Raw genomic sequence first — 253754 nt, 5'->3', positions numbered from 1 at the left:
GTGAGTATAGGTGTTTTAATTTTAATGGGGGTAAACATTCCGATTGAGAAGGGGTTATTTTCGTAGTGGACAATCCCTTTATCCAAAAAATTTAAAAATATTTATATATCACACATTTTTAAAGTGTCCAAAGAATATTTTGTTTAAAAAGTAGTAATATTGTTAATACAGCTATGGCAAAAAATAAGAGACCACTTTCAAATTGTTCTTTTAGTCTATAAACTTCTGACAACATGTCTCCGAATTTACAAGGAATAAATTTTGTATTTTTTCTTTCTGACAAAGAAAAATGGTCAAAATAAAAAAACAAACAAAAAAACAGTGCTTTCAGACCTCAAATAATGCAAAGAAAACGAGCTCATAATCATTTAGAAACAACAATACTAATGTTTTAACTCAGGAAGAGTTCAGAAAACAATGTTTTGTGGAATAACCATGATTTTTAAAATCAGCTTTCATGTGTCTTGGCATGCTTTCCACCAGTGTTTCACACTGCTTCTGGCGCAAACATTTAAGCAGTTCTTCTTTGATGGCTTGTGACTATCCATCATCCTCTTGATTACATTCCAGAGGTTTTCAATGGGGTTCAGGTCTGGAGAATGGGTTGTCCATGACAGGGTTTTGATGTGGTGGTCTCTGAATTTTTGCCAGAGCTGTATATACAATATTGGGTTTATCAAGAAGGATCCCAGATAAAATAGGGGTCACTGAATAATGGGCTGTTATTTGACCAGAATATTACTATTATTACTGTATGGTTGATTAAAACTAGTAGTAAATCAATATTTGAATCTCTTCTGTATCTTTGCTATTTGTTGCTTTTTTTTTTTTTATTTTTCCCTTTTAAGACTATCTGATTGTCTAAGATGCCTAGATGAAAATTCTAAAGGTGTTTTTCATGGTATTCTTCAGATCCTCCTTATCTAGAAATCGTTGCTTTGGATATTTAGTTTAAGATATCGCTATCATTGAGCTCCTGATGAAACAATATTCTGTAGAAATGTTTCAAGCAGATCTAGAAAGGGTTACATGTCTGTATAGTATCCAAGAAGTATCATTTCTCCTTGCAGAGAATAACATGCTAAGCATGTCGAGGTGAGGAGACTTAAAGCCGCAATGTCTGTATAGTAACACAGTCCACAGCTTCTCTCAGGGCAAGGGACGGGAACCTTTTTGGCTGAGAGCCATGAATGTCACATTTTAAAATGTAATTCCGTGAGAGCCATACAATATGTTTAAAACTAAATACAAGTAAATGTTTGCATTTTATGTAAGATCAACACTGCTAAAGTACAATAGGTCTCTGAATTCTTTTTAATAACATTGCTATGCTGTTGCTAACCAATGATGCTGAACGGATGGATGTTTGATGAGGGATGGATTGAGATATAAGCTGGAGGGATGTGTGGATGAGGGATGGATGGATGGAGATAGATGGATGGATGGGTGACTGGAATCCATAATATCTCATGCTGTAATCCATCTGTTACATGTGTTCTTGCATGAATGGTGGCATTATGCCACCGTTCATGCTGAGAGGCAGTGAAGAATGAGCTGCAGTGAGCGGGCCCCTGAACTGCAGTGATCACCACTAGCACAATGACAAAAAGTCTCACGGTGCAGAGATGAGTTAACAGACTTTCTCACAGTGCTAGCAGGGATCTCGCCAAGGTCACGGCAGTTCTGCCCAGCTGGGAATGGAGCTTCACTGACCGGAAGTAACCTCGAAGACATCACCACCGGTCTATGCTTGCAGTTCAGTCACCAGTGGTTCTCAGCCTGGACGGTCGCATCTTTGCAACGCCCAGGCTGAAAAATCTTTTTCCTCGTGACCTGGATTGAGGTGTGTGACAGAATGATGGCGAGGTGAGGGATATTGTTGTTTTTTTATTTTAGTTTTATTACAGGAGAATGAGGGCTTCGGTGGAATTAGGCATTTAAATAAAAATGGAAAACTGTTTTGTTTTATTTCTAATAAAGGACTTTATTCTGGTTGTAAGAGTCAGTGATAAGCGGTCATAAAGGAGCACTTAGGAAGCAACCCAGGGGCAGACAAGGATGTCAGGTCTCCACCGCAGCTCCAGCCGAAAACCTCCAGTAGAGGATAGGAGCAATGAGAAAATGGAAAACGGTCTTAGGCTGGTTTCACATTAGCGTTTTTAGCGCAGCACATTGTGCACGTGCATGCGTCATGCGCCCCTAGGTTTAACATGGCGGGCGCATGGTCTAGCGTTTGCACGCGTTGGTATGCGTTTTCGTGCGCATGCGTTTTTTTGTAATGTGCGCCTAGGCGCGCCAGACGCAACCTGTTGCATTTTTGGGTCCGTCCAACGGCGTAAAAAACCTCATGTGCACGCTTGCACATGGAATGCGCAAAAATAACATTACAGTCTATGGGAACGCAGGCGTTTTAAGAGTTAACATGGCTAGGAACTGGTTAAAACGCATGCAAAACACATGATGTGTTTTATGCATGTGTTACTATTGCGCACGAAGCGCAGCACTAAAAAAACGCTAATGTGAAAGTAGCCTTAGGAGCGCAGGAAAGAGACTCAGACAAGAGATGGGTTTAAACCACACCCTGTTTCGACAGAAGATCCGTCTTCATCAGGTGGAAGTTTATTAATGACATAGGGGATGGGGTATTTAAATAGGAAGCTGCTAATCACAACAGTCAAAAGAGTCACATGTTACGACAAGATGACATAATCAAAAAGGAGATAAAAAGATGACATCCACTGTTTTCTCGCTTTTTTTATTGATTTTTTTTTCTGGTCTACTAACCTGTTAAAAATTTTATTTTTATCTATATTTTATTGCTCGTTTTTGCACATTTTATACATTTAAAACTTGGTTAACTCATGCTGGTTTTTCTCACATTTTATATAGGTTGTTTTTAATCTCCTTTTTGATTATAATATATGATGTCATGTCGTAACGTGACTATCATAACATGTGACTGTTTTGACTGTTGTGATTGGCTGCTTCCCATTTAAATACCCCATCCCCTATGTCATTAATAAACATCCACGTGATGAGGAGGGATCCTCCGTCAAAACACGTGGTTTAAACCCATCTCTTGTCTGAGTCTCTTTCCTGCGCTCCTAAGACCATTTTCCCACTTATTCTGCCTGTGTCTTTATTTACCACACAACTGTAGGATTAGCAATCGATATGTGTCCTACAGTCTTACAGACACCTCTCCATTACTAAGCCGTGGGCTTGATGTCACCTGACAATACAAAGGTGACATCAATCCCAAAAATATGAACCCCACTTGCCACCGCTACAGGACAAGTGGGAAGAGCTGGGCTAAGCACCAAAATTGGCAAAGCTAATAGGTGTGCCTTTTCTGGGCTGCTGCGGGCTGATATTTGTAGGCTGGGGGTGCCAATATCCATGACCTCTTACCAGTCTGAGAATACCAGCCCCCAGCTGTCTACTTTAGCAAGGCTGGTTGTCAAAAATGGGGGGACCACGCGCCGTTTTTTTAATTTAAATAAATATGTCACGGACACCCCTCTATTGATAACTAGCCTAGCTGAAGCAGACAGCTAAGGGTTGCAGCCCCCAGCTGTGAGTTTTGCCTGGCTGGTTATCAAAAATACAGGGGAACCCACGCCAGGTTTTTTTAAAAATATTTACAACAGGAGTGGCTGATGAATACTCCCCTCCGCTGCGTCTTCTCTCACTGTTATTAGCGGCAGCAGGTGTCGGACGATGGGAGCAGTTGTCCCATCAGCTGACACCAGTGACCAGAGGTAAACTGTGTACCTCTGTCTTTTGACAGCGTGGGAGCCGCGGCTCTCTGACCAGCAGGGAGGATTTCACTGCCGATCAGAAGCGGTGTTTGCCGCACTATCATGCACAAGACAGCGCGACGTAACGCCCGGTGGTCGAGCAGCCAAACCCAAACAGTAACAGACTTCCTGGAGAAGTCTGTGTCCATGCCCGAACAGATTTGAGAGCCAGATGCAGCCATCAAAAGAGCCACATCTGACTCGCGAGCCACAGATTCCCGATCCCTTTCTCAGGGTCACATAAATGGAAAGAGTCGGAATCTCCTTTCCTCCTTGTGATCGGTATACTATTTGTCATCAAGGACATGTAATATGAATGCAGGGTTAAGTACAGCTGCCCTAAAGGAAACTGTACACCCACACTAAGGAGCAAGTTCATTTTAATTTACTTTGAGGGTTAAGTGCAATTATTAAAATTTATTAGCACAATTTGAGATACCCACATGGTTATTTTAATGAATGCATATTAATAGAAAATTAATAACCTGCAGGCGCACCCTCTTACTTTTATTAAATGTTTTACCCTGAATTAAGTTTTTGGTTACTCAGGATAATAATCTTTATTTTTATAGCACCAGCATATTCCACAGCACTTTACAATTCAGCAGTTCATATACAACAGTCATAATAATAACATTAAAGATAATACGATAATTAAAGTAAAGATAATGACGACCCTGCTCATAAGAATATACAATGAACAATTTGTAAATGAACATTTAAATAAAGTATATTGCCAATGTAAAAAATACAAGTTGTAATTGGAAGATTAAATTAGATATATTGCATAGTTTCAAGATACTTTTTTAAACTTCTTGTTTTATATGTACAATTTTATCCACTGCATTTGCTACTACAAAGCCATTCAAATCCATATGTCTGTTACACCCATGCTAAAGAGAAGGGGAGAATTTGGTGCTAGTAGCATGACTCAAGCTCTACCTGTTAAGGTGCTGTCACACTTAGCGATGCACCAGCGATCCCGACCAGCGATATGACCCGGTCAGGATCGCTGGTGCATCTCTAAGTGGTCGCTAGTGAGCTAACACACAGGCAGATCTCACCAGCGACATAGCAGGGGTTGGGGGTCGCTACTTACCTGTCAGACGAGGCGATCCTGACGTCCTCCCGCCCGCGTCCACGCATTACTCGTCGGCGCCACAAGAAGCCCAGCAGGAAGCTGATGACGAGAAACGGTCCAGGACGTTCTCACGTGATCAGCGATAATCAGCGGGGGAGCCGGTCGGAGGTAAGTATCAGACATAGCGATATCGCTAGCAATATCGCTGCTACGTCACAAAAACCAGTGACGTTACAGCGATATTGCTAGCGATATCGCTTAGTGTGAAAGGCCCTTTAGGCTGGTGGAGGGGGAGCAATTGTTTGGGGAAGGTTTTTTCTTGGTGCATCCTGGGTTCTGATAACTGATTGGATGTTTGGACAGTAGGACTTATATGGAGCTGAGCTGTGCTCTATAGTCGGACACACCCACTAACTGGCCTTGTCACTGGCATCCAAGTATATGGAGTGTTGCCATGCCCACTGGCATGTATAAGTTATATATACCCTACGTTCACGGGTCTGAAACCGGCGAGTCCCCACAGCGCACAGTGCATGCACTGGGGGGGATTCAAGCAGTCATATAGAGCAACTGCAGATTTATCGGTTTTGACTGGACAACCCCTTTAAGCATTATGCCCAACCAAGTTCACCCGTTCATGGTTGCCATTTATCCTATTGCAGAAGAACACTTTTAGCAGGATAATGTACTATGCCACAGGGGTAGTATAATTCTGGATTTGTTCCGAGACCATGGCAGTAAGTTTTTCTTACTTCCCTGACCTGCACAGTCCGCAGATCTTAATAGCAGGAAGCAAGGGTGGGGAACCTCTGGCCCATGGGCTGTTTACATCCTGCTATGCCATTTGGGCCGTCCCTCCTTCAGATTCTCAGCGAGCCGCAGTACTTAGGCCATTGACCTTTTAATATCTCTGTGGCGCATGCACACGCAGAGTTCACTACTGCTTGAATAAGTAAAATGCTGGCTAGAGTTCAAGATGTTCTTTGTGGGCGGAGTTAGGCTGGAGCGCAGTGCACACTATGTGATTGTGTAGCAGTCAGTGTCTCTTAGGTTACACAGCATTTGCTATGTATACCACATATGTGGTGTATACTTAGAGTCTAATATGTGATGTACACAGCAATCTCATTGCTTCCTATGATGTACTGTATATATATTGTGCCTCCTATGTAATGTATATACTGCAGTCTCTTTGTCTCCTATGTGATGTATATACAGCAGTCTGTGTCCTATGTGATGTATGTACAGCAGTCTTGTTGTTTCCTATGTGATGTATGCAGCAGACCTCACATGCTTGTATTCAATAAACATTATATGAGCAGTGATGAATTTCTCCCCTTTGAGGAGACCCAGCAGTGTAATATCTGTGTTAGGAACAACTTACTGCTGAGAGTTTGTTACAAAACTTACCGCAAAGAGTGGCCAGCCCAGTGCAAACCTGGAAAAGCAGTTGTGGGTAGCAACATCATCAATACCACCTAATATTACAGCCTCAACAAAGAGAAGTAGTTCCAGCCATTACATTAGTGGTGAGTTAACTAAATGTTTGACCAAGTATAGCAGCCTAATTTTTAAGCTGATCATTTTGTATAGACTGAGAATGATGGTATTAATATGCAAATGGTCCTAGGCAGAAAAATGGTTCCCCACCCTGGTATCTCTAGAATTACATAGAACATGCTTTTTAATGCATGCTAATACCTTCACCTAATTTGTGGAAACTGCGAAAAGATTTCCTGTCTGTGAGGTCCAATATTCATGCAGAGCAATTTGAAATCTATGCCACAGCAAACTGCCGCACTTATAACAGCCACAAGAGGTCCAACATGGTGCTGGATAGGGAGCTGACTATCTCAATCAAACCACTACAGTGCCTTGCAAAAGTATTCGGCCCCATGGAACTCTTCAACCTTTTCCCACATATCATGCTTCAAACATAAAGATACCAAATGTAAATTTTTGGTGAAGAATCAACAACAAGTGGAACACAATTGTGAAGTTGAACGAAATTTATTGGTTATTTTAAATTTTTGTTGAAATTCAAAAACTGAAAAGTGGGGTGTGCAATTTTATTCGGCCCCTTTTACTTAATACTTTGTTGCGCCACCTTTTGCCGCGACTACAGCTGCAAGTCACTTGGGGTTTGTCTCTATCAGTTTTGTACATCGAGATACTGAAATTCTTGCCCATTCTTCCTTGGCAAACCGCTCGAGCTCAGTGAGGTTTGATGGAGATCGTTTGTAAACAACAGTTTTCAGCTCTTTCCACAGATTGTCGATTGGATTCAGGTCTGGACTTTGACTTTGGCCATTCTAACACCTGGATACATTTATTTGTGAACCATTTCATTGTAGATTTTGCTTTATGTTTGGGATCATTCATTGTCTTGTTGGAAGACAAATCACCGTCCCAGTCTCAGGTCTTTTGCAGACTCCAACAGGATTTCTTCAAGAATGGTCCTGTATTTGGCTCCATCCATCTTCCCAACAATTTTAACTATCTTCCCTGTCCCTGCTGAAGAAAAGCAGCCCCAAACCATGATGCTGCCACCACCATGTTTGATAGTGGGGATGGTGTGTTCAGGGTGATGACCTGTGTTGCCTTTACACCAAACATATCGTTTGGCATTGTTGCCAAAAAGTTTTGATTTTGGTTTCATCTAACCAGAGGACCTTCTTCCACATAGTAACATAGTTTTGAAGGCTGAAGGAAGACCTTATGTCCATCTAGATCAGCCTATTTTTAGTGCAGCTGTTCTGCATTGTTGATCCTGGGGAAGGCAACAAACCCACAGAGTAGAAGCCAATTTTCTCCATAGGGAAAAAATTCCTTCCCCTAAGCTGGGTCAACCATCTACCTATAATATTATGCTATTCGTAACCTTCTATACTGTTTCTCACAAGAAAAGCATCCATTCCTTTCTTAAATTCATTCAGTGAGTTGGCCATCACCACTTCCTCAGGAAGAGAATTCCAGAGCCTCACTGCTCTTACCATGAAGAACCCTCTTCTATGCTGGTGCAGAAATTGTCTTTCCTCCAAACGAAGAGAATGCCCCCTTGTTCTTGTCACTGTCCTTGGTACAAACAGTTCATTGGAGAGATCTCTGTATTGCCCTCTGATATATTTGTACATATATTAGGTCTCCCCTAAGTCTTCTCTTTTATAGAGTAAATAGACCTAATTTTGATAACCTTTCTGGGTATTGTAGTGAACCAACTCCATTTATCATTTTAGTAGCCCGCCTTTGAACCCTTTCAAGTTCGGTAATGTCTGTCTTAAGCACCGGCGTCCAAAATTGCATACAATACTCCAAGTGTGGTCTGACGAATGATTTGTACTGAGGGAGAATTATGTTTTCATCTCGTGTTCCCAGACCTCTTCTAATGCATCCCATGACCCTATTTGCTTTGGTGGCAGCTGCCTGACACTGGGCACTCCAATTTAGCTTCTTATTGACTAAGATGCCTAAGTCTTTTTCCATGTCTGATTTCCCCAGCAGTTTCCCATTTAGTAAGTAATTGTAGCATCTGTTTCTCCTTCCCATGTGCATAACCTTACACTTATCTGTGTTAATCCTCATTTGCCATTTTTCAGCCCAATTCTCCAATTTACTCAAATCTGTCTGTAGTTGCAAACTGTCCTCCATGTTTGGTGTGTCTCCCAGGTGGCTTGTTGCAAACTTTAAACGACACTTTTTATGGATATCTTTGAGAAATGGCTTTCTTCTTGCCACTCTTCCATAAAGGCCAGATTTGTGCAGTGTATGACTGATTGTTATCCTGTGGACAGACTGTCCCACCTCAGCTGCAGATCGCTGCAGTTCATCCAGAGTGATCATGGGCCTCTTGGCTGCATCTCTGATCAGTCTTCTCATTGTTTGAGATGAAAGTTTAGAGGGACGGCCGGGTCTTGGTAGATTTGCAGTGGTATGATACGCCTTCCATTTCAATATGATCGCTTGCACAGTGCTCCTTGGGATGTTTAAAGTTTTGGAAATCATTTTGTATCCAAATCCAGCTTTAAACTTCTCCACAACAGTATCACGGACCTGCCTGTTGTGTTCCTTGGTCTTCATGATGATCTCTGTGCTTCAAACAAAACCCTGAGACAATCACAGAGCAGGTGCATTTATCCGGAGACTTGATTACACACAGGTGGATTATATTTAGTCATTTAGGACAACATTGGGTCATTCAGAGATCCACAATGAACTTCTGAAGTGAGTTTGCTGCACTGAAAGTAAAGGGGCTGAATAATATTGCACGCCCCACTTTTCAGTATCTTAATTTCCACACAAATTTAAAATAGCCAGTAAATTTCATTCAACTTCACAGTTGTGTCCCACTTGTTGATTCTTCACCAAAAATTTACATTTGGTATCTTTGTTTGAAGCATGATATGTGGGAAAAGGTTGAAAAGTTCCGGGGGGGGCTGAATACTTTTACAAGGCACTGTATATGTACTTTCCTTGTCCACATCTCGTGATGGTCAGCATTGAGTATTTTTCATGTTGTCACTTTCATACCATTAGCATGAAAGAGATTTTAGTGGGAGCTTTAGACGCGATTAGAGATATACATGTAAGGGTGTGACAGGAGACGTCATACGCCTCTAGGACTTAGGGATTAAGTTAGAAAGGGTAAGGATTCAGTTGAGGACATACTAGATATAGGAAGTATGGTCCACGGGTTACCTTTGCCCAGCAACCAACTGCTGGGGCAGACAATAAAGAGACAGTTAATGATTGGTCAAGCCCAAAGTTGGAGGGATTAGGGCCAGTAAAAGCAACCACTTCCTGGTTTAAGTCAGTTAGTAAAAGTTTGTTGGTGACAGTTGCTAGGGGGCATTCAAGGTGCAGTGGGGTCCTAGCCATTCCAAGTACAAATTGTGTTGGGTAGTATGAGGCCTTACCAAACTCCCTGTGGATACTCATATACAACCACACACAAAGGAGTAAAATAGCCAGCTGCCACAATTATAAATAAATAAAGGAACCAAGTGGTATTTATTGCTAGCTGACTAAATGGACACGTAAGTAAGTGTTAAACACTAGGACAGTCAAAAATATACAAAAAGCACAACACAGAGAAAGACACATATCGACCATAAATCCCAGAATTAAAATATAAATTTTATTAGTATAACAGGAATATAAATAACGAAGGAAAGCATCACTGTATGAATTAAAATGTTGTATATGTTAAAAAAGGGGCAATACTATCCAGATACAGGGGCATACCAATATGACAAATGGTGCTAAAATATGCAAATTAGTTAAGAACAATAAAAAATAAAAAACATTACTGTGCAGTGAATTAAGGATAAAAGAAAACAGCAGCAATGTGAATCCTATATAAATAATGTGCATCATGAAAAAATTATTTTATGTAATTAAAGTGCACCATGAAACATTTATAAATAAAGTGCAGTGCATGTGCATGAAAAACCAGTAGGTGTCAGTATTCAGGTATGCCGCATAGGAAATCAGAATGATACTGAGAGACACCAGAGGCTGTCAGTATGTGAAATAGCTTGTATAGAGAGCAGGACTGATAAAAGTAATTACATGAATTTAAAATGTGAGGTAAGGGTTAATTAGTAACTTACAGTGTATACAGCTCCTGGTCTCCTGGATAGGTGCCCTCCCCACTCGTGTTTCGGCACGTTGCCTTCGTCAGGCTGTGGCGCCTATGGGAGACAGGTAGGTTTATATATCCAAAGAAACCAATCAAATGTGGGGTGGTGTAAAACCTTAACCAATAAGCATATATAGTGGGCGTGCTTAGCAGTGTCCATGATCTGAGCACCATCTGTTATTGCGCATAGCCGGAAAACAGTCTATGCGTCTGCGCATGTCAGAACAAGTATGACGCGTCAGAACACCGCCGTCACTGCAAAGTAACCAAGCGTCTATGGCAACGGAGGTCAGATTATAACAGCGCATGACCGGAAAAAAACCACGTGAGGGAAAGTTATGGATCTCAGCAATACTGTGGGGCTGGACAGAAAATCTGTGGGGCTGACAGGAACTGTTACAGCAAGGATACTTCAGGCGCAAACGAAAGTAAAGAGGAAAATGTTCTGTGTTACTGAAACAAGAAACGGAGGGTGTTGTGCCCGTTAACGCGTGATACAATCTGGTGTACGGCAACTGTCAAGAAAACTGTTAAATGTTGAAATGAACAGGGATGCCCCCGGAGTCGTGTGAGGCTGTTCCGGAGTATGCAGAACTGAAGGCCTACGGGCGACAAGTGAGTGTCATGCACCCTACACGGGATGGCACACTGGAACTGGGACACTTTATTTGTGGGGTGCCAGGGTGTGGGAACGCAGACCCTCAACCATGACTACCACCCAGTGCACCTAACATACAGTTGCTACTTGTGTAAGATTGTTAATCTTTAAGTGGCACATCAGCAAACACCAGAATAAAAATAAAAGTAATATTTAAAACATTCATTCTTCTGTAAGAAATATCTGAAAATATGTATACAACTGTTTTATGTATTTTTGTATTCATCCTTTTCTGCTGTTAAAGCATCTACTGTTCTACTACTTGTTGGTTACTGGTGGCATCGTTGCATTCATTGAGTGACACAACATTTGAGAGGTAGCCACTGATGTTGGAATACATGTATTATTTCAAATTATGATCAGGATAAGTAGAGCATATACATTGTCCTAATTATTATTCATAAATCAATAGTACACATAAGATATTATTACAAAGTTGCTTCTTTTTATCAGAAAAAAACCTGCTTCTTTCTCCATCTTCAATACACAACAGTGAACTGTGGTTCTCAATTTAAATAGAGGTTCAGTTCCAAGAAAGGATCCATAATAAAATGTATGTTTATTATTTCAAAACAATTAAAAACAGTTACTGTATATAAACAAAATGTCATGTAGGGGACGCCGATAAAAAAGGACACTACAAAATTCATTATGTAGCTATTGGCAGAGGAAAGAACAATAAATCAAGGTTAACGTCCCAACCATGTTAGAATTCCTCTCTATCAAAATATTACAGTGTTACAAAAGATAGTAGGTATATAGCATATCATGCAGCAAAAGTCTGCACAATAGCCGTATGAGGACCAGATACACAGATATAGTAAATAGAATGCTCAAGTGCACAGACAATTGTTATAATAATATAGCCACCTATAAAGAAGGGAAATAAAGTATGTCCTTAGACTGAATTCTAAACAACAATATTATAATTCCTCCGCATCAGTATTTAAGAATATTACAAGGTAAGCGGTATATGGTATATAATAGGAAGAAAATACATGATAGCTCTGCGAGTTGAAAGATACGATCCCAATTATAAGCTAATAAAGTGCTCTAGTGCTAAATAATACTTAAAAATAAAGGGACCCAACTCCTATAGTCAAACAAAGATTCTATCTAATGTTGGGCTACCTTAAATGGATGTTTTGGTGGTCACGGTGTCCAGCACGGCATTCTTTCACCCCGACGCGCATTTCACTGTCAGCTTCTTCCAAGGCCTTGAAATAATAGAGCGTATACATTGTCCTAATTCTTAATCATAAATAAATAGTACACATAACATATTATTACAAAGTAGCTTCTTTTTATTAAAAAAAACCCTGCTTCTTTCTCTCTTTCTCCATCTATATATATCCAAAATATTGGGCCTAAATAAATGGCACTTCCAATCAACTATGACATCAAACAAGACTCAGGAAGTATATAGCCATAAAATAGATAGCCTTTATTGAAGTATAGTAACAAAACATTTAAAATACATAAAAGGAGATATATGTCCAATATGCTTACACAAGGTACGTATGCAAGTATAAATATACATATGTATATAAAGTGCCTAAACATATATCAAAAAGCATCTAAAAAATGCCCATGTATTAAAGAGGCATATAAGTACAATATCCAGACAAGTGTCTATTATGAAGAGACACAAATGTGCCTAATATGTACTCTGCAAAATCAGCCTGACTTCACAAGGTTGTATGCTTTCTTTCTTTTTTACTCTGCAATTTCTATGGTAGTGGTGACCTGACCAGCATGGGTCTTTTTGTGACTGCACTGCGGTGCGCGACATGATAGCTACATAGCCATTTTGGTCATATCCCTATTTGCAATTTGTGACCCTTGTATTATGTATTAGCCCTAAGTATGAACTGTTTTGCATGTATTTTTTGTACAGTTGTGGCCAAAAGTATTGACACCCCTGCGATTTTGTCAGATAATACTCAGTTTCTTCCTGAAAATTATTGCAAACACAAATTCTCTGGTATTATTATCTTCATTTAATTTGTCTTAAATGAAAAAACAAAAAGAATTGTCCTAAAGCCAAATTGGATATAATTCCACACCAAACATAAAAAAGAGGGTGGACAAAAGTATTGGCACTGTTCGAAAAATCATGTGATGCTTCTCTAATTTGTGTAATTAACAGCACCTGTAACTTACCTGTGGCACCTAACAGGTGTTGGCAATAACTAAATCACACTTGCAGCCAGTTGACATGGATTAAAGTTGACTCAACCTCTGTCCTGTGTCCTTGTGTGTACCACATTGAGCATGAAGAAAAGAAAGAAGACCAAAGAACTGTCTGAGGACTTGAGAAACCAAATTGTGAGGAAGCATGAGCAATCTCAAGGCTACAAGTCCATCTCCAAAGACCTGAATGTTCCTGTGTCTACCGTGCGCAGTGTCATCAAGAAGTTTAAAGCCCATGACACTGTGGCTAACCTCCCTAGATGTGGACGGAAAAGAAAAATTGACAAGAGATTTCAATGCAAGATTGTGCGGATGTTGGATAAAGAACCTCGACTAACATCCAAACAAGTTCAAGCTGCCCTGCAGTCCGAGGGTACAACAGTGTCAACCCGTACTATCCGTCGGCGTCTGAAAAGGGACTGTATGGTAGGAGACCCAGGAAGACCCCACTTCTTACCCCGAGACATAAAAAAGCCAGGCTGGAGTTTGCCAAAACTTACCTGAAAAAGCCTAAAACGTTTTGGAAGAATGTTCTCTGGTCAGATGAGACAAAAGTAGAGCTTTTTGGGCAAAGGCATCAACATAGAGTTTACTGGAGAAAAAAGAGGCATTCAAAGAAAAAAACACGGTCCCTACAGTCAAACATGGCGGAGGTTCCCTGATGTTTTGGGGTTGCTTTGCTGCCTCTGGCACTGGACTGCTTGACCGTGTGCATGGCATTATGAAGTCTGATCTGAAGACTACCAACAAATTTTGCAGCATAATGTAGGGCCCAGTGTGAGAAAGCTGGGTCTCCCTCAGAGGTCATGGGTCTTCCAGCAGGACAATGACCCCAAACACACTTCAAAAAGCACTAGAAAATGGTTTGAGAGAAAGCACTGGAGACTTCTAAGGTGGCCAGCAATGAGTCCAGACCTGAATCCCATATAACAGCTGTGGAGAGATCTAAAAATGGCAGTTTGGAGAAGGCACCCTTCTAATATCAGGGACCTGGAGCAGTTTGCCAAAGAAGAATGCTCTAAAATTCCAGCAGAGCATTGTAAGAAACTCATTGATGGTTACCGGTAGTGGTTGGTCGCAGTTATTTGGCTACAGGTTGTGCAACCAAGTATTAGGCTGAGGGTGCCAATACTTTTGTCTGGCTCATTTTTGGAGTTTTGTGTGAAATGATCAATGTTTTGCTTTTTGCTGTATTCTCTTTTGTGTTTTTTCATTTAAGACAAATTAAATGAAGATAATAATACCAAAGAATTTGTGTTTGCAATAATTTTCAGGAAGAAACTGAGTATATTCTGACAAAATTGCAGGGGTATCAATGCTTTTGGCCACAACTGTAGTTACCATATGCTACATATATTTATAATGGGCACTGGCTCACTTTATAATTATTGAGGTTATGCACATTATTTTGCAAACTTCTCTTCTCAGGTTATTCTGAGATTTCTTTATCAGTACTCACTATTCGTATTGTATTTTATTTTACATTCAGGGCTGATTTTGCAGAGTACATATTAGGCACATTTGTGTCTCTTCATAATAGACACTTGTCTGGATATTGTACTTATATGCCTCTTTAAAACATGGACATTTTTTAGATGCTTTTTGATATATGTTTAGGCACTATATTTACATATCTATATTTATACTTGCATACGTACCTTGTGTAAGCATGTTGGACATATATCTCCTTTTATGTATTTTAAATGTTTTGTTACTATACTTCAATAAAGGCTATCTATTTTATGGCTATATACTTCCTGAGTCTTGTTTGAGGTCATTCTCTATCTGTCACTCTCAATTCTGGGGTAAAATCTGTGTTCAGTGATGTCAGATTTTCCTATTATTGAGATATATGACAATTGTTTCCCATAAGATTTTATAAAACGGGGAGGAGGCAAAGAGGAGGAAAAAGCTGGATAAATACAAACATTCTGCTGCAAGTTCTTCCAAAATGACATTGTAACTTTTTTTGTACCCATAGATTTAAAGTGTTTGCCAGTTTTGATCAAATCAGGGAGTCGATCGGAGATAAGGGCACCCATCAGGGTCTCTTGTTGTACTGACTTGTAAGATCTCAGAAGCCAAGTCACAAGTTTTTATTACAAGCACAGAGATAAGAAAAGTGGGAATGGCTTACATTACCTAAGGGTACCGTTACACCTAGCGACTCACCAGCGATCCCGACCAGCGATATGACGCGGTCAGGATCGCTGGTGCATCGCTGAGTGGTCGCTAGTGAGCTGCCACTCAGGCAGATCTCACCAGCGACATCGCAGGGGACGGGGATCGCTACTTACCTGTCAGACGCGGCGATCCTGCGTCCTCCCGCCCGGCTCCACGCGTCGCTCGTCGTCACAGCAGGAAGCGGACGACGAGGAATGGTCCAGCAGCTTCTCGCGCGATCAGCGATAGCCAGCGGGGGAGCCGGTCGGAGGTAAGTATCACATGCAGCAATATCGCTAGCAATATCGCTGTAACGTCACTAAATCGGTGACTTTACAGCGATATTGCTAGCGATATCACAGTGTGTAATGGGGGCTTAAGGCTAAGTTCACATTTGCGTTTATGTGCGCAGCGTATCATCTGCATGTGCAAACGCATGACAAAACACATGCCAGCTCAGCATTTTTTATCCACATCAACTTACGCATTAAGCCAAAAAAAGCCGTGTTTGCATGCGTTTGTGTTATTTATGCGCATGCATTGTATACGACAATGCTTTTCCAGTAGAATTTCCTTGACACAAGCCACGTCGAATGGGCGTGTCTCATGGAAATTCTGTATATAGACCCTTGTACAGATGTAATCCTCAACTTTTGCTGCTGCATCTAGCTGGAGGATGGATCTTGGCATGGAGAGCTTCTACTGTATTGTAATCTGGATTTGGACTTGCAATTGGCTGTTGCCTGTGCTGTGGCTTGTGAAGAAGAAAGAAGAGTAAGAAAGAGAAGATGTCGTTGTCGCTACTGGCAACAACCCATCGTTGAACTCTGAGAGAGCAGTGGAGCCTACAACTCGTTGTACACTGAGCTGCGTGCAAAACCTCAGAAGTGTTTTGACCACACGAGGATGTCGAAACAGAGCTTCGATGACTTGCAACGTGTCCGAGGATCCATCACCAGGCAGGACACACAGCTACGTCGAGCAATTCCTGCTGAGGAACGTCTGTTGGTGACCCTAAGGTACATAATTTTGAAAAGAAAAACCTTTCATAAATATTGTTATAAAAGCTATGTACTGATTTTTTTTTCCCATTTTCTGTTCCGCAGATTCCTGGCTACCAGAGAGACCTTATCATCTGTACATTTTCAATTCCGCATTGGAGTGTCCACCCTTTCTGGGATTGTTGGAGACACCTGCCGTGCTTTATGTGACGTTCTAAGTGAGGAATTCCTCCCCTAACCCACAACTGAACTTTGGCTGGAAAATGCTGCAAAATTTCAGGGCATGTGTAATTTTCCTAACTGTTTGGGGGCTGTGGACGGCTAACACATTCTAATTAGAAAACCTGCTGAAAGTGAATCCAAGTATTTCAATTACAAAAAATATTTTTCTATTCTCATGGCGATTGCAGATGCTGACTGTAGATTTGTCGCCGTGAACGTTGGCTCATTTGGACCAGGAAATGACTCCCAGACTTTCAAAAACTCTGGCATGGGCCAACATTTGTATGAGAATAATTTCGATTTTCCACAGCCACAGCCTCATCCGAACACTGAAGGACTGCCAATGTCGTTTGCTGTGGTTGGGGATGAGGTGTTTCACATGTGTGCCAACCTCATAAAACTGTACTCAAGTCGGGACTTGAATCACACCAATCGGATTTACAACTACCGACTGACAAGGGCATGAAGAACTGTGGAGTGTGCCTTTGGTTTGCAGGCATCTAAATGGTGCATTTTGGAGACACCCATCGATTTAAAAACTGAGACAGTTGGGGAAGTTGTGATAGCGTGTGTTCTGCAAAATTACATCCTGGCAAAAGAGCAACCCAACTTTGAGCTTGAAGAATCTGTTGCTACCACATTGCAAGATTACCAAGATCACCCACTGAGGACAACAATGGAAGTTGCCCAATTGAGGGATAAATTTGCTGCCTACTTTATTTCTGATATTGGATATGTGTCATGGCAAGAGGAAATGGTTTAAGCCGCTAATAAGTAAAATGTACCTGTAATGTTTGCTGACTTTAATACTAACACCTTCACTGTAACTTTAATACTAAACACCTTGACTGTAACACCCGTTAATATTTCACTCAACAATACACACACGTTTAATTAGATAAAGAAAACACAAGGAGACAGGGATTGTGAAAAAAATAATTTTTATTAACAAAAATAAAAACAATGTTTAATTTAACACTTCCTGGACCTACTCATTCTGAAGAACGCATGCGTAGAGAACTCATGCGTATGCATGTCCTTGCGTACCGATGCGTTCCCATAGACAGTAATGAGTTGTTTTGGCGCACTTCATCCGCATGCATACGGCTGCGCATATTTGACGCCTAAAAAATGCAACAGGTTGCGTTTGCCGCACACTGCGAAACGACGCATGCGTACGCATCCGCAAGCGAACGCATGCAAACGCATGTTCCTGCGTACACCATGTTAAAGATATGTACACATGACGCATACGGATCTATGCGGATCAAACGCTGCGCACACAGATGCAAATGTGAAACCAGCCTAAGACAGAAGATATTTATGTTGGGAAAAACAAAATCATAAATTATGGATTCTGTCAAAATTCCTTTCTATCCAGTTCTAACCAGCTTACTATACTTTCAGAGTCAAAGAAATGTTTAACACAGATACTTCTATATTAGAGAGAACTCCCTGTGTTATTGCTTTTATCGATAACACTTATAAAGATAATACTAAAATCCAAATAATCATAGATACTGTATAAAAGTATATTTAATTGTCTAAATAATAAGCTAAATATAAAATATTTACTATAACAATTTCTCCTTTTTATTATAACAGACAATTTATCCTTCAGCTACTTCCCTCATGCTATGGTAGCCTGGAGAGGATGAATTCCGTTTACCGACAGATACCTTGTCTGTAAATCGTGTCATATATGGTTACTGGAGGAGCTCTGTGATATTTTGCAGATGTGATAACTCACGGTCTATGATGTCTGATCTTACATCTCTTTACATAGTGTCATCATAACAAATATACCAGCTCTAGTGGTTACATACACTAGTAATACCAACATTTATGTAATGAAAGAGTAAATGAATATACTTTTATTCCCTATCCAAATTTCCACTATATGAGGTCTACCATTCTGTCTGGGGTGATTGTCTGCAGCTCGCTTATATAGGGAATGTTTGGGGACAGTATTTATATCTAGGTCACCATACAGAAGTATGAAGGTAGCAGGCGTAAGGTGTACTAAGGTGCAGGTTCCTTCTGCACCCAGGGGAAGCCATTTATAGACCTGGTGACCACATACTAGATATAAATCCTTAGGTCAGGGCCGCAGCTATAATGAGCCAAGTTGAGCGACTTGCTGAAGCGGCAGGCAGCAGGGGGCGGCATTATGCGCTCCTCTACCTGCAGCACCTACAATTTAGTCTCTGAGTCTGCAAGCTGGTGCTGCGGCCGGTCGTGCAAGAGGCTGTAATTGATGGAGGAGAAGTAGTAAGGCCCCCCTGATCATGTGACCCCTGGCTCCTCCCCTCCTGTGACCTCATCACAGGTCCTGTGCGCACAGAGCAGCCATATATGTGGAGTGCGGCTCTGCCTTAGGTAGTATGCAGGGTACGATGTCAGTGTGTCTCCCAAGGCAATATATATACAGTGGATACAGAAAGTATTCAGACCCCTATATATTTTTCACTCTGTTTAATTGCAGCCATTTGGTAAATACAAAAAAGTTCATTTTTTTCTCAGTAATGTATACTCTTGTACCCCATCTTGACTGAAAAAAACAGAAATGCAGAAATTTTTGCAAATTTATTAAAAAAGAAAAACTGAAATATCACACGGTCATAAGTATTCAGACGACTCTTTGCTCAGTATTGAGTAGAAGCGCCCTTTTGAGTTAGTACAGCCATGAGTCTTCTTGGGAATGAAAAAAACAAGTTTTTCACACATGGATTTGGGGATCCTCTGCCTTTCTTCCTTGCAGATCCTCTCCAGTTCCGTCAGGTTGGATGGTGAACGTTGGTGGACAGCCATTTTCAGGTCTCTCCAGAGATGCTCAATTGGGTTTAGGTCAGGGCTCTGACTGGGCCTTTCAAGAATGGTCACAGAGTTGTTCTGAAGCCACTCCTTTGTTATTTTAGCTGTGTGCTTAGGGTCATTGTCTTGTTGGAAGGTGAACCTTCGGCCAAGTCTGAGGTCCAGAGCACTCTAGAAGAGGTTTTCATCCAGGATATCTCTGTACTTGGCAGCATTCACGTTTGCTTCAATTGCTTCCAGTCATCATGTCCCTGCAGCTGAAAAACACCCCCATCGCATGATGCTGCCCCCACCATGTTTCACTGTTGGGATTGTATTGGGCAGGTGATCATTGCCTGGTTTTCTCCACACATGCCACTTAGAATTATCATCAAAAAGTTCTATCTTCATCTCATCAGACCAGAGAATCTTATTTCTCATAGTCTGGGAATCCTTCATGTGTTTTTTTAGCAAACTCTATGCGGGCTTTCATATGTCTGGCACCACAATTGTAAACCCAACACAACCGTAACCCCAACACAACCATAACCCCAAGACAACCCTAACCCTAGCCCTAACCGTAACTCTAGCCCCAACCCTAGCCATAACCCTAGCCCTAACACTAAATGCAAGGAATGGAAATTTAAAAAAAATATATTTTATTATTTTTATCTAAGGGGGTGACATAAGGGGGTTTGATTTACTATTTTTTTATTTTGATCACTGTGATAGACCCTATCACAGTGATCAAAATGAATCAATAGGAAAAATCTCCTATTGTTGCCGAGTACCGGCTGGCAAATCTCGGCGGGCGCACAGCGTATATGCCCGCAATTTTCTTACAGGAAGATGATGCAGTGGGCCTAAATGTCCTCGGATGCTGGAGCTACCGGGGGGCTTGGGAGACCCTATTTCTCTCTCCTCTAGTATATTAGATAATATCAGAGGAGAGAGGAATGAATGGAAAAGCGGACTTTTTTTTTGTGATCGCCGTTATTCGTTGAGACTGGGGACAGTAAAAACTGACCCGAATCATTTATCCTGGGATTTTCCCACGCTGGGGACGCTATACACGTTAAAAAGCGGCGCTGAGGAACAAGGCCCCTTAACTGCCACTGTTAAAAGCCATACTGGCGGTCGTTAAGGGATTAAAGGGTGTTATATGTAAATATTGATGTTTTCTTGATGTTTTCTTACTGGTACTAGTAATGTTTTTGCAGCAACATATGAACCCAACGTATTTGGGTGCAGTATGCCCTTTCTTACTGTTGAAGCCCTGCGTTGTATAAATATGTGCATATAATCCAGGGTCCAGGGAATTACATTGCAGAATTCTTTCTTATTTCCAAAAGCCGTGGTAGGGAGTGAGTTTCATTGCTTCTGCTTCTCTGGCAACTACTCTACCCCCATGCTGGAAATAGCTTCCTATCCTTTTAAAGTGTATAGATCACATTACTGCAAAATGAGACTTCACAGACTAGGACTTTGACTCTCCTTAGTACCAGCTAGCTGTCTCATCCATTTATCCTCCTGCTGAGCTCTGAAGACCCGGCACCAAAATGGCACAAAGGGCTAGTAAGTTTTTGTGTGTATACTTAAGCAATCTCCAGTGCATATAAGAATCTGCCGTTCCTTGGGATTATCAGGAAGAAGGACATGTGCTGTTAGTTTATCAATTGACATAGTGCGACTGTTGCAAATATGGACTTGGTTGGATTGCATGAATTATGCAATGATGGATGCTAATTGTGCCTAAGCACATGATGATGTCTTGGCATAGGCAGCACGACAGCTCCATCTATGATTAATATGGGCTATATATCATAAAATGGTCAAATCTAACATCTTTGCATTTCTTTATTTTTCTCGCATATGTTTCAGTCAATAAAAAGAACAGATATGCCAAATGGTGAAATCCCAAAAATTATCATTACTGGCAATATATGTGATAATGAGGTGCTGATGGCTAAAATAATCAGCCTGGTAACAGTAGTAGCTGATGGCTTCCAAATAGCAACTAGAGTTCTTCCTGAATTGCTCAAAGTAGAAAACGAAAGGGTGAAAAATAACTTAGGAAAAAATAAGCTATTTGTGAAGAAAAGCAATTTAGTATTATAATCATGACTGAGAGATTGCATCGCTCTCCCTGATTTTTATATTTTTTTATTTTATATAGCTATCTCTCTGGTATAGATGTATTAACACTGGATTACTGCTCTCTGGTTGCGTCCAGATGTTCTTCTACTGCCAGTCATCAACTGTTTTTATTGATTGATATTACACCTCCCACATTCTAATTTCTGATGTCGTCCATATTTGAATTTTGCTAGAAACCAAAAATTGAGAACAGGTGATTTGGAGGACCTTCATATTATTAAGGGGCACGGACAAGTGGTAGAAAAATATTTTATTGTTTAACAGAGGTAAAATCATTGAATTTTTCTAATATCCTATTTTTTGTCAAATCTGCTCAGATCCTCCTATTTCCTTACATCTTTCTCGCTCCCACCACCTCCACTTCTGCATTGGCTTCAACAAAGATTCACATGCTTGAAGTGGACGGACTGTAATGGCTCAATCACATGATACGTTATCGGATAGTACCCAGACCAATGTTATATAATGGGGAGTGCAAATCTGTGTCTTCCCCCACCGCCCGCACAAAGTATGAAGCCCCCACAGAATATTCCACCACACACACAAGATGCTCCCATGCATCATGTCTATTTCTCTGCAGAGATCCACAGGCATCTATGGACGCATAGTGGGCATTGGATTTCTTGAAAATCCCAACCACTATTCTGTAACATCTGACCACTGCAGGCTGTAGGCTACACAAGTACGCAGCGACCATCACACAGTGTTTTCTGATCGTGTGCACATAGCCCTTACTGCAACATGTACACAATACTGTGGACTGACCGCAGCATTTATACCAGATTGTTGACTGACCACAGTATTTACACTAGACTGTTAACTGAGCGCAGCATTTGGTCCAGGCTGTGACTGACTGCAGCATTTACAGCAAGTTGGAACATACCCCTGATCTCCTGGAACAGATACACAAATTAGAGACAGTTAATGTGGACAGCTGAGAGGCATACAAGACTGACGACAGCATGTACACCAGACTGTGGACTGACTGCAGCATGTACACCAGACTGTGGACTGACTGCAGCATGTACACCAGACTGTGGACTGACTGCAGCATGTACATCAGACTGTGGACTGACTGCAGCATGTACACCAGACTGTGGACTGACTGCAGCATGTACACCAGACTGTGGACTGACCGCAGCATGTACACCAGACTGTGGACTGACTGCAGCATGTACACCAGACTGTGGACTGACTGCAGCATGTACACCAGACTGTGGACTGACTGCAGCATGTACACCAGACTGTGGACTGACTGCAGCATGTACACCAGACTGTGGACTGACTGCAGCATGTACACCAGACTGGACTGACCGCAGCATGTACACCAGACTGTGGACTGACCGCAGCATGTACACCAGACTGTGGACTGACCGCAGCATGTACACCAGACTGTGGACTGACCGCAGCATGTACACCAGACTTGGACGGACTGCAACATGTACACCAGATTGTGGACTGACTGCAGCATGTATACCAGATTGCGGACTGACTGCAGCATTTACATCAGACTGTGGACTGACTGCAGCATGTACACCACACCTCTGGGAGAAACGTGCATTGGGGCAGGTGGACCAGGACGCATGTACCAGACCCCCTTTTCACTGACATACCAGCTTTTGTGTAAGTACTGACCTTATGCATATTTTCACTAAACTATTTAGTATCAGTCATGACACTTGTTAGTTGACTTGGATTATTACGTTGTTGGGGTTCTTTGTCCTGTTTGGAATCTGTCGTGTTACTTTACATCTCTTACTTTGTACATGTTACTGGTGACACTTCTAGGAACATTCTGTTTTAGTATATGTATGTCTTTTGTATTTAAATCTTTTTTAAGTATATTTAATAAATTGTTAGTTTTAATGAGACCGTTGTGTGCACTCGTTTTCATATGTTGGTTGGTAGATTAGTTTCGGAGTTTGTCTCTCTAATATTTTCCTCTTGTTTGCTCAGTCTTTTGTTGGTATTCGGCATGTACACCAGATTGTGGACTGACTGCAGCATGTACACCAGACTCTGGACTGATTGCAGCATTTACACCATACTGAGGACAGACTGCAGCATGTACACCAGACTCTGGACTGATTGCAGCATTTACACCATACTGAGGACTGACTGCAGCATGTACACCAGACTGTGGACTGAATGCAGCATGTATGTAAGAAGAAGGACCAGACCACAGGTACCTGTTCTGTGTCGGGTCCGGAACTGTCGGGGCTGTCTCCTCTGTTGTCCATGAGAAAGCTAATGAGACCGGACAAAGTGACACATCTGGGAGTAGGGGGTGTGGCTAAGCGGCTGCAGCCACAGTGCGCGCGGAAGTACTTAGTTTTGGTGGAAGAAGTCGGGTCACAGAGCAGACCTGCACCCGCAGATTCCCAGGGCGACCAGCAGTGTCTGCCAGGAGAGACGTGCAGGATGCCCGTTGGTCACCCTGAAGCGAGGTCCTAAACGCTCCGGGCTCATGAGTACCACGCACATATCACCTCAGGAGACTCAGTGTGGGACCATAAGCTGTGCCCTGATTCCCCTGTATACGTCCACCGGTCTACGTTAAACCCAGAGAGTGTCGAGATCTATACCCTCTTGGCTGCATCAGTAGATGGACTAAAGGCTCAGCGGAAGGTACCGGAAGCCAACCGCTGCCGCCAAAAGACGGATCCTCGTTATCCATAGGACTTCATCGGATTAGCATTGCGCCCACCGTTGTGGGCGCCATCTTCGATTCAGCAACATCCACAACCCAAGAAGTGACATACACGATAAGTTGACCAAAAGATCTTCTGTTGTTATAGTTACTGCTATTTTCCCCCCATCATATACCCTGAGTTTAATCACCTGTTCCCTCATTTAAATTGCTTTATCTCCCTGCATGGAGCATTCCCCTGTTAATTAAATCCTTTAACCCTTGCTCTGTCTCTGTTGCCTCACTGCATGCTGCAACCTGCTCACACTTATATCAGACTGTGGACTGACTGCAGCATGTACACCAGACTTGGACTGACTGGAGCATGTACACCAAACTTGGACTGATGGGAGCATGTTCACCAGACTTGGACTGACTGGAGCATGTACACCAGACTTGGACTGATGGGAGCATGTTCACCAGACTTGGATTGACGGGAGCATGTTCACCAGACTGTGGACTGACGGGAGCATGTACACCAGTCTGTGGACTGACTGCAGCATTTACGCCATACTGAGGACTGAATGCAGCACAAACACCAAACTGTGGACTGACTGCAGCATGTACACCAGCCTGTGAACTGACCGCAGTATTTATTCCAAATTGCAATTTGTCTCAGAAACATATATTACCCTTCTGATCACTGAATATACAGTGAAGGAAATAATTATTTGTTCCCTTGCTGATTTTGTAAGGGAAGCACATTAAGGTCATGGAGTAGCCTAGCCAGTCTCCAGACCTTAATCCCATAGAAAACTTATGGAGGAAGTTGAAGCTCCGAGTTGCCAAGCAACAGCTTCAAAATCTTAATGATTTAGAGATGATCTGCAAAGAGGAGTGGACTAAAATTCCTCCAGACATGTGCGCAAACCTCATCATCAACTACAAAAAACATCTGACTGCTGTGCTTGCCAACAAGGGTTTTGCTACCAAGTATTAAAGGGAACCTGTCACCCCCCCTGGGCGTTTTTAACTAAAAGAGCCACCTTCAGCAACACTAAGGCTGCACTCTGTGAAGGTGGCTCTTCCGTTTCTGACCCCCAGTAACGCTGAAATATTAACTTTTAAAAATAGGTCCTCATACCTGTAATGAGTCCCATAGGTATGGTGTGTCCCCCTGAAGCAGCCACCTCCCCGCCGTCAATCATGTCTCTGTAGTGTCTGGGCCCCACCTCTAATAGCCGTCCATCATGCCCCTGTGCTGCCGTCTGTGCCCCGCCTCCCATAGCCATCCATCATGCCCCTGCTCTGCATTCTGTGCCCCACCTCCCATAGCCGTCCATCATGCCCCTGCTCTGCCGTCTGTGCACCGTCTCCTTCTGTCTCCTATTCTGGCGCTTGCTCTGTGAAAACAGTTCTCAGGCATGCGCAGTGCGCGCTGCCCGTGAACTGACATCAGGTGATCACGACTGCGTGTTGTGGAGGCCCCAGATCCTGCCCTGCAGTGTGTGTTATGATGTATTCACACTGCGGGGCAGGATCTGGGGCTTCTACAACACACAGGCGTGATTGTCTGATGTCAGTTCACGGGCAGCGCGCGCTTCACAGAGCAGGCGCCGGCATAGGAGACAGAAGGAGACGGGGCACAGACGGCAGAGCAGGGGCATGATGGACGACTATGGGAGGCGGGGCCCAGACGCTACATAGACATGATTGACGGTGGGGGACACACCATACCTATGGGACTCATTACAGATATGAGGACCTATTTATAAAAGTTAATATTTTAGCGTTACTGGGGGTCTGAAACAGAAGAGCCACCTTCACAGAATGCAGCCTTAGTGCTGCTGAAGGTGGCTCTTTTAGTTAAAAATGCCAGGGGGGGTGACAGGTCCCTTTAAGTCTTGTTTGTCAGTGGGATCAAATACTTATTTCTCACTGCAAAATTTATATAATTTATACAATGTGATTTTCTGGATTTTATTTGATATTCTATCTCTCAATGTTAAAATTAATCTACCCTTAAAATCATAGGCTGTTCATGTCTTTGTCAGTGGGCAAACTTACAAAATCAGCAAGGGATCAAATACTTATTTTCTTCATAGTAGGTTGACTTCCCATATATAATCCACCACATGTTGCTGAATGCAGTCTTGCCGATGTCTCCTTCTTCTGCGCATACAGTATATACACTCACTGGCCACTTTATTAGGTACACCTGTCCAACTGTGTGTTAAGACTTAATTTCTAATCAGCCAATCACATGGCAGCAACTCAGTGCATTTAGGCATGTAGACATGGTCAAGACAATCTCCTGCAGTTCAAACCGAGCATCAGTATGGGGAAGAAAGGTGATTTGAGTGCCTTTGAACGTGGCATGATTGTTGGTGCCAGAAGGGCTGGTCTGAGAATTTCAGAAACTGCTGATCTACTGGGATTTTCACGCACAACCATCTCTAGGGTTTACAGAGAATGGTCCGAAAAAGAAAAAAAATCCAGTGAGCGGCAGTTCTGTGGCCGGAAATGCCATGTTGATGCCAGAGGTCAGAGGAGAATGGGCAGACTGGTTCGAGCTGATAGAAAGGCAACAGTGACTCAAATTGCCACCCGTTACAACCAAGGTAGGCAGAAGAGCATCTCTGAACGCACAGTGCGTCGAACTTTGAGGCAGATGGGCTACAGCAGCAGAAGACCACACTGGGTACCACTCCTCTCAGCTAAGAACAGGAAACTGAGGCTACAATTTGCACAAGCTCATCGAAATTGGACAGTAGAAGATTGGAAAAACGTTGCCTGGTCTGATGAGTCTCGATTTCTGCTGCGACATTCGGATGGTAGGGTCAGAATTTGGCGTAAACAACATGAAAGCATGGATCCATCCTGCCTTGTATCAACGGTTCAGGCTGGTGGTGGTGGTGTCATGGTGTGGGGAATTTTTTCTGGGCACTCTTTGGGCCCCTTGGTACCAATTGAGCATCGTTGCAACGCCACAGCCTACCTGAGTATTGTTGCTGACCATGTCCATCCCTTTATGACCACAATGTACCCAACATCTGATGGCTACTTTCAGCAGGATAATGCGCCATGTCATAAAGCTCGAATCATCTCAGATTGGTTTCTTGAACATGACAATGAGTTTACTGTACTCAAATGGCCTCCTCAGTCACCAGATCTCAATCCAATAGAGCATCTTTGGGATGTGGTGGAACGGGAGATTCGCATCAGGGATGTGCAGCCGACAAATCTGCGCCAACTGTGTGATGCCATCATGTCAATATGGTCCAAAATCTCTGAGGAATGCTTCCAGCACCTTGTTGAATCTCTGCCACGAAGAATTGAGGCAGTTCTGAAGGCAAAAGGGGGTCCAACCCCTTACTAGCATGGTGTACCTAATAAAGTGGCCAGTGAGTGTATATTGCAAGATATAAATGGAAAGTGTAAACTCTGGAAAAAGTTGCTAAAAATGTCCAGTGCCAAAAGGACATCTAAAACCCCAAAGCGTAATACAGTTTATCAGAATTCAAGCCATAAATATCTACTCGCAGCACCTGATTTAATCCCTTCCCAACCTGTAACACAGCGTATGCGTCATGAAAGTCGGTGCCAATCCGACCTGTGACGCATATGCTGTGTCATGGGGGATCGCGTTCCTGTGTGTCGGGTGACCGAGGTCACTGAAAGGTCACCCGACCCGCAGGCACAGGACCCTTTGTGCTTCATCCCAGGGGGTGGCGTCGCCCCCCCATGGCTACGATCGCTCTGATTGGCTGCCAAAAGTGAAACAGCCAATCAGAGCGATTGTAATATTTCACCAATGAAATTTGGTGAAATATTACAATCCAGACATGGCCAATGCTGCAAAAGCATCTGCGATGGCTGGAGACTGAGATCCGACCCCCCAACGACTGACGGGGCCGATCGGCCGCCGCCGTCATCATCTGTTCCCCCTCCACTTTTCTCCGCTCCCCCCACCTTCTGATCACCCCCTCACCCTCCACGGTGCCTCCGATGTCCCTCTGGCCATCCCGATGTCCCACCATCCCGGATCATGGGCGCCGCCATCTTGGATCACTGTGATAAACTCTCACAGTGATCAAAATAAAAAAAAGTAAATCACCACGCCCCTTATCACCCCCATAGGCAGGCACAAATAATAAAATAAAGAAAATATTTTTATTTTTCAATTAGGGTTAGAATTAGGGTAAGGGTTGGAATTAGGGTTAGGGTTAGAAATAGGGTTAGGGTTGGAATTATGGTTAGGGTTGGAATTAGGGTTGGGATTAGGTTTAGGGTTGTAATTAGGGTTAGGGTTGATAATAGGGTTAATATTAGGGTTAGGCTTATGGTTAGGGTTAGAGTTGGGATTAGGGTTAGGGGTGTGTTGGGGTTAGGGTTGTGGTTAGGGTTATGATTAGGGTTGGGATTAGGGTTAGGGGTGTGTTGGGGTTAGGGTTGGAGTTAGAATTGAGGGGTTTCCACTGTTTAGGCTCATCACGGGGTCTCCAAACACGACATGGTGCCACCATTTATTCCAGCCAATTTTGGGTTCAAAAAGTCAAACTGCTCCCTCCATTCTGAGCCCCGATGTGTGCCAAAACAGTGGTTTACCCCCACATATGGGGTATCAGCATACTCAGGAAAAATTGTACAACAACTTTGGGGGTCTAATTTCTCCTGTTACCCTTGGGAAAATAAAAAATTGGGGGCTAAAAAATTTATTTTTGTGAAAAAAATGATTTTTATTTTCACGGCTGTGTTATAAATTTCTGTGAAGCACTTGGGGGTTCAAAGTGCTCACCACACATCTAGATAAGTTCCTTGGTTGGTCTAATTTCCAAAATGGGGTCACTTGCGGGGGGTTTCCACTGTTTAGGAACATCAGGGGCTCTGCAAATGTAACATGATGCCCACAGACCATTCCATCAAGTCGGCATTTCAAAACGTCACTACTTCCCTTCCGAGCCCCAACATATGGGGTACCAGCGTACTCAGGAAAAACTGGACAACAATTTTTTGGGGTCCAATTTCTCCTGTTACCATTGTGAAAATAAAAAAAAAGCGGGCTAAAAAATCATTTTTTGAGGAAAAAAAATTATTTTTATTTTCACCGCTCTGCGTTATAATCGTCTGTGAAGCACCTGGGGGTTCAAAGTGCTCACTATGCATCTAGATAAGTTCCTTTGGGGGTCTAGTTTCCAAAATGGGGTCATTTGTGGGGGATCTCCAAAGTTTAGGCACACAGAGGCTCTCCAAACACGACATGGTGTCCTCTAACGATTTCCCATTCAAAAAGTCAAATGGCGCTCCTTCCCTTCTAAGCCCTGCCGTGCGCCCAAACAGTGGTTCCCTGTTCCCCCCACATATGGGGTACCAGCATACTCAGGACAAACTGGAAAACAACCTTTGGGGTCCAATTTATCCTTTTACCCTTGGGAAAATAAAAAATAGCGGGCTAAAAAATCATTTTTGAGGAAAAAAAAGATTTTTTATTTTCATGGCTCTGCATTTATAAACTTCTGTGAAGCACTTGGGGGTTCAAAGTTCTCCCTACACATCTAGATAAGCTCCTTGGGGGGTCTAGTTTCCAAAATGGTGTCACTTGTGGGGGATTTCTACTGTTTAGGCACATCAGGGGCTCTGCATAGGCAACATGATGCCCCCCAGAACATTCCATCAAAGTCTGCATTTCAAAATGGCGCTCCTTCCCTTCTGTGCACCGTCTCCTTCTGTCTCCCCATGCGCCCAAACAGTGGTCCCCCCCCCACATATGGGCTATCGGTGTACTTAGGAGAAATTGCCCAACAAATTTTAGGATCCATTTTATCCTGTTGCCCATGTGAAAGTGAAAAAACTGAGGCTAAAAGAAAATTTTTGTGACAAAAAAGTAATTTTTTTTAATTTATGGATCAATTTGTGAAGCACCTGGGGGTTCAACTTGCTTACTATGCATCTAGATAAGTTCCTTGGGGGGTCTAGTTTCCAAAATGGGGTCACTTGTTGGGGAGCTCCAATGTTTAGGCACACAGGGGCTCTCCAAACGCAACATGGCAACCGCTAAATATTCCAGCATATTTTCCAATCAAAAAGTCAAATGGCGCTCCGTCCCTTCTGAGCCCTTCCGTGCACCCAAACAGTGGTTTATGACCACATATGAAGTATCCGTGTACTCAGGAGAAATTGCCCAACAAATTTTAGGATCCATTTTATCCTGTTGCCCATGTGAAAATGAAAAAATTGATGCTAAAAGAAAATTTTTGTTGGAAAAATTAAAATGTCCATTTTTTCCTTCCATGTTGCTTTAGTTCCTGTGAAGCACCTGAAGGGTTAATAAACTTCTTGAATGTGTTTTTTTAGTAGCTTGAGGGGTGCAGTTTTTAGAATGGTGCCACTTTTAGGTATTTTCTGCCATATAGACCCCTCAAAGTGACTTCAAATGTGAGGTGGTCCCTAAAAAAATGGTTTTGTAAATTTTGTTGTAAAAGTGAGAAATTGCTGGTCAACTTTTAACCCTTATAACTTCCTAACAAAAAAAATTTTGTTTCCAAAATTGTGCTGATCTAAAGTAGACATGTTGCAAATGTTATTTATTAACTATTTTGTGTCACATAACTCTGGTTTAACAGAGTAAAAATTCAAAATTTGAAAATTGCGAAATTTTCAAAATTTTCGCCAAATTTCCATTTTTTTCACAAATAAACGCAAAAGATATCAACATAAATTTACCGCTGACATGAAGCCAAATATGTCCCGAAAAAACAAAAAAAATCTCAGAATCGCTAGGATCCGTTGAAGTGTTCCTGAGTTATTACCTCATAAAGGGACACTGGTCAGAATTGCAAAAAATGGCCAGGTCATTAAGGTCAAAATAGGCTGGGTCATGAAGGGGTTAAAGAAGTTTTCAAGTTTTAAAAAAGTAGTCAACAAATGATAAAACTTTTGTAAAAGGCCAAGGCCAATGGTGGCTATCCATTGCAGCTTGTGGCTCCATGTTTGGCTGAAGCGGTGACATCAATGTGACACTGAGCTCAGTGATTCATGCAGCAGTAATGTGAGCTGTCAACATGACCGCTGCAGCCAAAACACTGAGAGAGAAGTAGCACAGAGAGTAGGAGGATGAGAACTACCTTATCTTATTTTGCTATTTTACATTAGTTCTGTTATTTAAGTACCACATTTATAAAAGTGGAAAACTCTTATAAAATTCCCCGTGAGATTAAGGAAAGATGTATATCTTTGTACCGTGTTAGCCAGTAGATAGAAAAATTAAAAGGTATCAACCACTGAGGACTCTCAATTCTGAATATTTTTCAGTGAGATTAAATTATTGCTGACTGAATCGATCTGTCATGTGTATGGTCGCCTCCAGTTTCTTCCCAAACAGAAAGATCTGGCCTTTTAGATTATAGTGCCTGATCCTTTTATTTTTGTGGGTGGTAAACTACTGGAGACGTGTAGGCTAGCAGCTTATTCCACTCTCACCATTGAAAACAAATCTCCATGTTTATATGGGGGAGAAATAGCAATTGTCCGAAGGAGAATTCAGTCAAACACTAAGTTGTATGGGCATCCAAATTCTGACAAATATCCCACTATAAGGAGAAACTTATTTTTCAAAAGTGAAGCTGACCATACAACTTTACAATCTTCTAACCAGAGCACATGAACAGGAAACCCCTCTAAATGTTAAACGCCCATACTATTGTCATGCATAATTTTGGCACACAACCAATAATGAAGTACAAAAACAATTTTTTCTGACAATGATTTCCTTAAGAACACTTTGGCTTCTAAAATGTGATTTCTGTAGTCTACAAAATGTTGAAAACGACACGACCAATGTCCAAATCTAATTTTAGAAGTTTAATTCTTAGCCCATTTACAACAGATTAATCCAATTCTATTCTACAGCTTTATACTATGACCATTAGACCAACTATATTCCAAAAGTCATCCAAAAGTTACTACAACCATAGCAGGAGGAACATTGTCTTGTGGCCAAAGCATAAATGGGTTAAGAAGATGCTTCTAAACTTCGGAAATTCTGTTCCCAAAAAATAAATCGTTTAGGTTGACTGAGCTCTACCTCCTCTTTCCCAAGGTATTCCTTCATCATTTTATGTTGTGGTTTTATAGGAAGACACCAATATTCTAAATTCTTATATAACTTCGTACATACTATGATATTATTCAGCCATGTTCTATATTGGTTAATATATTCTTCTATGGTGTACTGTATTATTATTTGCATTTTCCACCTAATTTAAAGAGGACATATTTACAGGCCAGTTTTTGCTCTTATTTCATTACTGCTGCCCTCCTGTTGTGAATTCTCTCTCTGGCTTCCCTCTGGTGATTACTGAAGATAGTAGAGCTGGTCAGATTGAGAGTTCTCTTTCTGGGCTCCCTCTGGTGGTTACTGGAGGTAGTGGAGTTGATCTGATTGACAGAGGCTTGCCACCTGATAATGAGGAAGATGATTGGAGATCTGGGGTTTCTGATTGGGATTTAAGACAGCTGACTTCCTCTATCCCTGCTGGTGATTTTTTTCCTGTGCCTCCTGAGGTCTGATGTCTACTGCTCTTTCCCTGCATGTTCAGCTAAGTGGTTCATTTGCTATTCTGTTTGCATTTGATCTGGTTTATTTATCTCTGCTTTGTGCGGGTCAGCTAGCTCCAGATGGGGCTGTGCTGAATCACCGCCCATATGTTACTGCATGTGCCAGTTTGTTTTGTCCCCTTTTACATTGGTCTCTTTTTGCTTTGCTTTCAGAATATACCAGAGTGCTGATATAGTGGGGGGCGAAGTCATGTGACTTTAGTGTTTTTGCATCAGACGTGTTGGACTTTTGCAGGGTTTTTTTTGCATGATTGCAGACAGTGTCTTTCCTTTCCTGTCCTGTCTAGTCAGTGTGGGCCCCATCGTTTGCTCAGTCTATTTTTCTGCCTGCGTTTGTATTTTCATCTTGTCTCACCGACAATATATGTTTGGGGGCTATCTATTCCTTTGGGGTCTGCTCCGGGGCAGTTTAGATTTCCCCTTTCTTGCTTTAGGCTTAGTTAGCTCTCCGGCTGTGCCGAGGCATCTAGGAGCATCGTAGGTACGCTCCACAGCTACTGCTAGTTGTGTGGACAGGATCAGGGGTCTGCATCCACTTAGTTGCCAACCTCTCTGGTTTTCTGTGGCTTAGCCTGGTCCTGCTGTCCTCCTCGGTGCCCATTCATAACACCCTCCTGAGTATTCTGGATTTTTTGTTCCATTTTTCAGTGCTAATTTTATGATGTTTACCAAGGGAGAATAATGTAGAAAAGCCTAAAGACATGCCCCATTGTTGGGACCATAAAATTAAGGACTAAATAAAAGGTCCATATCTCTAGACCCGTGTAGCACATTTACAAAAAGAAAAGCATTGGAATACTTAGGGGAACAGCAGGAATAAAATAAGGGGCCTAAGTGCCCATTTTTGACCTAGCGACAGGGCCTCTTTAAGTATGCATACACATGTAGACAAAACTGTTGGTACCCTTCTGTTAAAGAAAACTCACAATGCTTACTGAAATAACTTGAAGCTGATTAAAGTAATTTTCAATGTAAATTTACTAAATATCACCTAATGAAAATCAAACATTGCTTTTGAATTGTGGTTCAACAGAAAAACAAACAAACTAATAAAACTAATAAAAGTGTCCTGGACAAAGATGATGGTATCCCTAGAAAAGATTGAAAACAATTTGACCATAGGGACTCCTGAAACTAAGGTGTGTCTGTGTCCTGTAATTAGCATTACAGGTGTCTGCAAGCATGTCATCAATCAGTCTGCCTATTTACAGGTTAAAAAGTAGTCACTGTCCTGTTACCATGGTGTGTACCTCACTGAACATTGACCAAGAAAAGTTGAGAAGATAGTTGCTTCAGGAGTTTAGAAAGAAAACATGCTAAAAAGACTATAAGACCATCTCCAAATAGCTTGATGTTCCTATTACTACAGTTACACGTATGAATCAAAAGTTTAAGGTCTACAGGACTGGTATCAACCTCCCTGGATGCGGCCGCAAGAGGAAAATTGAGCACAGTTTGAAGAGATGAATAAAACGAATGGTAACCAAAAGCCCAGAACAACTTCCAAAGATATTAGTTATGAACTCCAAGGTCAACGTTCATCAGTGTCAGATTGCACCATCTGTCGTTGCCTTGGCCAAAGTGGACTTCATAGAAAACGACCGACTGTTCAATGCAAATCATAAAAAAGCAAGACTGGAATTTGCCAAAATGCATACTGACAAGCCACAAAGCTTCTGGGAGAATGTCCTTTGGACAGATGAGACAAAATTAGAGCTTTTTGGCAAGGCACATCAGCTCTCTGTTCACAGACGCAAAAATGAAGAAAGAAAACCTTTTACTCTGTTGTGTATTGGAGCTGCTTTGTTGCAACTGGCACGGAGTGTTTTGCATCTGTGCAACAATTAAATCTCAAGACTACCAAGCTATTCTGGACCAATAAGGGCTGGACCAAAAAGTGTCAGAAAGCTAGACAGGAGCAGAAGTCTCACTAAAAGTTTCAGAAATAAATCGATTGTTTGCAGTGATTGCCTCAAAATGTTCTGCAACAAAATTTTGTTCAGGAAATTCTCATTATTTTTATTTTTTTTCTGTTGAACCAAAATTTATAAGCAATGTGTGACTTTCATTAAATTTTGAATAAATTTAAATTGAAAATTGATTATTTTCGGTTTCAAGTTCTTTCAGTGACCATTGTTGTTTTTTCTTACTTTAAAGGAAGGGTACCAACAAATTTGTCCGTGTCTGTATCTTCTAGAGAGATTACTTTGTTATTAGTATCTAAATGTCTCTTTTCTTTTGCATAGACATTCACATCATAAAAACTAAGAAAGGAAAATCCAACTAAAATAGCTAAACTTTATATGTAGTTAATCATAATGACGTTAAATGATGGCAGTCGTGTACTGACTATAATTTAACATAACTTTAAACGTGATTGGCTAACAGAACAGAACAGAACCAGATCACCAGTTTTGAGAGGGTGTGCGCACTAATACAACCACATTATATTAATTTTGTTATTTTTATTTTCTCTCTCAAAATGATTTCATTTTTTTGTCAATGGATTTATGCAGATTATGAGGGACATTAGGCAGAGGTGTAATCTAGGCTTTCTGGCACCCGGAGCAAGAATTCGGCTCGGCGCCCCCCCAAGCACACATGCGATTTGCACACTTTGTCATGTACCGACGAGCTGCTCTTCTTAATGCTCTCAATGTTCAGTGAAAAACTGAGAGAAGCAGGAAGAGAAGCTCGTTGTCACAGGACCATAAATATGAAAATCGCATATGAGTGACGTGTAAATGTGATGGCTACTGGAACCTGCAGAGCTGAATCCTGACATTGCAGCTTCTGAATTCTCACAACGAATGCACTGCACACTTTTAGGATTCTCCCATACCGGAGGCAAGAGTACACGGTCATGTCAGCACAAGTATGTGATTTATATACTTCTGGCCACATTCCGACTAGATGTGCCCGGCCTCGCTCTGTTCATTTTCATTGAGTGAGGCAACACGTGTCTAGTTAGCATGTGACCGCATGTATGTAAATTACCGGCACGAGAGAATCCTGACAGCGTTCAGTGAGCACTGTGAGAATTCAGAAGTCTGCAGTCACAAGGAATGACTGCAGACTGAGCACAAACCTGGACAACCCCTTTAATGCTCCTAACAAATAAAAACATGAGAATTAGTCAGTATCACAAATAATATTTACATCCAGGTACCTAATAGATCTCGTCGTCTATGGAGTCGTTTTCCTTGTTTTCTTCTTCTTGTCCAGACCCCATGATGAGTTTTCTCATCCACATCTCATCGCTGCAGACTTCCATCTTCTCCGGTCTTCTGCAGTAAATCTCCACATGATGCCCTTAAAGATAGAAGTGTCATTTTAATGCTCCTAAATAAAAATATCTGCAATATACTGTCGCCTCACACTATTCCCCGCCCTCCTCATACTGTATCCTCTAACATCCCCCTGTTCACCATACTGTCTCCTCATTATTTACCCCCTTACTCTCTGTACTGTCTGCTCACACATACCCCCGACTCCCCATACTGTGTTTGCACACATCCCATCACCCTCACTCCCCATACTGTGTCCACATACATTTTTCCCATCGCTACTCATACTGTGTCCACATACATATACCCGTTCGCTCCCCATACTGTCTACACTCATCACCCCACTCACCATACTGTGTCTGCACCCATCCCCCATACTGTTTCCTCATACATACGCTTCATTTTGTGTCCTCAAATCTCCCCACACACATTAAATCCTCCCATCCCCACTCCAAATCCCCCCCACATTAAATCCCCCCATCCCCACTCCAAATCCCCCACACACATTAAATCCCCCACACATTAAATAACCCCCCACTCCAAATCCCCCCACACATGAAGTATCCCCACTCCAAATCTCCCCACACATAAGTACCTCCCATCCCCACTCCAAATGCCCCACACATTAAATAACCTCCCATCCCCACTCCAAATCTCCCCACACATTATGTACCCCCATCCCCACTCCAAATCCCCCACACACATTAAATAACCCCCATCCCCATGCCAATTCCTTGCACACATTAAGAACCCCCATCCCCACTCTAAATCCCCCCCGCACATTAGATAACCCCCATCCCCATGCCAATTCCCTGTACACATTAAGAACCCCCATCCCCACTCTAAATCCCCCCACACATTAAATAACCCCCCCATCCCCACTTCAAATCTCCCCAAACATTATGTACTCCCATCCCCACTCTAAATCCCCCCCATATTAAACCCCCCCATCCCGACTCTAAATCCCCCCCACATTAAATAACCCCTCATCCCCCTCAAAATCCCCCTACACTTTATGTATCCCCCCTAATCTTCCGTGGTTCTTCAGCTCCAGAGTGGAGCACACTTACCACCAGTGCCCTGGTCGCCGGCAAGTGACGTCAGCAGCGTGATCACATGACCTGATGTACTGACGTCCCGACATTAGGCGGCCCGATTTGTACTGGCGTCCCAACATTAGGCGGCCCAACTGCGACCCCCTGCTGGATGTGCCTGGGACACATGCCCCTGCTGCTCCCCCCTGGATACGCCTCTGACATTAGGTGCAACAAGTTCTGAAATTATTCTTTTTGGCATCTTTTTTTTTTACATGACAAAAACCTGGCATTTGTATGCTTTTTTAATATCCAACGTAGATATCTGTCAAACAGAAAGTAAGACTGCTGGAAATCTAAAGTCAGAACATTCCAGAATTTCTAGTGAACCTGACATTAGATTTTGGACCAGCTTCTTTAACAGCATTCAGAGATATGGATTATATCGGCCATGTGTCACGAAGGAAAAACAGGATACCAAGTTTATAGCTATAACAATTTTCATGGTTCAACTTTTCCATTCTTTATAGATATAAGCCTTTCTTTTTATAAAATGAACTTACAGCACTACAGATAGTTGATTTATTATTAATCTTGCATTTTGACATACAATTATGGTGTTACATACCAACAACAATTCCAAAGTGGAACATCGGATAGTACATAATTTAATGCTAGTATGACACCCAATAAAACTTAAGATTGTCACTACGAGGACCAATAATGCAGAAGTCTTTTTTGCATAGCTATGTTGTCATGTTTTATTATTTTTATTATTATTATTATTATTATTATTATTATTATTATTATTATTATTATTATTATTATCAGCCTTCAGCTTGAGCCATGGCTACATGATGGATGAACTCTCTGTATGAAGATCGATCTCATGCAAGCCTAGATTGGTCTACCAGAGTCTTCTCCACCATTATCTTGATTGTATCGAGCCATCAGGTTGCTGATCTTCCTCTCTATCTTGTTCCTTCTATTCTTCCAACCATGATGTCCTTCTCCAATGATTGCTCTCTTTCTATGATGTGTCCAAAGTGGACGAGTTGTAGGGTGAGAAAGCAGTTGTTTTAGATGATCTGGTCTGATTTTCTCCATACTACTGTAATGTCTTTGTTGACTCAGCTGCTTCTGTGAAATTACAGCTGCAGCATATTAGCACTACCGGCAGTCACTGGACTTTGTAGTCTTGTCTCTTGTCGATCTAGTCAGGCTTGGTCTGGCCTGGCGGGGTAGCGAGGAAATGCCCGGAGGGCCCCGAGGGTCACTGGGACCCTTTAAAAATGCTGCCCCTTTAAATGTGTGGGCCCTTTAAAAGCGCATCCGAGGATTTGCAGGGACGTGCGTGCGCACATACCATAGCGTACCACCCCTCTGACGCGGCGTCGGGCGACCCTGGCTGGCTCTGGCTCCACTGACTCCCCCAGATAAGGACCTGGCGTGACGTCGCTGTTCTTGATGGGCGGTGACACGCACCATGCTCTGCTTTCCGGCTCTGTTGCTGGCTGTTGGCTGGCTAATAGCGTAGCAGCGTCAGCGTGTGAGACACAGACACTGAGGACGCCGAGCTCTGCTCTCCCGGCTGCTCCCGCTCCTACTCTGCTCTCTCTGTGTGTACTGCCGGTGAGTAGAGTAGTACAATGAGAGTGGGTCTGTGTCCTCCTCGGCCTCAGGCTCTCTCAGTCTCAGCTCTACTCTGCCAGCTCCCGCTGTCCTGCCGGCTGTGTGGTGTGAGTGAGTGTGACACAGTCTCACTCTCTTCTCTCTGGGCTCCCTCTGTCCTGCGGCCTGCCCTGTATACCATGGGACTGTGCTGTATACCATGGGGCAGTGCTGTATATCATTTGGTGGCTGGATGAGGGTAAGTTTCTGTGTGGGATCAGGAGGGGTTTACAGTGTGGATGCAGCAGAGCCGTGTGTGTACGAGGTATACGGAGCGGAGCCGTGTGTGTACGAGGTGAGCGGAGTGGAGCTGCTTGTGTAAGAGGTGTACGGAGCGGAGCCGCATGTGTACGAGGTGTACGGAGCGGAGCCGCATGTGTACGAGGTGTACGGAGTGGAGCCGCATGTGTACGAGGTGTACGGAGTGGAGCCGTGTGTATACGAAGTGTACGGAGCGAAGCCACGTGCGTATGAGGTGTACGGAGAGGAGCCATGTGTGTATTAGGTGTGCGGAGCGGAGCCGCATGTGTATGAAGTGTACAGAGCGAAGCCATGTGTGTACGAGGAGTACAGAGAGGAGCCGTGTGTGTACGAGGTGTACGAAGAGGAGCCGCATGTGTATGAGGTGGACAGAGAGGAGCCGCATGTGTATGGAGCGGAGCCGTGTGTGTACAAGGAGAAAAGAGCATAGCCGCGTGTGTACGAGGTGTATGGAGCGTAGCTGCGTGTGTACGAGGTGTACGGAGCGGAGCCGCGTGTGTATGAGGAGTATGGAGCAGAGCAGCGTGTGTACAAGGTGTACGGAGCGGTGCCATGTGTGTACAAGGTGTATGGAGCGGAGCCACGTGTGTATGAGGTCTACGGAGAAGAGCCACGCATGTACGAAGTGTATGGAACGGAGCCGCATGTGTATGAGATGGACAGAGAGGAGCCACGTATGTATGGAGCAGAGCTGCATGTGTTTGAGGTGGACAGAGAGGAACCGCATGTGTACGGAGCGGAGCCGTGTGTGTACGAGGTGTATGGAGCGGAGCTGCGTGTGTACGAGGTGAGCAGAGATGTGCGTGTACGAGGTGAGTGGAGCCACGCATGTACGAGGTGTGCGGAGCGGAGATGTGTGTGTATTTTGGCCTGGGGGGCCCCATTTGAAAGTTCGCATCGGGGCCCATAACTTTGTAGTTACTCCACTGCATGTGGGGCTGTGCTGTATATCATTGTGCTGTGCTGTATACCAATGGGGGGCTATGCTGTATACCAAAGGGGGGCTGTGCTGTATACCAAAGGGGGGTGTTGTTATGAACTCCCTTGCTCGGATTTCTGAGCTGAAGCTCCCTCTGCTCCATCTGGTGGTTACTGAGAGTAGTGGAGTTGGCCAGGTGGATGGAGGTTCTCCACCTGATGATGATAATTGGGAAACTGGGATTGCTGGCAGGGAGCATATAGTGGAGCTGGCTGCTCTTGAAGGTTGCTGGTGATTTTTTCCTCTGTGTGCATTTGGAGCTCTTTTGTCCCCTGCCTGATCTCCATGTTCAGCTAAGTGATTCTTTTGCTAATTCTTTGCATCTAATCTGGTTGTGTCTTTTTTTGCTTTGCTGCTAGCGTTCAGCGTGCTCCCTGCTGGGGGCAGCGCTGGACCCTGCTTCATATGTTGCAGCTTTTTCTCTGCTTGTGTTTGTGTCTCATCTTGTCTCACCGACAATATATGTTTGGGAGCTGTCTATTCCTTTGGGGATCTGCTCTGGGGCAGTTTAGATTTCATCTTTCTGTCTTTAGGCTTAGTTAGTCCTCCGGCTGTGACAAAGCGTCTAGGGCATCGTAGGAATGCTCCACGGCTACTGCTAGTTGTGCGGATAGGATCAGGGGTCTGCAATCCGCTTAATTACCAACCTCTCTGGTCTTCCGGTGGCTTAGCCTGTTCCTGCCATCCTCCTCGGTGACCCATTCAAAACAGGCTGTGCTGTATACCAATGGGGGGCTGAGCTGTATACCAATGGGGGGCTGTGCTGTAAACCAATAGGGGGCTGTGCTGCATACCATGTGGGGCTGTGCTGTATACCATGTGGGGCTGTGCTGTATACCATGGTGCTGTGCTATATACCATGAGGGCCTGTGCTGTATACCATGGGCCTGTGCTGTATATCGTGTGGGGCTGTGCTGTATACCATGGTGCTGTATACCATGTGGTGCTGTGCTGTATTCCATGTGGTGCTGTGCTGTATACCATATGATTCTGTGCTACATACCATGGTGATGTGCTATATACCATGTGGGGCTGTGCTGTATACCATGGGCATGTGCTTTATACCATGTGGGGCTGTGCTGTATACCATGGTGCTGTGCTGTATACCATGGCACTGTGCTATATACCATGTGGGGCTGTGCTATATACCAATAGGGGGCTGTGCTGTATACCAATAGGGGGCTGTTCTGTATACCATGTGGGGCTGTGCTGTATACCAATGGGGGGCTGTGCTGTATACCAATAGGGTAGTGTTATATACTAGGTGGGCTGTGTTATATACTAGGTGGGCTGTGTTATATACTATGTGGGCTGTGTTTTATACTATGTGGGCTGTGTTATAAACTTTGTGGCTGTGTTATATACCATGGGGGGTACATTATTCGACACTGAACTTTCCTTTACTCCGTACATCCGATCACTCAGTCGCTCTTGTCACCTGCATCTTAAAAACATCTCCAGAATCCGACCTTTTCTCACCTTTGAAACTGCTAAGACTCTTACTGTCGCTCTTATTCATTCTCGTCTGGACTACTGCAACTCTCTTCTGATCGGTCTCCCTCTTACCAAACTTTCTCCTCTCCAATCCATCTTGAATGCGGCAGCCAGGGTCATATTTCTGTCCAGCCGCTTCACCGATGCCTCCATCTTGTGCCAGTCATTACACTGGCTACCTATTCGCTACAGGGTCCAGTATAAACTCATCTCTCTCACCCACAAAGCTCTCCACTGTTCTGCACCGCCTTATATCTCCTCTCTCATCTCTGTCTATCGCCCTACACGTGCCCTCCGTTCTACAAATGACCTAAGACTAACATCCCCCCTAATCCGAACCTCGCACCTCCGTCTCCAAGACTTCTCTCGTGCTGCTCCAGCTCTCTGGAATGCACTTCCCCAGACGATCAGACTGATACCTAGCCCTGACCTATTCAAGCGCGCTTTGAAAACCCATCTCTTCAAAGAAGCCTATCACATCAACTACTCAGCAAGCTAACTTTGCCCTGTTCCCTCCTTCCAAATATTATTCTGAATCTGCACCCTACTATTCATCTGTCTCCACACCCTTCATGCACATGATAACTGCACTTGATACTTGTCTATTGCACTTAAACACACGGGCTGATGACCGGATCATGCAGCTTTATATGAAAATCCCTATTATAATTGCCAGACCTGAATTAACAAGCATTTCTCACCTACTGTGTCCCCCCATTTCCTTGTAGATTGTAAGCTTGCGAGCAGGGACCTCACTCCTAATGTCATTGTTTGAATTGTCTTAACTTGTATTGAATTTATTGTCTGTACATGTCCCCGCTTAATTGTAAAGTGCTGCGGAATATGTTGGCGCTATATAAATAAAAATTATTATTATTATTATTATTATACATGTTATATAATATGGGGGGCTACATTATATTCTATGGGGAGGTGGGCTGTATTATTTTCTATTCGGGGCTACACTATATTCTGTGGGGGGCTGTATTATCTTTATTATATTCTATGGGGGGTGATCGCATCATACTCTATGAAGGGCCTACATTGTACTATATGAGGAGGATACATTGTATTCCCAGGGGGGCTGCATTATATTTTATGGAGGGCTAGATTATATTGTATGGGGCTTTATTATACTTTATGAGGGGGCTACATTATATTTTATTGGGGCTGCATTATACTATATGAGCAGGGCTACATTGTATTCTATGGAGGGGCTACATTATACTAGATAAGGGGCTGCCATATATTCTATGGAAGGGCTGCATTATACTATATGAGGGGGGCTGCATTATATTCTATGGGGGGGTTACATTGTATTCTGTAGGGTGGCTACATTGTGCTCTAAGGGGTGGCTGCATCATACAATAAGAGGGGGGCTGCATTATATTCTATGAGGGTTAAATTATATTGTATGGCGGGGCTGCATTATACTCTGTGGGGTGGCTGCATTATGCTCTATGGGGTGGCTGCATTATACTATATGTGGGCTGCATTATACTGTATTGAGGACTACGGGGAATACATTATACTATATGAAGAACTATGGGGTGCATTATACTATGGGAAGTGAATTGTACTACATGGATGACTGGCAGTGTATTATACTATATAGAGCACTATGAGGAGTGTATTATACTATATGGAGGACTGAGCAGTGTATTTTAATATATGGAGGAGTGTATTATATTATATGGAGGACTGAGTGTATTTTATTATATGAATGACTGAGGAGTGTATTATACAATATGGAGGACTATAGGGAGTGTATTATACAATATGGAGGACTATAGGGTGTGTATTATACAATATGGAGGACTATAGGGAGCGTATTATACTATATCGAGGACTATGGGGCACATTATATTATATGGAGGACTATGGGGTGTAAACTGTAGATGTGCTGCTGATAACATGATATTGTATGGGGACAGATTGATCCATTAGTGATTGTTCTGACCCCATCATTCGTTCTCAGACAGTGGAAAGAGGCCGGGAAACAAGTGTTGAACGACTTCAATATTGCCTATAACACTCATTTGGCATCCTGAACTCAGCGCATGTAACTACAACCAAAATACTTCTGTGTGATGCGCAATATGTTAGCATTTGGGGCCCCATTTTAAAATTGACCTAGGGCCCCACTTTGCCTAAAACCGGCCCTGCTCATACATGACATGACATGATGCAGCATCACGAATCACAATCTCTGCCAGTGCCTACTATATAAGATACACGCACATCACACTCTTGTATGGCCTAATATGTCATATGAAGCCTGTATACCGACCATACAGACCGCACTATCATCCTCCTGTATGTCGTACATAGGCAGAGAGTGCGGTCTGTACAGTATCTAAGAGGGCGACAGTCTGTATGTCTTATAGGGGGCCTAATAGGAGGCCGACACTCTGCATGTCTTATAGGGGGCCTAATAGGAGGTCGACAGTCTGTATGTCTTATAGGAGGACTAATAGGAGGCCGACAGTCTGTATGTCTTATAGGAGGTCTAGTAGGAGGCCGACAGCCTGTATGTCATATACGAGGCCAATATGCCGTACATACTGCAATATCGACATCCTATATACTGTACATACCACACTCTCAGCCTCCTATAGAAAGTATCTGTTATAGGAGACTGAGAGTGCGGTCTGTATGTGCTATAGGATGCCAATAGTACAGTCTGTACGATATATAGGAGGCTGAGAGTGTGGTCTGTACAATATATAGGAGGCTGAGAGTGCGGTCTGTACGATATATAGGAGGCTGAGAGTGTGGTCTGTACGATATATAGGAGGCTGAGAGTGCGGTCTGTACGATATATAGGAGGCTGAGTGTGCGGTCTGTACGATATATAGGAGGCTGAGAGTGTGGCCTGTACAATATATAGGAGGCTGAGAGTGTTGTCTGTACAATATATAGGAGGCTGAGAGTGTGGTCTGTACAATATATAGGAGGCTGAGAGTGTGGTCTGTACGATATATAGGAGGCTGAGAGTGCGGTCTGTACGATATATAGGAGGCTGAGTGTGCGGTCTGTACGATATATAGGAGGCTGAGTGTGCGGTCTGTAAGATATATAGGAGGCTAAGAGCGTTCTCTTTTGCACACTGTACAGCTTGCTAAAAGGCACACGTTTTAGTGGGAGAGGCCAAAAAATGAACACGTAATAAAACCGTTTATGGTAGCCATAGGGTGGGCCCCTAGAGTCAATTCCTCTGGTGGGCCCTAGGCTCCCCAGTCTGACCCTGGATCTAGTTAACCTGAATAATTACTAAAATGAAAAACTTTTTAATCTGGAAAACCTTTTTAACCCATATTCTTATTAATGCTATTCCTCCACTGAGCAAGGGTAACTGTTCAATTCCACAGAAAATACCTTTAATACATGAACTGAGACTGAGCATTTTTAAGCCCTATATGACCGTCCTACTTTTCCATTTTTCATTTTCGTTTTTTCCTCACCTTCTTCCATGAGCCATAACTTTTTTATTTTTTCATCTCCATAGCTGTATGACAGCTTGTACTTTTGAATGACACGATTCATTTCATCATGTATTGCACTGGAAACAGGAAAAAATTCCAAGCGTGTTAAAATTGCAAAAAAGCAATTCCCCAATTGTTTTTTTTTTCTTACTAACCATGTTCATTATACGGTAAAACTGTCCTGACAATATGATTCTCCAGGTCAGTACGATTACACAGATACCAAACATCTATATTTTTTTAAGTGGTGAAATAGAATTCAGAAATTTGCAAAAAAAAAAATTGCTCTTGTCCCTATTTTCTGAGACCCATACCATTTTCAATTTTCGGCATATGGTGCTGTGTTTTTATTTTTTTGCACCCTGAGCTGATGTTTTTACTGATGACATGTTGGGGTAGATACAATGTTTTGATTGCCTCTTACTGCTTTTTATTGCAATATTGACGCGGCAAAAAAAAAAAAGATTCTTGTGTTTCTATTTTTTTTTGTCGTTGCGACATCTATCAATTGGATTTATTTTATATTTGATAGATTGGACGCTTCAGAAAGTGGTGATATCAAATCTGTATATTTTTTATTTTATTTTTAATTGTTTTATTTTTAATGGGGCAATAGGGAGGTGTCTTGAACGTTTGTATTTTTTTCCTTTCTTAAAAAAAAAACAAAACATTTTCTCACTTTTTACTGTATTTGTGAGTCCCCTTAGGGGACTTGAAATGGCAATCATGTGCTACATCAGGGGTGGGCCCTTGATGATCTTTTCCTCTGACCCCAGGCAGATTCCCGGGCACCACAATGCTTGGGCCGTCAGCTGCATTTTGATGGCCGCAAACCCATTAATTTCTTCTTGCTCTGTGAGCACTCGCACGCAGTGTTCGCTACTGAACTCTGAGGCACGTGCAAAGAAAGATTACGTCCTGACACCAGTGCCTGTTGCTATATAGGCATGGCTTTTATGGTGGGTAGGTCAGAGATGGGTGGGACGCCTACCCACCATATCTCCACCTCCAGGGTGTGGCTGGAGGAAGTTAAATGTCCAGCCAGTTTTTTTTCCTCTGTCTGTATTGTGTGGAGGAAGGAAGTCTCCATACTGAAGCTCCTGTGAGAGCTGCCATATGTGTGAGAGCTGCTCCACCCAATCGCCAAACCCCCCCACACTCCAACTCCAGCCTCTTGCCACTGCCCTCTACTGCCCAGATCATATATTACATCACACATCTCCAAACAGTAAACTGTGATTAATCCTTGCATTCCACCCCATTAACATTTTGACATCTCAGAAAAAAACAGCACTAACTGAGATCTGGCCTCAGTCAAAGTCATTTTGGACATACCTTTTGTGGAGGGACACCCGATGTTGAACACTCCGACCTACGCAAGCCAGCAGGGCCTAAAGACTTTATAAGGTCCTCAGTTTCTCTATCCTTCTGTAGTTTGAGCTTTGGTTTGGGTGCCAGAGATGTACTGTCTATTAAGCTTGTCATGACAGGTACAGTCCAACATTCGTCATCATCATAGTCTTCCACTAGCAGTCTGTTGTTCCTGCTGGACTCAAGCCGAGATCGACGGAACATCACGGGTGAGGCATGTTCCAATGTAGACAGTGTACAGGACCGGATCCATCTTCTCACTTCACATTGTATACTGGTCCATTCGGAATTACCTGATTTAACACCTTGTAGGATGCTGACTCCCAGTGAACATCCAACTTTCCTATGGTAGTCTTTACACAGAACAGCACTGTCCCCAGGTGTGAACGGTTCAGTTTCAAGTGAACCATGGACTCGGTGTAGCTGCTTTTGTTGCTTGTCTTCTACCAATTGGTGAATAGTTTTTAGTCTAATTCAGTGCTCCTGCACCCATGAGTCTGGAGTGCCGTGTTCAGCTTGAGTACTCAAGTTAAGTTCAGAAACTTCTCTTCTGTACTGTCTGAATAGTAGCATGTAGGGAGTGTAATCAGTAGTGCTGTGCACTTGGCTATCGTAGGCCCAGAGCAGTTCAAGCAAATAATTTGGCTACTGCAGTTTCTTGTCTCCCAGTGTTCGAAGTATATACAGTAGTATTCGATGAAATTGTTCACAGGTACCATTTCTCTTTGGCTGATACAGTGATGTTTGGACCTTCGAATCTCATAGATCATCTGGATTACAGGGTCGTCATCTTGGGTGTGGGAGCATTCAGTCCTGTTGAGCAACACCATCTGGCCTGCTGTTACTCAATTAGTCTTGGCTATGGACAACATGGGATTCATTCAACCTAAGTCCGGTATCTCCGTCTCTTCTTTATCCATCTCTCCAGAGGAAACAGGAAGGGTGATTTGAGACAAAGCATCTGCATTAGCATTCTCTTTGCTGGAACTGTACTTGATGGAGTAATTATGGCAGATGAGCCAATGAGTTATTGTCAGTCCGGACCAGGACCTGTGCTCCAGTGAGGTTTTCGGCAAACTTCTTGGCCATGGCCCAGAAAAGTGCCAACAGCTCCAGTTTAAAGGAACTGTAGTTATCTGGGTTTCATTTGCAGTTTTTCAAATACTGGCTTCCATATGCTATTACTCCTTTCTGACCTCCCCTCCCTGCTCCTGAACCAGTGCTGCTCCTAATCTGTGAAGACTTCCGTCTGTATACAGAATGAATAGACAATCATATTGAGTGGATGATAAAATTGGGGCATTGGTCAAGGCTTCTTTCAACTGATCCAGGGTTTGGTATTGTGAGGGTCCCCAGACAATGGGCTGATTCTTTGGGCCTTTTGTGGTTCCCTTCAGTAACTTGTGAAGAGGCTAGGCTATCTTAGCGCAAAGTTCGAGATGAAACATCGATAATATTCTGTTAGTCTCAGGAAGGCTCACAGCTCTCGAAGAGTCCGTGGTGGAAGCCAGTTCCTTACAGCCCCCACTTTGCTCCCAGCAAGGCTGATTCCACCTGAAAACACTTTTTGGGCTTCAACTTCAGACCGTGGACCTGTAGACGGGTCAGCACTTATTGTAGTCTTCATAGATGTTGCTCGAAGGTGGGTGCATGAACGATGACATCATTCAGATAGATCAATATGGATTCAAAATTCAGCTTTCCTGAACAGTACTCCATGTCCCAGTTGCATTGGTGAGTCCAAAAGGCATTCATTTGAACTCATACAGACCCATTTGTAAAATGAAAGCTGTCTTGGGCTTGTCTCTTTCAGCCACCAGAACTTGCCAGTAGCCACTTGCCAGATCTAAGATGGAGAAATAATTAACCTGTCGAAATGACAGGGACTCCAACTCTAGGCAAGGGGTAAGCGTTTCATATGGTGACACTATTCACCTTGCGATTTTTGACACAGAATGTCATGCTTCCGTCCTTCCTTCAGATGATTGCTATTGGTCCAGTCCAGACTGTTGATGTGGGATGCTGCGTCACCTTTTCCTGGGCTTCTCCCTCTAGCATGTGCAGCATGACATCAGAGTTCAGCTCCTTAGCTAGGTTGCACAGTCTGTATGTACTTCACATATGATCGGCCCCTTCTTCGATTCGCAAGTTATTGCTGTGAAATTTTGCAAGTTGTTTCAGTATGGACCCTACTGACAAGCTCAGGCTCGGAGCATTTAGAGTCGACGACCGAGTGACTGGGACAGGTGCTCCTGCGGACCCTGTGGCCTGTACCGCACTACCATCCCCGGCCGCGTTCTGCATTGCGATTCTGTACCCTGCTCGCAGAGCCAAATGAAATGTCGATCAGGGATGGCTACAGGACGTGGGGTACAGCAACAATCAGCAGACACACAAAATGATTAGATGATATAATATGAATATTTACTAACCAGTTTATAAAACAAAGTATGGTAGATAAGCAGTGTGTAAGTAACAAATACAATGACAGCTCAATTCAAAGAAAGCCCAGATGAATGGCACCAAGGCTCTAATCCACCAGCAACAAGTCGAGGATCAATCACAGGCACATAGTGTGTAAAACACTGCTGGGAATAACGGTGCTCAGCATCAGAAAAAACATGCTAAATTTGTAAAAGAAGGAAAAAGATGCGGCACTCACCCAGATTTGCAGTGCAGTGTTTCTTTATTCAACCATTAAAGGTCACACAATAAAGGACGGGCAGATAACATGAGGCATGCGGGGAAAAAGACGGACGACAGCCATTTCACGTACACAGACGCTTCAACAGGTCCAGGTTGAAGCGTCTGTGTATGCGAAACGGCTGTCGTCCGTTTTTTCCCCCCGCATGCCTCATGTTATCTGCCCGTCCTTTATTGTGTGACCTTTAATGGTTGAATAAAGAAACACTGCACTGCAAATCTGGGTGAGTGCCGCATCTTTTTCCTTCTTTTACAAATACAATGACAGCAGTTACTCTCAATAACACCAACTAAGGCCGCTTTCATATTAGCATTCGGCTGAGCTGCGGAGGACTGTGTCCTGCGTACCCAATGTTAAAGATAGGTACGCAGGACACATGCAGAAGTAGGCGGAGCTAAATGGAAGACGTGCAGAAATAGGCGGAGCTTAACTGAGGAAGTGCGCAGCCCTCCGCAGCTCAGCCGAACTCTAATGTAAACCTAGCCTAGGCGTATATGCTGATACACTTAAACAGAATTAGCAGTTATATGGAAGCAAAATACAACGCAATTAACCCTTTCTATGTGTAAATCAATAAAGCAACATTGTTGTTCCAGTAATTTAGTAATCGCTACTTGGAGCAGTTTTCGCTCTGTCTCTTACAGAAGAGGCCTTTACTCTTAACCTCCAGACTTTCTCCAAGGATCCGCAGCTTCACTTCCATCCCGACTCTCCTTCGACTCCTCAAAAACTGCTCACCAACCGCCAAAACGCCTCACTTTTCAACTCCGGCCTTTCTCCGCTGCCCTCTACTGGCCATATCATATATTACATCACAAATCTCCAACAATACAGTAAACTGTGATTAACCCTTACAAGGGCATGGAATGATGGGTCCCTTGCTGGCCTGTATTAAATGCTGCTGTCAGAGATTGAATGTGCTCCGCTAGAGTCAGGTAATGTCTGAATAAATCAGCCATCATCTGCAGAAAAAAATGCAAGCTTAGTTTGCAAGTCCGCATCAAACTACAGGAGCCAATATATGATGTGCCAGTACGTCATATATTGGTAAGGGGTTAACTCAATTCGGCATTATCAAACATCAGTATAAAAGGTATCAAATTTTCTGTCTTATTTTTTACCAAACTGGAAGTAATCAACATAGTCCGAATTGTAATCCTTCGGCGGGCTGCAGGCTTGGTGTAGACTTTGTGAAGATGTATTCTATAGCTGTGTAAATTCTATAATCCTGTGAAATACCCGTATAAGGCCATGTGCACACACTGAGTATTTGGTGAGTTTTTTACCCCAGTATTTGTAAGCCAAAACCAGGAGTGGAACATTCAGAGGAAAAGTATAATAGAAACACATCACCACTTCTGTATTTTTCACCCACTCCTAGTTTTGGCTTGAAATACTGAATGTGTGCATGTGGCCTAACACCTACTATATTATCAGTACCCAGAGTAATATCACTGTGTGTTATTTGTGCTGTTACATTAGATTGTAGGGAACATCTACAGTACTACATTACCTACGGGAAAGTTTTGCTCACGCAAAGAGGAAACCTGTTAAAAATTAGAATCCCACCCCTGACCAGCACTGATTTCCAGGAAATCGGTAAAGTAGGTAAAGCCCTTTAGTACTCTTCTTTATGTTCTAGAAAATCTTACACAACTTTCCAAGCAAATGTCCATTGAAATCAATCACAAGATTCTTAGAATATCTCAACAGTGCCAAGGTGGTTTGCGTTCTCCACTGAGCACTTTATATCTGGAAATGAATGGTTGTCTTGGATCTCAGCTTTCATCATTATGACCGTCTCACATGTATTTATGGCTCGGCATTCTTTAAAAAACACTCTGAAATAAAAAGTAAATCTGAAAAAGGATGGATTGATGGTTGATAGATGATTCTATAATGTACAAATCCACCAGATTTTCACGCTAACCCCAAATACACAATGAGAGCAATCCATATAGTATTATGAAGATGACTGTTTTCTTATGTTTGTGGGCATCTTATTATCCAAATGTAGGCCTACTTATCAGCTATATCATGTCCTGTTTGGTTTTATTGTTCTAAACTGGTTTATTACAGCATTGTGCATTATTCACTGAGCTGTACATGGTGATCATTTACTTGTTCTGGAGATTTACTACAATTGTCATCATCATATAAAATAATTGTGTTTATTCTCTCTGAAAATAGCATTGTTTTTTTCAGAAAATGCAGATGAGATACGGAGTCTGGCTGAGAAAGTATTTGCAACAGAAGTTCTGGATGTGGATGCCAAGGAAGATATCTCTCCCTTTGATGTGGTAGATAATTGCCCCATTGCACATCATGAGTTGGCAGATCACATGGCCAAGCTGGATACCAAGGAGGCACAAGATAAACGGTAATTTCAGTGCAATTTCCAGTAGCAAAGAAGTTACCCTGTTTGAACAACCCAACCATCTGATTCGCCCAATAGCACAAATGGTTCCATATAGGCAGGTTTCCTGGCTGAGTGGGCCACAATAGCTCTATACTTCTGTACATTCCTCTGGAAAACATCAAAATAGCAATGCAAAAATTGTATTAATTGGAGATCTGCTTTATTAGACTCAAAATCTCTATTTGTAAATCCATCCACCTTTGATTGATTGCAGTTTCATCTCCACTTTCCTCATCTCCTCTTTGCAGAAAAATTAAATCCTTATTCTACCCTAAATACCATTAAAAAATACTATCATGAATGCTTTTGTCTATGACTTACTGTAAATTCTATACAAATTTCACCTTACTAATAGGAAGAAGCGTTTAGAGAGGCTAAGAGCAATTGTTGCTAATGTTCCCGATTCTGGACCAAAGCCTATTGCTGTGACAGTAGAAGAAGAGTCAACTCCACTGTATAAAATTGTGCCGGATTTTCAGAGAGTAAAAATCACAGGAGACTTTGCATCTGGGGTAAGACAATCAATTGTAAAGAATATGAATATAAAGATTATAGAGGACAGTGTAATTTATGTCACAGCATCATGAGAACTCTCTTCTATAAAGGCTCGTCTTACTTCTCGATTCCTCCCTAACTGCAATTTACACTTTTAGAATGCAGTTAGAGGGCCATGTAACACAGACGACGAATGAATTGCAATGTACGGACTGGCTGGCGGCTCTCCTTACTCAAGTGTGACAGCTGGATACAAATATATATGCATAAAGCTGTCACACTCAGGTCAGGAGAACTGCCGGCCAGTCCAAGCATTGCAATTCGATCGTCGTCCATGTTATTTGGTTGTGTGACTGCGCCCTTACCTGCCTTCTTGTCTTATGCAAGTACACAAGTTATCAGTGAATTAAACTGATATAATTGAGTAATTCAGTGCTTATCTATGATATCTGAGTAAAGGGCCTGTCACACTAAGCGATATCGCTAGCAATATCGCTATAACTTGTGACGTTATAGCGATATTGCTAGCGACATCGCTGTGTCTGATACTTACCTCCGACCGGCTCCCCCGCTGGTTATCGCTGATCGCGCGAGAACGTCCTGGACCGCTTCTCGTCGTCAGCTTCCTGCGGCGCTTCCTGTGGAGAGACGAGCGACGAGCGTGGAGCCGGGCGGGAGGACGTCAGGATCGCCTAGTGTGACAGGTAAGTAGCGACCCCCGTCCCCAGCGATGTCGCTGGTGAGATCTGCCTGTGTGGCAGCTCACTAGCGACCACTTAGCGATGTACCAACGATCCTGACCGCGTCATATCGCTGGTCGGGATCGCTGGTACATTGCTAAGTGTGACAGTACCTTAAGCTAAGTGCCCTGTCATGGCCAGTCTGAAAGATTTGATATTTCCAAGGAACAGTCCATGATATTTATTGTGTCTACTAAATATCATGGGCTGTTCCTCGGAAATCTCAAGGTTTGCTGACTGCCCAAGATAAAATTGTCAGTTTTTAGAGGTGATCCTGAAAATGAGTTCTGTCCCCTCCATAGAATTTGGTGAAAGACTGAAAGTCTATGTACTGTTCAAAGCATAGAGTGAAAATCTCTGAACTCTGTGCTTTGAACTGCACAAGGAGTAAGGAGATGGTGATGACCTGGTCACATGTGACATCTCAGGAACAGAGCAGAATGTTAACAGCAAGTAAATTATGGAGTTTCTTAATTTCTCAACGGCTTTAAGGGTAATTCCCATCTTCATAGATGAATATTGTCATGTAAACCTGTTTTTGCTATTTACTTTTTATTAAAACTATCTGCTATTTTTGAAATATTAGCACTCGTCTTTTCTTTACAGCCTTTTGCTTAGGAGACCGACCACCGCTGCCTTCTAGCTTGTAAGCTCCGTGTTGAAGCTGGTCGGGAATAGGAGGTAACAGCACCCTCCAGCAAGTCTGATTAGTTTAAAACAGTGCTTACAAGTTCAATAGAAAAACTTGTAAGTGCTGTACTTGTGCTGCTGCCTAGTAGCGGTAGTTGACCTCCAAAGCAACAGTCTGTAAGCAAAAGAAAAAGTGTTTATGTGGCGCCCTGAGGGTCCGGTCGCCACAGAGGTACTGCACCTCATCCAGAGTGTGGTATCCCACCCTCAGGTAAGGAGGGATCACCACCCAGGACTCCTAACACTCGCATCCAACACACACTAGTTGAGTCAGGGCAGCTGGGTGTACCCTTCGGGAGGATGGCCTTATCCCAGACTGGCTAGGAAAGGGCGTTGGGGAGTTAGTGGGGAAGGTAGGCAGAAGGGGAGGGAGATACTTTTAAGAAGGAAGAAAGCTCCTAAGAGAAGGAAAGGGTCCTAGGGACACAGGTAGTGCCATGAGCCACCTGTGAGGCCCGCATCCCGTAAGGGAAGGACCAGGCCAGAGTGAGGGAGCTGGCCCCTAAGTCTAGCGGAGTATACCGAACAAGGCTCAACTAGTAAGCCGGAGGCTGTAGTGACTGTAGTGCGATAGCCAAACCCACAAGCATTCCTCTAAAAGGTAGCCGTAGAGATAAAGGACCCCGGGACCTGACCCACGTTGCTCGGTAAGGTCCAAGGCTGCTGGATTGGGGACTCTGCTTATGAAGGCGCACGACAGGAGAGTAAGGAGATCAGCGCAGAGAGCTAGTCGACGTGGCCTAGAAAGGTGAACACAAAGAGGAGTCGTGAAAAGGTGTTCCTGATCTATCTGGGGGTTTGCTGGACCCCTGCCTCGGAGGACACAGTACCAAATGGGCTACTGCATGCAGGAACTGTGAGTAAAGACCTTGAAACTACACTCAACTGTGTCCTTGGTGTCATTTACAACTCGCCTGCCATACACTGCATTCACCATCACTGTCACCGGCTCACAAGCACCATCTTAACTGCCCTGGGACACAGCTCTGCCCATGGAGAGCTACACTACCTCTGCTGCTGCCGCACCACGGTTCCAGAGGATCTGTATAGCAGCGTCGGCTACCCTAACCGAATACCACGGGTGGCGTTGCGATTCCCCTTTTCCCAATTCATTATCCCACCATTTTCCCCCCCTCATTGAACTTCCATCTTCCTTATTGAACACCCAGGGCCACGGACTGAGTCACCATCACCACCGTGACACATTTCCCCTAGCCCGGTACAGAGTTTCCCCGACCCTGCGGGGCATGCCATTAAGATCTCAAGAATGGTTAAAATTTTTAGCTAGCAGTAAATTGCAAAATTGATTGAATTTAAAAGTTCTACTCAACAATACCCATTGATTAAGATGGGAATAACCCTTTATACATGTTGTAATGATTTGTGCTCCTGGGAAATCCCTTTAAACATTAGATCACACACTTCTGTTAGAATTGGATATACTATGGTGGCTTATCTTCTGCTTTTTTTAGTTAATATTTGTGTATAAAAGCAAACTAGTTATCAGTCTGGGCAATTCATGTTTGATTAAACTAGTACAGTAGAAATTCATTATTTGGAAGGTGAAAAGTTATACTCTAGTTATGGTAGAGGAATAAATATAGATTCAGTTATGGAACTTAAAAGAGAAATATCATAATTTTTAAAAACTCTGTTATACGAATCACGATAACTAGATTAGTTGCTTGACTCTTGACTCAAACTGATACGCCTTAGGGTGCTTTCATACTCCATTCTGGCACCTGTCCCTTCGTTCCGTCAGGGAAAACATCTGAACTCCCCACAAAACGGCATTCGGGTACATGCGCCGACGGGGCCATAGACTATAATGGTGCAGACAGAGTAAAAGTGCGCTCTGATGGGCATCATTTTGGGGCGTGTACGCCTACTGGAGACGGACTCCCAAGCGCATTCTATGACATCGGAATGTTGGCCTTCAGAAGCCGTATACTGCTGAAAATTATGCATGACAGAGCACACATTCACTTTGTCATCACCATTATAGTCTATGGCGCCGTCGACACTTACATTTTGCTGGAGGTTCGGACGTAAGCCCCAAACAGGGCGTTATAAGTGCAGTATATATAAGGCTGTTTCGTTTCAGTCAGGAGACCCATTGACAATACGATTGTCATGGTCCATACTTGGACTGTTAATACGTATATATAAGGCTATTCAGTTTCGGTCAGGAGACCAATGGACAATCGAATTATCATGCTCCACACTTGGACTGTGTATACTGTGGTGTAGTGACTGAATGTGGAATATTCTTTCCGGATAATGACGGGCCACAGGTGTTTACCGTAATGCTGCACCGAGAAGGAATCTCGGGTCAGCTGGACTCAAAGTGTCAGGTGACTCTGACAGGATCTCCTCTCACTTTCTGTCTGACTGAGAGAATGGTCCAGGTTCGCTGTAAACATGGGGTCACAGTGAACTATACGGTAGACAGAGTGATGTTTGAGGGGCCCATAGGTGGTGAGTGCCAAGGGGGCGGGATACCACGGAACTTAGTCTATGCCTTAGAGAGGGGCCGGGACTTTGTCGTGTTTGATGACATATGGCAGGAGTTTGGAGACGTTTCTACTGTTGGGCTAACAGATATTGAGACGGTGACTGCTCCTGACGGGGACAGGTCAGAGGTAGAACTGACCGGAAGAAGTACATCTGCCCAACTTACGGACCTGACGTCTCGTGATATGACGGATGGTGGGCTGGGAGATGAGACGACTGGGGGAAAAACACGGATAGTGGGTAACTAGAAGGATTACTCGACAGGCCGGGGTGACTCAGACTCTGGGGGTGACTGTGGCTCTGAGAGAGAAAGAGAGCACAGAATAGAATGGCTAGAGAAGAAAGTCTCTGAGCTCAGAGGTCACCTGTCAACGTGGCAAAACGTGAACAAGACGCTTAGGGAAGAGATGGAAGAACATGTCAAACGAGAAAGAGTCCTGAGACAACTGGCCGAGAACAGGGTCGAGGAGCTCGAAAAAGAAGTCTTGGAGCTCAAAGAAACTGTAAGAGGTTTTCTGCGGGAGAAAAAAGCTGAAGAAGACAGTCACCCGGTCGGGTTAACTGTAGTGAGGGAAGTGTCCGTGGTAAAGCCAGAGCCTCCTGGCCAGGAAGAGAGCAAGGCCACGACCTTCAAGTTTGTGATTGATGTACCAAAAGACATGCAAGAGGCCTGTGCTGAGGAAGGTGTGCATGAGGCTTTCAAAGAGGCGGTCAAAGCATGTATGGTGCACTGGGTGCCTGAGCCTCGGCAGTGGGTGATAATGTCAGCCAGGGAAGACACAGAAAAGCGGGTGGCTGTCTTGAAAAACATGAATCTGCAGTGTCTCCAGGTCAAACAGTTGGTTAGGCTGAGTAATAAGAAAGCTGCTCGACACCTAGAGTTAGCAAGAGAGGCTATGGATCGGTTGGGTTTGCGGAAAGAGATAGTTCCAGTTCCCAAAGGTCTGATTGGGAGAATCATTGGAAGATTCGGGAAGATAATGCAAGACCTTGTAAATAGCTCCAGTGTGGTGAGGGTGAGGAACCCTCCTGATGATGAAGACCAGGTATCCAGTGAAGAGGGTAGGATTCCCGATCTGGTGGTTGGCTCCGTGGAAAGCCTGCGAAACTTTCGGATGCTCTTGGAGTATCGAGTGGGGTACCTGCAAGAGATTGAGCAGTTGAGGCTGGACTGTCGGCGAATCAATAAAGAGGTTCAGAACACCAAGTGGCGGCCGCCTTCAACCCAAGATGTAAGGACCCAAGAAGTGACCTGGCAGATGGCCAAAGAATGTCAGCCAGTGGTAGATCGACTGGCAGGACGACGTTGAGAGACCGTAGTTCCTGTGAGACGCTGAATGAGTCAGACTCAGGCCAGACAGTAGGCCTGATTAAGACTGATGACCGCGCCAACCGGGAGAGCCGGTCAGTGGGAGAAAGGTCAGGTGACGAAGCGCACTGTAGGAGGGTGGTGACTAGACAGTGTCTGATGACGCAGACAGACTGTAACTGGAGGGCCAAAGATCAGGGCCAGTATTCTGACCTCTGGGGGCGGGGGAGGCCTAATGTAGAGATGAGGCCGTATGATGGACAGAGACGGATCTCTCGACCTGTGGGGCAAGGTGTAATGAGTGCCCGGTCTCGAGATCCTGGTGTAATGTTGTGTGTTCAACCCCACAGGTTTGAACAGAGGGGGAGGTATGTGGTGTAGTGACCACTGTGTCCACTAGGGGGCGCTGTATGGATGTCCCAGGAGAGTGGATGAATGGCAAGATACTGAATGACCATTATGTATCTCAAGGTGGGTGGCCTTGAGATGGAGATTTATGTGTGTGTTAATCAGCAGTGATACTGCTGACGTGCTGGTTCAATGTGTCAGGGACTAGTTACCTACAAACCCACCCAGGGGGTGTGTTTAAAGCACTATTGTAAAGAGTGTGTAAAGGCTTGAAGGACCTGTGATGAGGTCAGAGTCATGTGACCTGCTGGGCGTGGCAATGGACCATATAATGTGGCCAGGGTAGGTCACATGGGGGTGAATGCTGGGACCTGGTTGGTCCAGTGTGGAAGGTCCCGTCTGAGTGAGATGGCGCTGCCTTCTGACAGCAAGTGAACGCTGTGTTAATGGCTGCACGTGCCTGGTAATTCCCTGGAGGGAATGGACGTCTGCCGCAAGATGGTGAAGGAACCATGAGTGACCCTGACGTGAGTGAGATAACGCTGAGGTTGAAGAGCATGTGTAATGGACATTTGCTTAACCTGTGTGATGTAAGGATAACCAGAGTGAAGCTATAATGGACGCTATGCGGTATATGAACTTTATGTTGCTTCTATGGGTTTATGCTGCTGAATAAACCGCCTGGACTGTTATGAGTTTATGAAAACACGGTGCCGGATGTGTTTTGTTCGCTGCCTAGCGAGGATCCCCTATCTGAATGACAGCGCTACCTCACATTACGCATATATAAAGCTGATGGGTTTTGGTCAGGAGACCAATGGACAATCCGATTATCATGCTCCATACTTGGACTGTGAATACGTATAAATAAGGCTGATGGGTTTTGGTCAGGAGACCAATGTGTGGTACTTGCAGGTACGCAGGATGCAGTGACGAGTCGCGATATGGTTTTGTTCTTTTTATAATAACGTTTATAGGCCTAGAGGTAACTATCCTCAGTCTCAGCCTGACCAACAAAAAGGGTAACAAGGGTTGCCCTCGCAGGGGCTCTATACAAGCAAACACAAACGGGGTAGAACACGACTATGTCCGGCAATAGCCGGTCGCTATAGGGCCACTGTATGGCCGACTATGGGTCCTTAATTATATAGTCAACTTAGCCATTCAGACGTCCCTCACCGTTCGGGATGGTGGTCTTTCGGCGTAGCAGTCGCTGGGCCCAGTTGCTGAAGCGCTGGAGAACCACAGGCCCCGGCGGAGTCCTTGGACAGATGGGCCGCAGCCCCCAGACTGGGGCAGGCAGCAGCGATGTGGGGTGGCGAGGGGCAGGCCACCTGCACAGCTAGCAGCTGCGACGGGGAGTCCGCGGCAAGCAGCGGCTCGGCCCCTGCCACGGACCGGAGCGGGACAGTGGTGGCCGCTGACGGCACTGGACTTGTTGCGGCCACTGATGAGAGGAGGGTGGCTGCGGGTGGCGGGGAACAGGCCGCAGCTGCGGGCTGAGGTGAGGCGGCAGCGGTCCGTCCCTGATCTCTGTCCCCTGGCAATAGTTTCCCCCGGAACCTAGATCACGGCTCCCTTGGTTCCGGCCCGGACACTCGACGGGGGCCGTTCCTCCCACAAATGCACAATCCGATTATCATGCTCTATACTCGGACTGTGAATACGCATATATAAGGCTGATGGGTTTCGGTCAGTAGACCAATGGACAATCTGATTATCATGCTCCATACTTGGACTGTGAATACATATATATAAAGCTGATGGGTTTCGGTCAGGAGACCAATGGACAATCCGATTATCATGCTCCATACTCGTACTGTGAATATGGATATATAAGGCTGTTGAGTTTCGGTCAGGAGACCAATAGACAATCCGATTATCATGCTCCATACTCGGACTGTGAATATGTATATATAAGGCTGATGAGTTTCGGACTGGAGACTAATGGACAATCCGATTATCATGCTCCATACTTGGACTGTGAATACGTATATATAAGGTTGTTGAGTTTCGGTCAGGAGACCAATGGACAATCCGATTATCATGCTCCATACTTGGTCTGTGAATACTGAATGTGTGAAAGGAGCCTATTTGTGAGCTTTATTCCTCAAGTCATGGTTATACCATTTCACCTAATGCATGTATATATTACAATGCAGCTTACAATTTATCAGTAAGTGAAGGGTCTATCAGTTTGAACTAGGAAAGGAAAGAGATTTGTGCCTCTTATGGTTAGGCCACTAAGAAATATCTCTATTGATTCTGTTAGGCTCACCTGATGAGTTGGATCATCTAAGCCTCAGGTCCAGGTGGGCAAATGGACCCTAGGCATTGATGCAGCAGGCAGGTAGGCAGGTGGGCACTGAGAACTTGTCACACACATCTCAGGAGCAGCAGGACACATGAAGTATACCATGCAGGGATGAAATGCAAGCATTAACATAAAAAGCAAAGATAGGTGAGCACACCAAATGTGACTAGAGTCCACAACTCTGACATGGTGCAAAGCAGAAGGCAGCAGACCCAGGGGAAGAAAACAGACCCAAGGATACCCTGAAAGATACAATGTTTAAGACCAAATCCAAACATAATGCAAAGTTCATGTTACTAGCAGTGACTGGTAATCCATTCAACCAACAGGCCACCCAAAGTTACAAGTTGCAGTGTGGACATGTATTCAGAGTAACACGGTTGTAATCTTCCAGAATGACATACATTACATAACTGGTGGTTTGAAGACTTGTAATACCATGACCAGACTGCTGGATGACAAGTCGGGGCTGCTCATTTTGATGATTTGAGAAGATCTATTTCAGTTTGTGCCTCCTTCCTTCATAAATATGGCTGCAACATGAGTATTAGTTTACTGATGGATGACAGCTGTTGACTTGTATATATATGATATTGCTATTTATTATACCTACTTGAAATAGACTACATGGCTTCTAGAGTATTCAGCATTACCACCTGGATTGCACTCTGAGTATTATTAAAGGGTTTTGAGTGTCCATAAAGCCATTGAAATAAGTAACGATGGATAAAAATACAGTGTTGCAAAGACATGGTTTGGGGTCGTCATGCAAATCAATAAATTAGCAGAATAAGTGACATCCTAATCAGTGAATTCAAAGGATTTCCCATACAGCATGTTTACACCACCAGTTCATACACATTCAGCCTGTAACTGAGATGAGACTATCCATCCCCTTCACTAAAGGGAATCTTTCATAATCTTCTATGCCCTAAACCTAAACCATTTATATAACTGTAAAAAGATAAACAAGTTGATCTCTTTATGACCCCAAATTGATGCTTCACAAGCAAGAAATTCTGTTTTGAAATTCTGTTTATACAGTATGTGTCTTGGGGCATGATGATGACCTTACAGCTCCTCGGCCTCAAATTTGCACATAATTTCTCATAAACAATTTAAAAGTTGCAGCTACTTTCATGAAATGGCCAAATTTTGCCCACATGGTGATATCTACATGGAACCCTACCCTTATACTGTATATGCTCAGTATATGTGTGTCAGTAGTCTGATCATTTTGTTTTCTTACCCAAGGAGTTGCTGGTACTTTATAATCAGTCAAATCTTAATGGAAATAATCTCTACAAGAAAATCCTGGTAAGCATGCACTAATCCAATGTGCTTACAGATAGCAGCTAAATGGAGCTGCAGTGTAAAGCATAAGGGACATAGTAGTGTCCTATGAGGTAACAGCAGAGAAATAGCGTACACGCATTAGCAATACTCTGAACATCCTGTGAAAAGGGATCCTACGGACGTAAAAAACTTGTCTATGAAAGATCTAAGGAGCATGTTAAAATTCCTGTGATGAGCAGTACAGACAACTGACACCATGAAACCTTAGACACAAGGGGAACAATTTATCAAAAATAATTCTACACTTACTGTCCATATGCTCAGCCATACATCTTATCGGCTAACGATACTTGTCATGGGATTACCGCGATGGAGTGGACCAGAGGACCACAGCGTCTGGTTGCTCCTACTCCGGCGCTGAGAAGAAATACTTCTCCGTCTTATTAAACGTGTTTCTTTCTTCTAGCAGGACAGGTGTTAATCGACCATGTTGGTAATCCCTGTGCTCAGCTGTGCTCGGTTAGCCACTCATTTTCCCTATATAATCTGGGCTCTATTGCTAATCCTCATTAGAGTTAGCTTTTTGTTGCATGGCTAAAGGAGGGAGAGAAGTTGGTATGACAAAGAGAGCTGGAGGAGTTATAAGCGACTGTTGTTTGGTTTATATGCTTGGTATTTCCTTAACCTTCCCTATTTTGGTTTCTTCCCCTTCCTGCACACCCCAGTGGATTCCTCTGTTACATGTGAGTGAATATTTGATGTGTGTGGAGTTTTCAGTTACCCCTTGTGTTTGTCACCCTGTTTGTCGGGTTGGTGTATTGTGGTGCAAAGTCGCGCCCCCTCTCCCCCTGGTGGGAGAAGAGAACAGAAGGAGGGCTAACTCTGGAGATAAGGTAAGGATGAAGGCCCTGTGTCATCACCATCTGAAGTATCCCGGGGAACAGGGTGAACTAGGGAGCCCCCTAGTAGTGTTAGTGTCCTCTTCTCATATATTCCCCCTAGTGTTAGGGACAGAAAAGGAGCCCCTGGTCCCAGGTCACCCAACAGCTGTGTCATGACAATACTTGTGTAAAGAGTAGCAGTTTCTTCGCCCTTTAGGGAAAGCTCCAAACACATTGTCCCGAAATCTAAATGGCATGGGCCTCTAAGCTTGGAGTTTGGCTGCAGCGTGGCTACGCTCATGGTTGTGGAACCACTGTTCCGGGGTCTGGGTTGATTCTGGAGAGGCATAACTAAGCAAACACCTGGTTCTTCACTAGAGCACCTGATGGTGTGGTTAGACTTGAGACCAGGTGAACTCCGGGTGCTACTCCAGGACAGACCTCAGAGTTGCGGCAGCTGACCCCCAAAGGGACAGGGAAGCAGGACCTTTAAGGAACTGGTAATCAGAATATATGCGGCTGGTAGACAGATGTGGGAATAGGCACAAGCAGGACTAGTACAGGAACACGGGGAGGTCACAGGTACAGGATCACAGGTGCAGGCACACAGGAGCGGATTCAATTAGATCAGGAACAAGACAAGGCACAGGCAGGATGGCACAGGTAAAGGTACGCGACATGGGCAGGATCAGCTGTAGACAGAACAGTCAGGATCAGGTTAGCAGGACAGTCAAGATCAGATACTAAGTGTAAAGGTACTGGAACTTTACAACTAGGTAACAGGATATAGACTGATAACTAAAGTTGCTAAGGTACCTCCCAATAGGGAGGGTGCCTTAAATATCAGACGTCTCCCAGGTATTGGCTGGTGATGTTCTTAGCAGTGCGTGCGCTGGCCCTTTAAAAAGCCAGGAGCCCACACGCCCTAAGCATACTCCCAGGAGACCTGTGTGCTTTGCGAAGGTCCTGGGAGGAAACAGACTCTGATGGAGTGCGGATAGGTAAGTTATCATGTTGGCATCCCTGCAGGGGGGAATAAGGGGACACATGCAGGGGCACCGTCATTGTGCTAATACAGTGGTAATGTGCGCTGTTGTCATGATGTCACCACTTCAGAATGTAAACAAACACAGGTGCAGCGGCGGAGAAGCAGTGCTGTGCATGGGGAGGATGAGTATCCATGAGTGTTTTAAACATGTGCAATCCTTTAGATTAAAAAACTGCATTCCCAGATAAGTGGATAGCATTGGTTCCCTTTTGAAAACAGTTTTTAACGGCTATGAACTTTTAAGAGGCCCTGCCACTTGCTGTAATTTTATAATTTTTTAGCTGTTTTTCTGAATCTAGCAGTGTTGTTCTTTATGTTCCTGTGCCTCTCCATTCTTGAGATATGCCCCCCTCATCCCTGTGTATTAATCTGTTGTTTGTTAGCTAAGTAGGTGTGATCCTCAACTTTTTGTGGGCATTTCCTCAAGGACTACACTCAGATGGCTATAAAAATGTAGTACATAGTAAAAGTATTCACTCTAACTGTACAATGGCGCACCCTAGTGTTTTAAAATAACCCAAGCACAAAGCAAATGTGGACAAAGTAGCAATCATATTTTTATATACTGATGCAGTTATGATTTAAAACTAAAAGGCGTCTTCCCGGATTGTAATATTGATGACTATCCATTGTTAGGAATGGCGGAACGCACTAAATAAAAATAATAAAGTGCGTTCGCCGCTCGGGGTCCACCGTGCAGTAGGTGATATAACCACTGCTAAGTGGTGGCAGGAGCAATATGGCGGTAATGCGCACAGGGCTAAACTTCACCCAGGTGCGCAGAGCAATCTCAGTTAATTCACAGAGATGCCAAATAAATACAAATACAAAAGACTGAGCCTGTTGAGGTCAAAGTACTCAGTATAAATACACACACGGTATCAGGTCACAGGAGTAGCCCAAGACGGCGGCACTACGTCTGTCTAGACCTACCGTGTGCGGAGCGTTGCAACTGCGGACGCAAAGGAGCTGCTACTGCAGCACGGCGTGGACACTGCCGCTAAAAAACAAGGCTAAGGCGCAAGCGCAATGTCGGACGCTAGCAGCTGTGGATGTTGCAGCAGAGGAGTGCTGGCGCTGATTCTAAACTCAGTCCTTAACCACATACATAATATCAGAGGGAAGGGGTTTTATAATGAGTCAATCACCAGAATCATACATCCGTCCTCATACACACAGCAGCAAGTAAGTCTATACTAGCGCATGGCCGAACAGTCATGCGCGCTTTTTATAGCCGTGCGGGACCTTCCAGATCTCCGAGATGGACCAATGAGATCTGGAGCGGGACCTGAGCACATGACTCCCGATCTCCAATGGGAGATCGTCCCATGAGCATGCTCAGTAGGAGGACAGAAGGACTTAGCCTCAGAAGAGATTTGCTGCAAGACAATCTCCTCTGCAATCTCCTCTGCAGTAGATAAACAGCAGGAGACTGCAGAACGTGAGGATCTGGATCCCTGCAGAGTAAACGCAGAAAGCCAATGCCTAACATCCAGAGGACAGGTCATAAATAAAAGACTATTAGGGGGTTCAATCTCCAGCCCCCTCATCAAGAACTGATTGAAGGTGCAGTGAATAGTGAGTGGGAAAAAAAACTTGATAAAGGAAATAATATAAAGTTTATTATAAGATATAGATCTACAATTAAATAAAATTAATCAAATTATGACTTTAAGAAATTAACCAATATGTCAATATTTTTCAGTATTAAAATAAGTAGAAATTTATTTTCTAGAAATGTAATTCTAATTTCTAAAATCTGAAAAATGTCTTAGAATTAAGTGCATGGTTTTCTTTCAGAAGACAGAAATAATACAATTAAGATATTGATGTATCCACCATATATGTATTCCAGGTGTCTGTAGATGACTTTGAGCTAGCTGGAAAGGGTCTGTATCGTGCGCTGACCATACGAGAAAAGTACATGAAAGCATCCTACCAGCAATACCCAAGAACGGTATCCCAATATCTCCGAGACATTGAAGGTGCAACTTGGAAAGAGCAAGATGAAATACACCCAGGTATGAGAAGAACAGGTTTTGAGATGTTAAAGGGAACCTGTCAGGTTCAATAATGTTATTAACCTGCATATATAGGGTTAATATACAGGTTTATAATACTGAAAGTGCAAGCACCCCAGAGAAAATGAACTTTATTTCTCCCGGGAGCCGCTGGCTTTCAGTCATGCACTCTTCCCCAATGTGGCTACAGTCACTGCTCAAAACGCTATGAGCGTCACCTGTAAGTAAACCCCAACACTGACTGACAGTCAGTTCGGCAAGGCTGTAAATCAGTTCTGGGGCATTTTTTTTATAGCTGCCTCTCTCACTGCTGTGAGCTGTGACTGTAATTGATCTGGGCAAGTCTGCATGACTGAAAGCCGGTGGCTCCCAAGAAAAAAAAAGGTCATCTTTTTTCAGGTTCTGCACTGCCTCTGTGCTGTGGCCACACTAAAGATTAATCCTATATCGGCAAGCTAATAGCAACAAGTTACCTTTAAGACATTTCTTAGGAGCATAAAATCACTGACCGCGTACGGCCAATATAGCTTCTTCTTACTTGCCACCTCCCCTACGCACCACCCGTGTAGGGAAGAAAATGCCACTCCCTTTAAAATAAAAACACTATACATTAAATTCTTTTGGATAATTTTTGGTCACAGCGGCCAGTTTATTAACAAACAATAACATAAAACATTTTTAAACAATAAATATTAATATGCAATTTTATGCAAAGACATGAGGGGGGGTTCTTGGAGCTCCCAAAAGATCTGGTTTACTATTTGGCAAAAAACAAAAGAACTTCAACCACCACTTTACCCTCAGCCGTACACCACCAGCTTGAGGGCATCATACATCCCGTTCCGGGAAGACTAACCACCAACCAGCTCCTAGGGTAAAACCCCATCCAGAGCCCGTAACCAAATGCCAGATCAACCCACACAATTTTAACTGTCCGGAATTTTACTTACAATTCCTTCCCCGCTGAATCAGCGTCAACTCCAAGAACCCCACCCCCGCCAACTCTGCCACTGTGACGAAGCAACTGCCAACATACATATATCTGCCCAGTAGACTACATACATATGCCCAACCCATGTTCGCAACGTAATTCCAACAGAAACGGAAAAGATGGAGAGGGTGGGTGGGTCTCCTCATGCTGGCTTCCTGTCCAAAAGTGGCGGTTTTCCCGCACTTTCGCCCTGCTCCCAGAGGCCCCCCCAGTGTTCTTCCCCTAACCCCCCTGAACCAATTCCATACAAATTTGAAAAACGCCCCATGGCCAAGCGCAGTCATGGGGGCTTACATTGAGCTGCGCTTATTCCTGCCCCCACCTTTACATGAAATAACTTGTAATCATCATCACAGAAGGAGATTTTTTTACTGTACAAGCAGTGAAATTATGGAATGTTCTGCCACATGATCTTATAATTGTTGATTCACTAGAAAACATTTGTATTTCTTGAAAAATGGATCAACAAGTTAGGTTATAGGTTGTAATTGATGGACTTATGTCTAAAGGCAATCATAAAATCTTTGAAACAAGTATATAAACATATACAAGTGCTTCTTACAAAATTAGAATATCATCAAAAAGTTAATTTATTTCAGTTCTTCAATACAAAAAGTGAAACTCATATATTATATAGAGTCATTATAAACAGAGTGATCTATTTCACGTGTTTATTTCTGTTAATGTTGATGATTATGGCTTACAGCGAATGAAAACCCAAAAGTCATTATCTCAGTAAATTAGAATACTTTATAACACCAGCTTGGAAAATGATTTTAACATCCGAAATGTTGGTCTACTGAAGTGCATGTTCAGTAAATACACTCAATACTTGATAGAGGACTCCTTTTGCATCAATTACTGTATCAATGCGGCGTGCTGAGGTGTTATGGAAGTCCAGGTTGCTTTGATAGTAGCCTTCAACTCGTCTTCATTGTTGGGTCTGGTGTCTCTCATCTTCCTCTTGACAATAACCCATAGATTCTCTATGGGGTTAATTCAGTGACTTTGCTGGCCAATCAAACACAGTGATACTGTTGTTTTTAAACCACTTTTGGCAGTGTGGACAGGTGCCAAGTCCTGCTGGAGTATTAAATTTACATCTACAAAAAGCTTGTCGGCATATTTCCCTGTAGACGGCTGCGCTGACTTTGGTCTTGATAAAACACAGTGAACCTACACCAGCAGATCACATGGCTCCCCAAACTATCACTGATGGAAACTTCCCACTAGACCTCAGGCAGCTTGGATTGTGTGCCTCTCCATTCTTCCTCCAGACTCGGGGACCTTGATGTCCAAATGAAATGCAAAATTTACTTTCATCTGAAACCAACACCTTGGACCACTGAGCAACAGTCCAGTTCTTTTTCTCCTTGGCCCAGTTAAGACGCTTTTGGCGTTGTCTATTGGTCATGAGTGGCTTGACATAACGAATGCGACACTTGTAGCCCATGTCCTGGATACGTCTGTGTGTGGTGGCTCTTGAAGCAATGACTCCAGCAGCAGTCCACTCCTTGTGAATCTCCCCCAAATTTTTTAATGGCCTTTTCCTAACAATCCTTTCAAGACTGCGGTTATCCCGGTTGCTAGTGAACCTTTTTCTACCCCACTGCTATCGCCGCAGATCTCCCGACGGTAGCTGTGGCGTGCGTCGTTTGAATTCCGCGCCAATTTGCGGCCGGACTGCGCCTGTCACCCTCTGGGCACGACCAATCAGCGACGCGGGATTTCCGTTACAGACAGACAGAATTAGACAACTATATAGTAGATGAGTCTCACTTTTGTATTGAAGAACTGAAATAAATTAACTTTTTGATGATATTCTTCTAACTTAGTGAGAAGCACCTGTCGGTTAAATTGATCAAGTTTCATTTTCTCACCGTTACTTTGCTCTCAGGTTATTATAGAGGATTATGCTGCTCTATTATACGGACTTGGGTAATAAATTATGTCATTCGACTGCAGATTCAACTTTTTGACCTGAGCTGTATTTATTCATACTGCTTAAACAGCATTTCCTATATTTCCGTCTATTATTAGAATTGCCAACATGACTGTCTTAAGGAAGCTGCAAGAAGTTCCTATTCCCAACAGCTTCTCTTTTAGCCTCACAGTAGTAAACTTGTAGTGGTCAAAAGTATGACAAAATGACACATATTGTGGAGTACGGGGGGCTGCGTGAGGACCCCAACCACTGACTATATGCCCTAATAAAGCATCTGCACTTCACTGACACTTAAGGCTTCCAGAACGGAGAGTTGTTTTGTAAAAATTGTCAGATGTGTCCTTGACGTACAGATATTAAAAGGTATCAACCACTGAGGACTCTCAAATCTTAATTTTTTTTTAATCTACTGGGCAACACTGTACAAAGTTATATATTTTACATGGATGGACATTCATATGTTTAATAATGTAGCTATTACAGATAAGCAGGTGCAGCAGAGGTGTATCATTTTTTTCTGGCACCCGGGGCAAGAATTCAGTTTGGCGCCCCCTAAGGCACATATGTGATTTGCACATTTAGTCACATGCCGACGAGCTTCTCTCTAATGCTCTCAATGATCAGTGAAAATCTGAGAGAAGCAGGAAGAGAAGCTCGTTGTCACGTGACCGTAAGTATGAAAATTGCATGTGAGTGAAGTGTCCATGTGATGACTGCTGGAACCTGCAAGCAGAGCTGTATCCTGACATTGAGTATATCACATGCTCTTAGGATTGGCTGCAGGGCTTTATTTTATAATTAAAGCGCCTGTCCAGGATTGATATGATAGTCTGCGGTCACTATAGGTGACTGACTGGAGGCTTCTGAATTCTCACAGCGCATGCACTGCACACTTTTAGGATTCTCTCTTGCAGGTGGTAAGAGTGGACGGTCATGTCAGCACAAGTATGCGATTTGTATACTTCTGGCCACATTTCTACTAGACTTGTCTGGCCTCGCTCAATTCATTTTCATTGATTGAGGCCTCGCATGTCTAGTCGCACCCTGATATCACCCAATTTGGTCAAGGGCATTATATATTGGTCATAAAATGCAATGGGCAGGACAGATACAGCATTTTGAGACACAGATTTTGTTTGATCTTCTACAATGTAAAATTGTATGCTACTAGTAAAGATTGTATGGTCACTCTCAAATGTGATCCTGAAAAAAAGCATATGCAGTACACATTAATACATATTTTTGTTGTAGTGGATTGTAAGAAACTGATATAAAATAACAGTATGAACAGAATCAGTGTTATGTATTGTATGTGCACACTTTTGGTTTCCCACATTTTGGTGACTAGTATGACAAGTATGAACCCTTTTCTTTCCATACAGCCTTTACTCCTCCAATTTCCAAAGGAGAAGATCCTTTCCGGAAGGATAATCTGCCTGCTGATCTAGGATATAAACTTCAGGTCAAAAATGGTGTGGTTTTTGTCTACCCTGATGATGATGCTCGGGCAAAAGGCAAACCAAAGGATCTCAACTACCCAGATATCCATGTCTTTGTAGATGATATGAACTTCTTATTAACACTTATTGCCCAGGGACCTGTGTAAGTACCACCAGGCCAAGTCCCATTATTTCGCCATAAGAAATGTAAAATGTTTTATAGCCTGACTACATAGTTTTATAGTTTTCAGACCCTTGCCCCACATAAGACGTAATGGAGTTGGGTTTTTGCTTTTAACTATAAATTATTTCAGCTGATAACTAGAGAGCAATCCTGTTTACCTTCATACCAATAATTTATAACATTCGGTTTCCCTTTAGCTACCACTAGGGGGAGCTTCCTGCATAATCTTGTATACAGATCATTGTTTTGTCCACTATTAGACAACCACAGCTTAATCAATTCAGGACCCGAATTTACATAAAAACTGTGTATACTGAACCCTCAAAACTATGTTGTTCCAGTAGTGTCAGAGTTGTGATTCTTGGCAGTAAGGTGACATTGTTGTAACACGTGACAGCTGCAGCTAATACGTGGCTCCTCTTTGGCTGCAGCTCATCCTATGTGCTGATGTTCACTCTAATGACATTATAAAGGCTGCAGCTGATGAGCAGCCACCCACTTGTTGCTGCCGACACGTGAAACACAAAGTCATGTCATTGCTGAGAACAGTGGTGCCGACATCGCTGGAAAGGCAGTACTGTGGGAGATGAATATAAACTCTTTTTATTTAAAGGGGTATTCTGATCTCCAAGAGCCTATCTATGTAGTAGATGTAATAATAATAATATTGACAAATACCTCCAATTAGAAATGTAGTATAGTTCTTCTGATTTTCTATATGGCTTACTCCATGTGCAGGGCAGTGGAGAAACTTAGATGTCCATGGTTACAGCCATTAACAACTAACTGACACTATATGATTGGTCATAACCATGGATACCTCAGCTACTGCAAAGCCCTGCACATGGGGTAAGCAACATAGCTTATCAGAAGAACTATACTACATTTCTAATTGGAGGTATTTACTACTATTAGTATTATTATTACACCTACTACATATTGAGATAGGATCTTGCAGATGGGAATACCCCTTTAAATTTAGGTCCTGCAGGCTTGGGTTGTCCAGTAGAAGACAATCCCTTTAATGAGTTCAATGGCAAATATATATCAAATAAGCTTCACCGAGAGGAGCTTGTTAGGCAGTCAGATTTGTGTGATTGAATGGGGACCTGTCAGCTGTACTGACTTGACTTGGGTTTTTATGGTGGAGGGGAGTGAAAAATATGAAAAGAAATCTTCAGCATCTTTTTTTTTAGTTTTTTTATGTGCTCCTACTAGAAATTGATAGCTACAGTGGAGAAAATAAGCATTTGACACACTGAAAATTTTGCTAGTTTTCCCACGCAAAGAATGGAGAGGTCTGTAATTTTTATCGTAAGTACACTTCAACTGTGAAAAAGAGAACATTAAGAAAAAAAATTACATTGCCTGATATTTATTTTATTGCATGAAATAAGTATTTGATAGAAAAACAGAATTTAATATTTGGTACAGAAACCTTTGTTTGCAATTACAGAGATCAGACGTTTCCTGTAGTTCTTGACAAAGTTTGCACACACTGCAGCAGGGATTTTGGCCCATTCCTCCATACAGATCTTCTCCAGATCTTTCAGATTTCGGGGCTGTCGCTGGACAACATTGAGTTTCAGCTCCCTCCAAAGATTTTCTTTTGGGTTCAGGTCTGGAGACTCGCTAGGCCACTACAGGACCTTGAAATTAAGAAGCTTCTTAAAGAGCTAATCCTTAGTAACCCAGTAACCCAGTAACTTCAATGCTCTTACTGAGAGAAGGAGGTTGTTGGCCAAAATCTCACAATACATGACTCCATCCAACCTTCCTTAAATACGGTGCAGTCATCCTGTCCCCTTTACAGAAAAGTACTCCCAAAGTATGAGGTTTTCCCGACCATGCTTCACGGTTTGGACGGTATTCTTGGGGTTGTTCTCATCCTTCTTCCCCCTCCAAACACGGCGAGTGGAGTTGATGCCATATTGCTCTATGTTGGTCTCATCTGATCACATGACCTTCTCCCATGCCTCCTCTGCATCATCAAGAGGGTCATTGGTGAACTTCAAATAGGCCTGAACATGTGCTGGTGTGAGCAGGGGGACCTTGTGTGACCTGCAGGATTTTAATCCATGACGGTGTAGTGTGTTACTAACGGTAATGTTTCAGACTGTGGTCCCAGCTCTCTTCAGGTCATTGACCAGGTCCTCTCATGTAGTTCTGGGCTGATTCCTGATCTTTCTCAGAATCACCTTTACCCCAAAAGGCGAGATGCTTGCCTATTGTCATGTAGTCCATCCCAGCCTTGTAAAGGTCTACAATTTGTCCCTGGTGTCCTTAGACAGCTCTTTGGTCTTGGCCGTGGTGGAGAGGTTGGAGTGTGATTGAGTGTGTGGACAGGTGCAATTAATTCAGGTAATGAGTGGGAGGGCTTATTAGAGAAAAACTAACAAGTTTGAGAGCCAGAATTCTTGCTGGTTGGAAGGTGATCAAATACATATTTCATGCAATAAAATGCAATTTAAATATTTAAAAATGTTCTGGTTTTTATTTTTAGATTCTGTCTCTCACAGTTGAAGTGCAACAATGATAAAAAATTACAGAACCATGATCTTCGACTCAAACCACGTTTACTTACACTGGGTAGGACATTTCGATTTAAAATTTCTTGCTAATTATCTAATTCCATGATTCCTGTGATATAGTGAAGGCCTCCAGTATCAGACACAGCAAAGAAACCACACAACATTACGAATCCTCCACCATGCTTAACTGTTGGTACGGTGTTCTTTTCACTTATAAGCTTAACTGAACGTCTGTAAGCAAACTGTTGCTTTGCATTGTCAAAAAGCTCTATTTTTGTTTCATCTGTCCACAGAACATTTTCCCAGAAGGATTGTGGTTTGTCAAGGTACTCTTTGGCAAAGATCAATGGTTCCTTTTTATGTCTACCCTGGTGGTTGAGGGGGCAGTGCACAGTGTACAGCTGGAGGGAGGCCGGGCATCAGTGTCAGGAGGAGAAGGGCTGGCAAAGATTGTACAAGCTCTGTGTGCCAAGATGAAGGAGCTAAGGCTGGAGGTGTCTAAACTCAGAGGTCTCTACTCCTGCAGAGGGGCCATCTGCCATGTCCCCTGGGATGGTGGTTCCACAGACTGCCAGGCCATCCTCCTTGAATGATTCAAGTCCTCGTCCATGAGGAGTCATCACCTGCTGGAGGTGTGGGCGCCGGGGAAACATCTCTTGTTAGTGCCGGATGTCCGCAGACCGCCTTGCTATGTTTAATTATCGCATTAAGTTTCGCTCTGGGTGAGAAAATGGGAATGCAGATGCATTGTCAAGGGTACCCCTTGGGTCCTTGGGTGAAAATGTTGATGACCCGCTCAAGGACACTGAGACTCCGGCCTTGGGGCAGATACCTATCTTCCGAAGTGTGGTACTTTCAAGTGCTGTGATGTCAGGGATGCCCTGTGTCCTTGGTAAAACGCCCTCAGATTGGGCAAAAGACTAGGACGAGTGCCCAGACATTGCACTTGTGCGCCGTTGGGTACAAAATGGGGTGTGGCCCCGTGCAGTGGACAAGGCTCAATTGTCCATGGAAGGAATGAAATTACTGCGACAGTGGGACAAGTTGTGTGTGGAACAGGGCCTCTTGTATCATAAGGTGTATCTGCCATCCGAGCTACAGCACCGGTACCAACTGGCAATCCCTGTGGGGATGGGTCTGGTGGTCACTCGCGAGACGCAGGAGAAGGGGGCCCACTTTGAAAGTGAAAAGACTCTTCAGTGGCTACAGCGAGTCATCTATTGCCCTGAGTTGGGAGGGATGGTGGCAGACGCGTTTCGGCAGTGTCGGATCTGTGGGCTCAGTAAAAGCCCTGAGCAACAGGCCCCCACACAGTCCATTAAAACTTCTGCTCCGTTAGAGCTACTCATGTACTCCTATTGCCTGGTAATGACAGATCACTTTACCAAGTATGCAGCAGTGCCGACAAGAGACCAGACGGCATAGTCGGCGGCTGAGGCCATGTGTCGACATTTCCTCCAAGTGTTCAGGTGTCCGCAGAGAGTACACACAGATCAGGGTGCATGCTTCCAAGGAGCGCTGATGAAGGAGCTGCACCAGCTGTATGGTATCGAACAGTCGAGGACGACGCCTTATCACCCCCGCTCTATACAAAAAAAACTGTTTCACTTGATTCATTTTTTTCAGGAGATATTTCACATTATGTACTTACACTTCATGGATGCCAATAACGATGAGCAGGGCTGTATTTCTTCTAAGGGTATGTGCACACGTTGCAGAAAATTTCTGCACAAAAACCTGAATCCCTTCCCAGAAACCGCACCTAATTTTCCGCGGCGGTTTTTGTGCGTTTTTGATGCGTTTTTTACCGCAGCGGTTTCTAAAAGCATGGGAGAAGCCTAAACCGCGGAAAAAAACGCAAAATTAATGTGCATGCTGCGGTTTTTACCGCGATGCGTTTTTTTCGCGGTAAAAAACGCATCAATGTGCACAAAAAGTGCAAAATGCATAGAAATGACTGTGCACCATATTTTTAGCGGTTTTATAGCGGTTTTATAGTGAAAACCGCGGTAAAAACCGCTAAAAAAACGCTGTGTGTGAACACAGCCTAACACTGTATATCTATTGCACAATTTTTTCGGTCTCTTTGTAAGGCACAGGTCTAACTCCGATAAACATTTTGATAGTTTCATTCTGTGACCCTTTATTTTTTTCCACCCAAACTCATCTGTTCCCAAATGTTTGTAGTTTACCAGAAGACTCTGCAATTTACCAAAACATGGCAAAACACTATAGTTCCCATTCTTGAAAGTTTAGTCTTGATGGTTTCTATGTTTACAGTAAGACATATGCTCATCGGCGCCTGAAGTTTCTGTCATCTAAATACAAGGTCCATGAAATGCTGAATGAGCTGGAAGAAATGAAAGAGCTGAAAAACAACCCACATAGAGATTTTTACAACTGCAGAAAGGTAACTCATCCTATAAGTTTATGTGGCTTGCAGTCTTGTGTTGTTCAATATCACACCGATTCTCCCCTACGAGCACTGGCTCAATAGATCCAGAAGAGAATACACCTGTAAAATAACAGAAATACTGTATACCCTTGAGTACAATTCCAACAGTATTCATGCTTTATAGTGATTGGTTTGCCCTGTCTATAATGGGGTTTTATAATTGTTTACCCACACGAAAAGCATGATGTAATTGTTTCACTCTTTCCATTCCATTAGATTGTTCTAATGGAGCAAGAGAATGGGCAGGGACCTTTGCCGTTGTCACTTCTGTTACATTTTAAGATGGCTGATGGTATCTGAACCCCACACGAATATGAATACCTCCCATTTTGATTATTGGAATGTGCACATTGCAGATTGCGACTGTAGGCAGCAAAACCTCAAAGGAACACATATGGAGACAAGGAATAAGGAAGGAAACACGTGAGGAACAAACCAGATTATGTGTTAAACCTTAAGACTTCTCAAAGTAGCCCCTTTTCCCCACTAATGATGGCTTTACATGGTTAGAATTCACTCAAATAGCTTCAGCTGTTGGTTACCTGGAATGCCTTTTCAACAGTACTGAAGGAATTCCCAGAAATCCTGGGCATTTGATGGCTGTTTTGCCTTTACTCTTTGATCCAACTTATGCCAAACCATCTCAATAGGATTAAGGTCAGTTGATTGTAGAGGTCATGTAATGGATATTTTGAGTCATTGTCCTGTTGAAAAACAAATGATGGTCCGACGAAGCTCAAAAACGATGGGATGGCCTGCCGTTGCAGGATGCTGTGGTACTCATGCTGGGTAACTGTGTCTTGAATTTGGAATCAATTACCAACAGTGTCACCAGCAAAGCACCCCCATACCATCACACTTTCTCTTCCATGCTTCGTAGTGGGTACCACATATGTAAAAACCATCTACTAACTTTTTATTGCCCAAAATCTTAAAATTTAACCCATCAGATAACAGAATAGATTTATACTAATCTAATGTCTAGGTCCTGTGTTGCTTGAGTCACACAAGTTTTTTTTTGTTTCTGTCTCTCAGTAGTAGCTTCTTTGCAGCAATTTGACTAAGAAGACCTGCTTGTCGCTGTCTCCTGAGGACAGTTAATGTTGAGATGTGTCAGCTACTTGATGTCCGTTCATCATTTCTGGGGGCTGTTACTTGAGATGCTGTCAGTTTCCATTTTCTGATGCAATTATTGCTGATGAACATATCCTCTGCAGCAGTCATGCTTGGTCTTCCTTTCCTGGAGACGTCCTTATGAGAGCCAGTTTCATCACAACAATTGATGGTTTTCATTACTGCATTTAAGGATATCTGTCACGGAGTAACTGACCAGTGCGACACGACCCAACAATTGGTCGGTCACCAAACAGCAAAACAAAAAACACACCAGGGGACACCAGGGAAACTTTAACAACGGTGGGCCCTGTCGGTAGGGAATGGGGAAAATGGACACCTCCTGCACTCACCTGAGGAAGTGCCCTGATCTTACTAGCGTCCCTACACAGGTTCTTTCAATCTGGCGCCGAGCAGGATACCTAAGCACTCGCTTGCCCTGTATCTATCCCTAAGTAGGGAATTGGCAAGTGAGGACACTGGTCCCACCGCTGCACTAATACAAAACAAGGTAAGGATAGACAGACAGCAAAAGGAACAGGGTAACAAAAATACAACACTTAGCTTTCTGCTGTAAAGCACCACACAGCAGGATCATGACACCAGATACACCTTAAACAGCTGAGGCACCACCGCTCCCAGCAAGCTCCTTACTCCAGCAAGGTCGCTGTAGCATGAACTCTAACACCAACGGTCAGCTGTTGCATCATGGGACCTTAAAGGATGGTGGGAGTGGTCACCAGCAGCATCAGCAAACATAGCAGCAATGTAATTACACCATCGGCCACCGGGGGGAAAACAGACATTAACCCCCGATGGCCTGAAAGGAAAAAAGTTTATATGTGAGAATCCAGATCTGCCACAGACCCAAAAATGGATCGTGACAATATCTTTAAGGTATTAGCAATTTTCTGGATTGATTCACTCATCTTCATGTCTAAAAATAATTAAGTACTGTTGTTTCTCTTTGCTTAGTTGAGTGTTTCTTGCCATATTCTTTCAACAGTTGAGGAATAGGGTCCAGCAATGCATAGAACGGTATACCCACACTGTCTGGGCAAAACACACCTGATTACAAACACTTTCTGAAGGTCAGTGATTTCACAAATGAACTTTTAACAAGGCATACATGTTCATTGGAAGCCATTTCAGTTGAATACCTGATGAAGCTGTTTGAAGGAATTCCAAGGGGATGTGATCCTGTCATTAGAGTAAAAATGGTTTGCTTTGAGGAATCTAAGGCTTAACACATATTCTGCCTTCAGTCTGAATCTAAAATGTGCACATTCCAATAAGGAAAAGAAGCCATTGCATGAACTTGTGAGTCCAAATTTTTGATCAGTACTGTATTATCAGACATTTTTCACTACTGAAACAACAAGGAGCACACCTGTGAACAAACAGAACTCTAAAAGAGGAGAACCAAAATTAAAGTTAAAATTTAACATTTATTAATAAATATATTGTTATAAAAATAAAGAAAAAAGTAAAAGGCACAGATCATTAGTACACAAGGAATACCCAGTAGGGGGACCAGAGAGACCTACCCAAAGATAAATAACAAATGCATAACAATAGCTCCAAGCTAATCAGAAAATATATATGGTAATAACTCAGTGCAGAGGCTGTAATAACATCATGATACCAAAAGCAAAAAACAGGGGGACGGGGTAATAAGAACAATACCATGATGTTTTTACAGCCTCTGTACTGTGTTATTATATATTTTCTACTTAGCTTGGAGCTATTGTTATGCATTTGTTATTTATCTTTGGGTAGGTCTCTGGTCCCCCTTCTGGGTATACCTTGTGTACTAATGATTTGTGCCTTTTACCTTTTTTTCTTTTTTAATAACAATATATTTATTAATAAATGTTACATTTTCATTTTATTCACAGCCGGTCTCCTTGTTTCATTTTCTTGAAGTGCCATCAATTGTTTATCACAGGGCAGATCTTTATGTAGTCTCATTTTTCACTACTGGCATACTACTTTATATGTGATACATGTTTTTAAGGTTGACACTCATATACATGCCGCAGCCTGCATGAATCAAAAGCACCTTCTCCGCTTCATCAAGAAATCTTACAGAGTGGATTCAGAACGTGTGGTATATAATGCCAAGGGCAAACAGATGACCTTAAAACAAGTGTTTGAAAAACTGAAACTCCATCCTTACGACCTGACAGTAGATTCTCTAGATGTCCATGCAGTAAGTGTCTTCGTTCTTATCTTGAGCTTTGGTGTGCTTCTACAGATACATTTTGACATCATATCAACTTTTTACACAGGGGCTACTGTCACACGACCGTATTTTCGATCTGAGTGCTCTATATGAAAAACGCAATGACCAATTTTATTCAGTTCAGTTGTTCAGTGATAGAAGATGGAGAAAAAAATGATCAAACAGTTGAATTTAAAGAAGCACTACCATCAGAGTTTTTATCCTTTTAATGTATTGAAATCATCATATTATATAGCACTGTGTTCTTACAATTGCTCATTTTGCCTTTCTACCCAGTTAATTTTTCTGTTTTTCATTAGGTCTATGACATCTCATGATTAAAAACGGACTAACTGAATCCTTCTAAGCTATATGTAGAAACAGGAGGTCAATTTTCCCTGCCTGACTCAAAAGTCACTGTAAAAGTCCCTGGCAGGGGAACGAAGAGAGCAGCTGGGTCAGGAGTTGATGAGAGGAATGATTTTTGCAGGGAAAGATACTTACTGTTTATACACAGAGCAGAACAGAGAGAAGAATTAGCTGGGTGGAAAGTGAGCAATTGAAAGTACACAGCTACTGCATATAATATGATTGCAATATATTAAAAGGATAAAAACTTTGATAGGACTGCTTCTTTAAGCAATGCCTTGGTAAAATGCAGCCCGTGGGCCACATTCGGCCCTCTGGCTGTTCCAGTCCGGCCCGCAGACTGAGACAGCCGAAGGGCTGAAACAGTGGCCCACAAGCAGCACCATGCCCTCCTGCCCACCATCCATCCGCCGCTACCGCTCACTCTCACCGCTTTCAGCATCCTCTGGATGCAGACAGCGGTGAATGCATTGGTGGAGTATGGTACTGCTGGTTCCATCTTCCACCAATTAGTATGTGAATCAGCAGTCGCGATGATGTAATTTCATTGTGTCAGCTGTGCACTGCGGAGCGTTAGTGCATCAGAAAGAACAGAGGCAGAGAATCGAGGAAAAGGGAGCAAGGTGAGCATGTGGTTTTTTTTACTTCATGTGTATGTGATATTTGTATGTAAATAGGGGGCTTATACTGTTTAAAGAGGGGGCTCATACTGTATATACAGTTAGGTCCATATATATTTGGACAGAGACAACATTTTTCTAATTTAATTTTGGTTCCAGACATTGCCACAATGAATTTTAAACAAAACAATTCAGATGCAGTTGAAGTTCAGACTTTCAGCTTTCATTTGAGGGTATCCACATTAAAATTGGTTGACGGGTTTAGGAGTTTCAGCTGTTTTTAAAGGGACCAAAAGTAATTGGACAATTGACTCCAAGGCTATTTCATGGACAGGTGTGGGCAATCCCTTCGTTATATCATTCTCAATTAAGCAGATAAAAGGCCTGGAGTTGATTTGAGGTGTGGTGCTTGCATTTGGAAGGTTTTGCTGTGAAGGAAACTTTCGGTCAAAGGAGCTCTCCATGCGGGTGAAACAAGCCATCCTTAAGCTGCAAAAACAGAAAAAACCCATCATAAGCCACTCATAAGCATCAAGAATAAAAAGGCTAGACTGGACTTTGCTCAAAAACATCTAAAAAAGCCAGCACAGTTCTGGAAGAACATTCTTTGGACAGATGAAACCAAGATCAACCTCTACCACAATGATGGAAAGAGAAAAGTATGGCGAAGGCATGGTACAGCTCATGATCCAAAGCATACCACATCATCTGTAAAACACGGCGGAGGCAGTGTGATGGCTTGGGCATGCATGGCTGCCAGTGGCACTGGGTCACTAGTGTTTATTGATGATGTGACACAGGACAGAAGCTGCCGAATGAATTCTGAGGTATTCAGAGCCATACTGTGTGCTCAGATCCAGCCAAATGCAGCCAAACTGATTGGTCGTCGTTTCATACTACAGATGGACAATGACCCAAAACATAAAGCCAAAGCAACCCAGGAGTTTATTAAAGCAAAGAATTGGAATATTCTTGAATGGCCAAGTCAGTCACCTGATCTCAACCCAACTGAGCATGCATTTCACTTGTTAAAGACTAAACTTCAGACAGAAAGGCCCACAAACAAACAGCAGCTAAAAACCACCGCAGTGAAGGCCTGGCAGAGCACCAAAAAGGAGGAAACACAGCGTCTGGTGATGCCCATGAGTTCAAGACTTCAGGAAATCATTGACAACAAAGGGTTTTCAACCAAGTAATAGAAATGAACATTTTATTTACAATTATTTAATCTGTCCAATTTCTTTTGGTCCCTTTAAAAACAGGGTGGCACATGTAAAGGAGCTGAAACTCCTAAACCCTTCATCCAATTTTAATGTGGATACCCTCAAATGAAAGCTGAAAGTCTGAACTTCAACTGCATCTGAATTGTTTTGTTTAACCCCTTCCTGACATCTGCCGTACTATCCCGTCCACGGTACCCGGGCCCGTATGACCGTGGACGGGATAGTACGTCTACCGCGATCAGCGGCGCCCACGTGGTGAGCGCCGCTGATCGCGGCCGGGTGTCAGCTGATTATCACAGCCGACACCCGGCACTATGTGTCAGGGGCGGTCACGGACCGCCCCCGACACGTTAACCCCTTGCACACCGCGATCAAACATGATCGCGGTGTACCGGGAGTTAAAGGGAAGCATCGGCAGGGAGGGGGCTCCCTCCGTGCTTCCCTGAGCCCCCCACGGCAGCGCAATGTGCAGCGCTGCTGCGGGGGGCTCCTATCCTCCAGGCCCCCGAATCCAAGATGGCGACGGGGGCCTTCGGGGACCTGAGGAAGCTGGCTTCCTCAGTGCCTGCAAAGCGCAGGCAAGAGGAAGTCTTCTTCAATGCATGTGACAGATTGCTTATCTGTCACAGTGATCTGTGATGTGACAGATCAGCGATCTGTCACAGGACAGTGATGTCCCACCTGGGACTATGTAATAAAGTAAAAATAAATTAAAAAAAATCGCCAAATAAATTAGTAAAAAAAAAAAAAAATATTCCCCAATAAATTCATTTTTTGAAAATAATAAAAAAAAAAACAATAAAAGTACACATATTAGGTATCGCCGCGTCCGTAACGACCTGCCCTATAAAACTGTCCCATTAGTTAACCCCTTTAGCGAACCCCTTAAAAAATAAAAATAAAAAACGAAGCAGAAAATAATGATTTATTATCATACCGCCAAACAAAAAGTGTAATAACGCGCGATCAAAAAGACGCATATAAATATCCATGGTACCGCTGAAAACATCATCTTGTCCCGCAAAAAACGAGCCACCACACAGCATCATCAGCGAAAAAATAAAAAAGTTATAGCTCGCAGAATAGAGCAATGCAAAAATAATTATTTTTTATATAAAATAGTTTTCATTGCATAAAACCGACAAAACATAAAAAAACTACATAAATGAGGTATCGCTGTAACCGTACTGACCCAAAAAATAAAACCGCTTTATCAATTTTACCGCACGCGGAACGGTGTAAACGCACCCCCCCAAAAGAAATTTATGAAACGCTGGTTTTTGTTCATTCTGCGTCCCAAAAATCGGAATAAAAAGCGATCAAAAAATGTCACATGCCCGAAAATGGTACCGATAAGAACGTCAACTCGTCTCGCAAAAAATAAGACCTCACATGACTCGGTGGGTCAAAATACGGAAAAATTATAGCTCTCAATATGTGGTGATGCAAAAACTATTTTTACAATAAAAAGCGTCTTTTAGCGTGCGACAGCTGCCAAACATAAAAACCGCCACAAATAGTAAATCAAACCCCCCGTTATCACCCCCTTAGTTAGGGAAAAATAATAAAATAAAAAAAATGTATTTATTTCCATTTTTCCATTAGGGTTAGGGTTAGGGCTAGGGCTAGGGTTAGGGCTAGGGTTAGGGTTAGGGCTAGGGTTAGGGCCAGGGTTAGGGCTAGGGTTAGGGCTAGGGTTAGGGCTAGGGTTAGGGCTAGGGTTAGGGTTAGGGTTAGGGCTAGGGTTAGGGCTAGGGTTAGGGCTAGGGTTAGGGTTAGGGCTAGGGCTGAGATTAGGGTTAGGGGTGTGTTGGGGTTCGGGTTGGAGTTAGAATTGGGGGTTTCCACTGTTTGGGCACATCAGGGGCTCTCCAAATGCAACATTGCGTCTGATCTCAATTTCAGCCAATTCTGAGTTGAAAAAGTCATATGGTGCTCCTTCCCTTCCAAGCTCTGCCATGCGCCCAAACAGTGTTTTACCCCCACATGTAGGGTATCAGCCTACTCAGGACAAATTACAAAACAATTTTTGGGGTCCAATTTCTCCTGTTACCCTTAGGAAAATAAAAATTTTGGGGCAAAAATATCATTTTTGTGGAAAAAAATGATTTTTTTATTTTCACGTCCGAGCGTTATCAACTTCTGTGAAGCACTTGGGGGTTCAAAGTGCTCACCACACATCTAGATAAGTTCCGTGAGGGGGTCTAGTGTCCAAAATGGGGTCACTTGTGGGGAGTTTCAATAGTTTAGGTACATCAGGGGCTCTCCAAACGCACATGACACCGGCAGACCATTCCATCAATGTCTGCATTCCAAAACGTCACTACTTCCCTTCTGAGCCCTGACGTGTGTCCATACAGTAGTTTTCTCCCACATATGGGGTGTCAGCGTACGCATGACAAATTGGACAACAACTTTTGGGGTCCAATTTCTCCTGTTACCCTTGGGAAAATGAAAAAATTGGGGACTAATTGATCATGTTTGTGGGAAAAATACGATTTTTTTATTTTCATGCCCGGGCATTATAAACTTCTGTGAAGCCCTTGGGGGTTCAAAGTGCTCACCTCACATCTAGATAAGTTCCTTAGGGGTCTAGTTTCCAAAATGGGGTCATTTGTGGGGGGTTTCCACTGTTTAGGTACATTAGGGGCTCTCCAAAGGCAACATGACACCCGCAGACCATTCCATCAATGTCTGCATTCCAAAACGTCACTACTTCCCTTCCGAGCCCTGACGTGTGTCCATACAGTAGTTTTCTCCCACATATGGGGTGTCAGCGTACTCATGACAAATTGGACAACAACTTTTGGGGTCCAATTTCTCCTGTTACCCTTGGGAAAATGAAAAAATTGGGGACTAATTGATCATGTTTGTGGAAAAAATACGATTTTTTTATTTTCATGCCCGGGCATTATAAACTTCTGTGAAGCCCTTGGCTGTTCAAAGTGCTCACCTCACATCTAGATAAGTTCCTTAGGGGGTCTAGTTTCCAAAATGGGGTCATTTGTGGGGGGTTTCCACTGTTTAGGTACATTAGGGGCTCTCCAAAGGCAACATGACACCCGCAGACCATTCCATCAATGTCTGCATTCCAAAACGTCACTACTTCCCTTCCGAGCCCTGACGTGTGTCCATACAGTAGTTTTCTCCCACATATGGGGTGTCAGCGTACTCAGGACAAATTGGACAACAACTTTTGGGGTTCAATTTCTCCTGTTACCCTTGGGAAAATAAAAAAAATGGTGACTAAAAGATCATGTTTGTGGAAAAAATACGAATTTTTTATTTTCACGCCCGGGCGTTATAAACTTCTGTGAAGCACTGGGGGGTTCAAAGTGCTCACCACACATCTAGATAAATTCCTTTGGGGGTCTAGTTTACAAAATGGTGTCATTTGTGGGGGGTTTCCACTGCTTAGGTACATCAGGGGTTTTCCAATCACGACATGGTGTCCGATCTCAATTCCAGCCAAAAACGTCAAATGGCGCTGCTTCCCTTCTGTGCTCTGCCATGCGCCCAAATAGTGGTTTACCCCCACATGTGGGGTATCAGCATACTCAGGACAAATTGCACAATAACTTTTAGGGTCCTGTTACCCTTGGGAAAATAAAAATTGGGGTGAAAAGATCATTTTTGTGGAAAAAATATGATTTTTTAATTGTACCGCTGTACGTTATAAACTTCTGTAAAGCCCTTGTGGGTTCAAAGTTCTCACCACATATCTAGATAAGTTCCTTGGGGGGTCTAGTTTCCAAAATGGGGTCACTTGTAGGGGGTTTCCACTGTTTAGGTACATCAGGGACTCTCCAAACGTGACATGGCGTCCGATCTGAATTCCAGCCAATTTTGCATTGAAAAAGTCAAATGGCGCTCCTTCCATTCTGAGCTCTGCCATGCGCCGAAACAGTCGTCCCCCCCCACAAATCAGGTATCAGCGTACTCAGGACAAATTGCACAATAACTTTTGCAGTCCAATTTCTCCTGTTACCCTTGGTAAAATAAAAAAAATTGAACCTGAAGTATTTTTTTTGTGAAAAAAAGTTAGATGTTCATTTCTTTTTAAATATTCAAAAAAATTCCTGTGACGCACCTAATGGGTTAATAAACTTCTTGAATGTGGTTTTGAGCACCTTAAGGGGTTCAGTTTTTAGAATGGTGTCACTTTTGGGTATTTTCTATCATATAGACCCCTCAAAGTGGCTTCAAATGTGATGTGGTCCTAAAAATAAAATGGTGTTGTAAAAATGAGAAATCGCTGGTCAACTTTTAACCCTTATAACTTCCTAACAAAAAAAAATTTTGGTTCCAAAATTGTGCTGATGTAAAGTAAACATGTGGTAAATGTTACTTATCAAGTTTTTTGTGTGCCGTATCTCTGTGATTTAAGGGCATAAAAATTCAAAGTTGGAAAATTGCAAAATTTTCAAAATTTTTGCCAAATTTCCATTTTTTTCACAAATAAACGCAAGTTATTTAAATGAAATTTTACCACTAACATGAAGTACAATATGTCACGAGAAAACAATGTCAGAATCACCGGGATCAATGGAAGCGTTCCAGAGTTATGACCTCATAAAGGTACAGTGGTCATAATTGTAAAAATTGGCCCGGTCATGAACGTGCAAACCACCCTTGGGGATGAAGGGGTTAAAATTCATTGTGGTAATGTCTAGAACCAAAATTAGAAAAATGTTGTCTCTGTCCAAATATATATGGACCTAACTGTCCATATATGTAGGGCTCATACTGTATATAGGGTGCTATGCTGGTCAAATGCTGTATATAAGAGGCTATGTGGGGCACATGCTGTATATAAGAGGCTACGTGGAGCAAATGCTGTATGTAAGAGGTACATGGGACACATTCTGTATATAAGAGAGTATGTGGGGCTCATGTATATAAGGTGTCTACTTGGGGCACATACTGTTTATCCGAGGCTACGTGGGGCACATGCTGTATATCAGAGGCTACTGTTATGCCGCGCTCACCAGGAGGCGGGGCTTCGGCCCCAACGTCACTCCTTCCGGTACGGCGGTCCCTCGGGGGGTCCCCGTCGGGTGCGCACGTGCAGCTCTCGTCCCCGGGTCTCCTCCTCCAGGTCACATTTGCGCTTGCGCGTTCCTTTCAGTGCTGTATAGAGCTCGGTCCTCTCTATGGTAATGGAGGACCTGACCCGGAACCTGTAGTGGTCATGTGCTTTCTGGCTAGGTCCTGACCCGGAACCAGTAGTAATCATGTGCTATATCAGACGACCTCCCCCTAGGGGAGGTGCCTGACTATTGTTGTGCTTCCTGGCTGGGTCAGCTGTGTCCCAGCCTGGCTGTGCGCTGTTCTCAGGTCCTCTGCTCTGCCTGCTATTCTGTGGTGCTCCTAGCACTTGCTCTGAACCCTTGTTGCTTCATACTCAGTTGTGCCTCCTGGCACATCCTCTCGTATCCAGTCCCTTGTTTCTTGCTCAGTCGTGCCACCTGGCATTCACTCTATTCCTGTGTTCTGTTACACCTCCTGGCACGACTGCTGCCTCATTCTGTACCCTGTCGTGCTCCTTGCACGCGTCCTGCTTTGTCTATCTCCGGATGTGTTACTTGCTACATGCCTTATGTGCTCACGTGTACCCGTCTTGCACTATCCTGTATTCAGTGCACTCCCGTGTATTCTCCTGTGTTCCCTAGTATCCTGCACCCTCCAGTCACACAGTCTCGTATCTCCTGTGAGCCGGCTGCCTGGTGCCAGCAGTCGTGGTATCGTATCCCCTGGGGCTTGCTCCTGACACTCCCTGTATAGGGGGTGGTCCTCACTGGGCTAGCTCGCCCTGGGAGGGTTGGTGCCGCGACCCAGAGGGTCCACTCCAGGAGTCGTTAACACTCTATCACTCTAACAGCTGCGTGGGGCACATGCTGTATATCAGAGGCTACGTAGGGAATATGCTGTATATCAGAGGCTACGTGGGGCACGTGCTGTATATCAGAGGCTACGTGGGGCACATGCTGAATACCAGAGACTACGTAGGGAATATGCTGTATATCTGAGGCTACATGGGGCACATGCTGTATATCGGAGGTTACATGGGGCCCATATGTTAATGTTAATATTGAGCAGAATTAATTTTCGTCTATTGGCTCGGCCCTACACAACAGTCACGGTCTCTCAAGCGGCTCCTCAGGAAAATTAATTGCCCTTCCTTGCTTTAAGGGGTATTCCATGGAAGACAAGGCCACAGGGGACACAAATTATTCCAGGCATGAATGTATACGGTATGTGTGGTGTACAAGTGGAACAGCTGATTTGAGAAGTTTCTTCCTTCTGTACTATGTAGTGTTATTTTTGTATCATATCAATTAATACCATTACTTAACATCTTTTTCAGGGAAGGCAAACTTTCCAACGCTTTGATAAGTTTAATGCTAAATACAACCCAGTTGGTGCAAGTGAATTGAGAGATTTGTATCTGAAAAGTGAAAATGCTCTTGATGGTGAATATTTTGCCACTATAATAAAGGTAAGAAATAACAATCCAATTAATATAAATGTATGTTCATCTTTTGCCCTAAAATTCTGTTCACACATCGCAGATCCTGTTCATTAGTTTAGCATGAGCAATATTATTTTAATTAAATATTATATTATAATATTTATAATGGCAACAGTGGCAATCATTTTTATTGGTAAACTTTTGGCGTCATTTTTATTAAAACACTGTGTCTGTGAACTCACAGATAGAGTGTCTTTAATAAAACTGTGCCGGAGATCGTGGTATGCACATGCGCTGTCTCCGGCGTCATTTTATTGAAGTAATGTACTACAACGTCAACATAGCAGTGCGCACGTGCCTTCCATGTGGATAATGGTGATGACGATGTGTGCGCACATTAGTGTGTTGACATTATAGTACTGTACTTCAATAAAATGGTGCTGGAGTCAGCGCGTGCGCATTCCGCAATCTCTGGCGCCATTTTATTGAAGGCACTGTATATGCGAATTCGCAGACAGTGTGTTAAAGAAAATGGGTCTGTATAGCGCGGTATGCGTACGCGCTGGCTTCGATGACATTTTTTTTTTAAGTATTGTGCTACAAAATTAAAGGGAACCTGTGGTTAATATGCAGGTTAACAGCGTTATTATGCTGCCCGGTGACTTCACACAGCCAAATGGAGCAGGGAGAAAATGAATTTTATTCTTCCCTCCTGCATTTGGTTTCAGTTATGGAGGTGGGGGCGCCGCGGGTTCAGTCATTATACAGAGTATGCAGAGCAGCTGCTGTAAATACACCCCAGTCCTGACTGACACTCTTTCTACATTGAGGCCGGCCGTCTGCCAGGGCCAGGGGTGGGGTAACAGCTGCAGTTCTGTATTCTTCAGAATTCTCAGTATTCTCAATGACTGAAACCGAATAAAGTTCTTTTCCCCCAGCTGCATTCGGCTGCGTGCAGGCGCCAGGCAGCAGAATAACACTGTTAACCTGCAGATTAACCTAGATATCTGCGGGTCAATAGCGTTATTTCTGGTGAAAGGTTCAGTTTAACATAGCTCAAAAATGTACCAAAAAAATGCTTGTCACTGGGGCATGAAAAGGTTTCAATAGCTAGTCCTGGTATATGGTCTCCCATCCTTGTATATGGTCCCCCATTCTTGTATATGCCCTCCCGCCTCGTATATGCTCCCCAGCCTGGTATATGCTTCCCCATCCTGGTATATGCTCCCCCATCCTGGTCCACCATCCTATTATATGTTCCACCATCATGGTCTCCCATCCTATTATATGCTCTCCCATCCTATTATATGCTCCTCCATCCAATTATATGCTCCCTCATCATGGTCTCCTGTCCTATTATATGCTCCCCCATCCTACTATATGCTCCCCCACCTCATGGTCTCCTGTCCTATTATATGCTCCCCCATCATATTATATGCTCCTCCATCATGGTCTCCCATCCTATTATATGCTCCTCCATCCTTTTATATGCCCCCCATCCTATCATATGCTCCCTCATCCTATTATATGCTCCTCCATCCTATTATATGCTCCCCCATCATGGTCTCCCATCCTATTATATGCTCCCCCATCCTATTATATGCTCTCCCATCCTATTATATGCTCCCCCATCCTACAATATGCTCCTCTATCCTATTATATGCTCTCTCATCCTATTATATGCTCCCCCATCCTATTATATGCTCCCTCATCATGGTCTTCTGTCCTATTATATGCTCCCCCATCCTATTATATGCTCCCCCACCTCATGGTCTCCTGTCCTATTATATGCTCCCCCATCATATTATATGCTCCTCCATCATGGTCTCCCATCCTATTATATGTTCCTCCATCCTATTATATGCCCCCCATCCTATTATATGCTCCCTCATCCTATTATATGCTCCTCCATCCTATTATATGCTCCCCCATCATGGCCTCCCATCCTATTATATGCTCTCCCATCCTATTATATGCTCCTCCATCCTATTATATGCTCCGCTATCCTATTATATGCTCTCCCATCCTATTATATGCTCCCCCATCCTATTATATGCTCCCCCATCCTATTATATGCTCCTCCATTCTATTATATGCTCCTCTATCCTATTATATACTCTCCCATCCTATTATATGCTCCCCCATCCTATTATATGCTTTTCCATCCTATTAGATGCTCTCCCATCCTATTATATGCTCTCCCATCCTATTATATGCTCCTCCATCCTATTAGATGCTCCCCCATCCTATTATATGCTCCCCCATCCTATTATATGCTTTTCCATCCTATTAGATGCTCTCCCATCCTATTATATGCTCCTCCATCCTATTATATGCTCTCCCATCCTATTATATACTCTCCCATCCTATTATATGCTCCCCCATCCTATTATATTCTCCTCCATCCTATTATATGCTCCTCTATCCTATTATATACTCTCCCATCCTATTATATGCTCCCCCATCCTATTATATACTCTCCCATCCTATTATATGCTCCCCCATCCTATTATATACTTTTCCATCCTATTAGATGCTCTCCCATCCTATTATATGCTCTCCCATCCTATTACATGCTCCTCCATCCTATTATATGCTCTTCCATCCAATTATATGCTCTCCCATCCTATTATATACTCCTCCATCCTATTATATGCTTCTCTATCCTATTATATACTCTCCCATCCTATTATATGCTCCCCCATCCTATTATATGCTTTTCCATCCTATTAGATGCTCTCCCATCCTATTATATGCTCTCCCATCCTATTATATGCTCCTCCATCCTATTAGATGCTCCCTCATCCTATTATATGCTCCCCCATCCTATTAGATGCTCCCCCATCCTATTATATGCTCCCCCATCCTATTATATGCTTTTCCATCCTATTAGATGCTCTCCCATCCTATTATATCCTCCTCCATCCTATTATATGCTCTCCCATCCTATTATATGCTCTCCCATCCTATTATATGCTCCCCCATCCTATTATATGCTCCCCCATCCTATTATATGCTTTTCCATCCTATTAGATGCTCTCCCATCCTATTAGATGCTCCTCCATCCTATTAGATGCTCTCCCATCCTATTATATGCTCTCCCATCCTATTATATGCTCCCCCATCCTATTATATTCTCCTCCATCCTATTATATGCTCCTCTATCCTATTATATACTCTCCCATCCTATTATATGCTCCCCCATCCTATTATATGCTTTTCCATCCTATTAGATGCTCTCCCATCCTATTATATGCTCTCCCATCCTATTACATGCTCCTCCATCCTATTATATGCTCTTCCATCCAATTATATGCTCTCCCATCCTATTATATACTCCTCCATCCTATTATATGCTCCTCTATCCTATTATATACTCTCCCATCCTATTATATGCTCCCCCATCCTATTATATGCTTTTCCATCCTATTAGATGCTCTCCCATCCTATTATATGCTCTCCCATCCTATTATATGCTCCTCCATCCTATTAGATGCTCCCTCATCCTATTATATGCTCCCCCATCCTATTAGATGCTCCCCCATCCTATTATATGCTCCCCCATCCTATTATATGCTTTTCCATCCTATTAGATGCTCTCCCATCCTATTATATGCTCTCCCATCCTATTATATGCTCCCCCATCCTATTATATTCTCCTCCATCCTATTATATGCTCCTCTATCCTATTATATACTCTCCCATCCTATTATATGCTCCCCCATGCTATTATATGCTTTTCCATCCTATTAGATGCTCTCCCTTCCTATTATATGCTCTCCCATCCTATTATATGCTCTTCCATCCTATTGTCAGCTCTCCCATTCTGCTTGTGCTGTTGCTGTACAATACATCCATACAAAAAACCCCACTCCCACTCACGTTTCCCCCGCTCACCTGCAGCGCGTCGTCTGCATTAAATATTTAAATAAACTGGCACTGGAGTTAGCGTGTGCACATACTGGACTATCCAGTTTGTTGTAGACACTGTGTGTGCAAATTTGCTTTCAATAAAATGGCGCCAGAGATCGCGGTATGCACAGGCACTGACTCTGGCGCCACACTCGTCCTCAATCCCTGTCCTCATGGCATTGGAGATAAGCGCTGACTCCAGCGCCACACTCCTCCTCAAGGCTTGTCCTCCTCCCTGTCACCTTGAGGCACTGGACTGCCGCTGTATTAACACTGGATGCGTCCTTCTTACTCCGGCCACACTACACAGGCGCAGCCTATATTGGCTTTGGACAGAAGGACGCATAGAGCGTTTTATTATATATATATATATATTTATTTATATATATATATATATAGATAGATAGATACAGTGCCTTGCGAAAGTATTCGGCTCCCTGGAACTTTTCAACTTTTTCCCACATATCATGCCTCAAACATAAAGATAGCAAATGTAAATTTTTGGTGAAGAATCAACAACAAGTGGAACACAATTGTGAAGTTGAACGAAATTTATTGGTTATTTTAAATTTTTGTGGAAATTCAAAAACTGAAAAGTGGGGCTTGCAATATTATTTGGCCCCTTTACTTTCAGTGCAGCAAACTCACTCCAGAAGTTCATTGTGCATCTCTGAATGATCCAATGTTGTCCTAAATGACTAATGATGATAAATATAGTCCACCTGTGTGTAGTCAAGTCTCCTTATAAATGCACCTGCTCTGTGATAGTCTCAGGGTTCTGTTTGAAGCACAGAGAGCATCATGAAGACCAAGGAACACAACAGGCAGGTCTGTGATACTGTTGTGGAGAAGTTTAAAACCGGATTTGGACTCAAAATGATTTCCAAAACTTTAAACATCTCAAGGAGCACTGTGCAAGCGATCATATTGAAATGGAAGGAGTATCATACCACTGCAAATCTACCAAGACCCAGCTGTCCCTCTAAACTTTCATTTCAAACAAGGGGAAGACTGATCAGAGAGGCAGACAAGAGTCCAATGATCACTCTGGATGAACTGCAGAGATCTACAGCTGAGGTGGGACAGTGTGTCCATAGGACAACAATCAGTCGTACACTGCACAAATCTGGCCTTTATGGAAGAGTGGCAAGAAGAAAGCCATTTCTCAAAGATATCCATAAAAATGGATAAAGTTTGCAACAAGCCACCTGGGAGACACACCAAACATGTGCAAGAAGGTACTCTGGTCAGATGAAAAAAAATCAAACTTTTTGGCAACAATACCAAATGATATGTTTGGTATAAAGGCAATACAGCTCATCACTCTGAATACACCATCCCCACTGTCAAACATGGTGGTGGCAGCATCATGGTTTGGGCCTGCTTTTCTTCAGCAGGGACAGGGAAGATGGTTAAAATTGATGGGAAGATGGATGGAGCCAAATACAGGACCATTCTTGAAGAAAACCAGTTGGAGTCTGCAAAAGACCTGAGACTGGGACAGAGATTTGTCTTCCAACAAGACTATGATCCCAAGCATAAAGCAAAATCTACAATGGAATGGTTCACAAATAAACGTATCCAGGTGTTAGAATGGCCAAGTCAAAGTCCAGACCTGAATCCAATCGAGAATCTGTGGAAATAGCTGAAAACTACTGTTCACAAACGATCTCCATCAAACCTCACTGAGCTCGAGCTGTTTGCCAAGGAAGAATGGGCAAGAATTTCAGTCTATCGATGTACAAAACTGATAGGGACATACCCAAATCGACTTGCAGTTGTAATCGCAGCAAAAGGTGGCGCAACAAAGTATTAAGTTAAAGGGGCCAAATAATATTGCACTCCCCACTTTTCAGTTTTTGAATTTCCACAAAAATTTAAAATAACCAATAAATTTCGTTCAACTTCACAATTGTGTTCCACTTGTTGTTCGTCCTTCACCAAAAACTTACATTTGGTATCTTTATGTTTGAAGCATGATATGTGGGAAAAAGTTGAAAAGTTACAGGGAGCCGAATACTTTCGCAAGACACTGTATTATATATATATATATATATCCAACAATGTAGACCAGCTCACTCCTGTGAACCACCTGGGACCTCAGCTGACCTGGTTAACTCCGTTGTGCCCGGATCTGGATGTAGGAGTCCATCCATACAAATGTGAACAACGACAGAGCAAAGTCCAGCAATAACGTGAGCAATCGAGGATGCTGTTAAAAAATTATTTTCTCTTTCTTTTTATTGATAAATCCATTAAAATACAATGGTCCAAGCAGTTCAAAACAGCAATAACGCAGGAAGGTAGTGCAGATAGCTCACGTTATTGCTGGACTTTGCTCTGTCGTTGTTCATATATATATATATATATATATATATACATACATACATACATACATACATACATACATACACACACACACACACACTTTTTTGTGTTGTTTGTCATCTATATCCACTGTGTTCTCTGTTGCTGGTTGCAGAATGAGTTAACTGAGAAAATCTATCAGTGAGCTTCTTCCAAAAGTTTGAGGGGAGATTTTGTAAATCATTTAACTGTCTTTTTTGAGCTCCTCATAGTTGATTGATGACCATAGACCACAATCAAGTTGAATGTGCCGATGTAACAGGCCAAATTAAGCCCTGTCCAGATTAAACCCAGGTATAGTTTGGCCCAGGCCAGAGTGTACCCTGGGGGATAAACTGTAATAGACCAAATTATACCTGGGGTGTAAAATAGCCTAGGCCAAACTATACCCCTCCCTCCTCTATTTTATAAGCCCTTGTAAATTAAATAGATTAGAGATGCCATTTTTTAATAACTTAAAACTGACTTATGGCCCCGTCACACGCTAGCGAGATCGCTGATTTTATGGCGCCACAGCGATCTCGCCAGCGAGATCGCTGTGTGTGACGGGGATCAGCGACCGCCCCCCCGCCGGGTATCGCTGATCGTGCTCGACTGGCCTGGGCCATTTTTTGATCGCTGGTCTCCCGCTGGCCAGCGTGCATCGCTGCGTGTGGCAGCGGGAGCCAACAATCAGGGAGGCTTCCAGCGCTCTAAGCAGGCGCTGGGAGCTTGTCTCTAAGGTAAATATCAGGTTACTAAGCGGCGCACGTCACTTAGTTACCCGATGTGTACCTTAGAAACCTGCGTGCTGGCAGCTTCTGGTGTGAGCACGCAGGTTTCTAAGGTACGCATCGGGTAACTAAGTGACGCGCGCCACTTAGTAACCCGATACTTACCTTAGAGACCAGCGTCCTCGCTGGTGCTGATCGCTGGTGAAGCTGCCTGTTTGACAGCTCACCAGCGATCATGTAGCGATGCACCAGCGATCCTGACAAGGTCGTATTGTTGTCGGGCTTGCTGGTGCATCTTTATGTGTGACGGGGCCTTTACACGTAGTGGGAAGGTATTTGTTTTGTTAAACACGTGATGAAAATTGATCTTACAATACAATGTGACTGATAATGGACAACAGTCAATACATCTGAGATTACACTGTTGGCCATTAAGATAAGTGCTTTTTCTTAAGGCCCCGTCACACATAGCGATCTCGCTAGCGAGATCGCTGCTGAGTCACAAGTTTTGTAACACAACAGCAATCTCACCAGCGAGATCGCTGTGTGTGACAGCGATCAGCGACCGGTCCCCCTGCCGGTATCGCTGATCGCTCTTGGAAACCTCTGGACATTTCTTCCATCGCTGGTCTCCCACTGGCCAGCACGCATCGCTGCATGTGACAGGCGGGAGACCAGCGATCAGCTGGTAACTAACGTACACATCGGGTATCCAAGGGACGCACGTCCCCTAGATACCCCATGTGTACCTTAGTTACCAGCTCCCTGCATCAGCGCGCTGGTAACTAACGAACACAGCGATGCGACGCGCTCGGCGTCGCTGTGCTGATCGCTGGTGAAGCTGTCTGTTTGACAGCTCACCAGTGATCATGTAGCGACTCACCAGCGATCCTGACACGTTGATATCGTTGTCGGGATCGACAGTTGTGCCTTGATCTAATCGCTTCACTGGTTTTCTCACCATGTCTCTGATTGGTGGAAAAGTGTGCAGATCTCTTTCTATCATACACAGCTGCTTGTAATGTGTAACTACCGAGAAGTGCGGTAGGATTCTTTACTTCATTATATCTTTGTGGAAGTATAATAATTTTACTGATTGACGTATTTCTGGTTCAAGTAATAAAAGTCTATTTGTTTAGAAGATTTAAGTACATTATCTTCTCACATAACTTACCTGACAAACCTTAATCCCCAATAAGATGTTGAAAAATTAAGTAATTCTTGTGTATGTGCTGATACTAAGGGGGTATAAATGACCTAGGCCACTTTAACCCCGGGAATAGTCTGGACTTGGGGTATACTGTGGATTGTAACACTGGTAAATAAAGCAGCTTCTGAAAGCCAAACTGTGCAAATTCTTGATTGTAATTATATTAAACTGAAAAAAATTGTTTTTAGCTCCAATACATTAATTTAAGTATATATATATATATATATATATATATATACACACACACGGTCAAAATTGTTGGTACCCCTCGTTTAATGACAGGAAAACCCACAATGGTGACAGAAATAACTTGAATCTGACAAAAGTAATAATAAATAAGAAATCTCTAAAAATGAACAAATGAAAGTCAGACATTGCTTTTCAACCATGCTTCCACAGAATTTAAAAAAAAATAAAACTCATGAAATAGGCCTGGACAGAAATGATGGCACCCTTAGCTTAATACACTGCTCAAAAAAATAAAGGGAACACTTAAACAACAGAATATAACTTAGGAAGCAACACTGATTGACAATCAATTTCACATGCTGTTGTGCAAATGGAATAGACAACAGATGGAAATTATTGTCAATTATCAAGACACACTCAATAAAGGAGTGGTTCTGCAGGTGGGGACCACAGACCACATCTCAGTACCAATGCTTTCTGGCTGATGTTTTGGTCACTTTTGAATGTTGGTTGTGCTTTCACACTCGTGGTAGCATGAGACGGACTCTACAACCCACACAAATGGCTCAGGTAGTGCAGCTCATCCAGGATGGCACACCAATGCGAGCTGTGGCAAGAAGGTTTGCTGTGTCTGTCAGCGTAGTGTCCAGAGGCTGGAGGCGCTACCAGGAGATAGGCCAGTACACCAGGAGACATGGAGGGGGCCGTAGGAGGGCAACAACCCAGCAGCAGGACTGCTACCTCAGCCTTTGTGCAAAGAGGAACAGGAGGAGCACTGCCAGAGCCTTGCAAAATGACCTCCAGCAGGCCACGAATGTGCAGGTGTCCGCACAACTGGTTAGAAACCAAATCCATGAGGATGGTCTGAGTGCCTGACATTCACAGATGGGGGTTGGGCTCACAGCCCAACATTGTGCGGGATGCTTGGCATTTGCCACAGAACACCAGGATTGGCAAATTCACCACTGGCGCCCTGTGCCCTTCACAGATGAAAGCAGGTTCACACTGAGCACATGTGACAGACGTGACAGAGTCTGGAGATGCCGTGGAGAGCGATCTGCTGCCTGCAACATCCTTCAGCATGACCGGTTTGGCAGTGGGTCAGTAATGGTGTGGGGTGGCATTTCTTTGGAGGGCCACACAGCCCTCCTTATGCTTGCTAGAGGTAGCCTGGCTGCCATTAGGTACCGAGATGAGATCCTCAGACCCCTTGTGAGACCATATGCTGGTGCGGTTGGCCCTGGGTTCCTCCTAATTCAAGACAATGCCAGACCTCATGTGGCTGGAGTGTGTCAGCAGTTCCTGCAAGATGAAGGCATTGAAGCTATGGAGTGGCCCGCCCGTTCCCCAGACCTGAATCAGATTGAAAACATCTGGGACATCATGTCTTGCTCCATCCACCAATGTCACTTTACACCACAGACTGTCCAGGAGTTAGCGGATGCTTTAGTCCAGGTCTGGGAGTAGATCTCTCAGAAGACCATCCGCTACCTTTTCAGGAGCATGCCCAGGCATTGTAGGGAGGTCATACAGGCACGTGGATGTGGGAAGAATGGCCCCTGCCGAGTGTCCGGGCCGGAACCAAGGGGACCGTCACCTATGTTCCGGGGGAGACTGTTCTCGGGGGACAGAGTTCATGGATGGACCGTGGAGATGGACAGATGGGCTAGGGGAGGAGCAAGTATAAAAGGGGTGGGGAACGCTAGTCACGGTGACTCAGCAGACCGGGACAGAAGCAGCAGGAGACCGTGGGAGCAACTGAGAGCCAAGGGGACTGACCAGAGCCAGGAGAGACGTTCACCTAGGACACCAGAGAGACGGTGCCCAAATGACCGTCCGAGAGCCACTGCCCCGCTTCAACCCGCGGCTGCTGCCACCTCTCCCCAGCCCACGGCTGCGGCCTGCCCGCGGTCGCGGCCGTTGCCGCCTCTCACCAGCCCTCGGCTGCAGCCTGTCTCCCGCCACCCGCAGCCGCCCTGCTCTCACCTGTGGCCGCGGCAAGTCCAGTGCCATCGGCAGCCACCACTGTCCCCCTCCGGTCCGCGGCAGGGGCTGGGCCGTTGCTCGCCGCGGATTCCCCGTCGCAGCTGTTAGCTGCACAGGTGGCCTGCCAATTGCCACCCCGCATTGCTGCCGCTTGCCCCAGTCCGGGGACTGCGGCCCATCTGTTCAAGGACTCCTCTGGGGCCTGTGGTGCCCCGGTGTCAGCGGAGCGTCGGAACGCTCGAAGACTTCGTCAACTATTCAGCAGCTGCTACGCTGAAGAACCCCCATCCAGAACACCGAGGGATGTCAGTACGGCTAAGTTGACTATATAGTTAAGGACCCGTAGTCCGCCATACCGCGGCCCTATAGTGACCGGCTTTCGCCGGACGTAGTCGTGTTCTACCTGATTGTGTTTGCTTGTATTGAGCCCCTGCGAGGGCAACTCTTGTTACCCCTGTGACTGGTCAGGCTACGACTGAGGACAGTTACCTCTAGGCCGATAAATGTTATTACTAAAAGCACCAAACTGTCTCGTGCCTCGTCACTGCGTCCTGCGTACTTGCTAGTACCACATTTGGCGTATTATGCAGGATGCAGTCTCCGAGCACAGATGGCGGTGCGCCCGACCAGAGTGGGACTGCGGGTGCTGCCGATAATGGGGGCCCCTGCTCCAGCATCCCTCTGGGGGCTATGCTAAGTAACCTGCCCCGGTTTTCTGGCTCCAATACACTGCTGTGGAGCTGGACAGAGCGCATGCGGGGCCTCTTCCGCATGCATCCGATGACCCCCGATTTAGAGGCAGAGGTGGCCCTCATGGCGTTAGATGGGGAAGCACGGAAGTCAGTGATGTTGAGATCCCCGGGACACCACAACACCTTTGCCAGGGTCTTGCAGATTCTGGAAGAAACCCACAGGACCCAACAAACGTGGGAGAGTTGAGGACCTGGTTGTTCAGTCAGATGCAGGGGGAGGGAGAGACCATCACCCAGTATATGAACGCCCTCCAGGGCATGGAGGCTGCCGTAAACATTGTCGGAGAGCCTCAGTGCATTGAGGAAATGAGACAAGAGCTGAAGAGTATCCGAGGTGAGCTGGCCGAAGTAAAGAAGAGGGGGCCTCGCAGTACCCGGGGTGGCCAGGCCTCACCGCCCCGGTGTTATGAGTGTGGAGAACTGGGCCACTTCGCACGAGAGTGTCCGCGGCGTGGGAGATACCCACCCCGGCGGGCATTAAACTAGAGGGCTCCGGGCAAGGGGGACGCCGCTCGGAGCCGGAAGCCACTACAAGGGGTGGTGGAAGTCCCGAAGATCTGGTCGCTAAGTGCCCAATATTGTGGGCCGAAGTCGAGGGTCATGCTGTTCGGTGCCTAGTGGATACGGGGTCGCATGTAATGACCATGCCAGCAACTTACTTCCGGCAGCAGTTCCCAGAAGTGGCAAGGCCCCAGTGGGGGCCCATGATACGACTAGTAGCCGCAAACTAACTGCCGGTACCTGTCGCCGGAGTGGTGTGGCTCCATATGACGCTGTGTGGTAAATCCCTCGACCGCCGGGGAGTGGTCCTGACCCAAGGGGAAACTAACGACCATCATCCAGTTATCTTGGGCATGAATGTACTACGGGAGTTCAGCAATCTACTTCTCAACGATCCCACACAGGAGACCCTGAGCCAGTGGGGTTCTCGCACAGCCCAAGGGCAGGTCTTCCAGTGGTTGGTGCGGGAGGCGCGAGTGCTCCAGGAGTGCCAGGAGGGTGAGGCGCAGGGTAAAGTCGTCGCGCCGGCAGCTCCCCCGCTCGTGCTTCCTCCAGGGCAGACTGTGGTGGCCCTGCCGATCCATGCCCCGCTGCCACTGGAGGGCGTGGAGGTGCAGGTGGAACCATGCTATTCGGAGCGCCTACACCCTGGCATACTGGTAGCCCGCTCCCTGGCCACGGTGCGGGAAGGAACCGTCCTGGTGCGTTGTGTCAACCTGGAAGACCAAGATATCGCCTTGAAGGCCCGGGCTGAAATGGCTAAACTAGTAAGGCCTTTGGAGGAGATGCTGCCGGACCCCGCGGTCCAGCTGAAGGTGCAGTCAGAAGATCCTTGGGCAGTAACGGTACGAACCCTACAGACTGCCGTGTCCCCGACCCAGGAGAAAGGTCGAGCCATCCTGGAGAGAATGCAGGCCGAACTTTCCGGCCTAGCGCCAGCCCAACTTCTCCAGGTAGAGAAACTTCTTGGACAATATTACAGTGTCTTTGCCAGTCATGAGGATGACTTCGGATGTACCACGGCCATCATGAATGGGATCCCCACGGCAGGAGCGGCCCCCATCCGGGAGCGATATCGGCAAATACCACTGCAGCTATACCAAGAAGTGAAAACCCTATTGGCTCAAATGCTTCGGAAGGGGGTCATACGAGAAAGCCAGAGCCCCTGGGTGGCCCCCATTGTACTGGTTCACAAACAAGATGGCACTTTGTGTTTTTGCGTGGATTACCGAAAGTTGAACGCCTGCACTATCAAGGACTCGTATCCGCTGCCCCGCATAGAAGAGTCTCTGTCCACCTTGGGGAACGCAACGTACTTCTCGACTCTAAAGTAGACCTGGCCAGTGGGTACTGGCAGGTGCCTATGTCGGAGGAAGACAGAGCCAAGATGGCATTTATCCTTCCCATGGGACTGTTTGAGTTTAATCGGATGCCGTTCGGGTTGGCCAATGCCCCGGGAACCTTCCAACGATTGATGGAGCGGTGTCTGGGAGACCTCAACTTTGAAGCCACGTTGATATACCTGGACAATATCATTATCTATTCCGCCACGTTTGAGGACCACCTGCGGCGGTTGGGTAAGGTGCTCGGCCGGCTGCAGAAGTACGGGTTAAAGCCCCAGAAATGCCACTTGTTCCGCACCCAGATTGAATATCTGGGGCATACCGTCTCGGCCGAGGGTGTCAGACTGTCCCTGGAAAAGGTTACTGCAATCCAGGAGTGGCCTACTCCCGAGACGGTGAAAGACGTGCGGGCCTTCCTGGGGTTGGCCGGCTACTACCGTCGGTTCGTGAAGAATTTTGCACGCCGAGCCTGAGCCCTGCAGGACCTGCTGAAGGGGACTCCAGCCGGGGTGAATGGACGGAAGGTCCAGTGGCAGCAACCGCAAGAGGATGCATTTCAAGATCTCAAAGCTGCACTCTCGGAAGCCCCGGTATTGGCGTATGCGGATTTCTCGCAACCGTTCATCCTGCATACCGACGGGAGCCTCCAGGGACTAGGAGCTGTGTTGTCACAGGTGCAGGATAGCCAAGAGAAAGTGATCGCCTATGGTAGCCGGTCACTGCATGACTCTGAACGCAACCCAGATAATTACAGCTCCATTAAGCTCAAGCTCCTCACGGTAGTGTGGGCAATGACGGAGCGGTTCGCAGAGTACCTGGTGGGCTCCGAAGTGGTAGTGCGGACTGACAACAACCCACTAGCCCATTTGGAGAATGCCAAACTGGGGGCCCTGGAGCAGCGGTGGGTGGCTCGGATGGCCAAGTTCAACTACAAGATCATCTACAAAAGAGGGGCTGAAAACGTGCACGCTGACACACTCTCCAGATTCCGACACACTGCCCCAGGGAGGAATCGAGACGACGAATTAGAAGGAGAAGAGACGCAGTTCGCCTTCACCACCACCGCGCTTACCGCCTACGCGCAAGAAGCGCCTCATCCAGGACCCTTAGGAGGAATGCTGGAACAGCCACGCAACAAGTGGATCCAGCAGCAGCAGGAAGATGGAAAAATCGGACTCCTGCACCGATGAGTGTTCGCTGGCAAATTGCCCACTGGCTCACAGAGACAGACTTTAACTCAGGACATGTTGCTGATGTTGCGCCAGTGGGAGAAACTAGCCATCAAAAAGGGACTTCAATATCGGAAAGCCGTGTCACGAACAACGTCGGCTACAATATGGCAGGTGATCGTGCCCGGAACACATCTCAGCCAACTGGTTCGGGAAGCCCACGAAAAGGGGGCTCACTTCGGTGCCCAAAAGACTTTGCAATGGTTGCAGCAGATAGTGTACCATCCACGCTTGCACGCTGCTGTGGATGAAGTTTGCCGAACCTGCCGCCCGTGCGAGCTCGCGAAACCTCCCGCGCAACGAGCCCCGGTGCAGACAATTGTAACATCAGCTCCCCTCGAGCTCCTCACGGTGGACTATCTGACCATAGGTCCCGCCTACCAGGGGTATGAACATTGTCTCGTTATGGTGGATCATTTCAGCAAGTTCGCCGTGGTCACCCCCACCCCAGACCAGACAGCGGAGTCGGCCGCCTATGCAATTTGTAAAAACTTTATCCAAGTATACGGCTGCCTGCAACGAATACATTCGGACCAAGGAGCGTGCTTCCTAGGAAGGGTCATGGAAGAACTACATCATCTTTAAGGTATCGATAAGTCGCAAACTACACCATACCACCCGCAGGGAAACGGAGCCTGCAAACGATTCAATCGGACACTAATCCGAATGCTGCATACCCTGGAGAGCGACCGAAAGGCCCGCTTGCCTGAATACGTTCCTGAGCTGATGTGGGTGTATAATAACCGGGTGCACCGGGTGACTGGTTACACCCCCTACTTATTGTTGTTCGGATGGGAAGGTAAAGGAATCACGGAAGTGGAATTAAACCCGGAGGAACCCCAACCCTGGACCGGAGTATCCTTGTCTGAAACAACCGGCACCGGCTGCAGACCCTCCACCGAATCGTTCATACAAAGCTTCAGGATCTAGAGCACCCGGGAGGAGTGCTGCCCCCACCAATTGACTTCCAGACTGGGGATCGGGTACTCGTACCAGATCAACACCCCCAAAACAAGTTAGAACCACGGTGGGAGGAGAACCCGTATCGAGTGTTGCGCCGAATAAGCCCCGACGGGCCTGTGTATGAAATACAATCCGAAGGAAATGACGCACCTCTCACTCGTGTTGTGCACCGTAACATGTTGTGCATCCACTGATCCCATGTGACTCGAACCGTTCCCTCAGGTCCCTACCCTCCGCCCATGGTCTGGGACTTGGACGATGAAGAGGACTCCCCAACCGCATTCACGAGTCAACCAAGTGGACCCGAGCATCCCACCAGAATCGGCTATCCTACCACCATCCACCACCCTAGAAGGCTCCACCATACCTGAACTCCGACGCTCCGAGTGATCAACAGCTGGCAAACCCCCTTAAAGTTACGAACAAGAGCAGTTCGTATGGAAACAAGGACTGTCGTCTCAAAAGACTAACCCGAGCCTACCGAAACCCTCGCCCGAGGACTGGCGAGCAAACAGGACGGGGGAGTGTGGGAAGAAGGGCCCCCGTCGAGTGTCTGGGCCGGAACCAAGGGGACCGTCACCTAGATTCCGGCGGAGACTGTTCCTGGGGGACAGAGTTCAGGGACGGACCGTGGAGATGGACAGATGGGCTAGGGGATGAGCCAGTATAAAAGGGGCGGGGAACGCTAGTCACAGTGACTCAGCAGACCGGGACAGAAGCAGCAGGAGACTGTGGGAGCGACTGAGAGCCAAAATGACTGACCAGAGCCAGGAGAGACGTTCACCTAGGACACCAGAGGGACGGCGGCCAAACGACCGTCCGAGAGCCACTGCCCCGCTTCAACCCGCGGCTGCTGCTGCCTCTCCCCAGCCCACGGCTGCGACCTGCCCGCGGTCGCTCGCGGCCATTGCCGCCTCACTCCAGCCCGCGGCTGCAGCCTGTCTCCCACCACCTGCAGCCGCCCGGCTCTCACCTGTGGCCGCGGCAAGTCCAGTGACATCGGCGGCCACCACTGTCCCGCTCCGGTCTGCGGCACGGGCTGGGCCGTTGCTCGCCGCGGATTCCCCGTCGCAGCTGTTAGCTGCACAGGTGGCCTGCCAATCGCCACCCTGCATCGCTTCCGCTTGCCCCAGTCCGGGGACTGTGGCCCATCCGTTCAAGGACTCCTCCGGGGCCTGTGGTGCCCCGATGTCACCGGAGCGTCGGAACGCTCGAAGACTTCGTCAACTCTTCAGCAGCTGGGCCCAGCGGCAGCTACACCGAAGAACCCCCGTCCAGAATGCCAAGGGACATCAGGATGGCTTAGTTGACTATATAGTTAAGGACCCGTAGTCCGCTATACTGCGGCACTATAGTGACCGGCTTTCGCCGGACGTAGTCATGTTCTACCTGATTATGTTTGCTTGTATTGAGCCCCCGCGAGGGCAACTCTTGTTACCCCTGTGACTGGTCAGGCTACGACTGAGGACAGTTACCTCTAGGCCTATAAACGTTATTACTAAAAGCACCAAACCGTCTCGCGCCTCGTCACTGCGTCCTGCGTACCAGCTAGTACCACATGGAGGTCACACACTATATTGAGCATCATTTTGACTTGTTTTAAGGACAATACATTCCACTTTAATTTTGTGTGTGACTCCAAATCCAGGACTCCATTGGTAAATAAATTTGATTTCCATTGATGATTTTTGTGTGATTTTGTTGTCAGCACATTCAACTTTGTACAGAACAAAGTATTCTATGAGAATATTTCATTTATTCAGATCTAAGATGTTTTATTTGAGTGTTCCCTTTATTTTTTTGAGCAGTGTATTTTGTTGCACAACCTTTTGAGGCAATCACTGCAATCAAACGATTCCTGTAACTGTCAATGAGACTTCTGCACCTCTCAACAGGTATTTTGTCCCACTCCTCAAGAGCAATGGTCAATAGGATTTAGGTCACGGCTCATAGAAGGCCACTTCAGAATAGTCCAATGTTTTCCTCTTAGCCATTCTTGGGTGTTTTTAGCTATGTGTTTTGGGTCATTATCCTGTTGCAAGACCCATGACCTGCGACTGAGACCAAGCTTTCTGACACTGGGCAGCACATTTCTCTCTAGAATCCCTTAATAGTCTTGAGATTTCATTGTACCCTGCACGGATTCAAGAAAGCCTGTGCCAGATGCAGCAAAGCAGCCTCAGAACATAACAGAGTTTCACAGTAGGGACAGAGTTTTTTTCTTGATATGTTTCATTTTTCCATCTGTGAACATAGAGCTGATGTGCCTTGCCAAAAAGGTCCATTTTTGTCTCATCTGTCCATAGGACATTCTCCCAGAAGCTTTGTGGCTTGTCAACATGTAGTTTGACAAATTCCAGTTTGGTTTTTTTATGATTTTTTTTTCAACATTGGTGTCCTCCATGGTCTTTTCCCATGAAGTCCACTTTGGCTCATACAGCGACAGATAGCGCGATCTGACACCAATGTTCCTTGAGCTTGAAGTTTACTTTTAATCTGTTTAGAAGTTTTTCTGGGCTGTTTTGTTACCCTTGGTATTATCCGTCTCTTTGCTTTGTCATCAATTTTCCTCCTGCGGCCACGTCCAGGGAGGTTGGCTACAGTCCCATAGAGCTTAAATTTCTGAATAGTATGTGCAACTGTAGTCACAGGAATACTGCTTGTAGATGGTCTTATAACTTTTACCTTTAACATGTTTGTCTATAATTTTATTTCTAATCTCCTGAGACAACTCTTTCCTTTGCTTCCTCTGGTCCATGTTGAGTGTGATGCACACCATGTTACCAAACAGCACAGTGAGTATCTATAGCCCTCTATACAGGCACACTCACTGATTCCCAGACTGTAGACACCTGTGATGCTAATTAGTGGAAACACCTTGATTTAACATGTCCCTTTTGTCATATTATTTTCAGGGGTACCATCATTTCTGTCCAGGCCCATTTCATGAGCTTTATTTTTTTTTAAATTCTGTGGGAGCATGGTTGAAAGGCAATGTCTGATTTTCATTTGTTGCGTTTCATAAATTTATTATTACTTTTGTCAGATTCAAGTTATTTCTGTGACTATTGTGGGTTTTTCTGTCATTAAACGAGGGGTACCAACAATTTTGTCCACGTGTGTGTGTGTATATATATATATATATATATATATATATATATATATCAGTGAAGAAGGAATAAACAGGGAATCATAGATTTAGTTGTGTGAAAAACTGTTTGCCTCCTTCTGATTTACTATTCTTTTGCATGTTTGCCACACTTAAATGTTTCAGATCACCAAACAGATTTAAATATTAGACAAAGATAGCAGAAGTAAACACAAAATGCAGTTTTTAAATTAAGGTCTTTGCAATTAAAGGGAAAACAAATCCAAACCTACAGGGTCCTGTGTGAAAAACTAATTGCTCCACCCCTCTCATTAACCCCTTTCCGACGTTGGGCATAAAATACGTTCATGTCGGAATCCCTCCCTTTGATGTGGGCTCCGGTGCTGAGCCCACATCTTTCTAGGTACATGTCAGCTGTTTTGAACAGCTGACATGTGCCTCTAACAGCCGCCGGTGGAATAGCGATCCACCCATATTTATAGATGCGCCTTTTCTGGGGTGGCTGGGGGCAGATATTTTTAGCCGGGGGGGCAAAAACAATGGTCCCTCTCTATGCTAGTAATATCTACCCTTCCCTCTCTGGTGGAGAAATTGCCGCAGGAGCCCATGCAATTTTTTTCAACGAATTTACCCGTTAATTTAACACCTACATGTCCAAAATGTTACATAAATACCCTAATCTAATTATTAGTCAAAGACATATATAAAACTAAATGAAATGAAATGGTTTACTGTATGTAAACCATGTGTCATTTCATGTCGGGTTTTGGAATGATTTTACAGAAGGCATCAATTGATTTAGCGACTTTATGCTATGTAGAACTATAAATATATATATATATATATATATATATATATGCGCGTCTCAATGACATATATATATATGTATGTATTCTATGTGTATACATCTATTCTTTCGTTTGTGTTTTAACCTGTCATTGGGATCCATTATATGTCCATTTTGCAAACCTGCAAGAAACTTTCGGCACACGGATGCAATACAGACGTCATACGGATGCTTAGATGCGAGAAAATTGCACCCTCGCATTATAATCGGATGACATACGGATCACTGTTCATGAAACATTTGTTCGATTCTCGTCCGTGAAAAATGGACCGATTTTTTATACGTTGTGTGTGACTCCAGCCAAATAGGAAAAACCTGACAAAGTGAAGTTAGACCAAAATATCCTCAAAAGCTAGACATGAAGCCGTGATCCAAAGAAATTCTGGAAATCACTTAAAGGCCGGGCTCAGCTGCATAGAAATACATACAGCCATACAGCCGTGCACTCCGGTCCCGAGTGCCGGCGGCAGTGCCGGGTATTAAGATGCGAGATTCGTGCGAGTTTCTCGCAAGTCTAACCCCAGCCAAATAGGAAAAACCTGCCAAAGTGAAGTACACCAAAATATCCTCAAAAGCTAGACATGATACCGTGATCCAAAGAAATTCTTGAACAAATGTGAAACAAAGTAATTGAGATCTATCAGTCTGGAAAAGGATGTAAAGCCATTTCTAAAGCTTTGGGACACCAGTGAACCACAGTGAGAGCCATTACCCATAAATGACAAATACATGGAACAGTGCTGAATCTTCCCAGGAGTGGTTGGCCGACAAATATTACCCCAAGAGGGTAGCGACGACTTACCCAAGAGGTCACAAAAAACCCACAACAATATTTGAAGAACAGCAGGCCTCAGTTGCCTCAGTTAAGGTCAGTGTTCATGACGCCACCATAAAAAAAATTATCTGCATGGCAGAATTCCTAGACAAAAACTACTGCTGAGCAAGAGTATCATAAAGGCTTGTCTCTGTTTTGCCAGAAAACATCCTAATGATCTCCAAGACTTTTGCAAGAATACTCTGTGGACTGACAAGACTAAAGATGAACTTTTTGGAAGGTGTATGTTCCATTACATCTGCCATAGAAGTAACACAGCATTTCAGAAAAGGAACATCGTGCCAAGAGTAAAATATGGTGGTGGTAGTGTAATGGTCTGGGGCTGTTTTGCTGCTTCAGGACCTGGAAGACTTGCTGTGGTAAATGGAACCATGAATTCTGTTGTCTACCAAAAAATCCTGAAGGAGAATGTCTGTTCGTGACCTGAAGCTGAAGCACAATTGGTTTATGCAGCAGGACAATGATCCAAAACACACAAGCAAGTCCACATCTGAATGGCTTAAGAAAAGCAAAATTAAGACTTTGGAGTGGCTTAGTCAAAGTCCTGACCTTAATCCGATTGAGATGCGGTGGCATCCTTAAAAAGGAGTTTCATGCTCGGAAACGTTCCAATGTGCCTGAATTACAACAATTCTGCAAAGATGAGTGGCCAAAAAAGTGCTCCAGAGTGTTTTAAAAGACTCATTGCCAGTTATCGCAAATGCTTGATTGTAGTTGCTGCTGCTAAGGGTAGCCTAACCCGTTACTAGGTTTAGGGGCAATCACTTTTTCACAGGGGGCACGGTAGATTTGGATTTCTTTTCCCCTTAATAATAAAGACCTTCATTTAAAAACATTTTGTGTTTACTCGTGTTATCTTTCTCTAATATTGAAATTTGTTTGGCGATCTGAAACACTTAAGTTTGACAAATACACCTGGATAAGTTTGTTTGTAATACTTTGCACGGATTTCCTAGCTGCAATGGTCATTTTACATAAGTCTTTGAAAAAAGAAATGGAGTTGAATGAAGCAGGGACATTTTTTGAGTATGACTTGCTGTGTTGTTAACATTATTTGAATTATTGATATTTCTGAAATGGGTTTACCAGGAGTAGAGAAAAATCAGTGACTTTTAGCGTTTTCACGCCCTTTTGGATTAGCTCTGCTGAAATGGGCTGAGCTGTGGCAGAGCTAGGCTTGGATGGGTCATGCCTTCCCATCCGATTCATGAAAAGTAGCAGCATTTATTTTCTCCTGGTTGTTATAGCATTTCTGGTACGTCACACGAATGTGTACACCACTCAGAAAGTATGTATATGTGTAGGTGGGCACCACAAACAATTTAACATTAATACAAAAGCTGGGTGCAACACTGTACCAGGGAGATTAGATGAAAAAAAAAAAGAGAAAAGAGACACAGGATAACATGCACACAACAGCAGAATGTCCAAGTGAAAAAAAGGCTTTTATTTGACATACAATAGCCAGGAAGGTCCAAGTGTACAATAAAAACAGTTAAAAACCACAAATAGAACAAAAGTGGGCAGGTGAAGAAGTCAAGCAGTATACAGAAAGAGAAATAATTATATCATTACATATTCCAAGTATGCATTCACATCAATGCCCTCTATCACCATATAATATGCATAGAATATTTAGTATAAACATATGGACAAATTGCAAGAGTAAGATCTGATCAACCTAATAGTCACTTAAATAGTGAGGAAAATACACAAATAGTGACAAATGGTAGATATATGAACAATCCAAATGATTACCATGCAAGTCCATAGATGAGGGAAGGCAATTGCTGGATCACATAAAAATCACCCAAATATACTCACACTGCCCACAGAACCCAACGCGTGTCGCTGCTTGCCTGCAGCTTCGTCAGGGGAAGTAGCCAGAAATTATATCAAGTCCCCTTTATAATACAATTGCAATTGTAATCACTACAGCGCACGCCGACACCTGAGTGCGGCGTCAGCTGTGTGTGGTAAAGATAACATGAGTCCAGAATGAGTCATGACGCCTGAGTTGTGTGCATGTTATCCTGTGTCTCTTTTCTCTTTTTTTTTTCACCACTCAGAAAGAGCGCCAAATTCATTAAGTGGCATTGCGTGCATCTGGATGCATTGGCCTCAATGGGTGTAAAAACAGGCTCATATCAGATCCATTGCATTTGTCACATTGCAAAATCTATAATAATCCATATACAGTAAGTCATGAATCCATGAAGCCATAGCGACTGTATGAATAGTCATCAAGTTATCTGCTGTTCCATAGATACAAGCCAATTTGCTCATGAATCAACTGAGGTCTATAACTATAGAACCAGGCTGAATGCAGAACAGGCCTTACAGGTATTAATTCATGGCCAATTCTTACTTGCCTGCATCAACTTTTTCTTAGTGGCAAAGTAAGGCTGTGTGCACACGCTGCGGATTAGGTGAGGATTCATCCGCGCGGATTTTGTAAAATCCGCAGGTTAAAAGACCTGCGGTTTTACCTGCGGATTGCTCTGCGGTTTTGCCCTGCGGTTTTTCATCTCCTCAATGGAGGAGATGGCAAACCGCAGGGGAATCCGCAGAAAGAATTGACATGTCAATTCTTTCTGCGGATTGAAAACCGCAGATAATCCGCGCGGAAAATTCTGCACCATCTGCATTGCGGTTTTTGATTCCCATAGAGAATCATGCTACTGTACACCGCAGCAAAATCCGCAGCGTGTGCACACAGCCTAAGAGTTTGCTAAGCAAAATCAAGCTAAAGAAAAAGTATGAGAAAGGAAAGTATGAACCAGTCAAGCCAATTGCCTATCCAGATCCTTATGAGACTAATTTTGATGAAGGAACATCATTTTTAACCCCTTAATGACCTGAGCTTTTTTTGCTTTTGCGTTTTCGTTTTTTGCTCCCCTTTTTCCAGAGCCATAACTTTTTTATTTTTCCGTCAATATGGCATTGTGAGGGCTTATTTCTTGCGGGACGAGTTGTACTTTTTAACAATACCATTGGTTTTACCATGTCGTGTAACAGAAAACGGGAAAAAATTCCAAGTGCGGTGAAATTGCAAAAAAAGTGCAATCCCACGCTTGTTTTTTGCATGGCTTTTTTTGCTAGGTTCACTAAATGCTTTTTTTTCTAAGTGGTGAAAAAAAATTCCAAAGTTTGCTAAAAAAAAACAAACAAAAAAACAAAATCAAATTGCGCAATTTTCCGAGACACGTAGCGTCTCAATTTTTTGTCATCTCGGGTTGGGTGAGGGCTTATTTTTTGCGTGCCAAGCTAACGTTTTTAATGATACCATTTTTGTGCAGCTATGATCTTTTGATCGTACGTTATTGCATTTTAATGCTATGTCGCGGCGCCCAAAAAACATAATTCTGGCGTTTAGCGATCAGGTTTTTTTTATTGATAGATTGGGCGATTCTGAACACGGCGATACCAAATATGTCTATGTTTGATTTTTTTTATTGTTTAATTTTGAATGGAGCAAAAGGGGGGTGATTTCAACTTTTATGTTTTTTTTAATTTTTTCATATTTTTATAAATATTTTTTTTAACTTTTGGCATGGGAGGCTAGAAGCTGCCATAGATTGATTGGCCCTGCTACATAGAGGCGATGCTCAGATCGCCTCTATGTAGCAGAACGACAGCATTGCTATGTGCGCCGACCACAGGGTGGCGCTCAAAGCAATCCGGCATCAACCATCATAGAGATCTCTTGTTATTTTGCTGATACACCGATTTGCTGATACACCTAATCACGTGATGGGGGTCAGCGGTGCACGTATTTCCGGCCCAGCGGACGGAAGCACCATTTAAATTTAACTAGTTAATAGGCGCGAATGGATCGCGATTCCACTCACGCCTATTGCGGGCACATGTCAGCTGTTCAAAACAGCTGACATGTCCCAGCTTTGAGGCGGGGGAAACTGCTAGCTGACGTACTATTCCGTCTGTTGGCAATAAGGGGTTAATGAGTGCTGCCAACTGGATAAAAACATATAGTGGCTAAAGGATATTAACCCTGAAAACCAGAAAAGCTATCATACACGTATCGTATCTTATTTATCACAGGAAGTGGGCACAGACTTGGAAGACGCTAAGTATCAGTACGCTGAGCCGCGCTTGTCAATCTATGGACGATCTCCTGAGGAATGGACTAAACTGGCTTATTGGTTCAACAAGCATCGGGTTTACAGCCCCAACATGAAATTCATGATTCAAGTCCCAAGAATATAGTAAGTTTGGCACTTGCACTGGATAATGAACTGCCCTAAATAGTTTACTCCCATTGCAGAAGAAATACAAATTGGTGCAAAGCGAGAAATTGTTATAAAGACTTTCTATTGTGTTTCAGAAATGTAGATATAAGGTTTTTCTATTTAATCTAAGATCAGCACAATGTAGGGGCAGAGACTCTGATTACAAGGATGTGTCACTTGGTCAGCAGCTTCCTGTAGTTTCAACACAATCAGTGTTTTATCAGCAGGAGATTATCACTAGGTCTCACATGCAAACCAGACCGGCTGATCTATGTAAAGGGCCTTTTACACATAGCGATATCGCTAAAGTGTCACCGATTTTGTGACGTAGCAGCGATATTGCTAGTGATATCTCTACATGTGACACCTCCGACCTGTCTCCCCGCTGGATATCACCGATCGCACAAGATCGGCCTGGTCCATTTCTCGTCATTGGCTTCCTGCTGGCGCCGACGAGGGACTCCATGGATGCGGGCGGAAGACGTCATTATCGCCGCGTCTGACAGGTAAGTAACGACCGCCGAGCATCGCTGCGTCGCTGGTGAGATCTACCTGTTTGGCAGCTCACTAGTGACCATTTAGCGATGCACCAGCGATCCTGACCGGGTCATATCGTGGTCGGGATCGCTGGTGCATCGCTAAATGTAACGGGACCTTAACCTAGCCCCCACTACTGATTGGCAGCTTGTTAACAATCCAATGTGTACACACGAAGCTGCCAATCAGAGGGAGGGTTATGCACAGATCTGACCACAGTCCATATCTACAGCAGAGAAAACAGGGATTCTATCAAGACTACATCAAGCAGTCCAGTAAGTTATACTACACCAAGCATCACTCAGATTACATAGCAAAAACCTGCTGACAGATTCCCTTTAAAACCATCGATGTACTCTAGAAAATGATCCCCAGCAAAGTGGTAAAGGGGAAAACACATGGGAAATATACCTGAGCAAAGATATATTATATTCAAGGATAATGAAAATAATGCACAATTGTATTGCAGATGTTCCATAGAAAGTGCAACTGCAATAATGAGTGTCACAAGTCCTATGCAATCAACAATCATTACCTATGTTGTGCCCGAGTGGCACACTGACCACCAACCCCAACATATGTTTTGAATATGCAGCCTCCTTAGGGGGCATCCATGCATCACATAACAAGTGCAATGATGTGACATTCATCATTGCCCCATACCCTTCAGATGGCTGCAATCTCACCAGGTTCTCCAATACACAATAGCACTTACTCTACCGAGCACTCATCTGTTTTCTATCAGAGAGTCGTCACCAGAAATCTCTGGTGATGGCTTATTTTCAGGAGAACAAAAGGATTAGCAGCCTGAAATCAGACATGCTTAATCTTTAACTTCCCCATCAGTCACCTGTTCTTGGCCTCCATGCACATTAGAGTGTCATTCAAACCAGTTCGATGGGCATTAGACTAATGTGTATGGGGGTCTTAACTATAGTGCATGGAGGGGTTCCAGTCACACCAGTGTCCTTGAATTCAGGAGTTATGAAAACATCCCTTTGACCAATACTTTTCAAGTCCTGTCAAATAGTTATAGGTTCTGTTGGAGATAATACATTGGAATGCACAGGTTTCAAGTTCTGCCACTGGCTGGGTATCTGACTGAACTGGACCCTGTTAGCCATTAATAGGCATTGCAGGGAGAGGTGGTGGGGTATAAAGTTAGTAGACTTGTAATGATGAGTCCATTATATTCTCTCGTAGTGACTAGTAACCAAAGAGCATATTATTTGGGGATCGAATAGCCTAGTGAATTTTTAGTGCCTCTAAATAGGACAACAAGTGTTGATGACAAACCCATTTCACATATCTATGCCTCAGGAGCCATAAAGCATTCATTAAGAAAATCTGAGATAATAATGGTTCTATATTCAGAGGCATAGCTAGGCTTTCCTTCACTTCATAGATGCAGTTTGCTGTCCTGGTGAATGCAGTGTGGTTTGTTGGCACCTCCCTAGCACCAATCACCCGGGGCAATGACCTATGAGTCCCCCTAGATACACCCCTGTATCATCGGTATTTTTTCCGTTTGACTTAGCAGAACGAAAAATTTACCGAAATGGTCTATTGTTCTAGTAAGACTAAGGACTAGAAAGTCTGAATCATTATGTGAGTCAGTGATGTCAGTGAGCCTCCCAGGCAGATGTGCAGATGGAATGGCTGTCAATGGATTAATATAGGCGAAGAAAATTGTATGCATTGTTATATTTATTTTGTTTCACTTCCACTCTTGTGTAATATAATTAGGACAGTTGGTTGACTGCCATTAAAAAATCAGGGTGGGTACAGGGAAAGGCTATTATTCTAGCAGAGAAAGCAGGAGGTGCCATGAAAATACCTGACGAAGGTGTGTGAAATGCCCCTTTCCCTCAATTAAAGGTTGCCAAACCACATCCATTACCACTAAGCAAGAAAAGTAAGCAACATCAAACCAGTTTGCCAATACATACTATTAAACAGATAAATATATACATACAGTTTATCTATGTGATATATTTATATCAATCTGTTTGAGCCTGTATTTTACAATCACAGTCTTATCCCTTCTCAGAATCATGCAGGCTCACGTTGCATTTTCCTACATTTCTGGACAGTATATTTACTGATGGAAAGTGGAGTAAAGCTTGGAGTGGAGTGAAGCTTGTAGGCCCCAATGCAAAATCTTCAAGAGAGCCCCGATCTATCACCAGTGTTCAATAAGATAGGTCTTTTTGTGTAGGCCAAAGAGACCTTTTGGGCTTGGATGTGATTGCAGCTCCTCCACCCATTATTCCCCTGCTGATGGATCACATTTTACAGCTTCCATGGTGAATGAAAACATGCTAATCCATGCATAGGTCTGCAGATCCCTTGGAGGACTTGCATTTTAGTTTAATTTCAGGATTCTTCAAATATTAGAATTTTTTTCACAGCATTATTTTAGGAATTTTTGCATCTTAAAATATCCAAGTGGAATTCCAGTCATAACATTTTTATCAAATGTCATAGGTCAGGGGTACACAACCTATAAAGAACATAATGGCCTTCTGTGCATCCTGACACAACTCATTGGTCCTGGTGCCAGACCTGATGAAAGTTGCCGCTCTCAAAATTGAGCCATATACTGTATTAATAATACATAAAGTAGAGATCATGACATTCATCACCTCTATGGTTGGGGCACAAAGTGGGCACTATGGTTGACACTTAGGGAAACTGTGGCATGGAAGTCTCCATGCCTTGCACTTATAAGATGGCCTTGTAGCTGTCAATCTTTAGTGGCACAGTAGATGGCTTTATGAACACAGTGCCCATACTTATTAGAGACTACTACAGCTGTCATTGTTGTGGAGGCAATGGTGTTGTCACTATTGAGGACATTGTGACAGTTATGAGTGCACTTTGACTATCATTTATATTAGGACACTATGGCTGTCATGTTATGGGGTAACTGTATTTTTCCTTACTAATTGACATGAGTTTCCCAAACCCCCTGCCCTTCCCATGCAACCTATGCTTAGAGATGTATGACTTGTCTGCAGAGTAGAACAAAAAGGTTATGCAAATGTGTGACTGAGTACTTTTATGATGTGACAGTAAAGCTGGAGACCTAGGGTATAACATTTCTTACTGTGAAGACCACCAAGTTGGGAGAAAGGTATTCAAATTAGCTCTCCTTAAAAGGAATCTGTCAGTAGGATCAACCCTCCTAGCCGTTTATATGAGCATGTAGGTCATAGGAAGCTAAAAAAAAATATATCTTGATATCTGCAATTGGATGTCTTATTCCTGAGAAATATACATCTTCATTAATATGTAAATGAGCTGTTCAGGACATTCCTGACAATCTGCCTCAAGAGCTTATTTTGATTGAAAGGTGCGTTACCAGTGTGAGACATGTAATAACTGACAATATTTCAACACTATGTCCAATAATGCAAGAATGGCACTTCAAAATAGATCAGTAAACACACTGTGGTAGCCACAAACTGAGCTCACCACAAAGAAGCGATCCACAAAGTTATATAAAAAATTATTTTTATTAGCAAAATCATGTACATTAAACAGGCCACATACCCATAATTACAAGAATATCCAAGAAAGGGACTACAGCATTATTTCACTAAATATATTGCTTAGGTAAAAATATATGATGAGGTTATGAGGGTACGTCCCATAACAGTCCATAGTACAACATCTTATATCCATATATAAAATAAATCCACTAGTGCTAAAAGTTAGCATCTATTACACATAATATATCCTTATTTGCACAATGGAACACCCTCAGAACATCACCATACACGATTAGACCCATAATCTCTCATAACATCAAATTGAATCTTTGAATCTATGATGGCAAAAAAAGGAGATATAATTAATCAATGCTAGATGAACCTACAGCATTGTCTCCCATACCCCACTATACAGTGTACGAGTAGAGCGACCCATATGTTAATGGCAACCATCAATGAAAGCTTTTAAGGAGATGGAGACATAATATAGATACCTTATGGTGTGCCAAGTGAAATCCAGCCGCTGTCCCCAGCGCCCCGACGCGCATTTCGCCCTGCTGCTTCTTCTGGAAGAAGCAGCAGGGCGAAACGCGTGTTGGGGCGCTGGGGACAGCGGCTGGATTTCACTTGGCACACCATAAGGTATCTATATTATGTCTCCATCTCCTTAAAAGCTTTCATTGATGGTTGCCATTAACATATGGGTCTCTCTACTCATACACTGTATAGTGGGGTATGGGAGACAATGCTGTAGGTTCATCTAGCATTGATTAATTATATCTCCTTTTTTTGCCATCATAGATTCAATTTGATGTTATGAGAGATTATGGGTCTAATCGTGTATGGTGATGTTCTGAGGGTGTTCCATTGTGCAAATAAGGATAATATTATGTGTAATAGATGCTAACTTTTAGCACTAGTGGATTTATTTTATATATGGATATAAGATGTTGTACTATGGACTGTTATGGGACGTACCCTCATAACGTCATCATATATTTTTACCTAAGCAATATATTTAGTGAAATAATGCTGTAGTCCCTTTCTTGGATATTCTTGTAATTATGGGTATGTGGCCCGTTTAATGTACATGATTTTGCTAATAAAAATAATTTTTTATATAACTTTGTGGATCGCTTCTTTGTGGTGAGCTCAATTTGTGGCTACCACAGTGTGTTTTCTGATGTAATAACTGACAGTCTGGTTTCCTGATCTACACGTCTCACATTGGTAACGCCCTCTTTCATTTAAGATAAGCTGTAGAGGCAGATTCTCAGGGAGATCTATATTTGTCCCATAAATCTAAGCAGCTCATTTACATATTAAGAAAAATATGATTTCTCATGAATAAGACATTGGATCGAAGATAAGATGGAATAAGTTTATTCAGTTTCTATGACCTACATGCCCATATAGACAGCTTAGGAAGGTTGATCCTACTGACGGATGCCCACTAAGTACCACTTACTGGAGGTAGCAACTCTGTCAGTTAAAAGGGTCTCTTTAACAAACCTTGCAATGTGTTTTAGGATTTTTATCCAAGCTATAGGTATGTCTTTATCTTTTCAAGAAGACTCATGTTTGCTAAAATTCCTAAATAATATCGCAAAGCTTATTAAAGGGGTGAACATTGGCTTATAAGGTAGCGACCTCCAATAGTTAGTAGACAGTTAGTATAACAGAGCTACACACATGGTAAAAATTGTTGGTACCCCTTGTTTAATGACAGAAAAATTCACAATGGTCACAGAAATAACTTGAATATGACACAAGTAATAATAAATCAAAAATCTATGAAAATGAACAAATGAAAGTCAGACATTGCTTTTCAACCATGCTTCCACAGAATTTTTAAAAAATTTAAACTCATGAAATAGGCCTGGACAGAAATGATGGTACCCTTAACTTAATATTTTGTAGCACAACCTTTTGAGGCAATCAAATGATTCCTGTAATTGTCAATGAGACTTCTGCATCTCTCGACATGTATTTTGACCCACTTCTCAAGAGCAAACTGCTCCAGTTGTTTCGTGTTTGAAGGTTGCCTTTTCCAGACGGCATGTTTCAGCTCTTTCCAAAGATGCTCAATAGGATTTAGGTCAAGGCTCATAGAAGGCCACTTCAGAATAGTCCAATGTTTTCCTCTTATCCATTCTTGAGTGTTTTTAGCGGTGTATTTTGGGTCATTATCCTGTTGCAAGACCCATTACCTGCGACTGAGACCAAGCATTCTGACACTGGACAGCACATTTTTCTGTAGAATCCCTTGATAGTCTTGAGATTTCATTGTACCCTACACAGATTCTAGACATCCTGTGCCAGACGCAGCAAAGCAGCCCCAGAACATAATAGAACCTCCTCCATGTTTCACAGTAGGGACAGTGTTCTTTTCTTGATATGCTTCATTTTTCCATCTGTGAACATATAGCTGATGTGCCTTGCCAAAAAGTTCAATTTTTGTCTCATCTGTCCATAGGACATTCTCTCAGAAGCTTTGTGGCTTGTCAACATGTAGTTTGACAAATTCCAGTCTGGCTTTTTTATGATTTTTTTTCAACAATGGTGTCCTCCTTGGTCGTCTCCCATGAAGTCCACTTTGGCTCATGCAATGACGGGTGGTGCGATCTGACACGGATGATCCTTGAGCTTGAAGTTCACCTTTAATCTGTTTAGAAGTTTTTCTGGGCTCTTTTGTTAACATTCGTATTATCCGTCTCTTTGATTTGTTATCAATTTTCCTCCTGCGGCCACGTCTAGGGAGGTTGGCTACAGTCCCATGGAGCTTAAATTTCTGAATATATGCAACTGTAGTCACAGGAACATCAAGCTGCTTGGAGATGGTCTCATAACTTTTACCTTTTAACATGTTTGTCTATAATTTTCTTTCTAATCTCCTGAGACAACTCTTTCCTTCGCTTCCTCTGGTCCATGTTTAGTGTGATACACACCATGTCACCAAACAGCACAGTGAGAATCTGTAGCCCTCTATACAGGCCCACTCACTGATTCCAAGATTGTAGACACCTGTGATGCTAATTAGTGGACATACCTTGATTTAACATGTCCCTTTAGTCACATTATTTTCAGGGGTACCATCATTTCTGTCCAGACCTATTTCATGAGTTTTATTTTTTTTTTAATTCTGTGGAAGCATGGTTGAAAAGCAATGTCTGACTTTCATTTATTCATTTTCATAGATTTTTGATTTAATGTTACTTTTGTCAGATTCAAGTTATTTCTATGACCATTGTGCGTTTTTCTGTCATTAAAAGAGGGGTACCAACAATTTTGACCATGTGTGTAATTTACATACTGGAGATAAAACATGCAACTTAAAAAATAAGTTATACAAAAGTTTTTATGCAATTGGAAGAATGGTAATTATTGTTAAAATTATGAATGGGAAAAAGCAAATAATCTGACATGACGGTGTTTTCTGGTCCATAAAATGCATTGCTTGGCAGCACTTCAACTCAACACGAGCGGTAAGATATTGCATGTAAGAGATGTAAACGTGAGATATTAGATATCCTTGTGCTACACAGAAAGCCCTTAAAATATTTAGTATAGTAGGTTTGGATGATAATATGTGCAGCATCAATTTATTTCTGTGGAGCGTCACACATTATTTCACCCATATCATGACTTTTTATAGTGATATATTTAGAGCTCAGAAGTTTGTGCCTCACTTTGGAAAAATGCTGGAAAATATCTTCATGCCAGTGTTTGAAGCCACAATCAATCCAAATGCCAATAAGGAGCTCAGCGTCTTCCTCAGACATGTAAGTCTGCTTCTTCATCACATGTTTATCTCTGGGAGGTTTGATGACTGTATGTTCATGACACACGTTATTATGACCGTTACATGCAAACCATACGTACATATGAGATACCTACAGTCAGGGATTGGTGAATTTCTTAAAGGGGTTGTCTGGTCTAAAACAACAAGTCTGCAGTCACTCTATATGACAGTATACTTGTGAATACTCATATTGTACACACTGTGAGGATTCTCCGGTATCAGCATCGGGAACAACAGTCATGGGACTGTACGTATGCGTACTCCCACATGGAATTTGACTAGACTTTTTCCGGGCTTGCTCAATAAACTTGCCCATCTTGTCAGATGTCAGATTATGGCCGGGAGTATGCATATCGTATAGTTGCCGTCACATGGCCACACCGGAGAATCTTCACGGCTCGAAGTGAGGATTCACAAGTCTGCAGTCACATACAGTTGTGCTCAAAAGTTTACATACCCTGGCAGAATTTTTATTTTCTTGGCCTTTTTTTCAGAGAATATGAATGAGAACTTTTTCTTCTCTCTCTCTCTCTCTCTCTCTCTCTCTCTCTCTCTCCTTCCCGGCCAGCGATTCCTTTAAATTTCTTCATTTTCAGGATCCGTCTGAAAACGGATCCTGTGCCATCCGTTCACATCAGTTGAGAACGGATCCGCTTGTCCGCCTTTTTGGCGGATTATAACTGATGCAAAAAACTGAAGTGTGAAAGAGGCCTTAATGGTTGGGTGAAGCCATTTATTGTCAAACTACTGTGTTTTCTCTTTTTAAATCATAATGACAACCCGAAACATCCAAATGACCCTGTTCAAAAGTTTACATACCCTGATGATTTTGGCCTGATAATATGCACAGAAGTTGGCACAAATGTGTTTGACTGGCTACTAAAGGTAACATCCTCACCTGTGACCTGTTTGCTTGTAATCAGTGTGTGTGCATAAAAGCTGAGTGAGTTTCTGGGATCCAGACAGACTCTTGCATCTTTCATCCAGCCACTGACGTTTCTGGATTTTGAGTCATGGGGAAAGCAAAAGCATTGTCAATGGATCTATGGGAAAAAATAGTTGAACTGCATTAAACAGGAAAGGGATACAAAAAGATATTCAAGGAATTGATAATGGCAGTCAACAGCGTTCAAACTGTTATTAACAAATGGAAAATAAGGGGCTCTGTAAAAACAAAACTACAGCCAGGTAGACCAACAAAAATTTTGTCCACAACTGCCAGGAAAATTGTTTGGGATGCAAAGAAAAACCCTCAAATAACATCAGCTGAAATACTAAACTCTGAAAATATCAGGATCCCAACGTACTGCCATGGCTGAGCAGGGTGACTCACCCACACTGCGGTAGGGCCCGGGGTCAGATGCTGCGGGGAAGCTCAGGCAGACGGGACCTGGGACACTGAAGGTAGCTGGAAGCAAAAGTACCTACTATCATGTGATCACAGGGGGTGGGGCTTAGCATCCTGCTGCTGGAGATGAGTGCAGAATGCTACAGAGACCCTGGAGTAGATGAGAGGGGAACTCAGGTCGGACAAACGAGGGTCTTACACAGAGAGGGCGGCACGGTACAGGAGGGGCAAGCAGAGAATAGTCATAACGTAGGCAAGGAGTCATACACGGAGATAGCAGCGCAGTACAAGAGGGGCGAGCAGAGAATAGTCAGGACGTAGGCAAGAAGTCATACATGGAGATAGCAGCTTAGTACAGGAGGGACAGGCAAAACTTGTAACGGAAACAGAACCAGATCAAAACCAAGCAAGCATAAAGTAGCACAGGCACAAAGCACACCAGGGTCACACACACTCGGCCAAGGGTCAAAGTATAAGCAACAAGGAATGACCCCACAATGAGGCTATAAGAAACCTCCCGGAATCCCAGAGTGAGGCCGTCCAGATTAACCTCTGAACTACCTAATCCCACAAACTAAGCAGATCATGACAGAAAACTAGCGCTGTGGTTGTTTCAAGATGCATAATAAGGAGGCACTTGAAGAAAAATGGGCTGCATGGTTGAGTCACCAGAAGAAAGCCATTCCTGCACAAATGCCACAAAGCATCTCATCTACAATACGCAAAACAGCACAGAGACAAGCCTCAAAACTTCTGGAACAAGGTAATTTGGAGTGATAACACCAAAATTTAACTTTTTGACCACAATCATAAATGTTACATTTGGAGAGAGGTCAGCAAGGTCTATGATGAAAGAAACATCATTCCTACTGTAAAGCATGGAGGTGGAGTCTAATGTTTTGGGGATGTGTGAGCTACAAAGACACAGGAAACTTGGTCAAAGTTGAAAGAAAGATGAATGCAGCACGTTATCAGCAAATACTGCTGCGCATGGGATGTACTTGGACGTTCCAACATGACAGCGAACCAAAACACAAGGCCAAGTTGACCTGTCATTGTCTACAGCAGAAGAAAGGGAAGGTTCTGGAGTGGCCATCTCAGTCTCCTGGCCTAAATATCATTGAGCCATTATGGGGAGATCTCAAGCGCGCAGTTCATGCTAGACAGCCCAGGAATTTACAGGAACTGGAGGCTTTTTGCCAAGAAGAGTGGGCAACTTTACCATCTGAGAAAATAAAGAACCTCATCCACAACTACCACAAAAGACTTCCAGCTGTCATTGATGTTAGAGGGGGCAGAACACCGTATTAAGAAATGGGGTATGTAAACTTTTGATCAGGGTCATTTGAATGTTTTGGGTTGTCATTATGATTTAAGAAGAGAAAACACAGTAGTTTGACAATAAATGGCTTCACCCAACCACTAACCATGAGAGGAGAAAAAGTTTTGGTGTTATCATTCATATTCTCTGGAAAAAAGTCCAGGGAAGCAAAAATTCTGCCGGGGTATGTAAACTTTTGAGCACAATTGTAACTGCAGACTTGTCGTTTTGGACCAGGAAACCCCTTTAAGGTCAGGTTCGCAGACTACAAATTTGTTGCATAATTTACCATAGTTTGTGAAATTTCACAATAATGTAAGAAATTTTGATCTTAATAAATTTTATTCACTTACAGCATAGAAAAAAATCGGCAGTGCATTGTTGACGGCACTAAAATCTGTAACGAAACACAAATATAACCCTTGAGAAGGTTCCTAGGCTGATGGAACATTAGAATATTTCAGAAATGTGTGAATCTGGCCCTAAAACTTTTTGGATATTGTTTTGATAGCATATTAATTACATCACTCTTGTGTTCTCATTTAACAGATAACTGCATTTGACAGTGTGGATGATGAGTCTAAACACAGCGGCCACATGTTTTCATCAAAGAGTCCATTTCCCCAGGATTGGTCCATTGAGAAGAACCCATCTTATACATATTATATATACTACATGTATGCCAACATCAGAGTGCTCAACAACCTGAGGAGGTATGACACAAGGCCACCAGCAGGTCTTCATTACTAAGATTTGTATTGGGCATATGGGACAAAATACAAAGATCGTCTAATTCTCCTGTACATAGAATTTTTCAAATATTATATCTTTGGATGATTTTCTTAAAGTTTTCAGTGCATAAAAATAATCAAAAGAAAAAACATTACAGAATAAGAGATTCAGCTAAAAAAAACCCAAAACAAGTGTAAAACATCTTATAGTACAAGGTGGAATAAAGCAGATCAGCATAATTCTGACCTCATAACTGTCCCCATTCCCTATATTATAGAAAGGATATAACATAAAAATCAACCTCCCTGAAAAAACCTTGCAGAAAAACAAGTGTGGCGGAAAGTATGTCAACTAGGATGGCAATGGCTAAGAAAATCCTTCAATTGTAAACAATGGAATGCTTAAGCAAGACTATGTATATTTAGTTTTCATTTAGGGGATCTTAAAAAACTTTGAGGATGTGAGGACACATGGAAAGGTTGGCAATATATTTGTATTATGATATGAATATGTCATGAAGCGCCTAAAAAAATTTCTGGTGTAAGCAATTCCTTTTATAAGTCACATGCTTAGTGAAAGGAGTCCACCTGTGTGCAATCTAAGTGTCACATGGTCTGTCAGTATACACACACCTTTTCAGAAAGGGTCCAGAGGCGACAACAAAATTAAGCAAGAGGCACCACTAACCAAACAACACCATGAAGACCAAGGAGAGCTCCAAACAAGTCAGTGACAAAGTTGTTGAGAAGTACAAGTCAGGGTTGAGTTATAAAAAATATCCCAATCTCTGATGATTCCCCGAAGCACCATCAAATACATCATCATCATCAAATGAAAAGAACATGGTACCACATCAAACCTGACAAGAGAGGGCCACAGACCAAAACTCTCAGCCCAGGCAAGGAGGGCATTAATCGAACAGTACTTATATGAGGGTGTCCAGTAATCAAGAAGGGCTGGCATGTCACAACAGATATACCAACATAATCGGACTCACATATCTAAAATTGCAAATGAAGAGATCAAGAAAGTAACTAAAGGGGGTTTTACACATAGCGATATCGCTAAAGCGCCACCGATTTTGTGACGCAGCAGCGATATTGCTAGCGATATCGCTATGTGTGATACTTACCTCCGACCGGCTCCCCCGCTGTCTGTCGCTGATCGCGCGAGATCGTGCAGCTCCATTTCTCGTCAGGTGCTTCCTGCTGGCGCCGACGAGCGATGCGTGGACGCGGGCGGGAGGACGTCAGGATCACCGCGTCTGAAAGGTAAGTAATTACCGCTGCTGCGTCGCTACATCGCTGTGAGATCTGCAGCTCACTAGCGACCATTTAGCGATGCACCAGCGATCCTGACCGGATCGTATCATGGTCGGGATCCCTGGTGCATCGCTAAATGTAAAGGGGGCTTTACAGTAAAAATTACAATACTTTATTCATAACAGGATTAAAAACTAACGCATGATAAAATCATAGGAATGAATATATATTATCAGAGCGCCATAACTGGGGGGGAGAATAGACTGCGTGTTGAACATACGGCAATACAAACACCAATATTAGATACCTCCAGCCAATATAATAATAGTCAGTGACATATAAAAAGCTCAAACACCTGCACAATGCACCAAGCTGAAAAGTTAAATAAAAAATGTATAGAAAATAAGCAGTACACATAAGCAGATAAATATGCCTGCGCCGGAGCTCAACACCTGGGAGCCTGTGAAGCAAGCAGGAGGGTGGCATCTCAAGAAGATGGGAGGCGCCGGACCAGGCCCTGTGACACCCATCGGACCGGACCGCCCCCTGGTGAGAATAATAAAACTTATTTTTCTTCTCTTGCAGGTCGGATCGGGGGCTTATCTACAGCATTATACAGTAGAATGCTGTAGATAAGCCCTGAAAGGCAGTGGCTGCATCTTATATCGGCCAAAACTGCTGACAGGTTCACTGTAAGCTCAATGGAAGGCAAGAAATTCTTTTATAAAAGGCACAGACCCAATTTGTCATTAAGGGGAAAAAATACGTCTTTACGCTGCTGACAATCAGACAGATCGCTTGAACAACATTTCACATCAAAACTAGTAATTCTGCACGTTATCTTTTACAAGGTATATGTTAACCTTTTCTAAAATTTCTCCACACTTTCAGCCATTACCAAATAATGTAATGCTATTTAACTTTATTATAAAATTGTAATTCCTTTATCCTGGGGTTTTCAAAAAAGAATAACATGGTGTTTTAACTTTACATAACTAGATAACTTAGTTCTCGTTCATTACAACTTTTTACTTGTTAATAATTAAGCATCTGGAACCAGGGCCACTGGTTGGTTCATTTATGTGGCAAAGATGGGAAAGGGTTAATGACTGTGTCATCTTAAACATGTAATTGCATTGTGTCTGGCACCTAATGCTAGCAATTCCACAATCTCCCAGCTGGGGTCGCTTTTTATTAACGGACATTGTTTTTGTGCAGAATTTTTAAAGAATAATAACTGAAAGGAAAAAGAATCCTCGGAATTCAAAGGTTTTCCTGGGTAAGAGCAAATAATTATCCACCTAATGGAATGGTTTTAATCACCATATTAATGTATATTGATGTACAGTATATAGTATATTAGTATATATTGATATGATAGTTATATATATACAGGTGCTTCTCACAAAATTAGAATATCATCAAAAAGTTAATTTATTTCAGTTCTTCAATACAAAAAGTGAAACTCATATATTATATAGAGTCATTACAAGCAGTGTGATGTATGTCAAGTGTTTATTTCTGCTAATGTTGATGATTATGACTTAAAGCCAATGAAAACCCAAAAGTCATTATCTCAGTAAATTAGAATACTTTATAACACCAACTTGAAAAATGATTTGGAAAGTATGTGCAGTAAATGAGCTCAATACTTGGTCAGGGCTACTTCTGCAACAATTACTGCATCAATGTGGTGTGACATGGAGGCCATCAGCCTGTGGCACTGCTGAGGTGTTATGGAAGCCCAGGTTGCTTTGATAGCAGGCTTCAGCTTGTCTGCATTGTTGGGTCTGGTGTCTCTAATCTTCCTCTTGACAAGGTCAGGTTAAGGTCAGGTGAGTTTGCTGGCCAATCAAGCACAGTGATACTGTTGTTTTTAAACCAGGTATTGGTACTTTTGGCAGTGTGGACAGGTGCCAAGTCCTCCTGGAGAATAAATTCTCCATCTCCAAAAAGCTTGTCAGCAGATGGAAGCATGAAGTGATCTAAAATTTCCTGTTAGACGGCTGTGCTGACATTGGTCTTGATAAAACACAGTGGACCTACACCAGCAGATGAGACGGCTCCTCAAACCATCACTGATTGTGGAAACTTCCCACTAGGCCTTTGTAGCCATGTTCTTATTGTATTCTTATTCTGGTTCTTTAGTTTAACCCTTTCACAACATGCGCCATACATTTACGCCGCATGTCGGGTCTCCCCCTTTGATGTGGCCTCTGGTGTTGAGCCCACATCTTTTCTAGCATGTTATCTGATTTCAACAGCTGACTTGTGCCCCTAACAGCTGCGGGTGAAATTGCGATCGATTCATTTTATGTATAGTGCCGAGGTGGCCCCCTCTCCATTGTGATGTCGTTAATCAATTTTGAATAACACGTATTCTTTATCTACATACATTCTGACGTAACCACTGAGGGTTCACAAGAATAGATATGAGAGAGGGAGAAGAATATTTCCTTTGACAACTATGTGCAAATGACAGAGAATTACTCTATATAAAAGCTCATATTAAAATCACAGTGCAATCGGATCGCATTCACATGTATATCGGATGTTATTCGGATGCTAGGTGCTAAAAATCGCATTGTACTCGCAAGAAAATCACATGACACTCATCCCACTTTTCTAGACCGTTTTTTTTAGCGGTGATCGGCATGAGCCCTAAGACTGATGTAGTGACCCTATTGAGTGTTTTGTCAATATATGGTAAATTTAACCGTATAAAGAAAAGCTATACTTCAGGAGTATTTTCTTTTTTGGTTATTATCTCTAATATACTCGGTTTGTTTATACTCTTTGGTTACTACTTGTAAGTCTGAAAGGATTTGTGTGTTTTCTGGTTTATTGTGCATTAGGAGTATATTCTTGCTGTAGCATACAAATGTAGATACTTACAGCGTGCACTGAAATCAATTCCACCCCAATGCTAAATTTACACTGCATGATCTGCATCCATGTATAAATAAGTTCAGGGTGGAACTTCTCTTCAAGTCTTAGTTTTCCGCCTGCTTACAATGAATCCTGGCAGCAGTTCAGTGACAAGTAGAAACCTCTATGAATCCTCCGTGGTGGATTACCCATGATGGAATATGGCACATTTATGAAATGCCAGCACATGCTTTGGAGATGTAAAAAAATAATATCCATGTTGATAGCTTATGCTATAAAATGTGTATCTTAAAACCAAGTAATAGTTGGTAAACTATACCTAGCAATGCAATTTTTTTTCATCAGTCAGTAGTATTTAAAACTTTGTTGAATATCTAAAATTTCATTCAGACGTCCATTTTTCATGTCTGTATTAGATGGAACCGATTTGCATAGATTTCTGCATGACCCTAAGACCTGGGAAGAACCCGCCCAAACATAGAGTGAGAAATATGCATTTATGTAAAACAGCAGAAAAAAAATCCAACCTTTGCAGGTAGACATAAGGTTTTCTGGCTTCTTTGTAAAAGTGATTTCATATATGTAGCTATTAGGCATTACCATTATATCACCATGCATAATAGGACACATTTCTACTCTTTATGTTGTTTGAACTCAATTTTTTGTTAATATTAAGGCCCCTTTTCCACTGCCTAAGCAGTGCGCCTTGACACATACACTGGGAAAGCTCCTGGCTTATACATCATCATGTTCATATGTCTTGTCTCCTGTCTTCTGGCGCTCCCTACCTCCTGACATCCTGCTTGCTGTTGGGTGGTGAGCTCCTGAAAATTAACAGGACCAGCAGGATGATTGGGCCGTTGGCCCAACTTTGTGCTCTCCCATGCTACAAGCAGAGGTAGCATCGAAGGTGCAGGTAGACTGGTGGGATCCAGTGATCAGGCCAGCTGAAAAGCAACACTTGCAGGCTTTGTAGCAAAGAGCTTGTAAGACATGAGCTCCTTGTATAAAAACTGACCACCTTTGATATCCTATAGTGTTGGCTGGTAGCCTAGGCAATGAGCTGTAAACTATAACATGAAAAATACTTCTGCTCTTGAGAATGGAGGGATATTTAATAAGAGATAGATTGAAAGGTTGCTTGATTTTTAAAACACTTAGTAATTTTACCCATTTAACAAGATGGGACCACCTCTTTAAGCGCAGTGTGTAAAACATTTTAAGGATAGAAAGAAAAAAGAAACTTTGGAAAGGCATCATTCATTCAACTTCTGTATTTATCTGCATAATATACTCTTAAACAACAATTATATTTTTGACTATAGCTAAATTGATTTTAGAAGGAAGCCAACTCTCTACAGTAATTGTATAATATACCTAGGGCTAGCAAAGCTAATTGGCAGCCGTCGTTTTATCCAGACTCTCCCATCTTCTGACCTACATTAGATGCCATTTTAGTTTTTGTTCTACCCTTTTCAACTCCAGTCCAAAATCTCTTTAAAGTAGGCACGTGATTCTCGGATTGCCAAATGCTTCAATCCATTCCTTATCCACCCTGTGGGAAAATGACTATTTAGCAATAATAGCAGACTTAGCTGGATTTGGCTTGACATCCCTATTACCTCTGCCATTGTCTTCAAGTAGTAGTCGATATTACAAGTCTCATGGTATACAATAGACTTGTAAAGGAGATGATTAGGAGGATTCATTCTCCTGTAAACTACTAATAATTACTAGGTTGTGTATAAAATACAGACTAGATATGTGTAAGTAAAAGGAAATTATTTCTATGACAATTGAGTTGTAATCCCAGGGATTACCCTAAAACCATACTAACTGGGGAACGAAAGTTGTTCAAGCTCTTGATGATCAAAAAGTTTCTTTAGGTAGAGAATAGCATTTATATTCCAGATGCCTTTTGACTAGACCCTGGATAGACGCTAAATCAGATAATCTATGAAAATCATGGTTTTAGCAAACAGATAAAAAAACCAGGGGAAGAGTCTTGAGGAGATCATTTGCATATTCCCAGTGCCTTCTGGGATAAGTGAAGAGTCTCCGCGAGCTCAACGATCACTGGGTTTTGGCCGTTGCAGCTGAAAAGAGGAAATCGGAAAACCAGGGGAAGAGTCTTGAGGAGATCATTTGCATATTCCCAGTGCCTTCTGGGATAAGTGAAGAGTCTCCGCGAGCTCAACGATCACTGGGTTTTGGCTGTTGCAGCTGAAAAGAGGAAATCGGAAAACCAGGGGAAGAGTCTTGAGGAGATCATTTGCATATTCCCAGTGCCTTCTGGGATAAGTGAAGAGTCTCCGCGAGCTCAACGATCACTGGGTTTTGGCCGTTGCAGCTGAAAAGAGGAAATCGGAAAACCAGGGGAAGAGTCTTGAGGAGATCATTTTCATATTCCCAGTGCCTTCTGGGATAAGTGAAGAGTCTCCGCGAGCTCAACGATCACTGGGTTTTGGCCGTTGCAGCTGAAAAGAGGAAATCGGAAAACCAGGGGAAGAGTCTTGAGGAGATCATTTGCATATTCCCAGTGCCTTCTGGGATAAGTGAAGAGTCTCCGCGAGCTCAACTATCACTGGGTTTTGGCTGTTGCAGCTGAAAAGAGGAAATCGGAAAACCAGGGGAAGAGTCTTGAGGAGATCATTTGCATATTCCCAGTGCCTTCTGGGATAAGTGAAGAGTCTCCGCGAGCTCAACGATCACTGGGTTTTGGCTGTTGCAGCTGAAAAGAGGAAATTGGAAAAACCACGCGCCGACAGGCGCGCAAATTTTGGCTCATCTTTCATTGTTTTTAAGAAATCTCAAGATGGAAGAGGCCAGGAGCCATTTGGTGAGCTGCATTTCTTGCTACATGTTCACAGATTTACCTGTGGAAAAGCAAAACTTCACATGCCACAAATGCAAGCTTGTGTCCCTGTTGGAGGAAAAGTTGCAAAATCTCGAAGAGAGGTTAGCTACGTTGAAGATCATTAAGGAAGGTGAAAAGTTCTTGGACAGAGCAGAATTATCTCTTCATGTTACAGAAAGAGAAGAAATTCGAAGTGCACCTGAAGAAACAGAGGAATGGAGACATGTGACCCAGAGAAGCAGGAGGATCAGGAGGCAGTCAGCACCCATACCGCTCAGAAACCAGTACCAGGCTCTCACGCAGGAAAACGATGAAGAAATACATCAGGATAAGACTTTGCCAACAAACAGCAACCTTATACGCCTTCAGAGTCCTCCTGGATGGAGAAAGAAAAATGTTGTGAAGAAGAAACGGAGAGTGGTGGTCATGGGGGATTCCCTGTTGAGAGGAACAGAGGCCGCTATCTGCAGACCGGATATAACTTCAAGAGAAATGTGCTGTCTTCCAGGTGCAAAGATTAAAGATGTGTCTGACAGGATATCAGGACTCTTCAGACCTACAGATGACTACCCATTCCTGCTACTACATGTGGGGACAAATGACACCGCAAGAAACGACCTGGAAACCATCTGCAGAGACTTTGAAGACTTAGGCAAGAAAGTGAAAGAACTGGGAGCGCAGGTGGTCTTCTCTTCCATCCTCCCAGTGGATGGCCATGGAACAAGGAGGTGGAATAAGATTCTGCAGGTGAACAACTGGCTACGTCGATGGTGCCGTCAGCAACGATTTGGATTTCTGGATCACGGAATGAACTACTTATACGATGGACTACTTGCTAGAGATGGGGTGCACCTTACGAAGACTGGAAAGCATGTATTTGGAAGTCGCCTTGCTACACTTGTTAGGAGAGCTTTAAACTAGAACAACATGGGAAGGGAAGCAAAAGGTCAGAAAAAGCCATACACCTGACAAATGCTATTGAGAACTCTGCTATTAGAAGTGGAAAGGAAGGACAAAGACGAAAGAATCTAATTAATACAAATATTGGAGAAAGAGAAACCAATCACAAACTAAAATGTTTCTATACTAATGCACAAAGCATGGGCAACAAACAAGGAGAATTGGAACTACTAACACAGGAAAAGAAATATGATGTCATTGGAATCACTGAAACTTGGTGGGACAATACACATGATTGGAATACAAGACTAGAAGGATACAACTTATTTGCAAGAAACAGACTTGATAAACGAGGAGGGGGTGTCGCATTGTATGTTAGAAACGCGTATATCTGCACAGAGATTGAAGCTTCAGAGACTGGGAGTTCTGTGGAAACTGTTTGGGTAAGAATACAAGGACAGAACAATGGAAAGGACACCATTGTAGGCATTTACTACAGGCCGCCTGTGAAAGCTGAAGATATGGATGAACTCTTTATGCATCAAATGGCCAAGTTCTCCAAAAAATATGACATAGTTGTCATGGGAGATTTCAACTATCCAGACATTTGTTGGGAATCTCTCTCAGGCAAAACTAACAGGTCAAGGAAATTCTTATCCTCTCTTGCTGACAACTTTATTTTCCAAAAGGTAAGGGAGAAAACAAGGGGAACTGCTACCTTGGATCTAATCCTTATAAACAGGGAGGAAATGGTTGAGGAGGTAAAAGTGGCTGGGACCCTAGGAGGTAGCGACCATGCTATTTTAGAATTTTGGATAACTAGAGGCGGAAGACCTGTGAAGACTCAGACGTCAAGGTTAGATTTCAGAAAGGCAGATTTTAAGGGATTCAGAAAGAGAATTGGAGGGATCCAATGGCTGGATATCCTTAAAGACAAAAATGTCCAGGAAGGATGGGAAATCTTGAAAAATGAAATTCTCAAAGCACAGTTGTTAACAATTCCGAAAAGAGGGAAGAATAGGAAGCATTTAAGGAAACCAGGATGGATGAACACAGAACTTAAGCACATGCTAAAAAGGAAGAAAAAAATGTTTATAAAATGGAAAGAGGGAGGCATATCTAAAGAAGAATATAATGCTGTCTGCAGAACCTGCAGGGCACAAATCAGATTAGCTAAAGCTGAAAATGAATTGAGGCTTGCAAGAGATGTCAAAAGCAATAATAAAGGATTTTGGGGATATGTCAAAAGTAAAAGAAAAGTCAAAGATGCTATAGGATTTTTACAGGATGAAAATGATGAAATGGTAAGACAGGATGTTGAGAAGGCTGAACTTTTAAATTCCTATTTTGCATCTGTTTTCTCTCAGAAAGGAAATGTAACATCAACTGTTATTCACTGTCCTATTAAGGGAGTAGAAGAATCCAGGATATCTATAAACAGAAAGATAGTGAGGAAACACTTAGCTAACCTAAATGAATTCAAGTCTCCAGGTCCAGATGAATTACACCCCAGAGTACTGAAGGAGATAGCAGAAGAAATTTTTGAACCCCTCTCCATAATCTTTGAAAATTCTTGGAGAACAGGAGAAGTGCCAGAAGACTGGAGAAGAGCAAATGTTGTTCCTATCTTCAAAAAGGGGAAGAAGGTGGACCCAGGCAACTATAGGCCGGTGAGTCTGACTTCTATACCAGGAAAGATCTTTGAACAAATTATTAAACAACATGTATGTCAATGCCTGGATAAGAATGAAGTGATTAAACAGAGTCAGCATGGGTTTGTAGCTAATATGTCATGTCAGACTAACTTAATTTCCTTCTATGACGGTATCACTGATTGGGTGGATCAAGGAAATGCTGTAGATATAATATATCTTGACTTCAGCAAAGCATTTGACAAAGTCTCTCATACAATCCTTATTGAAAAAATGACTAAGTATGGAATGGACAAGGCAACTGTTAGGTGGATTCATAACTGGCTTAGTGATCGGACCCAAAGAGTGGTCGTAAATGGCTGCACATCCAGTTGGAAGAATGTCTCAAGTGGGGTACCACAGGGCTCTGTCCTGGGCCCTGTATTGTTCAACATCTTTATCAACGATTTAGATGAAGGAATTGAGGGTAAACTGATTAAATTTGCTGATGACACAAAGCTAGGAGGGATAGCTAATACTAGAGAAGAGAGAGAGAGGATTCAAAAAGATATAAATAAACTGGAGAAGTGGGCAGCAACTAACAGAATGGTTTTTAACAGGGAGAAATGCAAAGTACTACATCTGGGCAATAAAAATGAAAAAAGCATATATAGAATGGGAGGAATAGGGGTAAGTGACAGCACATGTGAAAAAGACTTGGGTATACTAATAGATCACAGACTGAATATGAGTCAACAGTGTGATGCAGCAGCAAAAAAGGCAAATGCAATTCTAGGATGTATTAACAGAAGCATACAGTCTGGATCCCGTGAAGTCATTATTTCCCTCTACTCCTCTTTGGTCAGACCTCATCTGGAATATTGTGTCCAGTTTTGGGCACCACACTTTAAAAAAGACATCAACAAACTGGAGCAAGTTCAGAAAAGAGCGACCAGAATGGTGACCGGTCTGCAAACCCTGTCTTATGAGGAAAGGTTGCAGGATTTGGGAATGTTTAGTTTGCAAAAGAGAAGACTGAGAGGAGACTTAATAGCTGTCTACAAATATCTAAAGGGCTGTCACATTGTAGAAGGATCAACTTTATTCTCATTTGCATAAGGAAAGACTAGAAGCAATGGGATGAAACTGAATGGGAGGAGACACAGATTAGATATTAGAAAAAACTTTTTGACAGTTAGAGTGATCAATGAGTGGAACAAGCTGCCACGAGAAGTGGTGAGTTCTCCTTCAATGGAAGTCTTCAAACAGAGGCTGGACAGACATCTGACTGGGATGATTTAGCGAATCCTGCTTTGAGCAGGGGGTTGGACCAGATGGCCCAGGAGGTCCCTTCCAACTCTACCATTCTATGATTCTATGATTCTATGATTACCCTGACAAATACACTGTGTGCAGAATTATTAAAATGGTTGTCTGGTCCAAAATGATAAGTCTGCAATCACTCTACAGACCTATAAAGCCCCCCAGCCATGCACTGTGCATTGCGAGGATTCACCGCTTTCTGGTCCTTTGCTCCACTAGTCGGGCTCTAGCCGGGAGTATGAACAATGCAAACGTATCTGCCGGTCCCATCTCAGAAACCGGTTAATCCTTGCAGTGCGCAGTGCGTGCTATGGGGGGGATTCATAAGTCTGCAGTCAGACTGACTGCAGACTTATGAAATTGGACTGGACAAACCCCTTTAAGCAAATATTTTTCTGCACATTTTCTTACTTCAAGCTGTATAAACCTCAATGCTTGTTGGTGAATCAGATCAGGTGATGTGTATTTGTGTAATGAGGGGGGGTGAAGCCTAAGGATATCAGCACCATATAACAATCATGGTTTTCTTGAAAGATACAGATGTTTTTCTGTACCACAGCTTAAATTAAGTGTCTTCTAAAACCTGGCAGTAGGATTCAAAGTTGATTTTGAGTCTATCTTCAGTTTGAAAAGATCCAACTAGCTGATCTTTAGTAATATCAGCCCGTAGCAGTACCCACCTCCACCTTGCTAGTGTGTGAGTCAAAGTGAATGTCTGTGCCATTTCTGAGCCAGACATGGGCCCATCTATCTGGCCTATCAAGAGTCACTCTCTTCTGAACAGACCATAAAACATTTGAAAAATCTGTGGTCAGATATTTCTTGGCCCCGTCTTGAGGTTTCAGCTCATTTGTATTGCTCAGTGGTGATCAGGTTTTAACTTTCCTTACCTTGGCCGTGGGTCAGAGCACTGAACACTTTGTATTTCTGGGCTCTCCACAGAGGATGCACTTATGGAATATGACAGCACTGGAGGATAATGGGTTCATGGTCACTTCACACTTGATTCTTAAATTTTTGGCAGTTAATGTTCATCTTTTTTTCTCAACACATTGTTTGTGGCCTTGTTGACTATTTTCAACAAAACTTTTGATGGTTCTGTGATTGCACCCCAATATCTTAGCAATTTCAAGATTGCTGCATCTGTTCCTCCCTTGTAGCAATTTTTGGCTTTTCAGACACTTTAAATATCTTTTTTTTGGTCTAATTTTGCCTGAGGAAAACAAGATGCCTAATAATTCTGCACACCTTGATAAAGGCGGCTGATATCCTAAGGCCTCACCCCCCTCATTACAGAAAAACACATCACCTGATCTACTTCATCCAATAAGCATTCCAGAATGTACAGCTTGAAAAATCTGCATAAAAATGGTGATATGGTCAAAATACTAACTTATCGAATAATTGTGAACACAGTGTAACTACATTAAAAATCCACTTAGACAATAAAAAGTGTTTCACAAGAAAGCTAAAAAGCCTGAAAATTTAATTCCTCTTCTTTCTGAATGCTTTTTGGTATGTATAGAAGTCTTCAAAATATTAGAAAAGTAGGTTTATCTTTGGGGGACTTATAGTAATAAATGTATAATATTTTTTGTTCTATTCCAGGGAGAGGGGTATGAACACTTTCCTGTTCCGCCCCCACTGTGGCGAGGCTGGCGCTATCACTCATTTATTGGCAGCATTCATGACAGCTGACAATATTTCTCATGGGTTGAACTTAAAAAAGGTAAATTTTACTTATCATGTATGTGTTTTTAGAAGAGAATATGCCTTATGTACACCAAAATGATTTTTTGGTCCTCCTACCACAAGCTGGGGAGGGTCAGTAATTTCTGTTTTACATTAAAGGGGTATTCCATTAATAACAATCACCTGTCTATGTGTGAGGGAGGGCCAGGGCCCTAGTCATGGCTGAGGACACTGGTGTACCTGTGCCCTGTCCTCCCATCACATGCAAATAGAGTCCATTACTCTGTATACCTGTGGCTTCACTTACTGCGCCGTCAGGGTCCTTTCTGTGCTGTTGAAGGCTCCCTATAGATTGTTCCGCATGAATTGAGACACAGTCCATTTCAACTTTCAAAAGAACAGCTTTACTGGTTTCTTTATGCAGCACATCCATATTCTTCACAGCATTTACAACATGTTCCACATTGCACATTTCTTCCTCTTTCCCTGCACTTCTCTCTCTGTCACACAGCACATACCCGGGTCAGACCAGATTGTACGGTTCCTCAGCATCGTCCCTGTTTAGCTCTGTTATTCCCTAGTCTGTTTCACCCCAGATTCGAGAGTATCAGCCTCCGAAGTCAGCTGCCACATGGTGAGCGACCTGCCCTTCTGTACTGTCTCCTGCGGTGACACAGTGTCCTCCTGGTCCAAACTCATTGCATCTGGGAGTTCCCTCAGCCATTTCACCCCGGATCTGAGGGTATCAGCCCATGCAATAAGTTGCCACATTATGGAGCCACCAAATAGCAATTATATACATTATATTATGTACATAGCAGTATTGTTACAACACTAAGGAAGGGAGTGTGGTATTATATGGTCCCGGTACACCCCTTACATATGGAATACGTGATAACTGCTAGAGTGATAGTCGTCCAACCCCTGAGAGCCCCTCTAATCCCCAGCTCCTATGTGACCTCCTTAAATAGACTTGTGGTCACAAATGCGCTCAACCATACTATTCATTGCTTCTTGGACTGATAAAGATTGCCGACCACTATACTTTGCTGTCTCCATCTGTCCCACATGGAGTTAAGTTTGCAATTATTCTTTGGTTGCTTTTATTGTAGGATTTATAAAAACTTTGTTTTACAGAGTCCTGTCCTGCAATACTTGTATTTTTTGGCAAAAATCCCTATTGCCATGTCACCACTGAGTAACAACAGTCTGTTTCTGGAATATGCCAAGAACCCATTGCTGGATTTCCATGAAAAAGGTCTGGTAATATCCTTGTCTACAGATGACCCCATGCAGTTCCATTACACCAAGGTAACAACATGCTAAATATTATATATTTTTTAATACTATTGACTTTAAGAAAACTGAAAGGAAATAAATAATTGGCTTAAAAATTAAATCAACAGTACACGTGAAGATAATAAGCTTTATAATATATCTTATTAGTGAAATCTGATTTGTTATCCACCTGGATTGATCATTCAGTCTCAAAATTCTCAATTCACTGACAAAAATCTGTCTTCCGTGAAGACAGGTTTTCACATCGGAGATGACAATTGGAGATCATAAAGCTCTGTGGAGAACTTGCAGCAGAATGTCTGAGTCTGCCTCTTGAACCTCCCCCTCCATGGAATTTTAAAAGCACCAACAGTCGACTCTCCTATTTCAGTAATGGGAAAATCTGTCTTCCCTGAACACAGATTTTACTCATGAATTTAGAGTGAATGATCAGTCCAGAAGGAGAAAGAAGCAGATTTCTCTGTTAAGGTACATTATAAAGTTGCTTTTTTTCATGTGTACTTATGATTTATGAAAAAAAAAATGAAAAAGTTGTTACTCGAGAACAAATGATGGCTGACTTTACTTTAAGGTATTGTCCCACCATTACATGTCATGCTGATTACATAGAGCAAAAATTTACCAGTGTTTTTATACAGCAAATTAAGTGTGAATGATTAGTCCATGAGAAAAGGGAAAGAAACTTGTCAAAAGGAAGCATTTTTCTCTAATACAACATATTTCACAACTTCTTATTTTTTGCTTCTCCTATTTATATATGAAAAGTTTATCAGAACGTCAGTAACTAAATTCTTTTGTCCAGTTTTTTTTATTCCCCCATTAATTCATGGTTAACCAAATATTCTAATTTACTTGCTGTTTCCATCAGGCTTGACTCTACTGTAGTGTCAATGTCTGTTCTGAAACCTCTCTTTAGAAACACATAATAATAATAATAATCTATTTATATAGCACCAACATATTCCGCGGCGCTTTACAGTTTTTTGCACACATTATCATTGCTGTTCCCGATGAGGCTCACAATCTAAATTTTCTATCAGTTTGTCTTTGAAACATGGGAGGAAACCTGAGTACCCGGAGGAACCCACACAAACACGGGGAGAACATACAAACTCATTGCAGATGTTGTCCTTGGTGGGATTTGCACCCAGGACCCCAGCGCTGCAAGGCTGCAGTGATAGACACTGAGGCATTGTGCTGACATACACATCACCACTAGTAATACAAGAAAAAGATCATGCATATATGTGGGATCACCACACAAGTACACATATAATTGGAAAAATAAATTTATTGTTTACAAAAAACCAAGAGCACCACACACTTAAAAACCATTTAAAAACAGTACATAGGGACAAGCATGGTCACCAAAAATATCTTACATGATGGTCAAAATTTATACAACCACTGACTGCGAAAAAATATTTAATTATTGCACTAGAAAAGATTTCTTCAATATAGGCATGCAGCTAATGTAAGCCGGTAGACATGAGGACAAAAAGCACTGATCAACAGTGGGCAAATGAAATGCTGGAGTCACCCCTAATCTCCTATTGTATCCCAAGTTCAAATGTCATAGACAGATGTAGATTAACATCACACTAATATAATTGTATTGTATATGAACAGGAAGTAGCTGAGTTAAATCCCCCAATAAACTCCCACTACAAGCTCAGACACTTGTGTCCTATCTTAAAGGAGTATCTAATAATGAGGAGCTGGTGGCTCAAATGCAAATAAGTAAACTAATATATCACCGCAGACCAGTCAATAGAAAGAAAGTCACAGTCACCCCGTCATCTGGAATAAATACATGCAGCCAAAGTGGTGTATGGAGACCCACACGTTCCGACACCTAAAGTGTCTTTCTCAAGGTGGATATATACATATCCACCTTGAGAAAGACACTTTAGGTGTCAGTGTGGGAGGAACGGCCCCCGTCGAGTGTCCTGGCCCGATCCAGAGGAGCCGTCATCTAAGTTCCGGGGGAAACTGTTCCCGGGGGGCAGGATTCGAGGATGGACCGCTGTGACTGACAGGTGGGCTGGGGGAGGGACCGGTATAAAAGAGGCGGGGAATTCCCCAGACGATGAGTCACCAGACCAGGAGAGACACAGCAGGAGAGCGTAGGAGCGACTGCCAGCTAGAGCGACTCACCAGCGTCAGGGAGGATGCCGACTGAGAACTCCAGATGGACGGTATCCAGAGAGCCGTCCGAGACTTGTTGCCCCTCTCCAGACCGCGGCCACTGCAGCCCCAGCACAGCCCGCGGCCGCTGTTGCCTCCCCTCTGCCCGCGGCTGCGGCCTAGCCGCGGTCGCCCACGGCCACCTCCCCTGAGCTCATGACCGCAGCCTGTTCGCTGCCACCCACGGCTGCCCGGCTTTCACCAGTGGCTGCGGCCAGCACCGCGCCGTCGGTGGCCACGACTGTCCCGCTCTGGTCAACAGCAGGAGCCGGGCCTCTCTTGATCGCAAACTCCCGGTCGCAGCCGGTAGCTGTGCAGGTGGCCTGTCACTCGCCAATATATATTACATGGCTGCTGCCTGCCCAGGTCCAGGCACTGTGGCCCATCCGTCCAAGGACTCCGCCGGGGCCTGTGGGGCTCCAGTATCCACAGCGCGCTGGAGAGCGCGAAGACTGCGTCAACACCTCAGCAACTGGGCCCAGCAACTATTTCGCCGAAAGACCACCAGCCCGAATGGCGAGGGACATCTGGACGGCTAAGTAGACTCTAGACTTAAGGATCCGTAGTTGGCCAAACCGCGGCCCTATAGTGACCGGCCGTTGCCGGGAGTAGTCGTGTGCTGCGTTACTGTGTTTTCTTGTTTAGAGCCCCTGCGTAGGCAACCTGTGTTACCCCTGTTTCGGTGATCAGGCCGTGACTGAGGAAAGTCCCCTCACGTCCCATAAACGTATTCTTAAAAAGCACCGTAGTTGTCTCGTGACTCGACACTGCATCCTGCATACCTGCGAGTGCCACATTTGGCGTAGTCGGCAGGATGCAGTCTCCGACTACAGATGGCGGTGCGCCTGATCAGAGTAGGGCTGCGGGCGCTGCGGATGATGGGGGTCCCCGCTCCAGCATCTCCCTGGGGGCTATGCTAAGTAACTTGCCCCGGTTTTCTGGCTCCGATACCCTATTGTAGAGCTGGACCGAACGCATGCGGGGCCTCTTCCGTATGCACCCCATGACCCCCGATCTAGAGGCTGAGGTGGCCCTTATGGCGCTGGATAGGGAGGCCCGGAAGTTGGTTATGTTGAGACCCCCGGGGCGTTGCAACACCTTCGCCAGGGTCTTACAAATCCTGGAAGAGACCCACGGGGAGTCAACAGACGTGGGGGAGTTGAGAACCCGGTTGTTCAGTCGGATGCAGGGGGAGGGGGAGACCATCACCCAGTATATGAACACCCTCCAGGAGCTACACACCGCCATAGAAAGGAAGGACGGAATGGGGGTAGGGCCCATCGACATTACATTGTATGACCCGTTAGTGACTGGACTCCGGGACCCGCTAATCAAGCAGGCAATGCGGGAACAAGTCAGAGTGAATCCACGTTTAGCCTTCTCCGAAGTGGGGAGTCAGGCCTGGGTGCGAGAGCAAGAGCAGGTGATGACGGCTCCTGTGGGGAAGGCCCGGAGCATGGAGTCCTCCGTCAGCGTGGTCGAAGAACCTCAATGGATTGAGGAAATGAGACAGGAACTGAAGAGTATCCGGGGTGAGCTGGCCGAAGTGAAGAAGAGAACAGAGCCTGCGCCCGGCCGACCTGGCTACAAGTCCAGGCCTTGGGGACCTCGCAGTACCCGGGGTGGCCGAGCCTCACCGCCCCGGTGTTATGAGTGTGGAGAACTGAGCCACCGTCACCCGATCATCTTGGGCATGAACATACTGCGAGATTTCGGCAATCTACTCCTCAACGACACCACGCAGGAGACCCTAAGTCAGTGGGGTTCTCGCACGGCCCAGGGCAGGTCTTCCAGCGGTTGGTGCGGGAGGCGCGAGTGATCCAGGAGTGTCAGGAGGGTGAGGCGCTGGGCAAGGTCATCGCACTGGCGGCCCCTCCGCTCGTGCTTCCTCCGGGCAGACGGTGGTGGCTCTGCCGAACCATGCCCCGATACCACTGGGGGGCATGGAGGTGCAGGTGGAACCATGTTATTCGGAGCGCCTGCACCCTGGCATCCTGGTGGCCCAATCCCTGGCCACGGTGAGGGAAGGGACTGTTATTGTGAGTTCATTCTCTGGTTCCCCTTCTGGACTCCCTCTGATGGTGTCGGGAGGTGGTGCAGCTGGTTTGATCGGTGGAGATCTGCCACCTGAGAATGAGGATGACGATTGTATCTCAGGATTCTCAGATTGGATTTAAGACAGCCGACGCCCTATTCAGTTTCTGGTGATTCCTTCTGGCTTGTCAGCTCTTGGTTTTCACCTCTGTTCTAGTCATCTAAAGCTAAGTTCTCTGCTAATGTTCACACTTGATTTTGTTGGTCTATTCCGTTTTTTGTGTGGTCTGCCAGCCCCGGCTGGGGGCTGAGCTGAATTTCCACTCTTATTTATCAGTATTTTGCCAATTGGCTTTTTGTCCCTTACTAGTTCGGTCTCTTTTTGCTCTGTCTCAGAATATTTCAGAGTGCTGAGATAGTGGGAGAAGTCTAGTGACTTCAGGGTTAATTTTGCTATCAGAAGTGTTGGACATTATTTTTGTAGGGTTTTTTGCAGGTTGCAGACAGTGTCTTCCCTTTCCTGTCTAGTTAGTTTGGGCCCCATCATTTGCTGACTGTGTTTGTGCCTTCATCTTGTTTCACCGTCAATACATGTGTGGGGGCTATCTATTCCTTTGGGTCCTGCTCTGGGGCACTTAGTTTTCCCTTTTCTTGCTTTAGGCTTATGTAGTCCTCCGGCCATGATGAGGCGTCTAGGTTCATCGTAGGCACGCTCCATGGCTACTGCTAGTTGTGTGGTAAGATCAGGGAACTGCAATCTGCATAGTTACCAACCACTCTGGTTTTCTGTGGCTTAGCTTGTTTTGCCCTTTTCTCCTCGGTGATCCATTCATAACAGACTGTCTTGGTAAGTTGTGTCAACCTGGAAGACCAAGATATCACCCTGAGGCCCCGGGCCGAAATGGCCAAACTAGTAAGGCCACTGGAAGAGATGCTGAGATGCTGCCGGACCCCGCAGTCTAGTTGAAGGTGCAGCCCAAAGATTCCTGGGCAGTAACGGTACAAACCCAACAGACTGCCGCATCCTCGGCCCAAGAGAAAGGTCGAGCCATCCTGGGGAGAATGTGGGCCGAACTTTCCGGCCTACCGCCAGCCCAGCTTCTCCAGGTAGAGACACTTCTTGGACAATTTAACAGTGTCTTCGCCAGCCACGAGGACGACTTTGGATGTACCACGGCCATCACGCATGGGATCTCCACGGCAGGAGCGGTCCCCATCCGGGAGCGATATACCAGCGATATACCGCAGCTATACCAGGAAGTGAAAACTCTGTTAGCCCAAATGCTTTGGAAGGGGGTCATACGAGAGAGACAAAGCCCTTGGGCGGCCCCTATTGTCCTGGTTCGGAAGAAAGATGATACTTTGCGTTTTTGCGCGAATTATCGGAAGTTGAACGCCTGCACCATCAAGGATTCGTATCCACTGCCCCGCATAGAAGAGTCTCTGTCCGCCCTGGGGAACGCAATGTACTTTTCAACCCTTGACCTGGCCAGTAGGTACTGGCAGGTGCCGATGTCAGAGGAAGACAGGGCCAACACGGCATTCAGCCTTCCCATGGGACTGTTCGAGTTCAATCGGATGCCATTTGGGCTGGCCAACGCCCCAGGAACTTTCAAGCGGTTGATGGAGCGGTGTCTAGGAGACCTCAACTTTGAAGCTACGTTGATATACCTGGACGATATCATCTACTCCGCCACGTTCGAGGACCACCTAAAGCGGTTGGGGCACCTGCTCGGCTGGCTGCAGAAGTACGGGTTAAAGGTAAAGCCCCAGAAATGCCACCTGTTCCACACCCAAATCGAGTACCTGGGGCATACCGTCTCGGCGGAGGGCGTCCGACCATCCCTGGAAAAGGTCGCTGCAGTCCAGGGGTGGCCTACCCCCGAGACGGTGAAAGACGTGCGGGCCATCTTGGGGCTGGCCGGCTACTACCGTTGGTTCGTGAAAAATTTTGCACGCCGAGCTCGAGCCCTGCAGGACCTGCTGAAGGGGGCTCCCGCCGGGGCGAATGGTCGGAAGATCCAGTGGCAGCAACCGCAAGAGGATGCATTTCAAGATCTTAAGGCTGCGCTCTCGGACGCCCCGGTATTGGCATATGCGGATTTCTCGGAACCGTTCATCCTACATACCGACGGGAGCCTTCAGGGACTAGGAGCTGTGTTTCCACAGGTGCAGGGCGGCCGGGAGAGAGTGATTGCCTATGGTAGCCGGTCGCTGCACGACTCAGAACGCAACCCGGACAATTACAGCTCCTTTAAGCTCGAGCTCCTCGCGGTGGTGTGGGCAATGACGGAGCGATTCACAGAGTACCTGGCAGGCTCTGAGGTAGTAGTGCGGACCGATAACAACCCATTGGCCCATTTGGAGAACGCCAAACTGGGGGCCCTCGAGCAATGGTGGGTGGCTCGGATGGCCAAATTCAATTATAAGATCATCTACAAACGGGGAGCTGAAAACGTGCACGCCGACGTGCTCTCCAGAATCTGACACACCACCCCAGGGAGAAGTCGAGACGACGAATTAGAGGCAGACGAGACGCCGTTCGCCCTCCCCACCGCCGCGCCTACAATCAACGCGCAGGAAGCGCCTCATCCGGGACTCCTAGGAGGGATGTTGGAACAGCCCGGCGACAACTGGATCCAGCAGCAACAAGAAGATACAGAAATTGGACTCCTGCGCCGATGGGTGGCCACCGGTAAATTGCTCACGGGCTCACAAAGACAGACTTTAACCCAAGATATGCTGGTGATGTTGCGCCAGTGGGAGAAACTAGCCATAAAAAAAGGACTTTTATATCGAAAAGCCACGTCACGAACCACGTCAGCTACGATATGGCAGGTGATCGTGCCCGGAGCCCATCTCAACCAACTGGTCCGGGAAGGCCATGAAAAAGGGGCTCATTTCGGTGCTCAAAAGACTTTACAATGGCTACAGCAGATAGTGTACCACCCATGCTTGCACGCTGCTGTAGAAGAAGTTTGTCGAACCTGCCGTTCGTGTGAACTCGCTAATCCCCCCGCGCAACGAGCCCCGGTGCAAACTATTGTAACATCGGCCCCTCTGGAGCTTCTTACGGTGGACTATCTAACCATAGGTTCCGCCTATCAGGGGTATGCACATTGCCTCGTTATGGTGGACCATTTCACCAAGTTTGCCGTGGTCACCCCCACCCGAGACCAAACAGCGGAGTCGGCCGCCTATGTGATTTGTAAAAACTTTATTCAAGTGTACGGCTGTCCACAACGAATACATTCGGACCAAGGGGCGTGTTTCCTGGGAAAAGTCATGGAAGAGCTACACCATCTTTACGAGATCGATAAATCGCGGACTACGCCATACCACGCTAATCCAAATGCTGTGCACCCTAGAGAGCGACTGCAAGGCCCGCTGGCTTGAATATGTCCCTGAGCTGGTGTGGGTGAATAACAATCGGGTACATCGAGTGACTAGTTACACCCCCTACTCATTGCTATTCGGACGAGAAGGTAAAGGCATTACGGAGGTGGAATTGAACCCGGAGGATCCACAACCCTGGACCGGGGTTTCCTCATGGGTCCGAAACCACTGGCATCAGCTGCAGACCCACCACCGTATCGTCCATACGAAGCTCCAGGATCTAGAACACCAAGGAGGAGCACTACCCCCACCCATTGACTTCCAAGCTGGGGATCGGGTACTTGTACTTGATCAACGCCCCCAAAACAAGTTAGAAAACCGGTGGGAGGCGAACCTGTACCAAGTGTTGCGGCGAATAAGCCCCGACGTGCCTGTGTACGAAATACAATCTGAAGGAATCAACGCTCCCCTCACTCGGGTTGTGCACCGTAACATGTTATGACCATGCACGTCTACCGATCCCCCACGACCCGAACTGACCCCCCAGGTCCCTGACCCCCTGCCTATGGTCTGGGACCTGGATGACGAAGAGGACTTCCCCGTTACATCTGCGGGGCACCCCAGCAGTGGCACTACCGTAGACCCGGAAATCCCACTAGAACCAACTAGTCGACCACCCTCCACCACCCCAGAAGACTCCACTACACCCGAGCTTCGACGCTCCGAGCGGTCAACAGCTGGCAAACCCCCTGAACGTTACGCACTGGACCAGTTCGTATGGCGACAAGGACTGTCATCCCAAAGAACTAATACAAATCTACAGAAACCCTCGCCCGAGGACTGAAGAGCATACAGGGCGGGGGAGCGTGGGAGGAAAGGCCCCCGTCGAGTGTCGGGGCCGGAACCAGAGGAGCCGTCATCTGGGTTCCGGGGGAAACTGTTCCTGGGGGACAGGATTCGAGGACGGACCATTGTGACTGACAGGTGGGCTGGGGGAGGGACCGGTATAAAGGAGGCGGGGAATTCCCCAGACGATGAGTCAGCAGACCGGGAGAGACAGCAGGAGAGCGTGGGAGCGACTGCCAGCTAGAGCGACTCACCAGCGTCAGGGAGGATGCCGACTGAGAACTCCAGATGGACGGTATCCAGAGAGCCGTCCGAGACTTGTTGCCCCTCTCCAGACCGCGGCCACTGCGGCCCCAGCACAGCCCGCAGCCGCTGTCGCCTCCCCTCTGCCCGCGGCTGCGGCCTACCCGCGGTCGCCCATGGCCACCTCCCCTGAGCTCATGACCGCAGCCTGTTCCCTGCCACCTGCGGCCACCCGGCTTTCACCAGTGGCTGCGGCCAGCACCGCGCCGTCGGCGGCCATGACTGTCCCGCTCCGGTCCGCAGCAGGAGCCGGGCCTCTCTTGATTGCGGGCTCCCGGTCGCAGCCGGTAGCTGCGCAGGTGGCCTGTCACTCGCCACTATACATCGCTGCCGCCTGCCCAGGTCCGGGCGCTGAGGCCCATCCGTCCAAGGACTCCGCCGGGGCCTGTGGGGCTCCTGTATCCTCAGCGCGCTGGAGAGCGCGAAGACTGCGTCAACACCTCAGCAACTGGGCCCAGCAACTATTTCGCCGAAAGACCACCAGCCCGAACGGCGAAGGACATCTGGACGGCTAAGTAGACTCTAGACTTAAGGACCCATAGTCGGCCAAACCGCGTGACTCGACACTGCATCCTGCGTACCTGCGAGTACCACATCGGAACGCGTGGGTCTCCATACACCACTTTGGCTGCATGTATTTATTCCAGATGACGGGGCGACTGTGACTTTCTTTCTATTGACTGGTCTGCGGTGATGTATTAGTTTACTTATCTGCATTTGAGCCACCAGCTCCTCATTATTAGATACTCCTTTAAGTTAGGACACAAGTGTCTGAGCTTGTACACTGTGTTCCAAATTATTATGCAAAAAATATTTCCTCATATTTTCTCTAAATTACCTATATGAATTGCAGTCTGTTATTTTCCAGTCATCTAATATTCTAGTATAATTGCAATGTTTTTGAACAAACTGCCTATGAAAACAGTATATTTTTAAAAATAAGAAACACTCAAAATGCATGTTCCAAATTATTATGCACAGCAGAGTTTTCAACCTTTTTATTTTTGTTTTGAACAAAAAAATGGTCAATTATGAAATTATAAGCATTATCAGCTTATTACAAAATGAAATCAAACAGTTTTCAAGTCAAAACTTTATTCTAGGTGATGTTACATTTGCACATAGGACCCCTTGTTCGAAAGAAGCTTCTGAACTCTCTCGTCCATTGAATTTGTCAGTTTTTGGATGGTTTGTGCTTCAATTGTTTTGAATGTGGACAGAATACCCTCCCAGAGCTGTTGATTAGATGTGAACTGCCTCCCGCCATCATAGGCACTCCTTTTGATGATGCTCCAGAGTTTCTCAATGGGTTTGAGGTCAGGGGAAGATGGTGGCCACACCATAAGTTTGTCCTCCCATAGCAGCCAGAGATGCAGATGTGTTATTTGCAGCATGAGATGGTGCATTATCATGCATGAAAATGATCTTGCTGCGGAAAGCACGGCTCTTCCTCTTGAACCATGGCAGGAAGTGCTGTTTTAGAAACTCCACAAAGATTATGGAGTTCATCTTTACCCCTTCAGGGATCCTAAAGGGGCCAACAATCTCTCTCCCCATGATTCCAGCCCAAAACACTACTCCACCTCCTCCTTGTTGGCGCCTTAGCCGTGTTTTCATGGGGTGTCCATCAACCAGCCATCCTCCACTCCATTCATCTGGACCATCGAGCGTTGCACGGCACTCATCGGTGAACAAAACAGTTTGGAAGTCAGTCTTCATGTATCGTTTGGCCCACTGGAGCCGTTTCTGCTTGTGTGCAGTGGATAGAGGTGGTCGACAGGATGGCTTACGTACAGCTGCAAACCTCTGAAGGACCCTGCATCTTGTTGTTCGGGGGACGTTGGAGGCACCAGCAGCTTCAAAAACTTGTCTGCTACTATGACAAGGCTTTTATGCAGCTGCTCTTTTAACCTGACGCAATTGCCTGTTGGAAAGAGTCCTCAATTTTTCCTTATCAGCACACACACGTGTGTGCTGGGAATCAGCTACATACAGTGGGGAAAAAAAGTATTTAGTCTGTCAGCAATAGTGCAAGTTCCACCACTTAAAAAGATGAGAGGCGTCTGTAATTTACATCATAGGTAGACCTCAACTATGGGAGACAAACTGAGAAAAAAAAATCCTGAAAATCACATTGTCTGGTTTTTTTTTCATTTTATTTGCATATTATGGTGGAAAATAAGTATTTGGTCAGAAACAAAATTTCATCTCAATACTTTGTGATATATCCTTTGTTGGCAATGACAGAGGTCAAACGTTTTCTGTAAGTCTTCACAAGGTTGCCACACACTGTTGTTGGTGTGTTGGCCCATTCCCCCATGCAGATCTCCTCTAGAGCAGTGATGTTTTTGGCTTTTTGCTTGGCAACACGGACTTTCAACTCCCTCCAAAGGTTTTCTATAGGGTTGAGATCTGGAGACTGGCTAGGCCACTCCAGGACCTTGAAATGCTTCTTACGAAGCCACTCCTTCATTGCCCTGGTGGTGTGCTTTGGATCATTGTCATGTTGAAAGACCCAGCCACGTTTCATCTTCAATGCCCTTGCTGATGGAAGGAGGTTTGCACTCAAAATCTCACGATACATGGCCCCATTCATTCTTTCATGTACCCGGATCAGTCGTCCTGGCCCCTTTGCAGAGAAACAGCCCCAAAGCATGATGTTTCCACCACCATGCTTTACAGTAGGTATGGTGTTTGATGGATGCAACTCAGTATTCTTTTTCCTCCAAACACGACAAGTTGTGTTTCTACCAAACAGTTCCAGTTTGGTTTCATCAGACCATAGGACATTCTCCCAAAACTCCTCTGGATCATCCAAATGCTCTCTAGCAAACTTCAGACGGGCCCAGACATGTACAGGCTTAAGCATTGGGACACGTCTGATAACAAGTTTAAACAGGTGCCATTACTACAGGTAATGAGTGGAGGAAAGAGGAGACTCTTAAAGAAGAAGTTACAGGTCTGTGAGAGCCAGAAATCTTGATTGCTTGTTTCTGACCAAATACTTATTTTCCACCATAATATGCAAATAAAATGAAAAAAAAACAGACAATGTGATTTTCTGGATTTTTTTTTCTCAGTTTGTCTCCCATAGTTGAGGTCTACCTATGATGTAAATTACAGACGCCTCTCATCTTTTTAAGTGGTGGAACTTGCACTATTGCTGACTGACTAAATACTTTTTTTCCCCACTGTACTTCTTGATTGTGCGATGATCACGATGAAGTGTCTTGGCAATGTTGATTGTAGTCATACCTTGACCTAAATACTCCACAATTTGTTGCTTCTCAGCAGCCGACACATCCTTTTTCTTTCCCATTTTGGCAAAAAATGTAGGCTGCTTAATAATGTGGAACAGCCTTCTTAAGTAGTCTTGCCTTTATTTGGACACACCTGCCAAACTAATTTGCACAGGTATCTGCAATTGCTTTCAGTGATATAAAGAGCCCTGACACACATCACCATCAATGAGTTTAAATGACAAACAAAAAAATTCTAACCTTATCACTCCTATACTCTTTTTGCATAATAATTTGGAACACAGTTTAGTGGGAGTTTATTGGGGGATTTATTAGTTATTTCCTGTTCATATACAATACAATTATATTTGTGTGATGTTAATCTACATCTGTCTATGACATTTGAACTTGGGATACAATAGGAGATTAGGGGTGACTCCAGCATTTCATTTGCCCACTGTTGACCAGTGCTTTTGTCCTCATGTCTACTGGTTTACATTAGCAGCATGCCTATATTGAAGAAATCTTTTCTAGTGCAATAATTAAATGTTTTTTTTGCAGTCAGTGGTTGTATAAATTTAATTGTAAGAAACTCATTGATGGTTACCGGAAGCGGTTGGTCGCAGTTATTTTGGCTAAAGGTTGTGCAACCAAGTATTAGGCTGAGGGTGCCAATACTTTTGTCCGGCCCATCTTTGGAGTTTTGTGTGAAATGATCAATGCTTTGCTTTTTGCTTCATTCTCTTTTGCGTTTTTTCATTTAAGACAAACTAAATGAAGATAATAATACCAAAGAATTTGTGTTTGCAATCATTTTCAGGAAGAAACTGAGTATTATCTGACAGAATTGCAGGGGTGTCAATACTTTTGGCCATGACTGTATGCATGATCTTTTTATTGTATTGCTTTGGCCTATTTTACATGCATGTAGTGATCCCCTTAATATTATCTTTAGTGATATTATATTGATGGTGCCCACTTATTGTTGTTCTTACACATCACCACTAGTGTATCAAATATAACACACGTATAGGCATACTGTGGTAATTTTTGGTTTTCTTGATTTATGATAATTTTAGTTGAGGGCAGGCCATTTGATCATCTTAAAAGAAAAAAATAATCTGACTATACATATTAGATCAGTGTTGGCTACTTTGTTATTAAGCCCATAATCTTCCTTCCAAAACTCCTACACAATTGTGCACTATGCTTCTCTAAATGTGCACTGTGCTCTCTAAGTGTGTTTTGTGGTCTCTAAGTGTGCACCGTGCTATGCAATTGTGCACTGTACTATCTAAGTGTGCACCATGCTATGTAAGTGTGCACTGTGCTATCTAAGTGTGCACTGTGCTATCTAAATGTGCACTGTGCTTCTCTAAATGTGCACTGTGCTTCTCCAAGTGTGTACTGTGCTTCTCTGAGTGTGCACCATGCCTCTCTAAGTGTGCACTATGCTTCTCTAAGTGTGCACTGTGCTTCTCTAAGTGTGCACTGTGCTTCTCCAAGTGTGTACTGTGCTTCTCTGAGTGTGCACCATGCCTCTCTAAGTGTGCACCATGCTATCTAAGTGTGCACTGTGCTTCTCTAAGTGTGCACTTTGCCCTCTAAGTGTGCACTTTGCCCTCTAAGTGTGCACCGTGCTATCTAAGTGTGCCCTGTGCTTTTCTAAGTGTGCCCTGTGCTTTCCTAAGTGTGCCCTGTGCTTTCCTAAGTGTGCCCTGTGCTTTTCTAAGTGTGCCCTGTGCTTCTCTAAGTATGCACTGTGCTTCTCTAAGTATGCACTGTGCTTATCTAAGTATGCACTGTGCTTCTCTAAGTGCGCACCGTGCTTCTCTAAGTGCGCACCGTGCTTCTCTAAGTGTGCACCGTGCTTCTCTAAGTGTGCACTGTGCTGAGTGTACATGTTTATTCCGGTGTCTCCTCTATGAACTGATCTTGTCACTTTCAGGAGCCTCTCATGGAAGAATATGCCATTGCGGCACAGGTTTTCAAGCTCAGCACCTGTGACATGTGCGAGATTTCAAGGAGCAGCGTTTTGCAGTGTGGATTGTCTCATGAGGTATGTACTTTTTTTTCAACGGGGAATATTTGCATATGATACTATTTGTGTGCTGTCCGCCATATTCCCTAACAACAGAAGGAATCTTCCATTATCCACTGTCACTTCTAAACAGAATAGCAATGGGAAAATACAGTATATTAAAGTAGTTGTGGGTCGCCCTCCCAGGGCTGTGTACTCGGTACCGGGCCGGTCCTTCAGAGGGGAATGTCACAGCAGCGGTGACCCGGTCCGTGGCCCTGGGCACCCATGAAAAAGGGGTTGAGTGGTGGAATAACACCTGTGGTGTTCGGCAAGGGAGGTGTTAAGCCGACGCTGCAGACAGATCCTCTGGGACAGATGGTGGGGTGCAGCGGTGATGTTATAGCCCTCCACAGGTAGGGCTGTAGTCCCAGGGCAGAGTAGATGAAGAGGATAGGTGTTGAGGAAGAGGGTGCAGTGTCTGGCACAGAGATGTAGCAGTGCTGAAGAAGTTGCAGGAAGAAGGCAAGGACACAGTAGAGTGTAGTTTCTTTTACTTTGTAAGTGCAGTCCAGGGTCCAGATTACAGATGGCACAGGAGATGATTAGCCTGGAAGCAACTTAGGAATCTCTCTATCAGATGGGTTGTGTAGTCTCCTCTCTAGCGCTTACTTGAGGTACATGCAGTACAGTGTTACACTGATGTTCCTCCTTCTTCTTCCCTTTTGGATCTACCTCGTATGGCAGACAGCTGTAGCCTTCTATCTCCTTTGGCTCACACGTCGCTGTTGTGCCTCCGAGTCTTAGATGGGAATAGATCATTTACAGCTTCCTATTCCTCTGGTTTCTGTTGCAGGACCGTCAGTATCCATGCAACCTTGGAGACCAGGCTCCAGATCATGCGCTCCAGCTGGGAACGAGCTCTCAACTACGCTCAGTCTCCCAGCTTCTCTCTCCACGTCCACACACTTCGCCCTCCTCACAGAACTGACTAATTTCCCCTTCCTGGCCTTCAGAGCGCACTCCTCCCCCAATTCTGGTTCAGAGCTCCCTCTGCTGGCCTGGAGTGGGAACTGTGTTGCATGTTATGGTTAACTGCTAGAGAGACCCTTCATTGCTTCCAAGCCTGACATCACCCTCCCTGGAAGAAGGCAATGCCACTGTGGCGACCATACTCCTGGGGGCGCCACATTTGCATGATGTCGATAGATAGCCTGAGAGATAAGTATTGATTGCTGGGGGTCCGACCTCTGTGACCTTATGAGAATGAAGGGACCACAGTGCTGCTTCAGTACTGCATCCCCTGCACAATTTTTGCTTGCACCGCGATGCTTCAGGGTACTGCAGCCGATAGCCGACTCCATTCACTTCCTGCAGTGTGTGGACAGGAAAACTTGAGTTCCCACCATAGAAAAACTATGGTGGGGACTCAAAAGGATCAGTATGTTCCCTGAGCTGTTATTATTAATTGATGGCCTATTTCTACCACTTGCTATTGCTAATACTCCTTTAGACGCAAGCATTAGAGTAGACTCGGAGACACCTAATATAATTTTGTTAATTTTTGGCATATGAAATTTTGGGATGTCCAGTCTTTCTGAAGTGAGTAGAGATGAGTTGTAATACCGCCTAAAATGTGTAGACAAGTGTGGCACTATTTTTTATGTAACAAAACAGCCTTGTTTTTCTAATTCTACACTACCCCTTAAAATCAAAACATCGTTACTGACCATTATTACCAACACACTAAAAATGTATTCAACTGTGAGAATGGAAGTTAAGAATAATTTCTATAGGCAGTCGTAAATAATATGTGATCCCTAGTAAACATTTATTGTCAGATGTCATAGAGGAAGCTCGCTTATGAGAATGAATGAGCATATACTGTATACTGTATGCCTTACAAGGATATTATCAATATCACCCCAACTGATACAATATCACAAGGAAATAGTATAAAGGCCATGAGCCACTATTGGGCCTACCTCAGTGAGAGAGGACAGCTCCTAAAACTATATATAGGTCCTACAAAAAGCATGGAGTCAAAAGTCCACCATGAAATAGACAGCAAAATTTATTGAAAATACTTCAAACACTGCATGAAACACATGTGGAGAATGTTAACATTCGCCTTAAAGACTCAGGTGATAAATGGGCAAGCTGTATGCACGTGGACGTATAACAGAGTAAGAGAGGGTATTATCAATAAAAATTGTCAATGGCACAAGCACTGGTTACATTAAATTTGTAAAACTTACACCGACCTTGGTATAAAAAGTGCACTGTGAAAATAAATGTAAACACAAATAGTCACTATATGACAAAGGTATATATACAAATTGATAACATACCCATTGCTCCCTATGTGAGACCTCAAACCAAGAGTCCTGACACCTGCTTCGCGTGGGCTTCCTCAGGTGGTGTTCAAGGGGGCTTACATGTGCCTCTGCCTTGTAACAACAAAGCTTGAAGGGATGGCAATTCCTAACTTGAGCCTCGTTCAGAAGTCCACAAAACACAATCTGAGCACGGCTGTGATGTATGGAATGGCCAGGGGTCTCCCATCCTGAACTTGACAGCATCATAGGATATGTGAGGCTACTGAGTTTGGGTTTGGAAATTCACGGGTCGCCACCAGTTCATACATCACATACTGGAACTGTGTTTCATGGACGTCTGAATGAGGCTTTAGTCAGAGAGGTACAATGATTTAAATGGTTCCAGACATCTTATCACTGTGACATCGGCGGCTATGCCCGCCGATGCCCCTTCTGTAGCAGCGCGCACCGCAGCGTTTCCTTACCTGCGCGCTCCCGTCCGGGCGCGCGCCCGTCGTCCACTCGCCCTCACGGCGGCTCCTGGCCCCCGCCCCCTGTCTCGCGCACGCCTCCTCCCGCTCTCTGTCTCCAGCGGTGGGCGGCGCTGAGGGGCTGGACTGGGGGACGCACTTCCGGGGGTTGGTGTATTTCAGGCGTCCTCGCTGTTAGGAGGACGCCTGATGATTGTGTAGTTTTCTGCACCCTCTGGCCTCTACAGTTCTCCTGTAGCTTTACCTTTCTCTGCCTTATCCTCCCTGCCGTCCTCAGTGTCGTTCCCCTCGCCCTCCCCAGTCTGCCCAGGCGCTGCTTCCTTTCCTTTCCCTGTGCCGTCCTCTGTCTCCAGTTCGCCCTGGTCCTTCCTCTTGCCATTCCCGTATTGTGTCTTTCCCTGTGCTACCTGTCCCTGCTTGTATATCGGTCCGCTGCCTCCCCAGGCCTTTTGTCCGTGGAGCCGTCCCTCTTGGTTCCGGCTGTCGCGCCTCCGTCCTCTGTGGTCCTGCCCCAAACGATCCCTGTATAGGGGTCGGTCTTCACCTGGCGTGCTCGGCCCAGGGGCTCCGGATCCGCGATCCAGAGGGTCCACTCTCTGACATAGTTTCTCGTCAGCATTACAGTATCATCAGGCCATGGACCCCGCCGGTGCCGCGGCTGCCACTCAAAAGGAACTGCTTTTCCTAAGAGAGAATCAGACCCGTATCATGTCATTCATGAAGTCCATGGACACCCCGCTCTCCGCCCTGCAAACCGCTGACCCAGCGCATGCACCTCTCTTAGTCAGTCTCCAGCAGGAGCTCGCACAGCAGCGCGATGCGCAATCTCACATTTTGGGGTATATGGTGTCCGTGGATGATCGGCTGCTTTCTTTGCAGTCCTCTGCGGCCGCTTCTACCCAAGCCCGGGACGCTGTCTCTTTCCCTCCTCCCCGTCTTGGTAAGCCGCCTAGGTTCTGTGGGGACCCAAAATTGTGTAGGGGATTTTTAAACCAGTGCAGATTGCACTTTGATCTTCTGCCCCAACAATACCCCACGGACCGTGCTAAGGTGGCCTTTATAATCTCCCATCTAGAGGGGGAGGCGTTGGCTTGGGTGAATCCGTTGTGGGAGAGGGATGACCCGGTGGTGACTAACATCCAGAGTTTTTTGGAAACATTCCGTAAGGTTTTTGATGAACCCGGACGCCTTGCTTCCTCTACAGAGGCCCTTTTTAACCTCTGCCAGGGGTCCCTTACGGTAGGGCAATACGCCATCCGTTTCCGGACCTTGTCCTCGGAGCTGGGGTGGAATAACGAAGCCCTGGTTGGTGCCTTTTGGAGAGGCCTTTCTAGTAAAATCAAAGACGAGTTGGCCGGGCGTGACCTTCCTACCACCCTGGAAGATCTCATCTCCCTGGTTACTCGTATTGACCTGCGTTTTCAGGAACGCGCTAGAGAGTCAGCCAGGGAGAAGAGGCCCTTTAGATTATACCAAGCTCCCATTCCGCGCACCGTTGCTCTCCCTAGTAACACTGCCCCCGAGCCTATGCAGGTGGATCGCATCAAGCTGTCCGAACAACGGCGTAAGGAGAGGATGACTAAGGGACTCTGTCTATATTGTGGAGGGGCCAATCACTTCGTACGCACTTGTCCTGAGAGACCGGGAAACGCATCCGCCTAGGCCAGGTAGGAGAGGGCCCCCTAGGTGATCAGACCCCCTCTCTCCCACTTACTCTTTCAGCTCTGCTTATTACAGGTCGGGGGCGTGGCTCTGTGGAGGCGTATGTGGACTCGGGCGCAGCAGGCAACTTCATCCGCCAGGAGGAGGTTGACAAACTCCAGATTCCCGTGGTCGTCTTAAGTAACCCTCGAGCAATCACCTCCGTCGATGGCAAACCTCTTCCTGGGCTCATCACCACGGTTACCATTGAAGTAAAGCTACAAATTGGCGCACTTCATTCTGAGAAGATTGCCTTCTATGTCCTGCCTCAATTATCCCACGCCATTCTCTTGGGACTACCTTGGCTTAGGCGGCATGAGCCAGTCGTCGACTGGCGCTCCGGAGAGATCCTGCGCTGGGGGCACACCTGCCATGCAAGCTGTTTACGTACCCTGGTTCGTTCCCATCCTCAGCTTAGGCCAACGGACCTCCCCGGCCTTCCTGTTCCATACCACGCCTACGCTGATGTTTTCTGCAAGAAGGAGGCGGACTCCCTGCCTCCGCACCGGTCCTATGACTGCCCCATCGACCTGATTCCTGGAGCGGTTCCTCCCAGAGGTAGAACTTACCCTCTTTCTCCTGCCGAGACCTCTGCCATGACGGAATATATCCATGAAAATCTGTCCAAGGGGTTTATCCGGAAGTCCTCCTCTCCTGCGGGCGCGGGTTTCTTCTTCGTCCGGAAGAAAGACGGATCACTGCGGCCTTGCATTGATTACCGGGGTCTAAACAATATCAACGTTAAAAATCGTTACCCCCTTCCTTTGATTCCGGAGCTCTTTGACCGGCTGAGAGGAGCCCGGATCTTCACGAAGTTAGATCTGCGGGGAGCCTACAATTTGGTCCGGATCCGTGCTGGGGATGAGTGGAAAACGGCCTTCAATACCCGTGACGGGCATTATGAATACCTAGTCATGCCATTCGGCCTTTGCAATGCCCCCGCTGTGTTTCAAGAATTTATCAACGAGGTATTCCGGGATCTACTCTATTCCTGTGTGGTCATCTATCTAGACGACATTCTCGTTTTCTCGCCCGACCTGCCCTCCCATCGCAAAAGCGTACGCTTGGTCTTGCACCGCCTTCGAGAGAACCAACTCTACGCCAAGATTGAGAAATGCCTTTTTGAGCAGTCGTCACTGCCCTTCTTGGGATATGTCGTCACCGATTCCGGTCTAAAGATGGATCCCGAAAAACTCAGTGCGGTACTCAAGTGGCCCCGTCCAGTGGGGATTAAGGCCATCCAGCGGTTTCTTGGGTTCACAAATTATTACCGTCAGTTTGTGCCTCATTTTTCTACGGTTACCAAACCCATCACTGCCTTGACCCGCAAGGGAACGAAGCCCAACAGCTGGTCCCCTGAAGCTGAAAACGCTTTCCAAGCTCTGAAACGTTCTTTTGCGTCAGCACCCATTTTGCATCGGCCTGTGACCAGCAGGCCCTTCGTCCTGGAAGTGGATGCCTCCTCCACTGGAGCTGGGGCGGTCCTGTCCCAGCAGGCTTCATCCGGACGGCTGGTTCCTTGCGGCTTCTTTTCTAAAGTCTTTTCACCTGCGGAGTGCAACTACTCCATTGGAGACCGAGAATTACTGGCCATTAAGATGGCCTTGGCTGAATGGCGGTATTTACTCGAGGGGGCTGTACATCCCTTTACCATCCTCACGGACCACAAGAACCTGGCTTACCTGCAGTCTGCCCAAAGACTCAATGCCCGGCAAGCCAGGTGGGCCCTGTATTTCTCCCGCTTTGACTTCCAACTTCACTTTCGACCTGGTAATAGGAACATCAAGGCCGATGCCCTTTCCAGGTCGTTACAGTCATCGGAGAGGGATGAAGTCCCATCCTATATTATCGAGCCTACTAAGATGATCACCGTGGCCCCTGTGAATTTTGCTATTCCTCCGCCCGGTAAGACTTTCGTCCCTCAAAGCAGACGTACAGAGGTGTTGGGCTGGGGGCATTCCTCCAAAATTGCTGGACACGTTGGGACTAAAAAGACTCTCTTGCTGCTGTCCCGGTATTACTGGTGGCCCACGCTTCGCCAGGATGTGATGGACTATGTTGCCTCGTGCACAATCTGTGCCCAGAACAAGGTGGCTAGGACTTTGCCCGCCGGTCTTCTTCACCCATTGCCAGTTCCTGAGGTCCCCTGGCAGCAGATCGCCATGGATTTTGTAACTGATTTACCCCGCTCAGCCGGATGTACCACCATCTTAGTCGTAGCAGATCGTTTTTCCAAAATGGCCCACTTCATTCCCTTACCAGGACTACCGTCCGCCCCGAAGTTGGCCGAGATCTTCATCCACCAGGTCTTCAGGCTGCATGGTCTTCCTCAGCGGATTCTGTCGGATCGGGGGGTCCAGTTCACCTCCCGCTTCTGGAGGGCTCTCTGCCGGCTTATGGGTACATCTCTCGACTTCTCCTCCGCATACCATCCTCAGACCAACGGACAAGTGGAGCGAATTAATCAGGTGTTAACCACCTACCTACGTCACTTCGCCAACGCCCATCAGGACAATTGGGTCGCGCTCTTACCTTGGGCTGAATTCTCGCACAATAATCATCCCAGCGAATCTACCACCAAGTCACCTTTTTTTGTGGTAACCAGTCAAAACCCAGGTATTCCGTTACCTTTCTCCACGTCTACAGGAGTACCCGCAGCCGATTCTCTTGCTAAAGAATTCTCACAGATTTGGAGAGAGACCAGGGACGCGCTCAAGGGTGCCAACAACCGAATCAAGAAACATGCAGACAAAAGACGGAAGGACGTGCCTCCGTACCATCCAGGTGACAAAGTCTGGCTTTCAACTCGACATATCCGTCTGAGAGTTCCCTCTTATAAGCTGAGTCCTCGGTACATTGGGCCGTTTGAAGTGATTGGACGTATTAATGAAGTGGCTTACAAACTGAGGTTGCCTGCTTCGCTCCGGGTTCCCAACGCTTTCCATGTCTCGCTCTTGAAACCCGTAGTCCTGAATCGGTTCCAACCAGTTTCCATCGTCCCTCCTTCACCTGTTATCTCGGACAACGTCTTCGAGGTCAAGGACATCTTGGCTATGAAAAGAGTCCGGGGTAAGACCCTTTTTCTTATTGATTGGGTGGGTTTTGGTCCCGAGGAAAGGTCCTGGGAGCCTCGGGAAAATATCAACGCTCCCCGGATTCTGAAAAAGTTTTTGGCCAATCTCAGTAAGGGAGGACGTAAGGAGAGGGGTACTGTGACATCGGCGGCTATGCCCGCCGATGCCCCTTCTGTAGCAGCGCGCACCGCAGCGTTTCCTTACCTGCGCGCTCCCGTCCGGGCGCGCGCCCGTCGTCCACTCGCCCTCACGGCGGCTCCTGGCCCCCGCCCCCTGTCTCGCGCACGCCTCCTCCCGCTCTCTCTCTCCAGCGGTGGGCGGCGCTGAGGGGCTGGACTGGGGGACGCACTTCCGGGGGTTGGTGTATTTCAGGCGTCCTCACTGTTAGGAGGACGCCTGATGATTGTGTAGTTTTCTGCACCCTCTGGCCTCTACAGTTCTCCTGTAGCTTTACCTTTCTCTGCCTTATCCTCCCTGCCGTCCTCAGTGCTGTTCCCCTCGCCCTCCCCAGTCTGCCCAGGCGCTGCTTCCTTTCCATTCCCTGTGCCGTCCTCTGTCTCCAGTTCGCCCTGGTCCTTCCTCTTGCCATTCCCGTATTGTGTCTTTCCCTGTGCTACCTGTCCCTGCTTGTATATCGGTCCGCTGCCTCCCCAGGCCTTTTGTCCGTGGAGCCGTCCCTCTTGGTTCCGGCTGTCGCGCCTCCGTCCTCTGTGGTCCTGCCCCAAACGATCCCTGTATAGGGGTCGGTCTTCACCTGGCGTGCTCGGCCCAGGGGCTCCGGATCCGCGATCCAGAGGGTCCACTCTCTGACATAGTTTCTCGTCAGCATTACAATCACATATCTGTATGAAAAGAATAGAGAAAAATCTACAAAAAAGTGTGATCAATGCACATTTCCATAATAATGCCCCAGAGAAGAATGCATGGAATAATAAGAATAATAATGACTAGAACATTACTGGTAATAATAAAATTACTACTGACTTGTCTGTCGTTTATGGATTAAGCAGCACAAAAGAAAACTGTAACTAGAGTTGGATTTTTTGACACAATTACATGGACTTATGTGGCAATACAATAGTAATGAGTTGGTTATTAAAGGCCATATTGAGGTAATTATTAAGAGTTACTATAACTGCATGACTGCTATATTTTCGATTATAATTAACGTAAGCAGAAGATGAAAATGTACAGGAATTTGTGCACATGATATTTTTTTGGTCTTTACAATCCAAATGTTTGTTTTGTGTAGGAGAAGGCACATTTTCTTGGTGAAGACTACCAAAAGGAAGGGCCTCAAGGCAATGATATCCGCAAGACTAATGTAGCCCAGATAAGGATGGCTTACAGATATGAGACCTGGTGCTATGAGCTCAATCTGATCCTTCAAGCTTTGAAAACTGCCGAGTAAGGAGCATTATGGGTGGTCTACAAACATTTGATAACTTTAATGGTCATGGCTAAGGAAACTTCAAGCAAACTTGAAAATTCCTGTATGGGCCATTTTAAAGGTCAATACAGAATTCATATGTTCAGAGTCACAAGCTAAGTCCGGGTTCACATTAGTATATTTCACAGTCCATTATGCCCGCTCTGACTGTGGGCACATATGAGGCTGTAAGTTATTATCAAGAGACCAAGTCTCAAAGCCTGGCAATGCAGTACATATACGGACGGTAAAATACGCTAGTGTGAACACGGCCTAACGTTGAAATGCTGAAGACAAGGAAATCCTCGATCTGAAAATTAGAATAAATGAGGAACCTCTGTCTTGCTTTGCTTCTTAAAGGGTTATTTTCATCATAACTGGTTGATCTCTTGAAGCCCCACAGCAAGGACCACCAGCGATCCCAAGAGTGATTTTTTTAAATTGTAGTAGAGTGGTGGGCACCACAGTTATAATTACTATCTATAGAACTAATGGTGATAGCCGAGCACATCTCCATTTTTGATATGATACATAAAGTTTTAATAATAAATTTACAATATTTCAGAAACTGTGTCTCTGCTTCCTAACTTTAAATGGACTGACACCTACAGTGGCTTGCAAAGTTATTTACCCGCCAATGACTTTTTACCTATTTTGTTACATTGCAACCTGTGTTTAAATATTTTTGTAATCCGACTTGTGTGTGATGCATCAGCAGTAAATAGTCCAAATCGGTGAAGTGAGAAAAAATCTAGGCATAAATTAAATTTATGGGATCAAATAACTAAAAATTAGCATGTGTATATGTATTCATCCCTTATTCTATGAAGCCCCTAAAAATTTCTGGTGCAAGCATTTACCTACATGAGTCGAATTTTTAGTGAAAGGAAGTCCACCTGTGTGCAATTCAAGTGTCACATGGTCTGTCAGTGCCAAACGATATGTGGGAGACTCCCCAAATGCATGGAGGTAGGTGCTGTGGTCAGATGAGACCAAAATGTAACTTTTTGGCCACCAAGGTAAATGCTATGTCTATCGCCAAACCAACACAGCTCATCACCACAAGAATACCATCCCAATAGTGAAACATGGTGGTGGCAACATAATGCTGTGGGGATGTTTTTCAGAATTAGGGACAAGGCAAGTGGTCTGAGTGAGGGAAATATGGATGGTACAAAATACTGGGATATTCTTGAGCAAAACCTGTTTCAGTCTGTCAGTGATTTGAGACTGGGACAGAGATTCACCTTCCAACAAGACAATGACCCAAAGCATACTGCTAAAGCAACATTTGAGTGGTTTAAGGGGAGACGTGTACATTTTTTGGATTGACCTAGTCAAAGCCCAGACCTTAATCCAACTGAGAATCTGTGGTCAGATTTGAAGATTGCTGTTCATTAGAGGAAACTATCTAACTTGAAGGAGCTGGAACAGTTTTGCCTTGAGGAATGGACAAAAATTCCTGTGGAAAGATGTAAAAAGCTCATAGAGACTTATCCAAGTCGACTTGCAGCTGTAGTTGACACCACAGAAAGTTCTACAAAGTATTGACTTTAGGGGAGTGAATAGTTATGCACACTGACGATTTCAGTTATTTTGTTCTACTTGTTGGTTGCTTCACATTAAAAATAAAAACAAACGGTCACAGTTTTAGGAATGTTCTTTACATGAACTGATGAAAACCCCAAACAAAAACAGTGAAATTCCAGGTTGCGAGGTTGCAAAACATGAAAAATGCCACGGTGGGGTTGGGAAGAAGGGGGAGTGAATACTGCGCAAGCCACTATAACTGTATATTATTTCTTAATTTGATGTTTTTTAGATTTTAAAAATAAAAATAAAACATTCAGGCATATAATTTTATATTTATCAATGATAGTGAGTCATACATTAAATTTACTATCCCCAAATGTTACGTGTATGCTGATGTTTTTTTAAAAATGTAAGCAGTCAAGGTATAATTCTTATTCAACAATAGGTATAAAAAATATTGTTATTTCCAATTATTACAAGAACATTTGCTCCTGTGGTGATACAGATAAAATATAGAGAATGCTGTTTTAGTTTGTGTTTTTAGGTTTGTTAAAAAAAATGTTTTTGTGTTCATTACCATATACTGTTAATGGCCTCAGCAATAAAATGAATACTTCATATGTAAAGTCCCGAGAGCCTTTCCTTTCTTCTTTCCATTTCCTTCCATATTACTGCTGCCCACCACTATAAATGGAATCTTGAACAGAAAATAGGATGCAGGGTCAAGGAACAGAGAGCAAAACAGACACTGAGTTTACGTAGTGATGAAGGTTATACTTATGACTTATGGATGAGGAAGAAAACAGAATAACTTTCTCTTGACAGCTTTGCTGTTTTTAGTAATATGCCACCCTATGCGTGAGTGTCTAGACAAAAATCATATTGTGTAATTGCTGAATTAAAATCTGATGCAAGGGGTGGCTATTTTCTGTGGGGGATCAATCACGTCAGCAGTTTTCACTTCCTCATCTCCTGGTTTACAGAAGCCAGTAAAACGCACATCTGATCTTATTGTATGTATACAATTCCCTTATACCAATGTGTAAGAAATACAAACACATGCTCATCAGTATAGAATTACAGTTATCCTAAAGCCTATACTGTATGTGGGATCCTTGTTAAAATTGTTCGAGTCAGAATTTCATCCTGGTCAAAAGAGACATTCCTTAGGGAATCTGTCATCAGGTTATTGATGTGTAATCTGAGTGCACCATGATGTAGGAGCAGTGCACTGATCACAGGGATGTGTCACTTACTTGGCTGTGTTTTGCTTTTTCAATACAATCAGCATTTTATTAGCAGGAGATTATCACTACAGGGCTTCCTAGTGCAACCCCTCCCCCAGCACTGATCAGCAGCTCTCTGTCACTATACAATGCACACAGAACTAGTGTGAATAGGGTTATACATCACTCAACAACTGGGCTCTTGTAGATCAGAAGCAGAGAAAATTGTGACTCTATTATAACTGCTGCACCCAGTAAACTAAGTGATACCTAACTGGAATGAGAGCTTTTGTTCCTGCTGACAGATTCCCTTTAAAAGCAAGACAGACACTCTCTCTGCCAACCTACTGATTGGCTACTATCCTTTTCTTAATTGAACAACTGGTAATCAACATCAAATATATCACCATCTGAAGGGTCAATTGCCCTACTGGTACTTCACCACTTATCAGGCTCCTCTTTTCAGTACCGTCAACTGACATAAGTTTTTAAAGTTTTCCTTACTAAATAAGGACCGGGTGAATTTTTGCTTTTGGGCTTCCGTTTTTTGCTACCCTCCTTCAAAGAGGCATAACTTTTATATTTATCTGTCCCCATAGATATATGAGTGTTTTTTGTAGAACAAGTTGTGATTTTGAATGACATTATTCATTTTATCATACAAAATACTGAAAATGGGAAAAAAATTCCAAGTAAACTGAAATGGTGAAAACCCCCCACATAATTCTAACATTATTTTTGTGTTTTGTTTTGACGGTGTTTATTGTATAATAATAAAATGAAAACATGATTTTCTAGGTCAGTACAATTATAATAATACTAAATTTGTATTTTTTTTTCTTTTGAGTGGTAAAAAATATGTCAGAAGTTTTCCGAGACTCATCACATTTTTATTTTTCCATTGATTGAGGGCTTGTTTTCTTTGTGTAATAAGCTAACAGTTTTATTTATACAATTTTTGGGTACTTACCATATATACTTGAGTATAAGCCGACCCGAATATAAGCCAGGGCACCTAATTTTACCACAAAAAACTGGGAAAACTTATTGACTTGAGTATAAGCCTGGTATGCATGACTCCCTCAACCCAATCCTGTTATGTATGGCCTCCTCATCCTTATCCTGGTATGTATGGACCCCTCATCCCTATCCTGGTATACATGGCCTCCTCATCCCAATCCTGGTATGCACGGCCTCCTCATCCCTATCATGGTATGCATGGCCCCCTCATCCCTATCATGGTATGCATGGTACCCCTCATCCCTATGATGGTATGCATGGTACCCCTCATCCCTATCATGGTATGCATGACCCCCTCATCTCTATCCTGGTATGCATGGTCTCCTCATCCGCATCCTGGTATGCATGGCCTCCTCATCCCAATGTAGGGGAGGCCAGGACTGTAATCATATCCAGAGACACTGAAGCATCCGTGTCCAAACCTTCCCTCACAGAAAACTGTAATCCACTTGTCAGCATACCTGCGTCTCCAGGTTCAGGTCCCCCAGGGCACTTCCCATGCGGCGACTGCCCTTCTTCCAGGCGACCCCCGGTAATAGAAACACAGTCCAGGATAACTTGAACGTTTTCTTTACTGATAACTTCACACATTATATCCACAGTTGGCACATCATGGAACTCACATTCCTCATCTTTCCCTACTTCACTGATGCTTCTGTGTGGCAACCGGACCGGACAGTCTTAGACTGCTCCCCAGATTCTTCCTGGCCTAACCTCGCCATGATGAGATTTCCTTCTGCCTTTTTCGCCCCAGACTCGAAATCATCAGCCACCCGGTTTGGTTGCCTCTGGTAAAGCATCTGGCCAGTCTGTACAGTTCCCTTTAAAGCTCTAACTTCCATCAGATCCTCACTCCAACCGACTCCCGCCCTAAAGGCGTCCGCCCAGGCTATGAGTCGCCGCATCTTACTTCTCCTGTACTGGCTCACTGCAATGACGACCAGTGGCTGTGGATAACATGGGCTGCAGCTACTTAACGTTGCGTGGCTGCCGAGCCACCCTGGGCCTATAGCCCATGTGGACAGTTTGGGCACCCTGGCCCTGTCTGACTAACTTCCCTTCTGCTCTATCCTTATCTCCCGGCAGCCCCTCCTACACATAACCCTATACTACCTACCCACTAACTATTCTATACACTAGTGTGCCCCCCTCTTGTGTCCAACCAAAAGTACTATGCTTTCCCTAAACTGTACACGAGCCATAGGAAACATTGTTACACTATATACAGTGAAGAACATGACAACACAGTAATGGTAATACCCAGAAGGGATAGCAGTACCATGACGTAAATTAAGTAGTACATAAAACATGTAGCAATACCAGTTAGCAAACATACATAAATAAAGCAATGAACATTATTAAACCAACCACTTTACACCTACCCTGGTATCCATGGCCCCATCATCTCTATCCTGGTTTGCGCAGCTCCCTCATCCCTATCCTGGTATACATGGCCTCCTCATACCTATCCTGGAATGCATGGCCCCCTTATCCCTATCCTGGTATGCATGGCTTCTCATCCCTATCCTGGTTTGCATGGCTTCTCATCCCTATCCTGGTTTGCATGGCCCCCTGATCTCTATCCTGATATCCATTTTCTCTTCATCCCCATCCTGGTTTGCATGGCTCCTCATCCCTATCCTGGTATACTGTATATGTGAGACATATATATTTACTAGCTATGAACCCGTTCTACGCCCGGGTGGCGAACATTTTTATTGGTATATGGTCTGCTATCCTGCTATGTGCTGCCACCCTCCTATCCTATTATGCATGGCACCCCTCATTCCTACCCTGGTATGCATGCTCCCCTCACCCCCCTATCCTGGTATGCATGGTCCCCTCACCCCCCTATCCTGATATGCATGGTCCCCTCACCCCCCCAATCCTGGTATGCATGGTCCCCTCACCCCCCTTTCCTGGTATGCATGGTCCCCTCACCCCCCCTATCCTGATATACATGGTTCCCCTCATCCCCCAATTCTGGTATGCATGGTACCCCTCATCCCCCAATCCTGGTATGCATGGTCCTCTCACCCCCTATCCTGGTATGCATGGTCCCCTCACCCCCTATCCTGGTATGCATGGTACCCCTCATCCCGCAATCCTGGTATGCATGGTACCCCTCATCCCCCAATCCTGGTATGCATGGTACTCCTCATCCCCCAATCCTGGTATGCTTAGTAGCCCTCATCCCCCAATCCTGGTATGCATGGCCCCCTCACCCCCAATCCTGGTATGCATGGTACCCCTCATCCCCCTATCCTGGTATGCATGGTCCCCTCACTTTAATACTACACACATAGAAAAAAGCAAAAACAAAAAAAACCATTTATACTCACCCTTCTTTCCTGTGCTCCAGCGCTGTCACATTCTGCTGGAGGCCGGGGCAGGAGTGCGTCCGGAATCGCGCATGCCCATAGCGCTGTCCGGCGCCATATTGCTGAAGACAAACTGCAACTGTGTCTTCAGTAAAATGGCGCCGGATCCCGCTATGCACATGCGCGATTCCGGATGCACTCCTGCCCCGGTTTACGGCGAAGAGAAGCGCCGCGGCAATGCTCCTCCCGGTCAGGTAAATATGTAAGAATGGTGTCGGAGATGGCGGTATGCAGTGTGTACGGTATCGCCATCTCCGGCGCCATACACATTCCTCACCGCTGGCTGCCTCATTCTGTCTGGAGCCAGACTGCGCAGGCGCGTCGTGCTTGTGCAATCTATAAAGGCTTTGGACAGAGTGACGCTTACAGCGTTATATTATAGATATTTCATACAGAGGTAGATAGCAGAATAGCCGATAATTCAATTGTCGACTTCTGTAAAATCATTACAAAACCAGACAGGCTATGAGACATGGTTTACATACCGTAAACCATTGCATAGCCGTTATTTTTTATATGTCCCTCACTAACAATGTTAGTAGTGTGGAAGGATGTGCCTGTTTGTTAGGAAATCCTCACATGTATTCAGGCTGTCTAGTAACCACAAATCATGCAGCTGCGGCAACACAAACTAAATTTCCGAGCACACCCAAAATACTTGGAGAACATCCAAGCATGCTCGGAAAACTCGAGTAACGAGCATACTCGCTCTTCACTAGTCCGATTGCAATACATTTTTTCTCGCATTGCACTCATCCAATATTTAAGCTAGTGTGAGCGAACCCTTAACCCCTCTCTGACATCCGACATACTATCCCGTCCATGTGCCCTGGGCCTGTCTGACCATGGACAGGATAGTACGTCATGGCAATTGGCCGCACACACAGACAGTGTTTGGCCGGGCTTCAGCTGATTCTCATAGCTGACACCCGACACTAAGTGCCAGGAGCAGTCACAGACCGCTCCCGACACTTTAACCCCCAAAATGCTGCGATTGAACACGATCACAGCATTCCGGGAGTAGGCAGAGAGTTGACACCTCTGCCTTCAGATCGGCGACCCCATGGTGTCATGGTAACCCGATGTCGTCATGACAACACCGGGTTACCAGTGCTGAGAAATTTCCTGTCATGCGCAGTGCGTGATCAGGAAGTCTCTCAGGTCAGTGCAATAACTTGCAGCGCTGACAGCTTCTCTAGCATGCAGATGCTGCTTCATCTGCATGCTATAGAAGCGACCCGCCTGCAAAAAATGATTGTCCCATAGTGGGACAAAATGTAAAAGATAGAATAAAGTATAAAAAAAATAAAATAATTGTAAAAATATTTTTTAAAAATAATAATAATAAATAAAATCAATATTTATTCTATGACTAAATAAATATTTGAATTAAAAAAAATCTAAACAATAAAATTACACATATTTGCATATTTGGTATCGCCGCATCCGTAATGACCTGACCTATAAAACTGTCCCACTAGTTAACTCCTTTAGTGAACACCATAAAAAAAGGCAAAAAACAATGCTTTATCATCATACTGCCGAACAAAAAGTGAATAACACACGATAAAAAAATACGGATATAAATAAACATGGTACCGCTTAAAACATCATCTTGTCACACAAATATGAGCCACCATATAGCATCATCAGCGAGAAAATAAAAAAGTTAAAGCTGTCAGAATAATGTGATGCAAAAACAATTATTTTTTCTGTAAACTAGTCTTAATTGTATAAAAGCGACAAAACATAAAAAACGATATAAATGAGGTATCGCTGTAATCGTACTAACCCGAAGAATAACACTGCCTTATCCATTTTACCACACACGGAACAGTATAAACGCCCCCCTAAAGAAATTCATGAATTGCTGTTTTTTTGCTCATTCTGTCTCTGAAAAATCGGAATAGAAAGTGATCAAAAAATGTCATGTGCCCAAAAATTATACCAATAAAAACGTCAGCTCATCCCACAGAAAACAAGACATCACATGACTGTGGGCCAAAATATGGAAAAATTATAGCTCTCAAAATGTGGTGATGCAAAAACTATTTTTTGCAATAAAAAGTGTCTTTTAGCGTGTAACAACAGTCAAACAGAAAAACCCGGTATAATGCCTCTTATGCACGTCCTGATATTTCTGGTATCGGAGATGTCAGTGTCCATGTGTGTAATACGGCACACGTGTGGCAGCATCAGTGCCACATGGACGGGTGCCAGGGAAGAAGTGTTGCAGTAAGCGCTGTTCCCTGATGCCAGGTGCTGAACACGGCTCTCATCATTCTCCTCTGCTCTGCCGGTGATCAGCGCGAGCAGGAGAGAATGATGAGAGTTACATTTAACCCCTTATCCACCACCGAAACAATTTTTAACGGTGGCAGTTAAGGGTACTTAAATCACAGCGCCGCTTTTTAACGGTGATGAGGTTTGAGGTTATAGCGTCCCCCAGCATCAGAATTTCTCCGGGGTCTTGGCTGCTGGGGGTAGCCGAGTCCCCAGAGAACATGATTCAGGTTGGTTTTTACCAACCACGGTGTTGCGATCGCCATTATTAATGGAATAACGGCGACCGCAAAAAAAAGTCAGATTTTCCATTTAACTTCGCACATTACAGGACAGAGAAATAGGGTCCCCAGATCACCCCTCCGGTACCTCCGTTGTCCCTGCAGGCCCCCCTGAAGTCCCCAGGCCACCGGCTTCTTCTGGGAGAAAATGGCTGGCACATGCGCAGTGCACCCGCCGAGATCTGCCGGCTGGCACCAGGCAGCATTAGGAAATTTTTCCCTATCGATTTATTTTGATCACTGTGATAGATCCTATCACATTGATCAAAATAGAAAATAGTAAATAACCCCCCCTTTATCACCCCCTTAGTTGGAGAAAAATAATAAAATAAAAAGAATTGTATTTATTTCCATTTTCCCATTAGGGTTAGAATTGGGCTAAAGTTAGAGTCAGGGTTAGGGCTAAAGATAGGGTTAGGGTTGGGGCTAAAGTTAAGGTTAGGGTTGGGGCTAAAGTTAGAGTTAGGGTTGGGGCTAAAGTTTGGGTTACGGTTATGTTTGGGATTAGGGTTAGGGTTGGGATTAGGGTTATTAGTGTGTTAGGGTTAGGTTTGTGGTTAGGAGTTAGAATTGGGGGGTTTCCACTGGTTAGGCACATCAGGGGCTCTCCAAACGCGACACGGTGTCCGATCTCAATTCCAGCCAATTCTGCATTGAAAAAGTCAAACGGTGCTCCTTCCCGTCCGAGTTCTGCTGTGTGCGCAAACAGTGATTTACCCCCACATATGGGGTATCAGTGTACTCAGGACAAGTTGGACAACAACTTTTGGGGTCCAATTTATCCTGTTACCCTTGGGAAAATAAAAAGTGGGGGCAAAAATCATTTTTATGATTTTTTATTTTTACGGCTCTACGTTACAAACTTTTGTGAAGCAATTGGAGGTTCAAAGTGCTCACCACACATCTAGATAAGTTCTATAGGGGGTCTACTTTCCAAAATGGTGTCATTTGTGGGGGGATTCCACTGTTTAGGCACATCAGGGGCTCTCCAAATGCGACATGGTTTCCGATCTCAATTCCAGCCAATTATACATTGAAAAGTCACACATCGCTCCTTCCCTTCTGAACTCTGCCATGTGCCCAAACAGTGGTTTACCTGCATATATGGGGTATCAGCATACTCAGGAGAAATTGCTCAACAACTTTTGGTATCCAATTTCTCCTGTTACTCTTAGTAAAATAAAAAAAATGGATCTGAAGTAAATTTTTTGTGAAAAAAAGTTAAATGTTCATTTTTTTTTTAAACATTCCAAAAATTCCTGTGAAGCACCTGAAGGGTTAATAAACTTCTTGATTGTGGTTTTGAGCACCTTCAGGGGTGCAGTTTTTAGAATAGTGTCACTTTTGGGTATTTTCTATCATATAGACCCCTCAAAGTGACTTCAAATGTAATGTGGTCCCTAAAAAAATGGTGTTTTAAAAATGAGAAATCGCTGTTTAACTTTTAACCCTTATAACTTCCGAACAAACAAAAAATATTGGCTCCAAAATTATGCTGATGTAAGGTAAACATGTGGGAAATGTTGATTAAGTATTTTATGTGACATATCTCTGTGAATTAAGGGCATGAAAATTCAAAGTTGGAAAATTGCACAATTTTCAAATTTTTTTTTCACAAATAAATGCAAGTCATATCAAAAATTTTTTACGACTATCATGAAGTAAAATATGATTATAAATATATAAATATTTGCGCTAAAGAATGTGTCCTAAAGTCCGAAGATAAACGTCCTAAAATATAACATGCAAGGCCCATAAAAAATATAATAAACAAAGATAGAGCACTAATGTGCCTAGAGAAATAAACTCAGGATAATTAAAAAGAAAAAAAAAACAAAAAGGGAACTCACAATTATATTAACCAGACAAGTACCTTTCAACACCAGGATAGGGCCATGTTCAGACAGTGCTCTGTAGTCCCAATGCAAGGCTAAATGCGCAGAGTAGCTGCTTCCACTGAGAGCCAAAGGTCCTTGTGCTGAAGAAATGTCCCGTTGTAATCCAAGTAAAAAATATATCCAAAATCAGTATCGAGGGTTAAATGATGAAGTGCCCCTAATGTGATGGCAGGTAAAGGACGATGCCCCGGCCGGTGACAATCGCCCACCTTGTTAGCAAAATCACACCGCTGCACAGCGACAAAAGCGCTGTGTAGGAGCTGAAAGCCGGCAAGGAACAGGACCTTGCGTGACGTCACAATCACGTGATAGGTCACGTGATCTGCTAAGGAGCGCTAGAAGGACCAAATTTCCTACGCGTTTCAGAAGACTACAGCTTCCTTCATCAGGGATGGTCCTTGTCTCAGAGATAGCGCTTAACTACCTGCCCCACATACAGAGGAATATTAACCATTGAAAGCAAATAATTCTGTTTCACTATTTAGTCCATTTGGCACTAAAGTATTCATTTTAAATATCCACTCGCTTTCTTCTTTGGACATTTGATTAATAGAGTTCCCCTTTCTCCAACTTTTTTTAACAGTTTTGATCCCGGTTACCTTAATGTCTCTAATAGAACCTCCATGGTGTGTAAGAAAGTGATTATTAGACAAAGGGTGACCAGTGAACTTCTTGGTAATATTTCACAGATGTTCAGCAATCCTTATGCACATTGGAAATATTGTCCTGCCAATATACAATTTCCCACATGGACATGTAATCCCATAGATGACTCCTTTAGTTTTACAAGTGTTAAAGTCCATAATATTAAATTCAATACATTTATTGGCAATTACTATTTGTTTTTTTGTGCCCAATTTTTTGCACGGACCACATTTTTTAGGCTGGTTTCACACTTGCATTTTTTTTCTCTGCTTTTTAGCGCAAAAAAACACATGCGTTTTTTTCCCCTATATTTTACATGGGGTGCGCTTATGTGCGCATACACATACGTTTGTACGCGTATGCGTTTTTTTGTATTGTGCGCTCGGGCGCACAAAATGCATCCTGTTGCATTTTTTGTGCGTCCAACTTGCCCAAAAAAAGCATGCGCACGCAATGCGTTTTGTTACAGCAAAACCCCCATTGTACTCTATGGGTGCGCATACATGCGCATTGTAATGCGCATGTATGCGCAAGAAACCGCATGCGTTTTTTTTAAAAAAAACGCACTAAAACCGCAAAAAAACGCACACAAACGCATGATGCGTTTTTTCCATGCGTTTGTGTGCGCAAAAAACACGCAGCAAAAAACACAAGTGTGAAAGTAGCCTTACGTGGAAAATAGCCGCTAAGGGGTTTTGATTCACCTATATTCTTCCTTGTTGGATTTCTTGGAATTGAAGGCACAATCATACTCCCCAAATTGTTGGCCTTTCTGAAAACAAACCTCGGATGTGTTGGTAATGTTTCACCCACAATCTTATCATTTTGTAAAATATTCTAGTGTTTCCTGACAATATTTGTAATTAATTTGATATTGGAATTATATTGGAGGATAATCGGAATTTCCTCTCTAGAGTAAAAATCATCCTTATCCTTTTCTTTAGGGTTCAAGAGTTCCTCCCTTTGCATTTTACCCTCCAATTCTGTAGTTCTTATCAGGGAGTTCATATCATAACCCTTATGATGGAACCTGATGCTAAGAGATTCAGCCTCTTTAATGAAATCCTGTTTCCTAGAACAATTTCTGTAAGCTCTTATGAGCTGACTCTTAGGGACATTAAGGAGCCAATTCGGAAGGTGGCAGCTATCTAGAGCAATAAAATTATTAGAGTCCGTGGGCTTATGGTACAATTGAGTCTGGATTGTGTTGTTTTCAATAAAAATTCTCAAGTCTAAAAAACTGACCTCCTTATAGCTGGTGGTGGCGGTAGAATTTAAAAAATAATGATTTTTATTTAACTCACTTAAAAATTCATTTAATAAAATGTCACCACCAGACCAAATAAAGAATATATCATCAATAAAACGATGCCATAGCACCAGGTTCGCCCGCAGATCTCCACCTGGGTAGATGGTCTCATGTTCCCATTTTCCCACGTAGAGATTCGTGTAACTGGGGGCAAACCTGGTGCCCATGGCTGTACCCCACTTCTGGGAGTAGTAGTTCATCCCGAACCTAAAATAATTATGAGTCAATATAAATTCAATACAATCCAAAATAAACGCAATTTGGTCCTTTGGAACCATATCATTTTTAGATATGAAGTGTTGAACCGCTTCACATCCTTTTTTACCCTGAATGATAGTATACAATGAGGTGATATCGAGAGTTCCCATAATATAATGATCTTGCCATTCCACCTCCTTTAGGAGTCTTAGTATGTGGGTACTGTCCTTTAAATAGGCTGGAAGTAAGGGAATCAATCTTTGTATATGACAGCCTACATATTTTGATAAATTGGATGTTAAACCCCCTATGGCCAATATACAGTTGTGGCTAAAAGTATTGACACCCCTGCAATTTTAACATAGTAACATAGTAACATAGTTATTAAGGTTGAAGGGAGACTTTAAGTCCATCTAGTTCAACCCATATCCTATCCTAACTTGCCCTAACATGTTGATCCAGAGGAAGGCAAAAAAAACCCATGTGGCAACAGTAAGCTTCACATTGGGGAAAAAAATTCCTTCCCGACTCCACATATGGCAATCAGACTAGCTCCCTGGATCAACGCAATATTAAGGAGACTAGTGTATATACCCTGTAATATTATACTTTTCAAGAAAGGCATCCAGTCCCTTCTTAAATTTTAGTAGTGAATCACTCATTACAACATCATATGGCAGAGAGTTCCATAGTCTCACTGCTCTTACAGTAAAGAATCCGCATCTGTGAGTATGCTTAAACCTTCTTTCCTCCAGACGTAGAGGATGCCCCCTTGTCCCCGTCACAGGTCTAAGAGTAAAAAGATCATTAGAAAGGTCTTTGTATTGTCCCCACATATATTTATACATTGTAATAAGATCACCCCTAAGCCTTCGATTCTCCAAACTAAATAACCCCAAGTGTAATAACCTGTCTTGGTATTGCAGACCCCCTAGTTCCCTAATAACCTTGGTCGCTCTTCTCTGCACCCGCTCCAGTTCAGCTATGTCTTTCTTATACACCGGAGAACAGAACTGTACACAGTATTCTAAGTGTGGTCGCACTAGTGACTTATATAGAGGTAAAATTATGTTCTCCTCATGAGAATCTATGCCTCTTTTAATGCATCCCATTATTTTATTTGCCTTTGCAGCAGCTGCTTGACTCTGGCCACTAAATGTGAGTTTGTCGTCCACCCATACACCCAGGTCTTTTTCAGTGACTGTTTTGCCCAGTGTTTTACAATTAAGCACATAATTATACAACTTGTTCGTTCTACCCAAGTGCATGACCTTACATTTATCCCCATTAAAGCTCATTTGCCATTTATCAGCCCAAGCTTCTAGTTTACATAAATCCTCCTGTAATATAAAATTGTCCTCCTCTGTATTAATTACCCTGCAGAGTCTAGTGTCATCTGCAAATATTGAAATTCTACTCTCTATGCCCCCTACAAGGTCATTAATAAATATGTTAAAAAGAAGCGGGCCCAAAACTGACCCCTGTGGTACCCCACTGCTAACCGTGACCCAGTCCGAGTGTGCTCCATTAATAACCACCCTTTGTTTCCTATCCCTGAGCCAGCTCTTAACCCACCTACACATATTTTCCCCTATCCCCATTGTTCTCATTTTATGTATCAACCTTTTGTGTGGCACCGTATCAAAAGCTTTTGAAAAGTCCATGTACACCACGTCCACTGCATTCCCTTGGTCCAGTCCGGAACTTACCTCTTCATAAAAGCTTATCAGATTAGTCTGACAGGAACGGTCTCTTGTAAACCCATGTTGATATTGGGTCATAAGGTTATTCTTCTCCAGATACTCCAGTATAGTATCTCTTAGAAAACCCTCCAGGATTTTACCCACAGTTGAGGTTAAACTTACTGGCCTATAATTTCCAAGTTCAGTTTTTGTCCCCTTTTTGAATATTGGCACCACATTTGCTATACGCCAGTCCTGTGGTACAGACCCTGTTATTATGGAATCTTTAAAGATTAAAAATAGTGGTCTATCTATGACTGTGCTTAATTCCTGCAGTACTCGGGGGTGTATCCCATCCGGGCCTGGGGATTTGTCAATTTTAGTGATTTGTAGACGCCGCCGTACTTCCTGCTGGGTTAAGCAGGTGACATTTAATGGAGAATTTTTATCCCTGATCATGTTATCCGTCATGGGATTTTCTTGTGTAAATACTGTTGAAAAAAAGTCATTTAGCATATTGGCATTTTCCTCATCCTCATCCACCATTTCACCCAGACTATTTTTAAGGGGACCAACACTATCATTTTTTAGCTTCTTACTATTTATGTAGTAAAAGAATATTTTGGGATTATTTTTACTTTCTCTGGCAATGAGTCTCTCTGTCTCAATCTTTGCTGTCTTGATTTGCTTTTTACAGAATTTATTTAATCTTCTGTATTTATTTAATGCCTCATCACTACCTACTTGCTTTAATTCTCTAAATGCTTTATTTTTATCTCTTATTGCGCCCCTTACAGCTCTATTTAGCCATAGTGGTTTCCTCCTATTTCTCGCATGTTTATTCCCATACGGTATATATTGTGCACAGGTCCTATTCAGGATGCTAATAAACGTCTCACATTTTCTTTGTGTATTTTTATGTCTCAGGATATCGTCCCAGTTAATTTCACCAAGATCATCTCTCATCCGTTGGAAATTTGCCTTCCTGAAGTTTAGTGTCCTTGTAACCCCTCTACTACACATCTTATTAAAGGATACATGAAAACTTATTAATTTGTGATCACTATTACCCAAGTGACCCTCAACCCTTACATTTGATATGCGGTCTGGCCTGTTGGTTAATATTAGGTCTAGCAGTGCCCCCCCTCTTGTTGGGTCCTGAACTAGTTGTGAAAGGTAATTGTCTCTCATCGTTGTCAGAAACCTATTACCTTTGCTGGAACTGCAGGTTTCGGTTCCCCAATGTATTTCAGGGTAGTTGAAGTCCCCCATAATAATGACTTCTCCTTGAGTCGCTGCTTCATCTATTTGCTTAATGAGGATATTCTCTGTAGCTTCCATTATTTTTGGAGATTTATAACAAACCCCTATCAGTAATTTATTATTTTCCCCCCCTCCCCTTATCTCTACCCACAGGGACTCTACATTTTCATTAGATTCATATATATTATCACGAACGATGGGTTTTAAGGATGATTTTACATATAAACACACGCCTCCCCCTCGCTTATTTGTACGGTCATTTCTGAACAGACTATAGCCCTGTAAATTAACAGCCCAGTCATGGCTCTCATCCAGCCATGTCTCAGATATCCCCACCATGTCATAATTATGTTCCAACAACATTAACTCCAATTCCTCCATTTTGTTGGCGAGACTTCTGGCATTAGTATACATGCACTTTATGTATCTCTCTGTACCTCTATTCTTTCTTAAATTATTAACTGTTCTAACCCCACCCCCCATGCCACCTCCACCCCCAATGTCATTATTTGTGCCCAGGTCTCTATCTGCACTGTCTTCCCCTCCTATAAAAGGAATACCCTCCCCCCCCATCCCTAGTTTAAAAACTCCTCCAACCTTCTAGCCATTTTCTCCCCCAGCACAGCTGCACCCTCCCCATTGAGGTACAGCCCGTCCCTAGCGTAGAACCTGTAGCCAACTGAGAAGTCGGCCCAGTTCTGCAGGAACCCAAACCCCTCCTTCCTACACCAATTCCTGAGCCACTTATTAACCTCCCTAATCTCCCGTTGCCTCTCTGGCGTGACACGTGGTACAGGAAGTATTTCCGAAAATACCACCTTGGAGGTCCTTGCTTTAAGCTTACAGCCTAATTCCCTGAAATCATCTTTAAGGACCTTCCACCTACCTCTAACTTTGTCATTTGTGCCAATGTGCACCATGACCGCTGGATCCTCTCCAGCCCCTCCCAGTAATCTGTCAACCCGATCAGCGATGTGTCGGACTCGAGCGCCAGGTAGGCAGCACACTGTTCGACGATCCCTGTCTTTGTGACAGATTGCCCTATCTGTTCCCCTAATAATTGAGTCTCCCACTACCAGAACCTGTCTGGCCTGCCCTGCTCTCCTATTTCCCCACTTACTGGAGCAGACACTCCTCCGGCTTTCAGAGGACAAGCCTTGCTGCAGCAGTGCAGCAGTTATTTTGTCAGATAATACTCCGTTTCTTCCTGAAAATGATTGCAAACACAAATTCTTTGGTATTATTATCTTCATTTAATTTGTCTTAAATGAAAAAACACAAAAGAGAATGAAGCAAAAAGCAAAACATTGATAATTTGACACAGGTCTTCCTGGTGGGTTAACTAGATTCTTATGCACCTTTGGTAGATAATAATGTACACGTGGATGTTGGGTGCTAATGAAATCTCTCTCCTGTTTATTTAGAAAACCTTTTTCATACCCCCTTTTTAAAAGTTCACCCATTTCAAGGATATAATAGTCTGAGGGGTCGTGGTCGACTAGCTCATACGTCCGTGTATCAGACAAAATACGTAAACCCTCCTTTTGATAGTCATCTGTATTCAGAACAACAATACCTCCCCCCTTGTCAGCAGGCCTGATAGTAATATTTTTGTTATTCTGCAGTTGCCTAATGGCTCTCTGTTCTTCCCTTGATAAATTCTATTTAAATTTCTTACACCTTTTATCTGAAATTTTCCTTATGTCCTGTATTACATTATTTTGGAAGGCATCAAAAGCTTCTGAATACTCCTGAATGGGGTTAAAATTTGATTTATTCCTTAAAGCAGTATGTTGGTATAGATCAACAACTTGTAATGCCCCCTCTGAATCTATAGTTGTTACGTTTTTCTTCATATAATGTTTTTTAATGGCCAATTTTCTCATAAACATTTTAATACCCACAAAAGCTTGGAATTTATTAAAACCTGCACTGGGGGCATATTTTAGGCCTTTGTTCAATAGACACACTTCATTATCCGCAAGTTTATGATCGCTAAGATTAAAAATTTGTTGTTGTTGAGGAACAGGGGAAGTTATTTGCGGTAATGATTGTTTGTTCTTTTTTTTGATTGATTGCCCCCCACAACCTCTTTGACGTGTTTTTTTTGGGCCAACTGAAAAAAACGGAAGTTGACTTGGTTTAGTTTTTAATTGTGTTTTTTTGTAATTCTTTAAATGTGTCGTGGTCTTACCAATGGTTTTTTTAGCCATAGGAGGTGGATGAGTATGATTCTCTTCTGTGGTAGGAGCACTAGTACCCATACTCTCTAATGCTGTGAATCTATTGTATATACTGGTAGTGGAGTAGAATTAGCAGAGGGTTCCTCCACATTATTAATGTTTTCTAAATTAGAATCCATTTCATTAATATTTATGGGTTCAATAGTCCCATTATTGGTAGGATTCTCCATATTGGAGGTTAGGTGTATGGAAAATCTCTCACTTGAAGTTAGTGAGGAATTGTCAACCATCTGTACTTCATCAATGGTGACCAAGGAGCTGGGAGATTTAGTGGGAGGAAAGGTGTTTCATTAGCACCCAACATCCACGTGTACCTTATTTTTATTATCTACCAAAGGTGCATAAGAATCTAGTTAGCCCACCAGGAAGACCTATTATATTGGCCATAGGGGATTTAACATCCAATTTATCAAAATATGTAGACTGTCATCTACAAAGATTGATTCCCTTACTTCCAGCCTATTTAATGGACAGTACCCACATACTAAGACTCCTAAAGGAGGTGGAATGGCAAGATCATTATATTATGGGAACTCTCGATATCACCTCATTGTATACTATCATTCAGGGTAAAAAAAGGATGTGAAGCGGTTCAACACTTCATATCTAAAAATGATATGGTTCCAAAGGACCAAATTGCGTTTATTTTGGATTGTAGTGAATTTATATTGACTCATAATTATTTTAAGTTCGGGATGAACTACTACTCCCAGAAGTGGGGTACAGCCATGGGCACCAGGTTCACCCACAGTTACGCGAATCTCTACGTGGGAAAATGGGAACATGAGACCATCTACCCAGATGGAGATCTGTGGGCGAACCTGGTGCTATGGTATCATTTTATTGATGATATATTCTTTATTTGGTCTGGTGGTGACATTTTATTAAATTAATTTTTAAGTGAGTTAAATAAAAATCATTATTTTTTAAATTCTACCGCCACCACCAGCTATAAGGAGGTCAGTTTTTTAGACTTGAGAATTTTATTGAAAACAACACGATCCAGACTCAATTGTACCATAAGCCCATGGACTCTAATAATTTTATTGCTCTAGATAGCTGCCACCTTCCGAATTGGCTCCTTAATGTCCCTAAAGGGCATGTCACACTAAGAGATATCGCTAGCAATATCACTATAACTTGTGACGTTATAGCGATATTGCTAGCGATATCTCTGTGTGTGATACTTACCTACGACCCGCTCCCCCGCTGCTTATCGCTGATCGCGCGAGAACAGGCTGGACTGTTTCTCGTCGTCAGCTTCCTGCTGTGAAGACGAGCGACACGTGGAGCCGGGCGGGAGGACGCAGGATCGCCTGGTGTGACAGGTAAGTAGCGATCCCCGTCCCCAGCGATGTCGCTGGTGAGATCTGCTGTGTGGCAGCTCACTAGCGACCACTTAGCGATGTACCAGCGATCCTGACAGCGTCATATCGCTGGTCGGGATCGCTGGTACATCGCTAAGTGTGACAGTACCTTAAGAGTCAGCTCATAAGAACTTACAGAAATTGTTCTAGGAAACAGGATTTCATTATAGAGGCCTGAATCTCTTAACATCAGGTTTCAACATAAGGGTTATGATATGAACTCCCTGATAAGAACTACAGAATTGGTGGGTAAAATGCAAAGGGAGGAACTCTTGAACCATAAAGAAAAGGATAAGGATGATTTTTTCTCTAGAGAGGAAATTCGATTATCCTCCAATATAATTCCAATGTCAAAATAATTAAAAATATTGTCAGGAAACACTGAAATATTTTACAAAAGGATAAGATTGTGGGTGAAACATTACCAACACATCCGAGGTTTGTTTTCAGAAAGGCCATCAATTTGGGGAATATGATTGCGCCTTCAATTCCAAGAAATCCAATAAGGAAGAATATAGGTGAATCAAGACCCCTTAGCGGCTTTTTTCCATGTAAAAAATGTGGTCCGTGCAAAAAATTGGGCACGAAAAAACAAATGGTAATTGCCAATAAATGTATTGAATTTAATATTATGGACTTTATCGCTTGTAAAACTAAAGGAGTCATCTATGGGATTACATGTCCATGTGGGAAATTGTATATTGGCAGGACAATATGTCCAATGTGCATAAGGAATGCTGAACATCTGCGAAATATTACCAAGAAGTTCACTGGTCACCCTTTGTCTAATCACTTTCTTACACACCATGGAGGTTCTATTAGAGACATTAAGGTAACCGGGATCAAAACTGTTAAAAAAGTTGGAGAAAGGGGAACTATATTAATCAAATGTCCAAAGAATAAAGCGAGTGGATATTTAAAATGAATACTTTAGTGCCAAATGGACTAAATAGTGAAATAGAATTATTTGTTTTTAATGGTTAATATTCCTCTGTATGTGGGGCAGGTATTTAAGCGCTATCTCTGAGACAAGGACCATCCCTGACGAAGGAAGCTGTAGTCTTCTGAAACGCGTAGGAAATTTGATCCTTCTAGTGCTCCTTAGCCGATCACGTGACCTATCACGTGATTGTGACGTCACGCAAGGTCCTGTTCCTTGCCGGCTTTCAGCTCCTACACAGCGCTTCTGTCGCTGTGCAGCGGTGTGATTTTGCTAACAAGGTGGGCGATTGTCACCGGCCGGGGCATCGTCCTTTACCTGTCATCACATTAGGGGCACTTCATCAACTAACCCTCGATACTGATTTTGGATATATTTTTTACTTGGATTACAACGGGACATTTCTTCAGCACAAGGACCTTTGGCTCTCAGTGGAAGCAGCTACTCTGCGCATTTAGCATTGGGACTACAGAGCACCGTCTGAACATGGCCCTATCCTGGTGTTGAAAGGTACTTGTCTGGTTAATATAATTGTGTGCTCCCTTCTTCTTTTTTTTTTTCTTTAAATTATCCTGAGTTTATTTCTCTAGGCACATTAGTACTCTATCTTTGCTTATTATATTTTTTATGGACCTTGCATGTTATATTTTAGGACGTTTATCTTCGGACTTTACGACACATTTTTTAGCGCAAATATTTATATATTTATAATCATTATTTTATTGTTTAGACAAAGAGGTGGTATTGTCTTTTTATTTGCTGCTTTTGTGTTCCTCACGCAGCGCCCCAAGCTAAGTTATCACCATGAAGTAAAATATGTCTCGAGAAAACAATGTCAGAATCACCAGGATCCATGGTAGCATTCCAGAATTATTACCTCATAAAGAGACAGTGGTCAGAATTGTAAAAATTGGCCTGGTCATTAACATGCAAATCACCCTTGGGGGTAAAGGGGTTAAAAGTTAGGCCTCGCTCACATCTGTGCATAAAATAGCTCTGATGTTGATTCAGAAAAGGAGGAAGTACCATGCGAGTACAATACAATTTATCTCACTTAGCATCCGTATGACATCATCTTTTACATACTGTATTTCTCTTTGTAACTTAAAGCTAGTTTACAAAAGTAATTAATCTTATACAAAGAGATAGATAGAAAGAATAGCTAGATGTTCTGTTGATATGTAATGTTACAAGAACCCTAAATATACTGCTCGAAAAAATAAAGGGAACACAAACAGCCTGCTGCAAATGGAATTGTGTTCCTTTTATTTTTTGAGCAGTATATAATAAGCTTGCACCCTTTAGTGACTTTGATGTAGCACTAAATGGTGTTTTGCCTTATTTATTCTATTAAATAACTTAAAAAAATGACATGAGGTCCCCATTATTTTTGATAACCAGCCAAGGTACAAACAAACAGCTATGGGCTTATATTATCAAGCTGGGAAGGTTTGTGGTTATTGGGCCCTTACAAGCCTAAAAATACAAACTCGCAGCCACCCCATAATTGGTGCATCATTAGATGAGCCATTCTGGTTCTTCACCTTCTCTCTTCCCGACTGCCCTACTGGGGTGGCAAACGGGGTAATACCGTATATACTCGAATATAAGCCAAGATTTTCAGCCCATGTTTGTTAGGCGTCAGGTTTCTGCGTCTGCTCTGCAGGAATCCAGACCCTTACATTCTGCGGTCTCTTGCTGTTTATCTACCGCAGAGGAGATTGCCTTGCAGCATATCTCTCCAGGGGCTAAGTCCCTCTGTCCTCCTACTGAGCATGCTCATGAGACGATTTCCCATTGGAGATTGGGAGTCATGTGCTCAGGTCCTGCTCCAGATCTTATTGGTCCATCTCGGAGATCTGGAAGCTTCCGGAAGGTCCTGGGTGCTATAAAAACCGTGCATGGCCGTTACGCCATGCGCTGGTATAGTCTCTAGTTGCTACTGTGTGAATGATGATGGATGTATGATTCTGGTGACTGACTCATTTGAAACCCCTTCCCTCTGATATTACGTATGTGGACAGGGACTAAGCTTAGAGTCAGCGCCAGCGCGCCACTACTACATCATCCACAGTTGCTAGCGTCCGACATTGCGCCTGCGTACTAGCTTTGTCGTCTAGCGGCAGTGTCCTATGCTGCGCTGCAGTTGCAGCCCTCCTTGGCGTCCGCAGTTGCGACGTCGCACGCACGGTAGGTCTAGACGGACGCAGTTCCTCTGTCTTTGGCTCTGCTCCTGTGACCAGATACCGTGTGTGCATTTACTCTGAGTACTGTGACTCCAACAGGTCCTGCGGCTCTGAAGTACGCATCTATTCGGTTGCTGCCCGCTCCACAGGTAGCTTTGAGCACGCTTTCGCTTTACTCAGGGCACGCGCACTGGCTCAGTGAGCAAGTTCAGTGCGGTGTCTCTGACATTATAACTGGCCAACAATTTTTTTTTCTCTCCTCACTTCTGCAGCATGGACCCAATGTGTGCTTTATCTGAGCAGGTGAAAAGCTTGACTCAGTCACTGCAGAAGCTTAGTTTGGAACACCAAACTCTGGCCCAGTCCCAACGGCGGGTTAAGGACTCAGTTCAGGGGGTACTTTCCGCTGGCTTCCAGCAGGTGGGGAATAGAGAATCCCCGGTTAAATTACCAGATGTTTTCTGGTAGCAAGGATGATTTCAGGGCATTTAAGGAGGGCTGTAAGCTTTTTTTTTCTTTGAGACCCCGCTCCTCTGGCGATGAGAAACAGAGGGTGGGGGTGGTGATGTCCCTGCTTAGGGGGTCCCCACAAGCCTGGGCATTCTCGCTTTCCTCTTCTGCCCCTGAGAGAATGTCTGTGGATGCATTTTTTGAAGCCTTAGGGCTTATTTATGATGAGCCTGATAGAGTGCTGTTGGCTGAGGACAAAGTGATGAGTGTCTGTCAGGGGGAGCACTCGGCCGAATGGTTCTGTACTGAATTCAGACGTTGGGCAGCGGAGATTTCCTGGAGTGACGCCGCCCTGCGGGGGCTGTTCCACAGAGGCCTGTGTGAACGTCTGAAGGATGCTTTGGCACTTCATCTTCCGCCTGACTCCTTGGAGGATGCCATGGTCCAAGCGGTTCGCATGGATTGCAGGCTGCGGGCTAGAGGCATTATGCAATGGGAAACACCCTTATTCTTCAGTGGAGATGAGACCCAGACTCTTCCTATGGCTATGGAGGTGAGCACTGTCACCTGTGAGGGAAAGGAAAGAAGACGCCGCCGGGAAAAGCAGTTGTGCTTCTATTGTGGGAAATCTGGACATTGGAAGAAGGACTGCCCCTCCTGTCCGTCATCCTCCAAGATGGCGGGAAACGACTAGTTCTTGGTAGTATTTGAGGAGGCTACCCAGACCTTCAGGTACAATTTTCCTCATGTGCAAAAATGGTGCTGCAGGTGGAACTGGAACTTGGTTATGGTCCTGTTCAGACTACTGCTATTATTGACTGCGGTTCGGCTGTGAACCTGATTGATACCAAGGTTATGACTCTTTATAAGATAGGGACAGTCAGGCTTCACGATCCTGTTAAACTTGTGGCAATTGACTCATCTCCTCTTACCCAAGAGGGTATCTGTTGCAGGTCTGAACTTTTTTCTCTAAAAGTGGGTTCCACTCATGTGGAGAAACTAAGTTGTCTGGTGGTAGATAACTTGCCTGCAGGACTGGTACTGGGGATGCCTTGGCTTCAACGCCATAATCCTACCATTGATTGGGTTACAGGGAAAATCACTCAATGGGGATGCAATAGTAAATGTGGTAACCGGGGACATCTTGTTAACGCTGTTAAATCAGTGTCTGTGTCGTCTGTCGATCTGGAAGGTATTCCGAAGTACCTGAAAGATTTCGAAGACGTTTTTTCCGAAAGTGAGGCTGAGGCGCTGCCACCACATAGACCCTATGATTGTGCCATTGATTTAGTACCCGGAGCCAAGTTACCTAAGGCTCGATTGTTCAATTTGTCTGGGCCTGAGCGCCAAGCCATGAAAGAGTACATAGCTGAGAGTCTCCGCAAAGGGCATATCAGGCCTTCTGTGTCACCTGTGGCAGCAGGGTTCTTCTTTGTGAAGAAAAAAGATGGTGGTTTGCGGCCGTGCCTCGACTTTCGGGAACTGAACAAGATAACGGTTAGGAACTCTTACCCGCTTCCCCTCATCCCAGACTTATGTAACCAGTTAGCTGGGGCCCAATGGTTCTCCAAGTTGGATCTGTAGGGGGCCTACAATCTAATAAGGGTTCAGGAAGGGGACGAGTGGAAAACGGCATTCCTCACATCAGAAGGACTCTTCGAGAACCTGATAATGCCATTTGGGTTAACTAATGCACCCGCTATTTTCCAGAATTTCATCAATATTGTGTTTTCTGATCTGATAGGCCGTTTTGTTATTATTTATTTGGATGATATTTTGGTGTATTCTCCGGACAGTCAATCTCACTTACAACTTCTAAAGACTGTTATCCAGAGACTCAGGGAGAACCAATTGTTCGCCAAATTGGAAAAATGTTCGTTTTTTGTACAGGAGCTGTCTTTTTTGGGGTTGATTGTGTCCTGTGAGGGGTTCCGTATGGATCCTAAGAAGGTGCTGGCGATCGCTGACTGGGTTCAGCCTCGAGATCTCAAGGGGCTCCAGCGCTTCTTAGGATTTGCGAACTATTACCGGAGATTCATTAAAGGTTTCAAGTGGTTAAACCACTCACGGATCTTACCCAGAAGGGAGCTGATGTAAAAAATTGGTCTGTACTCGCTAAGGAATCCTTCTCAGCAATTAAGAAATGTTTTATGTCTGCCCCGGTGTTGGTGCAACCTGACCCGTCCAAACCATTCATTGTGGAGGTGGATGCTTCTGAAGTGGGGGTGGGGGCTGTGCTGTCCCCGGGTCCGGCCACCCTTACTAATCTCAAACCCTGTGCCTTCTTCTCCAAGAAGTTCTCTTCAGCTGAGAAAAACTATGATGTAGGCATTAGGGAACTTCTTGCGGTCAAGCTGGCATTTGAGGAATGGAGGCACTTTTTGGAAGGGGCGGCTCACCCTATCACGGTTGTCACGGATCACAAAAATTTGGCATACGTTGAATCTGCTAAGAGGCTTACTCCTAGACAGGCCCGTTGGTCACTTTTTTTTCACAATTTCAGTTCTCAATTACTTTTCGACCGGGATCCAAAAATGTTAAAGCGGATGCCCTGTCCAGAAGTTTTGATCCAGTGTCTCCCCCTGAGCCGCCGTCCTCCATTCTTCCCCCAGGGGTGGTAGTGGCGTGGGTCTCAACTGAGTTGGAACAAGAAATCCTAAGGGCTCAGGCCCTAGCTCCAGCAACCAGGCCAAGCGATAAACTGTTTGTTCCAGATTCATTGCGGCCTAGACTTCTGCAGGAGTTTCATGATTCTAGGCTGAGTGCTCATCCAGGTATCACGGCCACTAGAGAGGCAGTAACCAGGGGTTTTTGGTGGCCTTCATTAAGGTCCGATGTCAAGGAATTTGTTTCTGCTTGTGGCATGTGTGCCCGTTCCAAAAGCTCGCATAACCGACCGGCTGGGGAACTCATACCTTTACCGGTTCCTGATAGGCCATGGACTCATCTTTCCATGGATTTTATTACCGGTCTTCCACCTTCCAGGGGCAATACCGTGATCTGGGTGGTGGTGGACAGGTTTTCTAAACAGGCCCATTTCATTCCCTTGGCAGCATTACCTTCAGCAGAAACATTGTCAAGGTTGTTTGTGCAGCATGTGGTCCGATTGCATGGGGTACCCCTGAATGTTGTGTCTGACAGAGGTGTGCAGTTTCTGGCCAAATTTTGGAGGGCGTTCTGTATGAAATTGGGCATCTCACTCTCCTTCTCGTCGGCATATCACCCGGAGAGCAATGGTCAGACGGAACGCACCAATCAATCCCTGGAACAAATTCTCAGGTGTCTGACCTCCACCAGACAGGAGGATTGGTGTGATGCGTTACCGTTGGCTGAATTCGCTTTTAACAACCGGGTGAGTCAGTCCACCAACATGTCCCCATTCCTGATTAACTACGGCTTTAATCCGCATTTTGGGGAGTTTTCTCGGGTGGATTCCGGTTGTCCAGGAGCAGAGGGGTCCGTTCAACGGTTAAAAAACCTCTGGGCTGAAGTCCGGCGTAATATCTCTCGGGCCCAGGGGAGATACAAATATTTTGCGGACAAAAAAGAGCCTCGGGAGACATGTTTCAGGTGGGAGAGAAGGTTTGGCTCTCCACGCGTAACATCAACTTAAAGGTACCATTAGTTAAGTTGGGACCAAAGTTCATTGGTCCGTACGAGATTATGGAGATAGTCAACCCTGTGGCATATAGGTTGCATCTCCCCGCCTCCTTAAAAATATCTAATGTGTTCCATAAGTCTCTGTTGAAACCAGCAGGATCTGTCAAAGAGAACTCTGAGACTGTTGTTCCTCCAGTGCTGGTGGAGGGTCAATTGGAGTATGAGGTCGGACATATTGTGGACTCTCGGCGGGTGCACCGCTCTTTGCAGTACCTGGTCCACTGGAAGGGATATGGACCAGAAGAGCGCTCATGGGTCCCTGCTCGTTCGGTACATGCAGATCGCCTGGTTCAGGCGTTCCATGCCAAGTACCCGGGGAAGCCTGGGGGTCCAGAGGCCCCCCGTTGACAGGGGGGTACTGTCATGATCCCAGTGCAGGTTTTTGAGCTGCACACCGGGGGTTAATGTCTGGAGCTCTGTGCAGGTTTTGACCTGCACACTTGGGGTTAATGATTGTGGCCTCTTTCTGGTTCTGGGAGAGCTTCATAAACCTCTGGGTAGCTTCAATCCCTGCCAGTTATACTTTTGCCTTTGGCCTAGTGTGCTGACCCCCATGTGCCTGTTTGTTGCTATAGCTTGTTTATATGGTTCTGACCCGATTCTGTTTCCCGTTGTGAGTTTGCCTGTTGTTTTTGTACTGCGTTATTATCTGTGTATGACTCATTGCCTGTGACCTGACTACTCTCTGCTCGCCCCTCTTGTACCTTGCAGCTATCTGTGTATGACTCATTGCCTGTGACCTGACTACTCTCTGCTCGCCCCTCTGGTACCTTGCAGCTATCTCTGTGTGTGACTCATTGGCTACATCCTGACTATTCTCCCTGTCTATGCCCCTTGGTAACTTTGTCTCGCAGTTACTCTGCTAGGAATTGTCTTGCAGCTCCTAGCTCTGTGGAGTTTAGGCCACGCCTCTAGCAGTCACGCGCTTCAGGTCCTGCGGCTCTGAAGTACGCATCTATTCGGTTGCTGCCCGCTCCACAGGTAGCTTTGAGCACGCTTTCGCTTTACTCAGGGCACGCACACTGGCTCAGTGAGCAAGTTCAGTGCGGTGTCTCTGACAAGAAGGTTACCTCGGCTCCCACCTTTTTTGAGCCTCTGGAACCACCCGAGCCAGAGACTCCACTCCCAGAGCCCATGGAGGTGTCTCGCGCCGTTCTCGAGGCGCATCCGGTACAAAACTCCATTTGCTGTTACCATTGTCAACACACTGTTTCTCAGGACAACAGTGCCCTGCAATGGCCAAACTCTGTGTCGCCGGGCAAGACCTTTGTCCCTACCCGCCTTCGGCCGAGGGTTCTCACGTGGCACACGCCTCCAGGAGGGGTGGTCACTGTGGCTACATGCAGACCACAAAACTGGCGGGGTTGTATTGGAGGCCGCACAGTGCTCGAGAAGTTAAAAAGTATATTTGGGCCTGCGCCTTTTGTGCTCGGAATAGCTTCCTTAAACAGAGAGTGGAGATGCCAGCCGACACACTGCGGCGTTCCACTTTAGCTTCTGCTCCTGGCGATTTTGCCGCCCCGTTGTCTCCCACGCGTCCCTTCTCAAACCTGGCCACCTTGCCGCCTCTGATGCCTTCCACGTGTCCCGGTTTTCCTTGTCACCTACCGGGACATCAGACTTGCCTTCGGACGGGTCTGAGGCCTATGCCTCTGATGGGCACAAGCACATGGGGGCATAATCTATGGAGCATCTTATGGGGGTAGCACATGAGGGCATAATCTATGGAGCATCTTATGGGGGCAGCACATGGGGGCATAATCTATGGAGCATCTTATGGGGGCAGCATATAGGGGCATAATCTATGGAGCATCTTATGGGGGCAGCATATAGGGGCATAATCTATGGAGCATCTTATGGGTGGAGCATCTTATGGGGGCAGCATAGGGGGCATAATCTATGGAGCATCTTATGGGGCAGCATATGGGGGCATAATCTATGGAGCATCTTATGGGGGCAGCATATGGGGGCATAATCTATGGAGCATCTTATGGGGACAGCACATGGGGGCATAATCTATGGAGCATCTTATGGGGGCAGCATATGGGGGAATAATCTATGGAGAATCTTATGGGGGCAGCATATGGGGGCATAATCTATGGAGCATCTTAAGGGGGCAGCATATAGGGGCATAATCTATGGAGCATCTTATGGGGGCAGCACATGGGGGCATAATCTATGGAGCATCTTATGGGGGCAGCATATAGGGGCATAATCTATGGAACATCTTATGGGGGCAGCATTTGGGGGAATAATGTATGGAGCATCTTATGGGGGCATAATCTATGGAACATCTTATTGGGCCATAACCTTTATGGAGCAGCACATGGGGCATATTATTCTATGGAGCATCTTATGGGGCCATTACTAACTTTTGTGCAGCATTATATGAGGTGTATTTTGTATGGCGCATCTTATGGGGCTTTCGTGAACTGTATGGAGCATTATGTGGGGTTCCTGATTCAATATGGATATTCAAAAATATTTAACCTACTGATGTCTCAATTAATTTTACTTTTATTGGTATCTATTTTTATTTTTTAAATTCACCAGTAGCTGCTGCATTTTCCACCCTAGGCTTATACTCGAGTCAATAAGTTTTCCCAGTTTTGTGTGGCAAAATTAGGGGGGTCAGCTAATACTCGGGTTGGCTTATACTCGAGTATATACGGTAGTAGTTAAGATTGATGACAGCTGTGATTTGTCAAAAATCACAGTTGCCATCAAGCCCCCAGCTTTAGTAATCAACCCAGTAATCAAAAATATTGACCGAAAAAAAAAACTTTATTTGACTAAAGACTCCCCCACACTATCACCAGTTCACCAATTTATTACCAAAAATATTCCCACGAAGCTTCAATGTAATCCATGTATCCCAAATCTGGCTCATGCGACTGTAAATAGACACTTCCCCATTACTATCCCCTAGGTTTGATGGCAACTATGATTTTTGACAAATCGTAGTTGTCAACACCAACTACCATTACTCCGATTGCCATTGCACCAGGGCAATCGTGAAGAGCTGGGCAAAATGTGAGGCACCAATTCTGGAGCAGCTGTGAGCTTGTATTTTTGTTTGGGAAAGGCCCAATAACCAGGGCCCTTCCCAGACTGATAATATCAGCCCACAGCTGTCTGCTTTACCTTTGTTGGCTGTCAAAAATTGTTTGACTCCACGTCATTTTTTAAATTGATTTATTTAATACGATAAATATTTAGAAACACCCTTTAGTGCCACAAGAAAAGCACTAAGTTTATTATATATGGGGAGCTTGAGACATTATATATCCACAGGACATCTAGCTATTCTATCTATCTATCATCTATCATGACAAAGTCACTGGCAAAGTACTGAAGGGGAGATATGTTTCACTGAGGCTAATAGCTTCAATGATTTGAAACCTAGAAGTTTGCTCCTGCACACTATGTGTTGAGAGGGATTAATCGGTAATTTTAAGGGCTGAGTTTTTGTGAACAACCATATTGTGGGTGGGAGGTTGTTCACCATATTTCCACCACCCCAGAGTGTGGTCTGGGATTTAATTACCCAGCCTTTTGAGTTATTAGGTGTTTGGTATGCCTGGAGAGTGAAACTCCACTGCTATGTGTGCTGATAAGGAAAACTGAACCATTGTAAGTTTTTGTAATTCTGAGCAGACGAAATCCAACAATAGACAAAAACTACAGTGTCAAAAATTAGATACAATGCACGCAAAAAATGCACTAAAAATACAATGAAAAAATGGAAATAAAGCAATTTACTTAAAAGGTGCAGAAGTGGTGCAGAAAATCTGCAACATCAAAAACTCACCAAAAACTCAATATGGGACTATAGCCTAAGGCCACGTATACACGTTGAGTATTGGGTGAGATTTTTACCTCTATCTGGAAGCCAAAACAAGGAGTGGAATAGTTAGAAGAAAGTATAAGGCCGGGGACACACTAACCGGCGCAAAATACGATCCGTAGTTTACAGGCGTAATATGGATGAATGACCCCTAAATAGTGCTCCGTATGTCATCCGTAAGCAAGGTGTGGTCACGTATTTAGCGCATGTAAGCATCCGTATGTAATACGTATGCTGAGATTTTCTCGCCGGCTTGCAAAATGGACATATAATGGAGCCCTATGACAGGTTTTATAACACAAACGAAAGAATAGATATAGGCACATAGAATACATGTATATATATATATATATATATATATATACATACATGTCATTGTGACAAACATATATATATATTTGTACTTCACAGAGTTCTTCATAGCAGAATAGCCGCTAATTAACTTGCCGGCTGCTATGAAATCATTCACCAACCCGACATGAAATGACACATGGTTTACATTTAGTAAAGCATTTCATTTCATGTTTTTTTATATGTCCCTGACTAATAATTAGAAGAGGGTTTGTGTGCAAAATTTGGGAGTTGTAGTTTTTATTTTAAGGGGTTAATTCGTTGTTAAAAAATGCGTGGGCTTCCCATTGCCCTGTAGCGGCGGTGAATGGGTTAATCTAACAAAGGGTTAATGTCACCTTACAATCGAATGGTGACATTAACCCTTTGTTAGATTAACCCACTCGCCACCAATATAGGGCAATGGGAAGCCCACGCATTTTTTAACAAAGAATTAACCCCTTAAAATAACAGCTACAACTCCCAAATTTTGCACACAAACCCTCTTCTAATTATTAGTCAAGGACATATAAAAAAACATGAACTGAAATGCTTTACTGAATGTAAGCCATGTGTCATTTCATGTCGGGTTGGGGAATTATTTGATAGAGTTAATTAGCGGCTATTCTGCTATGAAGACCTCTGTGAAATATAAATATATATATATGTTTGTCACAATGACATGTATGTATATATATATATATATATATGTATTCTATGTGTCTATATCTATTCTTTCTTTCTTTATTAAACCTGTCAGTGTGAGTTTACTGTATAGCGCACTGAATTGCCAGCTTTTCTAAAAGACACCTGGTGTGTATTTCTCGCAAGTCACATTTGTGGTCCGTGTGTAATCCGTATTTTTTGCGCACCCATAGACTTGCATTGGCGTATTACGGGCGTAGTACGCTGACAATCGCAGCATGCTGCAATTGGCACGGACCGTAGAATACGCTCGAGAAATATACGGCTGTTGGGAGCTGCCCCATAGAGAATCATTTGTCCGTGTGTAATGTGTGCTTTTTACGCCTCTCACTCGTCCGTATTTCTCTCTAGTGTGACCCCGGCCTAAAAGAGAGACACTTCACCACTTCTGCATTTTTCACTCTCTCCTGGTGTTGACTTACGATACTGATGTAAAATACTGACCAAATACTGAATGTGTGAATATGGCTTCAGCTGTGTGCCCTTAATGAGTTTTTGACGCTGCGCAGCTGCAACATGTCAAATTCTTTTTGTGGTTACTCTGAGCTTTATGTGCAGAAATTTCCTATAGGTTTCCATTAGATGTGGAAAATCTGCAGGTAAAAAATGCACAAGCGTTTTTAATGCGTTTCCACGGTGGAAACACATAACAAAAAAGCGTGTAATCCTCTGATGACTGTATCAACAAAGTTTTGTCAAAATCAAATGTCAGGAAGTATAAGAAACAAAGCAACTTTGTTTAAAGCATGACGGTCCAAAAAGAGACAAAAACGCATTTAAAAAAACGTACTCAAAACGCAATGAATAAATTATGTCACTTGCATTTATTCATTGCGTTTTTAGTACGTTTTTTTAAATGCGTTTTTGTCTCTTCTTGGACCGTCATGTTTTAAACAAAGTTGCTTTGTTTCTTAACAGGAGCAGAAAGTTTCCAAAGTCAAAACTCAGCGAAAACTCATCGTGGGAATGTAGGATAATAGATAACATGCAGGTTGCTTGAAATATTCCACCTTATCATTCAGTGTGAGGTAAATCAGTATGCAGTAAGCTCCTAGCCTGTCTCCATTGAGCTGAGGTACTGCAACGTGATGGGGCTCTTGTGACTCATGATGTCACAAGCAAAACATTGCAAAACAACAAGCAATATGTCATGCTGTAAACCTTACAGCCATGAATTTAACAGTAAAAGTCTGTAGAAGACACACATCATCATACGCGATTGGTGCAGTTACATCAGTCCCCGTGTGTCTGTCCGTCCATATTTAAGCCTCACATTGAAAACATAGTATAAAATTAGAAAGAAGGGTCGGCTTCAACACTAATAGAAAAAAAGCTTTTTCTTACGTCATACAACCCTTTCAGGCCACGTGCACACGTTGAGTATTTGGTCAGTATTTTACCTCAGTATTTGTAAGGCCACAATCACACATTCAGCATTTGGTCAGTATTTTACCTCAGGATTTGTAAGGCCACGATCACACATTCAGTATTTGGTCAGTTTTTTACCTCAGTATTTGTAAGGCCACGATCACACGTTCAGTATTTGACCTCAGTATTTGTAAGGCCACGTTCACACATTCAGTATTTGGTCAGTTTTTTACCTCAGTATTTGTAAGGCCACGTTCACACGTTCAGTATTTGGTCAGTATTTTACCTCAGTATTTGTAAGCCAGAACTAGGAGTGGAACAATCAGAGGAAAAGTATAATAGACACACGTCACCACTTCTGTTATTTCACCCATTCCTAATTTTGGCTTACAAATACTGGGGTAAAATAGTGACCAAATACTGAACGTGTGCACGTGGGCTTAGGGTATACACACAGGGTGCAATTTGCTCTATATTTGCAGTTATTTTTAGCTTTTACTTATAGGGGATACTTTACACTACGTATATGTTTTTTTTCAAGCACGATGAACATGTCTCCTCTTGTACATAAATCATGAGTATAATTGGAGGATTTGTCATGAGATTTTAAGTTAGGTGTGGGTAAGTTTTCTCAGGCCACACCCCATTTATTATACATAGATCTAATTTCCCTTTGCCTCTTTGAGGTCACCAGTTGCTTATATTTAACTCACGATTGTAAGTTGTGCTCAGACATGTCCCTCATGATTATACTTTTCACATCCACACCCTGGTCTTCTCCATATGAGTCTGGGTTATATACACTTTGCAAAGTGATTAACCATTTCTACACATAAAAGCTATAGACACTTTTGTCTTGAAAAAAAAAAATCATTTTTACTTATGCAGTTCAAGGCCTGATTGAGACGTCTGTTTTTCACATAAGTGTTTTATCCATTAAAGTCTATGGGGCTGTACACCTGTCCTTGTATTTTTGCAGACCAAGCGTCTACAGAATATTACGGAGCCATGTTGTTTTTGATCCCCATTATTAATAAAAATTACCCATGCAAGTCTATGAAAAATCACAGACACAAGACAAATGGGTATCGGAAAATGGTGCAATTTTTTCTTTTTTTTTTTTAGCAAAGTTTTGAATTTTTTTTTCACCACTTAGATAAAAAAGAACCTAGACATGTTTGGTGTCTATGAGCTCGTAGTGACCTGGAGAATCATAATGGCAGGTCAATTTTAGCGTTTAGTGAACCTAGCAAAAAATCCAAACAAGAAACAAGTGTGAGGATTGCACTTTTTTTTGCAATTTCACCGCACATGGAATTTTTTCCCGTTTTCTAGTACAAAACATGGTAAAACCAATGGTGTCGTTCAAAAGTACGACTCAATCCGCAACAATTAAGCCCTCACATGGCCATATTGTGGAAAAATAAAAAAATTATGGCTCTGGGAAGGAGGGGAGCGAAAAACAAAAATGCAAAATCAAAAAAAGCTCCAGGGGTTAAATTTAAAAAATATAAAAGTTAAAATCACCCCCCCCTTGCCCCATTCAAAATAAAACAATTTAAAAAAATACACATATTTGATATCACCGTGTTGTGAATTGTCCGATCTATCAAGATATAAAAATAATTAATCTGATTGGTTAAAGGGAATCTGTCACCCTTTTTTTGGCCTTTCAGCTGCCGACATAGACATCGGGGGCTTATTTACAGCATTCTGTAATGCTGTAGATAAGCCCCCGATGTAACCTGAAAGAGAAGAAAAACACATTATATTATACTCACCGAGGTGGGCGGTCCGGTCCGATGGGTGTCGCCGTCCCGTCTGGCGCCTCCCTTCTTCATGCGATGACGTCCTCTTCTCCCGTCCTGTAATGGCTCCTGTGCAGGCGCACTGGTCTGTCCTGTTGAGGGCAGAGCAGAGTCCTGCAGTGCACAGGCGTCGAGAGAGATCTGGTGCCTGCACACTGCAGAATTCTACTCTGCCCTCAACAGGGCAGAGCAATGCGCCTGCGCCAGAGCCATTTCAGGACGGGAGAAGAGGACGTCATCGCATGAAGAAGGGAGGCACCAGACGGGACGGCGACACCCATCGGACCGGACCACCCACCTCGGTGAGTATAATATAACGTGTTTTTCTTCTCTTTCAGTTTACATCAGAGGCTTATCTACAGCATTACAGAAGGCTGTAGAAACGCCCCCGATGTCTATGCCAGCAGCTAATAGGGGAAAAAAAGAGTGACAGATTCCCTTTAACGGCGTAGCGAAAATAAAAATCAAAACTCTAGAATTATGTTTTTTGGAAGCTGCAACATTGTAATAAGATGCAATAAGGGGAAATTCAAAAAATCGTATCTATCCCAAAATGGGGTCAATAAAAACGTCAGCTTGGGGAGCAAAAAATAAACTCTAACCCAGTCCTAGGTCCCAAAAAATGGAGATGTTACATGTCTAGGAAAATGTCGCCATTTTTTTTTTTCTAAACCAAAATTTGGAATTTTTTTTCACCACTTAGATAAAAAAGAACCTATACATGTTTGGTATCTGCATACTCATAATGACTAGGAGAATCATAGTGGCAGGTCAGTTTTAGCATTTAGTGACTGTGGTAAAAAAATAAAAATTGTTGAATTGCACTTTTTTTTTGCAATTTTACCGCACTTAGATTTTGTTTCCCATTTTCCAGTACACAATATAGTAAAATGCATGGTGTCGTCCAAAAGTAAACCTCGTCCCGCAGAGAACAAGCCAAGACATGGCCATATTGACGGAAAAATAGCAAAGTTATGGCTGTGGGAACAAGGAGAGCAAAAAATGGAAGCGTAAAAACAGAAATACCCCTGGTCCTTAAGCGATTAAAGAAAGCCAGCTCCTCCTCTCCCCAAAAGAAATTGAAACATACAAATTAAATATATAAATGGTGCTGTGACCCTCTTCTGTGTTCCAGGAGAAGATGAGGCCTTCAAAAAGGGCAAAGTAGCACCAATGAGTAAGGAAGAACCGAGCAGAAGCCTCCTTCACCAAATGTCCGGAAGCAACTGCATAGGCTACAGTTGTGCTCAGAAATGTACATACCCCGGCAGAATTTTTGCTTTCTTGGCCTTTTTTCAGACAATATGAATGATAACACCAAAACTTTTTCTCCACTCATGGTTAGTGGTTGGGTGAAGCCATGTATTGTCAAACTACTGTGTTTTCTCTTTTTAAATCATAGAGCACAACTGTAGCCTATGCAGCTGCTTCTGGGCATGTCGGGTATGTGCAAACGACACCTCTAAAAAAGACATCACTTCTAAAAGATGTCATCATGAGCACATACCCTCCCTCTGTTAAGGTCTACGAAGTAGATTTGCTGGAAATCTTGTGCAGAAAAATGTAGCAACATGTTCCATCGCTACCTTGAAATAATTAATCACATGTAAAATAGGACATTTTAGTGAAACATTGTTTAAAGTACCGATGAGTAGACATGACTGTAACAAAGGTGTACTCACATCACCCTTCCTCTTCCCATTAGGAATGATGCTGTTTATTTCACAATCTTAGAAAACGATGGAAGTGGCATATAAAGGTTTGGGCACCCCTGGCCAAAATTACTGTTATTGTGAACAGTTAAACAAATTGAAGATGAAATGATCTTTAAAAGGGCTAAAGTTAAAAAAGATGACACATTTACTTTGTATTTTAGGGGAAAAAAATGTCATTTTTTACATTTTAAAAATTACAAAGAGGAGAATGGTCCGATGCAAAAATTTGGGCAACCCTTGGAGATTTGTGTGCTTAGATAACTTAGACCAAGGTTTCAGACATTATTTATCTTGCTAGGCTAATGGCTTGTTCTCTATCATTGCTAGGAGGGGCCAGGTGATGCAAATTTCCCAGCTTTATAAAAACCCATCCCCCTCTACCTTTGTGCCAAAAAAGAGCATCCATGGGTTTTTCTAAGTAGCTGCCTAGGACTCTGACAATGAAAATGGTGGAGGCCCACAAAGCAGAAGATTATAAGAAAAAAGCAAAGCATTTTCAAGACATGACCATAATGGCACTGTGATGCTGATTAGTATGATACCTGATGTAAAGGGATCCACTTAGGGGCTGATGAATACTCACCTTGAAAAGTTTTCATAAAATGATGTCTTGTGTGCTTTGGGGCAGGCGTGGAGGCAGGGTCTTCTTCTGGTTCTCCACTCCCCACCAGCCTTCTCTGTTTCTTGTATGGGTCAATAATTATTCCGTAACTTGCCTCCAATTTAAAATTATAATTGGCGGAGAAAGGTTAAATTTGATGGACCAAAGTCTTTTTTTAACGTATGTAATTGTTTTATCTGCAGGAGATTATCAGTAGTAAGCCTGCTTCCATGTGGTCCTCAATGTTCCTGAGCTCTGTATTAACCCAAGCCCACTACTGATTAGCAGTTGTCTGCCTATGCAAAGTGTACACATAAAACTGTCATTCAGTGGTGTGGGCGGGGTTATACTGTGATCAGCATTGCAGATAAAAAAAGTAATTTTATCAAAATTACAGCACGCAGCCCCATAAGTGGCACATTGCTGGAATCAGGGTCTGTGGCACTACACCATGCTGGGTAGCAAAAACCTGGTGACAGATTCCCTTTAAATATGTTAGACTTGTATTGAATTAAGGCCAGTATTTGTAAGAACCTGCTATAAAAACCATATACAGTTCTAGGATCAGATCTCAATACTAGAAGGGTGGAAGTATGAGTAATCAATGTTTATAATTCTGATTTTTAATAAGGTCTTAAGATGAGTATATAACTTGTCAATTTGCCATACTTACAGTAGCTGATACTATGCAGGAGTAAACGAGACCTGCATCACTCAATGTGTCACCGTTGTGCCAAGAAAGGTTAAGTATGACCTTAAGAACATCCTAACACAAATATCCCACACCTTCAGCCACGCCAACGCCAAACCCGCAATTACAGTTTCAGAATATGAAACGTGCAGTTTACATCCTGCACTTACTTAGCTTTTATAGTTATTATATGGGAATAGGATGCAGAATGTGAAATAGTTAAGTTGTTATCAGGTAGATGCTATTGATGATTTATATGCAACATATACAAATACCGGTGAATTTTCTAGTAAAGGCCAAGCAGCAGAAGATAGAATAAAACAAGGAGTTAGGCTTGTGATCATTATTTAGGAGATCAACTTTAGCTAAATGCATGCTTAGGCCATGGTCACACATTGAGTATTTGGTCAGTTATTGACCTCAGTATTTATAAGCAAAAACCAGGAGTGGGTAAAAAATACAGAAGTGGTGCACACGTTTCCATTATATTTTCCTCTGATGGTTCCACTCCTGGTTTTGGCTTACAAATATTGATATGAGATACTGACCAAATACTGAACGTGTGACTGTGGCCTAAAAAGTCGCTCTACAGGAGAAGAAAAAATGGCTGATGAATTCCACGAGCAGCACCACACGTGTCCATTGGTGACTGCTTAATATTGAAGTTCATCTGCATTGAAGTGAATTGAGATATCACAAACAACCTCTGGACAGAAATTAATTATGTATAATTTATTTAAATTCCAACAGCCAATACTGTTGTGGCTGACATTATTGGCGCCCCCAAATATTAAGTACGAAAAATATCCCCTGTAATAAAGGCTCTGATTCATCATTTGCATTTCTTTTCTAAAGTCACTTTTCTTTTTTTATTTAGTGGTATTTGCTTACAATTAAAGCACCAAATTCATCTTTAACTATTTGTTCAACTTTTAGAGCAAAATGTCTTAGAAATTGATCAACAATTCCTAACGCACATAAAAAACAGTCTGGGGGGCACTTGAGTACATTTGCGTCAATTTTTGCAAAAAAAATATCTGGAAATTCTAAACCATGCCCTCAGTGGAAAAATAATAAAAAAAAGACATGCAGGTGAACACATAGACTGCTCAAAAAAGTAAAAGGAACACTAAAATACCACACCCTAGATGTCACTGAATGAAAATCCAGTTGCAAATGTTTATTCATTACATAGTGGAATGCTGTGAGAACAAAAAAACATAAAAATGATTGAAGTACATCAAAATTAATATCCCATGATGGTCTGAATTTGGAATGATACTCAAAATCAAAGTGAAAAATCAAATTACAGGCTGATCTAATTTCAGAGGCAATGTCTTAAGACAAAGAAATGATGCTCAGTAGTGCGTGTGGCCTCCACGTGCCTGTATGACCTCCCTACAGCTCTTGGGCATGGTCCTGATGAGATGGCGGATCTCCTCTCAGACATGGATTAAAGCATCAGTCAACTCCTGGACTGTGATGCAATATAGCGTTGTTGGATGAACGAGACATGATGTTCCAGTTGTGCTCGATTGGATTTAGGTCTGGCAGGCCAGCCTATAGTACCAATGCCTTCATCATGCAGGAACTGCTGATACACTTTAGCTACATGAGGTCTAGCATTGTCATGCATCAGACAGAACCCAGGACTCAGTGTACCTGCATATGGTCTCACAATGGGTCTAAGAATCTCATCCTGTTACCTAGTAGCAGTCAGGGTACCTCTTGCTAGCACATGGAGGGCTGTGCGGCCCTCCAAAGAAATGCCTACCCACACTATTACTGACCCACTGCCAAACCGCTCATGCTGGAGGATGCTGCAGGCAGCAGAACATTTTCCGTGGCGTCTCAAGACTCTGCCATGTCTGTCACATGTGGTCAGTGTGAAACTGCTCACATCCGTGAAGATCACGGGGCGAATCTGCCAATCTTGCTGTTATCTGGCAAAAGCACCCATTTGTGGACATTGAGTCCTCATACCACCCTCATGGAGTCTGTTTTTGACAGTTTCACAAGACACATGGACGTTAGTGGCTTGCTGGATGTCATTTTTCAGAGCTCTGGCACTTCTCTTCCTGTTCCTCCTTGCACAAAGGAGGAGGTAGCAGTCCTGCTGCTGGGTTGTTGCCCTTCTAAGGCACATCCATGTCTCCTGGTTTACTGGCCTGTCTACTCGTATCTTTTCTATGCTCTGGACACTTTGCTGAAAGGCACAGCTACTCTTCTTGCCACAGCTATCATTGATGTGCCATCCTGGAAGAGCTGCTTTACTTGAGCAACTTCTTTGGGTTGTAGACACCGCCTCATGCTATTATACAGTACTTCTAGTGGTAATAGCAATGGCAAAATGCAAAATATCCAAAACAACAGCCAAAAGGATGAGAACAGAGAAATGGTATGTGGTCACCACCAGCAGTACGACTCCTGTATAGGGGTTGTCTTGCTAATTGCCTATCATTTCTACCTGTTGTCGGTTCCATTTACACAACAGCAGGAGAAATTGATTCACAATCAGTGTCATAACTGGACAAGTTCATTTCATAGAAATAGAAAGTGTATAAAACAGACTTCAAAAAGGCTCAATTGAAAAGATAAGTATGGTGTAAACAAAAAAAGGTGCAAAGCACCAAAACCTCAACAAAAAAATAGGCCCAAGTGCAATAATGAGTCAGGTGCAAAGTGATTAGTGAAATGCAGAGGTGTAGCTAGGGTTTTGGTTCGGGAGGGGGGGGGACTTCTCAGTGGGCCTCTAACCAGGTAACCTTGATTACAACTCAGAGATACCCCTTAATAGTGGAGGAGAACCTCAGCAGATAACCGCGCTGTTGCTGACAATAATCTCTATATAAAGACCAATATTGATATTACTGCCATATGGTCAGTAGCAGATCTCAGTCCTACAGAACATACAGTATAAGAGATCACAACAGTTACAGATAATGACTTACAGCTGACGTTCTTTCTGATGGAATCGTTCACTTTTCACGCCTTTTCCATCTGGCCCAGACCGACATGACGACTTCTCCAGCCAGGACGACTGCAGAGATTACAACAAATACACATTTCACTTCTCACATTTCCTGCACAGTCCCCAATGGGATTATTCCCAACCTGCACAAACTCCTCATCCTGCTGATACCTCAATGCTGAGCCGCTGCTTCCGTATGTGTCCCTGTTACTGCACCTATTGAGTGGTTCTCTGTGCCCTCTATATTCTAAAGCAACCCTCTAGAATATAGTAATGCCGGGTGCATGTGACCTAGAAAACAGTAGCCATATTTTGTTCCCTAGAAGGTAATAATGCCTTGTGTGCTCCTTTGACCACCCCAGTAACCTGAGTTCCACTATAACAATAAGTGCAGACTTTACATTTAATAATGTCCCGAGTCTCCCCCCTTTAAAGCTCCCATCTACACAATATGATGCTCTCTTATACAGTCTAATGCCCCCACACTGTATATATACTGACCCCTTAGTGCCTCCCAAACTAGTTGTTAGCTCTAATACTAATCTCCACACTGCATGATGGCCCCCTAGATAGCCTCCATATACAGGGTGGGACATTTATATGGATACACCTAAATAAAATGGGAATGGCTGGTGATATCAACTTCCTGTTTGTGGCACATTAGTATATGTGAGGGGGAAAACTTTTCAAGATGGGTGGTGACCATGGCAGCCATTTGAAGTTGGCCATTTTGGATCCAACTTAATTTTTTTCAATGGGAAGAGGGTCATGTGACACATCAAATTTATTCAGAATTTCACAAGAAAAACAATGGTGTGCTTGGTTTTAACATAACATTATTCTTTCATGAGTTATTTACAAGTTTATGACCACTTATAAAATGTGTTCAAAGTGCTGCCCATTGTGTTGGATTGTCAATGCAACCCTCTTCTCCCACTCTTGACACACTGATAGTAACACCACAGAAGAAATGCTAGCACAGGCTTCCAATATCCATTGTTTCAGATGCTGCACATCTCGTATCTTCACAGCATAGACACTTGCCGTCAGATGACCTGAAAGATAAAAGTCTAAGGGGGTCAGACCGGGAGACCATGGTGGCCATTCAACTGGCCTACGATGACCAATCCACTTTCCAAGAAACTGTTCATGTAGGAATGCTCAGACCTGACACCCATAATTGATGGTATAGTGTGGTATATGGGGTACAAAGATAGTGGGGCCATTCTTCATCAGTGGAAACCTCAATGCCACTGGATATCTGAAATTTCTACATGATGATGTGTTGCCCTCTTTATGTACTGAAGATGGCGCGTTCCCTGAGTTTTCCAGCAAGATGGTGCACCACCACATTATGGGTATCAGGTCTAAGCATTCCAACAAGGAATCTGACCCCCTTAGACTAGCATTTCTTCTGCAGTGTTGCTATCAGTGTGTCAAGAGTGGGAGAAGAGGGTTGCATTGACAATCCAACACAATGGGCTCTATAGTATAATGCAGCCCCTAATACGAATATAATGCACCCCCATAGGCAGCCTGTATAGTATAATGCAGCCCATAATATAATGTACCCCCATAGGCAGACTCTATAGTATAAGGCAGCCCCCATAGGCAGACTCTATAGTATAATGTACCCCCAAGGCAGATTCTACAGTATAATGCACTCCCCATAGGGAGACTTTATTGTATAATGCAGCCTGTTATGAATGAGTCACCGTAGGAGGCAAAAGCAGAAATACAAGCTAAGTCCAGAAAACCAGAGAAGTTGGCAACTATCAGATTGCAGACCCCTGAACCTATCAACACAACTAGCAGTAGCCGTGGGGGGTTCCTACGATGCCCTAGACCCCTCGATCACAGCCAGAGAAATACATAGGCCTAAAGAAAGAAAGGGGAAATCTAAACTGCCCCAGAGCAGACCCCAAAGCAATAGGCAGCCCCCAACATATAATGACGGTGAAGCAAGATGAAAGTACCAACACAGACAGAAAAATAGACTGAGCAAAGACGGGGCCCCAAAACTACCTAGATAGGAAAGGAAAGGAAGGCTGCTGTCTGCAATCTGCCAAAACCCTATCAAAGACATAAGCCAACCAGCTGATATGAAAAAGGCCCTGAAGCAGCTAGGCTTCAAAAACTGAATCAGCACTCAGGTATTTTCAGAAGACATAGCTAAATGAATTCAGCACACCCCAGCAGGGAATGGCAGAAATCCAGAAAAACAAAGCAAAAACAAAGTCAAAGCACAAAAGCAAAAGGCCGAGCAGCAAACTTAGCTTTGGAGGAGCAGGAATTCAGACTGGTCTCCAAGGATCCCACAGAGAAATCACCCGCAGGGCAGAAGGGCGTCGGCAGCATTATATCCAGTCCGTAACTCCACTCAGCCAGTCACAATCATCAGCCTCAGGTGTTTGACAATCAGGCTCACTATCTTTCTTTACCAGAAGAGGGAGTTCCTCCGGCCTCACTAATGAAGGGGAAAATGAACTCACAACAGTACCTCCCCCTTGAGGAGGGGTCACCGAACCCTCAACTATGCCACCAGGGCGATCAGGGTGAGCCCGATGAAAGGCACGCACCAATCGTATGGCATGAATATCAGAGGCGGAGACCCAGGAATTATCCTCCTGACCATAACCCTTCCACTTAACCAAATACTGGAGTCTCCGTCTAGCCAGACGGGAATCCAGTACTTTCTCTACCTCATACTCCATGTTACCTTCAACCAATACAGGGTCTGGAGGTGCCACCCCCAGAACAACAGGTTCAACAAACCTCTTCAACAAAGATTTATTGAACACATTATGGATTTTAAATGTGACAGGAAGAGCCAAACAAAAAGAGACCGGATTAATAATCTCCACAATCTTGTAAGGTCCAATAAATCTAGGCTTAAACTTAGGAGAAGCCACCTTCATAGCAATATTTTTTGATGATAACCACACCATATCACCAACCTTAAACTGGGGACCAATGGTCCTATGTCAGTTGGAAAACCGCTGGGCCTTCTCCTGGGAGAGAGATAACTTATCCACCACTTGGTCCCAGATCTGGTGCATTCTCTCCACGACAGTGTCAACACCTGGGCAGGCAGAGGGCTCCACCTGCCCTGAAGAAAATCGAGGATGAAACCCAAAGTTACAAAAAAAAGGTGACATCAAAGTGGCAGATTATTGCTATTATTCAAAGCAAATTCGGCCAAGGGCAAAAATGAAACCCAATCATCCTGATCAGCAGAAATAAAACATCTCAAATATGACTCCAAGGTCTGGTTTGTTCTCTTTGTCTGCCCATTGGTCTGAGGGTGAAAAGCAGAGGAGGAGGACAACTGAATTCCCAGCCTGGAACAGAAAGTTCTCCAAAATCTAGACACAAACTGCACTCCTCTGTCAGATACAATGTTCTCAGGAATCCCGTGCAAACGAACCACCTGTTGTAAAAACAGGGGCACCAACTCAGAGGAAGACGGCAACTTAGGGAGTGGTACAAGATGAACCATCTTAGAGAACCTATCACAAATCACCCAAATAACAGTCATCCTCTGAGAGACAGGCATATCAGAGATGAAATCCATTGAAATATGGGTCCATGGCCTCTTGGGGACAGGCAAAGGCATCAACAACCCACTAGAGCGAGAACACGATTTAGACCGGGAGCACGTCCCACAGGACTGCACAAAATTCCTGACATCACGAGACAAGGAGAGCCACCAAAAAAACCGACTCACCAGATCTCTAGTACCAAAAATACCTGGATGACCAGCCAAAGCAGAGCAATGAACTTCAGACATCACTCTCTTCTTCCACTGGTCAGGAACATACAACTTTCCACTGGGACAACGCTCAGGTTTGTCCTCCTGGAACTCTTCCAGAGCACGTCTCAAATCGGGCGAGATGGCAGAAAGAACTACCCCTTCGCCTAAGATGGTAGCAGGCTTGGTCACCACAGGAGAATCAGCAAGGAAGCTCCTAGAGAGGGCGTCTGCCTTGACATTCTTTGTTCCAGGAAGAAAAGAAACCACAAAATCAAAACGTGTAAAAAACAAAGCCCACCTAGCCTGTCTAGGGTTCAAGCGCTTAGCCGACTCTAGGTAAATCAAATTCTTGTGGTCAGTGAGGACCACGACTTGATGCTTAGCTCCCTCCAACCAATGTCTCCACTCCTCAAATGCCCATTTCATGGCCAACAGTTCCCTATTCCCCACATCATAGTTACGTTCAGATGGAGAGAACTTTCGGGAAAAGAAAGCACAGGGATTCATTTTAGATGTTACAGGATCCTTTTGGGACAAAACAGCTCCTGCACCAATCTCAGAAGCATCCACCTCTACCTGGAATGGAAGTGAGACATCAGGTTGCCGCAAAACCGGGGCAGAGGTGAATCTTCGCTTCAACTCCTGAAAGGAAGAAACAGCCTCCGGAGACCAATTTAACACATCAGCACCCTTTTTAGTCAAATCAGTCAATGGCTTGGCAATACTAGAAAATTTTGCTATAAATTTCCGATAAAAATTAGCAAAACCCAAAAACTTCTGGAGGGCCTTCAAAGAAGTGGGCTGAACCCAATCGTGAATGGCCTGTACCTTGGCCGGATCCATTTCAATAGTTGACGGGGACAAAATAAATCCCAAAAAAGAAATCCTCTGTACTCCAAAAAGGCATTTAGATCCCTTGACATACAGGGAATTCTCCCTCAAGATCCAGAACACAGTCCGAATATGTTCCACATGAGAATACCAATCCTTGGAGAAGATCAAAATATCATCCAGATAGATAATCAAAAATTTATCGACAAAATCTCGGAAAATATCGTTCGTGAAGCACTGGAAGACAGAAGGGGCATTAGTGAGCCCAAAAGGCATCACCAGGTACTCAAAATGTCCCTCCGGAGTATTAAACGCCGTCTTCCATTCATCCCCATGCTTAATGCGAATAAGATTATACGCCCCCCTGAGGTCAAGCTTGGTAAACCAGCAAGCACCTTTAACTCTGGAAAATAGATCAGAAATCAGGGGTAACGGATACTGATATTTAACAGTAATTTTGTTGAGGGCACGATAATCAATCAATCAATTAATGATCCATCCTTTTTGGCTACAAAAAAAAAACCGGCACCCAAGGGTGACGAGGATGGTCTAATATGAACCTTCTCCAACGCCTCCTTAATATAGGATCGCATAGCCTCGTGCTCGGGTACAGATAAATTGAAGAGCCGACCCTTGGGAAATTTACACCCCGGGCTCAGTTCAATTGCACAGTCATAACTCCTATGAGGAGGCAGAGACGCAGACTCATTCTCACTAAATACATCATAAAAGTCCGCCAAATAATCAGGAACATCATGCGACTGAGGAGAGGTGGAAAACACCGGAGCCTCACTAAAGGCACACCGACAACCCCAACTCACCACAGACACAGCTTTCCAATCCAAAACTGGATTATGAATCTGTAACCAGGGAAACCCCAGAACAACAGTATCATGCAGATTATGCAACACCAGAAATCTGCAATTTTCTTGATGGTCTGGGGCGACCCGCATTACCACCTGGGTCCAAAACTGGGGTTTATTTTTAGCCAAAGGAGTAGCATCAATTCCCCTCAAAGGGATAGGCGTCTGCAGAGGTGTCATCGGAAATCCACAACGTTTAGCAAAATCCAAGTCCATTAGGTTTAGGGCTGCTCCCGAATCCACAAACGCCTTGGCGGAAAATGTGGACAGGGAGCAGATCAGAGTAATAGCCAGAAGAAACTTAGGTTGAACACCCCCAACAGAAAACGTGTGTGCAAAGCGTTTCTCTCGTTTGGGACAGACAGAAATAATATGCGAGGCATCTCCACAGAAAAAACACAACTTATTACGCCTTCTGAACTCCTGACGCTGCTCTCTGGAAAAAACTCTATCACATTGCATAGGTTCAGGCATTTGTTCAACAGGTGGCAACACCTCTCGTGCAGCTTTGCGTTCGAGCAAACGCCGATCAACCTGAATGGCTAATGACATAGAATCGTCAAGACCAGAGGGAACAGGAAATCCCACCATAGTATCTTTTACGGCTTCTGACAACCCCTTCCGAAAGAGAGCAGCCAAGGCATTATCATTCCAGGTAGTAAGTACTGCCCACTTTCGGAATTTTTGACAGTACAATTCTGCAGAATCACGACTAGGGATGGGCGAATCTACTCGTTAGGACTCGTTACTCTGCGAGTAGTAGGGGACTCGCAGGAGTCGGTACTCTACGAGTTTCCAAGCGATTACTCGCACAGTAACGAGTCCAATACAAATTAATGGCAATCCTAGTTTTTCCAGAGTTTAATACAAGCAATCCTAGTTTCTTAGCGATTTTGTGTCCCCCTGCTGACACAAAATCGCTAAGAAACTAGAATTGCTTGTATTAAACTCTGAAAAAAAAAAATAGGAGTCTTAGCGATTTTGTGTCCCCCTGCTGACACAAAATCGCTAAGAAACTAGAATTGCTTGTATTAAACTCTGAAAAAAAAAAAATAGGAGTCTTAGCGATTTTGTGTCCCCCTGCTGACACAAAATCGCTAAGAAACTAGAATTGCTTGTATTAAACTCTGAAAAAAAAAAAAAATAGGAGTCTTAGGTCTCTCTCTCTCTCTCTCTCTCTCTCTCTCCAGCACAGGAATCGCTGCAATACTCGCATCCCCATTCATTAACATTGGACTCGCTAGACTTGCAACCAATAGGGACTCGTTACAGTCTAGCGATTCCGAGTATTTCAGGATTCACCCATCCCTAATCACGACCCTGGCTCAATGCCAGCAGGGTCTTTTCAGCCTGATCAATGCCATTAGGTTCGTCATACAACAACCCCAAAGCTTGAAAGAATGCGTTCACATTAGTCAGAATAGGATCATCTGGTTTCAAAGAAAATGCCCAATCCTGGGGATCGCCACGCAGCAAAGAGATGACAATTTTAACCTGCTGCGCGGAGCTCCCTGACGAGTTAGGCTTCAAGGCAAAAAATAATTTACAATTATTTTCGAAACTCAAAAATTTAGACCGATCCCCAAAAAATACATCAGGTGTAGGAATCTTTGGATCAGCAGCATGTGAATGAGCAAGGTAGGCGGAAATTCCCCGCACTTCCGCAGCGAACTGCTCCACACGATCAGACAATTGCTTTATCTCCATTGAGAGAAAAAAAAAAAATTCCCCCTACGGCCTCAGAGATATAGAGGAAAAAATATACACACTTTTTTTTTTTTTTACAATTCTTTCCTGCTATTGAGTACCCTAGAATCTGCGGTACGGCGGGTGATTCTGTTATGAATGAGTCACCGTAGGAGGCAAAAGCAGAAATACAAGCTAAGTCCAGAAAACCAGAGAAGTTGGCAACTATCAGATTGCAGACCCCTGAACCTATCAACACAACTAGCAGTAGCCGTGGGGGGTTCCTACGATGCCCTAGACCCCTCGATCACAGCCGGAGAAATACATAGGCCTAAAGAAAGAAAGGGGAAATCTAAACTGCCCCAGAGCAGACCCCAAAGCAATAGGCAGCCCCCAACATATAATGACGGTGAAGCAAGATGAAAGTACCAACACAGACAGAAAGATAGACTGAGCAAAGACGGGGCCCCAAAACTACCTAGATAGGAAAGGAAAGGAAGGCTGCTGTCTGCAATCTGCCAAAACCCTATCAAAGACATAAGCCAACCAGCTGATATGAAAAAGGCCCTGAAGCAGCTAGGCTTCAAAAACTGAATCAGCACTCAGGTATTTTCAGAAGACATAGCTAAATGAATTCAGCACACCCCAGCAGGGAATGGCAGAAATCCAGAAAAACAAAGCAAAAACAAAGTCAAAGCACAAAAGCAAAAGGCCGAGCAGCAAACTTAGCTTTGGAGGAGCAGGAATTCAGACTGGTCTCCAAGGATCCCACAGAGAAATCACCCACAGGGCAGAAGGGCGTCGGCAGCATTATATCCAGTCCGTAACTCCACTCAGCCAGTCACAATCATCAGCCTCAGGTGTTTGACAATCAGGCTCACTATCTTTCTTTACCAGAAGAGGGAGTTCCTCGGGCCTCAGTAATGAAGGGGAAAATGAGCTTACAACAGCAGCCCCTAATATAATGCACCCCCATAGGCAGCCTGTATAATATAATGCAGCCCCTAATATAATGCACCCCCATAGAGGTCCTGTATAGTATAATGCACCACCATAGGCAGCCTGTATAGTATAATGCAGCACCTAATATAATGCACCTCCCATGTGCAGACTGTATTGCATAAATCAGCCCCTAATATAATGCACCCCCATAGGTAGCCTCTATAGTGTAATACAACCCCTAATATAATGCACCCCCTTAGGCAGCCTGTATAGTACAATGCAGCCCCTAATACAATGAACCCCCCGAGGCAGCCTGTATAGTATAATGTACCCCCATAGGCAGCCTGTATAGTATAATGCACCCCCATAGGCAGCCTGTCAAGTATATTGCACCCCCATAGGTAGCCTGTATAGTATAATGCACCCCCATAGGCAGCGTGAAATTGTATAATGTCCACCCATAGGCAGCCTGTATAGTATATTGCACCCCCATAGGCAGCCTGCATAGTATAATGTAACCCCATAGGCAGCCTGCATAGTATAGTGCACCCCCAAAGACAGCTTGCATAGTATAATGCATCCCTATAGGCAGCCTGTAAAGTATATTGCACCCCCATAGGCAGCCTGCATAGTATAATGCACCCCCCATAGCAGCCTGTATAGTATATTGCACCCCCATAGGCAGTCTGTATAGTATATTGCATCCCCATAGGCAGCCTGCATAGTATAATGCACCCCCATAGACAGCTTACATAGTATATTGCACCCCTATAAGCAGCCTGTAAAGTATATTACACCCCCATAGGCAGCATGCATAGTATAATGTACCCCCATAGCAGTCTGTATAGTACATTGCACCCCCATAGACGGCCTGTATAGTATAATGCACCCCCATAGACAGCTTGCATAGTATAATGCACCCCCATAGGCAGCCTGTCAAGTATATTGCACCACCATAGGCAGCCTGTATAGCATAATACATCCCCATAAAAAATAAATACATTACTCACCTCTAGTGTTGAGCATTCCGATACTGCAAATATCGGGTATCGGCCGATATTCGCTGTGTCGGAGTTCCGATACTGAGTTCCGATATTTTTACAATATCGAATACCAGAATCGGAAGTTCCCATAATGCAATGAGCCGGTTGTGTTAGCCATGTTAACTAATGGCATGGCTGTGACTGGCTGCTGAAATGATGTCATCATGATGCGCGGTCTGTGCGGGCCTGCCGGGGGTCTGTGCGGGCCTGCCGGGGGTCTGTGCGGGCCTGCCGAGGGTCTGTGCGGGCTGCCGGGGGTCTGTACGGGCCTGCCGGGGGTCAGTGCGGGCTGCCGGGGGTCTGTGTGGGCCTGCCGGGGGTTGTGTGTGTGTGCAGGCATGGGACTACAAGTCCCATCGGGCTATGCCTGCTTCAATGACAGTGATTGACACATTAGCCAATGATGGGACAGTAGTAGTCCCATCATCCGGCTAATGTGCTGAATGTAAAAAAAACCCAAAAACATACATACATACTACATATATACAACATTCATACAACATACATACATACTACATACATACTTCATATATACTACATTCATACAGCATACATACATACTACATAATACATACATACTACATATATACTACATTCATACAACATACATACATACATACATACTACATATATACTACATTCATACAACATACATACATACATACACCTCTCTTTGTCCTGGTTCCTCCGCTGCTCTGAGCGCCCGCACATCTCCAGACCGCGGGCGCCGAGTAGTGACGTCATCGCGACCCCCTGTCAGTGTTGGCATCGGTGACGTCAGTCGCTGAGAGGGGGATGATGGGAGAAGGAGAGTAATGCTTCTTCTCTCATCAATGCAATCAGCTATATCGGCATCTAACTGATACAGTTGAACCTGCGATGATGGGTGGGGGGCCCACTGCTGGCACCGGGCCCCCCTCCTGTTCAGGGGACCCATAGCGGCCAGGGGCAGAGCAGGGAGATCGATTCTTCCTGCTCTGCCGCAAAGTGTAACTGTAAACTGTAACCGTGCTGCACATGCCGATACAGTTACAGTAGCGTAGCTCCGGATGGGCCCCCTCAGAGCGCAGGGCCTGGGAGAGTGGCCCCCTTTGCCCCCCCCAGTAGCTACACTTCTGGTGAAATATGTTAGATATATGTAAAGCACAAAATTATCAAAATATAATTGTTAAGAAAAAAGGCAGAGAAAATTAATGCCAGGACATGTACGTGGTGGAAAGGGGAAGATTTATGAGAAAACCCTATTGTGAGGGACGCAGAGGCCAAGCCATCCTACAAATCTGTGAAATGAGTTCCTCATTGTGCGTGTGATTGTGATCTCCTTAGACATCTCACTTTATAGTCATTTGTTAGGTGACAGATGAACCCGGAACGCACAATTTTGATAAGGAAAGCGCCAATTCAGTACATTAATTTGCACATTAATAGCATTCTAAACCTGTCAGGCGCCAGCACTTTCACCCACACTGACAGGAGGAAATGAACTTCAATCCTCGCGGTAACATGTGGATTTAAATCACGGGCTGATTTCAATCACCGCATCCTGGGTATAGAGTGTGGCGGCTGTAACAGCGCTCCCAGCAATGACTGGCATCCGGCCTTAATACTGAGCTGATATCAGTCAATGCCGGGGGTGCGGTTACAGCCACCGCTTTCTATACCCAGGATACAGTGAGTGAAACCGTAGCGGCGCCACACCGTGCTGATACCCGAGTGTGGTGATAATGTCTGTAAAGCTCTGTGGAATATGAAAATAATCATTTTTATGTTCATTAAGATTTTGTTATGTTATTCTATATACCAGTAGTCTTCATTTTCTAAAACTAACTTTGTTCTTTTACAAAACATTGTGAAGTTTGTCAATGTAGGCGAGCATGTGATAATTTGTAATGAGAAGTTTCCCTGATACCTGGCAAGAATCTGCAAATACTCGACCTCCTCTGATAAACATAAGAGGGATTATGTGTCTACGCAAGTACACGTGCAGCCATGGTACGCCTTATTCCCTCAAGGCTAGGATAATAATAATAGTGGTGCCACTCAAGAGTTCCAGGCATTCAGGAATATGTAATAGGTTGTCTGCTCTGTCATTATCATGAAGCAACATTACACTCAGTAATCAGTATCGAACTAAGGTACCGAGGGTCCACTAGTAACATTCTGGGGGAACACAGTTTAGTTATATGCAATAGTACATCACTCTCATTCACAAATTTACCTATGTTTCTGTATAATAAACTGAGTACTGTAGTTTGTTAAGTAAATTATGAGATGCTGTTTTTCTACATACTGAATTAAGTGTATTGTGCAGACAACTGCTTGTGATGATGGCCCATTCCTGGAGATTCACCTGTTCCCCCATGGACAACCCTGAGCCTGCTCAAAAGTATCAGAAAAATTAGCACCATCCATGACAACCTACTGTATATGTAAAGTAGTTATTAGCTAACGCAAAAACACTATATTTTCTGTTTTTTGCTGTGAAGTTGTAATTGTGTATATTTTAGTCTCTTCTATTTAATCCAGCACACAATCTTTAGAGAAATTAATATCATGGGACATGACTTATTTCTAGAACCCAGGTTTTCAACTAGTGGTAACTACGTGTGCATTTTTCAATTGTGGGGGTTTTGTCACTTTTCTTTTTCTGTTTTGTGGTATTCATAGCCTTTTTTGCAAGAAATTCTTCAAAGTGGATCTTCATTTTTGCCTATTTCCTCTTTTTTTCAACTTTTTAGCACATTTGTGTGGGTTGTAGAGTCCGTCTCATGCTACCACGAACGTGATAGCACAATCAACATTCAAAAGTGACCAAAACAAGAGTCAGAAAGCATTGGTACTGAGATGTGGTCTGTGGTCCCCACCTGCAGAACCACTCCTTTATTGAGGGTGTCTTAATAATTGCCAATGATTTCCATATGTTGTCTATTCCATTTTCACAACAGCATGTGAAATTGATTGTCAATCAGTGTTGCTTCCTAAGTGGACAGTTTGATTTCACAGAAGTTTGATTTACTTGGAGTTATATTCTGTTGTTTAAGTGTTCCCTTTATTTTTTTGAGCAGTGTATATATTGCTTATAGGCTATGTGACTGAGGCACTTGCATTGTTTATCAATATTACTGAACTACTGTATATACATATGTATATATATATTTTTTTTTTCATTACAATGTAGATCTTGTCTGACCTTTTGCACTTACTATATGGACTTGTTTAACTACAATCAGTGTACCTGATTAGATATATATTCCCCTAGGCTTTTATATAGACCTTGTTTTACTCTCCTGCATTGACGTGGCACTTAGGTGTCGCTCCCCTTTGTATTTTTTAACAATTTTTGATTATATTTAATCAGTCATGTGATTTTATTTTGTAAGCTATACCAATAAAAATTACTATGTGGTTTACATAGCTCTGGTATTCATTCTTTTTTGGTTTTCCTGGTAAATGTTGTATATTCCATATGTCGTGTAATGTTGATATATTGTGTAATGCATTTTACCTGTGCTTATGTGATGCGAAGATATAGGGGTAGTGTAGGACTTAGACCAGTTGGGGGAGCACAATAGAATAGGATAGGGATTAGTTAGACCAATAGGATTTGTCTGGTTAGGAGGGGCTAAGAAAGATTTGTTGGGGGAGCTTCCTGGAGTTAGTTAGTGTGAGCCGGGAGCAAGGACAAGACAGTCATGTCCAGGGGAACGTTTAAGCAGAGGAGCCCAGCGGTCCAGGGCCTAATAGCTGGCAGTCACATGGTGGTGGAGGAATACCAGGGCAGCATAAGAATGGTAGCAGCTAACTTCGTGGGAACAACCCTTAATTTCCAAGCCTACGGCCTGGAATGGAATGGAAGAGTCATCCTTCAACTTTCAACTTCACCTTCGGAGAGGGAAGTGGGCGGGGAAATACTAAAGAGGGTTAGTCTGACCAGTCAGGAAGCTGCGATACCGGCGGATTCGGTACAAAAATGTGATATTCCTTGAGGAGTGAGAGACAGTACAGGGAACGGAATGGTTATATTCTGCAAAGAATCTTGTGTTGTTTTTCTGGCGGATATGGTACGGAAATGTGATATTCCTGGAAGAGTGAGGGACAGTACTGGGAACGGAATGGTTATATTCTGCGAAGAATCTTGTGCTGTTTTTGTGACTAAACTGGATGAGCTGAGTAAAGTTGTTTTGCTGAAAATGAACTTGTACTCTGACTATCGTTGAGTGGTGCTAGAAGAAAAGGAGCCCTGGCAGTGTGGAATGGACCCTGACTTATAAGTGAATGGACTACAACGTATTAATGTGGCGGGGAGCCAGGGTGTGCAAGTACTGCCACCGTCAGTCACGACTACCCCCTGGCCTCCGTTTCACATACAATCTATCAAAATATAAAATTAACTCCATCGGTAAATTACTTAATGAAAGAAAAAAATCAAAACGACAAAATAGCGGATTTTTGGTCACTACAGCGCCCTAAAAAACTAAAATAAAAGAGGTCAAATGTGATGCGTACCCCAAAATGGCATAAATAAAAAGTTCGCCATGTAAAGAAACAAGCCCTCATACCTCCCCATTGATGGAAAAGTAAAAGTGTTATGAGCCTTGGTAAATAGTAACACAAAACAAATTTTTCTTTTAATTTTTTTCACTGTTTAAATAAAAAAAAAAGAAATTGAAGTTTGATATTGCCATAATCGTTCTGCTTTGGCAGTGGATTATTCAGGATTGTCTCCAAGCGTGTGACAGCAGAGCTTCTTTATTCAGGAACAATCAGGAACAATATATGATAAGCTTAATAAACAGCATACAAATATAGCAACTAAACACTCATAGAGAAGAATGGAGTTGTTGCACCAAACATATTCCAACACCCCCACTTAACAACTACTTATCCTGTTAGTTCCATTGCGGTTCTGAAGTCCACAAACTTGGCTCTTGATAATGGCTTTGTCATACCATCAGCTATCATCTTGTCAGACTCGCAATACACAAACTCGAGTACATCACGTTACACTGAGGCTGAGTTCACACGTGGCGTTTTTTTCGCGTTTCCGCGGCGGTTTTAACCGCGCGATTTTGCCGCGAAAACGCGAAAAATAAGCATCCTATGCATTTCTATGGGATTCCGCAATGCTGTACTAATGCTGCAGTTTTTACCGCGGCGGAGTCGCTTCGCGGTAAAGACCGCAGCATGCTCATTAATTTGCGGAATCGCGGCGATCCCGCACCCATAGGAATGCATTGTTCCGCTTACTTCCCGCATGTGGCTGTGCACACCATGCGGAAAGTAAGCAGAACATTTGTGGATGGTACCCACGGTCCGGAGGAGAGGAGACTGTCCTCCGGGCTTTGGGTACCATATCCCTGCAAAAAATAGAATTTAAAATAAAAAATATTGTTATTCTCACCCTCCGGCGTCCCGCGCAGTCTTCCTGCTTCTCTTCACGCTCCCGTTCCCAGTAGTCCTTTGCGAAAATGCCCGCGATGGCGTCCGTTCTCGCGGGATTGCGAATTCTCACGGTCATTCGCGCGACGTCATCGCGAATGACCGCGAGACGTCGCGATCCCGCGAGAACTGACGTCTTCGCGGGCATTTTCGCAAAGGATTACTGGGAACGGATGCGCGAGACGTCAGAGGGTAAGAATAACACTATTTTTTATTTTTTTTTTACATTCTATCTTTTACTATTGATGCCGCATAGGCTGCCTCAGTAGTAAAAAGTTGGTCACACTTGTCAAACACTATGTTTGACGAGTGTGACCAACCTGTCAATCAGTTCTCCAAGCGATGCTACAGATCGCTTGGAGAACGCTAGCATTTTGCAAGCTAAATACGCTTGCAAAGTGCTAGTTTTTCCGCGGGAAAATCACGGGAATTTAAAATGCGATTTTCCCGCGGACTGGAATTCCGGAATTCTCGCGGTAATTTCCGCGAGAGTTCCGGTACGTGTGCACTAAGGCTAAGTCACGTAAGTGGTGATGTTTTACCTCAATGTGCTTAGTCCTTGCACTAATCTTCTCAATGCTGGCAAGTTTAATGCAAACTTGGTTGTCCTCATAGATAACTGTTGGTTGAGCTAATGGTTTGCCGAAATTTTCCAATTTGTTTCAACAAAATTACTTCTTGACTTGCATAAGCAGCAGACATATATTCTGCTTCTGTAGAAGATAATGTGACTGACACTTGTTTTCTGCTGGCCCAAGAAAATTGAATTTTCTCCTAACTTGAACAAGTAACCACTTCTTGATTTCCGATCACTTGAATCTCCAGCCTAATCTGCATCCTTATAACCTCTGAGAGTGAGATCTCCTGATGCAGATATCTTAAGATTTAGCCTTTGAGTTTCTTTAAGATATTAAAGAAGTCTCTTAATTACATTCCAGCCTCTTTGGGGTGGCTTGCTTACACGTCGGCAGAGAATTCCAACTGTGGCTGTGATATACGGACAGGTTGTGGTTGCTATGTACAGAAGTGCCCTCACTGATTGTCTGTAACTCTCATTGCTGGGTAGCAGATCTTCTCTTCTTCTCCTTCCAATTTTAAGTAGGACTGATCCATCGGTGTTGATGCACCTTTGGCTTCTGACATTCCAAACTGGTTTAGTATTGCCGAAATTTTAGAACGTTGGTTGAGAAGAAAACTCCCATTTTGCTCTCTCTGGATTTGGATTCACCAATAATATGTCACATTTCAAAGGTCTCAAAGTGCTGGTTGAGAATTTCACCTAGCTTTGCAATTTCTTTTTCATCTTGATGAGACATGATTACATCGTCTAAATATAGGAGAACATACATCAACTCCTTTGCTATATTTTTCGTATACGAACATGGATCAGCTTGAGATCTTTTAACTCCTTCATCCATCAAATCTTTGTTCATTTTCGAGTTCCATGCTCTTGCCAACTGCTTAAGTCCATAGAGAGATTTTTGCATTTTACAAACAAGGTGCTCTTCACCCTTTTTAATATATCCCTCGGGTTGGCTCATGTACAACTTTTCTTCAATGTCACCATGTAGGAAGGCTATTTTGATGTCAAAATGTCTCACTGTCATCTGTTGAACTGCATCTACGGAAATTAAAGTTCTGAATGTGGTTTGATTTGCAACTGGAGAAAATGTAGCATCATAATCTTCACAATACGTTTGCCAGTACCCTTTTGCGACCAATCTTGCCTTAAACTGGTGAACTTCACCTTCTGAGTCATATCTGTTTTTGAAGACCCACTTACATACGATAGCTCTTTTTCCTTGTGGTAACTCAGTAAGCTCCCATGTCTGGAGTTGGTGAAGGGACTCCATCTCTTCATTAGCGACATTTATCCACTTGTGTTTCTCGTGAACAGGCAGTTTTTGCATCTCTTGCCATGACTGTGGCTCTGTTTCAGCAAGTGTTCTGACCACACAAGAAAAGTGTCTAGCTGGGATACCTTTGTTTGGCCTTTCTGATCTCCTGACTGGAGGTTGACTTGGTTCTTCTGTGTCTTCCTTGGTGGCTTCAGAGCTTATCCACACTTCACTGTTTTCCTTTTCGGCATCTGGGTTTGGTGATTGAGATTCTTGTTCTTGCTTCTTAGGTTAAATAACTGGTGTAACTTCATGGAATTTGAGTGATACAGAGTTTTCATCAATCACTACATCTCTACTGATTGTTACAGTGTTAGTCTCTGGGTGCAGGATTCTGTATCCCTTTTAAGCTTCGCTATAGTCCACCAGGACTCTTTACTTTGTGTGTGATTCCCACTTTTTTCTTTGGGAACATACATAAACGTTTTGTTTCCAAATTGTCATGATCCAGGTTGGATTATGACAGGTAAATGCACAAGTAACCTTTTTTACTTAAGCTGTGTGCTTAATGGTAGTTTTGCCCCCGGTGGCCATTAGGGCCATTGCACTGTGTGGTTTCAGTTCTAGTTTTGCCCTCGGTGGCTGTTAGGGTCATTGCACTCTGGTTACTTTGGCTTCGTGCACATGATTATTACTAACAGGTGTGATTGCTCTGGTTTAACTGTATAGGAGTGTCTTGTTCTCTCTCACTGTTGGTGATATTGCTCATTTCCAACCAAGTCTGGTGGAGGAAGGAACTACAGAGAGGATTTCCTTGCAGCTCTGACAGAGCTTGGTGGCAGCTATTCAAGAGGAAAGCTGCATTCTGGTGTTGGACTCTGTTGCTGGGAGCAATAGCAACAGAGCAAAGCTAAGTGGTGTTACCCCTGTTTTGTAACTTTCCTTTTGTGTGTTTCAGTGCAGTGGTGGGATTAGTTTCTGTACCGTCCATTTCATTAGAAAGGGCTAGGTGCAGGGCGAGCTAGGGTTCTTAGGTTCCAGCTCAGCGACAGGTGCGAAGCCTGTATAGGGACTGTTAGGAGTGTAGAGACTGGCTCAGGGGAGTGCAGGAGGTCTCCACATCCCCGTTCCCTATCGCAGGGCCCTCCATTGTATCAGTTTCCCTGGTGTTTCCCTTTATTATTTAAATTCGCCCTGCTGGAGGCGGTGTATCCAGTTATACGTGTAATACTGAAATTCGCCTGCTGGAGGCGGTGTATCCGGCTGCACGTTATATTATTATTTAAATTCGCCCTACTGGAGGCGGTGTATCCAGGGTCACGTGTGCCATAGAAGTTCGCCCTGCTGGAGGCGATGTGTCCAGTCACACATTGACCATCACACAAATATCCTGAGGTGCTTCATGTTAGGCCCCTTTCATGTATCAGTTTTTTTCCATCAGTCGCAATCCGTCATTTTTAGAAAAAAACGGATCCAGCGACAGATGCCGCTGGATCCGTTATTTTTCTCATAGACTTGTATTAGCGATGGATTGCGATGGATGGCCTCACATTTCGTCCATCGTTTGCTGGATCCGTCGGAAATTTTGTGTCCGTCGGGTGGAAACGACGGACAAAGTAACGTTTTTTGTCTCAGTCGAAAAGTCGGACAGCGACAGATCCAGCACCGTCCGTCGTTGGCTATAATGGAAGCCTATGGGCGCAGGATCCGTCGCTGTCCGTCAAATGATGGAATCCAGCGACAGATTCCGTTTTTTTAAACTGAGCATGCTCTAATATTTTAGGGCAGTCGGATCCAGCGAAAAAACGGATCCGTTGAATCAGTTTTTCACAATCACGGATCTGTTTTATTCCAAAACTGCCGGATTGCGACTGATGCCAAAAAACTGATGTGTGAAAGAGGCCTAGGCTTCTCGCAGTTCCATAGCTCATATGGAGTTTTATTTGTGGCTTTACCTGGCAGTCTGTTTTGAAGATAGCAAGCTGTCATGATGGCTTCTTCTCAATATGTTGTAGGTAGATTTGCATCAAACAACATACTTCTTCCACTCTCACAGAGAGTACAGTTCCTTCTCTCTGCAATGCCATTTTGTTCCGGGTTGTATGGAATGGTAGTCTGGAACACGATTCCATCCTTTTAGAAAATGGTTTGCACCTTACCACTTGTATATTCGGTTCCATTATCTGCACACAGGGCCTTTGGCATTCTTACAAATTTGTTAAACACTACAGCAAGATAGTCTTCAAGTTTCTGTGGAACTTTATCCTTACTGTGAAGCAGGTAGGCGATTGTATATCTGGAGTAGTCATCAATAAATGTGAGAAAATATCTCTTTTAAGTAAGTCCAGTGCAATGTCAATGTTGTGGGGCCATGCAGATTTGACATTGTGCAGGGCCTACTAATCAGAAGAGGCACTGTGGATCCAAGCAGATCCGGGCTATGATCGGGAGCCACAGACGATAACTGTACTTGATCTGTTATAGATCTTCTTATGTCATTAGTTATATTTTACTTGATTCTCTTATCACCACAAACATTGTTCTTTTTGACTTCATAGTTGAACCTACAATCATTGCTCACATTTACAAAACACCACAATACTTATGTATTGTTCTGTCAGTGCCCTCTTAATGTGTGACAGGGGTCCTTCCCTTTAACCACTTAGGTGCTATGAACACTATTGGCAGCAGACTCTAAGGAGTGGACCTGCTGTGATCTCAGTAATCCTGACACCACTTCTTTAGAAATATATATGTATATTATTTGTCAGAAAGGGACTGAGGTTTGTAAAAATATCGTAGGGTTATCGAATACATAATATCTGAATACCTGAAGAGCAATACATCCTAAACATCCAAGAATAAAACAACCTCTTCGATGAACAACATCTTGTTAACTATTTCCAGTTACATTTTATGCACTTTTGCCAAAATTGCCACTGCCGTATGATATTTTAAACTAGTTCTTCACTTTCAGCAAAGTAAAGCCCAACTGCTCGCAGACATTTAAAAGAATTAAGACAGCTGATAATGACCCTGCCCTGTTCCAGTGCCAGCTCTCATTCGCTGTTCAAATCTCATCATTTAGTGTGCATTGATGATGTTTTGGCGACAGTGTGCATCACCGCTGCAGCCAACCATTGAATTCAGTGGCTCTGCTGATGTAGAAACCAGAAGCTTCTGTTCTTGGTGATTGGCTGCAGCGGTGATGCACACTGTCAATGTTACATCACTTCTGCTACCAAAGCAAGCAGACCAGAGCAGCAGCTGAGAGCTGGTGCTGGAACAGTGGAGGGTGGATACCATTTGGCTTTGTTATTTTCTTGCCTGTCACCATTTTGGATCTACTTTGCAGAATGAGTAAACCCCATATAACAGTTACAGTGAAAAAGTATAGTAGCATTATTAGGGGTTCTTTTGCATTTTTTGGTGTCACTTTCTTTTTATGAAATTGCAGCAAACAGGCAATCACTGCAAGTGTTGAAGCTGTCTAACAACCACAAATCATGCAGCTGCAGGGACTCGGACATAATATACAAGCACTCCCAGATACTCGGATAACACCTGAGCATGCCCGGGTAAGATGTTATCCAAACACTTTCGCTCATCACTATCACCAACACATCCCCTACTTACAAGAGGAGATATGGGAGATCCGCTGCCACCAGAATAAAAGGTTGCTTATCATTTGATTTCTGGATCAATGGTGGGATATAAATGTTCATCTGAATGTTCCTCCACTTGAATGGCCCATGTAAAACTGCCTTTGGTTTCTATCCCACTCCTGATCCTGAATAATTTTAAGGAGCAAGTTTATAGACTTGCTCATAGAGAACTATGACAATCACATTCAGCCTAATAACCTTCCATCACGTGGAGGAGACAAAAGAAATACTACTACTACTACTACTAATATGAATAATAGTAAAAATAATATTAATAATAATGGTAATAATATGAATAATAACAACAGAATAACATATTTGGGCACGGGTGGAAATTCTGATCAGAAGCCACTGATATTTGTAGAGCTTTCAGGAAATTAACATGGATTGTTCTTAAACGATAGACGGTCGGTAAATATCACATTAGCAGTAATCATAGTACGCACAGCATTACATAATAAAGGACTTTTTCTGTCTGGTGACTATTATATTCAGGAAATAAGAGCTGGCCAGAACTGACACACTGAATCCTACCACAAATATTACAAAGTGGTTTTATTTTTAGAGCTCACTGCTTCCGCTCTTGATGTTTATGACATAAATAAATGGATCCACCAATGTGAAATTACATTATGTTTGATGGCAAAATAATACCATTGCACTCGGGTCATGGAAGCTTCCCTTTTGTGGACCTTTTATTATTTATGTGTTCCTGCTAAGGAATGACAAAACAATACACAGACACATAGACTCACACTCGTGCACACACTTTCTGTAAATTTACAGAAAAACACCTGCTATTTAAAGATGATCTGTCACTTCTTCCATCGTCGCGATAATCACATTTATAGGTTTTGGAGCACAGTATGTGAAATCACTGCTTGTAGTGTTACTCGGAATTTCTTCACATTTTCTCTAGGGGTGTGCGCTTTGTCTTCTCCCTCCCAGATCCTGCCTATCAAGAACCGACACTCTGCCACCTCCAATCGTCAGGACAAATATGCAATTGACTGACGAGTGATGGACGAGGCCACATCTGTTTTCACTTCTAGGCCAGTTATTGGGTAACTCACAGTGAGAGTATGGCTTATACACCTCTGATTCCAACGCATGGAATACATATACACCGATGCCTCAACGATAACAAAAGAAACTAGCTGCCACCACCAATCGTTTATTCAGGCCAATTAGCACCCATTGCAAGTAGCACATAGCTTCAGGGGTGCGGTTTATAGAGCAAGAGAAACAAAGCTATACATTTTATATATTGAATCGGAAAAGTAAGTGTTTATAAAAATATGCAAAGATGTTACAAAATGGACAAAACGATACAGTATTTACAGTCACTTAATATAAAAAGGAATAACCAAAGAAAAGTAATACACCTGTCTCACAGAAATGGTGCAGATCTTTTATGGAGGGAAACTCTCCTATTAGGGAAACAGTACCGCACCAAAAATGAAAAAGATAGCTCTATTGGAAGAAGTGGGGAAGAAAATTAAAGAGCAAATTCAGAAAATTGCCCATTTTGGCAGAGGTTAAAGTGGTTCTCCCTATTCATTTAATATTCATCCCTGGGTTCAGTTTAGCAAAAAAAAAACAAACCACGTTGTCCTCACCGATGGCAGGTCGACCAACTAGTCTCTGTTGTTCCCAATGCCTGGCACCTGGTGCTGACATCACGTCGACAGCACATCAGTCATTTATGGAGCTCACTGACTGGTTACTGTACTGTTGACATCATGACTTTAGCATAGCAGTCACTGCTAGATACCGGGAGCAGCAGCGAAGACTCACTGGTGGACCCAGAGACAGTAAGTAAAGTGTGGTTTATTTTTTTTATTCCACATTGTGCCCAAGGATAAAGATTAAAGGGGTTGGCCATTACTTTCCGTGTCCCTTTCATCTGGACTAGCTGTGATAGATAAGCACTTCACCAAATATCTCGCTTTGCCAGATCCTGCGGTAACCTGAGCTGTAACCTGAGCTGCTATTCTGGTCCTGTGATGTCACATCAAAATCTCCACCAATTTCGGGCTCTGGAAACTGATGGGTGGATGGGGCTAGTTGCGTGGGCAGGGCTTGCTACACAAGTGGGCGTGGTCTGCATTCAGCAGAGCTCACTCTGTTTCTGTGAATGCTGACATCTCTCCCTGCAGACCCAACTCTCCCTTGTATCAATATGTATACAGCAGGGTATTTATACACATAAACACACTGCTATATTCCCTGTGTAATATATATACACCCTTCAGTATTCCCTGTATAATGTGAGTACATTCAGATCTCTCAAAATCAAATTGTTCCATCCCATCTATCCATCGAGCCAGCCCATTCATCCATATGTTCATCCTATCTATATATCCATTCTATCCATCCATGTCAGTGAGGTGGGGTAGGCAATCTTTATTAACAGGACTGGTGTAATGGTGCTTTGTGCATTACTTCTGTTCACTGTCACATACAGGTCATGGTGCTGATGCAGTGTGTGAAGCTGGGAGAGGAGTAAAAGGGCTTTATGTGGCATTTCAGGGGGTGTATTCATTACTGGCTTGCAACCCAGCACCAGTAATGATGTGAAATGTAGTAAGGCCTCTTTCACACTTCCGTTTTTGACAATCAGTCAAGATCCGTCAATTTTGAAAAAAAACGGATCCGCCATTTTTCTTTGCGGATCCGTTTTTTTCCCCATTGACTTTCATTATTGGCGGATCCTGACTGATTGCCGTCCGTTGCATCCGTTTTTTGGAGGATCCGCCACAATGTTAGTGTCCGTCAACATCCTCAAAGATTTCCAAACGGAGCTTGCAACGTGATCCTCCAGACACTGAATTAACCCAAAATCTGTCTGGGTGCCGGACAAAAAATCTCTCTCTCTCTCTCTCTCTCTCTTTCTCTCTCAGTTGAGAACGGATCCGCTTGTCTGCCTTTTTGGCGGATTTTAACTGATGCAAATAACTGAAGTGTGAAAGAGGCCTAAGAAGAAAGCAGAGGATTCTGTAGAGAAAGTGATCACTATGGCAACAGAGCAGATGCCAGGGCACGGGAGGCAAAGCAATAAAAAAACATGGAATTTGGCAGAAAAAGTTATATGAGGATCTTTAGGGGCAGTAACTGTGCTAGGGTGGGGGACAGCCTCTTTATCTCAAAGAAAACAATCCCTTTAAGAAGGACATCTTTCAGTACTATATAGTAAAATAAACAGGAATATACACAGTTCAGTATGTAGGAAGAGGATTGCTTTCAAGTAATCAACATCATTATGGATTTTTTTCACACATTGTGTCAGAGACACTAATAAAGAGGTTGTATTAGCCAATTAAAAACGCAGCTGTCAAATCAGTCTCACGCCTACAAAGACCTTTAATGAAAACAGTCTTTGATGCGCAGGGTAATCTCTATTATTAACATACAGCTATAGCACTATATGATTGTTTACAAACCTTATAGATTAGCAATGCTGTCTACATGTAAACCTTCACTTACAGGATAATCCTTCAGATTTAGGCCTCATTTATGAGCCTATAAACAATTCATCATCATCATCTAATGCTCTATTATTATAGGCCTACCATCACCATAATTAGTTATATTTCTTCACTAAAGATTGCAAAAGAAATCTTGAATTTTCCTTATATTACCAAAACTTGAATTATTTGCTCCGGTGTCCAGTCAATGGCCATGTAAGCAGAGGCGTAGGTAGGGTTTCGGAAACTTCTGAGTGGGCCTCTAACCAGGTAACCTTGATTACAACTATGGTGGTGCATCTTAATAGTGGACGTAGGAGAACTTCAGCAGATGACCGCACTGTTCCTAATAAAAATCCCTATACAAAGACTAATACTGATACAGTGATAGATACCAGTCTTGCAGAATATATAAGAGATTACAGCACAGTTATTGATGATGACTTACAGCTGGTGGAATCATTCACTTTTCCCATCTTTTCCATCTGGCCCAGACCGACTTCTCCAGCCTGGAGTCGTCTCCAGAGATTACAACACAGACACATTTGACTTCTCACATTATAGGCACCGTCCACATCTATTCCCAACCTGCACAAACTTCTCATCCTGCTGGTACCCCAATACTGAGCCGCTGTGGCCATATGTGTTGCTATGACTGCACTTGCTGCATGCTCTCTAGATGGTAAAACAAACCTCTAGAATATATGAAAGCCCTGTGCAAGTGCCCTAGAAAACAGAGTCCACAAGTTCCCTCTAGAAAGTAATAATGGCCTCTGTGTGCCCAATTGACAGTCACCATAACCTGAGTACCAGGGCCGGATTGGCCATTTGGCAATTCTGGCAAATGCCAGAAGGGCCTGTCTGGTCATGGGCTGCTTTGGCTGCTACCTTGTTAACAGAATTGGTGTTCTCAAGACACCCATACTGCTAAGAGTTGTGACAGAGCACAAAGTCACCAAAAATCCATCACTTATCCCAGCAGGTCACGGGAATCATTAATATTGGTAATGTAGTAAATCTTGCTTTCCTTCATCCAAGGTAATGGGCCTGTGTGATTTCAAATATAATATAATGCACTCCCCATAGGCCTCCATACAGTGTAATACACTCCTCAAAGGCCTCTATATATTATAATGCACTCTCCATAGGCCTCCAGATATTATAAAGCACTCACCATAGGCCACCAAATAGTATAATGCACTCCCTATAGGCCTCTGTATCGTATAATACACTCCCCATAGGCCTCTATATAGTATCATATACTCTCCATTGACCTCCATACAGTATAATGCACTCCCCATAAAAAAAATACAATACTCAACTCTCCTCCTCATTCCCCTGCTGCTCTGAGCGCACGCACATCTCAGCACAGCGGGCGCCATGTAGTGATGTCATCGCGCCTGCTTTTAGTGTCTGCCTACTCTGCCGCAGCGTGTAACTGGCACTGCAAACGCCCATACAGTTACAGTAGCATAGCTCCGGGTGGGCCACCTCTGCCCCTTGGTAGCTATGCTACTGCATGAAAGTAACCTGTGGCCACTGGGCTGTGGCCCTGAGAACTGCCTCCAACTTGATAACTTCCTCTGCTCTTATTTTGATTAGCCAGCCTGGCATAATGTCATATGTGAATCACCACACAACAATGATGTTGTGCCAGTAGGAAATGGTTCCCAGGGCTCTCGTATTGAGGTTACAGATTACTGACGTGGTCGATGGACCGGGTCATGTGAATTAATTTGCACCAAATCTAGTGATTTCCCTGTCAAACATTCATCAGTGGTTTCAATGAACAGTGGTACTGCAAACATTATGCAGAGACTGAATTCAAACATACTAAGGCAAATTTCATACCAGTAACAGATACCTATGGCGTTGTTAGGTCGGGTCCTTTAGATGCTACCTATGGCGTTGTTAGGTCGGGTCTTTTAGATGCGTGGTTAGACTCTCATTAATAGGGAAGTGCAAATGCACCCATGGAGCACTTGTCTGATACTATCCAATGGCATTTTGGTCATTTTTAACAGGTGATTTGGATCTGGGAATTAGAAATGTCTCACACTGACGATCCATAAATTATAAAAAGGAGAGATTTTTTTAACAAGGGAGCTTTTTAAAAGATATCTTATTATTTTGTGTATACAGCTATAGTGAAGGTCTATGTGTTCCAATGGTAATAGTGAACAAGAGAACAAAGTCTATCTGACCCTACAGTTCCATTTATCTCTATCTTCTTGGCTCCCTCCTTTCTAATTGTTTACAAAAGTAGGAGAATGGTCAGATGGATAGGGGTAAAACATAACCTCAGAATACACATAGAGTGCAGTTCATAATTAGGAACTCATATTTATTTATTTTACAGTCTTATATAGTACCATTAATTCCTCATCGCATCGCTTTACAGACATTATCATCACGCTCCCCAATACGGCTCACAATCTAAATTCCCTATCATTATGTCTTTGGAGTGTGGGAGTAAAGCGAAGAACTAGGAGGAAACCCATGCAAACATAAGGAGAATATACAAACTCCATGCAAAGGTTGTCCTTGGTGGGATTTGAACCCAAGATCCAAAACATGCAAAACAACAGTGCTAACCACTGAGCCACCGTGCTGTCCAAGCTCATTGGATTAAACATGATTATGTGTATAGGGGCATCTGAACTATTTTTATTTTCTATTTTTTCACTACTACTATTTATATATATGCAGCTACAGGGAGAGCCATGCAACCAGAACAGGACGGGGGAGCCACGCATACCAGGACAGTGATGGGGGGAGCCACGCATACCAGGACAGGACGGGGGAGCCACGCGTATCAGGACAGGGATGAGGGGACAATGCATACCCGGCTTATACTCGAGTCAATAAGCCTACACAGTTTTCCGTGGCAAAATTAGGTGCTTGGCTTATACTCGGGTCGGCTTATACTTGAGTATATACGGTAGTATTTTTATGTTTGGCTACTATAAAACTAAAAATGCTTTTGTGGCGCCCCTGAGCATCCAGTCACCACAGAGGTACTGCACCTCACTCAGAGGTGTGGTACCTCATTCTCAGGTAAGGCGGGAGCACCACCCAGGACTCTAACATCTGCACCCAGCACACACACTAACAGACAGAAAGAAGCTCCCGTAGAGCAGAAGGGGTCTTAGGGGCACGGGATGTGCGATAGCCACCCGTGGGGCACGATCCAGTATTGGAGAGACCAGGTCGCAAGGGGGTACCGGCCCCCTAGCCTAGTGGAGCAATCACAGGAGTCAACTAGCAAGTTGGAGGCAGAGGCACCTGTAGGTGCTTTGGCCACAAGCCACAGTTATTTTCACCAGAAAGGCAGCCAAAAGAGAGCAAGGGGACGCAGAGAGGATGTCACCTTACAAGGTCGGTGGCTGCTGGCCTGGGACACTGACTGTGAAGTGTTGGGCAGGAGAGGCGGTAAGCCAACACAGTGAGACGGCCAGGAGAGGCATATACTGAAGGGAGTCCTGGAGAGGTGTAACCTGATCTACCTGGGAGTTGGCTGGACCCCTTACCTGGAGGACATGGCACCAAGCGGGCATCTGTGTGCACCAGAACAGTGAGTAAACCTTTGGAACTGCACCCAGCTGTGTCCTCTAATTATTCCTGCATCCTCTGCCTGCATCACATCCACCAACATCACCTTTTACATCTACAGTCATGGCCAAAAGTTTAGAGAATGACACAAATATTATATTTTCACATGATCTGCTGCCCTCTGGTTTTTATGTGCGTTTGTCCGATGTTTTTATCACATACAGAAATATAATTGCAATCATATTATGAGTAGCAAAAGGTTATATTGACAGTTAGAATGAGTTAATGCAGCAAGTCAATATGTGCAGCGTTGACCCTTCTTCTTCAGGACCTCAGCAATTCTCTCTGGCATGCTCTCAATCAACTTCTGGATCAAATCCTGACTGATAGCAGTCCATTCTTGCAAAATCAATGCTTTTATTTTGTCTGAATTTGAAGGTTTTTGTTTGTCCACCCGTCTCTTGATGATTGACCACAAGTTCTCAATGGGATTAAGATCTGGGGAGTTTCCAGGCCATGGTCCCAAAATCTCTATGTTTTGTTCCCTGAGCCATTTAGTTATCACCTTTGCTTTATGGCAAGGTGCTCCATCATGTTGAAAAAGGCATTGTTGTTCGCCAAACTGCTCTTGGACGGTTGGGAGAAATTGCTCTTGGAGGACATTCTGGTACCATTCTTTATTCATGGCTGTGTTTTTAGGCAAGACTGAGAGAGAGCCCATTCCCTTGGCTGAGAAGCCACCCCACACATGAATGGTTTCAGGATGCTTGACAGTTGGCATGAGACAAGACTGGTGGTAGCGCTCACCTGGTCTTCTCCGAATAAGCCGTTTTCCAGATGTCCCAAACAATCGAAAAGGGGATTCATCAGAGAAAATGACTTTACCCCAGTCCTCAGCAGTCCACTCCCTGTACCTCTTGCAGAATATCAGTCTGTCCATGATGTTTTTTCTGGAGAGAAGTGGCTTCTTTGCTGCCCTCCTTGAGACCAGGCCTTGCTCCAAGAGTCTCTGCCTCACAGTGCATGCAGATGCACTCACACCTGCCTGCTGCCATTCCTGAGCAAGCTCTGCACTGCTGGTAGCCCGATCCCGCAGCTGAAACACTTTTAAGAGACGGTCCTGGCGCTTGCTGGTCTTTCTTGGGCGCCATGGAGCCTTTTTGGCAACAAGGGAACCTCTCTCCTTGAAGTTCTTGATGATGCGATAGATTGTTGACTGAGGTGCAATCTTTCTAGCTGCGATACTCTTCCCTGTTAGGCCATTTTTGTGCAGTGCAATGATGACTGCATGTGTTTCTTTAGAGATAACCATGGTTAACAGAAGAGAAACAATGATGCCAAGCACCAGCCTCCTTTTAAAGTGTCCAGTGGTGTCATTCTTACTTAATCATGACAGATTGATCTCCAGCCCTGTCCTCATCAACACCCACACCTGTGTTAATGGAGCAATCACTGAAACGATGTTAGCTGGTCCTTTTAAGGCAGGGCTGCAATGATGTTGAAATGTGTTTTGGGGGATAAAGTTAATTTTCTAGGCAAATATTGACTCTGCAAGTAATTGCTGTTAAGCTGATCACTCTTTATAACATTCTGGACTATATGCAAATTGCCATTAGAAAAAAATGAAGCAGTAGACTTTGTAAAAATTAATATTTGTGTCATTCTCTAAACTTTTGGCCATGACTGTACATTCAAACTGCCCTGGGATACAGCTCTACCTGTGGAGAACTAAACCATCTCTGCTGCCCTGTCATCATCCCAGAGGTCCTCTATAGCAGAGTCGGTCCCCTTACTGAATACCACAGGTTGCATCACAAACACTTTATTACAAACTTTATTATCTCCCTTGTAAATATCCCCTTTTTATTGGACACCCAGGGCCACAGACTGGGTCTCTGCTGCTGTGACACTTCCCCTTTAAGAAGCAGCCCGGTACCGAGTATCCCCACTGCCCTGGTGGGTGATCCAATTTTTGGGGAAATTTTTGCATTGTCACATTTTGAGAGCTATAATTCTTCCATATTTCTGCTGACAGAGCAATGCTAGGGCCGGCTTTTTTTTGCATTACGTGTTGGCATTTTTGTTGGCATCATTTTCATGCATGTGACTTTTTTTTATCACTTCCTATTCTGATTTTTGGGAGGCAGAATCAACAAAAGCCAGCAATTCAGGATTTTTGTTTGTGTTTTTATCCTCTCCCTGAGGTTATCATGACAACAATTGGATCCTAACGATGATGTCATCGGGGCACCGATCAGATGGGAGAGGGCCCCTTCCCTCTCCTAGCTGACTAAATTCTGTGATCAATGTCGATCGTGGCATTTAGGGAGTCAAACAACCATGGGCAGTGCAGGCTCTGCTCCTGGCAGTGGCAGCTGGGTCTCAGTTATCCCCTAAGTTGAGCTCTTGGCGGCGCTCACGCAGTCACATGTCTTGTGCCACCCACAATCGCCATGACGTGCCTATACGTCAAAGGTCGGAAACCCTATGCGACCATGACTTATGGGTATGTCAGAGTTTGTGAAGGCCTTAAAGGTAAAAAATGCCTCCAAATTGTAATTTCATGGAGAATACATATATTTACTACAGTGGATATGCTAGAAGAGTTAGTTTGCCCACTTTATGTTCACTTCTGCTTAGGCCTCTTTCACACTTCCGTTCTTCACAATCAGTCAAAATCCGCCAAGTTTTCCAAAAAACAGATCCGCAATTTTTTTTTGCGGATCCGTTTTTTTCCCCATTGACTTCCATTACTGGCGGATTCTGACGGATTGTCGTCCGTTGCATCCGTTTTTGTGAGGATCCGCCATAATGTTGCTGTCCGTTAACATTCTCAAAGATTTCCAAACGGAGCTTGCAACGTTTTTTTGGCCGGCGGATCCTCCAGACACTGATTAAACCCGAAATTCTGTCTGGGTGCCGGACAAAATATCTCTCTCTCTCTCTCTCCGTCAAAAAACGGATCCTGTGGCATCCGTTCACATCAGTTAATAACGGATCCGCTTCTCAGCCTTTTTGGCGGATTGTAACTGACACAAAAAACTGAAGTGTGAAAGAGGCCTTAGTCTCTGAAGGAAGAATTCAGTTACTTCTGCTTTCACAATAGCATGTGTGCAAATCAGCTGTTATGGTGAACACATTTCAGGACTGGTTCTTTCCTAGCCAAAGGGGAAGGTGTGAGACTTTTGTTCTCTACTTTAGTTTTGTCAGAAAAATTGGTGTGACTCATTTGAAAAAGAATGTAATGGTGCAGCCAAATGCTCACGTGCATTAGATGTGATTTGTCAGCTGGCTGCAGGCTGGCACAGATGGTACAAGAACATTTTAAAATAAGAAGACGTCAGTGCTGTGCCTCCCACCAGTACATATGACAGGATTGTGAAATCTTATAACAAAATGTGGAATGCACTGACAAAAGCATTAGTTGATTTATTCAAAGTTGAAGGTGGGATTTACATAATTTTCCTACACTAAATATTCAATAACTATGGAGATTGTGGATGATGTCTATTCTTATTGCTAATTTTATAGTGAACAAATGTTCGTACTCATGTGCATCAACCTAAAGCAATTCATATTTACAAGGTCATAAGCTGAACTATAAGATGAATTATACACAACATGTCAAATGGGTTTTCTGAAAGTTACATATTAGTGATCCAGAAAAGACCACCAGTGGGATCTAAACTAAAAATGAGCAGATATTTTGAGATTCAACTTTACCAAAATTTACCCCCCAAAATTTGATTTTCAGTGAATAAATTAGCTTGAATCTCAATACTGGAAAGCTTGGAATTGCTCAAATATTGTCACAAGGGTGTCACTTCCCCCTGGAAGACTTGGAGTTAAATGGTCACATCAGGTAATGAATCACAGGTCTTCTTTCGAGATGGTGTTGTTCAGGATTAATTTTAAATGGATTTCCTTTCCTTAAGTGCTGAGAGGTTCAATGACTCTTTGCATGCTGGCTGAGACCATACAGCCTGGTTATTCTCAGATGCAACTGCTTATCATTTACTCCCTCTTTAGATACTGGCTCTGCGGCATCAGTCCCTGGTGGTGACAGATTCATCTTCCTGTGCTGAGTGCTAAAGCTAAGTGGAATGGAGTTATAGTAGTGGTGATCTGGTGATCTGTAGTTTTCTGTAGTATGTGTGTTTATTTCCTGGTCCCTGTTCCCATTTAGTTTATTCCTCCCAGTCCCTATCTTCCTCCCTATTGTTGGTATGTGCTTTTGTATGATAGAGGTTTTCTGTTATCCCTGTTTTGTTTTTGTGTCTTGTTTACCTCACTTTTCTGTGAGGTAAACTAGGGGACAGATAGGGATAGCTAGGGTCCAAGTTCCAGGGACTGTTGAGGCCCCTCTCTCTTACCAAAAACCGTCACAGCGTGACAAATAATACACGTGGGAGCGAAGGGAGAGAGAGCCTTACTGACCTTTAAGAGCTTACACTTCACAGGCGAGAGTGTGAGAGAGGATGCCGCTGACCATAAGAGTTTACATTATACAGACAAAGAGGACCCTACTGGTCATAAGAGCTTAGACTCCACAGGAGAGTGAGAAGATACCGGTGATCATAAGAGCTTACACTCTACAGAAAAGATTTAACCAATGACTCTGGAGATAGGAAACACCAAGCTGTGCTCCATTGAGAATGTTCCTGGACCATCACAGATCAATGATTCTGAATGGAGCACAGCTTGTTGTTTCCTATCCTATTTTCTTTAAAGGGGTTATCCAGGATATTGCTTATTTTTCCCTAATAGGCCAAGGACTTAAGGTATTGTCACACTTAGCGATGCACCAGTGATCCCAACCAGCGATATGACGCGGTCAGGATCGCTGGTGCATCGCTAAGTGGTCGCTAGTGAGCTGCCACACAGGCAGATCTCACCAGCGACATAGCAGCGGTCGGGGGTCGCTACTTACCTGTCAGACGAGGCGATCCTGACGTCCTCCCACCTGCGTTCACGCGTCGCTCGTCGACGCCACAGGAAGCCCAGCAGGAAGCTGACGACGAGAAACGGCCCAGAACGTTCTTGCGCGATCAGCAATAGCCAGTGGGGGAGCCGGTCGGAGGTATCAGACATAGCGATATCGCTAGCAATATCGCTATAACGTCACAAAACCAGTGACGTTATAGCGATATTGCTAGCGATATCGCTTAGTGTGACAGGCCCTTTACAGGCAGGTAGTTATTAACTTCCTCCCTGTTCTATAGCATGATGAACTCTGCCGCCTCAGAGCAGTCATGAACTTCTGCCGGATATTTTGCGTCTTCTGGCAACATTACATCAACAGAGCAGCTTCTTCTCTTCCACTCTTGTCTGTTACCGATTCGTCACTGCTGATATTATGCTAATCTGTAAGGGGACCAGGGTGGTAGCCGTGGCAACAGGGGCTTGCGTTCCCTCACCATGGTGCCTCACAGGTGAAATATAAAGTTCCTTTACCTACACATGCAGCATAACATTTATCGTTTCTGCCATTCTGGCTTCAGGGGTCCAAGTTCCAAGAATCACTGCAGAGTCATAGTTCTTTGCAAACATTTCAACTTTACTGGAAGCACAGGCACATAACACTTTGGCAGCACATTTCAAACAAGGTTTCATCTCCTGTCCTTTCTCTAGCTTCCAGGCAAACTCTAACTCTCCTGTGACCTCTTCTTCCTTTCTCTCAGTCATCCCAGCTGCTTCTGAGGACACTTCTTGTCCTGACTGTCCTTTCTGCATCACCAGCTTTCTCTGTAATCCCCTTGTCCGGCTCCTGTGGGAAAAAGGCACTGGAAACACTATTATAGCTGCTCCCGTCCTGGTCATAGACCCCGGATCCTTCCTGGAGAGAGTTTCACTAAGCTGGTGTCAGTCCACTCTGTCTCAAGGCCTGAGGCCCCTCTTCTCAATAGCAGCTCTTTCTACACAGCCTGAGGCTGTCCCATAAACAGCATGCTCTCTGCCCTTGGGCAAGATGCCCTGGCTTCTTTGTCTCACTCTCTAAACAGGAAGCATCCTGACTATATCCCCTGCTCTGTGCTGTTCCTCCCACTTAGGTTAACCCCTGTGCTGTAACACTATTATCACTCTATACTATTCTATGCCTTAACTATATAATGCCCCCCTCTACTCTAGCCCTTATTGCCCTAGGCCAGCTTGTAACCTATCTTATCCCTAATCTTAGGTATATTAAATGCATCACATTACAATATATAACACACATTAAATAGCAGTAGGGAACCACACAATACATTAGCATTACTAACTTTAGTGTGCCGCACGTGACGCATTTGCACTTGTTCAGACTAGGGGAGGCACCTGACGAACCAAGCCACCCCCTTACAGATTGACAGCTGTTTGTCAATTTGCATGATGTTGGAAGTGATGTCCTGTCGACAGAGCAGACCTGAAGTGGAAGAGCTGCGCAGTTGATGTGAGGTGAAATGAAGCATCAGAATTGCCAGCAGGAGCAGTCCGTGACCCCTGTAAGCCATCAGAGAAATTGGCGTAGGGCAAAACTACCTGCCTGATTGAAAGCTCTGAACCCAATCGGGGAAACGTCCCGTAAAACCCTTTTAAAGACTCATGCTTACAACTGTATAAATTGGATGTGTGCTGACTGATTTTCGATTGGATAGGAGATGGATAGCATACTAACCCATGCTATCCAATAGAACTGTTCTGATGAACAATTCTCTCGGTCCAAATGACCATGAGACAAAAAATCCCAGCATGCACTACTTTATTGCATATATCTGTTGAGACTCGCCTATTTGATTCAATGAGTGCACAAAAAAAGTGGATCCCATTTGTACATCCATTTGGCGATTTTACGTCTCCAACTTGAAATAACACAGGTCACCTGTGAGTGTTGCAGAAAGTAGGAAAAAAAAATTTCACTGGATGGGAGGGTTGGATTACTTTGGCCATGAAGGGTCCGTGTCCTGTGGGACGTAAGTGAGTCCTCGTACAGTGACAAAGATAAAAAAGAAATGGCTTGATCAGAAATTTGTCAGGACCTCTACCCAGAATATGTCAGCAGCAATTTAGACCTTAATAAATAAAAAGTAAGTCTGTGCCTATCTATGGCATTAAATGTTGTAATGGGCTCCTTTTTTTGGTCCATGTGTCTTAGTCAAAATAAATGTTTTGTTCTTAACTCCATGATTAAAATTGTAAAATTGCTATTTTATTACATGTTCTTAATATTATTTTTCATTTCAAAACTCAGATGATTACGTTGCCAAATATGTGAAGCACTTATTCCTTTTGATTATGGGGTTAGTAATGTTGGTGTCTTATAGGGCATGTGGGAAGAGCAGGGCAAAGCGCCAGAATTGGTGCATCTAACAGATGCGCCTTTCTGGGGGTGTTGGGAGCTGCTATTTTTAGGCTAGGGATGGCCAAAATCCATGGCCCCTTCTCAGTCTGAAAATATCAGTCCCCAGCTATCAGCTTTAGCTTGGCTCATTGTGAAAAATGGGGGAAGACCCCACACCATTTTTTAAAATTATTTATTTAAATATTTTTAAAAAAAGGCATTGGACGCCTCTATTTTTGATAACCAGCCAATATAAAACTGACAATTGAGGGATGCAGCCCGCAGCTGTCAGGTTTACTTGCGCTGATTAGCAAAAATAAAACGGACCACATGTCATTTTTGATATTTATTTATTGCACAGCCGCAGGTTGGTGAATACTCTAATCAACCTCGCCTGCTCTTGCTGCTATCAGCGAGACCAGGCAAATGCTAATGAGAGTAGTACTCTCATCAATGCCTGTGACAGAGTCTTTTTACCGCCGGTCACAAGTGCTGGCTCACACGCTGAGTGACAGCATGGGAACCGCAGACCATTGACCGGCAGAAACTAACTTACCTCTGATTAGAGTCGGTGTTTCCTACGCTGTCACACAGATGACAGTGCAGGAAACGCCTGATGTTTGGGCCCCCTATTCATTTGAATGGAGTTTGGGAGCCAAACTTTTTTTTACATGTTTAGCTGAACCTGACGGACCAAAACATCCATGGGTCCATTCATCACTCGTCATGAACACTATCACAGACAGAAGCTGCAGCATGCCAAAAATGGCTTTGCATCACCCAAAAGATGCACTATATGTACCTGTAACAGTTAATTCCCTTTTATAAGTGATGGCCATTCTTGGGTAGGTTTCCTGGTTTGAGCAAACTCCTTTGAATGTCCATTGTACAGTATTTCCTTTTTTTATTTTGGTTTTCTTTTTGACAAATTTACATGTTTGAAACTACAAATCTATATTGTGTTGGCATCTCTATACTAGCCCGATATACTGTATATGTAGTATATTATCTGTGGTAATTCAAAAGACAATATGTTTACTGAATAATGTGAAGTGTGACATTGCCTGCTATGATATTGTCTATATTTTTGGTCCCTTTTCTGGTGGCCATTGGAAGCTGCCTTTTTGAATCCATGAAATATCACATTTAGCTAATGTTGCACATTTGTTTTCTACTCTAATTTTTTTAATGTTTTAGTTACAGGATAGAGACAAATCAGGAGGAGAGAAGAACTGATGCCAATGTTTCCAACCAGTTCACAAACTCTGTGGATCTTGAGAAAGAATCCCCTGTGTTTACATAAGAATGTGCAATAGATGGCCCAAGTACCACACCTGATGTTGAAGTCAACACCCCATCGCAATCACTGCCACCAGCAACCTGGAAAGAAGGGAGAAAGAAACGGAGTACAGACGTTGATATCGAATCACATGTGTTAAAATATCTCAGTCACAATGTAGAAGAAAATGTGGAGGATACCTTGTAGTTTGGGGCCATATCCCCGAAAAATGATTCACTCATCTGTGTGAATGGTACCATCTGAAAGAAATGGAGCAATTTCTTTCTGCAATCCTACTTGCATCTGTGTTTTTTTCTCATCACTTTTTTCACTTAAGTAGGTAGAATATTTCCTTTTTTATCCATTAACACTTTACCAAAGAAAAACTAAGAAAATGGACAAAACTTGGATGTGGGTCGCCCTCGCACACCCACGGCAGCGGGGTTACTCGGTACCGGGCCGGTGTCAAGGCGGGAATGTGTCACAGCAGCGGTGACCCGGTCCGTGGCCCTGGGCACCGAATATCAATGGCGGTGATGTTAATGGTGTTAGAGTTTATATGAATAGTTTGTGACGCCACCCGTGGTGTTTGGCAAGTTAGATGGTAAGCCAACGCTGCATACAGATCCGCTGCGACTGATGGTGTGGTGCAGCAGAAATGGTATAGCTCCCCACAGGTGGAGCTGTAGTCCCAGGGCAGTGTAGGTGCAATGGAAGAGGAGAGGCACAGAATGGTATGGCGACTGGTACCCAAGTGTAGAGGTGCGGGAATAACTGGAGGACACCAGAGTATGCGGTTCCAAAGCTTTACTCACTGTTTGCAGTTCACACAACTGCCTGCCTCCGTACTGTGTTCTCCAGGTCAGGGCTCCAGCCAACCTCCAGGCAGGATAGGATTCTCCCTTCCACACTCCGCCAACATGTACCTTCCTGAACGACTCCTCTAATGCGCCTTTAGGTGCGAAGCACTCCAGTACTTAGTTACCCTGGAATGCCTCTCTCTAGGTGTTCCTAGTCTTTACTTGTATGACAGACAGCTGTAGCCTGCTCGGGGACTCCTTACTGCGTCCCGGCTCTCTATTCAGTTTCTCTTGTGTCCCAAGTCTATGATGGGAGCAAGGCGTTAGCGGCTCACTACTCCTCCGGTGTCTGTTGCCGGACATAAAGTTCCAGTCAACCTCAGGGACCGGGCCCCGGCCTTTGCGCTCTCTGGACTGGAAGGGTTCTCTCTCTTTCTCAACCTGCTTCCCACCATCCTTCTCTTCTCCTTCGTTCTGATCTGTTCTATCTCTCTCTTATGGAATCTGTAGTCTTCAGTCTACATCTCTTTCTCCTTCTCTTCCTTCCCTGAGTAGCTCGTTCCACTAAGACCAGTCCTCAGCCTCTCCTGTCTGACTGCTTTCCTCTGCCTTGAGCTCCTCTCAGGCTGACCTGCTGTCAGCCTGCTCTCTCTCTGGGACTCACCCCAGACTGACCTTCTGTCAGACTGACCTGAAATCCTACACCTTCCCTCTCTTTTATATCTAACTCCACCTGCCTCCCCAGCACCTCTTGTGTTACGAAGCCAGGGACCACAAAAGGCACCCTATGACCTTTCCAGCATATAGCATGGATGGGTCCCAGCTGAACTATCCTGTGTGTGGGGTGCAGGTGTTGGAATGCGGAAAGGAGTTCCCAGCCTACCTGGATGGTGGGGCACTACACCTTAGGAGAAGGTACATTACCTCTGTGGTGACTGAAGCCTCAGGGGCACCACATACCCCTCCGTTAAACACAGCACGTCCGCGGGCTGCAAGACAACAAAGGTACAATACAGGAACACACAAAAATTTTTAAATGCTATTCAACAATACTTATCTAATCTTCCTAATGTAGGAGGTACATTTCTTAAACGTTACAAACAGGTTAACTTCCTATCTTAATATCAAAAATTTACTTAAGAGCAATTCCTAATTCAAAGTGCTATACTCAACACATTTTCTTTATTACATTTTCTATCAATTATTCTCTTTTCCTTTTTCTCTTCTACTGGACGCAAGACACTGACCATCTACTCTTGGCCTGTCACCTGTCACTTTCAATTCTTCAGTCTTTATTCAATTCTCACATTCTATCTCACAACTTTTCTTATTCTCTGTATCAAATATTCTATAAAAGACATTTACTTTTCATAAGACATAGCATTATCAAATACGTTATCATAAAACATTCAAAATTCTTGTAAGGCGCTGAACACTGCTCCCAGCCGGGATTTCTTGCAGTGACCCTTGAGGTAGACATCATTCTTCGAAAAGTGTCCATGCAGAAACAATATCTTCGCAAAGAGTCTTTATATGTAAAACCAAGAGAGAGCACCCAAAGGGGTGCAAACTATTTACAAGAAAGTTTTGGATCACACAGCGTTCATGATCTCCACAGTTCCATTTGTAGAAAAACACCGCCAATCAAAAGCAGGCAACAAAAGTGCTACCGGAAAAACATGATAGCAAACAAGGCACAACTGGTGCAAACAAACCCTCCTGGGTAACGAGATTTGGAAAATTATAATTCTTTAACTGGTGATCCCCTCCTGGGGTTCTGGAAGATGAACTGGAATTGTTCTCAGAGGTGGTATCTTCAAATGTCCTCATCCTGTTGCTGGTTGTTTGACAGCTCTGGTGCTGCGGTGCCACCTTCAGGGGTTCCGGTGTTCCCCCCCGGGGACTGATATCCCGGTCCCAGACCAGATATAGCACGACCTGGCCAGCCGCTGCGACCGTGGTGCACCCCAGGGCCTTCCCAGTTGTCGCGGCATCAGACGTACCTGAGGCCTCCTGGCGGTGTGGTCTCGGCTCCGGGGCAGTGGCGGCAGGTACCGGTGGTAAGGGTACCAAGTTCAGTGGCGCCGGTGGTGTAGGCCCCTCCGGGGCGTGTGGCCTGCTCAGTCTCTGTAAGGCCTCCTGCCTGCGTTGCAGGCGGCACGTCAGCTGGGCGATTCCGGCCTCCAGCTGCTGGTGGTTCATCGCAGAGACGGGGTCGGAGTCTTCAGCCATGGCGCCGGGGAGTTCTGACTCAACCTCCGTGCGCTCTCCAGGCCTCCTCCCCTCACTCTCCAAAATGGCGTTCTCGCATTCTTCTTCTTGCTCCGCCTTTCTGCTCGCCACTGGCTTTCTCTGCCCCTCCTTCCGGGGGCAGCGTCTTCTTCCCGCGCCTCCATACCTAGCCAGTATACGAACCCCTCGGGGGGTGGGCCATGCATCAGTCACATAGTAATTCAGGCAGGGACGGCCCAAGACTTTTCGCGGTCTTTTCTTAGGACCTCCCATCTCTTCACGCCCTTCTTCTCTGCGCCAGCAGCCATTTCTAATGTCCATTTTACTGTCTTTTAAATTTAGTCTTCTGCACATTTTCAAAAGTTGTAAATCCAAGGCACACAGAACCCAATGGCATCGGGTCTCGTCATCCTGTTCATGACGCCAAAATTGGGTCACCCTCGCACACCCAGGGCAGCGGGGTTACTCGGTACCTGGCCGGTGTCAAGGCGGGAATGTGTCACAGCAGCGGTGACCCGGTCCATGGCCCTGGGCGCCCAACATCAATGGCAGTGATGTTAATGGTGTTAGAGTTTATATGAATAGTTTGTGACGCCACCCGTGGTGTTTGGCAAGTTAGATGGTAAGCCAACGCCGCATACAGATCCGCTAGGACTGATGGTGTGGTGCAGCAGAGATGGTATAGCTCCCCACAGGTGGAGCTGTAGTCCCAGGGCAGTGTAGGTGCAATGGAAGAGGAGAGGCACAGAATGGTATGGCGACTGGTACCCAGGTGTAGAGGTGCGGGAATAACTGGAGGACATCAGAGTATGCGGTTCCAAAGCTTTACTCACTGTTTGCAGTTCACACAACTGCCTGCCTCCGTACTGTGTTCTTCAGGTCAGGGCTCCAGCCAACCTCCAGGCAGGATAGGATTCTCCCTTCCACACTCCGCCAACATGTACCTTCCTGAACGACTCCTCTAATGCGCCTTTAGGTGCGAAGCACTCCAGTACTTAGTTACCCTGGAATGCCTCTCTCTAGGTGTTCCTAGTCTTTACTTGTATGACAGACAGCTGTAGCCTGCTCGGGGACTCCTCACTGCATCCCGGCTCTCTATTCAGTTGCTGCTGTGTCCCAAGTCTATGATGGGAGCAAGGCGTTAGCGGCTCACTACTCCTCCGGTGTCTGTTGCCGGACATAAAGTTCCAATCAACCTCGGGGACCGGGCCCCGGCCTTTGCGCTCTCTGGACTGGAAGGGTTCCCTCTCTTTCTCAACCTGCTTCCCACCATCCTTCTCTTCTCCTTCATTCTGATCTGTTCTATCTCTCTCTTATGGAATCTGTAGTCTTTAGTCTACATCTCTTTCTCCTTCTCTTCCTTCCCTGAGGTGCTCGTTCCACTAAGACCAGTCCTCAGCCTCTCCTGACTGACTGCCTTCCTCCGCCTTGAGCTCCTCTCAGGCTGACCTGCTGTCAGCCTGCTCTCTCTCTGGGACTCACCCCAGACTGACCTTCTGTCAGACTGACCTGAAATCCTACACCTTCCCTCTCTTTTATATCTAACTCCACCCACCTCCCCAGCACCTCTTGTGTTACGAAGCCAGGGACCACAAAATGCACTCTATGACCTTTCCAGCATAAAGCATGGATGGGTCCCTGCTGAACTATCTTGTGTGTGGGGTGCAGGTGTTGGATTGCAGAAAGGAGTTCCCAGCCTACCTGGATGGTGGGGCACTACACCTTAGGAGAAGGTACAGTACCTCTGTGGCGACTGAAGCCTCAGGGGCGCCACAGATGGATCTCTAAAGTAGAAAGCATGTCTTCCTAGTTTCATCAGTGTCTCACTGATCCCCATAAATTTTAGTGTGAACTTCTTATCCACAAAATATGAGAATGGGACCATGCTCTGAGTCTAATGGACCGGAGACGTGGACCCATTTTTAAAATAGATGTCTATACAGATAATTGAAACACTATGGGTCTGTGTGCTGTCTGAGAAAAAATGTACAGCACAAAAACATGTCTCGCGGATGTGTGAATGTAGCCTAAGAAGTAACAAACATATGTACACACGTCGTCAAAATTGTTGGTACCCCTCGTTTAATGACAGAAAAACCCACAATGGTCACAGAAATAACTTGAATCTGGCAAAAGTAATAATAACTAAAAAATCTATGATAATGAACAAGTGAAAGTCAGACATTGCTTTTCAACCATGCTTCCACAGAATTTTTAAAAAAAATAAAAAACTCATGAAATAAGCCTGGACAGAAATGATGGTACTCCTGAAAATAATGTGACAAAAGGGAAATGTTAAAGCAAGGTGTGTCCACTAATTAGCATCACAGGTGTCTACAATCTTGGAATCAGAGAGCGGGCCTGTATAGAAGGCTACAGATACTCACTGTGCTGTTTGGTGACATGGTGTGTATCACACTCAACATGAACCAGAGGAAGCAAAGGATAGAGTTGTCTCAGGAGATTAGAAAGAAAATTATAGAGAAACATGTTAAAGGTAAAAGTTATAAGACCATCTCCAAGCAGCTTGATGTTTCTGTGACTACAGTTGCACATATTATTCAGAAATTTAAGCTCCATGGGACTATAGCCAACCTCCCTGGACGTGGCTACAGGAGGAAAATTGATGACAAATTAAAGACGGATAACACGAATGATAACAAAAGAGCCCAGAAAAACTTCTAAACTGATTAAAAGTGAACTTCAAGTTCAAGGAACATCAGCGTGAGATCGCACCATCCGTCATTGTATGAGACAAAGTTGACTTCATGGGAGACGACCAATGAGGACACCATTGTTGAAAAAAAAAAAATCACAAAAAAGCCATACTGGAATTTGCCAAACTACATGTCAACAAGCCACAAAGTTTCTGAGAGAATGTCCTATGGAGACAAAAATGGAACATTTTGGCAAGGCACATCAGCTCTATGTTTCCAGATGAAAAAATGAAGCATATCAAGAAAAGAACACTGTCCCTACAGTGAAACATGGAAAAGGCTCTGTTATGTTCTGGGGCTGCATTGCTGCATCTTCCCCAGGGTGTCTAGAATCAGTGCAGGGTGCAAGGAAATCCCAAGACTATCAAGGGATTGTAGAGAGAAATGTGCTGCCCAGTGTCAGAAAGCTTGGTCTCAGTCGCAGGTCATGGGTCTTGCAACAGGATAATGAAACTAAACACACAGCTTAAAACACCCAAGAATGGCTAAGAGGAAAAATTGGACTATTCTGAAGTGGCCTTCTATGAGCCCTGACCTAAATCCGCATCTTTGGAAAGAGCTGAAACATGCCGTCTGGAAAAGGCAACCTTCATACACGAGACAACTGGAACAGTTTTCTCTTGAGGAGTGGGCCCAAATACCTGCCGAGAGGTGCAGAAGTCTCATTGACAGCTACAGGAATCGTTTGATTGCAGTGATTGCCTCAAAAGGTTGTGAAACAAAATATTAAGTTAAGGGTACCATCTTTTCTGTCCAGGCCTATTTCATGAGTTTTAATTTTTAAAAAATTCTGCGGAAGCATGGTTGAAAAGCAATGTCTGATTTTCATTTGTTCATTATAGATTTTTTATTTATTATTACTTTTGTTTGTCAGATTCAAGTTATTTCTGTGACTATTGTTGGTTTTTCGGTCATTAAATGAGGGGTACCAACAATTTTGACCATGTGTGTAACCCTATTACAACTAGAAGCAATAAATGCTTTAGCATCACTCCAGTAGTTCCTAACACCAGAAATGACATCTTGTTAATCAAAATGATTAAATTCCAACAAAAAATTACAATAAATATACATATAAAATATTTTGTACATATTCACTCTTCCTACTTCTTTGTGCATCTTTTTTTCTCATTCTTATAGATTTGAAAGGCCAAGTCTGATTTCTTTTTTAACCATCAATTCTTCGTCAGTGAAAAGTCATGCTGTGAAAAGGGGTCTTAACTTCTCTAACACTGTATGAATTAAACTTTGTAACACAAAGCTTTGTTTTTTTCTCTCTTTGAAAATAATCCTTATGACCTGAAAATGACTTATTAGAGGGAAATGTTTATGTAAAGGGTTGCACAGTTTGTGGAAATTCTTACATTTACTATGGTTGACTTTCAACCTAAATGAAGAATTAAAACTGTTTTTCATCTGTCGTTTCTGAGAATCTATATTTTGCTTAGGGTAAAATACTCATGAGGAAGATTTATTATTACTCAACAATGCAATTGGCAAATTTATCATATTTTATTTTTAAGAAATGATTCTAGTTGTTATTGATGGAAATGTTCTTTTTATAAAATACACTATATTTGCATTACTGAAATGTTACAATTATCTTGCTTAAAACTTATTTATTGGCAGATTGATAATAAAAAAGGTACAGATGGTATCAACATATATATATATATATATATATATATATATATATACAGTGGGGAAAAAAAGTATTTAGTCAGTCAGCAATAGTGCAAGTTCCACCACTTAAAAAGATGAGAGGCGTCTGTAATTTACATCATAGGTAGACCTCAACTATGGGAGACAAACTGAGAAAAAAAAATCCAGAAAATCACATTGTCTGTTTTTTTTTCATTTTATTTGCATATTATGGTGGAAAATAAGTATTTGGTCAGAAACAAGCAATCAAGATTTCTGGCTCTCACAGACCTGTAACTTCTTCTTTAAGAGTCTCCTCTTTCCTCCACTCATTACCTGTAGTAATGGCACCTGTTTAAACTTGTTATCAGTATAAAAAGACACCTGTGCACACCCTCAAACAGTCTGACTCCAAACTCCACTATGGTGAAGACCAAAGAGCTGTCAAAGGACACCAGAAACAAAATGGTAGCCCTGCACTAGGCTGGGAAGACTGAATCTGCAATAGCCAACCAGCTTGGAGTGAAGAAATCAACTGTGGGAGCAATAATTAGAAAATGGAAGACATACAAGACCACTGATAATCTCCCTCGATCTGGTGCTCCACGCAAAATCCCACCCCGTGGGGTCAGAATGATCACAAGAACGGTGAGCAAAAATCCCAGAACCACGCGGGGGGACCTAGTGAATGAACTGCAGAGAGCTGGGACCAATGTAACAAGGCCTACCATAAGTAACACACTACGCCACCATGGACTCAGATCCTGCAGTGCCAGATGTGTCCCACTGCTTAAGCCTGTACATGTCCGGGCCCGTCTGACGTTTGCTAGAGAGCATTTGGATGATCCAGAGGAGTTTTGGGAGAATGTCCTATGGTCTGATGAAACCAAACTGGAACTGTTTGGTAGAAACACAACTTGTCGTGTTTGGAGGAAAAAGAATACTGAGTTGCATCCATCAAACACCATACCTACTGTAAAGCATGGTGGTGGAAACATCATGCTTTGGGGCTGTTTCTCTGCAAAGGGGCCAGGACCACTGATCCAGGTACATGAAAGAATGAATGGGGCCATGTATCGTGAGATTTTGAGTGCAAACCTCCTTCCATCAGCAAGGGCATTGAAGATGAAATGTGGCTGGGTCTTTCAACATGACAATGATCCAAAGCACACCGCCAGGGCAACGAAGGAGTGGCTTCGTAAGAAGCATTTCAAGGTCCTGGAGTGGCTTAGCCAGTCTCCAGATCTCAACCCTATAGAAAACCTTTGAAGGGAGTTGAAAGTCCGTGTTGCCAAGCGAAAAGCCAAAAACATCACTGCTCTAGAGGAGATCTGCATGGAGGAATGGGCCAACATACCAACAACAGTGTGTGGCAACCTTGTGAAGACTTACAGAAAACGTTTGACCTCTGTCATTGCCAACAAAGGATATATCACAAAGTATTGAGATGAAATTTTGTTTCTGACCAAATACTTATTTTCCACCATAATATGCAAATAAAATGAAAAAAAAACAGACAATGTGATTTTCTGGATTTTTTTTTCTCAGTTTGTCTCCCATAGTTGAGGTCTACCTATGATGTAAATTACAGACGCCTCTCATCTTTTTAAGTGGTGGAACTTGCACTATTGCTGACTGACTAAATACTTTTTTTCCCCACTGTATATATATATATATATAAGTGGGCTTTGTACTTTGTCTCCCAAACATAATAAAATATTTCCCACTTTTAGTCAGAATGATTCATCCTTTCACCTTCCAAACTGTTTATATGGTTGTGTTGCTCTGTGAAAGATAATAATATCCACAATATTACTTAGGCAATTTGTTTTTCCCCACTGAAAAAGTCTTGATTTCATTCACGTGCAGATTAAGCTTAAGTGCTCTGGGAAGGTCAAAACACTCCTTGGCTATAATCAACTCCCAGCCATATCTTCCTCTGATTGACTGACTGCTCATTGGATGTATAGTCAAGTCAATGAGCTGTCAGTCAAACAGAAGAAGGTGGTGAAGAGCAAGGGATAGAGCAAGGGAGGGAGATATTTGGGAAGTGCTTTGACTCCTACAGAGCACTTAAAGGGGTTGGCCCCTTTTGGGAACTTTTTTGGGGGCTACTAATCATGTTTGCTATTGGCTTTTATTACAAATTTTGCATCATTTTGCTTATACAAAGCTCATTGTTTCCCTACGCATTCAACTTTAATGTAGACTGTGGCCATAAATCAGCTAAGAGGAGCTCAGAAAAAGACAAAAAAAAGAGTTACAAACTTTCCTGTTGGACTGTCATAACGAGTTCACTGACAGATTCTCAGTTAAAGGGATTGGCCACATTATTTGTTAGCGCAACTTCTCTCACATATAATACATATACAGTTGTGCTCAAAAGTTTACATACCCCAGCCACATTTTTGCTTTCTTGGCCTTTTTTCAGAGACTATGAATGAAAACACCAACACTTTTTCTCCACTCATGGTTAGTGGTTGGGTGAAGTCATTTATTACTACTGCGTTTTCTCTTTTTAAATCATAATGACAACCCAAAACATCCTAATGACCTTTATAAAAAGTTCACATACCCCATTTCTTAATACCATGTATTGCCCCTTCTAACATCAATGACAGCTTGAAGTCTTTTGTGGTAGTTGTGGATGAGGTTCTTTAGTTTCTCAGATCGTAAAGCTGCCCACTCTTCTTGGCAAAAAGCCTCCAGTTCCTGTAAATTCCTGGGCTGTCTAACATGAACTGCGGCGCTTGGCTCAATGATATTGATTTTGGCTCAATGATATTGAGGTTAGGAGACTGAGATGGCCACTCCAGAACCTTTACTTTGTTCTACTGTAGCCAATGACAGGTCAACTTGGCCTTGTGCTTTGGATCGTTGTCATGTTGGAACTTCCAAGTACGTTCCATGCGCAGCTTCCGAGCTGATGATTGCAAATTTGCCTCCAGTATTTGCTGATAACATGCTGAATTCATTTTTCCATCAACTTTGACCAAGTTTCCTGTGCCTTTGTAGCTCTCACATCCCAAAAACATCAGCGATACACCTCCGAGCTTTACAGTAGGAATGGTGCTCCTTTCATCATAGGCCTTTTTGACCTCTGTCCAAAAGTAACGCTTATGATTGTGACCAAAAGTTCAATTTTGGCCTCATCACTCCAAATTACCTTGTTCCAGAGGTTTTTAGGCTTGTCTTTGTGTTATTTTCTGTATTGTAGGCGATTTGTGGCATTTGTGCAGTAATGGCTTTCTTCTGGTGACTTAACCATGCAGTCCATTGTTCTTCAAGTGCCTCCTTATTGTGTATTTTGAAACCGTCACACCGCTAGTTTTCAGAGTCCAGTATTTCATCTGATGTTATTTGTGGGTTTTTCTTTGCATCCCAAACAATTTTCCTGGCAGTTGTGGATGAAATTTTTGGTTGGTCTAACTGACTCTAGTTTTATTTTTACAGAGCCTCTGATTTTCCATTTCTTAATCACAGTTTAAACGCTGCTGACTGTCATTATCAATTCCTTGGATACCTTTTTGTATCCTTTTCCTGTTTTCTGCAGTTCAACTACCTTTTCCTGTAGATCCGTTGACAATTCTTTTGCTTTCCCCATGACCCACAATCCAGAAACGTCTGTCTGGATCCCAGAAACTCACTCAGCTTTTATGCACACACACTGATTACAAGCAAATAGGTCACAGGTGAGAATGTTATTTTTAGTAGCCTTTCAAATCCATTTGTGTCAACTTGTCTGCATGTTATCAGGCCAAAATCACCAGGGTATGTTAACTTTTGATCAGGGTCATTTGGATGTTTTGGGTTGTCATTATGATTTAAAAGGAGAAAACACAGTAGTTTGACAATAAATGGCTTCACACAATCACTAACCATTAGTGGAGAAAAAGTTTTAGTCTTATCATTCATATTCTCTGAAAAAAGGCCAAGAAAGCAAAAAATTCAGCTGAAGTATGTAAACTTTTGAGCACAAGTGTATGCATATAATAGCTGCTGGTGGAGGAATATGTGACCAAATTTGTCCATCAGCCTTCTCCAATTGTAAAACGACTCACATGAGAAAGCTGCTTTTCTATTGGAGGAGTTTGATGGTCTGGAGTGCAGCCTCCAATCTCCATTTAGACACCACATGGCCAAAGCCAGGAAGAAGCCTTTTTAAGGGAATATCACATTGGTTCTACCCCTGGGATGATGGTGCTGTGGGGTATATTGTACAGCAGCTTTATCCCTCTAGTCTCTATTCTAGGTACACTAACAGCTCGGCATTACATTGATTTGTTTGTGGAACCAATGGTACGCCCATTTCTCCAATAGTACGCCCATTATGGTCAAATGCCTCAGGAGCCATTTTTCAACATGATGACTGTAGACCTTGCATTGCAAAATTGTGCCATCATGGTCTGCAGAGTCTTTGGAGTTGACTCCCATAAAGCACATCTGAGGCGTCATTGGTTGGCAATTGCAAAGGGAGCCGCCAGCAGCAGATCTTGATAATTGGCATACCCAAGCATGGCAGAACGCTTGTAATAAGGGGCGCCCAGGGGGGAAGGTTTTGTAGTCGAGTTCTTAAAGGTACAGCACACAGACAAAGTCCACTGAGCTGTCAGCGAGTACTCTCCGGTCCACTTGCACATAAACAGATGGGACCAACACAACCTTCCTCACAACGTACCTTGTTCTTGCTCCAGCCACAGTAGTTCAGGCAAATCAAAGGCAGAAGAGGCAACTGTGTCTAATGGGAAAACAAATTAATTTTTAATAGAACACGATGGTAGAAATAAGATGACAAAGGAAAGTGCATAACTGGATTACTGTTCTCTCCCTGACGCTGGATGCGGCCGCATCTCTCCCTGACCCTGGATACCCATAATGGCCGCAGAAGCATAAAGACACAACAATCCACACGCTGGGATCTGGGCGCTTATAACCCCTTCAGCGTGGGGCCCTCCTATAGTCCTGGAGACCCGTAATGCAATCAGTTAGTCCTTGTTCCTCAGTCCTGTAGAATCCAGGGCAACACTTCCCTCCTATCCAGAGGCCTGGTAGTGCCCTGTATCATGCACGTCTGTCCTGTCCAAGTCCCAGGCAGTTCTGGAGGGAAACAGCAGCTTCTTGTGACCTTACTGCTGCTTTCCCAATCCACAAGTTAACTGTTTCTGTCCCTGCCTCTATTAGGTACACTACAGACATTGCAGACACAGAACATTAAAGGTAAACATCATAACAACTTACAGTAAATTGATATAGAAACACGTACATTACTTAAAGTGCACAGGGGGTCATTTGAAAGAAGGAGAGGGCACAACTGAGGGGACCTGCCACCTCCTTACACTCCCTGGTACTTCTGTGGACAATCTCCCCCTCCCTCCTTCAGCAGATCACGAGCCTTTTTTTGACAGTGATGGGCTGCATTTAAACATAGAGCCAGTCTAAGGACATGTATGGGGATAAAGTTCAGGGGCAGACAGTCCAGCAGCCACATCCAGTCGACCGTCATTAAACCCCTTGGGTTTTGGTCCCGTGATCCAATAAGGGAGGCACAAACAGGTGCAAACAAAACTGGGAGGAGGGGAAAACAAACAACTGCGGTCATTAACATGAGGCCACATCAGGTGCCATTGTCCTTTATGCGCCATGCAGGGCCAACTGCCCTCCTAGGAACGTGGAACAGTCCATGAGTATTGTTCCATAGAGTGCAATGGGCACCAACAACAATTTTTTCTTAAAGGGGCCGCTTAAGCCCCCGTCACACATAGCGATCTTGCTAGTGAGATCGCTGCTGAGTCACAAGTTTTGTGACGCAACAGCGATCTCACCAGCGAGATTGCTGTGTGTGATAGCTATCAGCGACCGGCCCCCCTGCTGGGTATCGCTGATCGCTGTGGAAATTCTGGACATTTTTGGGGTCGTTGGTCTCCCGCTGGCCAGCATGCATCGCTGCGTGTGACAGGCGGGAGACCAGCGAGCAAGAGTATGTAACTAGGGTAAATGCAGGGCATCAAAGGGGCGCGCAGCGCCTAGAAACCCGATGTGTACCTTAGTTACCAGCGCACTGATGCAGGGAGCTGGTAACCAAGGTACACATCGGGTTTCTAAGTGACGTACGCCCCTTAGAAACCCGATGTGTACCTTAGTCACCAGCTCCCTGCATCAGTGCGCTGGTAACTAATGTACACAGCGACTCCGCACGCTCGGCGTTGCTGGTGCTGATCGATGGTGAAGCTACCTGTTTGACAGCTCACCAGCGATCATGTAGCGACTCACCAGCGATCCTGACACGTTGATATCCTTGTCGGGATCGTTGGTGAGTCGCTATGTGTGACGGGGCCCTTAGTCCGTAGACAGCCTCTGGGTTGCATAATGGGCAACATGGGGACCCAGTACTACTACATACACATTGGATGAGGACCCACTGGAGGAGGAGTCCCCACTATTCTTCCAGCTCTGCAATCCCTCCAGTGGTGGTTCTGCAGCTCCTTGAGCTGCTTGTTCCTGTGCAGCCGGGAGAACTGCAGCTGCATCAGCTGGCTGCTCCATCTGTGGGGTCCCCTGTGGTGGACTGGTATCAAAATCAAAGCCATTCTTATGGCCACAGCATAGGCCCCTTGGTGTCCTTGTTCCTTGACAAAGTCTACATAGTCCCCCTTTCAGGGGGATCACGGAACATAAGAGACCCAACATTCAAATATACCTTAAGCCCTGTTTTCAGCTCCTGCAGGAAGCTGAAGCCCCTGCACAGATCCAGATACCTGACGAGGCCGCGGGTCATCCAGCCTGCTGCTGTTCCTCTGCCCAGACACTGTAGTTCCTAGCGGATGCGTCGCTCCCGCCGCCTTTTCTCCCGGATCACTTTGTTTTTTCCACTCAACTTCCATAGGCACATAGGGCTCCTCTGCAGCTGTATGGGGCTCCTCCACACCTTCGCCATGGGTGTCGGCTGGAGCGGGCATGGCCCAAGGAAGCACCGGGGCCTGTGCTGCCGAAGCTGATGAGGACCCATGGGACAACTCCGGTGAGGAAGGTAGGACAACGGGAAGCAGGTAAGCGGCCAATGAGACGACAAGACAGTCCGATGGGGAGTTTTTGCCCAATGTTATCTGGCTGGCGCAGCCACTGGGTCCAGCAATTGCGGCCAACACGATGCCTCGCAGGACCGCCTCCAGCATCTCCTGTTTACCTGCGGGCTTCCATTGGGGTACTGCTGGTCCTTTCTCCTCATAGTCCTCAGACTCCGTTGGTAGCAAAGTAGGCCGTCGGGATAAGGGCTGCTCCTCTAAACCTTCTGCCCACCAGGCCTCGTACTGCAGGCCCGCCTCCACCCAGACCTTGGATCACCTCCAGTCTTGGTGGCCCATACCGCTACAGTGTGACAAGTTGTGTCTCTCTCTGTCAGCAGATAATGGCGCCTTGTCCAACGCTAAGTAGTCTGTCTTTCCTGGGTCCCACGCTTTTGTGGGTGGGGTCACTTCCTGCGGCTCCACCCGTTTCTCTAAGTTCAACTGTGGGGGCGGAAGCTCTGTCTTCGCCCGCACCCAGTTAGGGCGGGCATCCATCACAACGGGGTGCAGCCCATTTTCTCCTGGTACCAAATTCTCTGCATGGCGCCCCCAAAAGATGGCAATTTCCCCATTTTTCGTGCCAACTGCCGCCATCTTCTCCACAGCGGTCGGCGCCATCTGCAAATCAGCAACATCCACCATCTTTACTTCTTTTGCAGCAGTCCACTGCTCAAAGTCTCTATCATCCGCCTGCAATACTGTAACGGCGGGCAACAAAGCACAAGTCCCAAATTCACAGTCATAAAATTTGGAATCGCTGTCAGCCTACAGCTCAATTTCTTCCAGTTCAGGTAGCACATCACATACAGTATCTCAGATTCATAGGTCTTTAGGCTGCAGGGGTCCATCCTGTCGACTACACCAAGGGGCGTCCGGAGGGAGGTTTTGTAGTCAAAGCCGAGTTCTTAAAAGGTTCACTGAGCTAACTGTCAGCGAGTACTCCCCTGGTCCCCTTGCATATAAACAGATGGGACCAACACAACCTTCCTCATGACGTACCTTGTTCTTGCTCCAGCTGCAGTAGTCTAGGCAAATCAAAGGCAGATTAGGCAACTGTGTCCAACGGGGAAAACAAAGTAATTTTTAATAAAACACGATGGTAGGAATAAGATGACAAAGAAAAGTGCACAACTGGTTTACTGTTCACTCCCTGACGCTGGCTGCGGCCGTACCCACAACAGCCGAAAGACACAACAATACACATGCTGGGATCTAGGCACTTATAACCCCTTCAGCGTGGGGTCCAGGAGACCCATAATGGAAGCAGTTAGACCTTGTTCCTCAGTCCTGTTGAATCCAGGGCAACAGTTCCCTCTTATGCAGAGGTCAGGCAGTGCCCTGTATCATGCACTACTGTCTTGTCCAAGTCCCAGGCAGATCTGGAGGAAAACAGCAGCTTCCTGCGGCCTTACTGCTGCTTGCCCAACCCACAAGTTAACTGTTTCTGTCCCTGCCTCTTTTAGGTACATTACAGATATGGCAGACACCGCACATTAGAGGGAAACATCATAACAACTTATAATACATTGATATACAAACACGTACATTACTTAAAGAGCACGGGGGGTCATTTGAAAGGAGGAGAGGGCACAACTGAGGGGACCTGCCACCTCCTTACACACTCCTTAGAAAACCATTAATAACCCCACTGATAGCAGCCAAGGTATGTGAGTGCATATATTTCTGCGAATGGTGCTCACATTCAATTCTGAATAAGTCAATATGCTATGCAAATAATGAAGAGATTGATAAATAAAATTCTAATAATTTACGGTATCTGTCTATTGATATAGTAATTTCAAAAATTGTATGACTTTTCCATCTTGGTATTTGCAATTTCAGTGTTGAGGAGTGTGCAGCACAATGAAGTTAATGGTTTAATATAAATAAAAAATAATATTTCCCCAGTCGTAATGTCCATAGTTCTATGTTTTATTCTCACGGAACATAAGACAACATAGGTCAGAAGATTGTATATAGTATTTATGTTTGCATAATCTTTTAATATACAATTGTACACAATACACAGCAGTTTAGCTGTTTAGATAAGCAGTGCCCTTTCATATATATTAAAGCGCATGTCACTATTCCTGGATGTGTGGTGCATTAAGTTTAGACATTGTTTCCTTTGTTGAATATCCTGAAGCTTTTTTCCACTATAGCCATGAAAAGGTTATTTACCCTTTGGATTTCAGGCCACAATTACCTTACAGTGCCTGAATTTCATGTACTGCTTACAAATGTCATTATTAGTCACTTTAAAATGTATGATATAATAAAATAAAAATTTATGAAAATATTAAAATCGACATTTTTGCTGATTGTCTAATGAATGTTTTAATATAGTTCTAGCAAAGGGAACTTGTCATGTTGGAAATGGTATCTGATCTGCAGGAGCTAATAAGGTTGTTATATTTTTTTGCTGGAAAAATTTCAATAAAACTTGCATTTTATACTTTGAAATTGATAGTCTTCCACGTATGACTGTGCATGCAGAGATAGTTGTCAATCACTGAATAGGACTGCCCAATGGACTCCTGCATGCAAACACCAAGGATCCACCCTCCTGAGCCATCGATATGGGCATGCAGGTCACAGAGAGTGACACCTTGATATCTGTGATCTGATGTCTTATTCCAGAGAAAGGGGGTGTTACCAGTGTGAGCCATGTAATGATTAACAGTCTGCTTTCCTGATCTACATGTCTCACACTTAGGACCATAATTGGTGTGCATGCTTCCCTAGGCACTTTAAGTGGTGATGCTCCCTACTGATAAGTCAGACTAAAAGTGCCCATATCCTTTAGATAGTAGTTAAAGTCCCCCATACACACTAGATTAATGTTATCCAAATTTGCCGATATCACTGGGTCGGCTGACAGTCTAAGGGCGACTGCAGACAAGTGTATGAGAAATTTCCTGAGTTTCATCCAGAAAACTCAGATGAATTTTTTCAAATTTTCATTGGATTTTAATCCATGTGCCATCTCTGTATCTGTTTTTTATGTCCGTGTGCGCTCTGTTTTTATATAACTACTTTAAAACATGTACATTATCACATACAGTTTTCTAGGTTTATAACAGAAATCTATTTGTAAAAATTGGATGTCACTTGGATATTCCATATAGGGTCAGATTTTTTTCTCGCACCCATAGACTTCAATGTGTGAGTCTCATCTAAGACTTGGTAGAAAGTAGAGCATGCTGCCATGTTTTTCTCATGGACAGTTGTACCAAGAAAAAATAAAGAAGAGATGAAGAGAATAAGAAGTATGACTGGTATATATTAGCAAAGCATACAGTGGGTACGGAAAGTATTCAGACCCCTTAAAATTTTTCACTCTGTTTCATTGCAGCCATTTGGTAAATGCAAAAAAGTTCATTTTTTTCTCATTAATGTACACTCTGCATGTCATCTTGACTGAAAAAAGCAAAGAAATGTAGAAATTTTTGCAAATTTATTAAAAAAGAAAAACTGAAATATCACATGGTCATAAGTATTCAGACCCTTTCCTCAGTATTGAGTAGAACCACCCTTTTGAGCTAGTACAGCCTTGAGTCTTCTTGGGAATGATGCAACAAGTTTTTCACACCTGGTTTTGGGGATCCTCTGCCATTCTTCATTGCTGATCCTCTACAGTTTCGTCAAGTTGGATGGTGAAAGTTGGTGGACAGAAATGTTCAGGTCTCTCCAGAGATGCTCAAATGGGTTTAGGTCAGGGCTTTAGTTGGGCAAGTCAAGAATGGTCACAGAGTTGTTCCGAAGCCACTCCTTATGTTATTTTAGCTGTGTGCTTAGGGTCATTGTCTTGTTGGAAGGTGAACCTTTGGCAAAGTCTGAGGTCCAGAGCACTCTAGAAGAGGATTTCATCCAGGA

General features: G+C 43.9%; 1 protein-coding gene across 1 annotated transcript; it reads left to right on the top strand.

The window, feature by feature from the left end:
- Positions 1 to 21061: 21061 nt before the first annotated feature.
- Positions 21062 to 161216, top strand: AMPD1 (adenosine monophosphate deaminase 1). The gene is made up of 15 exons (XM_073587086.1): positions 21062 to 21124; positions 51443 to 51617; positions 52012 to 52168; positions 65147 to 65312; positions 69631 to 69850; positions 74683 to 74812; positions 77988 to 78182; positions 86774 to 86905; positions 110897 to 111060; positions 118771 to 118897; positions 122136 to 122299; positions 134789 to 134909; positions 136010 to 136183; positions 150065 to 150175; positions 158973 to 161216. The coding sequence occupies exons 1-15, from the start codon at positions 21109 to 21111 to the stop codon at positions 159129 to 159131; spliced, it is 2211 nt and encodes a 736-aa protein (XP_073443187.1). The 5' UTR covers positions 21062 to 21108; the 3' UTR covers positions 159132 to 161216.
- Positions 161217 to 253754: the final 92538 nt, after the last annotated feature.

The sequence above is a fragment of the Dendrobates tinctorius genome, unplaced genomic scaffold, assembly GCF_039654945.1.
Source record: "Dendrobates tinctorius isolate UK_male_01 unplaced genomic scaffold, ASM3965494v1 ptg000098l, whole genome shotgun sequence".
NCBI lineage: Eukaryota > Metazoa > Chordata > Amphibia > Anura > Dendrobatidae > Dendrobates > Dendrobates tinctorius.
The sequence above is the reverse complement of the archived record's forward strand: the minus strand, read 5'-3'. Positions and strand labels throughout refer to the sequence as shown.

What these genes read in the sequence shown, in the direction of transcription:
- AMPD1 (XM_073587086.1), top strand. An exon ending in ATTTTTACAACTGCAGAAAG is followed by an intron (nt 74,813 to 77,987) that starts GTAACTCATCCT and finishes CATGTTTTTAAG; the next exon opens with GTTGACACTCATATACATGC. An exon ending in ATTCAAGTCCCAAGAATATA is followed by an intron (nt 111,061 to 118,770) that starts GTAAGTTTGGCA and finishes GACTTTTTATAG; the next exon opens with TGATATATTTAGAGCTCAGA.